General features: G+C 63.1%; 9 protein-coding genes and 1 pseudogene across 26 annotated transcripts in view; 7 read left to right on the plus strand and 3 right to left on the minus strand.

Moving 5' to 3' along the window:
* The first annotated feature begins 1,180 nt into the window (after positions 1–1,180).
* Positions 1,181–5,820, plus strand: CRACR2B (calcium release activated channel regulator 2B). Its single transcript, XM_044261218.1, has 10 exons — positions 1,181–1,198; positions 2,550–2,741; positions 2,821–2,932; positions 3,367–3,541; positions 3,952–4,098; positions 4,223–4,313; positions 4,472–4,564; positions 4,774–4,940; positions 5,144–5,215; positions 5,427–5,820. Exons 2-10 carry the CDS (start codon positions 2,556–2,558, stop codon positions 5,602–5,604), a joined length of 1,221 nt encoding a protein of 406 aa, XP_044117153.1. The 5' UTR covers positions 1,181–1,198; positions 2,550–2,555; the 3' UTR covers positions 5,605–5,820.
* Positions 5,821–7,074: 1,254 nt separating this feature from the next.
* Positions 7,075–11,904, plus strand: CD151 (CD151 molecule (Raph blood group)). Of its 4 annotated transcripts, none has more exons than XM_044259922.1 (9): positions 7,075–7,137; positions 7,933–8,167; positions 9,085–9,172; positions 9,318–9,509; positions 9,872–9,946; positions 10,398–10,502; positions 10,632–10,790; positions 10,905–10,991; positions 11,085–11,904. In XM_044259922.1, the coding sequence occupies exons 3-9, from the start codon at positions 9,092–9,094 to the stop codon at positions 11,142–11,144; spliced, it is 759 nt and encodes a 252-aa protein (XP_044115857.1). In that variant the 5' UTR covers positions 7,075–7,137; positions 7,933–8,167; positions 9,085–9,091; the 3' UTR covers positions 11,145–11,904. The 4 variants fall into 4 exon arrangements, with proteins under 4 accessions (XP_044115857.1, XP_044115856.1, XP_044115858.1 ...); XM_044259921.1 differs by having other exon boundaries at positions 7,084–7,137; positions 7,928–8,167; XM_044259923.1 differs by having other exon boundaries at positions 7,084–7,137; positions 8,103–8,167.
* Positions 11,905–13,005: 1,101 nt separating this feature from the next.
* Positions 13,006–13,903, minus strand: POLR2L (RNA polymerase II, I and III subunit L). The gene is made up of 2 exons (XM_044259937.1): positions 13,746–13,903; positions 13,006–13,239 (listed from the first exon to the last, which is right to left on the minus strand). Exons 1-2 carry the CDS (start codon positions 13,838–13,840, stop codon positions 13,131–13,133), a joined length of 204 nt encoding a protein of 67 aa, XP_044115872.1. The 5' UTR covers positions 13,841–13,903; the 3' UTR covers positions 13,006–13,130.
* Positions 13,904–14,050: 147 nt separating this feature from the next.
* TSPAN4 (tetraspanin 4) lies at positions 14,051–36,834 on the plus strand. 8 transcript variants are annotated; one of them, XM_044259935.1, is made up of 9 exons: positions 14,051–14,104; positions 19,139–19,209; positions 22,668–22,747; positions 32,421–32,612; positions 34,083–34,157; positions 35,105–35,206; positions 35,322–35,453; positions 35,553–35,636; positions 36,394–36,834. In XM_044259935.1, exons 3-9 carry the CDS (start codon positions 22,685–22,687, stop codon positions 36,460–36,462), a joined length of 717 nt encoding a protein of 238 aa, XP_044115870.1. In that variant the 5' UTR covers positions 14,051–14,104; positions 19,139–19,209; positions 22,668–22,684; the 3' UTR covers positions 36,463–36,834. The 8 variants fall into 8 exon arrangements, with proteins under 8 accessions (XP_044115870.1, XP_044115868.1, XP_044115869.1 ...); XM_044259933.1 differs by lacking the exon at positions 14,051–14,104 and adding an exon at positions 14,170–14,215; XM_044259934.1 differs by lacking the exon at positions 14,051–14,104 and adding an exon at positions 14,711–14,888.
* Positions 36,835–39,099: 2,265 nt separating this feature from the next.
* Positions 39,100–65,244, minus strand: CHID1 (chitinase domain containing 1). 3 transcript variants are annotated; one of them, XM_044259925.1, is made up of 13 exons: positions 65,226–65,244; positions 56,686–56,838; positions 56,012–56,161; positions 55,629–55,761; positions 54,894–54,938; positions 54,307–54,413; positions 53,928–53,989; positions 50,809–50,901; positions 47,510–47,611; positions 46,790–46,945; positions 39,675–39,755; positions 39,415–39,457; positions 39,100–39,279 (listed from the first exon to the last, which is right to left on the minus strand). In XM_044259925.1, the coding sequence occupies exons 2-13, from the start codon at positions 56,794–56,796 to the stop codon at positions 39,181–39,183; spliced, it is 1,182 nt and encodes a 393-aa protein (XP_044115860.1). In that variant the 5' UTR covers positions 56,797–56,838; positions 65,226–65,244; the 3' UTR covers positions 39,100–39,180. The 3 variants fall into 3 exon arrangements, with proteins under 3 accessions (XP_044115860.1, XP_044115862.1, XP_044115861.1); XM_044259927.1 differs by lacking the exon at positions 65,226–65,244 and adding an exon at positions 64,402–64,466; XM_044259926.1 differs by lacking the exon at positions 65,226–65,244 and adding an exon at positions 64,412–64,432.
* A 7,973-nt stretch (positions 65,245–73,217) lies between these two features.
* On the plus strand, positions 73,218–149,924 carry AP2A2 (adaptor related protein complex 2 subunit alpha 2). Of its 6 annotated transcripts, none has more exons than XM_044259938.1 (22): positions 73,218–73,424; positions 107,237–107,305; positions 116,754–116,896; positions 119,136–119,329; positions 122,120–122,249; positions 126,156–126,257; positions 129,614–129,722; positions 130,430–130,580; positions 131,894–132,062; positions 133,038–133,175; positions 135,494–135,676; positions 136,219–136,316; positions 137,144–137,375; positions 137,476–137,643; positions 142,698–142,858; positions 144,293–144,375; positions 146,121–146,210; positions 147,216–147,339; positions 148,661–148,777; positions 148,864–148,933; positions 149,062–149,196; positions 149,748–149,924. In XM_044259938.1, the coding sequence occupies exons 1-22, from the start codon at positions 73,358–73,360 to the stop codon at positions 149,823–149,825; spliced, it is 2,811 nt and encodes a 936-aa protein (XP_044115873.1). In that variant the 5' UTR covers positions 73,218–73,357; the 3' UTR covers positions 149,826–149,924. The 6 variants fall into 6 exon arrangements, with proteins under 6 accessions (XP_044115873.1, XP_044115874.1, XP_044115878.1 ...); XM_044259939.1 differs by having other exon boundaries at positions 130,433–130,580; XM_044259943.1 differs by lacking the exon at positions 73,218–73,424 and adding an exon at positions 75,177–75,208.
* Positions 113,487–113,583, plus strand: LOC122914909 (annotated as a pseudogene).
* A 2,023-nt stretch (positions 149,925–151,947) lies between the features above and the next one.
* On the minus strand, positions 151,948–171,702 carry MUC6 (mucin 6, oligomeric mucus/gel-forming). Its single transcript, XM_044260349.1, has 32 exons — positions 171,648–171,702; positions 170,703–170,765; positions 170,020–170,260; positions 169,824–169,950; positions 169,600–169,690; positions 169,418–169,527; positions 169,049–169,256; positions 168,786–168,908; positions 168,386–168,506; positions 168,140–168,278; positions 167,952–168,056; positions 167,761–167,833; positions 167,537–167,674; positions 167,163–167,324; positions 166,981–167,075; positions 166,758–166,887; positions 166,411–166,660; positions 166,273–166,325; positions 166,073–166,182; positions 165,422–165,573; positions 165,163–165,304; positions 164,973–165,083; positions 164,456–164,641; positions 164,140–164,379; positions 163,857–164,013; positions 163,605–163,745; positions 163,411–163,473; positions 162,936–162,968; positions 161,888–162,197; positions 154,078–161,057; positions 152,450–152,552; positions 151,948–152,125 (listed from the first exon to the last, which is right to left on the minus strand). The coding sequence occupies exons 1-32, from the start codon at positions 171,700–171,702 to the stop codon at positions 151,948–151,950; spliced, it is 11,190 nt and encodes a 3,729-aa protein (XP_044116284.1).
* Positions 171,703–201,937: 30,235 nt separating this feature from the next.
* MUC2 (mucin 2, oligomeric mucus/gel-forming) lies at positions 201,938–228,788 on the plus strand. Its single transcript, XM_044260350.1, is given in 50 exon segments — positions 201,938–202,013; positions 202,849–203,119; positions 203,628–203,742; positions 204,138–204,228; positions 204,320–204,429; positions 204,541–204,751; positions 204,907–205,032; positions 205,535–205,652; positions 205,758–205,896; positions 205,991–206,101; positions 206,188–206,257; positions 206,362–206,499; positions 206,598–206,762; positions 207,102–207,196; positions 207,442–207,568; positions 207,806–208,061; positions 208,181–208,233; positions 208,318–208,418; positions 208,745–208,896; positions 209,090–209,228; positions 209,536–209,646; positions 209,733–209,912; positions 210,047–210,286; positions 210,376–210,532; positions 210,721–210,852; positions 211,349–211,496; positions 211,741–211,781; positions 212,134–212,331; positions 213,343–215,164; positions 215,166–219,589; positions 219,668–219,815; positions 220,667–220,851; positions 221,123–221,352; positions 221,655–221,829; positions 222,234–222,481; positions 223,028–223,211; positions 223,452–223,674; positions 224,318–224,496; positions 224,876–224,960; positions 225,086–225,186; positions 225,275–225,306; positions 225,966–226,140; positions 226,302–226,406; positions 226,537–226,577; positions 226,809–226,931; positions 227,014–227,112; positions 227,761–227,889; positions 228,003–228,042; positions 228,316–228,442; positions 228,551–228,788. Coding segments are annotated over 50 exon segments (12,984 nt in total).
* A 5,862-nt stretch (positions 228,789–234,650) lies between these two features.
* Positions 234,651–270,665, plus strand: part of MUC5AC (mucin 5AC, oligomeric mucus/gel-forming) — a 49,712-nt gene continuing 13,697 nt past the window's right edge. Inside the window, exons 1-38 of the mRNA XM_044260351.1 lie at positions 234,651–234,942; positions 235,125–235,239; positions 237,193–237,486; positions 250,881–250,954; positions 252,201–252,272; positions 252,572–252,736; positions 252,826–252,915; positions 253,129–253,390; positions 253,679–253,793; positions 254,058–254,148; positions 254,795–254,904; positions 255,020–255,233; positions 255,312–255,437; positions 255,604–255,721; positions 255,979–256,117; positions 256,311–256,421; positions 256,899–256,968; positions 257,046–257,183; positions 257,269–257,433; positions 257,657–257,751; positions 258,176–258,302; positions 258,475–258,730; positions 258,810–258,862; positions 259,184–259,284; positions 259,431–259,582; positions 259,717–259,855; positions 259,956–260,066; positions 260,158–260,337; positions 261,037–261,276; positions 261,458–261,614; positions 262,133–262,261; positions 262,458–262,620; positions 263,014–263,057; positions 263,146–263,334; positions 263,867–264,445; positions 264,866–265,965; positions 266,010–266,445; positions 266,510–270,665. The exon at positions 266,510–270,665 is cut by the window's right edge and continues 355 nt beyond it. Coding sequence (XP_044116286.1) covers positions 234,651–234,942; positions 235,125–235,239; positions 237,193–237,486; positions 250,881–250,954; positions 252,201–252,272; positions 252,572–252,736; positions 252,826–252,915; positions 253,129–253,390; positions 253,679–253,793; positions 254,058–254,148; positions 254,795–254,904; positions 255,020–255,233; positions 255,312–255,437; positions 255,604–255,721; positions 255,979–256,117; positions 256,311–256,421; positions 256,899–256,968; positions 257,046–257,183; positions 257,269–257,433; positions 257,657–257,751; positions 258,176–258,302; positions 258,475–258,730; positions 258,810–258,862; positions 259,184–259,284; positions 259,431–259,582; positions 259,717–259,855; positions 259,956–260,066; positions 260,158–260,337; positions 261,037–261,276; positions 261,458–261,614; positions 262,133–262,261; positions 262,458–262,620; positions 263,014–263,057; positions 263,146–263,334; positions 263,867–264,445; positions 264,866–265,965; positions 266,010–266,445; positions 266,510–270,665 — 11,168 coding nt within the window. The remainder of the gene's footprint in view (positions 234,943–235,124; positions 235,240–237,192; positions 237,487–250,880; positions 250,955–252,200; positions 252,273–252,571; positions 252,737–252,825; positions 252,916–253,128; positions 253,391–253,678; positions 253,794–254,057; positions 254,149–254,794; positions 254,905–255,019; positions 255,234–255,311; positions 255,438–255,603; positions 255,722–255,978; positions 256,118–256,310; positions 256,422–256,898; positions 256,969–257,045; positions 257,184–257,268; positions 257,434–257,656; positions 257,752–258,175; positions 258,303–258,474; positions 258,731–258,809; positions 258,863–259,183; positions 259,285–259,430; positions 259,583–259,716; positions 259,856–259,955; positions 260,067–260,157; positions 260,338–261,036; positions 261,277–261,457; positions 261,615–262,132; positions 262,262–262,457; positions 262,621–263,013; positions 263,058–263,145; positions 263,335–263,866; positions 264,446–264,865; positions 265,966–266,009; positions 266,446–266,509) is intronic.

The raw sequence follows: 270,665 nt of genomic DNA on the forward strand, positions 1-270,665 counted from the left end.
GGAATGTCAGGCAAGGTGAGGTCTGACACCCCCCCACCCCCCACTGAGAAGGCTGGACCTGGTTCTGTGGGAGACACAGTTTCCTGAAAGCGTCCTCTGCTTTGGACAGTCTGAGAGGTTCCAGCTCTTTCTGGGGACCAAAAGGGCCCATGGCTGAGGGGCTCTGGAACAGAGCCCGGTGACTGACTAGCTGGCTGTCTGGAGCTGTTCGGCCAGACCAAGGTGTCTGGCGGCTGTGGCGGTGGCAGCAGCCCCTGGCCAACAATAACGGTGGGACTGCAGGACTGGGAGAGCCGGCTGGGCAGGTCCCCTCCCCGAGCGCCTGTGCCAGGAGCCGGCCCCCTCTGGCTCACAAGGTCCTGTCCTGTAGGCCTGACCTCTTCTAGTTCAGCAGGATCCCAGGCCCCTGGAGAAGCAGAGGCTTCCAGACCCCCCCAACCACCCTCCAGGTGGGTGCAGGGGCTGGGCTGGGGCTAGGGAGGGGGACCTTTGGCAAGAGAATGGGTTTTCTCCCCCAGCGGGAATGTCCCATGCCAGCCCCACCCAGCTCCTCCTCCCAGCGCTCCTACAAGGGGAACCCGAATCAGGGCTGTGTCCCAGAAGGAAACCTTGGGGGGGGGCAGGCTGTGGAGGGGGACCTCCTTCTGCCCCCACCCCAACATTATGCTGCTAATTTAGATACCATTTTGTAATATATTACATGCTAATTGTTTGACCACGGGAAAGACCAAAATTGGGAAAGCAGAGGCAAGAAAGTAAAGCCCCCCCACAACTCCGGAGAGCCAGTTGAAGATATTTTGGTGTGTCTCCGGCCTGGCTGGGTCTTGCACACACTTTCTGGCGCCTTAAATCCAGATCCTCAGGACAGTCTTACGCTCCTCGCCTTAGCCCTGCTCCGGAAGGGTCCCCAGGCCACCGGGGACATCTCCGCCCGGCCGTGAACTCCGTCCGGCGGGCACTGACGCCGCGGGCGCCGGAGTTCGGGGTCAGGGAGAGGTGTGGGGCGAGAGCCGGGCCGCCGGGGCAGCGCCGAGAGGCGGAGACACAGCGACGGTGTCGGCGGCGGCTCCGCCCGGGCCCGGCCCCCGCCGGGGTCTCAGTTCCTGCAGGGCAGCGGGAACGCTCCGGGCCCGCGCCCCCTGCGCGCCGCAGCCCTTCCAGCAACGGAGTGGCGGGCCGCGCGGCAGGTGGCTCGCAGGTAGGCGCCTCTGGGGGTCCCGCCGCCGCGCCTCCTCCCCGGTGGCTGCGGGGCGCGCCGACCCTCGCGTCTGGCGGGCGGGGACGCCGGGGTCCCCGGGAGCCGAGCGGCGGTGGGCGCCGCGGCTCACCCGCCCGGCCAGCCCTTCTTCCCAGCTCCCCTGGCCCCGCGCCGCACAGCTTCCGGCTGGGATGGATCTCCAGTCCCGGGAGCCCACGAACCGCGGGGGGTGGGGGCGCCCGCCGGGGCGAGGGGACGGCGCGATGGGGGAGACGGCTCTGGCCCCCCAGTCCCGTCCTCCCGCCTTTCCTCAGACCTCCCCCCTTTGGAGATTGCGCCCCGATACCCCGCCGCCCCGGGAGTGTATGGGCGGGAGAGAAAAATCAAGGTCCTGGACTGAGAGGAGAGGACCCCAGAATCCCCCAGGCTGGGGACGTGTCGACACACTGGGGGTTCTTTGGGAAATCCGGGACCGGGGGGGGGGGGCGTGTGGGAGCGACAGGTGGCTCAGATTAGGGGGCGGGGCGCCCCGCGGGGAGGGAGGGCCGGCGAAGTTTCCGCGAAATGGAGGGGGCGAGTCTGGCACACCGCAGGTGCCCAGTGCTCGGGGGAAGGACCATCAAGCCTAGAATCTGGCGTGTTCCTGACCAGGGCCGCAGAAGGTATCGGGGTCCCAGGCTGAGACCCTGCATCTGCACCCCTTGGGGCCCGGGGCCCCGGGGGAGGGCCTGCGGCAGAAGGGGAGGAGCTGACGTCGCCCGCCAGCCGGCTGGAGGCCAGGACCTCTGAGGCCCAGACTCAGGGGCTAGTGACTTAGCCGGGATTAGCTGAACGCTGGCTCCCGCTGGCCCAGCCCCCGCCAGCCAGGTCTCCAGGTGCCCAACTTAAGGACCCGTTCAGCTCTTCCCCCCTCGCTGGCCAGTCCCTCTCCCAAGCTCTCTGCTAGGAGCCCCAGCTCTTTATTTCCCATCACAAGGTCTTCTACAGCTGCTCCCCCCACCCGCCCCACACCGAGGTTGCCCTCCCCTCCCCTTCCTCTCCTCCTGCGCTGGCTCCGCCCCACCCCCCAGCTGCAGCCTCTAGGCCTGGAGCCTGCATCAGTCCCACCCATGACACCCTTTGCCTGCAGCACGACCCCAAAGTGATCATCCTGCCCCCAGCTCCATCCTCGCTGGACCTCTGCCATGCCTTCTCCCATCTTCCCAGCTGGTGCAAGGAGGCCCCTCTGCTGACTCGCGGGTCCCTGTCACCAGAGCTTGGTCCTCACCCGTGGCCACTCTGCCTTCCCTTCTCTTCCCCCCTCATCTCTCTTGAGCTTTGCTTGGGCCCTAACTCTTCCCTGACTTCGCAGCACGTGATGGCAGAGACCCCCAGCCCCATGGCCAGGCCTGGGGAGCCTGGTGCTGGGGAGGCCCAGGAGGAGGAGGAAGTGGAAGAGCCGGATGCTGTGAGGTCAAGGGCAGAGATGCTAGAGCAGGCCCGGGAGTTGTTTCTGCTTTGTGACAAGGACGCCAAGGGCTTCATCACTCGGCATGACCTGCAGGTGAATCCCCAGTCCCGAGAGGCTGCCCCAGCTAGGGGCTGACCTTGGCTGCTCAGCCCTGGCATCCTTGCCCGGCCAGGGTCTGCAGAGCGACCTGCCCCTCACGCCGGAACAGCTAGAGGCCGTTTTCGAAAGCCTGGATCAGGCCCGCACAGGCTTCCTCACCGCCCGGGAGTTCTGCCTCGGCCTGGGTGAGCTGAGCCCCTGAGGCCCCTCCCTCTCCCTCCCCACCCCCTTGCGCATTGAGAGCCCAAGGGCCCATGTGGGGCCCACACCAGACACAGATGGCAGATGTGCCTCTCCGTGGCCTCCCTGTGGAGCACAGACTGCTATCAATACACACATGCCCCAGAGGAACCCCCTCGTTAGTGCAGCTGACCCTCCTGCTCCTTGACCCCTCACTTCCGTGCCAAACCCAGGTGGGGCTGGGAGCCGGGCTTGCTCCATGCTGGCCCGGGTGTTACCTCCCATTCCTAAACTAAGCTTCAGGCCAGAATAAGGAAGAAAAACAGGAAACTGGGCTCAGAATAAGGACAGGATGTGTGTGTGTGTGTGGGGGGGGAGTGGTGGCCAAGCCGGGGTGCTAACACACAGCCTTGGTAATCTCACCTTCCCCTGTCCACAGGGAAGTTTGTGGGGGTGGAGTCAGCCCAGGGCTCACTGCCCTTCCAGGCTCTAGAGGAGACCTTTGAGTCGGGCTGGTCAGATGTGCAAGGCACTGAGGGCTCCCTGGAAGAAGAGGAGGAGGAGAGATTCTGCCAAGCGCTGGAGCAGCTGGGGGTGGCCCCAGTTCTGGGAGAGTGAGTTGGTGCTGACCCGGCTCCCAATTCCCTCCTCTACTGTCACACCCCCCCCACCTGCTACCTGTCCATGACCCCACGTGTCTGTTCCAGGTCAGTGGCTCTCTTAGCTGGGAGACACTTGGGAGGGGCTGAGCGTGATTTCAGCATAATTTGCATTTCAGGGGGCAGCCGACAAGGCTGCGGGAAGAAGGGCAGGCGCTGGGCCCAGCCCTGTGTATATACAAGACACTCCGCCGCCCCACAAGCCCTGTACACACGGACCCTAGGCAGGGACAAAAGCACCCCGGAGAGGGTCACCCTGCAAACGTGGCTGGTCTATCCAGGGCGCAAGTCTCCAGAGGGCTCAGCCTTCGGGATGGGGTCGGGGAGCCCCCGCTTCAGTTTTAGCCCCCGCCCTCTCCCTGCAGGCAGCGAGCGGTGCAGACGCTCTGGACCCGTTTGCAGCGCGAGCGACCCGAGCTGCTGGGCTTCTTCGAGGACGTTCTGATGCGCGCGTCCGCCTGCCTGGAGGAGGCGGCCCGAGAGCGGGACAGCCTGGAGCAGGCGCTGCGGCGGTGAGGGCTGGGGCCAGGGCGAGGCTTGGGGCCAGGTGGCTGGACTTCGGGATGCGGTGAAGGCGGGGCTGGGGTCTGCGTGCCGGCAGGCTCGGGCAGCTGTCTCACTCCCGGTCCCCCGAAGGCGGGAGAGCGAGCACGAGAGGGAGGTGCGGGGTCTGTACGACGAGATGGAGCAGCAGCTACGCGAGCAGCGCCGGCGCCTGCGGAATCAGGTGGGCGCGAAGCCCCCGCCCCCGCCCCGGCCCAGCCCAATCCCAGGCGCGCGTGTCCCCCTGACTCCGCCCTCCCTGAATTTGTTCCACCTGGCCACACCCCTGGCCCGGGCCCCTCCACCGCCCGCTGAGGCTCAGGGGCTCCCCGCGAATCCCAGGAGCTCCCCCGCGAGGAGCGCAGAGGCCTCCTGGAGCTGGAGCTGCAGAACCGCGAGCAGGAGCTGGAGCGTGCGGGCCTGCGACAGCGGGAGGTGAGTGGCCGCCCGCCTGCCCCTGCCGGGGAAGAGTGCGACCCACCCAGCCCAGGCCCCGCCGTCCCCCATGCACTCCCCGGTGTATTTGAGGTCCCCCGTGTCTCAGTGCCCCCGGCCCCGGAATTGCTGGGAGTCGGGGTAAACGCAGCACCCCGAAGAAGAGGTGGAGGGGTCCTCCCCGACTCGGATGCCCCCTTACTCGCCAGCTGGAGCAGCAGCTGCAGGCCCGGGCCCGCGAGCAGCTGGAGGCACAGGCGCAGAACGCCCAGCTGTGGCTGGCCAACGCGGCGCTGAGAAGTCAGCTGGACGGCGCGCAGGAGCAGCTCCGCAGACTGCAGGGCGAGGCGCAGGGCCGCCGGGAGCAAACCCTACGGTGCCTGGGGGTGGTGCTGGGGGGAGGCCCAGCCCCACAGCGGGCCCGGGGAGCGGGTGGGGCCGGACCGCCTTGGGGGCCCGGGCCTGGGGCACTTCCATCCCCCGCCATGTCCCATCCCTGCCCTCAGGGTCTGCATGGGCTAGTGCCATGGGACGCCCCAGGAGCCTCCCTGCACCCCGGTCACCACCTCCCTCCCGCAGAGAGGTGGTCGCAGTCTCGAGGAACATGCAAACAGAGAAGCTCAGTCTCCGGCGACAACTGGAGCTCCTCAGGTGCGGGAGGGAAAGCGGGTGGCACAGGGGCCTCTGTTCCTGACCACTGCCTCATCCCACTTGGGGAGGGGGTGCTCTCTGTCCTCCATCCCTCGCGCGGCAGCTCCGGCCGGACACCCCTCCTCTGGTCTGAGGGAGAGCAGCGCCCACATGCCCCGCCCCGGAATGCTGCCTCTTGAGAGCTTAGAGCCCGCGGACTCCCCTTCCCTAGGGAGCTGAACACCCGGCTGCGGGACCAGAGGGACGCCTGTGAGGCCAAGCGGCTGAGCAATGGTCGAAGGAAAGCTCTCGCCATGGCCCGCTTGCCAGGGTCCACCTGCTGCTGCTGCTGCTGCTGCTGGGCTCACCCTCCGACACGTGGCTCTGGGCCCCTTCCCAGTGCCCACTGACCATCCCCGAGAGACTTGGAGAAGCCGCCCCTTGAAGGTGGTGCGTTGTGGCTAGGTGCTGCCCATGCAGCAGACCGAAGGAACGGAACTCACGTAGGAGTGCTGAGTCTCAGGTGCCTTCCTGCTGGTCCTCATCCTGTCCCCATCCCATCAAACCCATCTATGACCAGCAGAAGAACTCCCTCCTCCTAATAAAGTCCATTGACTGCCCTGTGACTTCCTCCGCTGTGTGTGCGAGAGCCGCGGGACGCATGCAGCTCACACGGGGGGTGTCTGTCGACGCCGGAGGCAAGTGGGAGAATTGTGTGTGGTGCGGGTGCCCGGCCCCGTGGTGCTTGCTGCACGCGTCCCTGCATGTCTCTGGTCTTCACGACCTCCCTGTCCACTAGAGCTGAAGCCCCATGGAGACCTCTGTGGGAGCAAGGGGACTGAGACCCATTGTCTCACTAGGGAGCTGCTCCCAGCCTTAGTTGACCTCCCCTCCCCACACGAGTCCTCACACAGCCCTGGGTGGACCAGCTGGGCGCACTGGAGTTGAGCCGGTCTTGAGCGGGAACTCCAAAGCGGCCAGAAATTGTTCCTGCGGCCTGGGACACAGCTGCCCCACCCCGGCAGCCCTTCTCACGCCCCTCTCTCCACCCTCACTGGGAAGCTGGGAGCTGCTGGCCAGAACCGTAACTCTGGGCAAGGAGCTGGGACAAGTGCTGCCCACTGTCCACGGAGAGCCACTCGAAATGACTGCAGATTCTGACCGACCCCACCTGGATCTGGGAATGAGCCTGGTGGGTTGGGAGTCCCCTCCCCCTCCTTACTCCCACTGTCGGTTTCCCAGTCCCGCAGGTCAGCAGGCTCTCCCGTTTCCCTCACCCCTTTCCACGCCTGCCAGGACTGATGCCTTCCAGGCTGGACTGGCTCTGGCAGGGACTCCAGGCCTCCGCTCCAGGCCGTCCTCCATATGCACCCAGAGACACCCCACTCCTGCATCTGATCACGCCTCCAGACCCTCCCCCAAGGTCAGCATCTGTTCTGTCGACCCTCTGGCCTCCGGGTGGTTCCTGAGGTTCGAGGAGAGAACCGGAACCCGGGCTGGGCCTCGGGGAGAGCCGGGTCTTGGACACAGTCCAGAGCCTCTGCTGGGCTGACCGCCGCCGCCTCCATCGCCGCCTCCACCGCCCCCAGCCCAGCTCCTCTGTCCGCCCTGCTGCCTCCACAGTCCCGGTTGGCCCCCCAGCGCCCGCGCGGTCTGAAGTCGCCGCAACCGCGCCCGCGCGGCGCTCGGCTGGGACCTGCCCAGCGCCAGCCGCTGTGGGCGGGGCCCGCGGCTCGTGGGCGGGGCCCGCGGCTCGTGGGCGGGGCCCGCGGCTCGTGGGCGGGGCCCGCGGCTCGTGGGCGGGGCCCGCGGCTCGTGGGCGGGGCGCATCACACGCGCAGGCCCCCAGCCGGCAGTGCAGTCTCCGCGCACCCAGCCGCCGCCCGCCGGGTCCCCCCGTCCCCGCCGCGGCCGCCGCCCGGCCGGACTCGGACGCGCGGCCGGTGAGTCTGCCGCCTGGCCAGGCAGGGAAGGGCCGGATGTCCCGGGACCCTGTGTGGCCCGGACCGCGAGGCCCGGCTGCAGGCGCCTGGAGGGAGGGCCGGGAGCGCCGGGAGGCCCGGTCCGCCGACCCGGCAGGAGCTCCCCCTTGCCGGAGGGAGCCGGACGCGGGGGAGCCGGTGGGCGGAGGGGCACCCGGGGCGGGGCGAGGCGCCTCCTGGGTCTTCGCACAGGCCTGGAGGCCCCTTCGGCCCCAGCTGAGCGCCTTGGTCATTGTCTCTGGACGCCCGTGCCCGTCCCTCCGCCCGGATGCAGGTGGGCGCGCGGTCCGCTCGCCCGCAGGGGGCGGCGGCTTCACCGCGGTGACGCGCCGCCGCCTCCCCGGGCCTGGCTGGCGCGGAGTGCGGGGCTTCTGGCCTTGCGGCGCGGGTCTCCCATAGGCCGGGGGCCGGGGTGGGGCAGCCGTGTCCCAGGCCGCAGGAACTATTTCTGGCCGGCGCTTTCCCAGGAGGCTCACATCCGCCAGGCACTCCTGGGAAGAGGGGCCCCTCCTCCGCCGGTCGTCCGCGCGCGGGCCGCGGGGGCTGGGACCTCTCCACCGGCCCAGGGCCAGCCTGCGGGAGCCTGGGGCCTCCAGACCCCCAGCTCCGCGTACGGGTCTGCGAGGCTTGCGGCTACTGCTGCTTGGTGGGGTGAGGGGCAGTGGCGGGTCAGGCAGGAGGGCCCAGGGAGTGGTCCCTCCCCTCCCAGGAGCACACTCTCCAGAAATGTTTTCTGCCCTGCCCACCGAAGCACAGACCAAAATACCGGGCCTGGCCTCTCCCCTCCCTGCCGCTGGGAGTGGACGCTGCCTACTCTGGAAGCCCAGCTGGGCCGGATTCGAGGCCAGGGGCGCTGCAAGGAGGGGGTGACAGGATCTTGCCTATCCAACGTGGGCCAGACCTGGGACCTGTCCCTGCCCTTCTAGCAGAGCCTTCTAGGGAACTTCCGGTCACCTGTCTTACAGAGGAGCCTGTCCCCACCAGCAGCCAGGTGAGTGCTGGGTGGGGTGGGTGAAAGTCCTGCCCAGGAGGTGCTGTGCTTGTCTGGAAACGTGGCCTGGGGCGTCCCACTGCCATCTGTGCCCCAGGGCCCTCTCCACCCTCCACAGTGCAGACAGCCCACACCAGAGCAAGCAAGGTGTCCCTGGATGCCCACTGGGGAGGAGCACAGTCTGAATGGTCCTGTCTTGCTGGGGTTGGGGGGGGCTGCCCCCTTTCCAGTAACGAGGACCAGCAGAGGAAGTACCCCGAGGTCTGGGGAGTCTGTTTCTGCCGGATCTATTTCTCCCTCCCTGGTGAAGGGGAAGGCAGGCCTTCCCTTGAACAAACAGCTAAGGGGCTTCCCTGAGGCCATGTTGTTATGAAGGGGCAGATCCGTGTGTGTCCCAGCGGCCTCCCCCACAAGCCGCCAGTAGGCGCCTGCCCGCCTGTGACGTGGAGCCCCGGGAATGTTGTGGGGGGGGGCGGGTGGGGCCTGGGTGAGCTCACCCGAGGTGCCTGCTGGGGCTTCCTACCCGGGCTGCCAGCAGGGTGAGTCAGCCGGTAATAGTTGGGGTCTTCCTCGTCTCCCTCATGCCCTGGGGTCTGGTCTCGGAAGCCAGGCCCTTCAGCCTTCCAGGGCCCGGCCTTCAGCTTGGCTGTGGGCAGTAGGCATCCGCTCTGGCTGGGGGTGGGGGAGTGTTGGGGGGTACTGAGCGGGGGAGATAGGGCTCCTGAACTGCTCTCCCAGCAAGCATCTTGGTTCTTGAACACCTTCCCAGGACGTTCATGCAGCCGATGTTTGGCTGGGCTTCAGCGGGGGGCCAGCCTATGCATCTGTGTCCTCTCCTACTGCCCCCACTGGTGTCTGGCTGACGCTGCAGTCCCGTCTCGGTGTGGCGGGCTCACCGACATCCCCTTGTCTCTCAGCCCCAGGATGGGGGAGTTCAGTGAGAAGGCGACATGCGGAACTGTCTGCCTCAAGTACCTGCTCTTCACCTTCAACTGCTGCTTCTGGGTGAGGAGTGGGCGCCCCTCCCCCTGCCGCCAGCCGTCCTCCCCTCCTGCCCATCCCTGGTCCCTGAAGGAGCCTTGACCTGGGGGCTCAGCCCCATCTCTCAGACCTGGAGCCCGAGGTGGTGACTGGCGTGTGCTGCCCACAGCTGGCCGGCCTGGCCGTCATGGCGGTGGGTATCTGGACGCTGGCCCTTAAGAGTGACTACATCAGCTTGCTGGCCTCGGGCACCTATCTGGCCACAGCCTACATCCTGGTGGTGGCTGGCGTTGTCGTCATGGTGACCGGTGTTCTGGGCTGCTGTGCCACCTTCAAGGAACGGCGGAACCTGCTGCGCCTGGTCAGCAGGGTGGTGGGTGGGGGTACTTGAGTGGGGGCCCCCCACCAGGCTGCTGGGGGGGGGCCCTGGGGCCCTGATGAGAAAGAAGGGAATGATGGGGGTCAAGGGTGACACTACGGCCCCTGCTGTGGTCGCTGGTGGGGGTCGGGTGGGCACCCCACTTGTCCAGCCCCAAGTCCCCACATCCCAGTGGGCCCGCTGAGGGAAGACACCAGCACCACCTGCTGCCTGGAGCCCTCTGTGGCCACTTAGGTTCTGAGGTTGGGGGTCCTGCTCCGTTGTGCCTGGACACTAGGAATCCTCATGGGACGGGGATGTCTGTGCCCAGCCCCACCTGACTGGGCCCCTGTGCCACCCCCTAGTACTTCATCCTGCTCCTTATCATCTTTCTGCTGGAGATCATTGCTGGCGTCCTGGCCTACATCTATTACCAGCAGGTGAGGGGCCTGGAGGGACAGGAACCCGAGGGACACACGTACACACACACAGGGACACACGCACACAGATGTGCCATGTAAGACAAGGACACCGACACGCACAGACACAACCCCGCCATGCTCTGGAGCTGAGCACTGGGCCATTAGGCCCTGGGGATGGGGGCTGGATCACAGTGGGGAGGATGGGACAGCAGAGATGGACAACCTACCTGTTGCACCCAGACTGCCCGGCTGGGGGGCTCGCGTGGGGAAGAAAGTGTCCATGGGATCCAGAGCTCCCTCCCTGTCCCCAACTCTGTCCATGGCCACCTGGTGACTCTCCCAGTGCAGTTCCCCCTCCACCCCCGCAGCCAGCAGCTGGCCCTAACCCTGCTTGGAGGCTTTCCCAGACCTTTTCCCCATCTGCACCTGCCTCCACCTGTCCCAACTTGGGGGGTCTGGAACTGTGCAGCTGAACACCGAGCTCAAGGAGAACTTGAAGGACACCATGACCAAGCGGTACCGCCAGCCAGGCCATGAGGGTGTGACCAGTGCCGTGGACAGGCTGCAACAGGAGGTGAGTGGGGGCGTGGTGGGGAGTGTGCACAGTCCTGCTGGCCTCCCTGCACCTCCCGGTTGGCGGGGGTGGGGGGGTGGGGGGTCGTCCCTGCCTTGGGGGCTCAGCTGCACCGTGTTCCTGCTGTAGTTTCACTGCTGTGGCAGCAACAACTCCCAGGACTGGCGGGACAGCGAGTGGATCCGCTCGGGCCAGGCGGGTGGCCGCGTGGTTCCCGACAGCTGCTGCAAGACCGTGGTGCCTGGCTGTGGGCAGCGGGACCATGCGTCCAACATCTACAAGGTGGAGGTAGGCCGGCAGGTGCCTGGACTCCTTGGTGAGGGGCCGAGGAGCTAGGGCCCCAGGGCGTGGGGAAGGGACTGGAATCCCCCACCTTCAGTGCCCCTGCCCCTACCCCACCAGGGCGGCTGCATCACCAAGCTGGAGACCTTCATCCAGGAGCATCTGAGGGTCATCGGGGCAGTGGGCGTTGGCATCGCCTGTGTGCAGGTTCGGGAGTGGGGGGACAGGCCCCGGTGGGTGCGTGGCGGGGGCGTCCCGCGAGGCTGGCGCTGTGCTGCGCTCACGCGGGCTCCGTGGCAGGTCTTCGGCATGGCCTTCACGTGCTGCCTGTACAAGAGCCTGAAGCTGGAGCACTACTGAGCATGCGCGGTCCCGCCGGCCACAGCTCCGCCCAACTACTGAGCATGCGCGGTCCCGCCGGCTACAGCTCCGCCCAACTACTGAGCTGGCACTACTGAGGGCTGCGGAGCCGGACTCCCAGGGTGCTGGTCCTTCCCCACTCCGCCCAGAAGCGTTCTCCAGCCTGTGCACCCACCCCACACCAGTGACCTCTGGGGACCCCTACCCTCAGAGGGAGCCGCAAGTGCCTTTCTCCGCAGACCAAAGGCCTGAGACGCACCCCTGCCACAGCAGGGAAGGAGTACTTCTGCCTGCTTGGGAGGTCTCGGGGTGCTCCCTGCGCTCGGCCAGAGGGGCTGGCCCACTCTAGGGTGCTCTCAGACTCCCAGATACACCCTTGTGCGGTGGTGGGGGCAAATCCGAGGGGGGGCACTGCTGGGTGGGGGCGGCACCAGGGAACACAGGACAGCTCCCGGTAGGCAGTGTGCCCAGTGCCCACCACTGGACCACAGACCCCTGCCCACTCCAGGGAAAGCTCAGCCAGTCCGTCCTGTGGGTCCTGTGCCTCTGCCCTCCCCAGCCTGGCTTCTGCTGCCCCCAAGCCCCTGCTGGGACTTCCCCACCACTCTCCTCACTCAAAGGCCCACACCTGTTCACTGTGCACTGCCCTGCCCCCTTCCCAGAAGCAGGGGCTTTGTGGGTTTTATTCACTGCTGTATCACAAATGCCTAGAACCGCTCATGCCACGTGACAGGCGCTCAATAAACGTTTGTGGAATGGACACGTGAGCTTACTGTTGGTGACAGACTGGGTCCTGGTCCTCAAGGCCATCCCCCCTAGCAGGGTGGACAGAATCACCCACCCAGTGCCAGGACAAGGGGCTGGGAGGGCATATCCCAGGGATCCGGGGCAGCCATGTGTGAGCCAAGGACCGAGGGGACTCCAGAGAGAGGAGGGCTAGTAGCAGGGACGGCTGGCCACAGGCTGAGAAGCAGGAAAACCTTGTCCATTCTGGGACAGGAAAGGGGCAGGGCTGGAGCCTCCCAGAGGCAATGGAGGCCTTAGATGCCCTGGGCCTGCTTGTCTCTGGCCTGTGTAGCCGTCAGGGGCTGGGGGAGGCCTCTGGAGCCGACACGAGAGGCTGGAGTTCTGCAGGACCCAGACCCTGGGCAGACCCTGCCTGCCCCTACCCCTACAGCAGGTTTGTCTGTGGGCCGTCAGAGGACACTGTGTCCCATGTCCAGGCAGCAGTGTTTGCTCCGAAGAAGGTGCCCAAGAAACTCGCCTCCCTCTCACCCAACCACACACTCCCACCTACTGCCCGCTGGAGGACACCAGGGCCTGCCGATCAGGGTGGACAGCTGCTGGCCTGAGCCTGAGCTAGAACAGGACAGAAGCCCCCAGCAGAGAGCTCTTCGGTCAAGTCCAGTCCAAGGGAGTCCATGCTAATGGCCAAGGCACTGGGAGCTTAGCGAACCCTGTCACCCCAGAGCCTACCCAGGGCTGGCTGTGGAGGCTGGGCACCGCGCCTTCCCCTCCACAGGGACTAGGCCAAGGGAAGGAGCCTGCTGAGCTTGGCTGGAGCCAAGAAGCTTCCAGCAGCAAGACCCTCAGGACGGGCCGCCAAGGCCACGGCAGGCGTTCTAGCCAGGCCCCAGAAAAGCACGTGAGGATCTCTGTGCTCGGCCTACAGGGCACCCAGGACCTGGGGGTGGGCACACCCGTGCCCCTTGGGTCCCCATCCCCAGCGCTCTTGGTTGGCTCCCCCTCCCCCGGGCAGTGGCAGCCGAGGCCACCCCAAGCAGCTTCAGGCACAAGGCAGGACGCAGAAACGCCCGCGGCGCGGAGCCACACAGAGCCACACCGACGTCAGGACCTCGTCTCGGTTCTGCGAAGACCTTTACTGGACAGCTGCCCGGGGAGCAGAGACACAGGCCCGAGGGTCGAGGGCAGGGCCGGCAGGCGGTGTAAGCCTCCCGCGGGGAGCAGGGCGCGGGCGCCAGACCCTCACTTCTCCAGGGGCGCGTAGTTGAGCAGCTTCTCGATCAGGTCCACGTGCGCCAGCAGCATGCGGCGGCAGCAGTAACGCTTCAGGCCAAGCGCGTCCAGGGCATCCCTGCGGCGAGAGGAGCAGACTGCTCGTCCAGGCCGACCCGGGGGCACGGAGCGCCCTGCCCGCGGCGTCCGCGCCACGCGTCAGGGACGGACGCGTCTCTCCAAGCAGTCCCCTTCCTCCCGTCTCTCAAGCCAGCTAGAGTGGTCAGCGCCCCTGCGACCCGGCCGCGGACGCCCTAAAGGCCTCCGGGCAACGCCCGCGGCACCGCTCCGCTGCGCAGCGACGGCAAGGCGGGCAGGGGACGCCGGCTCGGGCAGCTCCCACCCGGGGCATCCAGGGGGAGCGGGTCCCACCGTCCCCTCGCCCCCGCGCCCCGCCGCAGCCTACCTGCGCCCCGCGGCCCCGACCTCGTCCTACGCCCCTGCGCCCACGCCCCACAGACCCCGGACCCCGCCGCCGCCCTGGAGTCCCGCAATCCCGCACCCGCGCACGAGCCGTCGCCCCGCGCCCCGGCAGGCGAGGACCCGGGGCCCCGGCTCCCCACCCCGCGCGGCCCGGCGCCTCACCCCTCGGTGTACTCGGCCTGCAGCAGCCCCAGGTAGGCCTCCCACTTGTTGCCGACGATCTTCCCGCAGGTGAAGCAGCGCACCGGGATGATCATGGCGGCGGCGGCAGCGCGGCGCCCGCACGGCCGGATCTGGCGGCGCTTCCGCCGCGGAGCCGGCCCCGCCTCGGGCGCGTTCATGGCGCGGGGGGAGAGGGCGTCCCGTTCCCCCGCCCCCGGCCGCCCCCAGCCCGCCCCGCCGGCCCCGGGGCCGCCGCCGTTGGCTGCCCGCCGGGCAGAGTTCCTCCGCGCGGACCGGGGGCTCCGGGGCCCGCGCGGCCGCGGCCGGAGCAGGCGGCGCTCCCCCCGTCCGCAGCTTTGGTACGTCCCGGACTACGGCGGCCTAGCGGGGCCTGAAGGGCCCGACGGCGGCGGTTCGCCTTCCTCGTGTCCGCATGACGGACAGCGGCGCGGCGGGCGGACCGCGCGCAGGTACCGCGCCGGTCGGGGGGACGCGGCCAGGGTGCCGTCCGCCGCAGCCCCCGAGCCGGGACCCGGAGCCGGGCCGGGGCCGAGCCGAGGCGAGCCGGCGCAGAGCTGGAGCCCCGAGCCGAGCCGCGGCAACAAGTGGCGTGGCCGAGACCCGGGCCGGGGCGGGGGCCGGGGCGGGGGGCGCGGCGACCCGCGGCGGGGGTTACCAGGGGCTGGCCGGCGGCCGGCGGGGGCCGGCGGGGGCGGGCGGCCACGGACGGGCCTTCCCGCCGTCCCTGCTGGCGCGTCCCTGCAGCCCCGCCTGGAGCCCCTGCCGCGCGCGCCCGGGGGCCCGGGGGTGTCTCTGGGGCCGAGTTCGACGGTCCGGTTCTCAGCCGTGGCCCGGCCCGCTCGCCCGCACGGTGTCCGTCCCGGCCGGGCAGTCACCTGCAGCTCCGCCGCCGTCCTCCCCGCGCCCCAGCGATCCGCTTCGGCTCGCGTCCCTCCTCCCTTCCTCCCGAGGAAGGGGTCTGGGAGGGGGTGCGGGCCGGGCTGTGCCGGGTAGTCCGTGATCTGGGGGCCTCGGGCCTCTGAGGACTCAGAAAGCAGCGGAGGCTGGAGAGGGTGATCAGGGAGGGCGTCATGGAAGTGGTGCCTTTTGAGTTGAACCCTCAAGAGCAGGATTTCATCAGGGGTGAGCCCGAGTGTGTGTAAGGGAGGGGACTGATCCTGGCAAAGGGAACCCTTGGATATAGGCCCGGAGGCCAAACCTACGGGCTGCTCTAGGCCACACGTTTGTGCCAGGGCGGGAGGAGGTGGTGGAGTTAGAGGTGATGGGTCAGGAGCCACAGAGGATTTAAAGGAAGGTCTGGCTGTGTCTCTGGAAATGGGGCAAGGTGAGCTCCTTGGCCCCCCGGGGCTGGAGGCTGGGGGGAGATCAGTGTGCAGCCAGAGGCAAGAAAGACTCCCTGGAGGAGGTGAATTTCTGGGCCGTGGGGGATGGCTGTGCTGCGGAGTGGCACCCGCGACTCCGTGACTCCGGTTGGTGTTGGTGGGAGGGGCTTGGCCAGGTTCCCAGGCCTGAGGCATCTGGACCTCTGCTGGTGGTGAGTGGGTCTGTGCAGAGTCCCAGGCCTCAGCTCGTAGCCCTCTCAGGGTATATGATGCATTTTGGCCTTAGCTGAGGGGGAGGGAGCCAGAGGGTCCCCTGGGGCCTGGGTGGGGCTGGCCATAGCTGCGGCTGGCCTGGAGTTTGTGCCCCCACCTTTGCCTGGGTCCTGGACAGCCTGCCCAGTGGATTTGTCATCCCCCCGCTGCCACGTGCAGAGCCACGAGTGAGGCTACTTCCCTTCCCAGCTGACCCCCCACCCCACCCACTGGACGCACATCCTGTCCCTGGACAGAGGGACAGGACAGGGGGCCTTGAGTCCCAGTGGCCTGGGGTCAGACCCACACTCAGCTGCAGAGGCTGCTGGCAACTGTGGAGGTGAGGGACAGGGTGGAGGGGATCCAGGCTGTCTGCGGGTGGGCCTTGGGGAGCTGGTGGGGGTGGAAGGCTTCCTGGAGGAGGGGCCCAGGGCCTGCCCCACCCATGCTCCTGCCCCAAGCGGTTGTTTACTCCGAGAGAGTGAGAGGAATGAGCCTCCCTCCCTGATTCTGGCCGAGCCGAGTTGACATTCCTGGAATTCTGTGTGTGGATTTGGGGGTGGTGGCTGCCTCCTCTTCCTCGGCTCCTCCCTCCAGCTCCCAGATTTCCAAGGAGACCCCATGGGGAGCCTCCGGGCTGCCCCACCTCAGCCTGTGTGCCTGCCCCCAGCACAGGTGTGCCGGAAGGCGCCTTAGGGGGGGCTTGGTCCTCTTCCCTGTCTCTGCTTTCTTTGCTCTGCCCCGACTGGGGGACACTCAGGAGCCTCAGCGGTCAGCCCTGCCCCCTGCCTCTGCCCTGGGTGGCTGGATCCCTCCGTGTGTGTGTGTGTGTGTGTGTGTGTGTGTGTGTTGTGGGGGTGTAGCTGGGCCCTGGGCCAGGCTGTCCTCAGGGTGGGCAGGAAGGAGACATGGAGACCCAGGGCACCAGTGGGGAATAGGGGCGGGTGCCTTGCCCGCCTGCAGGAGAAGGGGGGCCCTTGCTTCTCCTCTCTGTGTGCAGTGTTAGCACAGATGTGGCCCAGGGCTCGGAGGCGAGGGAGAGTGCCAGTTTTTCAAGAATGGGCTATCCTGCCCCCAGTGGTGGGAGGCACAGAGAGGAAGGGAGGGCTGTGCTCCCATGTGGTTGGGAACCCGTGAGCCATGTTTCCTGCCAGAAGAGGGTCACTGAAGGGCAGGCTGGGCACGAGGTGAGATCAGCGGGTGATTTTGCAGCCGAGACGCCCGGGCCCAGAGCTCTGCCCTGTACGTACACAGGGAGTCAGCTGCCCTGCCCGCCGGTCCTGGTACCAGTTTGAACAACCTGTGGGTCGAACCAGAGGCCGCCCAGCTGGAGGGTCCTGACCCTGGTGTGCTGGCTTGGCCCCTCTTGCTTTGGGCAGATGTGCAGGGTGCGGTGGGCTCCCTGAGCGTGCGTGTCGGATGGGCTCCCCTGCCCACGGTGCCCATGCTAGCCCTGGGCCCTGGTGGTGTTTGCAGGCGTGCCTGAGGCCACTGCCCTTATCTGACCGCCCTCTAGACAAGCCTGGGCCAAGGGCATTGGGACAGCGTGCCCTGTAGGGCTTCCATAGAGGTCTTGGTGGCCTGGAGGTGGGCGGGCACACGCCGTGGGTGCCTGAGGCAGGGTGGTCCCAGGGCCTGCGGTGGGTGGAAATGTGGCCCCCTCTGGGGTCCTGGTGGTGTTCTCTCCACTGCCACCTCCAGCAGAGAAGTCCCTGGCGGAGGAGGAGCAGGGATGTGCGGGAGACCCTGAGGTGGGGGGGGTTGGCCTTGCTGGGCCCAGGAAAGGCCGGGGGCCCCTTGGTGGCTCTTCAGAGGGACCGTCCCCCTGGACTGGGTGTCTCCCAGCCCCGGAGTCTTGCCTCAGCTCTGTGTGGCACTGGGGGGCGGGGGGACACCCCTCCCCCACGCCGGGGGCCCGGGTGGGCCTTGGGCCTGCTGGGCTGGATCAGCAGCAGGAAGGCCCACCCCACAGACTGTTGGCAGGGCCTCCCCCTCCTCAGAGCCGCCTCCGAGCCCTGCAGGCGCCCAGGGCAGGCGGCCGTGCTCTGCAACACCCGCGGTCCGCCGTCCCCCCGGATCTCTCCCTCTGGGGCTCGGGGTATGCTGCGCCCTTGGCAACCTCTCGTCACTGTTTCGGCTTTTGGGGTGGTTCCTCTTGGAGTGGGACCTGGGTCTGGCCAGGTGGGTGCCCCCAGCCTTCTCACGGCTTATGCCCCCCCGGGCCCCCCCAGCTGTTTGCCCCCCCAGAGCCCTGGCGAGTCAGGAAGACCCAGCCCAGGACTGTGTGTTTCCTCGGGGCCTCCCTCAGTCCGTCCCTGATGCCGCTGCAGCTCCCCTTCTGGGGGTACAGGCGCGTCACACCCTGCAATCAAAGGAAGCCCAGAGCAGACGATGGGAGGGAGGCTTCCTGGAGGAGGAGGCAGGCCTGGAGAGATGGAGCCCACCCTGGTCCTGTCTGGTTCCCGCACTCTGCCCAGCAGCAGGCTTGTGTCCGGGCGACCCTAGATGGGAGCGAGAGGCTCCAGACTCGTAGAGGGGCACTGTGCGAGCCAGAAGGGCTGGAGGTCATCCACGGAGGGGCCGGGGCTGCCGAGTGGGTGAGGGCTGTCAGTGTGGCTGGGCAGTGGTCTCCTCCTGCTTCGGCTTGGTGTTGGCCATGGGACTTCCTCATTTGGGGGACCCAGGAGGGTTGGGAGGCTGCTGCTGGATCTGCCCTTTAGGCCCTGCCTGGCAGGCCCATCCCCACCGATGCCCCGGTCTCGGGGTGTGGGAGCATGGTGAGGTACTCCTGGGGCGGGGGTTATCAAGGGAAGTGGATGAGGTGTGTTCCCTCCCCTGCCACCCCCCACCCCCACGCCCTGTCCTTGCTACTTTCTGGGCCTGGAAGCCCTCCCTGGCCGCTCCGTCCCTGGGCACGGAGACAGCCAAGGGGTCGCGGGTGCATCTTCTCCTCACCAGGGTTCTGGGGAGGACAGGTGGGAGGTCACCGCAGACCTGCATCTGCTCAGTGGCCTGCTGTCAGCCCTAGACACGGTCTGTGGACTGGCGGGCGTGGGCTGCCCCTGAGAGCATGGGCGTGGGGGCGGACACGTGCCACAGTGACGTTTTGAACCCTGCGGTCCCCTCTGCCCTTGGGCTGTGCGGAAGACTGCCGCCCCTGCTCCCAGGCTGGAAGGAGCACCTCCTGTGAGGAGGGAGAGGCGGGGGGCCTGAGTGGGACGCCTTCAGACACCTGTCCCGTGAGCTTGGGGTCCCCTCCTTGAAGCCCCTGGCTGGTGGAGAGGACAGAATCCTCCCACAAATGCCGGTGGCAGGGGAACGGGCCTGGTGAGTCATCACCAGCCATCTGGGTGCGGGGAGAGTGGGGTTGGCGGCTCAGGGCGCACATGTGCTTGGAGCCCAGGAATGGGTGCACTTTAGGGCATCTGGGGGGGAAGTGGACACCGAAGGCTGGACGTCTGGGGTTCAGGCTGTGACCCCCACATGGCCCAAACACGTATGTTCTCTGTATGCAGACCCCACTTGCGCTGCCTCTGTGTCTGCGTGCAAGCCTGCCTCCCTCCCTGGGCACCTTGGGTCAGGAGCAAGGACCGCTTTGAACACCTCTCCCCGCCCCTGTTCTGGTCCCCTGCGTCGGACAGTGCACCCCATCTGGCCCCCAGCTGCCCTCCCTGGCCCTTGTAGGGACACGGTCCTGCGTGGAGGGCTGTTCCTCCTTCCCGAGGTACCCGGCCAGCCTCTGGGAGCCCCACAGTCGGTACCACGTGGTCTCCAGTGTGCCCATCTTTCCTTGCATAGGGCTCCAGCCTGCCTTGGCTGACCGCTGGGGAACCGAGCACCGCCTGGCCTCTTTCCCGCGGCAAGCGCAGGTACGTCACGGTCTGGCGGGGCAGTAGTGGAGCTGACTTGCACGGCTTGTCGGCTCTTTCACTCCCGGCCCAGGGCCCTGCCAGCTGGATGTTCGCCTGGTCCCCGCGCAGACGGTCTCCTGAACATGTCTCCCTGGGCCCCACCTGCTGGAGGAAGGGGACTCCTGTGTGGGAGAGGCTGGACAGGGTCCCTGATGCTGGGCCGGTGCATTGAGGGAAGCCCCCCTTCTGGCCTCAGCTCTGATGGACCTGTGTCCTCATTCCAACTGGCCCCAGGACCCTTGGATGAATTTTCCAATTTTATTTCAGTTCAGACTGGCTTACTCACCTGCAGGGGGCTGCAGGGTTTTGCAGATGGGATGTTTGGGGGTTGTTGGGACGGCGACAGCTGGGTGACACAGAGGTGAGAGCACTCTGGGCGCCGTAGCCCGCTCCAGTGTGATGCGGGGGTTCCGAGGGGGCTCAACGGGGAGTCCTTCCCATCTCTGCTCTCCTCGCAGCCTTGGCCAAGCCCACTTCCTCACCCTCAGAGGCCCTGCCATGGGAGCCAGGCCAAGGGAGACAGCCTCCTGCTCCTCAGGCTTCCAGCCCCCCCTCCCCCCACAAGCTGGCAGTAGGTTTCCTTCTGCCCTGGAGGCCCGTGTGCCTCCCTGAGTGTGTCTGACCCCCGCCCCACTTGTGGGGGTGCTGCATGGGGGGCGAGATGGGGTGAGGCTCAACCTGGATCGTCCCTTGGCCCGTGTGCACCACAAGTGCACTCACACATGCTCCCACACGACCTCCGAGTGTCCACCCTCTGACAGGGCTGTGGAGCTGGCCGACTCGGGCCCGGGGGGGCGCCAGGGTCTCGAGGGTGCCGCTTGTTCCCTGAGCAGAGCTGTGGGCAGAGGTTTTTGCAGGGCGCGGGTGGGGCCACCGTGGCGACCCTTTCCTGGGGCCCAGACACACCAAAGCACACTTGGGGTTGGGAAGGGTAGAGGGGCTGTGGGAAACCTCAGGCTAGCCAGCTGGGTGACACAGGCAAGGAGTCTGGGACTCTCCTGTCCCCACTGCTGCCAGGGCCAGCTCTGCTCTGGGGGAACCGCCTTCAGGCGCGGCCCTGAGGCCTGGAGCTGCAGTTCTACGAAGGACCTTCCGGGGGCGGCAGAGGGCTGAAGCTAGTGGTCCTCAGGGCCCAGGACGGCTGCCAGACCTCGCTGGGTCCTCAGCCCTCCGTGCAGTCCTGCTCTGCTTGCTGCACAACCCTCCAGACCTGCTGCCTCCCTCACTGCTCAGTCTGTCAATATGTCACCTTGTCAGTGTCCCCCCCCCGTTCCCCCCTATCTTCCTCTCCGTCCCATCTCTCTCCCCTCTGAGCTCTGTTACCCAACGCTCGGGTATCCTGCCAGCCCTTCCCTCTTTGGACTTCAGTGTCTGGAACTGTCTGCTGGGTGGACACTGCCAGGAGACTCCCGTGGTGACCTGGTAGAGGCCTTGGCTACAGCCCAAGCCCAGGGTGCAGGGCACAGACCCCAGGCCCAGAGCGCCGAGGGGAGGGGGCTCAGCTCTTTCTTAGACAGGAAGGGGGCATCTGGCTTACATGCTGCTGTCTGCCCCCAACACCAGGGGGCCCAGAGACCCTGCTGCCCCTACCAGTGGGCGCAGCTGAGGACGTTTTTTTCCCATCTGTGATTGTGTATGTCCCTGGAGACTGTTCCTGACGCACGTGTGTCTGTACCCCAGCATACGTGCACACCCCGAGTGACAGTCTAAGGGTGTGTGTCCCAGGGTGTGTACGAGTCACCTGGGAGTCTGGGAGCTGGGCGGGGGTCTGCGTCTGCACTTGAGTGTGGGAGGCGCAGGGTCTGACTTGTAGCCCAGGCTGGTGCGAAATAAGACGGGAGGCCCCCTCAGAACTTATCAGTAATTCCAAGAGAGTGGCGGCAGTCTTCTGTGACTGCACGGTCACAGGCTGCGGAAACCGGCCCTACTCCCGGCCCTGGAGAAGCAGGAGCAGGGGAGGGTCAGCCCGCCCTGGCCCCCTGAACAAGGCAGATGCCGTGGGAGTTGAGGTCCGGGCCCGTTTTCAGGTGCCTAGTGATACCCTTGCCCTGTTGTGTGCTCGGGCCCCTCCCTGTGGGTCTGGAAGCCTCCCCGTTTCTTGCAGAGTGACCTGCGGTCCTACCCCCTGGGCACCCTCTCCACTTGGCCTTCCCTGCCCCAGCGCCTCTCAGGAGGCTGTCCCTGCTCCCACCTCCTCCCCCAGCAAGGTAACCCCCCTCTCCCCAGGGTGGGTAACCCAGTCTGATTCCTGTCCCGACAGAGGCCTCTCCCCATCTAAGGTGTGACTGCGGGGCTCGAGCCCCTGGCGCGGGTGTCGCCAGCCCAGGCTGGGAGTGTGGGAAGCTCCTCGAGAGTGCGCACCTCAGGCGCTCTTTCGGACTTTGTAGTCTCGCTCCGGGCGGGGAACCCAAGTCGAAGCTGCCCCAGGTCATCACCAGAAAGCAGCTGGGTCACCCCTTCATTTGCATAGCGCCCTGCATCTCGAGTGCGGTCGCCGGTCTCCAGGCCCGGCGGGGGGCAGTGCGGCCGCGGCGGTAGATTGGGGGGGGTCCCCTCGTTCCCGGGGCTGGGAGCTGCCTGGGCCTCCGCCCTCGGCCCCCTCCGACGCTGTCCCTGCAGTTCGAGAGCATCTTCCTCCCGGGCCCGGGGGAGGCGAGAGCTAGGGGCGCCAGGGCGGGCGGGCGGGGTCGGGCCGTCGCCCCGGGGCCGCGATTGGCCGGCGCCGGCGCCCGCGGAGCGGTGGGATTTGCGGGGCGGAGCGGCGGGCAGGGGAGGGCAGGGGAGGGGTCCGCAGGGCGGTGCGGCGAGGTGGGAAGGGGTGCGCGGGAGAGGCGGGCGCGGATTGGCGGGCTGAGGGGGACGGGGCGGGGGGCCGGGGGCGCGGGGCGGGGCGGCGGGTTGCGGGGGGGGGGGGGTCCTCGGGGGGCGGGGCCGGCGCGGATTGGCGGACGGGCGCGGGGCGGGGGCCGGGGCTGCGGCGCAGGGGACCCGGGCAGGTGTGCGGGGCCGCCGCCGGGGCGGAGCGGAGCGGAGCGGCGCGCCCGGCTGCCACCGCGGGGCCGGGGCCGGGGCCGGGGCCGGGGCCCGGGCGGGATGCGGCGTTCCGGGGCGGTGGGCGCGGGGCGCTGAGCCCGGCGGCGGCCCCGGCGCGATGCGCCGCTCGAGCACGGACGAGTCCACGTACAGGCGCAGCCCGTCGCCGGAGGGCAAGGAGCCGGGCTTCGCGCGCGGCGGCCCCTTCCGGCGCTACAGCAGCCTGTACGGGCGCGCGGGCGCCGGGGACGGCGGGGACGGCGGCCCCTTCTTCGGCCTGCACGCCAGCCCCGGCCCCAAGGCGGCCCAGGCGAGCTACACGTCGCCCAAGGGCAACAAGTACGTGGTCTTCTACCTGGACCTCTCCTTCATCTTCCTCCTAGAGCTGAAGCGCTGCGGCATGGCGCGCGGCTGCCTCCAGGGCGTCAAGTTCCTCATGTTCGCCTTCAACCTGCTCTTCTGGGTGAGTGGCGGGGCCCGGGGGCGAGCCGGAGTCGCTGCTGCAGCGGGGATGGGGGGCGAGGCGCCGGGACGCAGACGGGCCGGGCTGTGCGCGCAGGGTCGCGGCTCCGGCCGGGGGCCAGGGCTGGAGCGGCCGCGGGGGGCGCGGGGGCGGGTTTCCGGTCCCGCGAGGCTCTGGCCGAGGCTCTGCGGTCGGGGCCGCTGCCCGCGTCCTGTCCCCTCTCCTCCTGAGACCGGACGTGTCCCCCACCTGCGCGCGGGACAGGACGGCAGGGCGCCCGCATTCCAACGCTGGTCGTGGCCGGCCGGGCGCTGGAGCTGATGCCTCCCCTCCCCTCCCACCGCCCAGCGGGCGTCCTTTCTTCGACCCGCACACCCCCCTCCTCGTCCTCAGTGGACTGACCAAGTAGGCCCAAGGACCAGGGTTCTCCAGGGGCTGTTGGGGGTCAGGTGGACCCGTCCATCGTCTGGAGGCCGTGGGAAGGGAGGGAGTGGGCAGCGTGAGTTCTCTGGCTGGGCCTCTCACCGGGCAGGATGGTGGGCCACCAAGTGTGCTAGGGATGTGTCTGGCATCCCTGCTGGCTCTTCGTCCTGCATGGGGTGTGTGTGTGTGTGTGTGTGTTGGGGTGGGGGGGGCTCCCATAACTGCAGAGGCGCAGCAGGCCCTCCTGTGGCCTTGTCTCACCTGAGCAGGTTGGAACAGGCCTGGCTGGGCTGGGGGAGGCTGGGGGGAGAGAGGATGCCAAGGTCACTCCCTCCTCCTTCCAGAGCAGAGAGTCAGGGGGTGTGGCCCGGGCTCTGGACCCCCAGGAGGAGGTTGAGCTTTGCACACTCATCTTCAGGCCAGATGCCCAGAAACCGGGGCCCCCCCCGCCCCTTCCTCCTTCCTCAGGCTGTGCTCTTCTCTTCCCAGCTTGTGGTGGTTGGAGTCGGAGGTCCCCGGGAGGGGCGGCCAGCCTGGCTGCCCTGCGGTGTGACCCAAGGGGGCTCCTGGCCCAGGTGCCTGCTTCCAGAGGCGGTCACCCCAAGAGTTTGTTCTCCACAAGAGACTCCTGGCAGGGGTGAGGCCCCGGCCCGGAGCGAAGCACCGTGAGGCCAGGAGCCAGCAGTAGGGGTGGGTGGCAGCTGGGCCCTCGGCCGGGACTGGGGTGAGCATCTTCTGTTGGTGGGGGATGTTGACGAGATGCAGTGGGTGCCAGTGTGGTGGGTACTGAGCAGCTGGCAGAGTTGGCATGTCCCCGTGGGTGACCGCATCTGACAGTGGTGGTTATCACAGATCTTGGGGTGGAGGGGGGTGGTGGGCGTGCAGGAGAGTCAGGTCCCAGGAGGTGGGCAAGACTTGCCTCTTCCCTCGCCTTCCTCAGTGATCTGGGGAGCTGCCTGCAGGCAGAGGGAGAGGGGGCCCCTCCAGGGCCCAGCCCCCCCCCCCCCGCCACGGGCCCCCAGGCTGAGCTGTCTTTGCCCTGTGAAGCCTGAGGAGCAGCCGACCAGCGGCAGGACAGACACGCTCTGCCAGTGTCTGCGGTGGGTCAGAAACCCCTTTGTGATCCCCTCCTGGGCAGGACAGTCCGTTTCCTTTTATTTCACAATTCTGCCTCCCTGCAAAGCCAGCTGGCCCCCTGCTGCTGACCTGGGCCTGTCCTTGCCCCAGCGTGGTGCCCAGGCGGGATCTGAGACCCGGAGGTCAGAGAGGGCATGGGGCCTGCCCACAGCCCGTGGGAAGCCCTCGCGAGGCGTGGTGCAAATGGTCAGGAGGTTGAGTCCCTGTGCCGGTGAGCCTGCGGTGGCAGGGTCAGAGGCTACAGCACCCTTCCCTGGGCCTCAGCTTCTTTGCTACCTGGGGGTGCTGGCCCCCCACCCCATTTCCCACTGTCACTGGGAGACCTCTGAGTGTCCTGCCTTAGCCTCCCCCGGAGCTAACTGTGGGGTCGGGGCCGCGGTCGTGGGTGGAGAGTCCCCGAGGGCTGGACCTCCAGACACTCACCTGTGTCAGTCCCTCTGACCCGCGCCTTGCAGGGCCAGGCCAGGGGGGAGGCCATCCTCTGCGGCTGGGGTGGGGGGAATTGTGTCTGAGTGGGCAGCCATGCCTGTCCTGGGTGTGGCTCCAGAGGGAGTGGGTGCCCAGGGCCCTGGGGCGGGGGGGGGTCAGGATTCCAGGCCGCAGGTGCAGATGGGGCGAGGGGAACAGGAAGGTGAGGGGCCCCTAGGGTACCGGCCCTCATACCTGTTTAGAGGTCAAGGTGCAATGAGATCTCAAAGTTTGTCTCATCCTCACTGCGGCTCTCCTGTCCAAGCCCCGCCCGGCACCCCTTCCCCTCAGGGCCTCGATCCTGCTGGAGGTAGAATCCCGCAAGGCCGTCACATTGACCCCTTGAGGCATCTGCCTGCCTGTTTCCTCCGGCTTTGCAGTCCGCATACCACCTGCCCCCCAGGCTGTCGGGTGGCCCTGGCCGAGATCACAGCTCCTGACTCGGCCTGGAGGGGCAGGAAAGAGGGAGGGCTCAGCCCATAATTGACTTTGACTCAGGTGCCCATTTGATGGGTTTTCCTGGGGCTCCTGCTGGGTTGGGCAGGACTGAGGGTTCCAGCCGTGGGTCCTTGTCGGGCAGGCAAGAGTCATCACCTCGCTGTCCTGGGCCTCAGCCGCCTGGTCCCGTGTGGACAGGCTAGATCACAGGCTCCCCTCAGCGAAGGAAACAGGCCTGCCTCGTGTCCCCAGTGCTGCCGCCGTGGTGACCTGAGCCGGGGGAGCTGGAAGAAGCCGGCACCCCCCGGAGGAGGAGAGGGGCCGAGGCGCTGGTGACGGGGGCCCCTCAGAGTTCAGAGCCAACGGACCCCCAGACGCTCTCCGGCCTTCCCGTAGCAGGTGGCGCCCTTGCTGGCAGCAGACGGCTCCAGCAGGGACATACTGGCCCTCCTTGGAGGCCTGCATGTGTATCGGGCACCTTCGGGCCAGGGTCCCCATGATGGGGGCAGGGGTGTCTCCCGGGAGCTCCATCCTGGCAAAGAGGGCCATGTTCAGTACGCGGGAACATGGGGTGCTGGGCGCGGGGTGAGGGTTTGGGGCGTTCGGGCCTCCACGGTGACAGAGGGGGAGGGGGAGGCCCAGAGTGGGGAGGAGGTGCCCTTCCGGCCTTGCCTGCTCTGGGGCAGACTGCTCAGGGCTTCCCCAGGGGCAGTCTCTGTGCCCCGAGGGGTCCAGGTGTGGGGGGCGCCTGGGAGAGGAGGGTCTGAGCCCAGCAGAGCCAGGGTGCTTGTGTGCGTCCTCTGAGCAGGTGCTCCTCCCAGATTCAGATCAGCCAAGCTGAGGGCCCGCCTTCCTGCTGCTTCCCCGGCGGGTGTCCCTCTCGGCCCCCTTCCCACCTCTGGGCTGCTCCCCACTCTGCCTCTCTCTGCGCGTGTGGGCAGGGTCCCCTCTGCATGGCTGGGGTGGGGGTTGGAGCTGTGCTTGCCTTTTCCTGCTGCCCAGACCACCGTAGGACTCCTCGGGGTCTCCCTTGCCCCAGCTGCGCCCCAGGTGATGGGCTGCAGATCATGTCCAAGTGGGCAGCCTGGCCTGCTGTCCCTGGCCCTTGGGCAAGACCCCGAGACTGGCGGGGGAGGGGACACCTGGTGGCAGAGGGCCCGTCGGGCTGGGATCCGTGACCTCCCCCAAGTCCTCCCTGCAGCTGGGAGGTCCCAGGGCAGGGGCCTGCGAGCGTCTCAGACCTTGTGGCTCCTCTTGGCCGTGGCCTCCTGATGGTGCTGGGCAGGTCCCCATGTCCGGGCTGTTGCTGCCACGGGGTGAGGCAGGGTGTTTCTGCTGCCCACAAGGAGGGGTGGGGGGAAGGGTGGCGGATTCTGTGATGGGATCGGGTCTGCAGGGCCCTGGGGAGCAGGTCCTGAGGTTGGGGTCCTTGCCTGGCCCAGTCAAGGCTCAGAACACTCTCCTCCTTGGGGCCGGCCGCTGGCCGACGGGGTGGAGGGGGCTTCTGGGGCCTGGGGATGTCAGTCTGCTCTGCGGTGGCAGTCTGGGTCTCTGGGTCCAGCTCAGTCTGGGTCTCTGGGCCCAGCTCTGCGACAGGGCCCTCCTGCCCGCGGCGTGGGCGGCAGGCGGCAGACACAGCCCGCTTCTGACTTTCGGAGCAGCAGCGTGGATGCTGGGACCCCGTGTGCCTGTCTGCGGCCGGGTTGGGAGCTCCCTGGTAGGCTGGGCGCGGCAGCGGTCTGTCGGGGGCCCCAGTGGCTCTGGCTCGACCCCGGGTGGTTGTCGGGCCTCTCTCCCCTCCCCCCATGACCCCAGTGGGTTTTGTGGAGTCTGGCCTGTTGGAAGGGAGGGCGAGGGGACCTGTCTGGAGAGATCCTTTTGGATCTCAAGCAGGCATGGGTGGGACTCTGTCTGGGCCAGAGGGATGTGGCCGCAGCCCTGAAGGGCCGGAGGGGCCTTGGAAGCCAGGCGGACCGCATCCCAGCTGCGGCCCCAGACCCGGCCTTCTGCCTGTGGCAGGGGGCTCCGTCTCCCTTCTGGCTGCCCGGAGGACCCGGCCATGGCCTCTCCCTCTCCTCCGCAGCAATGCTGGCCAGGGTTTTGCGTGGAGCCTGACCGGGGTGGGGTGGGGGGGCTGGAGCTCACGACCCTGAGATCCAGACATGAGCTGAGAGCATGAGCTGGGCTCAACCCACTGAGCCACCCTGGCACCCCCCCCTTTATTGTTATTATTTTTTTAAGAAAGATTTTATTTATTTATTTGAAAGAGGGAGAGGGAGAGACAGCCTGAGACGGAGGGGGGGGGCGGGGGAGTCCGAAGGCGAAGCAGGGCCCCCACCGAGCAGGGAGCCCGATGCGGGACTCGATCCTGGGACTCCAGGATCATGACCTGAGCGAAGGCAGTTGCTCAACCCACTGAGCCACCTGGGCGCCCCTCCCCCACCTTTTAAAAAGGTCTTCTCTTAAGTCGTGTCTCTACTCCCAGCGTGGGGCTCCACCGGCTGAGCCGGCTGGGCGGCCGTTTGGGGTTCTTACCTGTCCCCTGGATGCCCCTTTGTGGTCCGGTGAGCTCCTCCTTGCCCTGGAGGGTGGACTTGACCTTCCTGAAGCTGCTGGCCAGGGCTCTTCTGTTCCCCTGCCCAACCCCCCTCAGGGGACGCTGGCTTCAGGGCCGCAGTCACTGGGGCTGCTCTTCTCGTGCCTGGGCCTCGGGGCTGAGGACCGCGCGGGGTGGACGCACAGGAACGGCGGCCTGTCGTTTCCCAGTGAAGGGCAGACGAGTGACCACCAGTGACAATATCCACTGTCAGCCCGGGGGTACCTACCTGGAGCCCCTTGGCTCAGTCTCCCTGACTCCCGCCTTGGGGCAGCTGCACACCTGGGTTCTGGCTCGGTGACGCGTCCCGCAGTCCTAACGTGTACGGACGGGGCCCCCTCGTGGTTCTTCTTGGCTGGGAGGGGCCGACCACCTTGCCGTGCCCAGGGCTGTGCCGGCTGCCAGGAGAGGGGCTTCTGGACACAGGCTGGGCCCCTGCGGGCACCTGGCCCTCCACCGTGTTCCAAGAACATGGCCAGCTGTCCTGCCGTCTGCTGTCCTGCCGTCTGCGGGCCGGAGGGGCCGTGGCACAGGGCCACCTGACACCTGCCCCTGCCCCGGGCCTGGGTGCGGGGCCGGCGTCTCAGACTTGTGGCCCTTGCACCCTGCCAGACTGAAAAATGCAAGGAGGGGGGACAGCAGGAAGGAGGGGGGAGCCCAAGCCGGGTGCGGGCCTGGAGCTGGTGACGGGGGAGGGCAGGAGATGAGGCTCCAGGTGCATGGGAGGGAGTCAGGGAGGCCTCAGCGACGGGAGGGCGTGGGTGGGGGACCCACCAGGAGGCCTGGGCCCCCCTCTCAAGCTGTCGTGGGCTTTTGCGTGGCTGGGGAGGGGAGCCCCGCCCGTGCCCCAAGCCATGGCAGAGCCGGGCTGGGGACGTCCGTGGGGTTCGGGTGGGGTCCCAGCCTCCCAGGGACCTCAGCCCCACTTACCCTGTGTTTGATGTTCTCTGTCTGAGTCTAACGGGCTTTGTTTTTTTTCCTGCACTTGGAGGCTGTAATTTTCCTGCCAAAATGTTTTAAAAGCTTCATACACAGAAACATTTTCAAAATTATAGGTAGTTTTATTAACTGCGTGTGCGTTTTGTCAGTGTCTGTGTCTGACCGTTTAGCAACTGTTTTCTGCAAACGTGCTTGAACACAGAGGGCCTTGGGGCTTGTGGCCGCGGCAGGTCACAGGGCAGCGCATCTGTGACACAAGCCTGCGTCTGCCACCGACGGTGAGGGGTGCCCGCGGCGGCATGGCGTGTGACGTGGGGGCAGTGGGGGGGGGGGTGTCCCAGTGTGGGTCTCTGCTGCCATCGCAGGGTGGAGGTGGGACGTGTGCACACTTAGTGACGGAAACCCATTTCTCCCGTTGCTGGGGGTGAGGAGCTCCCTCCTGGGTTCCACAGGGACCTGGGCCAGTCCCCACCCCCACAGCTGCTCTGCTCCCCGTGTCCTCCCCTTGTCCTTCTGTGTGTCCCCATGGGGCGAGGGAGCTCAGACGGGCTCATTTTCCTGCTGACAGGAGCCGTCTGCCGACTCCTTGAAGGCGGGCACTTGGGGCTGTAAAGAAGGAGTAATTCCTCTGCTCAGGAACCTGCTGCAGGAAGCCGTCCCCCTGCCTCCCACTGAGGCCCCACTCCTGGGGGCTCAGCCCAGAGACATGACGTGCTCCGTGGGGGCTTGTGGTTCAGTGGGGGACAAGCTGGTGTGAGGCCTGGGCATGGTGGCCGGTTACTGTGTCCTGCTTCATGGCGGGGTGGCCCACGTTCACACCCGCCCTGACCCAGCTCCCTCCCTGCTCCCCAGCCACAGTGTCCCTTCTGTGCACAGTACCCGACTGGGCAACCCCAGCTTCAACCTCGCCTTGGGGCTTTGGAGATCCTGGAGGCAGTAGGTACGCTGTAGGGACATGGTGCTGGGTGTCCCTGCAGGCATGGGGGAGGGGCATAGCTCCAGAAAACCCCTCGGCTCCATTTCTCATCTGTAGGTTGGGTGGGAGGACCGAATGGGCCGGAGCCTGTCCCAGCCTCCTGTGCCCCACGGTGCTGAGCGGTGCCTCGCACAGGCAGGTGTGGGGTGCCCAGAAGCGGTGGGTGTCCCCTGGACGGCCTCGCCCGGGTCGGCACCTTGGACAGTGCCAGCGCCCCTCCACCCCTGCAGGCGCACCCACACCTCCAGGACTGCCCTGGGGCGGTGCCCACGCCCAGACCTGCCGTGAAGACCTCTCCTGTCTCTGTCCCCCCCAACACGGGGCAGCTGGCTCCTTGCGCTGGGTGCCCACCGAGGGCACCAAGGCAGTCTGAACCCCTCCTCTGGGTGGGTCTCCCCACTGTGCTCCCACCTCATCTGGGCAGTCCCCCCACCCCGGGCTCCTGCCCCTGGTCACGGCCCTGAGTTTGATCACTGCACCACTGACCACCTCTCAGGGGGCCGGCCACTGGCAGAGGCTCTGTCACCGTCCATCGTGGGCCCTCTGGGGACCTCCAGGGCCATGTGGTCAGTGCCAGGGGCAGGCCAGGGTCCTCTGACCCACGAGGGTCCCCCAAAACTGCTACCCTGCCCCCTCCCTGCGCCTTGCCTGAGCTGCGGACCCCCACCCTCCTCTGGGGAGGGGCCTCAAATAGGCAGAACAACCCCGGCTTCCAGGACCCTGCCCTGAGCCAGCAGCATTCAGCAGAGGGATTGTTTAGAACTTGTAGACCGAAGTTCTTGCTTTTGTGGAAGGTGCAAAGCGGGGTGGGACACCAGAGAGGACCCGCATGTTCACCCTGGGCTGCTGGACCCCCATACTGGCTGGTGGTGGGCATTTCAGCCGGGGGCTCTCCTGCCTCAATCAGCCCTTGGCAAGGCCCAGAGGGATCCCAGATACCCACACCCAGGGAGCCGTGGCCCCTGCTCTTGGTCTGAGAGCCGCATGCCCCCTACCCCCACAAGTGCAGTCTCCTGCTCGCCTGGCTGAGAGCAGGGCGTGCATACTCCCCAGAGACTCCGGGACAAGCGAGCGGTGCCCCGCCGCCACCCCAGGGCCAGCCTGACCTGGTGATGGGGGAAGGGGCGAGGATGTGCCCAGGGGAAGGTGAGGCCTCCTTGGGCAGGGGCCTCAGAGCCGGTGGAGCCTGCAGAGTCATGGGGTCCCTGCTGGGCTTGGGGAGCCCATCCGGTTGCTGGGGAGGCGTTGTGTGTGGACGGCCCCGGCTCCCCTTGGCTCTGCCTCTGACTCACTGGGCGCGAGGCTCACTGCCCAGCCTCAGTTCCCTGGTCTGGGAAATCGGGTGGAAGTCTGGCCTTCTAGGCTCAGGAAGCTTTTGTGGGGTGAGGTAGGGCTTGTGGTCCTGGGCGGCTGCGGTATACCCTGGAGTCTGTGAGCTAGCCTGTCCTGGGCATGCGGGGGGATCGCGCCAAGGACTGGGGGTCGTGCCCAGGGGGCCCTGGGGGCTGAGGCCATGGGGGCCCCGCCAGATGTTGAGGAGTGGGGAGGGGTCCCCAGGCAGGGCCGCTGGCTTTCCCCAGAGCCCAGCAGGCATTAGTCACCAAGTGGTCTCACTGAAGCCCAGGTTTTGGGGGACCAGGAGCCGGTCAGTGTTCATGGGGCTTACCTGGAATACAGTCTCCTCTTTGTTTCTGAGACCACCCAGAGCCCTGGTGCACCCCTGCTCCCCCAAGGCTGGGTGTCTCCGTCACCAGGAGAGGCCGAGGGCCCGCTCTGGGTTCTTTACCACTTTGCCTTCTCCCCCTTCTTCCTCTCATTTCAATGGTTTTTAAAATTTTTTTAAAGGTTTTATTTATTTAATCTGACAGAGAGGCAGCGAGAGAGGGAACACAAGCAGGGGGAGTGGGAGAGGGCGCAGCAGGCTTCCCACAGAGCAGGGAGCCCCATGCAGGGCTGGATCTCAGGAGCCTGTGATCATGACCTGAGCCTAAGGCAGATGCTTAACCCACTGAGCCCCCCAGGTGTCCCTTCAATTGTGTTTGTAATAAGGAGCGACTATGAAATTCAGTAACAGTCCCAGTGGTTGAAAGGGAGGAGCAGTGAGGGCCAGGGACGGGGTTCTCTGCTCCATCCTGTGCTGGCGTCCATGCCGGGGCCTGGCGCGTGTTCTGGGCCTTGCACTTAGAAGAGGACAGCTGGGGATGCCAGGGGGGCCCACTGGGATTATGGCCACCCACTGGGAGGTGGTTTTAGGAAAGAGGGGGGTGTGTGGTCCAGCACGGTCTCCAGGCGTCATGTCCCTGACTGCTCAGGTCCAGAGAGGCTGTGGGGTAGGTGCAGGCCGGGACCTGGGCCAGAGGGGTATGCTTCCTAGAGGGGTGGTGTTTGGGGGGCCCTAGAGCCCCTTGCCCAGGCTGCTTCACTGTGTCCCTGGGAAAGGGACAGGCACCCCATTTGTGGCCTGAATGGAGAGTTTCCTCAGACCATCTGCTTCCCACTGCCAGGGGTGGCGGACCTTGGAGTCCCCATTACTGTGACTGGGGGGGGACTGGCTGGGAGGGCTGGCTGGCCCTGGAAGGTCAGCAGGGTGGACCTGTGGGATGCCACTCTGGGTGACCACTGGGGTCTGGTGCAGCCTGCCCTGGGCTGTGTGGATGGTGGTTTCACAGCCCTCTCTTCCCCCCTGGCGGTCCCAGCTGGGAGGCTGTGGCATCCTTGGTGTCGGCATCTGGCTGGCGGCCACGCAGGGGAACTTCGCCACCCTGTCTTCCTCCTTCCCGTCCCTGTCGGCCGCCAACCTGCTTATCGTTACCGGCACCTTCATCATGGCCATCGGCTTCGTGGGCTGCATCGGGGCCATCAAGGAGAACAAGTGCCTCTTGCTCACCGTGAGTGCCCCCCGCACCCAGGCTCCGTCTCTGGGCCCTGCTCCCTACCTGTGCTGACCCCGCAGGACCGGTCCCTGGGGACCTTGCTGGGGCTGGGGCGGGGGGCTTGGTCGCTAGGGGTGCTGCTCGGTCGGGGTTTAGTGGAAGCCCCCCACCCCCGACGGGACAGAGGCCCCCGCCATGTGCCCACGAGTGCCAGGTGGGGCCCCCTCCAGCCTATATCGGGCCTGTTTGCTCTGAGACCACCCTTCCTGGGAGCCTCTGCCCAGCTCCTGTCCCAGGACCCCGCTGAGAGGCTCGAGTCCGCTCCTGTGCGGTGGAGACAGATTCCCAGGCAGGCTGCGGTTCCCCGTCTTCAGGAGCATTAAACCGGGGCGGAGAGGGGCCAGGCTCCTCACCGATTAGCGTGTCTGGCAAAGGCCTCCTGCAGCTTGATCTCGCCGGCCGAGCCCTTGCCCAGGGTGGGGCCTCGGAGGGCCTGTCCCCCAATCTGTGCAGCTGTCCCGGGTGTTCAGCTGGTTCCACAGACTCCCATCAGCACCTGGGGCTCCGATCCCTTGGAGCAGAGGGTGGGGCTGTGGCTGGGTCCCCAGCTGCCCCGGGGCAGGAAGCTGCGGTGTGCGTGGGGGGCCCAACCCCAGCCTTCCCTGCAGGGCCTGCTGGGGGCACTGTGGGCCCTCGCTGAGGGAAGGCCAGATCGGGGATCCCGGGGGAGGGCGGCTTGCTCCCCGCAGCCCGTCCCCTTCCTGTCTGCAGGAAAGGCAGGGTGGACGCGGGCTGTCTCTGCTGCCCCGCTGGCCTGAGGCTCTGGGGTGCTCACGGGGCGGTGCGGGGGGATGACTGCTACCCAGCAGGCGAGGTTTGTGCGGCCAGGTGGGGCTTTGCTCCTGGTGGCTGTCCCCTGACCTTGGTCTTTCCTGAGGGGCTGCTGACCACCCCTGGCTGCTCTGACAGCTGAAACCGGCATGGTTCGGGGTCTTGTTTTTTTTTTTTTTTTTAAAGATTTTATTTATTTATTTGACAGACAGAGATCACAAGTAGGCAGAGAGCCCGATGCGGGGCTCGATCCCAGGACTCTGGGATCATGACCCGAGCCGAAGGCAGAGGCTTAACCCACTGAGCCACCAGGCTCCCCTGTTCAGGGTCTTTGTGGTCCGACCTTCTCCCTGCCCACCACAGGGACACAGGCACAAAGCACACGTGTGTGCTGGCAGGGGCGAGACTTGTGCTTCTGAGGTTGGTTGAGCAAGAGAAGAGCCCTCGCTCCAGAGCGGGCAGGAGCCCAAGGGAGGTGGGGCAGCAGGAGGGGGCGCTCTGCTGGTCTCTGGGGAATGGACACCTGTGGGGGAGGTTCCTGTAGCACGGGGGTGTCTCTCTGCATTTGCGGCCCCACCCTTGGGAGGCTGCACGGGCCAGGGGGGCAGCTAGGGGCCAGGCGGCCACGTCACCAAGGCCGGGTCCCCTGTGCAGTTCTTCGTGATGCTGCTGCTGGTGTTCCTGCTGGAGGCCACCATCACCATCTTGTTCTTCGCCTACACTGACAAGGTTCGCTCACCCCTGCCCTCCCCAGCTTCGGGGGTGGGGGCTCTGATCTCACCAGCCAGCTAGGGCCACAGCACTGTGGGTGACAAGGGTGCGGGTAGGGCTGGGAATGGCAGTCACAAGCTCCACACTTGGTGCGAGTGGACAAAAGCCCTCCACGCACTGGGGGGAGTGGCTTTAACCGCAGCCACCAGAGGCCGGGCCTGGAGGGGGACGCCAGTGGCCTGGAGGCTTGGGGAGGTTTCTGGCCCTCCAGGAAGTGGGGGACAGGGGAGCAGTGCTGTGGTCTGGCTGTGCTGAGCTCCTGCTGTCCGGGGCTGCACGTCTGCCGGGCAGGGAGAATCCCCCATCCCCAGGTCCTGAACCACCTATTTACTTACTGATTCCTGCCGGCTGTGCCCTGCTCCTCTCCTTCCTCTGCCCGCTGGGCGCTCTCGCTTGGCTCCTGGGTCCCTCTGGCGTCCTCCCATGGGTGCACTTTCTGGCGCTGGACGACCCCCCCAGGCCTAGGTTGGCCTCCCCTTCCCCAGGCCTGGAACCAGCCTCTCCTCCGGGAGCCCTGGTTCCCTCGCTGGAGGACGGTCTGGGGAACCGAGTTGCGGGGGCCGGTGTGCTCGTCGCCACTGGGGCGTCGTAGCTTCTGGGCCCCTTGGCGGACGGACGGAGCCGCGCGTGCTCACAACCCGCGTGTACAGACCGGTCGGTGTTTCTGTCCGTGTCCGTCTGTCTCTGTACCTGCAGCTGAGGCGGCAGACTCTGGTGCCAGCTGAACACCAGCTGGGGACCCACCACAGAGGACCCAGGGGAGGGGAAGGGCACAGGGATGGGGGCTTCTGGGAGGTGGGGACTCCAAGGAGGGAGACAGTGGGCACAGGTGCCTGTGGGGTCTGGATGAGGGAGGTGGAGCTGGCTGTGGGGGGGGTGTCCTGCTGACCCCACTGCGCCTGCAGATCGACAGGTACGCCCAGCAGGACCTAAAGAAGGGTCTGCACCTGTACGGGACCCCAGGCAACGTGGGCCTCACCAACGCCTGGAGCATCATCCAGACCGACGTGAGTCTGTGTGCGTGCGTGCGTGTCTAGGGGGAGGGGATGGGGGTGTGTCCGGTAGGGGACACGGCCCAGCCACCCACCCCCCAACCATCCCAGCCCCTGCACCTGTCCACAGTTTCGCTGCTGTGGGGTCTCCAACTACACTGACTGGTTCGAGGTCTACAACGCCACCCGCGTGCCCGACTCCTGCTGCCTGGAGTTCAGCGAGAGCTGCGGCCTTCACGCACCCGGCACCTGGTGGAAGGCGGTGAGCCCCTCCCCTCCCCAGGCATCCTGGCCCCAGGGGAACCGGGGGTGGGGAGGAGGGCCAGCCTCGAGGCCCCTGTGACACACACCCTTCCTCCAGCCCTGTTACGAGACCGTGAAGATGTGGCTCCAGGAGAACCTTCTGGCTGTGGGTATCTTTGGGCTGTGCACGGCACTGGTACAGGTACGCTGGCCGGGTCCTGCCTCAGGAGCCACCTGGACTTACCCCGGTCTCTGACCTCACAGCTTAGCTCACCAGCACCCGGGTGGAGGGGCCTTGAGCCCCCATGGCTGAGCAGAGGTGGGGTTTGAGGTATGGTCAGAGGCCACTCCACAGGGAGGTGACCTTTGATGGATCAGGGACTGTAGGCCAGCCTGCTCCTGTCTAAGCCTGGCAGCTGTGGTGGGTGAGTCACGGGACGGCCCTGCCAGTGCCAAGCAAGGGTGGGCAGTCCAGGGCCTGGTGCCCGAGCCGGGCTTCCTGGCCCCCGTGGAAGCCTGGAGTGTCAGACCCTGCAGAGGCTGGAGGCCAGTGGTGAGCAAACCCGGACCTCGGGCAGCCCTGTTCCTGGGGGGCAGTGATAGGCGGGTCCCAGCCAGATCACACACGGTCAGAGGTGATCCCAGGTGGAGGATGTGCAGGGGAGGGAGGGAGGGGGCACGGAGCCAACGGGCCCTGCAGCCACCAGCAGAACCACAGCAGCCACACTGAAAGGCAGGTCTGGGGGCTGAGCCCTAGGAGTCCCCAGCATGACCCCTAGGCTAAGGCTTGGGGATGTGGCTGGGGGGACCCGAACTGCCAGGGTTGGGGGAGGCATCCCTGGGGAAGTGGGGTACGGGCCACCCAGGGAGGAAGCTGTGGGGTGGGGTCTGTGGCAGGACCCTCCTGTGCCTGCGGTCTCCGGGAGCAGTCCTGCCAGGCCCCCCTTGTGTCTCCGCAGATCCTGGGTCTGACCTTCGCTATGACCATGTACTGTCAGGTGGTGAAGGCGGACACCTACTGTGCGTAGGGTGCCCGCTGCCTGCCTCCCCTGCCTCGCTGCCAAAGGACACGGCCCACTGGGAGATGCCCGTGTCCCCACCTTCCTCTCCTGCTGCGGGACTCAGCACCAACCCTGCCCCCCGCAACCGCGCCCCCAGACCCTCAGCCAGCTGGGTGAGCAGCGTGCTGGAGGGAGGAGGGGCTCCTGGCACACTTCACGTCCGTGTACTCTCCCGAGCAGTGTCTGCCCCCCTGGCCGGGGTCATTCACGAGTGGGGGTGGGGGTGAAGGGCTGACGGCTGGTCCTGGTGCTCCAGGTGGGGCGGCCGCCCCACCACCCACATTCCACAGCGGAGCCTGGGCAGGCTCTGGTGCATCTTAATAAAGTGTGTGGACAGCTCCCCCCGCACCCGTTGCTGCCTGACCCCCAGGGACGTGCCCAGCGCCTGGGGTGGGATTCCTGCACATGCGTGGGGGCAGCCCCCACCCCGCCGGGGAAATCTGTTGGTGGTGCAGAGGGGTCTCAGGACGGCCCTGGGCCTCCCTCCCCATCTAGCCCCAGGGCCCCGCCTGCCCCAGGGCCCGTTTCTGTACACTTGGCCCCGGAACTGCTCATCTGCACGGGCTGTCGGGAGGGGAGCGGATGCCGCAGGCGCATCAACGCAGGGGGCTCCGGAGACAGGAGTGATGGGCGTGGGGAAGGCCGTGGGTCTGGAGCTTGGGGGAAGATGGGACCCTCCCAGGAGCCTCCCTAGCTGCGCGGCCCACGACCCCCCAAATCTCCATTTCCTGCCCTCCTTCCTGCCGGCTCCAAGGTGCTGCCCTCCCCCTGCCCCTCCAGGAACACCCCGTATCGCTGTCCTTGTGTGGCAGGCCCACCTGGGGAGGCCCGACCAAGCACTGACCACAGCCACAGCCATGACAGACAGCCACTGTGCTCACAAGCCCACCGACCCCACCTGTCCTCACTCCACGGAAACTACCAGAACCAAAGTGTAGTGATGTCGGGGCATGTGGTTAACGCCCCCAAACTAAACCATTTCTCACCTACCAGCCGCAAATGACTGGAAAACCAGCAGGAGCGTCGCATATCCAGCAAAGCAGTCTCCACGTGACCCCCTCCCCCGTGTCCAAAGAGCCCTCCTGCTGGGAACCAGGTCCCCCCCACTCGTACGTGTGACCACAGACAGACCTGCCCCACATCCGGCTGCTCTGGAGTACGCCGCGGGCCAGCTCGCTGGACCCACGGGAACGGCTTGCAGACCTGGACCCTTTCCGCTCACAGCCTCCCATGTGGCCCTCAGACTCCAGCCCTGACTCAGCTTCCCCCATGACCCTCCTTGGAGCCCAGACTCCCCCCCCCCCGCTGGCTCTCTGCTTCCGAGGCTCACTGCCCTGCGTGGGTTGCCCCGGGGGGCTCACCCCCTTTATGGTCCCACCTTCCCCCCCACACCCAGTGTCTGTCACCTACCCGGCTCCGCGTCTAACCCCCAGCTCCAGAACAGACTTGAGACCTACTAGAGCCCGGCACCCCAGCCCTGGCGCCACGGCCTCCTGGCTCCCCTCCTGCCCGGGCCTCTGAAGCCGGGACAAGGGGATGCCGGCCTGTGCCTACAGCTCCCTCCTCTGCTCCTGCCCATTGCCAGGGGCGCTGGTGTGGGGACTCGGGGAACCTCTTGCTGTGGCCCCACATGCCAACCCTCAAGCAGACGGGTGTACATGCGAACACACGTGCTTGAGCACGCACACACACGCACCCACAGCAGGTGTGCACGCGGGCCTCCCACGACAGCTTCGCGCCCCCGGCCACGCTCTCTCCGTCCCTCTCTGCAGGCCCAGACTCCTCATCTGCCCCAGCAGGCTGCCCTGCCCCCGCCCCCCAGCAAGTCTGCTGGGTTGGGAATCCGGGCACTTGGCAGGGCCCGTCCCCCTCAGAACTGCGGGGTTCCTCTGTGGGGCCACTCCAACAGGGCACTGGCTGCCCCTCAGAGCCCTTCCTGCTTCATGTCCCACAGCAGGAGAGCAGGGAGCACGGCCTCTGCTCCCACACTTGCAGCATGGAAGCCCCAAGTTCCCATACAGCGCCTGCCCGGTCAGTCGGGTCTGGCCCGGCAGGACTCTGGCCCCGTGGACAGCACCGGGCCCTGGCCGGGCCTGCTTACCGAGGGGGCTGTGCTGCTTGGAGCCCATGGGCCGCGGAGCCCAGCGGCTGGGGAGCAGGGGCCAGCGGCCCTTCTAGCTGAGGGGCTGGGGGGGCAGGGGCCAGCTGTCTTTGGCTACAGGCAGTCCTGGAGTCTCTCCCGCTGTTTCATTCCGGGAGCTACACCAGCGGGCAGAACCCGACAACCACCCGGCCCACTGGCACCCAGGGGCACAGAGGGGTCCTTCTGTGGGACAGGAACAGCTGCTCTGCGCTGGGCTTTGTCCAGCGGCCCCACATCCTTGCCGAGCTCACCGGGCCGTGGGGGCAGTGAGAGGCCGAGTCCCCTCAGCACAGCCCGGGGGTCCACGGCGGAGAGAGCCGGCCCGGCCGCGGTGAGGGCTGCGCGGGAGGGGCCCGCGTCCTCGGGGCAACACTGCCAGGACGGCCCCTGCCCACATCGCCGGTGAAGAGGCTCCCAGGACCCCTCGGCCACCGCTCGAGGACTGCAGCAGACACGGAACGGAAAACCGAGAAGAGTCTGTATTTCGCGTGTGAACCTGTCACTGTGTCGCTGGGCAAGCCTACGTCCGCTCACGGCCAGGCCTAGAGCAGGTCGTAGAAGTAGTCCAGGCCCTGGCCCAGCTCCCACATGGACACGCCGACGCCCAGCTCCCGGGCCAGCTCCAGCCGCGCCTGCACAGACTGCCACCACAGGGAGCGTCAGCCAGGCCTTCCCTCGACCCGGGCCCCCCACCCCGCCCCGCTGAGGGCAAGGGTCATTGTGGGAGGGGCTACCCCTGCTGCCCACCCCCAGCATCAAGGCCGGCCCATGCATACCTTCAGAGTTGGGTAGAAGACCACGTGCCTCCCACCGCGGCTTCTGCAAAAGAAGATGGGCCTTGGGCCTCCTGCGCCTCTGCTCCTCCCACCCCCCCATCCCCAGCGGAAGGGGGCTCTGCATCCCGCAGGGAAGGGCCCTCCACGGGTCCCACTGCTCGGGCCACGCAGCCCTCGGGAGGCGGTGCTGCTGGCCCCGGAGCCCTTGGCCAGCCTGGGCAGGCGCACCCCCCACCTAGGGCCTCCTGCCGGACACTCACTTCTTGTACTCGAAGAAATGCTCTGCTGCCTGGCTGTCCCATGCGATCCGGGGCCTGTGGTCCTTCAGCATCTGGATGTACCTGGGGGGGGCCACGGCATGGGTGTGGGCGTCCTGGAGACCGCCCGGACACCCGAAGGGGCCATGCCAGCTGGGGCTGTCAGGCAGGCAGCAGGACGCGGCGGCTACGACCCGTCGGTGTAGGCAGCGCCCGCAGCACACCCACTGTGGGAGGGTCACGGGGGCACCCCCGACACGGGAGCACAGGGCAGCGCCTGGGACCCTCAGCCCTGGGCCCGCGTGGGCTGGGGGCCGAGTCCTCCGTCGGGGGCAGGGAAGGACAGAGATGCCGACAGACGGCCGCGGAGATGGAAGCAGCGGGCCCGGCGGCACCTGCGGCTGCGCGGCTAAGTGTGCGGCGGCACCACGGCGCTGGGCGTCCCGACGGGGCCTCCGGCTGTCCTTGGTCTGCCCCACGAGCGTCCGTGTGGACAGAGTGACGGCGTGTGCGTTTGGGGGCAGAGCCAGCGCTCGTGGACTGCGGAGTGTCGCAGGAGAGGCGGATCCGCAGAACGCCCCGCGCTCACCCGTCATCCGGGGCACCGCTGCGCAGAGGGTTCAGGGCTTCTCTTCGGGTGAGGAAACTATGGAATCTGAGGTGCCAGCTGCACAAATGAAGGCACCGAACGGGCCTGCCTGGCGGGCTTGGCCACGCGGAGTCTGTGGGCGTGAAGGACGCCTCCCCCGACATGACCAGGCCTCAGATCGGAAAGTACCACGAGGCCAGACAGAATCAGGATGCGTGTGTGCAAGACCCGCCACAGCCAGGGAGGGAAGGCCCTGCGCAGGGTGGGAGGGGTGCAGGGGCCCCTCGGCTCCAAAGGAAACTAGCCTGTGGCTTCTCACCTGCTGTGGCAGGGCCTGAGGTCTCCCTGCATGCCACGCTGGGACCCCTGCCCCCACGAGACCGGAGGCACGCGACAGGCTGGGCCAAGTCTAAGCCGTCCATGCTGGACCGCGGCCGAGCTGGCCTGCGGACCTGCCTGCACCCCGACCTCAGGAACCCGCCAGCCCAGATTCCTGACCTCCCACTGGCCAGGGGTCCCAGGGCCTGACAAACACAGAGGTGGGACCCACGTGCCCAGTGGCCTCTCCTTGTCGCCAGTCCTGCCGCAGCCAGAGCCACCGCACCCCAGGCCCTGCCAACCCGGAGCCCCCTCGGAGCGGTCCCGACCCCGCCTCCCCAAAGGCCGTGCGACAGTCTTCTCAGGCCGGGGGGCAGGGAGAGAAGGGTCTCCCTGATGTAGGCCCACGCCAGAAGTTCAGTGGGTTCCGGGCCAGTCATGTCTTGGGTGACACGAGGACCCTGGCCTGCAGGGCCCCCTGACAGGCAGCGGGGCTCCCCCAGGGCTGCCCCTCATGGGCAGGGCACAGCAGAAGGCATCCAGGGAGCCAGGCCGTGAGGATGGGCACCCTCCAAGCAAGGTGCACGAGGAGGCCCAGGACCAAGACGAGAGCAGGCTGCTGGGCAGCAGGACCCAGCAAAGGAAAGGACGACAAAGACCAACGCAAGGCCCAGGGCCCCGGGAACTCAGACCCGAGAAGCAGCCCAGGGAGGTCGCCCAGGGGCTGCTGGAGTGAGATGGGGCACGGCGATGGGGCATGGCGACGGGGACCCAGCAGCCTGCCTGCGAGTTCCACCCTACAGCTCCCCGCCCATGGGTCCTTTGCACAGACCTGCTGTCCTTGACCGGGAGGAGTGGGATTCCCAGCAGTGCTGTCAGGCCACAGGGACTGGCCTTGCCGGGAAGTGTCCATCCCCAAGCCCCTGAGTGCCCGAGACGCTCTGGAGCCCTGGATCTCAAGGAGACTGCCAAGTACGACCTGCCTGTTACGGACCCATCTGGCTGTGGTCCAGCTGGGGCTGCCTTTCCCTGGGGTCCTGGGGGGATCCCTGGGCAGGGGCAGGAGAGGCCCCACCGGGTGGGGGCTGCAGGCCCCAGAGGTTCAGAACAGGTGTCCACCTGGACTGGTGCGGGGGATCTCGCGGGGCTGGCTAGGCCCTAGGGAACATCTCGGCCTGCCGGAGAAGCAGGACGGCCTCTTGGGCGGGACTTGGCAGGCACGGGGCTCTACAGATCAGTACCTAGACCCACACCACCTCCGGGGGCTTCACAGCTGCCCAAAATCCCCAAAGCTGGAGACTGACCAGGCCACACAGAGGAGCCTGGCCATGGTCATGACAGGCCTGTGTGCTGTCTGGGGGTGGCCAGCAGAGACGAGTAAGTTGGGAGGGTTGCTCAGGCACTGCAGACCACGGTCCCTGAGGCCCCCTTGGCAGTCACAGAACCCAGGCCCGGCTGGCAGAGGCCAGGAGGCCATAGGCCAGGCCTGAGGGAGCTGGCCTCCTGCCCCCACCACAGGCTCCTGGCTCTGTCTGGGGCCGAGCAGATGGTGAAGTGGCTGGTCCCACACTCCCTGGAAGGGACTGGGGACACTTGCCGCAATACGCCCAGGGCTCAGCGTCGGAGAGACCAAGATAGGGATGGCAGACGACCCTGAAGCAGGCTGCCCCGGCTGCTCCTGGTGCAGAGCTGGTGAGCCTGAGTGACTGTGGGGCCCCCCAGCACCCCACACCTGGCCCATCGTCAGCTGCGTGGGGAACAGGGTGCATCACTGCAGGTTCCTGCGGGGGCTGGCCAGGGTGTGTCTCCTGGTGAACTGCCTTCTAGGGTGCCCGACCAGAGCCTCCCCCGCCCCCCCAGCCTCAATCCAGAGCCTTGCTGAGCTGAGCTCTAACATCTGGCTCCCAGATCAAACAGGTGAGGTCCTGAGAGGGGTCTCCAGGTCAGGCCCCTTCGCAGGCCAGGAGGACTGCCCGGAAGAATCAGGCTGTGGGCAAAGGAGGTGGACACAGACCCACAGGGGCCCGAGGAGCAGCTCCCTGTTGCTGTTACCTCGGTGGGAGGCACTCGGGTGCAGGGGGGCTCATGCGGGTGTGGGGAGAGTGCTCAGCCCACACTGGGGGGGCCAGCCGCCATCACCCCACTCTGTGTCCTTTGTTCTCACCAGGAGCTGCGGTCCTTGTCTGGACTGTAGCTCTCACCCCAGACTGACCTGGGGTGGGGGACGTGAGGCCCTCCCTAGGCTCGACTCCCCTGTTGCGGAGGCAGGGGACGCCACTCCTGACCCCCGGCAGCCCCGTGTGCCTTCCACCGGGCCAGCTCACCGTGCCGCAAGGCCCAGAGAAGGTGCTGTGCCAGGAACATGCTCTGCTTGAGACCCCGCTTTGGCAAAGGCCCCCTAAACGTGAATCTGACCGCACTGAGGGCCACGTGTTTGCCCCTCCACACCTCATCTGGGGCTAGAGGCTCAAGGGTCCCTTGTTGGAACTGCAGCCCTTTTGCCACTGGACCAGCGAGAAGCCCTTCCTGGGACCCTGGGGGCTCCTCACAGGGCTCAGAAGCCAAGCCCCCAGGCACTCCCCCCACCATGGCCTCTCCTGCCCACCATGGAGGGTGCGGCCCCCAGTCTACCAGGATCCAGAGGGGGACTCCCAGGGGAGGGGGAAGTGAAGCAGGAGGTGGGCCCCCTGGGGGCACCTGCTCCTTCCCGCAAACATCCCTGGGGACGAAGGACGCTTTTATCCACCTGGATCCCACCACACAGGCAGATAAAAGACCAGGTAAAGCCTGCGGCGTCAGCCCTTCTGCCCTGCAGCCTGTGATCACCCGGGGGCTGTGAGGGGACAAGGGGAGAAACGGGGGAGGGGGGACAAGGAGGGGGACAAGGAGGACTCCGGGAGCCACCAGCAGGACCACAGTCTCTTGCCTGGTCTCAGGGCACCAGGCCTGGCCCATTCTCAAGTGAGGCAGGCAGAGGCCGGGGTGGAGGGGACTCTGGGGTAGCCTGCTGCCGCGGCCCTCCCGAGAAGCAGACGTGACCACTTGCCACCCCTTGCCTGCTTCAAAATCCTCAGGTCGGTCAGCACCCAATGCCCAGAGGCGACAGTATTGCTCCTGCCTGCCGGCCACAGGCCTGTCACCGCCACCCAAGGCCCCTCAGCCCCTCTCTATGGGACACACCGACCAGTCAGGGCTGAAGTGGGACAGGCGGCCTGACCTCGATGCGCCCTTGAGATGCATGGGCCGCTGCCCTGCCAACTCAGCACTGTGCCCACTCTGACACAAGGGAGGCCCTGCTGAGCTGCCATCTGCTCGCCAGGGGGACGCGGAGGCTGCGTGGTGGCCTCCTGCCTGACTGGTCAGGGTGGCCCGTGTTTATCCCGGACACACGGCCCAGCCCTATCCTCTGGGCCCGCAGACCAGCCTCCGACCAACCCGCTGCCCTCAGGCCGGAGCCATGCCGCCCCCTCCTCAGCCTCCTGCCCGCAGGGGAGGGGGCTGCAGCCCGAGTGGGGGACATCTCAGAAGGGGGTGAGGAGCAGGACGGGGGAGCAGCCAGAAGTCCCGCAAGTCTGAGGGCAGGTGGGGGGTGTGGGACTCACGGCTAGTCTGGGGGTTAACAAGCCTGAGGATCCACGCCATGTGCTACTGTGGGCCCACCCCAAGTGGATACGGTGACTCTCCCCCCAGAGGTGGTGGCAGGGATGAACTGCATCCCCCAGATTCCCATGCTGGAGCCCTGACCCCCAGCACCCCAGGATTGGGCCGCATCTGGAGCTGGGGCCTCCACAGAGGTGCTGGAGGGGACACAGGGTCCCCGGGGTGGCCCTGATCCCATGTGACCGGGGTCCTTACAGGAAGAGGGGATCAGGACACACACCTGCACGGAGGGACGACCCATGAGGACCCAGGGAGAGCGCGGCCATCCACACACGAGGAGAGAGGCCTTGGGGCGGGGGGCGGGGGGCCGTCCTGCCCTGCCCGCTCCTGCATCTGGGACTTCCAGTCTCCGGGACTGGGGACAGTGAGGGTCTGCAGTGTTGGTACGGGGGTGCAGGCGGCCTAAGCACCACAGGGCTTCCGCCTCCTGGCTGCACAGGCCTGGGCCAGCAGAACCGAGGCTGGAGCAGGGGTAGGCAGGGGCACTGGGGCCCTCTGGCCTCACATGCAGGATCCTACGCCCGGTCGCCCAGTCGGTACACAGTGTTGCGAGGCTCCCTGAAGGCCTGGGGGCTGGTGCTGGGAGCCCAAGCTCTGGACACGGCTCTGCCACTGCCTCCATGAGCCAGGCACTTGGGTCAGGGACACCAGGCAGAGCAGGGGCCCCAGCAGTACTTCTAGAACTTTCTCAGCAATCCCATCAGTGCGGGGCTGCAATGGGGGAGGGGCAGCGCAGGAGGAGCACAGAGCAGCCCTGGCCGGAAGGACAGATGGAGAGGAGCGGGGAGCTCTCGGGGACGGGGCGGCCTGGTGCCGAGAACCGCAGTCTGCCTCAGGGAGAGGGGGCGGCGTCCCTGCCAACTGGCCAGGCACCACCTCGGCCCCCAGCAGCTGAGGAGCCAGTCCCTGGCCTCCTGTCCCGGCTCCTGCTGTTTCCGCCACGCCACCTCCCCAGGCCCTTCCCAGCAGAGAGGGGCAGGTCCTCGTTCAGACGGAGTGCGCCCGGCGCCAGGGGCAGGCGAGGGGTGGGCACTACAGGCCTGCACTGGAGCCCAGCATCAGCTGTGCAGACGCAGGACGTGGTCCTGGTGGGGCCACCACCGGCCCGTCCCCGCCACAGAGCAGAGCAGATCCTGATGTCCCCCCAACGGAAGGGACAGCCGAAGAGAGAGGTGGCCTTGCCCCCCCCCGCCCCCAACGGGCATTCTTCCTTGTCCTGGAAGCCAAGCCCTCAGAGCAGGAGGGGCCTGGAGGAGACAGGGAAGCCCCCCCTGCCCCAACCAAGGTAGGTGGCTAGGAGCAGCCCCTCAGAACGTGAGTCTAGCCGAGGGCCAACAGAACAGCTTCCTCCCCCCGAAACTGCTAGAGGGTCTCCACGGACAACAGGTCCGGCCAGGCGTACACAGGCCTGGTGGGGCAGCACACTGAGCAGTCAGCCCCCGGCCCAGGATGACACGCCCGATCCCTGGCAGAGGCGGGCCTGCAGGTGACCCACAGAGAAAGCGCCGGCAAGGACAGCAGGTGTGACAGGCAGGCCCCCGGGGCGCAGCACGCGGACCCCGTCCGCGCCGACAGGACGGCGCTCCGGAAGAGCGGCCAGCTCGCACGGCGTCCGGACGCCTCACGTGAAGCAGTTCCCCACATCTGGAGTCTACCCCGGGGGCACAGGTCCGCGGGGCAACGGCCAGCCAGGAGCACGGGGAGAGGAGCGCCGGCAGACGGACCCGGGGCGGCCGGACTCTGAGCGCGGCTGCTGCGGCCAAGCCCACGCGAGCGGGAAAGGCAGGGAGGGGACAGCACGCGCGCCACGGGCACGCAACACCAGGGAACACCGAGCGAGAGAGGAAACGCCAGCGAGCGGGGGCGACTGACCTGACGCACGGATTTGAGAGCCCGAAGGAGAAAAGAGGAAAAAAGGGACAGAAAAAAGAATTTGAAGAAACTGGCCAAAATTTTTCCAAATTTCATTAAAAGTATAAACACACGGGTCCCAAAACTCAATGCAAACCAAGTGCAGAACACAGAAAAGCAGGCAGCTACGCTCAGCACTATACCAGCAACGCAGACAAAACACAGAAAGGAAAGCACGTGACAGGACGGCCACCGACGTGTGCCTGGCGCCGGGTCGCCGGACAGCTGTGGCAGGAAGCCAGGGACGAGACAGCCTGGGGCCACACGCCCAGGAGAAGCACCTTCCAAACAAGCAGCGCCGAATGAGGCTGACCGAATTGCCACCAGCAGAAGGGAGGGAAGAGCCATGAGGGGGCCCTGGGCAGGAGACGACCCCACACGGAGTGGGTGTGCGCCTGAACGGAGGGCCTCCTGGGCCAGGCCTGCCTGCCTCTCGCACTGGGCAGGCGGTCTGCCTGCGGACGGGGCGCAACCTCAAGGGGTCGAGGGGTGTCCCGGCGGCAGTGCTAGGACAGTGCCCCCCAACCCGACAGGCTCAGACCCTGCCCGGCCCCTCCCCAGCTCTAAGCCACCACCCCCGGGAGACTCGCAGACCCACAGGAATGAGGGTCGTGCCACATCGTGGGGACGCTGGGCTCACCTGGCCCCGATGACAGGCTCGCGTGTGTCCCTGGAGGCTGCATAGTCCATGCCATAGAGGTTGAGCCCCAGCAGGATCTTGCTGCGCCACTTGGACTTGGGGTCCAGGACCTGGACGCAGGCTCGAACCCAGGACAATGGTGCATTGGGGCCAGGCCTGTGGGGGCGAGGGAGGAGTGGGATTCAGCTGCAGGCAGAGGCCTCCCGCCACGTCCTGTGGGCACCCCAGGCTGGCGCAGCGGGCCGCACGGGGGCAAGGAGGGCAGCAGACAGCAGGCCTCCTGCAGCACCTTCCAGCTGGACCCAGGCCTCCGGGCAGACAGCACCGTGACACCGCCCACGCCCCGGGCTCCCTTGGAGGCAGGGATCCCACCCAGAGGAGCAGCTTCTCCTTAGCAACAAGGCAGGCCCAGTGCCAGCGGCCACTATGCTGGCACAGATGGACACCCCAGGATGGTGTTCCCATGAGAGCCGTCCTCTCCCCTCTCACGTGCCCCGAAAATGTGAAGGCTGCTCAGGGCATAGGCAACTGTGGGCTTCAGAGGAAAAGGGAGCAGGCGCCCTGTGTCCCTGGAGACGAGAGCTGACAGCAGCACGGCCCCACGCACGCTGCTGGCCAACCAGGCCTTGCCCCCTCTGCCTGTCCAGTGTCCGGGCCCCAGGGGTGAGCATCTCTGTCCCAAGGCACAGAACCCACGGGGCCCTTGGCACACACACTCACTGCTGTGCTGTGGGGTAGTCGTAGGTCATGAGGCTGAAGCCGTCCAGCACCGGGGCCAGCTGCTCAAACTCCTTGTGTGTGAACGTGCCCCGCTGCTCCGTCCTGCGACAAGAACCGTGCGTCCTCCACTGCCCATCGCTCACAGCGCAGCCAGCCCCACCTCCGGCGGGCACCCGAGCCCACCCAAGGCCCGAGCAAGCCGGCTGCGGGGGCTCCCGGATCACGCCCCTTCCTTCCTCCACGGGCAGAGGGCTGCAGGTCACGTTCCCCGGAAAGTGACTGGTCACTCAGTTCAAGGGTACAGCCCGCAGCCAAGTCAGGGCCACACTCCCAAGAGCAGGGACGGGCCGAGAAGGCCACCGGATCGAGCCCAATGCTGGCGTTCACGCAAAGGCTCCTTTCTCTCCGTCGCGGCCCTCCCTGCCTCCCGTCTAGACGGTTCCTCCTGCACACCGAGCTGGCTGGCCCGGGCAGGGTGGGGCCCTGCAGCCACTGCCACCCCCTTGGGGTCTGTCTTCCCCTTAACTTCCTCCCGCAGCTCCCAGCCCGTACGCCTCCACAGCTGCTGCCCTGCCCAGGACTCCCAAACCCTCTGCCATCAGCCCCTCCTGCTTCACCCCACACGGGGACCACCCTCCTCCGTCACCCTGACCGGCCATGTCTGCCCTTGGCCCCACTGCTGCAGTCGCCCCAACCTGCCGGGGACCCCATTTCTTTTTTTGAAGAGTTTATTTATTTGACAGACAGAGATCACAAGTAGGCAGAGAGACAGGAGGAAACAGGCTCCTTGCTGAGCAGAGAGCCCAATGTGGGGCTTGTGGGATCATGACCTGAGCTGAAGGCAGAGGCTTAACACACTGAGCCGAAGGCAGAGGCTTAACACACTGAGCCACTCAGGCACCCCAGGGGACCCCACTTCTCATGATGCCAACTGATCTCTTCCCCAGCGAGGACCCTGTCCCATCTTGCTGCTCCTCTGGCCGCTTGTAGCTCGACGCTGTACCCCTTCTCCTCTATCTGCCCCCAGACACCAGACAGGGGTCACCTATTGGTGGTAAACCCCAAGTCCTACCCCCGACCAGCTCTCTGGCGCCCAGTCCTCCTTGGGGTCAGTGTAGGTTCTGTGTGTGGCCACGGGGCTCTGCCACTAGCCACAGGGCGGCCCCCACAACAGCCCTGCTGGGCACCTGACGGATGGTGTGTAGAAGGCAGGGGTCACCGTCCGCCCTCTCCCTCTCTGCTCCCCACAGGCCTGGGGGCCACCCAAGCCTTCGGCTCCTCCTCCACTGGGAGCTCACAGATGAGTGACGGCTCTAGGGTAGCAGCTCCACGGGGCGTGGCTGCGACCCCACAGGCAGGGCTCAAAGTCAGCACGGCTGCCCGAACTAGCAGGCCTTCGGGAGGTGGACGACAGGCACAATGGCATCCCACTACACGATGACATCCTGCCACAGAAAATGCCAGGACGCGGGATTTGTTGGGCCTGCTGGGGAGCTGTCAGCAAGTGTGTATGGGGTCCCTGACGTCCATGGGATGAGCTCCTGTGGGCCACCACCAGCCAGAGCCTCGGGGAAACACTGGGCTGGCTTACAGCTGGGACAGTGCACACCCAGGTGGCCAGGAGGGGCGCCCATCACACCTGAAAGCCCACCCTCAGCCCTGACCACACTGGCCACGGTCCCCCCAAGATCCCCCCTCAGCTGCCTTAGCACGGTGCATGTGCCCTTGGTGGCTGAAGAGTGAGGGGCGGGCTACTTCCTGCTTCAGTGCCAGGCGCTCAGAGTAAGAACCCCCGGGCATGGATGCACCCCACCGCAGTCCTCCTGCCCTTCCAGGCCAGGCCCAGGGGGGTGGCCCCGAGGGGCGGCTAACCCGTCACCACCCCGACTCTCCAGTGCATCCTCCGCACCCCTGCCCTATGCCCGTGCCAGAAGCCGCTAGGCTCTGTGGAGAGCGCTGCAGGTGGGCACTCCGGCCCTGCCTCTGAGGACGGAGCCTCCTGCACCCATCCCACGGGTGGCTCCTGGCTGTAAACAATGACAAGGCCAAGCCGGCCCCACTCCCCGAGCCACCCACAGAATCTGAGAGACCCGGGAAATGGGCACCAGGTGCTGCAGCCACGCCCACAGGCTCTAGAGGGCCTGTCCCTCGGCCTTCGCAGAGGAAAGCTCCTCTTCCAGGCCCAGCCTGAACTCCAACCTCAGGCAGCCACAAGAGCCCCTGCCCCGGGAGCAGCAGGCCCCACCAGAGCCTCAGGACACGCGCACCCCACACACATTCACCAACGTGCACACCGACGTCTGTACGTGCAGCATGAAGGACAGACAGATGGGGCCCCGGCTGCGCTCCCTCCTGGGCTGAGCGGTGCCCGCCCCGCTCTAGGAGGGAGGTGCCGGCCTGGGGACACAGGTGTGGACTGAGGACCTTGAAAGCGCGGGGAGAAAACTCCGCCGGCAGAGCGATGCCCTAGTAATGCAGAGGGCACAGGGGAGCAGAGTCCACAGCCTCTGGCGGCACGTAGGCCAGGCCGGCGCTGTCCCAGGGAGCAGCTATTGTAGCCGCTGGAGTGCCCTGCAGGCTCCGTGCGGCAATTGGCGCTTCCCCGAGCCCGCTGGGCTCTGAACCGCGGCTGGACATCCCAGGCCCCGGAGGCACCCCCGTGCGGCTCCCGCCCCTCAGCACACCACCCTGGGGCCACTCGATGGGGGGCCAGCTGCTTCCTCCCGGGCCAGCGGTGGGACAACAGCAGGTACCTGTGAGCCACGGCGCCAGGCTAGCAAAGGCCAAACAGAGCCCCCAGCTGGTCCCACCCAGACCTCTGTGGCCCGCTCCCCAACAACGCCCCTGGACCCCGGGTCTGCCCCGGTCCTCATGACAGAGCTGGCGCATCCGTGGTGCCGGGCACCAGGTGACGTCCTGGGGAGAGGAGACATGGCTCCAACAACTAGGGCCTGGCCTGCTCAGCCTCCCTGTCCCCTGGGGTCCAGAAGGGTGAACAGCTGGGCTGGGGAAGGAGGCCAGGTGACCACATGGCCCTGACCGCCCAAGGACCTATGTCGTGGGGAAGGTCCAGGGCTGCACCTGACAGTGAGTGGAAGTGTCTAAAAGACGTGGCCCTTCAAATTTAAGAACCTCTAACGTCCCCCAATGCTTGGGGGGACAGGTGCAGCCTTCCGCTGCGGATGTGCAAGGACATGCCACCGTGGCTGACGTGGGTCCCCAGCGCCACGGCATCTACCCACCCTGCTCTGCCACCGACCAGGAAGGAGCGGCCTGCCCCGAGCAAGCTTGGTACTCACCCGGGCGCGACCGCTGGTGGGATGACCAGGACGGCCAGCAGCCGAGCCTGGTGCAGGGCCTCGGCCAGGTGGGTGAGCATGTGGATGAGACCCCTGCGAAGAACCCGGAGATCAGGGACAGGAAGCCAAGGGGCCTGAGCCTGACCTGCTACGGGGCTGGCGCCCCTGTATGGGCACTTAGCATCCTGGAGGGCTCCAGTGTGGCCCTGCACCATGCAGACGCTCAAGGCGGCCCGGCAGGTCCCGCAGGGGCCACCCTCCCCCCAAACTGGGCCTGCTCAGAATGTGGCTGGTTCCTGTCCTTCCTTGCTCAGGGTCACCCTCAGAATAGCATGGGGAAAAAAGGGGTGTCCGGGCAGCATCTCACCACCTTTGGACTCTCCCAGACACACAGCCTGGCCCAGGGGTGAGGAAGGACCTACAGGTGTCCTGGGTGTTGACTTGCTGGTGACTGGGTCAGTCCAGGCCACGAAACACCACTTGACCTACTGGGGGTCACACAGCACCTGCGAGGTGCCTCGGGACCAGAAAAGCAAGGGCAGCTGCACCAACCAGGCCTTGTGCTGAGGTGGAGTCCTAGCCCAGCGCCCCAGAGCACTGGCCGCAACTCCCCAGTCCCTTCTTGTGGCCACCCCCGAGCCTGGAAGACCCAGACACAGCCGCCCGTCTCCGTCCTAGGGTGGGGGTGTCCTCGGCCCCGCGACACACAGAAGGAACACTCGTGCGTGGGCGGCAGGTGCGACTCTCCACATGGGCCTGGACAGGTCTCAACAGGAAGTGGGCCACCAGGTGGGGGACAGAGGGAGCTGCAGTCATGGGCTCCTCTGGCCCCTACAGGCACACCAGGTATGGCCAGTGGAATGGAAACTAACCCGGCTCCACCCCACCCCCTCAGGTCATGCAGCAAGGACCATCAAGGGACAGGCACCCAGGAGCCCTACGGGCAGGCAGCCAAGCTGCTCCTGGGCTGTCCGGCCTGGGCCCAGTCTGCAGAGCACAGTGAGTCTAGTGCCCACACATGGGGCCAATCAGAGGGGCTGGGGCAGCGGGATGCTCACCGGCAGGGATGGGGGGGTGTTGTCCTGGCTACCCTTGCACAGCCAGGGCACAGGGCCCAGTGCCCACCTCAAGGCCCCACAAACATGCGCAGGGCACAGGTACGGCCCCGGCTGTCTGGACAAGAACGGGCTGGGTACCGACCGTGGGAGCATGGCTCAGCAGGAGTGGGGCCTGGCGCGGGGGAGTCTCTCCAGCAACGAGGCGGCCTGGGCTCCGGTCAAGACCTTGCAGGGCACGTGCCCATCCATGCTGCCAACAGCTGTCACGGTGTCCACAGCACCGTCAGCACCGTCACCAGCTTTGCTAGCTTTCTGGACGGCCCTGGGACTGCCTCTCTGTGAGAAGGGAAGGCTGGTATTGTGCACCGGGGGCGGCACTCACCAGCTGGGAACCCAGGGTCACCGTGTGCCCTGGGTGCGCATGGAGGGGACCAGGCCACTCGCTGGGGCCCGCCCTGCCTGCTCCAGCTGCTCAGACCACCTGCTCCTCCGCAGAGGACTTGCGTGGGAGGGAGGCCGGAGGACGCCGGACCCTGGAGTCCAGGCCGTCCGGGCAGCACTGTCCCCACCACACCGCACAGGCTATGTGCCCCACAGCATTTGCCCACAACGGCCTTTCCAGGCTGACCTCTCCAGAAGGAAACGGTGCCCTCGGACACCTCGTCAGACGTCCCAAAGAGGGTGACAGGTGGGGACGGCCTCGTGAAATATTCCCATCATGCTTCACTGCAGCCTGGCCCATCCCGTCCTGGGAGATGGCTCCCAGGCAGCAATGTGGCCCGAGCCATCTGCTCTGCCGGCTGCTCTCCACCCCACTCCACCTGGCCTGCCCACCCTGCTGGCCGGCCCGTCACACGTGCCTGCTACATCCTAGCTGCGGCTCAGGTGTCCACCCCTGCAGTGAGCGGGCAGGATCAAGCTGCCTGGTGAGAAGCAGCAGGGAAAGGGCTCTAGCTCCACCTCCAGAAGGTTCTGCAAGGTCACCCTGTCAGGGCTGTTGCCTGGGAGGAGAGGTGAGGAGGGTCTCTCGGCTGAGCCAGGACCCCGTGCACACTGGCCCTATGCCGGCTGCCGACAAACACGGGAAGCACCTCAACTAGGCTCACGTGATCTCTACCCACCCTCCCCCACAAACTGGGCCTCAGGGCCTTTCCGGGGCTACGGACTCGGGCCCAAGTGTGGTGGGAGCCACAGCTGCCCAGCCAGGCCTGCCCCTCCAACCCTGGGCAGGGAGCCCCCAGGCCTACCGGGCCCTAGGCAGAGACGAGAGCCAACGGCACGCCTTCCACCTGCACTCCGACACCGCCCCTGAGTGGGCCGAGAATGGCCGGCAGCTGCGTAGAAAGGGGGGGCCGCCCGAGCCCAGGGCCCCCTGCTCGGGCAGCCGGGCATGGAGAAGCAAGGTGGGGGAGCAGCTCAGGCTTCGAGCTGAGACTTCAACAGGCAGAAGAGGGAGGGGATGGCTGTTCCAGAGCCAGGGGTAGCTGGCCGCCAGCCTCTGCTGCCCCCAGCCCCGTGCAGGTCACAGCACTGCTCTGCTGTGCAAACATCCAAAGCGGCCCGCACAGGCGAGCTCGACAAGCCCCGTCCTTTGTGGGGCTGACCCCATGACCCCGACGGAAATGGGTGGTGGCCACTGCAGGCCACACCGGACCACTCCCACTCTGCCTGGTCACTCTGGTCACAGGCGGGTGGGTGCCACTGCGAGGGGAGCACGTAGAGCCTGCGGGCCTGGGCGGCTGCTCTCGTCCTAGAGGACTCCGTGGCCGCACTCCGCGGACCTCTTCTCGGCAGAGGAGCTCCCGCTCACGGCCCCGTCTACCCTTGCTGGTACCACCTGGGCCGGTCTCCCCTGCCAGGCATCCCTGGGGGACGCTCATCACACCCCCTTCCCCATCCATGCAGCGTGGTGAGGGCCAGACGCTGGCCCTTGAGTGCTTCTGCGGTGCCGTCCCTCCCGGGGTGGAGGACGCGGGCCCTCCCCACGACGGAGCTCCCTCGGTCCTTCCTCGCGCCTCCTCCAGGACGCCGGGGGCCAGGAAGAGCCCGCAGCCCACTCACACGTGCTTCTGGCTCAGCAGCCGGCCCCAGACCTCCAGCACGAAGCCGTCAAAGTGCTGCCTCTGAAAGGCACAGGGCAGGTGAAGAGGGTCCAGCAGCTCGGAGGGGTGGGTGGGAAGGTCACGGAGCCGCCAGCACACATCGGGGAGGTCATGGCAGGCCCCGAAGCCCCTCTTGGAAGGGGGCAGTGTGGGGGTCCCCACGGGAGCCGGGAGCAGAAGGGCTCAGCCTCGCGTGTCCTGTTCACTCATGTGTCTCTCCAACCCCAACCCCTGGGGGCCTGGAGGGCAGCGGGCAGCCAGGTATCTCCCAAGGGAGGCCTCCCTAGCCCAGAGGACCTCTGTGGCCAAGAGGAAGCCCATGCAGTGCCAGGCCTCACCTTGGCCACCTGGACCATGGTCTTGCCAAGCTCTTCTATCTCATCCTCGCTGTCCAAGACATGCCGGAAGTCCTCATGAGTCCAGTCCTCAAACAGGAGTCGGGGCACTGGGGAACAGACCCACACAGGGAAAGTGACCCCTCTGTACCTGGCCCTGCCCTCAGGGTAGCCCCTGGCCACCACAGCAGAATGACCACACAGCTGAGCACCCATGTGACCTGGCAAGGGTGGGGCATCGGGTAATGCCGACCTCCTCTCCCGGCACACGCCAAGTTTCTGAATGCCCAGACCCCAGCTTCCCAGCTCCTCACTGCCTGGCTCCTTCCGGACTGTCCTTCACCCGGATCAGTCCCCAGCCGGCCCCACCCCGCATGGCTCCTCCTGTGCAGCTGCCGCCTGTTCCCCTGCTCCAATCCCCAGACCCCGCTAATCCCACTGTGCTCTGGGAACAGCCTTGCCAGCTGTGAGCCCCGGGACTGGGCAGGTAGGGCTGGCATCACTCGCAGCCTGGTCCTGCCAGGGCCGCTACCTCACAGCGTGTGGCTTAAGGGCTGGGTGCCCTGACAGCCCAGGCCCACCGGACTTACCTATCCGTAAGCCCTTGGCCTGCTTCCTGACCGCTCGCATCCATCCTGTGGGACGAGGAGAGGAGAGTCAAAGCAGGAAGGCGCAGCCCCTCCCGAGGGAGAAAATGCTGGGGCACCTGCAATGGACGTGAAGAGGGGAGGCGGCAGGAGAGACTCCGTGGGTCTAGCCCCCTCCTCCTCTTCCCCTCCTTTCTTCTCCCTTCCCCTCTCCTCCCCCTGCAGACCAGCCAGGGCAGGTCAGACCTCTGGGCCACCAGAGACAAAGTGGTGGCACTGGCCACATCTAGACAAAGGTGGCCTCCAAGGAGGCTGGGGCTGTTTCTTGGAGCTAAAGGGTGCCTGAGGGCCAGGTCCCAGTGCTGCCCAGCCTGTGTCCTCCGACACGGCTCTCCCAGCATCAAGGGATGGCTTCAGGTCTCGGAACACTACAACTAGCTAACACATCCCCTCTTCAAACTGCAGAGGGCAACAGCTATGTGAACTTGGGTGCGTGCTCACAGAGGGGGCCGCCAAGACAGCTGGGCCCTCCCAGACACCTCCTCCCTGGACCCTGCGTACAAACCGCCAGAGGGGACAGAGTTTGGGCCAAGGGCCGACAGTCTCACGCTCCTGCACACACACTCAGCTATGCACACAGTCCCACACAGAGTCACACCCTCACACTCACACAGGCGGACATGCACTCACACCCTCTGAGCCCTCAGGACCAGCACAGATGAGCAGCAACGCGAGAACCTTGGTCCACGTCATGAAGGCCCGTGACCTCGAACATCTCCCGACCCCGCCGCTTCAGCTGCAGCCACACGGGCGAGATCTGTGTGAACTTGCCCCCGAAGACCTTTGCAACATCATAGCCATGGCTGTTCCACTGGCAGGAAATGGAGAACAGGTGAGTGCGCTTGCAGCTGTGGACAGAGGGCCCTAGACACACCTCCGAACCGGGACCCCACAGGCCCACCTGTGCCATGCAAGACGAGTCCCCAGAAAACCCATGGGATGGCTGTCACTTGTTCGATCGTTCTTTCCCCATGCCCCTGCATGGCAGCAGCCCTGGAAGGTGGACTCCAGTGGCCACCATGCCCTCGGGACCTCCCTATCCGCCCCAGGGCCCGGCTTACTGGAGTGACGTAGCCCAGGACATCCCCGGCAAAGTGCCTCTCCCGGGCCTTGGCTGAGCAGTAGCTACGATGCTCCAGAACGACATCCTCAGCCCTAAGGTCTGTCACCACCAGACCCCGGTCTTGGACAGGCTTCTCTGAAAACTGAGTCTGAGATAAAAGCAAAAGGACTAAGCGGTCAGGGCCTGCCGTCCACAGGCAGGCCACAGGACCTTGAGCAACGGTCCTCGGATCAGGCAGGCACTGTGTCCTGGGACCAACACGGTGCCGCTGACCGGAGCCCACAGGGAAAGGCCCGCCCTTGAGGAAGCTGACAGTCCCTAAGGACTCACTCTCCTATGCCAGCAAAACGGCACAAAGGCGTGGCGAGTCTCTCGACGGATCCCCCGACGGCCGCGCATATGACAGAACTCCACAGCGCAGGATGAGTGCGGCCGCGGGAAGCAGCAGAGGCAGGTTGAAGGCTGAACTCTGGGCTAGCGAGGGCCAGCACACCCTCAGCCCCATCGCCAGAAACTGCTCCCCCTCAGGCCATCAGCCAGAGCCTGGGCAGTACTGGCCAGCGGCCCAAGGAGGCCAAGGCCCTAGGCTCTGGGCCCACAGAGTCTAGCATCACAGGCCTTGACACACGACTCCAGGCGGCAGGAAGAAGCCAGCCTCCGGAACACGCCTACCTTCTCCAGCAGCGTCTTCGAGGCGGCCTTTCCGGCATCTGACTTTGACAGAGTAGTGTGGACGGGGCTGCAGGCCAGAGCGAGCCACAGTGCGCTGAGCAGTGTCCTCATGGCGGGAGCGCCACAGTGCGCTCCAACCGCAGGGGCCGGGGGCTGCGGGGACAGCAGAGCACACATGACCACCAGCAGTGTGCAGTGTCCCCTCTGCCAAATGAGCCCCTCATAGGGCCTGGGTCCTTGTGGCACTGGCCTGGGCACTGGTCCCGGGACAGAGCCCTACCCAGGGCTAGCCCCAGCAGCCTGCCCAGCCCTCGGCACTGCTCGGCCCCTTGTTCTTCAGATGCCCAGAAAGGGGTCTCCCTGCTGCTAGTCAGAAAACCTTCTCCACTACCTCCGGGCTGCCCTGACCACGGGTGCCATCTGGGAAAACGGCGGCTGCCTCCCACCAACCCAAAGAAATCCAGGCTACTGGAGGGCTTAAGTGTAAAACAGCAGAGCCATAGAAAGGACTTGAAGAAAATATGGGTGTCTGCTTCTGTAAACTCAGGCAGAGAAGGCCCTTCCGAGTACGCCAGCACTGTGGAGGTTAGGGAAGAACACGCCAACGGAATTCCTTACACAGAAATGCAACACTTTAGGGGCACCTGGGCGGCTTAGTCACTAAAGCGTCTGCCTTCAGTTCAGGCCCTAGGATGGAGCCTTGCGTTGGGCTCCCTACTCAGTGGGGAGTCTGCTTATCCCTTTCCCTCTGCCCCTCACCCCCGCTTGCGCTCTCTTCTCAAATAAATAAATAAAATCCTATAAAAGCAAGAAAAAAAGAGAAAAAGAAAGAAACGTGACACTTTAAGGGCGCCTGGGTGGCTCAGTTGGTAAGCAGCTACCTTTGGCTCAGGTCATGATCCTGGGATAGAGCCCCGCATCGGGCTCCCTGCTGGTGGCGGGGGGGGGGGGGCGGGGGCGGGGGGGAGCCTGATTCTACCTCTCTCTCTGCCTGCCACTCCCCTTGCTTGTGTGCTCTCTGTCAAATAAATAAATAAAATCTTTAAAAAAGAAAAAAGTGACACTTTCATTTAGGAAACAAAAAAGCAAATTTAAAGAATAAGCCAGAAAAAAAAAAATTAGAACGTACTTCACAAAGCATTCCTACCCATTATCTATCCATAATGAGCAAAGAACTCTTACAAATCAAGAAAAAGAGGGACGCCTGGGTGGCGCAGTTGGTTGGACGACTGCCTTCGGCTCAGGGCGTGATCCTGGAGTCCCAGGATCGAGTCCCACATCAGGCTCCCAGCTCCATGTGGAGTCTGCTTCGCTCTCTGACCTTCTCCTCGCTCGTGCTCTCTCTCACTGTCTCTCTCTCTCAAATAAATAAATAAAATCTTAAAAAAAAAAAAAAAAAAAAAAAAAGAGTCGGATTGCCTGGGGGGGCTCAGTCGCTGGGTGTCTGCCTTCAGCTCAGGTCATGATCCCGGCGTCCTGGGATTGAGCCCTACATCAGGCTCTCTGCTTGGCGGGAAGTCTGTGTTTCCCTCTCCCACTCCCCCTGCTTGTGTTCTCTCTCTCACTGTCTCTGTCAAATAAATAAAATATTTATTGAAAAAAAAAAAAGAATAAGGGGGACCTGGGTGGCCCTCAGTGGGTTAAAGCCTCTGCCTTCAGCTCGGGTCATGATCTCAGGGTCCTGGGATCGAGCCCCACATCAGGCTCAGCTCAGCAGGGAGCCTGCTTCCCCCCCCCTCTCTGCCTGCCTCTCTGCCTACTTTGGATCTGTCTCTCTCTCTCTGTCAAATAAATAAATAAAATGTTAAAAAAAAAAAAAAAAAGAAAGAGAACAAGAGGCTCCAATAAGGGGCGCCTGGGTGGCTCAGTCAGTTAAGCAGCTGCCTTTGGCACGGACCACAATCCAGGGTCGTGGGATCGAGCCCCATATTGGGCTCCCTCCTTGATGGAAAGCCTGCTTCTCCCTTTCCCTCTGCCTGCCGCTCTGCCTACTATCTCGCTGCCAAATAAATAAATAAATAAATAAAATCTTATACAAAAAAGAAAAAAGACACTCAAATAAAAAAATGCCCCACTGCAAAAATATAGGAAACAAAGAGGAGCAGTCATACCTCTTAGTACACAGAACCTCAAACTCCCTAACACACAGGAACCCTATATAGACATGCAATCACAGATACCCTGTAAAGCCAGGCAAACCCCACAATACAGATACCCCATAATAGAGATACTGTGTAATACAGACACATTGTAACATAGAGATGACCCATAATGCATTAGTACCCCACGTTATACATGCCCCAGACACAGAGATGCCAGTAACACAGCGACACCCTGGAATAGGTAGAGATGCCCCAGAACACACAGAGATCCCCTGGAATACATAGAGATGCCCTGGAATATGCAGAGATCCCCTGGAATAGACAGAGACGCCCTGGAATATACGGAAATCCCCTGGACTATGCGGAGATCCCCTGGAACACTCAGAGATCCCCCAGAATACACAGAGACATACTGGAACACACAGAAATCCCCTGGATTAGGCAGAGACGCTCTGGAATACGTGGAGATCCCCTGGACCACAGAGAGGCGCCCTGGAATACACAGAGATCCTCTGGAATAGGCAGAGATCTCCTGGATTACACAGAGATCCCCTGGATTAGGCAGAGACGCTCTGCAATAGGCAGAGATCCCCTGGTACACACAGAGATCCCCTGGAATATGCAGAGATCCTCTGGAATAGGCAGAGATCCCCTGGAACACGCGGAGATCCCCTGGATTAGGCAGAGACGCCCTGGAATACGGGGAGATCCCCTGGACTATGCGGAGATCCCCTGGAACACACAGAGATCTCCCAGAATACGCAGAGACATCCTGGAACACACAGAAATCCCCTGGATTAGGCAGAGACGCTCTGGAACACGCGGAGATCCCCTGGACTACAGAGAGGTGGCCCGGCATATGCAGAGATCCTCTGGAATAGGCAGAGATCCCCTGGAACACACAGAGATCCTCTGGAATAGGCAGAGACGCTCTGGAATAGGCAGAGATCCCCCGGAACATGCGGAGATCCCCTGGATTAGGCAGAGACGCCCTGAAATAAGCGGAGATCCCCTGGAACATGCAGAGATCCCCTGGAACACACAGAGATCCCCCAGAATACACAGAGATATCCTGGAACACACAGAGATCCCCTGGAATAGGCAGAGACGCCCTGGAATAGGCAGAGATCCCCTGGAGTACACAGAGATCCCCGGGAATATGCAGAGATCCTCTGGAATAGGCAGAGATCCCCTGGATTACACAGAGATCCTCTGGAACAGGCAGAGACGCCCTGGAATATACAGAGATCTCCTGGACTACACAGAGAGGCATTAAGCCCCAGAAACAGCACCTCGGCTTCACCAGCAACTGAAGGAAGGAGCTGACACCCAGTGCTGGTGAGCACCAGAGATGTGGACCTGGGGCAGTAACAACTCACGCCAAATTTGCACACACCTTTTGGATGACAGTCTAGTCATAAATATACTTTCCAATATGTTTCCTTTCACAAATTAGAGTCTGGGGGACTCCTGCGCTTCTGTGGGGAACGGAGGTGGTTCATCACGGCACTGCCTAAACAGGGTAACCCACGCTTCCGTACGCTGAGTACGGACAGGCACTGGGGTGCTCGGTGCACAGTGCACTGGGGGGTGCAAATGTTATGAAACGCACATATGCAAAAGGATCCCAGTCTTATTTAAGAATTCCTGTGTGTATACACACCTACAGAGAAAAGTACAGAAAGGGCGATACTACAAAGTAAAGGAGGAGGCTATCAGCGGAGAACCCTGCATCTTTTGGCTCAGCTTGTATTTTCTGGCTCTCCTGCTCTGGCCTTTGAAGAGCCTGTGGCTCCTTCAGGTTCTGTAGCCCCCCCACCCCCACCCCCCAGCCATTCTGCCTCCTCGTTGTTCACACCCAGGGCAGTCGAGTAACAGGCAGGCCCAGGCTGGTTGTAGTCTTAATGAGGCTCTGAGGTGTGCAAGTGTGTGGGTCCAGAGACTCACAGCTGGACTTCCCCCTCCAGACCAGCTAAGGAGCCACTTGGTGGCAGAGCCAGAGGAGACGCCACAGGCCCCACGGAGCCAGCAGAGCCTCCTGATGAGCAGGGGCTCTGGGGTCACCAGAGCCCCAGGCAGGGTATGCCCTGTCATGAGCTGAGAGTCAGGCCTTCTGCAGCACTCACCCCTCCATCCCCTCCCCCCTGTTAACCTCCTGGCCAGGAGCCTGTGTTTACCTCCTCCCAAACCCTCCTCTCAGCAACTTTCCTTGGCAGAGCAGCACAGGCCGCATGGCTTCGGGCCATCACCCCTGGGCAGCTGCAAGGCACACTTGCCCTGGGAGGGCAGAGGTCAGGGTGAGAGCCCTGGAGGTCCCTCCCCAAGAGGCAGGGAGGCACAAAAGGCTGGCCCAAGGGCTTCACAGGAGGACAGAAGGGACACAGCTGCAAGGGCAATTCTGAAGGGGCTGTGGGAGGGAAGCAAAGACCCAGGCCCAGACTGCCATCCGCTGCCCCCTAGACCCAGGCCCAGACTGCCATCCGCTGCCCCCGCCCCTCCCCAGCAGCTCCTCTCCCGACACTTCCTGGCATCAGAATCATCAAGGACAACAGTCCCTGCCCCCCTCCCATCTTGTGACCACAGCTCTGACGTGGGCTTCCTCAGCCACAGCAGAGGGCAGGTGGCCCAAAACTCATTGGGTTAGGCCGACATCGAGGCAGCCAAGCTGGGAGGGGCTAACTCTCGGAAGCCTGGCCACCAGGAGGCCAGAAAGACACCTGAGCACACATGCTTGCACGAGGGGCTGCGGAGCTGAGAGGACAGCTGTGCATCCGCGGACAAGAGCACCTGCCGGCAGGAGCCACATGGAGTGGGGCGGTGTGTGTGAGGAGTAGTGCCTACTCTGCCGGGCACCCCCACCTTTGACCCCAGCCCCCCTGGGTCCACTCCATGACCTGAGTCTCTGGCTCGGCTCCAGGGTGGAGGTCTGGGTCACTGAGTATGAAAGTAGGAGAAACCAAGCGGTAGGGTGGTCCTCAAGCAATCCATAGTAGCCTGGGGTGTGCCCCAGTAGCCTCCACGTCCTCTGTCCACGGACTGCTGCCCCACTCACCACCCGCCCACCTAGAGACCCCTCTGCCTATGGCTCACCTGCCCCTTGACCTATTTCACACCGTGGGGAAGGAAGAAAGAGGAAAGGATAGAAATGGAGCTGGTCTGGGGGAGGGAGATGGACCCTGCCAGGCTCTGTATACAGTGGAGGCAGCCATGGAAAGAGCCAGACTGAGCTCAAGGCCTGGACTGGCAGTGCCACCGACTGCGCCCAGCGGCCAGCCCCGGCGTGAGGCGCGATGGTATCATGAGTGCTGGGCCTCTCCCTGACCGGCCACGCACCTTCCAGACCGAATGCCTGACATGTGGTAGGGAGGACACACTGTGTGAGCTGCTGGGACGTGCGGGGCGGCGGGGGGGCGGCTAAGCAGCAGCGAGGCCTTGTCTGGCACCTCCCACGGCCCCTGCTAGCACCGTGGGCAGCGGCCATCCCTCCTGAGGCCCGAGGGCAAATTCTCCCATGGTGCTCTGCAGAGCCCCAGCACTCACGCCGGCTCTCCCCACGCACACAGTGACCTCCCTCAGGCAGCACGGCCCGCAGAGTGTGGTGTCAGTGACCAGCTCAGGTCTGTGGCCCCCGAGAGGGGCCCTGGAAGGCAGGGGTCTCCGATCTGCTCCAACAACGGAGAGCCCGTGTTCCGCGGACCCCGAGCTCCTGGGAGGACTGTCGGCGAGTGCGGACCGAGGACTGCGCGTCACCGCAGTAACCTTCAAGCGCTCTGGGACCCACAGTAGCGGTGTGCCACGGGCCGCCACAGGTGTGCGTGTGTGCACAGGCGTGTGTCGCGTGAAAGCCGCTCACCAGAGCTGCCGTGCTCGGGAAACGCTGCGAATCTTCCTCGCCTCGTTTTAAAGAAACTGATTTTTAGGGGCGCCTGGGTGGCCCCGCGGGCTGAGCGTCCAGCGCTCGCTCTCGGCTCTGGCCGCGGAGCCCGGAAGGGCCTGCGCTTCTCTCCCGGTCCCGCCCCGCCACCGGCTCACTCCCGAACCCGTACATCTTTAAAAAAAGAAAAAGGAGGGGCGCCTGGGCGGCTCAGTGGGTGAAGCCTCTGCCTTCGGCTCAGGTCATGATCTCAGGGTCCTGGGATCGAGCCCCGCATCGGGCTCTCTGCTCAGCGGGGAGCCTGCTCCCCCCACCCCCGCCTGCTTGTGATCTCTGTCAAGTAAATACATAAAATCTTAAAAAAAAAAAAAAAAAAGGAAACGGACTTTTACTCGTCAGACCGGTCTGGCTCTTCAGTCCGACGCAGCGTGAGAAACGCTAGCCGCCGTGCCCTGAGCTGTCACCAACGCGCGGCGCACCCGAGCCACTGTCCGGCCCACAGAGTCCGGCCGCTCGCCGCAAGCCCACGGTCCATCCCACGCAGTCTCGGCAGCACACGTCCCGGAGCCCACCGTGCTCCCGCGTGAGGGGCCAGCGGCTCTGGCCAGGCAGGGCAGTGTGGGGGGCGGGACGAGCCCGGCCCTGGGACCCTCACTGCCCCCGTGCGCCCTGCCAGGCCCGGGCTCAGGGAGCCCAGTGCGCCCAGCTGGGAGGTGAAGCTGCGGCGCGGCCCCGGGCTACACGCACCCGACGCAGCCACGGACGCCACAGGGGGCTCGGGGTCCACTGTGCCACCAACCCGCTGTCCCCTGGCTCTGCGCAAACGAGGGGCCAGGTCACCTTCCAGAGCGCAGCGTCTACGGCTTTCAAGGCGTGTGGCCGAACGCAGAGGGACCCAGCCCCGGGTGCCCCAACCGGCACGGGCCACCTGCCCCGCACCCCGGCGTGGCCCCTGGGACAGGGTGGCCACCACGCCCTGGCTCAGCAGCCCAGGCACACTAAGGGTGCTGCTCACCCTCCCGTCGCACGCTCACCCCCACACCGTTTGGCACAATCGGCTCTCACACCCGTTCTCTCCCAGGCCCCCCGCACTCTCACCCGCTCACACGCACCAGCCCCGCACGCTCACACGCACCCACTCACTCACACCGGCCCCGCACGCTCACACCCGCTCACACGCACCGGCCCCACATGCTCACACGCACCCGCTCACACGCACCGGCCCCGCACGCTCACACGCACCGGCCCCGCACGCTCACACCCGCTCACACGCACCGGCCCCTACGCTCACACCCACTCACACGCACCGGCCCCACACACTCACACGCACCGGCCCCGCACGCTCACACGCACCCGCTCACACGCACCGGCCCCGCACGCTCACACGCACCGGCCCCGCACACTCACACGCACCGGCCCCGCACGCTCACACCCGCTCACACGCACCTCACTCACGCCAAGCGTGCCGGTCACACTCGTCTCCTCCTCAGGTCCTCCCTCCCCCACCTTCACTCTCACACCGGTTCGCTCGCAGGCCCGCACGGCCTCACCCGCACTCGCGGCCCCGCACGCTCACCGCTCCATCTCACACCCGCGCTCCCTCGCGCCGCGCCTCCTCTCACACGCGTCCCCCGCGAGCCCACTTCGCGGCGCGGAACTGAGGCCGCGCGAGGAGGAGGAGCAGCAGGCGCCGAGACGCGGGGCGCGGACACCACCCCGGCCGACCGCCGCGGGGCTCACCTTCACGTACCGGAGGCCGGCCGGACGACCCTCTCGCGCCGCCGGAAGACGCTCGCGGACGCTGCCGGAAGTCCCGCCCCAGAACGCTGGAGCGCAGCCGCCGCGCACGGCACGCCGGGGTTGGGGCGGGGCCGAAGCCCGGGGGCGGGGGCCCCGGTGTAAGGCGGTGCCGGGGGCGGTGCCGGGGGCGGTGCCGGGGCGGGGTCTGATGCAGGACCCGGTCCCGGGCAGAGGGCAGGGGGCCCGGGACAGGGCCCGGGCAGGGGACCGCGAGGGTAGGGGTGGGGGCTGGCGCCCCAGCCTTGCCGCGAGGCGGCCACGCGGTGAGCATCGGGAGTCGCGTCTCCCGGCGCCCCTCCTTCCCCTCTGGCGGCCACCCTCCCTCCTGGCCCTCCCCGACGTCCCCCACATGCCCCCGAGTAAGCGCGGTCCAGTCCTCCGCCGCAGAGCGTCCGTGTGGCCCCGGGACATCGAGCGGCCCCGCCAGCCGAGCCCCGGGGCTCCGTCCTGCCTGCGGGGTCTGCGGCGGCCGGCGGCAGCTCCCACAGGCCGGAGCCCTCCCAGAGGCAGGCAGAAGCCCCTCCAGCCCAGCGCGGTCAGGAGGAATGGGCACCGCGGGGACTGGGCACGACGTGGCCAGCGATTCTCATCCCCAGGCCTTTTACTCTGGGTGCAGCCCCCGCCCGCATCCCTAGCTGTTCCGGGCAGTCTCCCGCAGAAAACCGCTCGGCCGTCCAGCCCGGCTCTGCGCCTCCAGCCCCAGGGCGCGCCGCCTGGCTCGCTTCCCCATTTCCGCCGCTGAGACGCTTCTTTCTGAACCGAACCTCGTTCTCTCTCTTCCTAGTCCTGTTTCCTTCTTTCTCTTCCCCATATTTCCTGCCAGCTGACCCTCTGCAGCCCTCCCAGAGAGGCCTGGAGCGCTGACCCATGTGATGTGCCCGTGGCCACAGGCAGCTCGTTGTTCCTGGCACCCGGCTCAGCCCTGAGGCCTGACCTTTGGGTAGTGACCCCAGGTCAGGCAGAGCTCTGGAGAGGACCCCAGTCAGCTCTGCTAGGTGACCGGGTATCTACTCAGTCCTGGGAATGCTAAGGAGACCCAGTAGTATCAAAGGTCTAGTGAGAAAGGCATTCAGGCATGATTCAGTGTCGAAATGAGCTCCCGTTCAGGTCAGAGGTCTTCACAGCAGAAGAACAGCAAAGTCCACTTGGGGTTCACTCTGAGCCAGCATTGCCTGAAACTCAAGAGCAGGCAGGAAGGAGGGACAGTGCAAAACCGCCCCCTGGGCAGGGTTCTGGGGTGTCAGGCTCCCTGCTGGTGGATGCCAAGGGGCCCTAGAACCTGGATAGAAAACTGACTTTGAATGGGTACACAACTTTCAGCCACAGTAAGGTTTATTTTGTTTTATTTTATTTTAAGATTTTTATTATTTATTTGACAGAGAGAGAGAGATCACAAGTAGACAGAGAGGCAGGCAGGGTGGGGGGCGGAGCAGGCTCCCTGCTGAGTAGAGAGTCCGATTTGGGGCTCAATCCCAGGACCCTGATATCATGACCTGAACCAAAGGCAAAGGCTTTAACCCACTGAGCCCCCCCAGGCGCTCCCACAGGAAGGTTTAAAGTGAAGCAGAACCAGAGTGTTAGTGCCCACATAGTAAATGAAACCTGGACATGTTTGGTATTTCATGTTTTAGGAACATTTGAGAGAACTTGGGGTTCAACGCATTCAAAATTTTCATGTATCGAATATATGAATTCTTTTTTAAAAGATTTTATTTATTTATTTGACACAGAAAGAGAGAGAGCACAAGTAGGCAGAGCAGCAGGCAGAGGGAGAGAGAGAAGCAGGCTCCCTGCCGAGCAGGGAGTCCAGTGTGGGGCTGGATATCTGGACCTTGAGATCATGAGTTGAACCAATGGCAGAAGCCCAAGGACTGAGCCACCCAGACGCTCCAAAAGCTAAGTTTTGAATTTGTAACTTCAATAAATTAAATCCTGTTTATTTATTTTTTTTAAAGATTTTATTTATTTATTTGACAGAGAGAAATCACAAGTAGACAGAGAGGCAGGCAGAGAGAGAGAGAGAGGGAAGCAGGCTCCCTGCTGAGCAGAGAGCCCGACGCGGGACTCGATCCCAGGACCCCGAGATCATGACCTGAGCCGAAGGCAGCGGCTTAACCCACTGAGCCACCCAGGCGCCCTTAAATCCTGTTTAAATTGAATGTTAATTCAATTTAACCCCCTTGCCCGGTCCCTAAACCCAGGGTCCAAGCCCCATTCCTGGCCCTCTTGCCTTTGAGGCAATCCACCCTGCCTGGGCTGGGTGTGGGGTACCCAGACAGAGGTTCAGGCTCTGAATTTCAAGCCCAGGTCTGGCCTGTCCTCACACTGTTCTCCTCCTTGTCCTTGTCTGCAATGGGCACGGGCACGGCAAGGGCGCGGGGGAGACAGAAGAGGGCAGGTATACGTCTACATGGAGCAAGGGACGGTGCAAAGACAAGCTTTCCTTCTGCCGACTGAGTGACCCCTCCATGCTCTGGGGACACCCTCAGAGCCAAAGCACCCCACCTCAGAGCACTTGGCCAGCTGTGCAACCCTAACCTGGGGCTGCCCCTCTGGGAGAGCTACAGAAGTGTCCCTAAGTAAGGCACTTGGCTGGCTCAGTTGGCGGAGCATGTGACTCTTGTTCTCAGGGTCACGAGTTCAAGCTCCACGTCGGGCATAGAGATTACTAAAAAAAAAAAAAAAAGAAAGAAAGAAAAAAAGAAAGTGTCCCTAAGTAACTATGGGGAGTTCATTACACCCCAAGAGCACATGGACCTGGTTGTCAGAGGTGCCTGGTGGCTGCTGGAATTCTGGGTGCTAGGCTTGTACCTTCCCGGGTGTGGTGAGAGTGGGGTGTCCTCATCTCGCAAGTGGCCCTGGGCCTCTCCTCGTTTGCCAAGTCAGCATAAGACAAGGCCCTTCCCAGCAGGGGCAACCCGTGACTTGTCCTATTTGAACTGGGGGAGGCCTCAGCCAGTGGTTGCCTCAAGGGCGGGGCCCAGCCCACTGTCACTGACTGTGGACTATCACTCCTGAACCTCAGAACTTTCCAGTTATGAGGCCGGAAGCCCAGGAAGAGGGACCCACATCAGCATTTCCTGCTGCTGAGCCCTGTCCTGCTCATGGACGGAGACATCCTCCCTGGGTCTGGGATAAGCAGAGTCCACAGCCAGAAGGAAGAAGGGGGGCACGCTCTCGTGCAGTGGAGGCCTTCCGATTTAGCTTGGAGCCAGCACAGCATGCTTTCTGTCTGTGTCTCCCGTGGGAGCCCCTGCCAGCCCACCTGGCCTTGGCCACGGTGAGGGCTGTGACCCGGGTATCATGTGCCGTCAGGTGTGAAGGTGTCCAGGCAGAAGCAAGGCTGGGGATGGGCCCCAGCCAGGTGTCCCCGGTGTCCGCGAGGCCCTGCGGGGGGCTGTGCGCTTTGTGACGCCAGTGCTGCGTTTTCTGCTTCCCATCATCCCACGACCAACCTTAAAATACCCCGTACCAATAGCAGGGGTAGGATGTGTGTGATGAGACCAAGTGGGCCAGATTCCCTGCTGGGGGAGTGGGGCACACGGAGGACCCCAGAAGCCTGTCTGTGTCCCAAAGCCCAGCCCCTGTGAAGGTGACCTTGTTTGCAAATAGGGTCTCTGCTGATGTGACTAAGGATCTTAGAAAGAGATCATTTTGGATTTAAGGTGAGCCCCAAATCCAATGTCAGGAATACTTGTAAGAGAGAGGAGGGAGATGTGAGACGCGCAGACCCAAGCGAGGCCACCTGGAGATGACAGAGGCACAGACCAGGTCACACAGCTCTGGGCCAAGCCGGCAGTCGCCAACAGCTGGAAGAGGCAGGGACAGGTATCTCCCAGAGCTGACCGCTTTGTCTTCGACTTCGGGTTTCTACAACCGGGAGAGAATTGATTTGTCTCTCTTTGTTCTTTTTTTTTTTTTTTAAGATTTTAATTTATTTATTTGCTAGAGAGGGAGAGAGAGAGAAGGGCAGTGAGAGAGGGAGGGCAGAGGGAGAGGGAGAAGCAGGCTCTCCGCCAAGCACAGAGCCCAGACGGGCTTAATCCCAGGACCCCAGGATCATGACCCGAGCTGAAGGTAGACACAGAACTAAGACCCCAAGGCAGCCGGATTTCTCTTGTTTTTAAGCCTCGGGTTTGTGTCATTTGTGATGGCTGCCCCAGGCCCCTGGTGCAGTAGAGCAGGGAGGCCTGAGCTGAGGCGGGAGGCCGCGTTTGCTTTCCTGACACTGGGCTTCGTAGGCCGATCTTAAAGTGGACATAAACTGCATCAGGTCTCACTTGCTGGATGGATAAGGGCCCAGAAGGATGCCCTTTTGCCACAAAACACCCAAAGCCGTGAGGTGGTGGACAGCTGGCTGGCTGCCAGCACGGTTGGTCTGGCCTTTAAATTCACAGAGTGGGGCCGCCTGGGTGGCTCTGTTGGTTGGGCACCCAGCTCTTGGTGTCAGCTCAGGTCGTGATCTCAGGGTCTTGAGATCAAGCCTCGTGTCAGGCTCTGAGCTCCATCGGGCTGTGGGGCGCCCGCTTGAGATTCCGTCTCCCTCTCCCTGCTCGCGCTCTCTCTAAAATAAATAAATAAATCTTCAAAAAAAAGTCAAAGAGTGTGTTTTTCAACAGGTAACTTGGGGAAACTGAAGGTCACGGATGCTTCCTTTGGGGGAGGGGACAGGAAGTCTGATCTAGCAGCACCCTGTGGGGACAGCTGGATTTTCATGGATGGCTCCTTTACCCCTCCCCCGGCTGGTGTCACCAGCTGCGTGGCTCCTAAAGCTGTTTGCTGATGACCAACGGCGCTCCGCAAGCCCCTTGGAGCTCCGTGGGGGTGAGTGTGAGGGGTCTGGAACACAAGCCACGGGGGGCGGCGTCTCGATAGGCCTTGGCTCCTACGGTCCCAGAAGCCTCAACGACACCCGGGCCGTCAGGCATGGGAATAGGTGTTAAGCAGGCCCTTGGCCGGGTGGGAGGCAGCAGGGCCCCCAGTCACGGTGGCAGCAGTGTGAACACGGGACGTTCGTGGCTGGCGTAGTGACGAGCGGAGGGACCATCGTCGTCATCTGAGATGGAGCTCCAGCTGTCAAAGCAGCCAGGTTGGAAGGGGGGCACAGACACAAAATCCTGTCCTGCATGTGCTCACGGTACCGTCTGCTAAGAGGTGAACCATGTCTCCTAGAAGTTCCCATGTTGGAGTCGCTCAGAATGTGACCTTACTTGGGTCACTTCAGGTGGAATTAATTGAGTTCATACTGGTGTAGGGCAGACCCCATATCCAGTGTGACTGGTGTCCTTGCGGAAAGGGGAAATTTGGACAGAGAAGGAGAGAGAGAGGGGGGCACAGAGGGAGGGCCTCGTGAGGAGACATAGGGAGGAGCCAGCCGTCTCCAAGCCAAGCGGGGTCTGGGCCTGGTCTTCACCCACAGCCTCAGGACGAACTGGCCCGGCCCACACCTTGACATCCAGCTTCCAGAGCTGGGAGAGAAGAAATCTCTGAATTCCTTTCTCTGCATCAGACCCCGGAATTTCTGGCATCTCAAGCCTGTTTTAACACTGGCCCCAGAGTCCAGCTGAAAGCTGAAAGGCAGTCGCTGTTCACGCTCACCGGCTGACCCAGATCGCCGGGTGCCCTGTGGGGCAGGTCCAGTCTCCCCGAATTCGTCCCACGCATGTTCTGCAGAGTTCTGCCGGCACAAGCCTACTTCCTGTGGCTCCCTGTTCTCCGGGTGGCTAAGCCTTCCCCGTTGGAGCGTGGCTTTATGTTGGCAACCTGACTCTCCCAGGTCTGGGGTGGGGGGCAGGGGACTTTGCGGGAAACAGACTTTTCTCCTACAAAGTAACTCCTTCGAGGGACGTCATTACAGTATCTTCAAGGGCAGGGACAACTTCATCCAATGGGGGAAGAGGGGCTGTGGAGGCTGGCCGGGGGCCTTCTGCCAACGATGGGCAGAGGCCCCTAGCTTATGCCATTTACTGTGGTCCGGTCCCTGAACTCTACAGGTGCCACAGCAGTCCTCCTGCTCTCCCACAGATTTGGAAAGGTTGGAGATTCAGCTTCTGTGGTTACTTTGCAACAAGCCAATCCAGCGGGCTGGCTTTGAGTTCAGCCTGACAGCTGTCAGAAGTAGGCTCCCCAGAGTGGGCATCTTCCTGCCTCCCCAAGAAGAGTGGTCAGGAGTTTGAGCCCATTACTTTCCTTCTCTAGTCGGTCTGTTTCATTCAAAACAGCTGCCCTGGAACGCCTGGGTGGCTCTGTCGGTTAAGCCACCCACGGCCTTCGGCTCAGGTCACGATTCCAGGGTCCTGGGATCCAGTCCCGCATCAGGCTCCTTGCTTGGCAGGGAGCCTGCTTCCCTCTGCTCTGCCTGCCTGTGCTCACGTTCTCTTTCTCTCTCTCTCTGACAAATAAATAAATAAAAATCTTAAAAAACAACAATAACAACAAAAAAAAACCCCAGCCCTCCACAGAGTTCTTGAATTCCTCATGCTCAGCTGTTGTCCATGGCCGGGGACATGTTTGGTTCCCAGAGCCTGGCCTTCCCCAAGCAGGTCATTCCTGGCGACCAGGTGCCCAGGACTGCCTCATCCCCGTCCCTGCACGCTGCTCAGGTCCTCTAGTCACGTCCGGGCCAGCCCACCAGCCCCAGTTTTCTGGAAAGGTCGTTGTCTGCAACCCTCTCCAGAGATTACAGGAAGCATCACTTACACAAGTGACCAGAGGGCTGGGCAGGCTCGGGTCTGGGGCAGAGGAAGGACAGCCAGCTGGAGACAGAGAGTGTCCCCAGACACGGTGGCTGTGCTGCGGGCTCTGGGCTCCCAGCTCTTGTTTTCTGCCTCACCATGCCTGCAGTGGGCTTGTGTCCTTACTTGGCAGAGGCCAGGGACGCTGGAAAGAGACTCTGAGGTCTGCCCTTGCCCCTGGAAACACAGTTGTGACACAGATGTCCAATTCACCCGCCTTAAGAAATGAGACTGTTAACGAGCACTTCATATTCTTGAAGGTGGCCTGTCCCCTGCTGATGGGGGAACCGGAGGCTGGCTGAGGACAGAGCAAACGCTGGCGCCTTGCACCCCCTCTCCACCTGCCCCCCTCCATATGTGTGGCATTCCTCAGGCACCCCTGACTGCCATAAAACGATAAATAGTTAACTTGCAGGGATCACAATCCTGCAGAACAGGAATCTCCCTTGCTCTACAGATGTCCTAGAGACCTAAACAGGGAGGTTGCCTTATCAATACCACAGTTTCCAGAGGCAAATAACTCTCAGTTCCTGAAGCCCTAATGTCTCCCTTCCCCAACCGCAAGGTATATAACATGCCTGCCCTCACAACTTGGGGTAGCAGCCCTTCCTGCCCACGGGTCCTGTCCCCGTGCTTTAATAAACCACCATTTTGCACCAAAGATGTCTCAAGAATTCTTTCTTGGTCATTCGCTCCGGACCTCAGCCCACCGAAGCTCACCTAGGTTCTAGAACTTCATCACTGCCGAGGAGTCAGGGTGGTTAGGCAGGGCTGAGTGGACTCAGGGCTGAGGTCTGGTGGTAGTCACGCCCTGAGGGCTTGTGTGTCTGGCAAGGTGTGGGAGTTTGGAGGAAGTGTGGGGTCTTTCTTATGGCTGCCTGTGTGTCTCATCAGGCTCTGGGACCCCCTCCCCGAACACACACATGCTTTAGGGAATGCCAGGAGGCTTGGGAGGCCCACAATCAGCACTGAAAGGGGATGGGATGTCTGCCCTTCCTCAGAAAAGCCCTCTGCATCGGGGAGGTGGGCCCCCGCAACCTTTGGGCATTGCCCTGTCCTTGGAGTGGCTGCTTGGGGTGGGTCAGGGTCTGCTCATCTGAGTCCCCTGGCTTGGCCACGGAGGGTTATCTGCAGGCCTGTGGCCTGTGCTCCCTGGGGATCTCCCCTCCTCCAGGAAGCTGTCTGCTGGCCCAGCTCTTTGGAAGGCGGTGAAATTGCTGCCTTATAAGGATTCTAGTCTCCACAGTTCCGGTCTCCCCCAGGGGGTCTTGGAGGCCCAGAGCCTGGGTGGGGTGCCCGGTCTGCGCAAGGGGCCCCACCCCTTCCTCCTCCTGACCAGGGTCCAGACCGGCCTGACCTCTCACTGGGAACTGAGGAAGTGAGCCAGGGTGGGACAGAGGTCTCCTCTGTGGGTCTGGGCCAGTACCAGGTGGGGGTGGGGGCAGATAACCCCATCCCCCATAGGGAGGAAGCTTCCCGCTCAAAGCCACCTGGCTGCACAGAGGCGAGGCTCAGCAGGGACACCTGCCCTGGGAACAGACTCCCTGGGGGGTCCACGCCCTGTCCAGGCCTCTGTGCCGAGTTGGGGGTGGCAGAATGGCAAAGGACCCTGGCTGGGCACTGAGGGACGGAAGGGAAGACTGGGCCCTGCGGTCATCTGGTGCAGTCATGGGGTGGGGGTGGCAGTCCTTACTCTTCAGGCCTCAGTGCCCCCGTCTGTAAAGGAAGGGGCTGGTGGCCCTGGACAGCGGGTGATGTGCCGCAGACCCTCAGGGCCCCCCACGGTGGACACGGTCGTGGAGGGGGTCTTGGGGAGCCCGGGACACGAACCCCCGGCTCCCAGAGCCTCCCGGCGCGCGCGTCTGCCGGCAGGGGGCGCCCTCGCGCCTGACTTTATGCGCCCGCGCTCGACGTGCTCGTTCCCGCGCCGCCCGCCGCCGCCTGAGCGAACGTGCGCGTGCACGTCACCGCGAGCGTGTGTGCGTGCGCGCGCGCGCGCGGCGGCGGCGGCGGCGGCGGGCCCTGAAAGCGGCGCTCTGAGCCTGAGGCGGCTCCGGCTGAGGCGGTCCAGAGGCGGCGGCGACCCGCTCCCCGCTCCCCGCTGCCCGCTGCCCGCTCCTCCTCCGGGCCCGCCAGCCCAGGCCGTTCCGCGGGGCCCGAAGATGCCGGCCGTGTCGAAGGGGGACGGGATGCGGGGTCTGGCGGTCTTCATCTCCGACATCCGCAACTGTGAGTGGCCGCGGCGCGAGACCCGGCCTGCGAGCCGCGGGGGTCCCGGGGCGGACCCGGAGGGCGGGGGCCCGGGGGCTCAGGCCCGGCGTGCGGGGGTGCGGGGCGCGGTCCCGGGGGCGGGCCCGGCGGGCGGGGGTCATGGGGCGCGGGGCGGGGCGGGATCCTGGGTGCGGACCCGGAGGGCGGGGGTCCGGGCGCGCAGGCCCAGGGGTGCGGGGGTGCGGGGCGGGGTCCGGGGCGCGGGGCTAGAGGGCGGGGGTGCGGGGGCGCTGGCCGGAGTGCGTGGTGGGGGGTCTCGGGGGCGTAGGCTCGGGGAGTGGGGGTGCGGGGCGGGGTCCCCGGTGCGGACCCGGGGAGCAGGGGTCATGGGGCGCGGGGCGGGGCGGGATCCTGGGTGCGGACCCGGAGGGCGGGGGTCCCGGGGCGCAGGCCGGAGTGCGGGGTGGGGATCTCGGGGGTGGGGATCTCGAGGGGGGGTGGGGCCTAGGGTCGGGGTGTGGGGGTGCGGGGCGGGGTCCAGGATGCGGACCCAGAGGGCAGGGGTTCAGGCGCTCAGGCAGGGAGCGCGAGGGTCCCGCTTGGGAACCTAGAGGGTGGGAGTCCAGGGGCGTGGCTTGGCGTGTGGGGGTGCGGAGGTGTCTGGGTGCGGACCCAGAGGGCAGGGGTCGGGGGCGCAGGCCGGAGGTGCGAGGGACCTGCAGGGCTCTGGGAGGCAGGGTCGGGGATGGGACTGGGGTCTGCGGGTAAGGCAGCAGTGCGGCAGGGGTTGCGGGGTGCAGGGGGGGCTGTGGCATCGTTGACCGGGTTCCGACGAGGACCCCCCCCCCCCCGCATGATGTCATCTTGACAGTCTGCTGTCTTCTAGTAATGGAGCATTTAACCCAGCGTTTCCAGAGCAGCAGGGATTTGCACTCGGGGAGTGGGGACAGCCATGCCTTGCCGGGCTCTGGTGGCTCCCCTGATTAAAATGACTCATTCCCTGGGGGATCCAGACGCAGGGCAGTAGAGGGTGGGATGGCTTTGGAGTGGCCTGGCTGCTGTGTGCGTACTCGGGGACATGCGTGTCCCCTCACGGTGGGACAGATCCCAGCAGAAGGCAGGTAGGCCAGGAGGCTGGTGGGGGCACCGCGGGTCACCCAGAAACCTGGCTTTGGTCTGCAGAGGAGCTACGGTGCTCAGAGAACACGGTCCTTTTCGTTTTAAATTAGACACAGAAGCAGTTTCCTGCTTGGTGCTTTTCTGCTTTCCACGGAGAGTGGACTGACGTCCTTACCTTCGGGTCGGCGTCGGTTTCGAGGAACGTCCCGGCACCGGCTGGTAGATGCTGTCGTGTGGAGCCTGCCCTTGACCCCTCCCCTGCTTAGACCGGAGGACCCAAATGCCTGGCTGGTTCTCCCCAAGACTGGGGACGCTCAGCTCTTCTGTCCCTCTCCGTCCCGTGTGAGAAACCGAGAGGTCCGCGTGGGAACCGCTCAGAGCGGAGCTTTCACACGTAGCTTTTCCTTCCTTTGCTGCTCCGCACGGTCTCCGGGCAGCGGCACTCACGATCTGAGCGTCCGGTAAAGCTACCGCAGGGGAGCCCTTGGCCGGAGGGCTCGCAGCCCTGCATTAGCAGGGATGTCCCTTCTTCCACTTTGGAAGGAAAATGCGGTGGGCAAGAGAGACACGGAGATCGAAACCCGTCCCGGACAGCCAGTCACTTGCGTATGAGACGTGTGTCTTGTGCTAGGTGGGCATTTGAGTGGCCGGTGGGTGCCTGCCCCGCACCGAGGACTCTGCAGGTACTTGCCCACGGACTGTAGGGCAGACTTTCCCCAGCCCCACACTGTGCAGCTTGGGGCCCGTCCCTTGTTGAGCTGAGCTGCCCAGTGGTGGTGGAGAGCAGCCTCCCGGGCCTCTGTACAAGTCGCTGCCTCCGTGTGACAGCCCCCCAAGTTGTGCAGACACTGCCGAGCGGGGCACGGTCTGCTCTGGCGCAGGGCCAGGGGGACAGACCAGCGCTCTCCCGCAGGAGCGTCAGGAGGGAGGCGCGCCTCGCCCTCCTGGGGGGCAGGTCTCTGTTTATTATGGCCCCTTCCTCAGAAACACCTTTGCGACCATGCTGTGCCCTGACCTGTGTCCCGTCCGTCGTAGTGCTGCGCTCCTCCTTCCGGGCAGTGTCGTGGGCTTGGGGTGCTGTGCCCGCGCTGCCCCGGAAGCCCCGTGAGGCGGGCTCCGCGCCCGTCTTGTTCGTCATGTCTGTCCTCCACTGCTTGCACAGCGTCCGGCATGAGACGTGTGCCCAGGAGGAGCGTACGCGAGCGAGCCAGAGGGGACGTCGCTGGAAGACGGTTTGTCTAACGGCACTGCAGGTGGAGGGCCGAGACGTGCACGCGGCCGCAGGGGTTAACGTTCTAAGCACGTGTGGGCCGGTGGCTGCGGGTGGGCTCGGAGAGTCTACATAACCCCGCTGGGGCAGGGAGAGCAGTCCCTGTGTCCCCCTTTCCTTGCCCACCTCTGATTTTGTGTGTGTAGTGGGTTCTTGTTAGGATGTAGGCAGGCTCCATGCAGAGAGGTCACTGAGTTTGTGGCAAGGGTCTGGACCCTGACTGCTTTCTCACCTGCTTCACGATCCAAAGCCGGGGGCCGCTGACCTCCAGGTTTCTCAGCTGTTGGAGAGGGCGCGTTCTGAGCTAGAGTGTCACTGAAGCCTGGTTCAGCTCTAAAACTGCAGCTCTCCTTAAATTTCTCCCTTGAAGGTCTTCAGGAGTGGCCGTGTGCCTCTGCACCTCATGTGAGTCGTTCACTTCGGGGACTGGCTGGGAGCCTTCCTCCTCTTCTATTTATTTATTTATTTATTTATTAGACAGAGAGATCACAAGCAGGCAGAGAGTCAGGCAGAGAGAGAGGGGAAGCAGGCTCCCTGCTCAGCAGGGATGCTGAGGCAGATGCAGGCTCGATCCCAGGACCCTGAGATCATGACCTGAGCCGAAGGCAGAGGCTTTAACTAAACCAGTGAGCCCTCCCCGCATCCCAGCCCTCCTCCTCTTAGCAGAGGCAGCAGCAGATGTGCTCCAGGATTTGGAAAGGTGCTTCTGACATGCGTTCTTCCTCAAGCCTGTAGCTTTTGTGGCTTATGTAGCAAAGTAATTCTGTGCCTCATAAAATTAACTTGATTTTTTTTTTTTTGAAGATTTTATTTATTTATTTGACAGACAGCGATCACAAGTAGGCAGAGAGGCAGGCAGAAAGAGAGGAGGAAGCAGGCTTCCCTCTGAGCAGAGAGCCCGATGTGGGGCTCGATCCCAGGACCCTGAGATCACGACCTGAGCCGAAGGAGAGGCTTCACCCACTGAGCCGCCCAGGCGCCCCTCACTTGATCCTTTTTGATTAACTTCAGCCGAGAGCCACTGAATTTGGCTAATGTGAGTTTGGTGTATGGGAGTTAATGAACTCTTTCTTTCTGTCTGTTTTTAAATTGATATTTAAAATCCCAACCCTTTTATTTAGTCCCAATTTTTAAATAATTTTTTGTTTTGAAATAAATACAGATTCACAAGAAGTTGCAGAGAAACGGAGGGACAGGGAGGTCCCAGCACCCTTCACCCCACCTCTTCAGAGGGGGTCTCTTGCGTAACAGTACAGTTTCGACACCAGGAAACTGGCATTGCTACACTCCACAGGGCGTAGGCACATCTTATCAGTTTTACCTAACGGGGGTGTGTGTGGGTGTGTGTGGGTGTGTGTGGGTGGGTGGGTCTTTGTCCTTTTATCACATTTAGATTCATGTAAGCCGCACATTAATCGGACAGAGAGCTGTCCGGTCATCCCAGAGCCCCGTGTTGCTCCGTAGAGCCCGCCGACCCCTTCCCAGCTACTAGTCTGTTCTCCGTCTCTACGGAACATCGCAAGGAGGTTGTGTGACTGGTGTTGTGCGGTATGTGACCGGTCCAGGTGGGCGTTTCTCACTCGGCACAGTCCCCTGAAGCCCATCCAGGCGGCTGCATTGATGTTTATCATAGCCAAGTGGTGGATTTAAAAAAATTTTTTAAAAAATTTTTAAAATTTATTTTATTTTATTTTTTTAAAGATTTTATTTATTTGTCAGAGAGGGAGAGAGAGAGCACAGGCAGGGAGAGCAGCAGGCAGAGGCGGAAGCAGACTCCCCATCAGCAGAGAGCCGGATGCGGGGCTCGAGCGCAGGACTCTGGGACCTGAGCCGAAGGCACATGTTTAACTGATGAGCCAATCCAGGCATCCCCGATTTTGTTCCTAAAGATTTATTTATTCGCGGGAGCGAGCGAGCGAGAGCACGCGCGCGGGTGTGCAGGCGTGTGCGTGCACACGAGCAGGAGGCGCAGAGCGGGGTCAGGCCGGCTCCACACCCGGCCGGCCGCCTGGTGCGGGCGCGGTGCCTTCTCGGTACCCTGAGATCATGACCTGAGCTGAAACCTAGGGTCCGACCCTCAGCCGGCTGAGGCACCCAGCGCGCCTCAAGGGATGAATTTAAAGAAAATGAAAGAGCTGCTGACATTGGGGAAAGAATAGCTCTTTGCTCTTCAGTTACTTTGGCACTTTTTTTTTTTTTAAGAATTTATTTATTTGTTTGACAGACAGAGATCACAAGTAGACAGAAAGGCAGGCAGAGAGTAAGAGAGAGGGGAGCAGTCTCCCTGCTGAGCAGAGAGCCCGACGCGGGGCTCGATCCCAGGACCCCGAGATCATGACCTGAGCCGAAGGCAGCGGCTTAACCCACTGAGCCACCCAGGCGCCCCACTTTGGCACTTTTGTTTACTTTCACACGTGTGCTTTGTTGGCAGACGGTCGTACAGAACTTAACGCGTGTCTTTGTGCGCCGCCGTGCACGGGTCAGTGCTGCGACCGCGCCGAGAACGTAAAACGCTGCTGAAAAACCCGACTGGGAGCTGATGGCAGAATAATCAAGCCTGCGGTGAGCGAGAAGTGAGAGGTCTTCATTCCCGTGAGACGGGTGGCGTAGCCAGTGGGCAGGAAATCGCCGCTTACTCCTCTGCGCCGTGGCGGTGGGGCTGTGCGGTGCAGATGAGTTAAGACCCGGCCTCGGGCTTGGAGGCATTTGCATTCACCCCTCCGGGCACTCGCTCGAATGAAGGGAAACGAGCGGAGAGATGTAATTAGCTATTTGGCAAAAAACAAATTTCCCGTGTTCTTGGAGAAAGCGTGCGGCTCTGCTGCAGGTGCGGCGACAGACCCGGGGGTGTCCGTGCTCTGCTCGTTGCGTTGGGCACAAAACGGCGTCCTTTCTGTCTCTGGTAACCTTGTTGACATTGGGCATCCCTTTGAATTGGTTTTCAGCATGACTAACGTTTAAAACACTTATCTGTTTATAAAATTCCATTTGTTCCGAGTCACAAGTTGAACGTGGAGAAACTGAACATACAAAATTGAAGTTCCCGGACGCCTGGGTGGCTCAGTGGGTTGGGCGACTGCCTTCGGCCCAGGTCACGGTCCCGGAGTCCCGGGATCGAGTCCCGCATCGGGCTCCCAGCTCCATGGGGCGTCTGCTTCTCCCTCTGACCTTCTCCTCGCTCGTGCTCTCTCTCACTGTCTCTCTCTCAGATAAATAAATAAATAAAATCTTTAAAAAGAAAAAATCTGAAGTTCCGCTTAAGCATCCGTGTAGGAAGTTAAACGCGACGCTGGTACCTGATTTTCCTTAGTAATGATAGAGATGAGAATCAGAGTTTGCCAGTCTGCTTTTTAACTTCTACAGTTCTTAAAAAAAAGATCGATGTTCATTTTAGTCTTGACAGGACATTTAAAAATGCTGACTTTTTGAAAAAGAATGCTCTTCTTGCTATTTTCTTGTGCACTGTCCTGCGTGATTTATATTCCTTAGAAACGGATTTAGGAAGTGTGTGGCGGCGAGTGAAGGGAGGGAAGAAGCCGCATGCCTGGAGGAGGAAGGAAGTCTTTGATCCAGGCTGAATTTTCTGCCGAGGTTGGTGGCTACTGCTGCTCGGAAATACCTGTGTGTTCTTCCCTGTTCCCCTCCTGGCTCCTCTGGAGCGGGGACCCCCGTTTCTTCTCTGACAAGCTGCAGTGTCATGTGCATGAGCTCTCATGCCGGGTACTTCACATCACTTCTCTTTTCTCTCTCTCTTTTTTAGAGACTTTATTTATTTATTTATTTGACAGAGATCACAAGCAGGCAGAGAGGCAGGCAGAGAGAGGGGGAAGCAGGCTCCCCGCTGAGCAGAGAGCCCGATGCGGGGCTCGATCCCAGGACCCCGAGAACATGACCTGAGCCGAAGGCAGAGGCTTAAACCACTGAGCCCCCCAGGGTGCCCCGACATCTCTTTCCTCTTAAAGAGATTTTTGCTCTGTTGTTTTGGCAACAGCATGTGTCAGGATTTTGTAGTTGCAGAATTATTGGGAAGACTCTCTTTGGGAGATTAAGTAGCATCTCCTTGGCTTTTAAAAAATCGCAGAGCCAGAGCCGGGGGGGGGGGTGGATTCAGGTGTGATGTCCCCCCAGACAAGGGGCTCCCCGGTGGGAGCTCCTGAGTGGGCGGGCTCGGAGCACCTTGGAATTCCTCAGGCCGGGGGCTGTCTTCTTCCCATAGGGCAAATTTCAAAGCTTATAAGACTCCCAGAACAAAAGTGTTTTTGTGAGTCTTTGGTGAACTCATTTGGCGAAAGTACAGCCACGAAGCTCTCTGTGGCCTCCCTCCTGTGCAAATGTTCACAAGTGCATCATGCTTCTAGGCCACAGTGACTGGGTCCTGTGCTTCCTCCTAGAGTCTGAGCCGTTCTGGATTCTGGGACGCATCGGGCCTTGGGTTTTGGGTAAGGGATGGCATCTGGACCTGTTATGTGAAATTTGTGGAGTTCAGAGAAATAGAATGTGTGGTCCCTGTTCCCCCGAGGAGCTTGCAGACAAGCGGGGAGATGAGTTCTGGCCAGTGGACTCATCCCTACTGAGCGCCGCCTGTATTCAGGACTCGGGATCGCAGAATTAGGGGAGTAAGCAGTTGTCAGGTAACAAGATGAATCCTTGCCCTGAAAGCAAGTGGGGAGGTCCTAGAGGGCAGACGGAACAGTAGAGGAACACCAGGAGCTCGGGCACCTACAAAAGGTAATTCTGAGTCAGACTTTGGAGTGTTTCGTATTTACCCTTGACCTTGTTGAATATTCTTTTTTTGTTAAAGCGTGTCTGGTCCATTCCCTCCCTGGATCCAGTAGGATGAGATGAACATGGGATCGCTAGATAGGAACGATACCCTCCTGTCCTCCTTCACTGTGGTGGGCACAGGGGTCTGATACTGAAACCACAGGTTTGATGGGGCGCCTGGGGGCTCAGTGGGTTGAGCCTCTGCCTTTGGCTCAGGTCATGATCTCAGGGTCCTGGGATCAAGACCCATATTGGGCTCCTGGCTCAGGGGGCGCCTGGCTCAGGGGGGCCTCTCTCCGCCTGCGGCTCCTGTTTGTGCGCTTTCTCTCTCTGACAAATAAATAAATAAAATCCTTAAAAACAAAACAAAACACACGTTTGGGAGCTAGAGTGTTGGTGGTTTCTGTCGTCTTCCGTGCGGTGTGAAGTAGAGTAGATAATTTTGCCCTCACCTTAACACCACGAATGGTGCTCTTAATTCACTAGAAGGAACAGTTTTCCCTGGGTCGCGTGATGTCTGAGGTTTAGATGATCATACTGCGTTTATTGATTCTGGCGTTGACCTTTTTAAACATAACTGAGTTCGTGATGCAAGTTTACATGGTTGAAATGTCATGAGAAGTTGTATGTGCCTCTTGCTTAGGCCACGTTCAGGGCGGCCGGGTTCCCGGGGGCGGTTCCGCAGGGAGGTGGGAGCTGAGGCTGAGCGATAAGATTAGCTTTCGCCCTCGCGCTCGGATGGAGAGGGCCGAGAGGGTTCTTGGCGGTGCTTGGGGGAAATAGCAGGCAGGGAGGAAGTGGCCTTGTTTGCGAATAGTCCTGGTCAGGAAGAAGGGCAAGGAGGGCGTGGGGGTGGTGGGGTGCGGGGTGCACAGGGCCAGAGAGGGAGAGGAGAGTCCTAGCTGTGCCGGACTGTTGTGGCTGCTTATAAGATGCGGCGTGACCTTGTGACACTCGGGGTCCTGCCCGCTTTCCCGCGCCACTTCCACCAGCTCTTGGTTCTTCTTCCCTCCCTGTTCTCGGCAAAGGGGACGAGGGCTGTGGCCCAGTCATCTAACCATGGGGGTGTGGGGGGTGGAGTCAGGAGAATTCAGCGGGAGTTGGGAGCTGCGGGGTGGGAAGGTGGGAGGCTCCGCGGCGAGGGAGTCGTCTGTGTTCGTGGGGCGCGACAGGTTGGAGGGCGTGATGTGCCCCACGAAGAGAGGACGGTCTTTGCAACAAGGCTGAGACCCACTCCCTTGCTAGGCCCTGGCCTGGGGTGGCTCCCTCAGCTTCCTGCTGCCTCAGGAATCGGACTTGACGGGGAAACCAAAGTTTCTGGGGTGCTTCGGGCCAGATGCTGGTACTGCTTCCTTTCGTCTTTCACTTTTGCAAACTGTGGCTCTCTGGAGTCTGGAGTCTTCAGTTTTGCTCCAGATTTGAACCCAGGGACAGCCGTGGCGGTTTTGTGTGTTCCTTGTGTTCTGGGTGTTTCCCGTTTCCCTCGTCACATGCCCAGGATTTGTCATCTGTTCACGAGTAAAAGTGTGGGGTCAGCATCCAAACTGGGCTGCCTTGTTTCTGTTTGGCACCGTAAGGTGTTTCCTTCCCTTTAAACTCCCTCCTGGTGCCAGGTCAGGAGCGTCGTGAGGACGGGTACGTCGTGTACGTGAGGCACTCGCAGCTCCTTAGGCAGGCAGGGCCGTATTGGGATTTGCGTTTTGGCTTTTCTGTGGCCAGCCTGCCTTCATGTAATGTGGTTGAGAGCAATTTCATGTTTCTGATACGGTTTAAAAAGCACAGAGAAGGGACGTTGGGTGGCTCCGTGGGTTAAGCCTCTGCCTTCGGCTCAGGTCATGATCCCAGGGTCCTGGGATCGAGCCCCGCGTCGGGCTCTCTGCCCTGTCTGTCAAATAAATAAATAAAATCTTAAAAATAAAAAGCATTGGGGCGCTTGGGTGGCTCAGTTGGTTGGACGACTGCCTTTGGCCCAGGTCATGATCCTGGAGTCCCAGGATCGAGTCCCGCATTGGGCTCCCAGCTCCACGGGGAGTCTGCTTCTCCCTCTGACCTTCTCCTCGCTCACGCTCTCTCTCACTCTCTCTCAAATAAATAAATAAAATCTTTAAAAAAAAAATAAAAAGCATTGAGAAAAGATACTCAGCTGATACTGTTTTACTTTTTATTTTTTAAAGATTTTATTTATTCATCTGACAGAGATCACAAGCAGGCAGAGAGGCAGAGGCGGGGGTGGGGTGGGGGGAAGCAGACCCTCCCCGCTGAGCAGAGAGCCCGATGCGGGGCTCGATCCCAGGACCCTGGGATCATGACCTGAGCTGAAGGCAGAGGCTTTAACCCACTGAGCCAGCCAGGCGCTCCACGACTGATGCTGTTTTAGATGACTACTGAACTGATAGAAAAAATAGAGCAGGAAATTGAGTATTTTGGAACACTTTTGGGTGGCATTTATTGCTACTGAAAAATACAGTTCTGTAGCTTTTTTTTTTTTAATTTTTTTTTAAGATATGGTTTATTTGTGTGTGGGGGGGTGCGGGGGTGCGTGCTCTCGTGAGCAGGGGGAGGAGCAGAAGAGGGGGAGGGTATTCCGGAATCATGACCTGAGCCAAACAGCAGACGCTTCACCAATTGAGCCACCCAGGTGCCCTCCCCCCTGCCTTTTTTTTAAATGTCAGGTACAGCACAATCCGATCAGAACCTGAGTTTGAACCTTGTTGTGCCCATGGGAATCGGAGTCTTTTGTGACAGTTCATGCTGGACTGTGCCAGGCAGGGGTGTGGAGGAAACATGCCTCCTTCCGCGAGTCTTCAACAGGCCTTTCTTTTTTTTTTTTTTTTAAAAGATTTATTTATTTATTTATTTGACAGAGAGAAATCACAAGTAGATGGAGAGGCAGGCAGAGAGAGAGAGAGGGAAGCAGGCTCCCTGCTGAGCAGAGAGCCCGATGCGGGACTCGATCCCAGGACCCTGAGATCATGACCTGAGCCGAAGGCAGCGGCTTAACCCACTGAGCCACCCAGGCGCCCCTACAGGCCTTTCTTCTCTAGGACACAGTCTTCACAGTATCGTTCTTTCTTTTCTTTTTTAAATTTAAATTTTTTATTTTTAAAAGAGTTTATTTGGGTGGCTCAGTGGGTTAAGCCTCTGCCTTCTGCTTGGGTCATGATCCCAGGGTCCTGGGAGTCGGGCTCCCTGCTCAGCGGGGAGCCTGCTTCCTCCCCCTCTCTCTCTGCCTGCCTCTCTGCCTACCTGTGATCTCTCTCTGTCAAATAAATAAATAAAATCTTAAAAAAAAAGGTTTTATTTATTTATTTGACAGAGAGAGAAAGAGAAAGCGCGCGCACAAGCAGGGGGAGCAGGCAGAGGGAGAAGCAGGCTCCCCACCAAGCAGGGATCCTGATGTGGGGCTCGACCCCAGGACCCTGGGATCATGACCTGACCCCAGTTATTTCTTTTAATTAGCTTGTAGCTTTTGTTCGAGTAAGCAGACCGGGTCAGGGGGAAGGTGATTGATTGTCTGAGGGGCCTTTTGTGCCAAGTTGTTCAGTTCCTGAGGTTTTCTCTCTCTTTTTTTTTTTTTTTTTGAGATTGTCACCCATGGGTTGGAGTGGTGGACCGCTTGCACAGATGCTGGTCGGGAGGAGGGACAAGAGATGCTTTTCTGTTGGGTGCTCACGTCCGGTGTGTGTTCTCTCATGCGGCACTTGCTGCAGATATAATTGAAATCTCTTTAATATTAAGTGGTCAAAAAACCAAAGTTCTTCCTACAGTGTTCTTATGGTTTTGCTATACGCTTGGTACAAGCCCAAGAGCGAAGTATATTTTGAAGGCATATGTTTCAAAATTCGCTTATTTTTCTGGATTCTGTTTTCTGATTTAATTGTACAATTCATTTGTTCGTTCATTTGCGAAATCTATTGAGCGCCTGGTATGTGCCAGGCACTATCTCTTCTAGGCCCCGGGATCCAGTGGTTAACCAAATGGACAAAAATTCCTCTGCTTTCAGAACCTCAGTGCTTACGAGAGTAGGCAGACAAAATAGATGAGAAAAATATGTATTTATTTATATCCATTCATCTTTTTGTTGATCAGCTGTGGAGGAAAATAAAGTAGGGAAGATGAACAGGGAGTGGGGGAGGTTCTCGATATCAAAGAATGTGGTCAGGTCAGGTAGCCTGAAAAAGGTTTATTTTTTTTTTTTTTAAGATTTATTTATTGGGACACCTCAGTGTTTGCTTTCAGCTCAGGTCATGATCCCAGAGTTCTGGGATCCGACCACTGTTAGGCTCCCTGCCCTGTCGGGAGCCTGCTTCTCCCTCAGCCTCTGCCCCTCCTCCTGCTTGTGTGCTCTCTCTCTCAAATAGATAAACAAAATCTTTTTTTAAAACTTTTTTATTTTATTTTTTTTTCATTTGCCTTCTTTTAATGCAAAATCTTTTTTCTTTTTTTTTTTAAAGATTGATTTATTTATTTGGCAGAGAGAGAGAGACAGCAAGAGAGGGAACACAAGCTGGGGAATGGGAGAGGGAGAAGCAGGCTTCCCACCGAGCAGGGAGCCCGATGCGGGGCTCGATCCCAGGACCCTGGGATCATGACCCGAGCTGAAGGCAGATGCTTAATGACTGAGCTACCCAGGCGCCCCTAAATAAGCAAAAATCTTTTTTTAAAAGATGTTATTTATTTATTTGGCAGACAGAGATCACAAGTAGGCAGAGAAGCAGGCAGAGAGAGAGGTAGAAGCAGGCTCCCCGCCGAGCAGAGAGCCCGATGTGGGGCTTCATCCCAGGACACTGGGATCATGACCTGAGCCAAAGACAGGCTTTAACCCACTGAGCCACCCAGGTGCCCCAAATAAACAAAATCTTAAAAGAAATATTTATTTATTTGATAAAGAGAGAGTGCGAGCAGGGGGAGGGGCCGAGTGAGAGGGAGAGAGAATCCTAAGCAGACTCCCTGCTGAGCCTGGTGTACCATGGGGTTCCGTCTCAAGGCCCTGAGATCACCTCCTGAGCTGATTCACTGACTGCGCCACCCAGGCACCTAGCATATCTAATTTTTTACTGAATGCCAGACGTCTGAATTTCACCTTGTCAGTCCTAAATATTGTTGTATTTCTTTAAATATCCTTGAGTTTTGTTCCAGGATGAAGCTCAACTACCTGAAAACCGTTTGATTCTTACAAGGAGGGACCAGAGCAGCCTTTAGTCTGGGACTGACTTGACCCCACTCTGGAGGGCTAGCGCTCCTGCTTCGAGCTCCGCTCCGTGCCCTGGTTTTATGAGCTCTCCCTCTGGCTTGCTGGCCCTATGCTGCCTTCCATGGTTTACCCTCTGGTTTCTTTCCAGTGGCTCTTTCAGCAGCCTCAGGAGCTTCCTGTCTTGCTTGAGCAGAGAAGTAATGCGACCCAGACGCCAGGACCCTTCTGCAGCCCCCGGCGCTCGGCTCTCCCAGCAGCAGGCTCTGCTCCAGCGTTCCTCCCTGCGCGCTCTAGCCTCCTCGGTCTGTCTCCTCACTTCGCAGACACCTCAGGGCTCTGTTTGGGGTCCCCCTCCCGAAGCAGTAAGCGGGAGCACTTGGAAGCCTCATCCTGGTTCTTCTCTGCCTCTCGGTGATCACTCGTGTCCGTGCTCTGCTGTCCAGTTCCTGAGAGCTGTTGTTTTGTCTAGGTGTTTAGTTGCCTGAGGTGGGAAGGTAAATCATTTCCTGTTTATCACCATTAGGTTTTGGGGAGAGGCGTTGAATCTGCAGTTGGATATGAATTCCAAGACTGGAATTCAGAGAAGAGGTCTGGGCTAGGGGTAAAAGTATGGGGGCATTCCTTGTAGGTGTTGTCTGAAGCCCTGAGCCTGGGAGCTCACCGAGGGAGTGAGTCCAGATCACCTGCAGAGAGAGCTTACTCTCACTCCGATAGCTTCACTGCTGCCCGGCATGCTTCCGAGTCCGCTGCCTTCCCTGCTGTCTCAGATCGTCACGGGAACCCTCACAGTAGGTCCTGCGGTCCTCCCGTTCCATAGATGGGCAGCCTGAGGCCCTGAGCCCACGGCCACGTGACTGCCTCGGAACTGGTAGAACCGGGACCACACTGGGGCGACCTGCTCCGAGCTTCTCCCGAGCTCCGTGCGGCCCGGCTCTCGGGCCGGTGGCTGGAGCTCCAGGCAGGCAGACCGGAAGCCGTCAGGAGCGCCGCGTCCAGGTGGGAGGCACGCAGGCCAGTGAGGAGGAGGCAGTCTGGTGCAGAGGTGAGCTTAATGGGGCCGTTTAAGGGAGAATAATTGGGAAACCCGAGAGTCCGCCCTCGAGGAGCGAGAGAAGATGGGGAGTGCAGGCCGCGGAGGGCGGGTGAGCGCGCTCGCGGCTGCGTCGAGGGCACGGAGTGAGCGGCCGCCCGGCCTCCTGCGCTCGCTCCTGTTTGTGGGTCAGGAGCCACGCGCGGCGGGCCCAGCAGCGTCCTCTGCCCAGAGCCTCACAAGGCCGAGATCAGGGGGCTCCTTCTGGAGACTCTGGTGGTGACGCTGCTTCCCGTCAGTCCTTGTCGCACAGGGCTGGGGTCCCCGTTCCCTGCTGGTCACCTCCTAGAGCCAGCCCCCCTGCTTCTCAGGGCTCGCACGGGGCCTCCCCAGTGAGTCCCTCTCGAAGTACGACCTCTCGACTTGGCTCACGTTCCGCCTCTAGGCAGAACGAGTTCTCCGCTTTGAAGGGCTCAGATTGGATTGGGCCGGTCAGCAGGACCAGGGTACCTCCCCTATCTTAATTACACGTGCGGAGTCCCTTTTGCCCTGGAAGATATCCCACGAGGCCCTCGTTTTAGGGTGTGGGTGTCGTTGCAGGAGGGGGCGGTGGGGTGGTACGCATTCTGCTTATCACGGTGGGGTCAGAAAAGTTTTTTATGAGTTTAATTCATTTGTTCATCAGTTCACTGAGTGCCAGTTCCGCACAGTGAGCAAAACAGACAAGAGCATCGCTGTGTGGCTTACATTCTGGCGAGGGGGACGTGACGTCAGCGCGGTGCTTCGCACACCGTGCGCCGCGTGTGAAGGGGGACCGAGGCCGCAGAAGGAACCGCGGCTGGGGGCCAGGCCCGCCCTGCAGTGCCGGGGGACAGTGCGGCTGGACTGAGGCTTCGGGAGAGAGCCTGGACGTTGGAGTTGGGTACAAGGGGCAAGGGAGATGATGGGGATCTCGCGGGCTGTTCGGAGAGCTCTGGGTTTCATCCTGAGTGACGGGGGGGGGGCAGTGGGGAGGAGGGGCGGGCGGTGAGCAGAGAAGGGACTTGCTTCGGGAAGAATTCTGATGGTGGTCTTGGGAAGAGAAGGGGCGGGGGAGCAGGCAGAGGGTTAGGAGGCTCTGAACCAGGGAAGGAAGGTGAGGGCCCCTGGGGAGTGGGGGAGGTAGAGCACGCGTGTGGGCTGCTGGGAGAGGGAAAGAAGGGCCAGGGAGAAGGTGCGGGAGGCGTGGGGAAAAGCTGAGGAGCAGGGGCGGTGGTGTGAGCGCCGAGTGCTGTGGGGGAGGGGGGCTCTCTGGTGGGGGCGGTGAGGGAGGGGCTCTTGGGGGTAGAGGGGAAGCCCTGGGGTGGCGGTTCAGGAGAGCCTAGGATAGGAGAGCCAGGCAGGGCCTCCCTGGGCTCCCCGCGCGTGCGAGGCCAGCCCAGCGACTGGGTGTGTGCTTTCCCCAGGCTCACTCAGCTGTCCGGGCCGTGTGTGCTGCCGGGTGGCCAAGAATTGGACTCAGCAGGGAGGGGTTTTTACCAGGCAGGTGCACAGACAGAGAAGCAGGGTCAGGACTTGGCATATGGGGTGGGATTGAAGCTGGCTAAGAGGGGGTGACCATGGGGAAGGGGCAGGGAAGAGAGAGGGAAGGAGAGAGGGAGGGAGGGAGAGGGAGAGAAAGAAATGGGGTCCTGGGGTCAGGGTGGCTCATGGCTGCCAGAAGACTTGGCTTACCTGACGGAGTGGGCTGAAAGGTTGGGGCTGGCAGGACACCTGCGGTGGACCATGGGTGGGAGGGTGACTTTGGCGGGGTGTCTCGGGCGGGGACCAGATCATGTGAGGAGCGGAGGTCAAGGCCATGTGCGTGGACATTCATCACCCACGGTGGTGAGCCTGGCGTGGCGTGGAGAGAGGTCGTGTCATGGTGGGTAATTGGTCTTCTCAGTTGTGTGCATTTTTGTTATTTTCTTGTCTCGTCTTGTCCTGAATGTTTTGAAAAGTTACAAGGAGGTTAAAATCAAGAATGCAGTTTAAGAAGTTAATTGTAAAACACTTGACCTCGGCCTCATCTCCCCATTCCTGAACCTCAGAGTCGTTTATTTTCGTTTCACGGCCATTTTTTGTCATATTTACTGTAAAAAAATGTAATTACTGAATCCCATGTTATACCACTTACGGGTGTTTCTTCCCACTTAGTTATTATTCATTGACTTCTTACTTTGGAAGGTAAGGATTTAATTTACCTGAGCTTTCCTTGTGTCATTCTCTAACATGCCGCAATATTTTATTTAATTAATGTATAGCATTTAATGTCTGAAAATACTCTCAGCTGAGAATGGTAGTTCAACGTTTTTTTTTTTTTAAAGATTTTATTTATTCATTTGACAGACAGAGGTCACAAGGAGGCAGAGAGGCAGGCAGAGAGAGAGGGAAGCAAGCTCTCTGCTGAGCAGAGAGCCTGATGCGGGACTCGATCCCAGGACCCCGAGATCTTGACCTGAGCTGAAGGCAGATGCCCAGCCCACCCCACCCCCAGGCACCCTCTTTTTTTTTTTTTTTTAAAGATTTTATTTATTTATTTGACAGAGAGAGATTACAAGTGGGCAGAGAGGCAGGCAGAGAGAGAGAGGAGGAAGCAGGCTCCCCGCTGAGCAGAGAGCCCGATGCGGGACTCGATCCCAGGACTCTGGGATCATGACCTGAGCCGAAGGCAGCGGCTTAACCCACTGAGCCACCCAGGCACCCTTTTTTTTTTTTTTTTAAGGTTTATTTGTTTATTTACTTTAGAGACTGAGAGAGACAGAATGTGATGGAGAGAGGCGGAGGGAGAGAGAGAGAATCTCAGGCAGACTCACTGCTGAGCTCAGAGCCTGATGCTGGGCTTGATTTCCCCACCCGGAGATCCTGATCTGAGCTGAAACCAAGAGCCAGACGCTTAGCCAGGTGTGCCGCCCAGGCAGCCCCAAGCTTAGTGGTTTGTTAGCTCAGTGTAAAAGCTCTGGGGACAGCTGAGCTGATGATGAGAACTCAGACGTACGCACGCCGTTGTTAACGCATTCCTTGTGCTGGGCCTGCTGTCCTCTCGGAGCATCGACTGAGGACCTGCTGAGTTCCAGGTCCTGTCCTGGCGCTCCGAGGCCACACCAGTGACTCGGACGCACAAGTCTGCCTACTCACAGGGAGCTCACGTACATTCTGGTAGAAATTACAGCTTGTGTTGGAAGACAGTAAGTGCGCGAGAGAGAAGTTAGGGAGAGAAGGTGGCGGGGAATATGAGGCTGTGTTTTTAACTCCAAATAGGCTGATCAGGATTGGTCTTGCTGCGAAGGTAACTTGAAGGCCCTGGGCCATACGGAAGTGAGCGGGGAGAACGCCTTGGACAGAGGGAACCACGCGCGCGAAAGCTTTCCCGGCGGGGGCGGGGGAGGTGAGCGGAGTGTGCAGGAGACAGGAGGCCGATGCGGCTGCAGGAGAGCCAGCCCGGAGGAAGGGAGCGGGAGGGTAGGTCAGAGTGGTACGGAGCCGGGGAGACAAGTGGTATGTGGGGCCTTCGTAGAGCATCCTAAAGACTGTGGCTTTTTTTTTTTTTTTTTGGTTTGTTGGTTTTTGCACATTAAACATTGGGAATAATGAGACATGGTCCCTGTCCTCAGCGTTGCTCAAGCCCGTGAATGCGTAATATTAAGTGGTGTGAGTTGAGTAGTGAAGGTGAGTGAGGATGAGCTTAGGAGAGAGCGGTCAGGTAATACGGAGAGAGTATTTGGGTCAGGTCTTACTAAGCTCACAGTGCACGGAGATGGTCCAGGGAAGTGGGGAACACCGTGCGTCCCGCCGAAGAGCGGCAGCAGGACGCATGCAGTTGCGGGTGGGTTTTAGCGTGAGGGGTGTCTCGCAGGTGGTGGGGTTCTGGCAGTAGGACAGGGCAGGAGAGACCGGCCGGAGCAGAGCATGGGGGACCTCCTGGAAGAGGCGGTCCACTGATGCATTTTAAGCAGGACAGTGACACTATGCAACTTATTTTTTCTTAGTAGAATAGTAATTTTGGACGCAGAGGATGGATTTTAGACTAGGCTTAGAGGCAGGAAATTGCTTTGGTCTAGGAGATGGTGAGCGTCTGAATCAAGGGAGTAGGAATGGAAAGGTGGGGTGGATATTGGAGATGCAGAGAGCAGAATTGACAGGGTGCGGGTGGTCAAGTACTCTTTATTAGTAGCGACTTTGAATCTGTAGCAGAATTGCCATTTACTCAGAGTGGTGGATTGAGACCCTCCATCAGTCCATCCTGCTAGAAAGACTTTGAAAACGGTGGTAAAAACGGCCTAAATCGGTTCTGCCAGAGCTCTGGACGTTAGCCAAAGGTTCAAACAGGGTGCGGATTTATTCAACAAAACTGTTGAACCTCTAACTTGACCTCCTCTGGTTCTCCTCTCGCGTGATTTGCAGCGGCATTGACAGTGAGAGCTTCACAACCACGTAGCTGTGAAGACAAGCAGCCTTGCAGCCACTGGAGCGACCGGACGGGTTCGGAGCCCCTCAGAAAGTCCTGTTCATAGAGCACGGTTACTGTCTGGCCAGGCTCGTAGCTTTCCGGAAAAGCCCCGTTTGCAGAGCCTACCATTGTTTGACTTTGTTCAGTGGGAAAAGCCCTGTCCTAGTGTGACGTGGGAAACAGTCAGTGACATTTGTTTAATATCACAGTTGGGGGCAAGCAGGCGTCTGGCCAAAATCTTCACAGGAAGATGCGAAGAGTGACATGCCATCGGGGTGCTCTGACAGGCTCTGACAGGTTTCGGTGGGTCTGGAAGGCCGCGTGAGCGCAGGATTGTACGTCTGCCTGGAAGACTGGAGAAGGCCGCAGGCTCTCACCTCCGGCCCGTCGTGAGCCCCGGGGCCAACAGGGCGTGGCGCAGAGGCAGAGTTACCTCGGCCGCACGCGGCCGGGCTTAACACCCAGACTTCCTTGCCAGTGTCTGGGACACTTGCTCAAGGCCCTGAAGGACATCCCCGGTCGGCCATGAACTGACCACTAAGTGAGCTAAGCCAAGACTGCGGTAGCTGTAAACTCCAGGGAATTACAGACTTGACAGAACTAGTTCAGGAAGTCACTAAAGAAACGGACGCAGCCACAAACAGAGTAACGGCAAATAACACCAATAATTCCTGGGGAGGGGGCGTTTGGGTTTCCAGAATTGCCACATTATATTACCTAAAATGTCCAGTTTTCAATAAAATTTGAGATGTACAAAGAAAAAGAAAAATATAATCTATACACAGGGAAAAAAGTAGCCAGTAGAAACTATCCTGAAAGGGTCCAGATGTTGAACTTATTAGACAAGGTCTTCAAATCTGCTGTTCTAAATCTGTGCCAGGAACGTAGACTGTGTCTGAAGAATTAAAACATGAAAATGATGTCTCACGAAATAGAGCATATCAAAGAAGAGGTAGAAATCATTAAAAAAAACCAAATTGAAGCTCTCGAGTTACTGGAGGGGCTTAGTGGCAGACCTGAGCCGGCAGAAGAAAGAAGCCGTGAATTTGAGAGTTGGTTCGTTAAGATGATTAAATTAAGACCAGTATCAAGGTAAGTATAAATCTAATCTGAGGAACAGAAAGGAAAAAAAAAAAAACACAAAGAAAAAATGAACAGGGGCACCTCAGTGACTCAGTCTGTTCAATGTCTGCCTTTGGCCCGGGTCGTGATGCTGGAGTTCTGGGACCGAGCCCTGCGTTGGGCTCAGCAGTGGAGTCCGCCGCTCCCTCAGTTCTCTCGCTCGCTCGCTCGCTCAGTCTCTCTCAAATGAATAAATAAAAACAATCTTCTTTTTTTAAAAAATATTTATTTATTGGACAGAGAGAGAGATCACAAGCAGGCAGAGAGGCAGGCAGAGAGAGAGGAGGAAGCAAGCTCTCTGCTGAGCAGAGAGCCCGATGCGGGGCTCGATCCCAGGACCCTGAGATCACGACCTGAGCTGAAGGCAGAGGCTTTAACCCACTGAGCCACCCAGGCGCCCCAAATAAATACAGTCTTAAAAGAAAAAAGAACAGAGCCTTGGAGATCTGTGGGATGTCACCTAGCATACTGATACACCCGTAATTACAGTCTCATAAAGAGAGGAATAGGAGAAAAGTGCACAAAGGTTATTTGAAGACATAAACTCCCTGAATTCGGTCTCAGACACTTACCTGCGCATCCAAGATGACCTCTCAGAAGGTTCGATCTAAGGAGATCAGTATCTAGACACATCACAGTCCATCTGTTGAAAGACAAAGACACGGGGACATTCTGGAAAGCAGTGAGGAAAGTGACTTCTCATTTTTTTTTTATAATTTTTTTTTTTTTTTTAAGATTTTACTTATTTATTTGACAGACAGAGATCACAAGTAGGCAGAGACGCATGCAGAGAGAGAGAGGAGGAAGCAGGCTCCCCGCTGAGCAGAGAGCTGATATGGGGCTCGATCCCAGGACCCTGAGATCGTGACCTGAGCCGAAGGCAGAGGCTTAACCCACTGAGCCACCCAGGCGCCCCGTGACTTCTCATTTTTGAGAGACCTTCAAGATTCACAGTGCACTTCTCATCAGAAGCCGTGGAGCTCAGAAGGCAGTGGCCGACAGCTACAGAATGCCGGACGAAAAATGCCTGTCAGCCAAGACTTGTGTCTACAGCAAAAGCATCCTTCAGACATGCAGAAATTAAGATATCATTACGTAAATAAGAGAGAGGGAATTTGTTGTTCGCAGACCTGCCCCACAATAAATACTAAAGGGAGTGCTTCAGGCCGAAACGAGGCATTAAGTCATAGAGGCCACGGAGAAAGGAAGAGCCGAGGCAAGACTGTGTGCCTACGTCTAAAAGTGTAGTTTTTTTTTTTAAGCAACCTTTTGTCTTTTACCTGGTTTAAAGGACAATTGCATAAGATAAGACAATCTTAATTAATTTAAATACAGTTTAAATAGAACTGTACTGATGGGCTTTTAATGTATAAAGAGGTAATTTGTATTACAGTAGTGCAGAGGAGGGGAAAGGGAGCAGACGGCGTATCCTGGAGTAAAATTTCTCTGTACTATTACAGTTAAGTTCATATTAACCCAGACTGGATTGCTTTAAGTTAAGGTGTTAATTATAATGTCTAGGCAACTACTAGGAAAGTCTCTAAAAAAGTACAGAAAAAGAAACAAGGGAATTAAAGTGGTGCACTAAAAAATATCTAACACAAAGGAAGACTGTAAGGGAAGAATATAGGAACAGCGGTACAAGATCTATCAAAAATAAGCAAAATGGCAAATAAGAATCCTGCCTTATCAGTAATTATTTTATGTAACCGGATTAAACACTTGAATTAAAAGGCAGAGATGGGGGCACCTGGGTGGCTCCGCAGGTTGAGTGACTCTTGCTCCAGTCTCAGGTTTTGGTCTCAGGGTTGTGAGTTCAACCTGTGTTGAGCCTTCTTAAAAAAATAAAAAAGGCAGAGGTAGTCTTTAGATTAAAAGACAACAAGTAAGAGGAAGAAGAACAATGTGCCTTGTAAGTAGTAAACAGACAAGAGCTCAAGGGCTGTGCTAGGGTCAGACAGAACAGACGTTAAGACAAAGATTCAGAGACCTAGAAGAACATTTTACAATGGTAAGGAGTGACTCGCAAGATGCATCAGCATAAGTGTAGTCACACTTAGTAACGGGTCCCGGATTACAGAGATGAAATTCGTGATGAGCTCAAAGGGAGAAGTGGATGGCTGTGATTTTGGAGACCTTGCGCCGCTTTCAGTGACCGACACAAGCAGACGTGATTAGCCGCGGATAGAGACCCCGCACCGCGGACCAGCCAGACCTGACATTTATGGACTGTTTCCCCCAAAGCGCGCGGAGTTCACACCCTCTCCTCCAGTGCACGGGGGGCATCCTTCAGCCCAGAGTGTCTGCTAGGCCATAAACAAAAGCCTCAGTGAATTTAAAAGGATTGAAATAATACAAAATATGTTCTCCAGCCACAATGGGATGAAATTAGAAAAATCAGTGATAGAAGGAAATTTGGAAAATTCACAAGTTTGTGAAGATCAAACACTGTCCTCAGGAGCCACCGCGTCACAGAAGAAGACACAGGGTGTTGGGTTGTAAGCTCCCTGGGAGCTTCCTGGGCATTGGTCGGACGCTAGGCTCTGTTTGGAGGGCAGGGAGAGACGGACTGAAGAGCGGGCTGCTGCAGAGTGGTAGGCGGCGGGTTTCATAAGCAAAACAACTTAACAAGTGAGGCCGGCTGGAGCCGCTGCAGGACTCACGGGTCTCAGTGTCCGCTCGCCACTCCTTACAAAGTTTCCGTAGAGGCCTTGACTGGCTTCAGTCACCTGTACTGCCCAGATGGTCTCAGGACCGCATCGATCTCTCGAGGCTGTCCCTACACTTGCTGCGGCTTTTGGGAGAGGAGAATCCAAGTGGAACCCACATTCCAAGGACAGGGCGGCGGTGAGGAGGTGCCGATTGCCTGCGTCCAGGTCTCCGGTTAACTGGGAATCTCATCTTCTTGATGATCTCCCTCAACAAAGGGAGAGTAGAAAAATAAGATAAATGAAAATAGCCCAATATGCCAAAACGTAAGGGATGCGGTAAGAGCTGGCCTGGGGGGGGACTTACAGCTGTGAATACCTGTTTAAGAAAGATCTCAAATCGTTAGCCTAATATTTCACTTTAAGAATTCAGGAACAAAAAATAAAGAGCAAACAAAACCCAAAGCAAGCAGAAAGAAGAAAATAACAAAGATTAGATCAAAGATTGGTTCTCTGAAAAGATCAGCAAAACTGACCAAACTTGAGCGAGACTGACCAAGAAAAAAAGGAAAGACTCAAAATTACTGAAATCAAGAATGAAAGAAGGGATGTTACTACTGACTTTGCAGAGATAAAAAGTATCGTAACGGAATGCTATGAATAATTGTATACCCAAAATTAGGTGATTTATTTTTTTTTTCAAGATTTTGTTTATTTGACAGAGAGAGACACAGCAAGAGAGGGAACACAAGCAGGGGAGTGGGAGAGGGAGAAGCAGGCTTCCTGCCAGGCAGGGAGCCTGATGTGGGGCTTGATCCCAAGACTCTGGGATCATGACCTGAGCCAAAGGCAGATGCTTAACGTCTGAGCCACCCAGGTGCCCCCCAAATTGGGTAATTTAAATAAGATGGAGAAATTTGTAGAAAGACACAAATAACTGAAATTGACTTAAGAAGAAACAAAAAATCTGCATAGGTTTACAATAAGTAAAGAAATTGTATTAGTAGTTTAAACATTTCCCACAAGAGTAAATCCTGGCCCAGATGGCTTCACTGGTGAATTCTATCAAGCACTCAAGGTTCTGATCCTTCCCACACCCTTTGAAAAGACATAGAAGGGCACCTGGGTGGCTCAGTTGGTTAAGGGTCTGCCTTTAGCTTGGGTCATGATCCCAGGGTCCTGGGATCGAGCCCCACGTTGGGCTCCCTGCTCAGCGGGGAGTCCGCTTCCTCCTGTCCCTCTGCTGCTCCCCCTGCTTGTGCACGCGCGTACTCTCTCTCTCTCAAATAAATAAATTTAGAGAAAAATCTTAAAAAAAAAAAAAAGAAATAGAAGAGGAAGGAATACTCTAACTTATTCTGAGATTATTATCATTATTTTTAAAGATTTTATTTATTTGACAAACAGAGACCACAAGTAGGCAGAGAGGCAGGCAGAGAGAGGAAGGGAAGCAGGCTCCCCGCAGAGCAGAGAGCCCGATGCGGGGTTCGATCCCAGGACCCTGGGACCATGACCCGAGCCAAAGGCAGAGGCTTAACCCACGGAGCCACCCAGGCGCCCCTCTGAGGTAATTATTATACTAATAACAGGATCAGACAAACACATTATAGGAAAGAAAACTACAGTATGAAATCTGTTGTGAATCTAGAAGCTAAAGTCTTTTTTTTTTTTTTTTAAAGTTTATTTATTTTTTAATCCTGTGATCATGATCTGGGCCGAAGGCAGATGCTTAACTGACTGAGCCACCCAGCTGTCCCGCAAATACACTCTTAGGATAGAAATACTCAACAAGGGGCGCCTGGGTGGCTCAGTGGGTTAAAGCCGCTGCCTTCGGCTCAGGTCATGATCTCAGGGTCCTGGGATCGAGCCCCACATCGGGCTCTCTGCTCAGCAGGGAGCCTGCTTCCTCCTCTCTCTCTCTGCCTGCCCTTCTGCCTACTTGTGATCTCTGTCTGTCAAATAAATAAATAAATCTTAAAAAAAAAAGAAATACTCAACAAACTAGAAATAGGAGGGAACGTCTTGATTTGATAAAGGATATGTATGAAACGCCTACAGCTAAGCTCTGCCTTAATGGTGAGAGACTGAATGTTTCCCGTTAAGATTGGGAGCATGACCAGGATGTTTCTGCTGTCACTGCTCCTGTTTACTCCTGGAGATTGTAGCCTGGGCAGTGAAAAGAGAAAGGGAAAAAGGTATCCAGGTTGGAAAGAAAGAGAACGGACCATGTAGAGCTGCCACCATTCTGTGCATAGAAAATCCTAAGGAATCCAGGAGAAAAGTGTTAGAATTACAAATGGGTTGAGCAAGGTTGTGGTATATAGAATTGATAGAGAAAAGTCAGTTGTATTTCTCTACACCAACCGTGAAGGAGACTGTCCTATTTGTAATCGCATCAAAAAACGAAATACGGGGGCGCCTGGGTGGCTCAGTGGGTTAAAGCCTCTGCCTTCAGCTCAGGTCATGATCCCAGGGTCCTGGGATTGAGCCCTGCATTGGGCTCTCTGCTCAGCGGGGAGCCTGCTTCCCTCTCTCTCTCTCTGCCTGCCTCTCCGTCTACTTGTGATTTCTCTCTGTCAAATAAATAAATAAAATCTTTAAAAAAAAAAAAAAAAAAACGAAATACGGCAGCACCTGCCTGGCTCAGGTGGCGGAGCATATAACTCTGACCCTTGGGGTTGCGAGTTGGAGCCCCAGGATAAACGGCGGAGGAATAAGTTGTAGCAGCCTGTGAGGCTCGTACAGTTAGCTGCAGACAGTTGTTGAAAGGGAGTAAAGGTGTCCTAAGGGCGCCCCATGTTTGTGGATTAGGAGACACCAATAATCCCCAATTAACCTAGGGATTTAGTGCACCCTTATTAAAACAAACCCTAGGTTCCCCCTCCCCCTTGCCTCGAGATAAGCTGATTCTAAAATTCACATAAAAATTCAAGGGACTCATAGGGGTCAAATTAGTCTTGGAAAGGATAAGCAGAGTTGGTGGATTCACTTCCCTTTTCCAAAACGTAATACAAAGTAATCAAGACAATGTCGTTATGGTATAACATAGGTATAGATTAATGGAATGATACTGAGCAGACAATACATTTTACATTTTTGGTCATTTGATTTTTGACAAGAGTGCCAAGTGCCGGTTCAGTGAGGGAAGAGAAGAGTCTCTCAGTTAACGGTGCTGGGAGAGCCGGGAGAGCCGGGAGAGCCGGACATCCACGCGTGAAAGCAGGAAATTAACCCCTGCCTCACACTCGCCGCAGAAGTTAACTGAAAATGGTCATAAGCCTGAATGCAAAAGCTAAAGCTATAGAACTCTTATAAGAAAATATAGACGTAAATTTTGGTGACCTTGGGAAACGGTTTCTCAGATACATTGACAGAAGTATAAGTGACAAGAAAATTAGACTTAATCAGAATTAAAACTTTGATGCTTCAGAGTGCCATCAGGAAAGTGAAGAGACGGGCATCTGGCCGGCTCGGTCAGTGGGCCGTGAGACTCTCAGTCTTGAGGTTGTAAGTTTGAGGCCCACGTTGGGCACAGAGATTCCTTAAATAAAACTTTAGGGGCGCCTGGATGGCTCACTCCATTGAGCCTCTGCCTTCAGCTCAGGTGGCCACCGCAGGGTCCTGGGATTGAGCTCTGCATTGGGCTCCCTGCTCGGCCAGGAGCCTGCTTCTCCTCTGCTTCTGCCTCTCCTCCCTGCTTGTTCTCGCTCTCAAAAAAAATAGAGTATTAAAACCCCAACAAAACGGGGGTGCCTGGGTGGCTTGTTTGGTTGAGCATCTGACCCCCCCCTTTTTTTTTAAGGCTATTTCTTTTTTTTTTTTTTTTAAGATTTTATTTATTTATTTGACAGAGATCACAAGTGGGCAGAGAGGCAGGCAGAGAGAGAGAGGGAAGCAGGCTCCCTGCTGAGCAGAGAGCCTGACATGGGGCTCGATCCCAGGACCCTGAGATCATGACCCGAGCCAAAGGCAGAGGCTTAAGTCCCTGAGCGCCCAACTCTTGATTTCAGCTCAGGTCATGGTCTTAGGGTCTGAGTCGAGCTTGGGTTGGGCTCTGCGCTCAGTGCAGAATATGCTTAGGGTTGTCTCTTTCTCTCCCTTTCCCTCTGCCCCTCCTCCCTGCTTGGAGGTACGCTTTCTCCCAAATAAATCTTGGAAAAAAAAATATCAGAACATACTGTTGATTGCCATGGAGGAGGTTTGGGGCTTGATCAAAAAAGGGGAAGGGGGTTAAAAGGAACAGACTAGCGGTTATAAAATAAATCAGACATGGGGATGTAATGTATAGCTCATAATACATAAGCGCTTAGTAGGAGGACAGACGGCAGCTGGATTTATAGTGGTGATCCCTTTCCTAAAAACATTACGGAGAGAAAGAGCCTGTGACTGCAGGAGCCGCGCACGGGAGGGTCTCAAGCAGACGCCCGCCTGGGCGTGCGGCCTGGGGCCCCATCTCACCACCTGGCAGATCCCACCCTGGTCTAAAGCTGGGAGTCAGACCGTACCTGACTGAGCCAGCCGGGTGCCCCAGGGGCGGTCACTTCTGAATGCATGTAAACGTTGAACCCCCGTGTTGTGTACCTGAAACTAACAGGATTGTGTGTCAGCCATATGCAGTGAAGAAAAGGCCGTCCGGCGGGCCATTGGTCAGAGGTCAGAGTGTCTTTATCTCCTGTGGCAGAACGACTGGGACCTTGGAAGTCTTTTCTTCTGATTTGTGGTCGCTGAGGGTTTCTGTGCTGAGACCGCCCCTTCCTGCACATGAGTAAGGAGAGAATGTGCAGCGTATCCCCGATGAGGATTCCTCAGCCCTTCTGCACTCCCGGCGCTGTGTGCACTTTTTGCTTGTTACGGCGCGTTGGTGGATGGTCGTCCCGTGTAAGGAAGGAGAAACTGAGGCATGGCAGGGCCACGCAGCTGCGGAGACATGGGGCAGCATTCCGGTCCCGGCTCGGTTGCCAACGTTGTGGACCCCCGTGCTTGCACCTTCCGTGGAACTTCAGCAACAGTATCTTCCTTCAGAAACAGGCTTTTGGGGATGCGCGCCTGGCTCGGACAGAGAGTGTAACTCGTGATCTCGGGGTCGAGTGCCAGCCCCACACGGGGCATAGATTGCTGAAAATAAGTTAACTTAAAAAAAATAGGCTTTTGTTTGGTAAATTTTGGGCTTTAGGTTTACTTAGTGAAAGCATTTATATACAGACCAAAGTTCTCTATTTAGACCAGATTTTATTGTGAATTTCATACTTACACCGTTCACGTTTTAGTGGTTTGGTATCTCGGGTGAGTTGTGATGGGCTCCTGTACTCTCTGTTTCCAAAGTTGGGGTCACAGAACACAGTACTGTGGGTTGATTAGTTCAGCCTGCAGACAAGAAGAAATCATTAACCAGCATGTTATTCCAGAAGAAGGACCAGGGGCCGTAATTCTGGAAATGCAGGAGCTTTTATCGAAGCCTCTCCACAGAGTGCGTTCTTTGTGACCTACTGGGCACAAATTGTAGCTCGTTTCTGGGCAGTGGTTTTGGGCTAGTCCAGGTTACTCATTAGTTCGCCGAGCTCTAAGTTCGTCGTGGGTCGGATCGCCCGCTAGGAGCTCAGTGCCCTCAGCGGCTGCCCGACCTGCTGGCTTAGATAGAGACACACGGGGTGGCAGAGACCAGAATGTCTTCACCGCGGAGCAGGTCAAGCCCAGTGAGGCTCATCGCTGTAGCCCAGTTACTCTTGTCGACAAATTTTCCCTTCGGAAACTGGTTTTTGAAGTCGGGGTGGGCAGTAAACCTCGCCCCATCCTGAAAGCTAATGCTTCATCTGAAAAGATGTTTTGCTAGATTTGCTCCCAGCAGTGTGGGGTGGCTTGGTTGCTCTTGGTGTCCTCTGCCTGGAGAGAGGTACAGAATGAGTGAGCAGGAACTAGCCTTTGCCAGGGAAGCACTTGCCCAACCCCGGTGGACAGGTTGCTCTGCGATGTCCTCACGTCACGGAGAATGGTGAATTGATGGTGCACCGTGGAAGGGGCCTCCTGCCTGGGCATTTGGTAAATTTAGGACATCTTTTTTTTTTTTTTTAAAGATTTTATTTATTTATTTGACAGACAGAGATCACAAGTAGACAGAGAGACAGGCAGAGAGAGAGGAGGAAGCAGGCTCCCCGCTGAGCAGAGAGCCCGATGCGGGGCTCGATCCCAGGACCCAGGGATCCTGACCCAAGCTGAAAGCAGAGGCTTTCCACTGAGCCACCCAGGCGGCCCCAATTTAGGACATCTTGTTGGTTTGAATGTGTTAACCCTTATATGGATTATTGGTCACTTGCAGTCATACTAGATTTCCTTATTTTTAATTTTTTTTTTTAAAAGATTTTCACAAGCAGGCAGAGAGGCAGGCAGAGAGAGAGAGAGGAGGAAGCAGGCTCCCTGCTGAGCAGAGAGCCCGATGTGGGGCTCCATCCCAGGACCCTGAGATCATGACCAGAGCTGAAGGCAGAGGCTTGACCCTCTGCGCCATCCAGGTGCCCCTGGATTTCCTTTAAAACTTACCTTAGACCGGCACGTTCGAGCCCAGTGCAGCAGGTGGAATTCCCCTTTGGCGTTTTCAGGGTTGATGCTTGGGGATCGCCTTGGTCAGCGGAGTCAGAGCCGCCATGTCAAGTTAAGGGCTCCATCTGTGGGCTGTGTTGTGAGGGCTGGTGCTCTTTGGCCTCCACGGTGGTGTCTCTGCGTGAGACGGTGGCCCTGGGCCATAGTCCGGGCCCAGCCCAGTGATTTGGGTGGTCTGGCCTAACCCTGAGCCCAGGGAGGCTCCCGCACTGGGCCCTCCACTGAGGTGTGTCTGTGCACCATCTTGTGAGTTCCCCTCTTGCTGGGAGTCCCTGCGTGTGCTGATGGGCTCCTCCCCTCGAGAGGGAACCCCACTCATCCTGCCCAGCCTCTTTGTCTCTGTTGGTCACCAGCCAGCCCTGGGGGGGGGGGCGGACTGTGCAAGGCTGTTGAGGTGGGGGAGGATCAGGTGGGGGCAGGGACAGGAAGTGCCTGGGAGACTGAGGTCACTGTGGCAGCAGGCGTGAGGGGCACTCCACCCTGTTGGGAGAGGTCGGGGGTGGCTTGAGGCTGCCATCCTCACTGCTTAGTTGGAAGGGGGAGGGGGAGGGGACGCGGCTGCGGAGGACTCAGGGTGGGGGGAGAAGGGCATGGCTAGGGGTTCCAGAGAATCTCTTTGGGTCCCCCTTACGGGAGGGTGGTGCACAGTGCGCGGGACCTCGTGCGCAGGCCGCGCTGGAGGCGTGGATGGCCCCCTCCGCCCGTGGAAGAGACTCGGGGTCGTGCAGGGGAAGCTGTGGTCAGATGCACCCGAGGACCCAGCCGGGCAGCGTCCAGCTTCGGCGTGAGCATCCCTGCCCTCGGGTCCGCTGCCTCACGAGGCGGTCTCCTCTTCCGTTCTCCTCTTCGTCGTGCAGTAAAACAGGAGGCGTCCCGGGAAACCTGGGCCTGGAGGTGCGCGAGTTACGCTAAGGGGAACACCCTCGCCACTTCACCGGGGTGATGGCCCCAGAGGCCCTTCCACGTGCCCTTTCCCGTTCACCTCCCCCAAACCTACTGCCATCGTTGGGTACCTCTGCACCCCTTACGGGTCTCTCACACGGGTGCCCCCTGAACGCTGTGCTTCGGTCTTGCGCGTTTCTAAACATTTCCTGTCCTTCAGTATTTCTGTCTGCCTTCCTTCCTTTTCCGCACAGCAGTCTGTTGAAGACCCAGGGCGTGTAAGGGGCCTTACGTTGGGAACCCCTAGTGGGGTCCCCCGTGCTCTTGGCCGTCTGGCAGCTGGGGACGGAGGCCAGATCACACGTAGCTGACACCTTGGCCAGACTCGAGGTGCTGCCCTGCCACTCCGGGGGCTCGTGCTGTGTCTGCCGACGCCCGTGACCTAGCTGTGCGCCTCCCTGCTCTGTCCCAGGCAGTCCTTTGGGAGGACGCCCGATGGCGGTCGGCCCGGCCCTTCCACGGACGTGTTGGCATGCTCGGACCGCGAGCCCCTTCCCTTCCTGAGCGGCGGCCTGGGGGCGCTTCATGTGGAAGAGGCGGGACAGCTGCCAGTTGCCAAGTTAATTTGTTCCTTAATGTCCTCAACTAATGAGGTGCTATGTTTTTAAATAAAATTTTGAACTCACGGATTTAAATGTTTTTGTGAATTTTGGCCACGGCACTTTTTATCCTTTTTGAAGCTCGGGCTGTTCCCCCTTTGGCTCATGGCGTCTCTCCGCTGGGTGCCGAGTGTTCCCGACGTGGCCCTGGTGGTCTGCGCGCTTCGAGAGTCAAGTCCAGGCTTGCCGTGGGCCTCGCCCAGTCGTGGGTTCGGCAGTTTTGCCGGGAAGCCGGGCGTCCTGTAGTGTGACATGGTGCTCCCGGAGCACAGCCTGGAGGTGCGGGTGCGCACGGCCAGCGACATCGTCTCGTTCTGAGCCTCCTCCGAGGACAGCTGGAGGGGACGCACGTGCGCATCTCGAGGGGAAAATGCCTCACGAGGCCCTTGTGGACTCTAGCTCAGGTCGGGACAGCCGGGCTTTTCTCCTGAAGCTCGTCCGCCCCAGGATCTCGAGGACGCTGGGGCTGCCTGGGTAGGCTACATCCTGATCACTTGTGACCTTCATCCTGTTGCACCAGGACAGGCTCTGAGCCCGCCACCGTCAGTGTGGTGACGGGGACACCTGGCCCAGCGCCGCTCCTGCCCCGCCGGCCGCGGCAGTGCTCCCCGTCTGTGCCACCGCCTGCGCCACCGCCTGCGCGCTTCCCCCTTTCCTCACCTCCGTGCGGCTCCTCGGCTGTCCCCGGAAGCCTCGGTGCCCGCTCGCTGCCGTGGACTGTCGCCGGGGGCCTGCGGCACGCCCATGGCGCTCTGGACCCTCGCCCTCGGTCAGGTTTGCGCCGGGCGCGCTGGGGGCTGACTGTGCTGGATGGAGAGTCCGGGTCGCACGTTTCTCGCGCAGGGCTCGGCTGTCACGTTTGCTTCTGTGGCGCGGCGAGGCCGACCCTGAGGGTCTTCGATTTTCCTTCTCGCGAGAGCTGCTCGCGCTTCTTCGGTGTTCAGAGGACTTTTCCCTTTGCAGTCGGGCACTGTCATTAAAGTAGGTGTCGGTTTGTGTTATTTGGGGTCAGGACTCCCAGGTACAGGTGTGGAGGTTTCGGGAAGGCCTCTGGGTGACCGCCGTGGTCTGTCCTGCTGCCGCGCTGGCCTTTCCCTTTGGGGCTCTGCTGGCCCCAGGGTGTGTCTCGCTCCACCTCGGCGTTCGCGACTTTTTTCTTGAGTCCTTCATCGCGTCCTTCGTTTCTGCGTGGTCAGTGACGTTCCTGGTGTCTTCTCCTGTCAAGACCTCTGTTCCTTTGTTCTCGTATTCCTGCTGGGTTAGTCTTCGTTTCTGGAATGTTTATTTCTGATCTACTTGACTTCTGTTACTGACAGCTGAATTTTTCTAGTGGACTGTGTTTTCTTCGTGTCTCTCCGCATACTTTGAAGGAGAGGGCTCTGCTTTTGCTTGCTGCTGGCGGGGGGTCTTCCCGGGGCACTTTCCTTGTTCGTGGGGCTGCTGTTCTGCTCCCGCGGCCTCCGTTCTGACGTCCGCTCCCGTGGGAGGTGAGCCCGGTACTCGCTGTGGCTGACGCGTATGTGAGGGCAGTTTTCTGAGCTGATGGTGGAGGCCAGGGTCCGTGGGGGGGCTTTCCCGCAGCGCTCCCCGGCTGCTGCCTCGGCGACCGCTTTCGCAGGTTCCCGGGCTTGCCCTGCTTCCCCGGGCCTTCCCCGACCCTCCGCTCGTCCGCTGCTCGGCGGGACTCGGAGCAGGCCCGGGGTGCGCGCGGCGGGCGGCGGCTGCAGCTCCCCCGGGCCCCACGCGCAGCCTTCTGAGCTCGCGCCCGTCCGCTTCGGGCCTCCCTCCCTCCGCTCCGGCGGGCCGACCGCTCTCCTCTCTCCGACTCGGCCGATGAGCCGCGCGGCGGCCCGTGGCCTTGGGGGTTTTCCCGGGTGACGGCAGCTGCCCCCGAGCGGAGAGTCGGGCCCCGCGCGCCTGGCTCTCCGCCCCCCCGCGTGTGTGCCCGTGCCCCTGTCCAGGGACGCCTCGCCGGCCGTGGCGGGACAGAAGCGCGTGGTCGTGTGTCTGCTGTGAAGCGGCGGCTGCGGGGAAGCTCTGGTGCGAGGCCGCCGCCCCCTCGGTCGTGTTGTGCAGCCGCCGCCCGGCTCGCCTGTGTTTTCCCGCCCGTCCTGGTGGTCACGCCTCTGGCTTCCCGCGCTTCTGGTTTGATTGGACGCGTTCCAGCCCCGGCTCATACCCGCGGCTCCTGCGACAGCTGGTCCCGCTCATTTAGCGTCGCTTCTAAGCCCGCCGCCGCCCAGGCTTCCCCTGAGCCCCGCTCCGGACCGACCCCTTCCGGCTGCGCCGCACGGGCTCCTGCCCCTCGGGCTGTCGGGCCCTGTAGGGCCGCGTAGGTGCGGCCGGGCGGAAGTGGATCCCTGTACGGTGAGAAGCGCGCGGGCACAAGGGGTCACGGGCACGCACTCGCGGGCGCACGCTCACCCAGACACACATCCGTGCTCGCACTCGGGCACGCTTGGCCGCACACGCCTGCGCAGCGGTTTGCCGTGGGTCAAGCTGCCTGTCGTCAGCAGGGGCCGCCGGGGCGCCGTGCTCATGGCCAGCCGCGCCAGGCCGGGAAAGCCGGGTTTGGCAGAGATAACCCTGTGTCGGAAACCGTCGGCCCTCGACCTGCCGCCCTGGGCCGTTAAAGCCCACTGCTCTCACCTGTTCCCCTGTCCCTTCCCCGACCTTCAGGGAGCCTTTGGCCGCTCCTTCTGTTACTCCCGCGACCAGCTCTGGCCTGCGTGACACCAGGGCCGGTGCCGGTGCCTGCCTGCGCCCCTCGCTCCCCAGAGCCGGCCGCCGTGCGTGTTCTGTTCAAGGTCTCCTGCCCTCCCCCCGCCTGGAACAGTGACTCCCCAAGCGCAGGAAGTGTCGTTTTAACCTACCTCTTGGCACTCAGATGGCGCCTGGTGAGTGAGCCGGCCGCATGGCCCTGTCCTGACCAGCTGCTCTGCCCGGGGCTTTCTAGGGCCCTGTGTTTTAGCGAGTTGGTAGTAAAAGAAGAGGGATGTTCTGGGCGTGTCCCGGACAGGAGGAGGTTGCTTTGCTGGAGGAGGGGACGTAAGTTCCACGAGGGGAGGCACAGGAGGGCTGAGCGTGTGGAGAGCATTTCTGGAGGACACGGACGCGCCCTGTGTCTGGACAGCTGTAGAGCGCGTGGGGCTGGCGGTGCTGGGGGGGCTGCTCTGGAGGCCTTTGCTCCCCCTGCGAATGTGGTGGCGGTGCCAGGACTAGCCAGGAGACGGTGCTCCATAGGGAACCTCGTTCCTGCTCCCATGCAGTGGGGGGTTTACGGAGATGTGCTCTCGTCTACAACTCACCGTGTCCCGTGGGAGGAGTCGTTCCTTCTATTTCTACAGTACTTGTCAACTGTGTAGCCCTAGAAGGTCTCCCACGCTCTCTAGGCTTCCCTTTCCACACTTGGCCACGGTGGAGTGAACCCGAGCGTGGCCTGATGGCCGTTCTTCCTCTGACACGCTCCACGCGCAGATGTCGTGGGGTTGGGTCCGGTGCAGCGTCTGGGGCTGTCAGGCGTGTGACGTGCGCTGCATCTCCTTTGCACGTGGTGCGGAAGGCTTCCCAGATCTCCTCCCAGATGGTAGAAGTGGATTTACCAGACTTCGTAGGTTGGTGCATTTCATAGAGAAAATTAGAAGCATATTATGGTTAAAACTTCATACTTTTAAAAATTGCCTGTGGCAGTAACAGTCCATTTTAGGAATAAACTTTTAGCTGATAATGACTCACTGTGGAAAGTGTTCAGCAGGTGTTTTGAGTGTTCTCGGTTCCAGAACTGTGGCAGAAGGTGGGATTGAAAATGGCTCTGTAGAGCCCTCCTGTCCTGCTGTGGCTGCGTTCCTGTGTGGTGCTTTTACGGACTTGCCCTGTTTTGACCCGGGGGCCCTGCGTGAGGCCCCAGCTTCTGTCCCAACCACTTCCCTGCGGGTTTCGGCTGCTGGGAGATTGCTTCTTTCCTTGCCTCCTAGAAGCAGTGGTTCTGCCTTTGATTCTGACGTGTTGGTCTTGTCAGGGGACAGATGTTTGCATAGAAACCAGTTAAAGTAAAAATGCATTTGTGTTCTCTTTTTTTAGGTAAAAGTAAAGAAGCAGAAATAAAGAGAATAAACAAGGAACTGGCAAACATTAGATCAAAATTTAAAGGTAAGTATGTTCAGTCTTTTTCATAAAAAGGGCTTTTTTTTTTTTTAAAGGTTTTATTTACTTATGTGACTGACGGAAATCACAAGTGGGCAGAGAGGCAGGCAGAGAGAGAGGAGGAAGCAGGCTCCGCGCTGAGCAGAGAGCCTGATGCGGGGCTCGATCCGAGGACCCTGAGACCATGACCTGAGCCGAAGGCAGAGGCATAACCCTCTGAGCCACCGAGGCGCCCCCAAAATGGGCTTTTATAAATTTAATATAGCAGGGAGTAGCCTTCTGATGCCATTTTAATTCTTATAAACCAAAGTTCTGAGCACAATTACTCTCTGTAATTACTTTCTGTAATGGCTGTGTTACAGTTAAAATGTATGTGGGGCGCCTGGGGGGCTCAGTCATTAAGCATCTGCCTTGGACTCAGGTCATGATCCCAGGCTCCTGGGATTGAGCCCTGCATCGGGCTCCCTGCTCTGTGGGAAGCTTGCTTCTCCCTCTCCCACTCCCCCTGCTTGTGTTCCGTCTCTCTCTGTGTCTTTCTCTGTCAAATAAATAAATAAAATCTTAAAAAAAAAAAGAAATCTGCTTAAAAGATTTTATTTATTTATTTATATTTATTTATTTATTTTTTTAAAAAGATTTTATTTATTTGACAGAGAGAGAGAAATCACAAGGAGGCAGAGAGGCAGGCAGAGAGAGCGAGGGGAGGAAGCAGGCTCCCTGCGGAGCAGAGAGCCCGACGTGGGGCTCGATCCCAGGATCCTGGGATCATGACCTGAGCCGAAAAGGCAGAGGCTTTAACCCACTGAGCCACCCAGGCGCCCCTAGTTTTTTATTTATGAGACAGACAGAGTGAGCGAGCGAGTGAGTGCGAGGGGCAGAGGGAGAGGGAGAGAATCTCACGCAGATTCCCTGCGGAGTGCGGAGCCCGATGCTGGGTGGTGCAACCCTGAGATCAGGACCTGGTGAAATCAGAGGGTCAGACGGTCAGCTGACTCGGCCACCCAGTGCCCCAGAAGTGAGATGTGTTTGAAGTCAAGCCATTGCTTGCTCTTGACGTTGACAGCTCATGTAGAATTAACCAGGTCAGGTGGCCCCTCGCGGGACACAGCCTTGTCCCTGACCCAGTGCAAGGTGGAGGTCTCAAAGAGAGGTGCTGCCGGAGGCTGCTCGTGGGTCTGGGGTGCGGGTAAGTAGCAGCTCCCATACGGAAGCCGTTTGGCTTTGTGGATGAGGCGTGGACGTGACCTAACCCTCTCCGTAGACCGCCACTTCCCCTGAGAAAAGACCCCCCTTTTGAAGAACTGTCAGGCGCAGGATTTTAGTCTTGACTGGAGAGCCTTAGTTGGAAGCCTTTGCTTTTTCTGCGTTTGAGATCCGGTTCAAGTGTCCGCGCAGCCCGGAATTAGCGAGTGGAGGAGAGGGCTAGGCCTGAGTCTAAGAGCTGGAGGGCTGGGTGGCAGGCAGAATTTCTAGGAATGGATGGCTTCTCAGGACTTGAGAATGGATATCCTGTGTTATTAAGTGATGCAAAAACTAGTGGAATTTGGGTATTTCCGCTGCTTTATTTCAGGGCTTGTGGCTGACAGCTCTCCCCGACCTAGCCCTCCTCTGCTACAAAAGTAACTGAACTTGCAAAGGGGTTGTTCTGGCTACAGGACATGGCTCGGAATCTCAGGCCACAGGCCTTGGAAGTCAGGGAAGAGGGGAGGGCAGTCCAGGTCCAATGGGCAAGTGCTGGTGAGGCAGGCAAGGAGGCTGGAGGCAGCCTCTGCTGGCCTTGCCCTTGCCCAGAGTGTTGGGACACTGGCTCTGAGGAGAAGCATGTTCGTGGCTTTCTTAGCCAATGAAGCTCTTCAGGGCCCTGGGGGACCCAGCAACGCATCCCTCCTCCAGTCCGTGCCCACAGGCACCCTGCCATGCTTGTGGCTGTACACACTCACACTCACATCCACTCCATACACGCGGAGGGCTCTGAAGGTCTGGATCCAGAGCCTGGACCCTGGAATGTCTCTGGACTGGCAGCCGGCAGGACAGGTCCACGGCAGATGGCGCTGCCAGGGTCGTGGGTCCTCTGCATTGCTGTCAGCTGGCTGCCTCGCAGGCATCTATCCAGTCACGGTACGTGCCCGCTGGTTGCGACAGATACGTGATAGGCATCTGGAATTCCTCTGGGCACACGGTGCGGGAGATGACTCCGGTGATGCAGGCGCGGTCCGTTTTTATGGCAGACTTACTGGGCTTGCAGAAGGGGCAGGTGGACTGGGTCTCTGGAGCGCGGGCCATCCTTCGGGGCTGGGTTCTGTTTGGAATTTCTGCACCCCACGTCTTTTCTCCTCATCGTGATGGCCTTGTTCCATGTTTTCGTATTTTTAACTGGGCCTGAAACTCCTGAAACTGTGTGTGGTTTGCTTTTGCACATGTGTACGCACACATTGGAATATGTGTGTGTGTGTGTGTGTGTGTGCGTGCGCATGTATTTTGGGGGGTCTGTAACTTTTATTGCTCAGATATTTTTAGAAAAAAAATTTTTTTAAAGATTTTATTTACTTATTTGACAGACGGAGATCACAAGTAGGCAGAGAGTCAGGCAGAGAGAGAGGGGGAAGCAGGCGCCCCACTGAGCAGAGAGCCCGATGTGGGGCTCGATTCCAGGACCCTGAGATCATGACCTGAGCTGAGGGCAGAGAATTAACCCACTGAGCCACCCAGGCGCCCCTAGAAATTTGTTTTTGTTAAGATTTTATTTCTTTAGATTCATAGTGAAATTGAGAAGAAGGTACAGAAATTTGCTGCATGCCCCTGCCGCCATCCATGGCTCCCCATTACCGACATCGCACCAGGCTCGTGCCTTTGTTGCAGCTGATGAACCTACGTGGACACATCGTCGTTGTCATCGTCTTCTTTTTGTTTTTTGATTTTTTTTTTTAGATTTTATTCATTTATTTGTCAGAGAGAACGGGAACACAAGCAGGGGGAGAGGGAGAAGCAGACTCCCCACTGAGCAGGCAGCCTGACACGGGGCTGGATCCCAGAACCCTGGGATCATGACCCGAGCCACCCATGCACCCCTAGACCCAGAGTCCACAGCCGACTCGCGCTGTGCGTTCTGTGGTTCTGCACGAAGGGCTGATGGTATGTAACCACCATCATGGCGGCAGGCAGGTACTTTTACTGCCCTGAAAATCCTTTGTGCTCTGCCTGTTCCTCCGTTCCTTCCCCTCAAACCCTGGCCGCCCCTTCTTTTACCGTCTCCGTGGTTTTGCCTTTCCCAGAAGCTCAGGACGTGGCCTTTCCGACCAGCCTCCTCCCCGCGGTCAGGTGCCCGCAAGCTCCTTCCCACGGCTTCACGGCTCCTCTCTTTGTCACGGATGCACAGGCCAGGGTCAGCCTGGGCCACCTGCCGAAGGACACCTCGGTGGCTTCCAAGCCGGGTCGGTTACGGGAGTCGCGGCACGAGCTGTAGACAAAGCTGCCGCGAGCACGCCCGGGCGGGTTTTGTGTGGACATCAGCTCCCGGCCCCTTCGGTGGAGACCGGGGGGCGTGACCGCCGGATCGCGCGGTGCCAGTGCGTGTCCTTGGGCGAGAAGCCGGCAGACGGTCTCCCAGAGTGGCCGCTCCACCGCGCGTCCCACCAGCTACGCAGATGAGCCGGCCTCTGCGGCCGCCCTGGGCTGGCTTTGGGCCGTCCCGGCAGGTGCGCGCAGGGAGCGCACGGCTGTTGTGAGGATTTATTTATTCATTTACTGGGAGGAGGGGGTCTCGCTTTCGTTTTAATCTGCGTTTCCCCGATGGCGTGTGTTGCGCGCTCGTTGGCCGTCTGTGGGTCGTCTCGGGTGAGGGCTTGTGGCTTTCATTGTCTCTCCAAAGCCAGCACGCGGGGGTCCAGAGTGAGGGCGCTCTGCCCGCCTGCAGATGTCCTCCGGCTCCGATGGGTCGTGTCACGCACCCTGTGTCTGCTCAGCTGCGGCGTGTGCTGGTGACGATCCTCTCGGGCCGGTTCTCGGTGAAGCAGGAGCTGAGGTGGGCTTGGAGGACACGGGGTTAGGAGAGAGGCGGGCCCGTGAGAACTGAAGGGAGGGAGAGGGCTGGAGGCGGGCAGAGGAGGGGCCCGTGGAGACGCCGGCCTGTTCGCGCGCGTTGGGGCGCGCGTTGGCCTGGGGGGCGTCCGCGCTGGGCGGGCACGGCTGCTTGTTGCGTCCCCTTCCTCAGCTGCGGCTTGAAGCCGAGGAGGGCAGCCCCGGACGGGACCGACCCTGCCGCTGACCCCACTCAGCAGCTCCGGTCCTTAACTGAAGGGACGGTCCGCGTCCGCTGCACGGGCTACATCTGCGTTCGGAGATCCGTAAGAATTGCTTCATAGAAAGTGAATGCCTAACGCGCTTAGTTAATCGTGTTGTCACTGAGGAAGAGTTCAGGCCCTTCGGGTGGTCAGGCTTCAGATTCTTCGTGTAAATGTGTTGGGGGCAAACAAGGCTTCTGTTGTTTCTCCTGGCTTGGTGCCTGCCTGAGCTAAGCTGTCCTAGGTGGGAAAGAGCTTCCTTCTTCTCCGTGGAGCAGTTGGCATTACTGCATGTGTGTGCCCTGACCAGGGCCCGGGACGAGAAGACCGGCCTTGGTCGTCAGGAGCGCGCACCCCGGGGCGTCTGCTGCCGTCAGGGCCGAGGAGCAAAGTCAGGTCTGCGCCATTCGGGAGAGACGCAGTGCACGCCACTAACGGACACATGCGCGTGGTCTCAGTTTTCTAGTAGCCACGTTTCAAAAAGAGAAGCAGATGGAACTAATTCTGGGGGCACCTCGCTGGTTCGGTCAGAAGAGCACGTGACTCTTGACGTGGGGCTGTGAGTTTGTGCCCCACGCTGGGTGCAGACGTTACTAAAACACAAAAAACCATAACTTAAAGAAACCTACTTTTAATTTACTCAGTCTAGTGTGCCTAAAATGTTGTCGCAGTGCGTGGTCAACAGAAAAAGGCCTCTCTTCCTATAAAGAGGTATCCTACGTGTTTTCCATGCGAGTCTTTGGACTCTGGTTGTACGCTCAGAGCACACTCGGTTCAGACCGGCCACGCTTCGGGGGCTCAGCAGCCGTGTGTGGCCGGAAGCCGCCTCGCTGGACGGTGCAGACGTCAGCCATGTCTTCTGCGGAAAACAGAAAGACACAATCCTACACAGAACTTTGAGAGTCTAACAGAGTGACAAGAAGAAAGGGGGCTTCCCGAGGCTGCTCTCGGAAGAGGTCGTGTCCACAGAAGCGAGGACAGCCCTGAGCTGTTTGTGCCTTGAGAGCGGCTGCTGACCCCGAAGAGCGAGCCACGAGACAGACATTTTGGTCTCCGTGAGGGTCGAGGCGCGCTACCTCTCAGCGTGCTGTTGCCTCCCCGGGGACACGGCCACACCTGGAGGCTGCGGTCACCACCGGGAGGGGGGCGCTGCTGCCGTCCACGGGCAGAGGTCAGGGAGGCTCCTAGCTGTCCTACCACGCACAGGGACAGATGCAGCGTGCGGCGGTGGGCAGTCCTGCTCCAGGAGAGGATCGAAGCCTGGAACCCCCCAGAAGGGGAGGGCCTGCCACGTTACACTGAGACTCTCAGAGGCAAGGCCCTCAGGGCAGGGGCGGACTGTCGTGGACGTGCAGCCGGGCTTCGGGCCCCCGAGTGCCCCACAGAACCTCAAACTTCACACCGGCTTCGGGCGAGGAGACGGCCGCTGCAGGAGGGCGCACGGGAATCCTAGACCCGACTTGTCACATGGCGTGTCCGGTGTGTGGTCGCAGTGACCGCACACGTCAGGTCAGCCCGGGCAAGAAGCAGAGGCCGAGTTACCGGGAGTCCGAGACCGGATTTCAGACACAGTACCGAAGTCAGTCTGCCATGTTTCAAGAAAAGGCGTGCTTGAACTTTTGAGCAGGACACTTCTGGTGGGAAAGGTGACGTGGCGAATCGTGCTAGGACCGGATGGACCTTCCAGAACCGAGGCCTGCAGTAGCCAGAAAGAAGTTCTCTGGGTTTCAGACAGCACCCGTGGTTGCGGAGAGATGAGTGCTCCCAGGTACGGGAGCCTGGATGCAGCACAGACGAGGGCAGACGGAGGCCGCAGAGACAGGTGTGCTGAGAGGGTCTGGGAGGTGTAACTGGTGTCCCAGGAGGACAGGAGGGAGGACATGACGGCTTGAAGATCGCGGGACGTGGTGTGTGCGGAAGGAGAGAAGGTCTGGGGTCCCCTTGACGGGGATGGGGGAAGCCCTCAGGCCAACACCGGTGAGGCATTGCCGCCGTCATTTTTTTTCTCCTAAATCCTTTGAAATCTAATTGCTAATTCTGCCTTTCTAGATTTTATGCATTGACAATTTATTTTTCTGACTTCAAAAGATTGTTAGGTATTTTCAACATTTTAATAAATTTGTGTATCTTTTAAAAAATGCATAAAACCGGGCACCTGGGTGGCTCAGTGGGTTAAGCCGCTGCCTCTGGCTCAGGTCATGATCTCAGGGTCCTGGGATCGAGTCCCGTATTGGGCTCTCTGCTCAGCGGGAGTCTGCTTACCCCCCTCTCTCTGTCTGCCTCTCTGCCTGCTTGTGATTTCTCTCTGTCAAATAAATACATAAAAAGTCTTTAAAAAATGCATAAAACTTACCGTACTGCAGTGAAACGTGTGCGTAGACACGTTACTGTGGGAATGCAGGCGTGCAGCGTCGGGTGGTCCTGGGAGTAGCCAGGCGGGGGTGCCCTGTGCTGCCAGGCGGTGGTCCGCACGGCGGACTGCCCGACTGCTGCGTGCTGACAACCAGCTGGAGGCTCTACCCTGCCAGCGTGTCTTCGAAGAATGAAGCTGAAACGGACCTTTTTCAGACAAAAATGGAGCCCACGAAATTCTGAAGGATGTGTTTCAGGTCGGAAACAAATAATCCCGGAGGAGAGGCCAGAGGTGCGGAAGCAGAGGAAAGGAGCGGCAGATACGTATGGAAATGTAGGTGACCTTTGTGCAGAAGACCTCCTTGGGAGTTACAAATACGTGTGGAATGAAGGACTTGACAGCAAACAAAAGGTGATGAAACGTGACTGTCCCAGGAACACTAGAAAGTTGCATCTCTCATCCCAAACCTTGCCTTCAAGAGAGCTGGAGGCCGATGGCTTCCCCGTGAGCTCTGGGGCCGGGGGAAAGGTGTGGGGCTTGGGCGTGTGACATGGCCCACGGGCTGTAGACAGTGTCTGTGCGCCACTTTCAAACTAAGCTCGTGGCCACTCGCCCCTTGGGGGTCTTCCTGTCGCCTCCATGAGAAGAACGTGCTTTGGGGGCTGCTGTGCGAAGAGAAGGGAGGCACCTGCACGGGCCTAGATCTGCGCTGACTGGAGGCCACCCCTGCCGATGCTCGTTAGCAAGAAGTTGGCGCTTGTCACCTAAGCCCCTGAGTTTTGGGGTGGAATGGGGTAGTTCTGTGCTGGGAGCCGGCGTGCTGTCTTGAGCCCACTGAAAACAGCTGCTGAGTTCGCGTTACAAGGCACGATGATGGCGCGTCTCTGCTCGGCTGCAGTCCACCAGACAGTAGATGCTACCGGAGTGGCCGCGGGGGGCCCCTAAGTTCTCGGGGTGCACGTGTGAATAAAGAAGTGCCCACGAAGACCTCAGGTTCCTGCGGGTGTGGCGGGACTGAACTCAACCGTGGCTTTCCGTGCGGAGCGGGACGCTCACGGGGAGGCTGCAGCGCGGGGGGCTCGTCTCCCCGGCGCGCTCGACCGTCGGCCTCACGAGACCTTCACGCACATACAGTGTACGCGATGTGCACTTCGGATTCTGGAAGCTACGCGTATTCCTGCCGCCGCCGGCACGAGCGGACAGATCGTTTCCAGCACGGCGAGTGTTTGCTTGCGCCCCGTGGCTCTCAGCCGCCTTCCTCAGCCCCCGGCAGCCACAGGCTGCCACAGGCCACGGGAGCGTCGCTGTTTCTGGAAAGGTCCTGCGAAAAGAGCCGCGAAGGGGGTCTCGGAGGGCCGCGGTGCCGCCAGGGGGCGCTCTCGCTGCATGTGTGCGTGCGGCCTGGCCGCCGCCCCTGGCCGCGCCTCCTGGCGCCCGGTTGCCGCCTGCTCCGCTGTCCTGCTTCAGCTCCGTGTTGGCCCCTGGGGAGGGGGCTGTAGAGAAGCTGGGGGGGCCCAGGGGCGCAGACTGGACCCCGAGCCTCAGTCAGGACGCGGTACGGGGCGTGGCCGGCTCTCCCGCCCTCTCTCCTCTCCCTTCCCGGCAGGCGAGGTGCGACTTCGCAGTGAGCAAGGACCGGATTAGAGACGACCCGAGCCCGCGCCAACACCAGCATTTTGAGGACCCTCTCAGTCCGGTCTGGTCAGGAGAGTGGAACCACAGTGGGTTAGAGGGACGGTCACTGTGGGGCAGTCCTGAGCCCTCAGGAGAGACTCCTCAGGGTGACTCGGGAGGTAGTGTGGCCCCTTGGGCTGGAGGAGAGTCCCCAGGAGGACAGAGTTGGAGGCCCCCTCCTTGGAGCAAGGGGGTCACTCCCTGGAGAGCAGAGAAGGTCGCTGGTTTGGCCTGGCCGGGGCCCAGGCTGTCAGGAGCGCAGAGGGGGACACTGTCCTCAGGCCCCCGAGTGTCCTGGGCCTGCACGGGGAATCCGGATGCCGGCGTGGGCACCGGGGTCGCACCGAGGGGCTGGGTGCGCATTACGGGCAGGGTGGGGCCTCGGGGGGGCCTCGGAGCTCCTCCTGTCCTCACTGCAAACTGTGGGAGGCCCGTCGGGCAGCCGTGACCCTCGGAGGCTTTCTGCCGAGACAGCTGTGACGGAGAGGTCTGCAGAGCTCTTTTTTTTTTTTTAAGATTTTATTTATTTTAGAGAGAAAGAACAAGCTTGGGCATTGGGGGGTGGAGCAGAGGGCAGACAGAAAGGGGCAGGCTGAGTGCAGAGCCTGGCACGGGGCTCGGTCCCCTGGCCCTGAGATCACGTCCCTTGAGATCACGATCTGAGCCGAAACCAATAGTCAGACGCTCAAGCGACCGAGCCATGCAGGCGCCCCTCCCCGCCCTGCTCTTCTTGTGTGACTTCCGTGGGTGGGTGATTTGTCCTAAAACTGACGTGAAAGGGGGGGTCACCTAGAGCACTGCTTACCTGCCTATGTTAATAAACTTATTTGAAAGACTGACTTTTATGTATAAGTTGGGGCTCTGTTAGGCCGGAGCGAGGCCCCCCGGGGCCTGGCTTGCCCCGGGCTGTCTTGGGAGGGAACGCTTGCTGCCAGAGATTCCGGCTTCTGTTTTTAAAGGGGAGCCAAACCTTTGGGTTCTGACGCGCACCGTCCGGTCTAGGAACATCACTGGCACTCCGCACTGTGCCGTGCGTGTGGCGGGCGCCTGCCTCTCTGGGGCAGCCCCCGCGCCCTCTGCTGTCTGGCTCTGGCTGATGACTTCCCCGCCCTCCCCGCCCTCCCCGCCCTCCCCACCTGTTCCGTAGGCGACAAGGCTCTCGATGGCTATAGTAAAAAAAAATACGTCTGCAAGTTGCTCTTCATCTTTCTGCTGGGCCATGACATTGACTTTGGGCACATGGAGGCCGTGAACCTGCTGAGCTCCAACAGATACACGGAGAAGCAGATCGTGAGTGTTGCTGAAGGGGCGCAGAGCTGGGGCGGGGCCGGCAGGGAAGCCTGGTGAGGTGGCTCCAGGGCCTCCCTGTCCAGGAAGCCGTCCTGCCGGAGGAAGGGGCTCTTCCCCAGTGACTCTCTTCTGATGAGGTGGCCATTTCTTCTTTCTTTGTTTTATTTGAAATATTTTATTTACTTACTTGCCAGAGAGAGGGAGAGCACGAGCTGGGGAGCGGCGGGCGGAGGGGGAAGCAGGCTCCCCGCGGAGCAGAGAGCGCGATGCGGGACTCGATCCCAGGACCCTGGGATCCTGACCTGAGCTGAAGGCAGAGGCTTAACCAGCTGAGCCACCCAGGCGCCCCAAGGTGGCCATTTGTTTTCTTGTTCTTTCCTTCCTTTTTTCTTTCCTTCCTTCCTTCTTTTCTTTCTTTCTTTTTAAAGATTTTACTTACTCATTTGACAGAGATCACAAGCAGGTGGAGAGGCAGGCTCCCCGCTGCTCCCCGCTGAGCAGAGAGCCCGATGCAGGGCTCAATTCTAAGACCCTGAGATCATGATCTGAGCCGGAGGCAGAGGCTCAACCCACGGAGCCCCCCAGGCGCCCCTCCTCCTCCTCCTCCTCTTCTTCTTTTTTTTTTTTTTTTTTTTGAGATTTTATTTGTTTCTTTGACACAGAGAGAGACAGAGACGGGACACAAGCAGGGCGAGTGGAAGAGGGAGAAGCAGGCTCCCCGCGGAGCAGGGAGCCCGACCGCAGGGCTCAGTCCCAGGACCCTGGGATCACGACCTGAGCCGATGGCAGATGCTTCACTGACTGAGCCCCCCAGGCGCCCCTTTTCTTGATCTTTCTTTACAACCTCCCTGCAGTCTGGGAGTTCGCTGCGGGTCCGCCGGTGCTGCACGAAGCCTGGGCTGGACGTGATGGGCATCGTGGGCGCCTGTGTCCTTCCCCGCAGTGCCGGGCTGACGCCCTGGCACAGACCCCTTCTCCTGGTGGCCGCTTGCACACCTTTCTGTTTCTGACAAGGACACCACAGCTACATGGGTTAAGAGCTGGAGCTGTAAATGGGTGCGCCTTTGCCTTGCTCCCGGCTTCTGGAGGCTTCCTAGATGGTGCCAGTACCTGGGCGCCTGAAGCGGTCTCAGACTTCGCAACTTAAGGTTCTATAGCTTCTTGGGATAATGATACTTTTATGTTTTCTGTCATGTTGCAAAATAACAGTTTTCTCGGTCTAAAATTTAACTTACAGCAAGTAAAAAAAAAAACCCAAAAGACAAACAAAAAGCTAGGTCTCCCAGGAATTTTGTAAAATATTGGTATTTACCCAGTAAGAATTTGGGTGTCTTCCATGGACCACGCAGTTCGCTGGGAGGCCCCTGGGGACATAGGGACCAGAAGCAGATGTGGGCCCTTCTCCGTCCTAGTGAGGAGATGGTGTCATCCAGCCCACAGATAGAGAATTAACAGCTGTGGCCGGTGCCCAGGGAAGGAGGCCCTCCGGGAGCCGGCAAAGGGGGTGGGCGCGTAGGGAAGGTCCCCTGGGGAGGGCATTGGGCATGGGCCCAGGAGGAGGAGGAATTAACTGGGGGACGGGGGCAGCCAGAGCAGGTAGCACCTGGCCAGGGGCACGGGCAGCGAATGTGGGGCAGCAGTGGCTGGAGTGGAAGAGAGGACGTGGGTGTGGGGGGGGGCCTTTCCCCCAAGACCAGCAGGAAGCTGCTCAGGAGTTCACCGGCGTGGTCAGGGATCAGATGAGTCTCAGGAAGGCCACTGTGTCCCCCTGCCTGGGAAGGGTGTAGGTGAGGGGTGACACGGGGCTGGAGTCTGGTCACTACTGAGTGGAAGCCGAGGGCAAGGGCCAAAGCTGCAACCAGCAGCGTTTCTGGAGCCCGTCACCCTTTCGTAGGCCTTCTGGTCAGGCGTCCCCCGTTCAGGGTGGCAGTGAGTCCAGTTTGCTCACACATGGCACCATGGCTAGGCGAGTGGGACGGGTGGCGGGGGTGGGGACCGGGGCTTATCTGGCTACGTGCCTCTTAGGTGTGTCCTGCAGGGTTGTCCTGACGGCAAAGCTGGAAGCAGACCCTGCTTCTTCACGGAACGGCTGTTTTCCTCAGAGCGGCCTGACTCCTTGTGCGGCACACGGGCAGACTGGAGGCTTCGGGAGGCTTCCCGAGGGCTGCACATGTGCGCGTTGCTGTCCCGTGCGGGCTCCAGTGGTCACGAGCGTCTGTCCTGTCTCTCTGGAACGCAGGGCTACCTCTTCATCTCTGTGCTGGTGAACTCCAACAGCGAGCTCATCCGGCTCATCAACAACGCCATCAAGAACGACCTGGCCAGTCGGAACCCCACCTTCATGGGTCTGGCCCTGCACTGCATTGCCAACGTGGGCAGCCGCGAGATGGCCGAGGCCTTTGCTGGGGAGATTCCGAAAATCCTCGTAGCTGGGTAGGTCTCTTGTGTGAAGTAAGTCGGATGTGTAATTACATCAAGAATGGATCAGAGGAGTTGACCTGCCTGTTTCAGGTGCGGGAGGCCTATGTATCGAGGTGCTTGGGGACGTCCACTCATACCCTTGCCCCCCCGTAGCATGGCGGTTGTAAAGTGCGTGGAATAAGAGCCTGCCGACCACAGCTGACCGGGAGGGGCCGCGGAAGGAGGGACGCAGTCGCCCCGTGGTGTGGCCCAGGGCCCCTTGCTCTCTCTCAGAAGCGTTACCAAGGAAGAGATCAGGCGCCCGAATCCTGACAGTCCTCCGCCCCCTCGAGTCTGGGGAGAGGCCGCGCGGGGCTGAGCAGGCAGGTCGGGAGGACTTTGACACCGGGCTGGGCTGTCGGGGGCCATGGGGTGCGGTGGAGGCGGGGCCCTGCTGGTGTCCCAGGACTCGGCTGAGTTGGGCCACACCCTGGTGACTCGTGTGGCTCCACAAGAGCCCCAGTCCCGGGCAGTTCATCAGGACTTGGGGGAACAGCTCCTCTGGGGCGACCGGCAGTGAGCAGACTACAGCCAGTGTGCAGTGGGTTCCGGGGGTGCTGGTGCGCATCCGGCGGTGCTGGGGATGCCCTGCCCCAAGGGTCCGCGGTGCCTCGGGAGTGAGCCCTGGCCTAGATGAGCAACAGAAGGGCTGTGGCCTTACAGGCCATGGAGGGGTGTGTAAGGCGTGTGCCAGGGGCAGACAGGCCAGGCTGGACGCGAGGCCCCAGAAGACCGGGAGTGGGGCCGGCTCACCGACGGCGCGCCAGTGTCAGGTCGTGCACTGGAAGGGGCTGCAGAGCTGAGGAACCCGCTGGGGGGCCGAGGTGATGCCATTCCACGTCTGCTGATGGGGGCTTCAGGGCACGGCGGGCACCCCGAGAGCAAAGTCACCGGGACAGAAGAGGCTTCGGGTCCGTCCGGACGATGGCTGGGGTCGGTGTGGGCTCAGGGCCTGATGGCTTCTCTTCCTCCTCCGTTAGGGCTGGTCCGGGTCTGGCAAGGCCTTCCCTCACCGTCTTTGCTCCCTCTGGCTGCTGCCTAGGCCCTTCCTTGTGCCTGGCGCACGCCAGCGAACACGTCTGTGTACTGTCTGCCTCCGCCCTCGGAGGGAAAGCTCGCTGGGGCCCAAGGGTTTTGTCCACTACGGCTGCTGATTCATTTCCAGCATTTTGAACCGTATCTGGTATATGGTACAGGCTTGATAAATACCTCTTGGATGAATGAGGTGTAGAACAGGTCATCTCTGGCAGGTATTCAGGTGGTAATTCAAGAACCTTCTCCTGAAGTAAAGGATGGACCACATTTGCAGATTGAAAGGATGCAGAGGGTGTGCAGCGCGGCCCGGCCTTGACGAGCAGAAGCGGATGGGCGGGAGGAGAGGCCGCTGCCAGGGGACCGCTGAGTTGTGTCTACAAGTTGTGAGGCCTGGGGGCCCAGGTGGGGCCTTGCCCCGCTGAAGTGTTTGTCAGAGTCCAGGTCACAGAGTCAAGTCACTGTGTCAGAGTTGGCATGTTGGGGATGGGGTGGTGTAGGGCTCAGCTGGCACTCGGCTCCTGGGCCCTGGGTCCGAGACCCGAAACACAGCAGGCAGCCCTCTGCCTGGGCTCCCCAGGGTCACTGGATGTTGGACTTCCCTCTCGTGAAGGTTCTTCCCGTGCTGGCCTGGGAGCGGTGCGGGAGCGGCGGGGTGGGGAGGCGATCCCGAGCGCAGAAGCACGCTGCCTAGAAGCCGGCACACTTGGGCCCCGAGGCCTGCGGGGCGTGCTGCTTACGAGGTCGGCGTGGGCCGGAGGGAGGGGCACGGACCTGTTGCTCCCGGGGCTTTTAGTATCCGACGGAGCATTTGACTGGGGTGATTTCTCTTTGGAGTAGAGTGGGGAGCCGCTTGGGGATTCTCACCTGGGCTTGGACTCCCTTAGGAACGAGAAAGCAGCCATGGAGGCGGATGGTAAGGTTGACCCCAGACCCTTCTCTTCCCTGTGCGTGGGAGCGCCTCCGCGGCTTCGCCCGGGACTCTGAGAACGCCGACTTGTTCTCTCTCCCGCCGCCTGCGTGGATTCTCCTAGGCGGGCCTGTGGCTTCCTGGCGGCTCGCAGACTTCGGCTGGGCGTGGTGGGCAGGGGGATAAACGGGCATCGGGAACATTGTGTGCCCTGAGCGAACATTGACACCTGAACAGGAAACCCTCCAAACGCCCCTTTTCTGGGGCGTGCGCCCTTCCGACCTGGCTTCTCGGTGTTAGCGGCGCGCCCGGGACGCTGGCCGCCGCGGCGCAGGAGCCGTCCTTCCGGTCAGCTGCGCTTAACCGCGGGGGCTCTGCGGTGGTCGCTGCTCCGACGCTGTCTGTTCCGACTGTGTGTTACTAAGTGAATTGTACGCAAAAGTTCTCTGGAACCCAGGCAGAGAGGAACAGTAGTTGAGTCTGCTCCGTCTCGCACAGCCAAGGTCCTGGGCGGCAGTTGGGAAAAATACCAGAACGGACATTTCCGGAGAAGAGAGCTTCCTGGCAGGGCTCTGCTGAGGGTCGTGGTGGGGTCCGAGGCAAGTCTTCGGAGCAGACAGCCGTCTCGCCCTCCGGGCCCGGTCCACACCAAGACCTCTCGCAGGAGAGGGTGCGGGCTTGAGCACACGGAGAGGGTGGAGCCTCCTGGTTCCCCGGTTCCTCTGGGCTCTTCTCGGTGAGGCTCGGGGCCGCGCTCGGCTAGCTGGGGCCGCGTGGGGAGCCGGCTGCCTTCTTGAGAGACGCTGGTGTCTGTCTTTCAGAGATACCATGGACAGTGTGAAGCAGAGCGCCGCGCTGTGCTTGCTGCGTTTGTACCGAACGTCTCCTGATCTCGTCCCCATGGGAGACTGGACGTCCCGAGTGGTGCACCTTCTCAACGACCAGCATTTGGTAAATGTCTTTGGACTCGTGTCCCCCCGCGCCCCACCAAGGAACCGTTTCTGGAATCATCATTGTGAAAGCAGCTCCGTGTGCCTTCTCATGATGCTGGGGGGGTACTTCACAGCTCAGCCCACTGAGTGTGTGAGCACTTGGGGGCCTCTGTGGCTGGGGGAGGAGCTCCCCACTCCCCGGGGACAGGCTAATGCAGATGCGGCCTCTGGCTCACTGCAGAACTCGTTACTGGAAGGGCCTCCTACGTGCTGCGGCTGGGCAGCTGAACAAGACAGAGACCAGTGTCTTCTGGAAATGCCCTGTCTGGCGAGGGCATTGCAAGCGTGTGCTTCTCTCCCTGGGGTTTTGAGGGGGTGTCCTGTGACCTGACCTATGCTTTGGCGTGGCCACTGCACAGGCCAGGCCTGTGTGTCCTCCCTGTGTCGTCGGGAACGACAGGGAGGTGCAGGGCGACTTGGTGATGGTGGTTAGACATGGGTCATGGGTGCTGTCCACACCCGAAGGGGCACACAGGGACGTGACATCAGCACACGGAGTCAAGTCGGAGCAGACATTGGGTGCGGCGGCTTTGCATTGCTTGAATTCTGTTGTATAAATGAGAATTGAAATTCAACACAGATTTTTCTTGAGTCGATCAGTGTGATTATTATTATTATTATTATTTTTTTAAATTTTATTTATTTATTTGTCAGAGACAGAGGGAGAGAGAGCGAGTGAGCACAGGCAGACAGAGAAGCAGGCAGAGGCAGAGGGAGAAGCAGGCTCCCTGCCGAGCAAGGAGCCCGATGTGGGACTCGATCCCAGAACCCTGGGATCATGACCTGAGCCGAAGGCAGCGGCTTAACCCACTGAGCCACTCAGGCGTCCCCGATCAGTGTGATTATTTCTGTATTATTTCTCAGGAGGAATCTACCTTAAAAATTAATTATTGATTAATAATTATTGATTGATTAATGATTATTTCTGTATTATTTCTCAGGAGGAAGCTACCTTAAAAATTAAATTAAAAATAGGGGGCTTTCAGCCAGTTGAGCATTGGCTCAGGTCGTGATCCCAGAGTTAGGGAGTCAGGCCTTGCGGCGGGCTCCGTGCTCAGTGGGGCCTGCTGGAGATTCTCTCTCTGCCTCTCTCCCCTCATTCCTTCTCCTCTCCAAAAAACGATTCACTAAAAGTAAGCAGTCATGGCATGCAGATTCAAAGGAGAGAGCGCGTGGCTGTGTCGGACACTTGCTGTGGGGTGGCAGCCCCGTGGGCTGTTCCCACGTTGTCATGGCCCACGCGTCCTGGGATGTGTGTCTCCCAGCGGGGCAGCCCTTCCTCAGCACGGAGGCCGGGCAGCGCAGCCATGTCGTAGGGCGAGGGGGACGCACCTGGGAGGCGGTGTTGGGAGTGCACGCCAGGTCGCGTGGGTCCCTCTCAGTCCATTCAGGTTCCGAGTCCACCAGTGGAATCTTGAAGCCGCGCAGGAGGCTGTGAGGCTTGGGGCCACACGTCGCCCAACGGCAGCCCTGGGAGGCGGGGGCGCTCTCCAGTTCCGTGCCTGTGGGAACGCGGGCTCAGAGGGCTGCAGTGGCTTCCTGCACATCTGGACTTGGGCCAGGAGGTGCTGAAGGCTCAGAGCTGGGGCAGCGGAGGGGGCCTGCGCCTCGTGGCCCCAGGTGTTGAGCGCTGCTCAGAGCAGTGGCCGAGAAGGGCCTCTCCTCTGACGCGCACGATTCGGTCGCCCCGGCTGTGGTTCGCTTGCACAGTTGCAGGTGCATGGCCGCGTCTCCCCGGCCGCGCTGCCTGGCACATGCTTGCTGCGGGCCGCCAGGGCCCAGCTCGGAGAGGAGAGGGAGGAGGCGCCGGCCCCCTGGCCCACAGGAAGGCCCAGCCCATCACCCTGTCCTTTTCTATCTCTCTCGTCCCATGTTCTCTGTTCTCTTGGTGGCTGTCCTTTCTGTGGTTGTGGCTTCTCTGTCTTGTACCTCTTGGCTTTGTCGCTAAGGTGACCCAAGATTTGGCTGGCTTTGTCTCCGGCTCAGGAGTGTCGGCTGGCCGTGCCGCCAGAGGCCAGCAGCCCCGTGTGCCCTTGTTCGGAGAGCAGAGCGGGAGCCCGGGGGTCTGCGTGGGGCAGGCGGGGAGCTGTGGCCAGAGAGACGGCACTGGGGGCCCATCTGGGCTCCCCCTGGTCTTCTCACACTGCCCTTCCCAGGAAGACTCCGGGGACAGCAGGGGATGGGAGAAGCCGAGCTCGAGCCAGCGAGTCCCAGCTGACTCTTGTCACAATACGGAGGCTCGTTCTGTCCTCCTGGGGGGCCAGGCGGAGCCGCAGACGCTCTGGAGCTCTGCAGCATGTCTCTGCCCGGGTGGGACTGGTGTTTGCAGATCCTGAGTGTATTCAAGCTCTCCTGCGAGGGAAACCCGTTCGCTGTCGCTTGCCGGACGTGGAGGCCCGTTCTATCTGTGTCTTGAATGCTGCTTTCACGTTGTCCTTAAAGCTGAAGGAGCACTCCGTTGTGGCTGGGGGCTCCCTCCATTGCGCCTTTGCAGCCGTGGAAGCTGCCGGCCTTCTCCCGCCCGCTCAGGAGCCTGGTGGAAGGGGCCAGGGGGACCAACAGTGGCCCAGTGCTTGCTTGAGATTTATTTCCATTTTCATTGCATTCCTTTTTTTTTTTTTTAAGAGACTATTTATTTGACAGATCACAAGCAGGCAGAGAGGCAGGCAGAGGGCGGGGGGAGGGAAGCAGGCTCCCTGCTGAGCAGAGAGCCCGATGCGGGGCTCCATCCCAGGACCCTGAGACCACGACCCGAGCCGAAGGCAGAGGCTTCACCCACTGAGCCCCCCAGGCGTCCCCCGCATTCCTTGTTTTATCTATTTCGTGTTTATGAGAGAACTTCTTGACTTAAGCAGTGTCTTCCTTCAAGACACAGGGATTGGTGGGAGTGACTTCCTGTCCTGGGACAAGAGCAGGTGTCCCCGTGCTGCCTGGGCTTCCCTGTGCACTGAGGCCAGGTGCCGCATGGGGGGACTCTACAGGGAAGGGGCCTCACCGGGTCTGGGCTGCCGCAGGGAGCCGCGGGGTGGATCTGGTCAAGAAGGGCAGGGCTAGGCGCTCCCAGCTGCCCTTCTCCATGGTCACACTTCTGGGTTGGAAAGATTCAAGCGAGTCCAAGGGTAATGTCTCCCTTCCTGGTCCATACAGAATTGATTTTTTTTTTCTTTTAAAGGTTTTATTTTTAAGTAGCATCTGTACCCAGCATGCAGCGCAAACTCGCACTCTGAGATCAAGAGTTGCGTGTCCTCCTGGCGGAGCCGGCCAGGTGCCCCTGTGAGGAGTTTTGTAAGCGAGGGCAGCAGTGAGTGCCGCCGAGCCCAGACCCGGAGGAGGGCGGCAGGGCAGGTAGAGACCCGGCCGGCTGCCGCGGCGCTCCGCAGGCCTCCACTGAGGCAGGGGCTGGGTCAGCCTTGCCGGACGCCCAGGTTCTCGGAGAGAAGCTCCAGAAGGAAAATGACAGACGTGTGCTGTCTCAGACACGATGGGCCAGTCAGAGCAGTTTTGAATCTGGCCCAGGGTCTCTGGGTCATTGCTCTCGGTTTAAAGTTTTGTTTTGTTTTTTTTTTTAAAATTTAATTTCTTTTAAAGATGTTATTTATTTATTGGACAGAGAGAGATCACAAGCAGGCAGAGACGCAGGCAGAGAGAGAGGAGGAAGCAGGCTCCCCGCGGAGCAGAGAGCCCGATGCGGGGCCCGATTCCAGGACCCTGGGATCGTGACCTGAGCTGAAGGCAGAGGCTTCACCCACTGAGCCGCCCAGGCGCCCCTCGGTTTAAAGTTTTACCTGGAAACGGAGTTTACTGTTGGAAGCCAGCGGCGGGCATGTCGCCGTGGTCACAGTGCGCACTTGTGTGTTTGCTGCAGGGTGTGGTGACCGCCGCCACCAGCCTCATCAGCACCCTGGCGCAGAAGAACCCCGAGGAGTTCAAGACGTCCGTGTCGCTGGCCGCGTCCCGCTTAAGCAGGGTAAGTCTGTGATGGGGAGCGGGTCTCAGGATACGTGTTCGTCTGAGTCTTTATTGGATTGTCAGCTTACTGCTTGGAACGCAAGATCCTGAACTCAGTTTGTAAATCCAGGGTGAGAACTTGTCTTCGTTCAGAATTTGTTGCGCTTTCTTCCCACCGTTTTGCCACTTGAGAAACGTTCTGGCCGGACCGGAAGGTGCCCGAGTGAAGCGGCAGGGCCCACGGTTGTGTTGTCCGAGCGCCGCTCGGCCCCTGTGCTGGTGGGGCTGGGGGTGCGGCGCCCCCGCCGCAGGGAGCCCGGTCCTCATCTGGGCGGTGTCCCTCCTCACTTTCCTTTGCTGCCTGAGCGCGTGTCCTGCACTCGGACATCTGGCTCGGACGGTGGCCTGAGTCCTGCACAGGGACTCTGCGGCAGCCCGTGTTCTCCGTGCGTGACGCGTAGAGCTCAGCGCCGCGGGGTCGGCGGGCCTGTGCCGCGTGCCGTCCCTTCGTGGCGAGGCGGTGGAGCGTTTCACGAGCACGGCGCAGCCGACTCACCCGTCCCCTCGTCTGACCCTGAGGCGATGGGGCGCGGCCTGCTGTGATCCGCTTGGCTGTGCCTTGGCTCTTGGATGCGGACGGCTGCGAGACGGGTCCCTGGAGGTGGCGTCGCTGGGTCATGGGGCGGCCGTGCTTCACCTCGAGGGGGCAGTGTGGAGCAGCTGTACCGACCGGCCTCCCCGCCCGCAGTGCGCCCTTCCTGCCGCTCTGTGTCTCGGCCTTGCCTCGCTCCGTGTCTCCTTGTCACGGGAGTCTGCGTTTCCGTCACCACCTTCCAGGTGGAGTGGCTTGGCTGCTCTTTTTTTTTTTTTTTTTTAATAGGATTTTATTTATTGACAGAGACACAGTGAGAGGCACAAGCAGTGGCAGAGGGAGAGGCAGAAGCAGGGCCCCCGCTGAGCAGGGAGCCCGATGCGGGGCTCGGTCCCAGGATCCCTGAGATCACGACCCAGGCGCCCCTATACAGTTTATTTTAAAAATGCTATTCCTAATGATATCTTTTTTTAATAAGATTTTATTTATTTGAGGCGCCTGGGTGGCTCAGTGGGTTAAGCCTCTGCCTTCGGCTCAGGTCGTGATCTCAGGGTCCTGGGATCGAGTCCCGCATCGGGCTCTCTGCTCAGCGGGGAGTCTGCTTACCCCCCCTCTCTCTGCCTGCCTCTCTGCCTACTTGTGATCTCTGTCAAATAAATACATAAAATCTTTAAAAAAAAAGATTTTATTTATTTGAGAGAGAGCAAGCAAGCATGAGTGGGGGGAGGGGTTAGGGAGAGATGGAGAAAGCAGGCTCCCCACTGAGCAGGGAGCCGGACATGGGGCTCGATCCCAGGACCCCAAGATCAGGACCTGAACTGGAGTCAGATACTTAACCTACTGAGCCGCCCAGCGCCTGGGTGATGTCTTAGTGTGCTCTATAACCACTGTGTGTTGGTTTGTGCAAGTGACTCTTGTACATGGATCTTGGAGTTGGCAATTCTGTCAGACTCACTGATCTAACTTATTTTTTTTTAAAGATTTTATTTATTTGTCAGAGAGAGCACACACAAGCAGGGGGAGTGGCAGGGAGAGGGAGAAGCAAGTTCCTGCTGAGCAAGGAGCCCCATGAGAGACTCGATCCCCGGACCCCGGGATCATGACCTGATCTGAAGGCAGGTGCTTCCCTAACGGAGCCCCCAGGGGCCCCTCACGTACTGATCTTAGTGATTTCTTTGTAGATCGCGTTAGGCCTTCGTACTCCCATTGGGTCTAGTGGACGAGGAGTTTCCTTTCCCAGCCTGTGTTCATCTGTGTTTCCTGCTTTCTGGCTGCCCCTGGGCCCTCCGTGCAGTGTGGACCATGAGAGAGGATTTTCTTCCTCATCTCAGAGGGGGTCTCCAGTGTCTCACCGTGACGAGTTGTGTTGGCTGATTTTGTTGCCGTTGGCTCGCTTTGTCACAGGAAGGAAATTTCTTTCTGTTTCTTGGCTAGCACTTTTATCTTGAATTAACTGGTGAAGCCATTTGAAGGTAGGGTTCTTTGTGGAACAGCTTCTTAGGTGATAAGGTGTGGGCGTTTATGTTTTCTGTCCTTTCATCGGTTTCGGCTGGGTTGGTTTTCGGACGTTTGCAGTTTGTCCCGATGGTCAGCGTGCGGTGATCAGTGTCTGTGCGTGCCGGCCGCGGCGGTGGCGGGCCGTGGAGCTGCCCGGCTCGGCCTCGCTCTGGGGCTTTTGCTTTTTCACTTCCCTGATGAGCCTGTCCAGGCGTGACGCCTTCTGACTTGGTGGCTCTCTCTGCTGTTTTTTCTCCCTGGCAGCTTTCTGTTCCTATCCTTGTTGTACTTCCTTTACTTTCTTAGGGTGATTTGCTAGTTTCTTTGTCCATTTTTGGGGTGAATTCTTCATTGCTTTTATTTTTGTATTTGGCTCACATGTGTGTGTTTCTAAGTCGGACGCTTCTGAGCGTGGCTTCAGCGGCGGCCTGCTCCGGCTCCTTCTGTCCTGTGGAGCTGCGTGTCCCCTGGCTTCCTGCTCTATGTGCCAGTAGGCTCTAAAACCCTAACCCTAACCCTAACCCTGTCCGTGCCTTCCCCAGCGCGGAGCTCACCTTCCTTCCCAGGCCACGTCCTGGGTCTGGGCTGCAGCCTTGCAGCTGAGGGCAGGGGTCATGGTGAGACCTTCCTGAACATGCTTATTACATATGACCTCAAGTGTCACAGCTGGGAGCTTGGCCAGGTGGTGCTCCTCTGACTTCCCTGACTCGGGGAGTGAGGAAGGTGTGTCCATGGAAGCGATCTGTCCTCGGGGCAGTCGGGTATGCAGGAGGAGGAGGGCGGGAGTGGCCAGGGAGATGGAACCAGGGGCGAGGGAAGCTTGCTCTCGGGCCTCGGTGAGCTCTCGGCAGGGCTGGCGCTGGAGGGCTGCGCGGGGGGTGGTGGGGATGGGCTGGGTTCAGAACACCAGCTGCGTCCTGGGAGGACCAGAGTCCTCCCTCCTGTGTCTAATCTGCCTCCTGGTCCACGAAGGAGACTTTGGGTTCCCAGTGCAGGTGCGGTTGGGTTCTGGAGCAGTTCCGGGTCAGTGGCGCAGGCCGGTTTGTGCGTGCGGGGTGGGGTGGCCATCGCAGAACAGGAGTGTGTGGGGCCGCCCCCGATGACGATGGTGGCCGGCTGCTTGCCCTTTGAGTGCAGTGTCGCCGCGCCCCGACCTCGGGGACAGAGCAGTGTGTTAAATACCCTCCACTTGTCGAGCAGAGCCATGTGTCAGGCAGCGTGTGATCCGAGGACCCCACGGAGGGCCTCTCTTGGTGACACCTGCCCGCCCCTGGCGTGTCTTACAGATCGTGACGTCTGCGTCCACAGACCTGCAGGATTACACCTACTACTTTGTCCCGGCCCCCTGGCTGTCTGTGAAGCTCCTGCGGCTGCTGCAGTGCTACCCGCCCCCAGGTAACCGGCGCGGCCGCGGCCGCTGCGAGCTGCTTCGGGGCTGGGCTCCGTGGCTGGGCTCCGTGGCTTCTGTCTGCCGCCTTTGTGAGTCCTGTCCTGGCGCTGGCCCTTCTTCTGTGGCCCCTTCGTGATGCTGCTACATGTCTTGGCCTTCCCAGAGCAGCTGGTACAGAACTCCCTGTATCTTTTGGGAATGAAGGTGGAGAAAAAGATCTTTTGCCCCGTCTTTCAAACTTTGATATTATGTGTTTTGTCTGGGTCTGAGATTTTATTTTCTCTCCATTTGTGTGCTCCGTAATGCCGCGAAAGTGTCGGACACCTTATTTGCTTTAAAACACATGGGGAGGGGCGCCTGGGCAGTTCAGTGGGTTGGGCCTCTACCTTCAGCTCGGGTCATGATCTCAGGGTCCTGGGATTGAGCCCCGCGTCTTGCTCCCTGCTCGGCGGGGAGCCTGCTTCCCTCTCTCTCTGCCTGCCTCTCTGCCTCCTTGTGATCTCTCTCTCTCTGTCAAATAAATAAATAAAGTATTTAAAAAACCCCACAAAAACACATGGGGAGTTGCCCTAGCTTCTAAACCCTCTCATTTTAAGTAGCTCCACGGTTGGACCAGGAGCTCCTCCCGGCCGTCTCCCCCTTGTTGTGAGGCACCATGGCTGGGAGGGAAGGTGGGTGGGGGCCCGGCCTGACGGTGCTCTGTCTCGCCCAGAAGACCCGGCAGTGCGAGGTCGCCTGACCGAGTGCCTAGAGACGGTTCTGAACAAAGCTCAGGAACCACCAAAGTCAAAAAAAGTGCAGCATTCCAATGCCAAGAACGCCGTGCTCTTCGAGGCGATCAGCCTGATCATTCACCACGACAGGTGCGTCAGGGTCACTGTGCTCTCCTTCGGCTGGCCGTGCCCCGTGGGAGGACGCGCCCCTCTTGAGCACGTGGAGGTGTTCTCTTCTCGTTGATGCCAGGCCCGCGGGGTGTCACTGAGGGCTCACCTCTTTCCCGATGTGGACACGTCGCCTCTGCCCTCCGCAGACGGGTGTGGGCTCCCTGTGTTGCCCTTTCTCTGCTGCCCTCCAGCACCTCGTGCTCTCTCTGGCCTCCGAGCTTGCGCCCTGTTCGCCGTGGCCCTGCCTGTCCCTGCGGGCCTCTCCTGTTCCTCCTGGTGCTCTGGTCCTGCCCGGCTTCTCCCATGCCCTCACAGGAAAGGCGAGGGTGGGTGGCTGGTAGCTTTCCTGTGACACAAAGCCACACTCAGTGTTGGTCTGAGGCCTTTCTGGGGGGTGGTGGGACAGCCGTGTGCGCCAGTGCGGCACAGGGAGATGGTGGCCGCACAGCGGTTTGCTTCCTTGCCTTGTCTCCTCAGCTCCCGGAGTCCCGTGGTCCGACTGCCTTGCGAATGGGGTCTTGTTTTAGAGTTTGCGTTAGCATGATGGGGTGGCTGCTGGGCGGGGGCTGTGCGAGATGCCACCTGGGTCCCCCCAACTACAGAGGGCTGCACCCCACCCCAGGTGGGGGCTCAGGCGGCGTGGCGGACCCTCTCCCAGCCATCTTCCGCCTCAGCATTTCTGGCCAGATGTGTTTCTAGGGACAGAAAGTCCTACTGAGAACCCTACATCAGCAGAGTTGGGAACTGTTGAAAACGGAGGCTTTGATTTTAGAGGAAGCCCTTTGGTCCGTTATTGAAGATACTTAGCGAGCAACAGTACCGTGAGGGCGAAGTCGAGGTTAAGTAGCCGCGCAGCTGGACTCCTGGGGAAGCGGCACTGGGGCCTTATCGACTGCACGCCTGTGTCCGTGTGCGTGCGCGGCCCTCAGGAGTCTGCTTGTCGCAAGGCCTCTGTTCAGCCATTGGCCAGGGCTTGCTGCCTCCGGCTGAGATGAGCTCTCTGGCCCCTTGGCGAGAGCCTGAGCATCCCCTCTGCGAGCTCGGCACAGAGGCTTGGGGACGCTCAGCTCGGGATTGTGCCACTTCTGTCAGCAGCTCTTAGGGGTGGTGGATCTGCGGACGAGGTGGCGGCGAACAGAGCAGATGCAAAACTGGCCTCAGCGTTGAGGTTCAAAGCTTCCGTTGTGGGGGGCCCTGAGGTTTCCCTTCAGCAGTGTGCTGACCGTGGGCGGCCCTGGCTGTGGGGCACGCGCTGAGGAGCCCCTACCCGCCCGCTTCTGCTGTCCGTGCAGTGAGCCGAACCTGCTCGTCCGCGCCTGTAACCAGCTGGGCCAGTTCCTGCAGCACCGGGAGACCAACCTGCGCTACCTGGCGCTGGAGAGCATGTGCACGCTGGCCAGCTCCGAGTTCTCCCACGAGGCGGTCAAGACGCACATCGAGACAGTCATCAACGCTCTGAAGGCAAGTGCCCTGTGCCCCGGGGCCGGCATCCCGGGCCTTGTTCTCTCCTTGCCGGTGGGGTCAGCTCGGAGCACGCGGCCCGGAGCATCCTGTTCCGCACAGAGCCGAGTCACGGGAGATGTTTGAGTCGATGCAGATTGTTCTTTTTGGTAGAAAGAGAAAATATTTTGTCCTTGTCTCTGAGAAGACTCACCCTTTGCAAAAGAAAATTCACCTTTCTTAAGGAATTTAAGTTCCAGAGTTGGAAGAGCCAAGTTGAGGCTGCCCGCTCCCGTTCCCTGCCGTGCCTCTGCGGGCCGGCTGCCCGGGGCGGGGACAGCACGGCGCCCCCAGCGTTACTGGTGCTAGCTGAGGTGCGCCAGAGAGTGGAAGGCGGGGGGGCTGCTGCCGAGCCCCTGGTTCTGCCCAGACTCACGGTTAAGAGTTGTCTGACTCTGTCCCTTTGTGGTTTCGCATGTTCGGGTTGTGTTTTGAGCAAGAGATCCACACAAGTGCTGGCAGCTCTTTGGTTCTGGGGGCTCCTGGCCCTGGCTTCACTGCCAGGAGTCCGAGAGACCTTCCCTCGCCCTTGCCTGTTGCTTGGTGGTTCAGCCGTGTTTCCCAGCCTGTCCTGTGCTGGGAGCAGCTGGGGTCTCCCTCCACTGGGGGGCTGGCGGAGCTGGTCTCGGGAGGGGCCCGCGAGCGGCACGGTGCTAAGCTCCCAGGTGGTGCCAGTGGGCGGCCGTGCAGTGCGGGGACCTCTCACCCACCCCAGGGATGCGCTTGATTCCGGCCCGTCCAGGGCTGCTGGGCCCACGTGGACGAGTGAGGGGCTCAGCGTGAGCACAGTGTGTCGGGGATCCCTGGGTCTGGATGCGCTGCAGGGAGAGCCGGCAGCGAGCGCTGGGACGGAGTAGGGGCCTGAGCCGCGGGGGCCTGGCCACCCCACCCACGGTCTGCTTGAGTGGTGTTTCACGCTGTGCCTCACTCCCCCAGACGGAGCGGGACGTGAGTGTGCGGCAGCGGGCCGTGGACCTCCTCTACGCCATGTGCGACCGCAGCAACGCCCAGCAGATCGTGGCCGAGATGCTGAGCTACCTGGAGACTGCCGACTACTCCATCCGAGAAGAGATTGTGAGTCCGACGGCCGCTGGGCCTCCAGCCCGGTCTGCCTCTCCCTAGCGTGCGTGGCTCTGTTCGACGCTGTCCTGAAATTTCCTTGGTTCTGGGGAGAGATGCCTTCACCGTAGCTTCCCGTCTGCGTCCTCAGCGGAGCCTTTCAGTGTTTCAGGAGGGACTTTAAACAACCTGTGCGGACAGGGACCCTCACAGTGAGACACTTGTGCAACTCAGGTGACCACGAGTTCAGATTCCTGTGGGCCAAGGTCTGCAGGTCTGAGCCATGGAGCTCCTGCTTACGCGTGGGGCACCTGCTCCCTGCTCCGTTGAGCACAGCCGCCGGTTCCCACCAGGTGGCCTGCGCTGCCGGCAGCGGTCGTTGGCGAAGTGGCCGCACGTGCCGAACACCTTGTCAGGGTCCTGCACATGCCGGCCTGGGGAGAGGCTGACGGTGATGCAGAATTGGGGTGCGCCGGGTTCCAGGTAGCCCGTGGCCAGCATACGGGGGGCCCGAGTGTGTGTTGTGATTCAGAGGGCTCAGCGGAGTATGTGTGGAGAGATCCGTGGCCACGCTTCTGGGTACGAGTGTCCCTGCGTGCGGTCGGACACTCAGGCTTCCAGCCCGTCACTTAGGGAACGGCTGTGGCCCCCGTGGCCAGGCTGGGGCAGGTGCTGGCTCTTCAGTGCCGAGTGGTATGCTTTGGTGAGGAGCAGGGCTGCCCTGGAGAGGAAGGTCAAGGAAGGCTCCTGGCGCTGAACGGATGCCCACCCAGGAAGGAGGGCTTGGGCACGGCAGGGGAGCCAGGAGGGACGGGGAGGAAGATCCAAGAACAGACATGCAGGGGAGCGTGGGGTGGGTGGGGTCAGGTCTGGAGGGCGGTCAGGCAGCAGGGCTGAGGCTGGACGCCTGTGCAGGTGGCGCTCGCTGGCTCTGGGGACCGTAGTCAAGGGGATGCGGCTCTCTTCGCTGCCGGGTGTGTTCTGAGCAGAGACAGAAGGGGCGTGTTCTTCCAGTTAAGGTCTTGAATGTTAGCCAGTGCCGTGTTGGCTCTTACTCCCTTTCAAATGACAAGTGACGTTCCTCAATCCGCTTTAGTCGAATGAGGAGTAAAACCGACCTTCTCAGTTTGCAGGTCAGTGCTCTGTCCGTGCGCCTGTGCAGCTTGGCGTGTCTGAGGATGTGCCCTGGGGTCGCGCTGGCTGCTGGGCTTCCACACCTGGGTGTGCCGGCTGCCATGCTCACAGGGGGCCTTTGTGTGCATAGGGATCCTATAGGCAGGACAGTGGGCCTGCTTGTGGTGTGGCTGCGGGCTGGTGGAGGCAGGGCTTGGACCTAGGCGGGGGGGTGGGGGTGGGGGGTGGGGGGCGGCTGGGGAGGAGCTGTCACGGAGTGTGCAGCATGGGGGGGGCGGCTGGGGAGGAGCTGTCACGGGGTGCGCAGCATGGGTGGCAGTGGCAGCGAAGATGCCGGCCTGTGTCAAGACGGCGGGGGAGGCCCTGAGTGCTCAGCCTCAGGGGTGAGCTCTGGGTTCGAAGGGTTTGAAGCCAAGGCAGTGACACAGGGAGTTTTGGAGCGAGGTGCTGGGATCACTGTGGAGAGCCGATGGGGGTGCCGGAGGGTGGGCAGAGCGCATGGCTGGTGGTCCGGGCTCTGGCAGGGTCTCTGGAACGCAGCCAGGAGGCTGACGGAGTGGGGGGGGGGCTCTGACGACAGGCAGCTGCTTGAAGAGCAGCTGGTGCTGCTCAGGGGAGCTCGGCGCCCCAAGAAGGTGACTGGGGGAGGGGGCGAGGTCTGCTTTTGGGCAGCTCAGTGCTGTTGCCCTGGGGCAGTGCGTGGGGTCCATAGAGCCCTCTGGAATGCATGGGGGTGAACGCGTGGGTGTGGCCTCCTACGAAGAATAGAGGGACAGTGTTGGGAAGGGCTGGCCAGAACAGGAGGAGACCCAGCGGGCCCTGGTGCTCCGAGGCTGGGGCTGCTGGGAGGAGGCCCCGCGCCAGGGTTGCCTGGACTGCAGCCGATGGCAGTGCAGGGCACGGCTTGCTGGGCCCTCCTGCAGCCGTAACCCGACCCTGTTGTGCTTTCCTAGATCCTTCCAGACTAGGAGACGAGGCATGAGCCTCCTAGACCTTCTGAGTCTAGTCCTGGAGGGTGGTCTGGCTTTCCCCAGTTAAGCCACAGTCTTAACCTTCTGGGCTACCCTGAGAACGTGGCGGAGGCTTCTTGCACACCCAAGCTTTGGCACGTGCGTAGGTCCTTCCGAAGCCCTGGAGTCGACGTGGGGCAGCACGCCGTGGGGCCCAGAGCACCTGCCCTGAGCAGCTGCCCCCTGCAGGTGCTGAAGGTGGCCATCCTGGCGGAGAAGTATGCCGTGGACTACACGTGGTACGTGGACACCATCCTGAACCTGATCCGGATTGCCGGTGACTACGTGAGCGAGGAGGTGTGGTACCGCGTCATCCAGATCGTCATCAACCGGGACGATGTGCAGGGCTACGCCGCCAAGACGGTGTTCGAGGTGTGGCCCGCGTGCCTTTCTCTGGGTAAAGCGTGGGGTTCCGGGGGGTGTCGTAGGGCACCATGTGTCTCCTGCCGGCTGTTCTGGGAGGTTCCAGCTCGTGCTGTGGACGCCTCCTTTGCTGGAGCTCGTCTCTGGTGTGCACAAGCCTCCGTGGTGTGGTTCTCAGGCTCCGTTGACGAGGGGCATGGGCCCCCAGGAGGATGGGGGTGCGCACCTGCTCCCCCTGCCCCCGGCCGGGGCCCAAGTGGAGCACAGGCCCCGTTCCAGGGCTGGACGGGCCACGTCTCTGCCTCGGGGACTCCCTTGCTGAGGACATAGCTGCAGAAACGGGAAGGGAAGGAAGCGTGGATCCGAAAGCCGGGAAGCTCTCCTGGAAGCTCTGCCGGGAGCTTGCACCTACGTAGGGAAAGTGACTTGCGTCTTGTTTCAGTGTGTCCCCGTCACTACCGCTGCCCTGCTGGCAGATGCGTCCCCACTTGTTGACCTGGGCGGGCGGGGGCCGCCTGTGCGTCAGGCTCATTGGGCTCCCTGTCTTACAGGCTCTTCAGGCCCCGGCGTGCCATGAGAACCTGGTCAAAGTCGGGGGCTACATCCTGGGGGAGTTCGGAAACTTGATAGCCGGCGACCCAAGATCCAGGTGAGAGACCCCCTGGGGGTCGGGCGGGTCTGTGTTGTGGCGCTGGCCCTGGGCCTCCGCCGGGTGAAGGCTGGTGAGGGTCCTCAGCTGCTTGTTGGCACAGCCAGAGCCAGAGCACTTCCGCTGCGGGCACTGTCCGTCGCCTCTCGGGCTCTACCAACGGCGTTTCTAGTTGACCGGAGGGGAGGTTTGCGCTTAGTTTGGAGCTGGAGGTGCCGGCCCCGCCGCGCACTCTTCCACGTTACCGGGGTGGTTCTGGCACGGTGTGGGTCCTTTTCGCAGTGCTGCTCCATGCCCACTGGGACGGTGAGAGGCATGGGTGCTGGGGTGCGTACGAAGTGTAGGAGACGAGGGGCGACGTGCCCCCACTCTGCCTGTGCCCCGTCTGCCCCCGCAGCCCCTGACCCAGTGCCCTGTGTGCCCCCTGTGTGCCCCCTAACCCAGTGCCCTGTGTGCTACCTGTGTGCCCCCTGACCCAGTGCCCTGTGTGTCCCTCGTCTGCCCCTGACCCAGTGCCCTGTGTGTCCTCCGCAGCCCCTTGACTCAGTGCCCTGTGTGTCCCCGCAGCCCCTGACCCAGTGCTCTGTGTGCCCCCTGTCTGCCCCTGACCCAGTGCCCTGTCTGCCCCCTGTCCCAGTGCCCTGTGTGTCCCCCGTCTGCCCCTGACCCAGTGCCCTGTGTGTCCCCTGCAGCCCCTTGACTCAGTGCCCTGTGTGTCTCCCGTCTGCTCCTGACCCAGTGCCCTGTGTGCCCCCCATCTGCCCCCTGGCCCAGTGCCCTGTCTGCCTCCTGCAGCCCCTGACCCAGTGCCCCGTGTGCCCCCACAGCCCCTTGATCCAGTTCAACCTGCTTCACTCCAAGTTCCACCTGTGCAGCGTCCCCACCAGGGCGCTGCTCTTGTCCACCTACATCAAGTTTGTGAACCTCTTCCCGGAGGTGAAGGCCACCATTCAGGACGTGCTGCGCAGCGATAGCCAGCTGAGGAACGCGGACGTGGAGCTGCAGCAGCGGGCGGTGGAGTACCTGAGGCTCAGCACGGTCGCCAGCACCGACATCCTGGTAGGCCCTGGCTGCCCTGTGCCCCTGCTGCGCTGTCCCGGGTCTCGGGCTTGGAAGCCACGGGGCTCGGAGCCGTGGCGACCGGGGCTTCTTTCTCCAGGCCACCGTGCTGGAGGAGATGCCGCCGTTTCCGGAGCGTGAGTCTTCCATCCTGGCCAAGCTCAAGAAGAAGAAGGGCCCGAACACAGTGACGGACCTGGAGGAGGCCAAGCGGGAGAGGAGCGCGGACGTCAACGGGGGCCCCGAGCCTGCCCCAGCCAGCGCCGTGGTGGGTGCCCTCCTGCTGGGTGGCCTGGTCCCTGAGAGTCAGGGCCAGCAGAGCACTGGCCAGTTTGAGAATTCCGTGTTCAGTGTTAGAACGTGTGCCCAGAATGAGGCAGTGCGTCCAAGCTTAGGTCTTCACCTCTCTTTCGCTCGTGACCTCCAAAAGCTCTTTTCACTCAGACACTGTGGCCCGTCTTCCAGAACATCTTTCAGGTTGCTCTCTTCGGTCCAGGGTCCACTCCCAGTTCCTCTCTGTCTTGTCTTTGGCTCAGATGACGCGGTCACTTACTTTTGCGGGACTGCCCTATGTAGGAGGCCTGTCCAGCTTTTTCTTGTTGGTTTAGAGCAGACCGAACCCAACTCATGCTGTTCTTAGAGGTTTTCAGCAGTGGCTTGGGTCGGTATCAATTTCTTTTTTCTGTGTGACATGGTGAGAATATTCACGTGTGAATGAAAACTCCTCTCTTGGTGTTTGTCAGGTGGGAGACGTAGGTCCAAGAGTTGTATCCGCGTCTTGTCTTTTCCTGACCGGAGTAGGAGTTTTCGTGAGAGCGTGCACACCAGCCCTGCCACGTAGCTGCCACCTGGGCGCTGGGACTGGCTCCCCAGGACTGGGGGCTCTCTGCTCGGCCATCACGGAGGGGATCTTGGAGAGCTTTGTTTCCCGTCTGGGGTCTTGATCCCGTGACGTGAGTGATGCTACTGGCGGTATCAGGTGGCTTCTGTGAAGAGGAGTGTCAGAGAGAATGTGTGCCCCGTGTAGACAGACCAGGGCCTTTGCTCGTCTGGAGCGTGCTGATGTCTGAGCCCTGGTTCTGCTCGGTCTGCTTGCGTGGCCCCATCGACCGTGTGTCCGGCCTCGAGCCGAGACTGCCCAGCCTGCCATGAGCTCTGTATTCAGTGCTTCTTCTCCCCTGACTTGAGGTCCCTGCTGCAGCAGGGGTCCCCTGAGCCCTGACGCTCTCTCTCGGGAGTCTGAGCTTGCTGGCGTGTTGGCTTGTGACGCCTGTGGTTTCCGGCAGCCGGATGTCGCCCGCTGGTTTCTCAGCGAACGTTAGATCCACGCTTTTTCTCCAGGTGGTCGTCATCGCTTTGTCCCTGAGGCAGTTAACAGGGTGGCTTTTCCAAGCTCTTTGCCTCTGCGCCTGTTCCCTGGGCACAGAGTGGACCTGAGTCTTGAAGGCCTTGACTGGCTTCCCCCACCCAAGTACGCAGACGCTTGTTTGTGAGGAGGTCCCGATGGTCACCGTATGCCAGGGTGCTGGCGGTGGCTGGCGTTGGGGAGTGGCCTGACTCTGGAGGCCGTGGCCCTGCGGCTCGTGCGTGGACTATGTTCATGCCCCACCAGGTGGAGTCTTCCCACGGTGCTGGGTGGGGGCTCCCCTGCCAGCGGTGGCATCTAGAGCCGGACACACATGATGCAGCATGGGGCCGTCTCCCAGGAGCAGCAGGGCTGGCCTCTCTGTGCCTCGGGGGGCAGCCCGCACCCTCCTCTCCAGCGGCCCCAGCGCCAGCCCGTCGCGCGGACGTGAGCGCCGGAGGTGGGCTTTCATGTCTGTTCTCACCGTTGTTAGTGGGGTCTCCTTACTTGGTTCTTGGCTTTTCTGGAGGGGCGTGTGTGTACCAGCTTGTGGGCCACACCTGGTTTGCCCCGCTGTGCCCAGGCTGTGGCACGTGGGAATCTGTTGGCTCCCTTTCTGACTCTGGATGTGAGCGGTGAGTCCCACTTCGAGCAGGCGGGGGGACAAGATTTAACAGGTTGTTGTTACGGTACGTTGTCCGGGATGGGGAGCGGTAGCCTCTCTTCCAGGTTCCCTTGGCAAGTGTTGGACGTTCCGGCTGGGAGCTTTCTGCTTGCCTGCGAGCGGTGCCCAGCTAGTGCTTGGTGAGTAGATGTTCGTGGTTGTGAGCTGAGAACTGGCAGTGTTGTGGACAGCGTCACGGTGACCGGAGCGGTGATCTGTTCTCAGTGCTCAGGTGGCTGGGGATCTGGTTAGAGACCCCTCCGAAGGGGACAGGAGAAGCAGGACAAAAAAGGGGGAAAGGTCCCTCTGGGCTGAAAGTCTCCGCTAGTCTCCTCCCACCTCGGAGGGGAGGCCCTGCCTCAGAATGGCCTTGAGGTCTCTGGATTTTACATGGAGAACGGCGTGTTGCTGTGGCGTGCTCCTGGTCACACTGACTAACTCGGGGCCACAGACAAGGCCGGAAGCATGTTGTGTTTGCCACAGGCAGCTCTCCGTGCGTCCACCTCCTGCGGGCCTGGGACCTCGGCCCCGGGGTCTCCCAGGTACTCGGCTGTGCATGGTGAGCACACGTGGCGAGTGTCTCTTGGTGGCACCAGGGCCATCGCTGGTGGATGTTTGGAGACTGCCTGGTGCCTCTGGGGCTTTCTGGCTCAGCGGAGCTTGGAGCCGACATGCAGTCTGTAGGCGTGCGGGGCTCTTGCTGCTCTTCTGATTCTTGCTCTTGCTGCCGTCAAGGTGAGGAGAGGCGGCTTGTGCCGATGGGCGCTGGGCAGGCTCCCCGGGGACCGTCTCCCTGAGTCCTGGAAGGAGGAGGTGGCCGCGGAGAGGCAGTGGGTCTCAGCACGCCGGCCTTTGAGCAGACCTGCCCCGGGGATCTGGGGCAGGAGTGGTCGTCCAGGGAGGTCCTCCCAACAGAACAGCCTTGCTTTAGTCTGTTGTAATTTTGGGGGGGCATATTTGACTTAATTGGACAAAATATTTTCTTTTTCCTTTAAAAATGTTCAAAAATATTTTTGAGAGACACTGTACCTTCGCATGCTCGGTGGGGGTTGGGGAGGGGCAGAGGGAGAGAGAGAGAGTCTCAGTCAGGCTTCTTGTGCAGCCCGGAGCCCGACGTGGGGCTTGGTCTCACGGCCCTGAGCCAAGACGAAGAGTCAGACACGTAACCGACTGAGCCACCCAGGCGCCCCGGACAAAAGATTTTCTTTAAGAAACATTTGGAGCTCCCGGGTGGCTCAGTCGGTTACGTGTCTGACTTGGGCTCAGGTCATGATATCGGGGTCCTCGGATCCGGCCCCGTGTCGGGCTCTCTGCTCAGCAGGGGGTCTGCGTCTCCCTCTCCCACCCACCCTGTGGTCCCACCCACCTTGCGCACATAAATAAATAAGATCTTAAAAATCTTAAAAATCAGACAGAAACATTTGAATCAGGGCATCTGGGTTGTTCAGTGGGTTAAGCGTCTGACTCTAGGTTTTGGCTTGGGTGACGATCTCAAGGTCCTGGGATTGCGCTCCACGTCGGGCGCCGTCCTTGGCGTGGGGTCGTCCTGGGACTCTCCCCCATTCTTCTCTCTTTCAAATAAATCAAGGAATCTTTTTTTTTTTTTTAAAGATTTTATTTATTTATTTGACAGAGATCACAAGTAGGCAGAGAGGCAGGCAGAGAGAGAGAGGAGGAAGCAGGCTCCCCGCTGAGCAGAGAGCCCGACGTGGGGCTCGATCCCAGGACCCCGAGATCATGACCTGAGCCGAAGGCAGAGGCTCAACCCACTGAGCCACCCAGGCGCCCCTAAATCAAGAAATCTTAAAACGAACATTGAAACCATTAATCAGGAACCAGTGGTAAAGATCTTGCAGTCGGTGGCGGGGGGAAATAATCCCCATTTAGGCTGTAGGTCTGTCGGCTGCGGTAGTCCCCTTCGGCGCTCCTCGGATGGTCAGACTCCCACGACGACGGTGTCAGTAGAGCAGTGCCGGGAGGAGCTGTGCTCCCAGGAGCACTGACACAGGTGCAGGGCGGGCCAGGAGCCACCCGGAGAGGTCACATCCACACCCTTTCTGATGGTGCAGAAGTTTCTGGCATTCCTTCTCGCGACAGCTCCTCTGTGGTCCCCATCCCTTCTCTGTGGGCCCATGTGACTGATGCCGCTCCTCTCCTGGGCCTACCCTTCCTGAGGAGCCCTGCCCGTCTGGTGCGCCAGGAACAGCCGCAGCCTCAAGGAAGGAGGGGCGTCCCCGGAGCAGGCTTCTCGGCCCTGTCAGAGCACACCCTGTGCGCAGAACACACGTTTTGGGATGCCTCCTTTAGCTTGGAATGGGATCGCTACGTGATACCACCTAGTGACACGAGATCCTTTAGAAGTTCAGTGTGACGTTGTCACTTAGCGTGGAAGGGCAGGGGCGGTTATCTGCAGAAACGGAAACGGACTTTCACGTCCCGGGGCCCGGGTGGCCGTGCCGGAAGCAGGTGGCGGTCAGAGGCCTTGGCTGCGGTGCGACCCGCCAGTGTCCGGGTGGGCGCTCACGTGCGGGGGCAGGCGCTCGGCCTCCCTCGGATCACGGGGTAGTCGTGTTCCTGGGGGGTGGGTGCGTGCTAAGGCCCAGCAAATGTGAGTGCGGCGGTGTATGGAGGCGTCAGGGCCTAGTCCGGACACCCCAGACCGACTTGTGCCTCCACGGACGTGGGCGCTTAAAAGTCCTTCCAGACGTGTTCTCAAGGCCGAGTGGCCCGCCCCGGGGCTGACGAGAGCCTGCTCGCCGCCTGGGGTGCGGGGCCAGATGTTCGCATCAGCTGGGTGAGTGCTTTGTGCGGCAGTGGTCCCCCGTGGGTTGGCTCTTTGTCTTCTGCTTAGGATCAAAAAGCAGCCGTTAAAAAAAAGTGTGTCCTGTAGGTTTTTTAATCTGCTTTTTCCTCTGTGACTCAGTAGGACTTACACACGGGTAGACAGAGCTTGTGCTGGCCGCTCATGGACCCGGCTCTCCGCTCACTCCCCCTTTGGAAGGGGGACTCTGGCCTGTGAGGCCGCAGTTCTTTCTGGCCTCCTTTGTGGCAAAAGTGTTTTCAGAAGTTTTTTTCCCGTTCAGGTATTCTTCATGATAAAAGGTTACTCCTTTTCTGGTTGTGTGAGATTATGACTGACCCTCCAGGCGGGGGCTGCGGGCTTGACCCTGGGGTGCAGTCCCCACGCCCCTGCTGTGTGCTGGCCCTGCGCAGCCTGGCGGGAGCCGTGGGCGGGGGGCGCAGGTGCTTGTGCCTGCTTGGCTCCGGCGTGCCTGCAGGTTTCCCGCTGACCCTCTCCTTCCCTGTTTTCCAGTCCACGCCTTCTCCATCGGCAGACCTCTTGGGTCTGGGGGCCGCACCCCCTGCCCCCGCAGGCCCCCCACCCTCCTCCGGCGGGCTGCTCGTGGACGTGTTCTCAGACTCACCCTCCGCAGTCGCGCCCCTGGCTCCCGGCTCCGAAGACAACTTCGCCAGGTAGTTGGTCTCTTGTGTCCTCGAGACTGGGACTCTCTCGGCCTCTGGCCTCTGCCCGGGGCCCACAGTCTGTACCAGCTGCTGGCAGCGGGCCTCGGTCCTCACTGCCCAGAGCGTGCTGGCGGGTTTGCTCTGGAACTGGCCCCATGCTCATGGAGCGCGGGTTCTCAATAGAGAAAGGTGGTGAAGTTTCTCCAGAAGAAGAGCAGGTAGAGCCGCACCCTGTCGCCGGCCGTGCCTCTCCTACCTAGCCTGACGTCCGCCTATCTGTGTGCGTGCCTGGCGGGTGCCCAGCCTGCCCTTTGTGTTAACGCACACTCCTTAGCACGCCCTCCTGCTTTCTCCCTGTCTGTCCGTGGTGCTGCCACCCTCCCCCGCCAGCCCCATCTTCCCTGCTCCCCGTGTCACCTCATCAGGACATCCCGCCCCCACTGTGCATGGAGCCCTGCTTGCTGTGAGCCCTCCGCGTGGTGCTTTGTCCCCATCTCCAGGACATGGACATCACAGTGCCCTTCCCAGCGTGTTTTCTTTCTTGCTTTCTTTGCTGTGTGGTTCCGAACCTTCGTTCTGTCTGCTCTCTGTCCCTTGTGTGTCTGCCTGTCTTCAGTTGGCCAGGAGGTGTGGGAGGGCCTGGCCCGGGGATGGGGTGGGCCGGCCAGATGGAGTGTCTTCACAGAGCGGCCCCTGTCCTTGGGTGTCCCGATGACAGCAGCAGGATTTGTATGGTTTTGTGGTTTTCCGGTCTCTCGCTGTTTGTGCTGCGTGTGAATTCTTGCTTCTTGCTGCTTGTTGGAGGTGGTAAGGAGACGTGGGTTTGGACGGGTGTGAATTCTAGTCTGTGGCTCCTGGAAGCGTGGAGTTGGGGATTGAAAAGCACCGCCTAGCGCAGGCTGCGAGGCCTGGGGACAGAGCCAGGCTCGACACTGGACGTCTGTTCTGGGCAGTGGTCTGGTGTAGGGGCGTCCCCCGACATTCTTGGCCCTTGCGTGTGCAGGTGCACATGGTGCCTGGGCCGCAGGCCTCCTCACAGGGGTCGGGGTGTGGGATGCGTGGTGCTGCCTCGCGGCATCTGAAGTGCGGGATCCTGGCCACTGGGGCCTTGTGGCCACGCCGGTGGTCAGCCCTAGAGCCGCGGCCAGCGCCCTGCACCAGCTCTGGCCCGAGAGCGCGTGCAGGCTGCACCGTGTGCGCGTTGGAACGTGGGTCGGCGTGTTTGTGGGGGACAGAGCCCCACCCTGTCCTGTCCTGTGTGGTCACATCCAGGTCTCCAGCGGGCACCCTTTTACTGGTGTTTCTGGAATACTTTCCTACCTTAACTTTACTCTGAGTCCCATAGAGGTTTTTCTGGCCTTTTTGTTAGACTCTTTTTCAAAGCAGATCTTTAGATTTCCATTGGGTGGCTCTGAGGGACTCACACTCTGTCCCTTCCCCTAGGTTTGTCTGTAAAAATAATGGTGTGCTGTTTGAAAACCAGCTGCTTCAGATTGGACTGAAGTCTGAGTTCCGGCAGAATTTGGGTATGTGCTTTAATTACTCAACGAAAACCTTCACTCAGGAGCTATGGGCAGAAAATACTCACAAGTCACGCATCCGATAAGGGCTTAGTTTCCAGAATATACAAAGAAGCCCTAAACTCAGCAACAGAAAAACAACCCGACTCAAAGATGAGCAGAGGACTAGAGCCGACCCCCTCCGAGAAGAGCCTGCCCACAAGCGGGGATGCGCACATCAGAGCTCGGCGATGACCCGGTTCCCGCCGTCAGGACAGCTGCCGTCCGCAGGGAGCGGGAGCCCCGCGGGCGGGAGGGCGTGCAGGCTGGACCCCGCACCCCGCACGGTCGGCGGGCATGGAAGCCGGGCAGCTGCTGTGGAAGACGTCGTGGCGGCTCCTCCGGAAATTGAGAATGGAATGACCGTGCGCTCGGGCAGTTCCTCTTCTAGTTGTGCGCCCAGAGAACCGAAAGCAGGGACGCGTGTGGACGCTTGCACGCCCGCGTTCACAGCTGCTGACCCACGGGAGCAAGCCCCGCACCCGTCGACGGACGCGCGGGTACACGTGGTCCATCCACACACCATACTGTCCCTCGGTCCCACGGAGGGACACGCTGACACCTGCCACAGCTGGATGGACCTGGGGGACGTGATGCGGAGTGAAATAGGCCAGACGCAGAGGGACAAAGACTGCAGGATCCCACCCAGATGGGGTCCCTGGAGTCTCCGGATTCACAGGGACAGAGAGTGGACGGTGGGCGCCGGGGAGGGATGGGGGTCAGAAACTCAGGGGGAGAGAGCGGATGGTGGGCACTGGTCCTGGGGGAGGGATGGGCTCAGTGTCTCGGGGGGACAGAGAGTGGACAGTGGGCACCAGGGCTGGGAAAATACGGAGGTCGGGGTCTCATGGGGACAGAGTCTCCATTTAGGTAGATGGAAAGTTCTGGAGAACCTTGGTAAGGACGGCTACACTACAGTACAAATGTGCTTAGTGCCCTGGGCTGTGAGCCTAGAGATGCTGAAGATGATACATTTTATGTGTGTATTAGCATGACTTTTAGAAAATGCTTTTGAGGCTCTCCCCAGAACGCACTGTTGGGGTGCTGCTGGGGGCACCGGTGGACAGACCACAGCCTGTCTCCCTCTTGGGTGCCACCTCTGAGCCGTTTGAGGGCTGTGTTTTCTGTGTAGGAACAAGTGTGCGTGGGGACAGAGGAGAGAAATAGCGCATCTGTCCTCCAGGGATGCATTAGGGACTCTTGGAGGGTCAGCAGAAGCCAGGGACTCTGTACTGACGTGCCCCCCTCAGGGCCGGGGCTGCCGCCTGCGTTCCGGGATGGGCGGGCTGTGCTGCCATCGTCCTCATGAAAGGTCTGAAATGCACTTTCCGGTCCGAGCAGAGGGAATAAAAATGTTCAGAAAGATAATGATTTCGTGATGACATCAGGGTGTCCTTTCCTCCAGCGTCCAGCTCCTGAGCCGCTGTGGTGCTGGCCGGGGCAACGCTGTGGAGGAGGCCGGTCTGGCCAGGCCTCCTGGGGGGTGGCCGCCAGGGCCCGGGTCCCACGTCCCCCGTCTCAGGCAGAACGGCCGCGCCTTGGATGGACAGCTGGAGCCCCCCAGCAGGGGGCGCTGTGACCCCATGTCGGCCCGCGCCCTGAGTCCCCGTCCCGCCCTCCCCTGGAGCTCCGCCCGAACAGTGCGGGGCCTCTTGGGTTTTCGCGGTTACCGTGCAGGGTGTGTATGAGACACACTGTGTTTTCTCTTCTAGGTCGCATGTTTATATTTTACGGAAATAAGACCTCCACGCAGTTCTTAAGTTTCACTCCAACGCTGATCTGTTCGGACGACCTTCAGCCGAATATCCTTGGTCTCGTGTCTTCTGTGCCCCCAGCAGACAGGCACCTGGGGCTTAGAGGAGGGTTTTGGGGAATCTGTTTTTTTAAAATGTATCTGACACAGAGAGAGAGACAGCGAGAGAGCGAATGGAAGCAGCGGGAGTGGGCGAGGGAGAAGCAGGCTTCCCGCGGAGCAGAGTCCGATGCGGGGCTCCGTCCCCCTGGGGTTGTGACTGAGTCACCCGGGCGCCCCCGGGGACTTTGTGTGTTTGTTTGTATCAGAAGAGCTGGATGCCCCAGCTGCCATGGTGGCCTTGAGCCGCTGCCTCGCCTCCAGAGGGAGCTCCTCGTGGGGGGTGGGGGGTGGGGGGGGGTCGGAGGAGTTTGTGGGGACCGGCACGCAGGCCTCCAGCGCCCAGCCCTCAGGTTCCTTGGAGTCACTTGTTTTTCCTTGTTCTGTCCTCTTGTCATGGGATGTTCAAGCCCCTCTGAGCTCTGGTCTCCCCTGGGCGTCCCCCTGAGCGAGCAGCTACTGAGAACACGCGCGCTCGGGCCGTGCCCTCGGGCCGGGCGCTCGTCTCCGGCTTGGCTCGTGCTGTGCCCACACTGGAGCCTTGTCCCCAGTAAGTGCCAGGAACGTAGTTGGAACATGCCAGCCGAAGCCGGCTCTGCTCTCCAGATCTCTTTGTCCCAGGGACCGGCTGAGCAAACCAAGTGAGGCTTGGGAGCGCCCCCCGCGCGCCTGACAAGGGCGGTGCCTCTCCTGAAGGAGGTGTGCGAAGCAGCAACCTGCTTGCCGCAGGCCAGGCCCACTTTTGTTGTAAGGTGACGGTTGAACACGGATTGTTAAAGCAAGTGTTTCTCATCGATCATTAGAAATAACGTGTACGTAGAATCAGCTGTAACACAGGTTTCCTCCAAGATCAGGAGCATGAGCTCTCTTACAGACCCTGTTCTAGAACGTTCTGGGGCTCACTCAGCTTGGGCACAGTTCCCCGGTGTTGACACGGCCTCCTTGACACATACACATCTGAGCTTGCAGACCAAGCCCGTGGACCCGACCGTGGACGGCGGCGCACAGGTGCAGCAGGTCGTGAACATAGAGTGTGTGTCTGACTTCACGGAGGCCCCGGTCCTCAACATTCAGTTCAGGTGAGCAGCTCATGGGGCTGTGGGCCGGGTGGCCAGCCTGCTCTGCTCTGGAGCTTGGGGCTCTGGGGTCGTGCCTGCACACGGCCATGTCCCTGGGGGTCCTCTGTCCTCACTGAGTCCTGACTACGTCCTTCCTTTGGAGGCTGTTGTGAGGGCTGAGGGGGTGACCTAAGTGAGTCGCGGCCCCCACCGTGCTCGTTAACAGTGTTAGGTAGGTGCGCAGTGTCTGGGAGATGAGGGCAAGGCGGTATGTGCAGGGTCCCGGGAGGCCACTGCGAGCCAGTGCTGTGTTGCTCAGGTCCCGTGCTCTCCAGCTGAGCGACAGGAATGGAGTGGGGGCTGCTGCACTGTGGGGCTGGGACCAGCTGGGTCCTGTGTGCCCCTGCGTGGCCACTGCTCTGTGGGTCTCTTGTGGGGATGGCACCCCAGGCCCTCCATCTGGGGGGTGCATTGTTGCCTGGTGTCCCCTCTGTGCCGTTTGGTTGTTATCTTTTTTAAGACTTAACTTACTTTAGAGAGTGAAGGAGAGCAGGGGAGGAGCAGAGAGAGAGACTCTCAGCAGACCCCACTGAGTGCAGACCCGCACAGGGGCTCCATCCCGGGACCATGATCATGAGATCACGACCTGAGCGACATCAAGAGTCAGACATGTAACCCACTGAGCCAAGCAGGTGCCCTGCATTTTATTATTTTTTTAGAATATGTTTTCCGTCGCTCCTTGGTTCCGGGCTGTCCTTTTCAGTGAGTAGGAGAGAGTGTGTGTGAACAGCCGAGTCCTATGGGCGTGTGTAAGGTTGACGTTTTGGAAGAGTGCATTTTCAAACATTAAAAACAGAATTGAAGATTGCGTACTTTATAGAATTTAGGGAAATTTCTGTTTTATTCTGTAGGCAAATCCTTTGCTTCGTCTCCTTTCATGGACAAAAGAAAAATCCCATACAATCTAAACCAACTTGGAGTTGTAGAAAATGGGCTGTGGGGAAAAGTGAGATGTAGAAGGCCCAGGTGGGGCCATCCCTGACCCGGTCTGACGGGCCCAGCGGTGCCGGTCGGAGGCGCACCCCTGGCCGCACACACAGGCGGGGGCGGTGCTCGGTTCGGCGGTGCTCGTCCGTCAGCGACGCCGCACCCGGAGATGGACTGGGCCTCTCTGTGGCTTCGTGCCACCCTTCCAGAACACTCCGTTCCCCACCTGCCGTCTCCCACAGCAGCGGGTGTCCCTGTGCCCGTGGATTGGCAAACTAGTTCGGGTGTGTAGCTGAGGTTCAGAATTTCCGGTTGCTCACGTGCTCTGCTCACTGTGTCTCTGTGTTGCTCGTAGGTATGGGGGAACCTTTCAGAATGTGTCTGTTAAGCTGCCTATCACACTCAACAAATTTTTCCAGCCCACAGAAATGGCTTCTCAGGATTTCTTCCAGCGCTGGAAGCAGCTGAGCAGGTGAGTGAGGGGGCACCAGGGAGGGGCAGGCCCGGTCCTCCCGAGCTGACCAGCTTGGCGTGGTGACCCTTGATTTTACCTCACAGTCCCCAACAGGAAGTGCAGAACATTTTCAAAGCAAAGCATCCGATGGACACAGAAATCACCAAAGCCAAGGTAGGGCCTGTTGATGGGTATTCCTGGGGCCGGGACGCCCGCCGGGCTCCGGAGGGCGGCCGGCTGTGTTGCTGTCCCTCTGTGGCCGCGGTCGCGCCGCCCTACGCACCTGTCTCTCTGTGGCACAGATCATCGGGTTTGGTTCTGCGCTCCTTGAAGACGTTGATCCTAATCCTGCGAATTTCGTGGGGGCCGGCATCATACACACCAGAACCACCCAGATCGGATGCTTACTGCGTTTGGAGCCGAACCTGCAAGCTCAGGTCCGACTTGTTGAGCAAATGGCTGTGCGCGGCCGAGCTGTGTTCTGGTTGTGCTGTGCTGTGGGGCCCGAGCGCAGTCCTCTGACGACTTCTGATCGATGTGTCCCCCTGGGTAGCCCCCTGCTGTCCTGCTGGTACAGAGAACATTTCCGTCACTCCAGAAAGTTCCCTGGGGTCCACTCTCCCTCCACCCGGAACCTCCTGCAGACCACTGCCATGACCCCGCGCTCCAGCCCTCACCCCGGTGGCCCTTCGTGTGCCCCGTTAGCTGACCGAGCCCCACGGAGCTGCCTGGGGCCGTGTGGAGCGGAGCCGTGGTGCGGCCGTCCATCTTCCCTTCACTTGGGAAGCGATTGGGCTGGGGGTGCGGACCCCGGGGCTCCCGGCGTCTCCGCACGCAGGCTGCGGTTGGTTGCTGTCAGACTGCCCGTGTCTTGGCTGTGTGAGAGTGTGTTTGCCACGTCCCCGCGAAGCGCTGGCTGCCCGCGGGGGCGCTGAGCTGCGGGCGCAGGAGCCTGCGAGCAGCCGCTGACCTGCGGGTCCCGTTGCAGATGTACCGGCTCACGCTGCGCACGAGCAAGGAGGCCGTCTCGCGGAGGCTGTGCGCGCTGCTGTCCGAGCAGTTTTGATCGACGAGGACGGAGGACCAGGCTCCTGCGTGTCGCGCTTTCCTTCATCTCCGCCCTTTGTCTTTGTTGCCCTGCCGCGAATAAACGGGCCTGTCCCCAGGCGGCTCCCAGCCTCATTTCTCCAAACCGGATCCCTTTCGGGTCAGGATGGCGGTACCTGCGTGTGTTTCAGAGCCAGAGGCTGAGCCTGCACTGCAGTCGGGTCAGAAGGGAGAGTGGGCCCCGCGCTCCGTGTCCACAGAGGTCAGGACACTTCTGAGCGGCCTTTCCCAAGTAAAGGGAAGTGACAATCTGAATGAAAATGCAGATTTTTTTGAAGTGGTGTCGAAACGCTTCTGCCCTGTTGGTCATAGTTCATCTCCGATTCTCGGAGAGATGCAGCAGCGCTTGTCCGTACTGGGGTGGGATCTTCTCTGGGCCATTTGGCTGCTGTGCTGGGTGGTGCCAGGGGCAGGAGGTATGTGACAAAGTCCACGGGCATGTGCGGCCCAGCTGCTGTCTTCAGGGACCTGGCTGTGGGAGAATGGTGCACGTGGGCTTGCTGCAGCAGCCTCAGGGGGTCCTTGTGGACAGGGTTTGAAACCCAGAAGCTGGAAACATTGGGTGTTTTTCAGGACGACCCACAAGACCGTGTGTGCTGACTGGGTGGAGGTCTGTATCTCTTTCCCCACACGCTGGTGTTCACGGGGTACCCACAGCGCGGGTGTCTGAGCGTTTTGAGAACCTGAGTTCATGGCCCAGCGGCGGGAGGGCTGCTGTTGCCTCGGGGGCTGCGTAGCTGGTCTTGCTCAGCTCTGGGCTTCGAGGAAGTGCGCCGTGACCATGGTCCTCTTGGACTAGTTCCTGGTTTTGATCAGAGGGTCAAGTGTGGGTGGCAAAGCAGGTTCTGGAGGGTGAGTTGGTCTCTTTCCTGGGGCGCACGGGCCCTTGTGTGGGTGGAGGAGGGGCTCGGTGTGTGGTCAGAGAGCGCAGAGCCGTGCCGAGGGGGAGCTGGAGCCCGGCCTTGGCTCCGCCGGCCGGCCTGGCTGTTCTCGGCCTCGGCTCTCACAGGCCGCTGGCACTGTGAGCCGCCTGCCCGGGCGCCCGCCTGCAGCCCGAAGGGCCAGGCCGGGGGCAAAGCTGAGTCAGGGCCTGTGTTCTGGGATGGCCGTGCCGCGTCGCTGGTGGGGGCGGCAGGCCCGTCGGTCCTGAGCAGGCATGTCTGTTCTCAGCACCCGTGGGCCCAGGGAGAGCCAGGCTCGGTTGCGGGCTCCTCTGGCCGAGCAGCAGGGATCAGGCTCCTGAGAGGCAGGCCCTGGGGGCCTTGCGGGGTGGTGGCAAGGGGCACAGGCAGCCCTTGGCGTGGGTCTCGGGGAGGCGGGCGGGGGGCATCCCAGTCTGGTGCTGGTGCCACTGCAGAGGCTCGCGCTCAGGGTCCTGGGCCTGTCATTCTGGGGGTGTGGATTTGTGGGCTCACAAATGCCGCACGTGTGTGGGAGACGACACAGACAGAGCATTCGGGCCGGCACCTGTGCGTTGAGCAATGCTGTTTATTCCTTGTCTGTACACGGTGGGGCTGGCGTGCGTGGCACACGTGATGCCCGTCCCCAGGCAGAGCTTGCTTGCGGCGCAGGTGCCGAGGCAGGATGGCCTGCGCCTCCCTCCCTTCCCTTCTCCGGCTGTGGGGTCCTCTTCTCGCTGCCGTCTTTGCTGCCGCCCTCTGCCTCTTTCCGCCCATCCCTGCTCAGGTGTCCTGCACTCGTGGGACCGGTAGCCCCTTTCTCAGGCCTACCTCTAGAGTGGCCTTTCTCGCTGCCCCTACCCAGGTACCTGCTGCTCTGGCTGTTTCTGGGGACCAGTTTTGGGAGGGAGGAGAGGCCTTCTTCGAAGTCCGGGAGGCTGTGGACAATCTGTGGGGATGGTCAGGAGGCCGCCAGTGTACTTCAGCTGGGCTTGGTCAGGGTCTGCGGCCCCTGCCTGGCAGCCCCCTTTCCCTCGGCTGCCCCGGCAGGTCACGTGCCAGGGCCCTGTGAGGTCTTGCCTTATGGAAGGAGAGGGGCTGCCAGGCACGGCCAGCCAGCGCCGGGAGGGGGTGTGGGTGGTGGGAGCGCTGCTTTGCCCTCACGCCGGGGGGCCGTGTCCCCTAGCCCCCACAGTGCTGTGGGCTGCATGCACAGCTGCTGAACATCTGTAGGGTGAGCACCAGCTGCCGGCCCTGCGCTGCAGGGTCCGGGCAGGGCAGCACAAACTGCTTCTGGTAGGAGTCGAGGGGTTCGCAGCAGCTGCACTGGGTCTCCGGCTGGCTCGTGGGGATGTCAAAGCTGCAAAGAAGCAGGAGCCAGGAGGCTGGGTCAGGGCCGCTGCCCCAGGAGTGGGTGCTCCTGGATGTCCCGGACCACTCCAGAGAGAAGGGTGGGTCCCAAGTTCCCAGGAGGGGCCTTCGGGCCTGCCCTACCCCCCTGGCCCTCGCTGCCCTCCCCGGCTCTGAGGCAGTCGGCGGGGGTCTGCCTTTGCCTTCCGCAGCTGTGATGGAGGTAGGCTGCTGGCCAGGGCGACCCGACTGCTTGGGAGCTTTCCCCTGGGTGGGGCAGGCTCTGCGTGTCCGGCCCAGCCCTGTGGGGAGGCTGCTTGGGACCGGCACTCACCTCGTCGAGGAGGCACAGAAGCCCTCACAGCGGGTCACGGTCACGTTGGCAGTGCACCCTCGGTAGGTGACCTCCTGCTGCAGCTGCTTCACGTCGCAGACGCCTGGGCGAGAGAGATGCGGTCGGACGCCAGGCCAGGGCGTGGCTGCGGCTGACAGACCTGCCGCCCGGCACAGGACCCGGCCAGGGGGATGAACGTGGCTCGGTTGGGTCAAGCCTTGTCCCGGCCGCGCTAACCTCGGACCTCAGAGCTCTGCATGGGAACAGACGCTGATGGGCTGTTCCTCCTGAGACCTGGGTACCCTGGGAGTCCCCCCAGGTCAAGAGTTTTCTGAGCTCTGGTGGGCAACCCTCAGGCCCCTCCTCTCGTGGTCCAGCAGCAGCCTGTGGGCCTCTCTGGCCTGTTGGAGCCAGAGCCTGCCGGAGGGATGGGGGCAGGGTCTGCACATGCGTGGGGGGGATGGATGGCGCCCCAGGAGCTCCCTGCAGGGGTCTGTGCTCTTGGAGGGGCGGGGTGTGCACCGGCTGGAGACCTTTGTCTGCTTGGCGAGCTGCCTCAGCCGGCCTGGCATGAGGAGCTGCCCGTGGAGAGATGGAGTGAAACAGTGAAGGCGTTCCTGAGCAGACGGCCCAGTTTGCCTGCGTGGCTGCTGGAGGAGGGGACAGGAGGGCCGTCTCCATGGGTCCCCGTGGCCCTCAGCTGTCCTCCTCTGACCCTGTCTCCTGCTTCTGCTCCCGCGCCCCTTGTCTGCTCACGGGCAGCCTGTGCCTGGCCCGTCTCCCAGGAGGACGTTCGTCACTATGGACAGGCCTGCCTGGGGGACGTGTGAGGGGTAACCCACAGTATAGTGCAGCGAGCACCTGGAGGGGAGGGGACGGGTGTCTCTCGAGCACGGTGCGGGGCAGGAAAATGCGGAGGCCTCGGCTGCTCATCCTGCCTGCCACCAGTGCCGTCCGGGGGGACACTTGTAGTTACGGCCCTTCCTTTTTCTCTCTCCGTTTCCTCAGGCAGGGCAATACCTGAGATGGGAACCCTGCCGTCCCCGAACTCCTGTGAGCTCCCGAAGGGACAGCTGTGGAGGGCTTCTGAGGGAGCTGGCTCGCCGGGAGGCCGGGACGATGGCAGGGCATGGGCGGGCCAGGCGCGGGGCTGGCGTGCAGGCCCAGGTGACGGAAAGGGTGCCCCAAGGGGAGGCCACGCACCCACTGTGGCCAGACGGCAGTGTCTGAAGAGAGGTGTGTAGAGAGGCGTGGGGAGAGGAGGAGGCAGCTAACGGGAGGCTGCGAGAACTGTCCTAAGGACTGGGGGACACACAGAAGAGGGAGGCGTGGCGCAGTCCCTGCCTGCTGGGGGATGTGGTCTTCACCGATGCCAGGAGGACGTGGGGATGCTCCGAGGGATGACTGTGGCCTCAGGTCTGAGCTTAGGGTGCTGTCTGCCTGCTGGCCTCAGGAGAATGAAGGCTTCAAGGGGAAGAAAGCAGGTCACACGCAGGATGACCAGGGAGCTCCTGTCTGGGGCACGCACGTCGGGCTGGGACTACGGCACAGTGAGGAACAGGCTAGGAGGCAGGAGCACAGCCCAGAAGGGGATCAGGCAGTGCGGGAGGACAGGGAAAGGCAGGGACTCTGGGGGAGGGCACGATCGTGCTCTCCAGACTGAGGATGCATAGCCGGAAGATGCGGGGCACCGAGGTCGTGAGGTGGGCGAGAGTCCGGCCCCTTACCTGGAGAGCCGGACGTGGCTGTCACCTGAGAGGAAATGGATGGTGCCCCAGGAGACAAGGACCCCGTGGAATGGAGGGATGAGCTTCCGTGGACAGAGGTCAGGCTGGCGAGGGTCACGGTGCTTGAAACTCCAGTGCTACTAGGTTGTCCAGTGGTGAGGTTAGTGACGGGAGAAGTCAGGATGGCTGTCACCCCCACGGTGGAAGAAAAGAGACTGGATGGAGGGATTCGGGTGGTGAGGGTCGTAGACTGGGAGGTGGTAGACAGGGAGGAGAGGGTGTGGGAGATGGGGGTGCTGGGTGTCGTCCTGGGCAAGGAAGGAACAATGTTGGTGCTGCCCAGGGGGCCAGGAGTCCGATCCAGGGGAGGCGTGGGGGATCGAGAGGAGGGGGAGAAGGCGGGGGTGGGCGGGGAAGACACAGAGGACAGCGTGGGAGTGGAGGCGTCTGGGGACGAAACAAAGGAAGAAAAGGAGACGACACTCGCTGTGCCTGGGGAGTGTCGGGAGCTGGAAGTGTGACCAGTGGAGCTGGAGCTTGTGGCCAGTGCGGATGGAGACGAGCCCGTGGGTCTGGCCGTGGAGGGAAAATTAGAGGTCACCTGGTGCGTTGGGGTGAGGGGTTGGTCGGTAGTGGGAGTCACGGAGGACGTGGTGGAGGGTGCCACGTGGGTGGAGAGGGTGGTCTCGGGGACCGATGGGGTGAGTATGGCTGTGGTCGTCCGGAAGGAAGTCCCCAAGGGGGGACCTGTCGTGTGGGCGGTGTTGGGGACAGGGGGAGTGGGTGTGGAATGAGACGTGTGTGGCGTGTGTCGCTGGATCGTGGACTCCGTGGCCGTGGCGGTGTGAGTCACGGAGGTCATAGTTCCCGTGGCTGGTGGTTGGTGGGAGACGGTGGGCTTGGGGGCAGATGAGGTTTCATGGTGGATGGGTGCGGAAGGGTAGGTTTCTCTGGACGTGGAGGTTTTGGCTGTGCTGACGGAGTTCGGGGTATGTGTGGTCCGAGTGAGTGGCGGGGTCGTGTGCGTGGGCTGTGTGCCCGTGATGGGGACGTGCGGGGACGGCGACGAGGAGCCCGTGGGTCTGGCCGTGGAGGGGGAAGTAGGGGTCTCCGGGTGCGTTGGTGTGAGGAGTCGGTGGGTTGTGGGAGTCACGGAGGACGTGGTGGAGGGTGCCACGTGGGTGGAGAGGGTGATTTCGGGGCCCGATGGGGTGGGTAAGTCTGTGGTCGTCCGGAAGGTTGTCCCCAAGGGGGGACCTGTCGTGTGGGCGGTGTTGGGGACAGGGGGAGTGGGTCTGGAATGAGACGTGTGTGGCGTGTGTCGCTGGATCGTGGACTCCGTGGCCGTGGCGGTGTGAGTCTCAGAGGTCAGGGTTCCCGTGGCCGGTGGATGGTGTGAGACGGTGGGCTTGGGGGCAGATGAGGTTTCATGGTGGATGGGTATGGAAGGGTAGGACTCCCAGGACGTGGAGGTTTTGGCTGTGCTGACAGAGTTCGGGGTGTGCGTGGTCCGAGTGAGTGGCGGGGTCGTGTGCGTGGGCTGTGTGCCCGTGATGGGGATGTGTGGGGACGGAGATGAGGAGCCCATGGGTCTGGCCGTTGAGGCGTACGTCGGAATCTCCGGGTGCATTGTGGTGATGAGTCGGTGGGTTGTGGGAGTCACGGAGGATGTGGTGGAGGGTGCCACGTGGGTGGAGAGGGTGCTTTCGGGGCGCGATGGCGTGGGTAAGGCTGTGGTCGTCCGGAAGGAAGTCCCCAAGGGGGGACCTGTCGTGTGGGCGCTGTTGGGGACAGGGGGAGTGGGTGTGGAATGAGACGTGTGTGGCGTGTGTCGCTTGCTGGTGGACTCCGTGGCCGTGGCGGTGTGAGTCACGGACGTCACAGTTCCCGTGGCTGGTGGTTGGTGGGAGACGGTGGGCTTGGGGGCAGATGAGGTTTCATGGTGGATGGGTGCGGAAGGGTAGGTCTCTCCGGACGTGGTGGTTTTGGCTGTGCTGACGGAGGTCAGGGTATGTGTGGTCCGAGTGAGTGGCGGGGTCGTGTGCGTGGGCTGTGTGCCTGTGATGGGGACGTGCGGGGACGGCGACGAGGAGCCTGTGGGTCTGGCCGTGGCGGGCGAAGTAGGGGTCCCCGGGTGCGTTGGTGTGAGGAGTCGGTGGGTAGTGGGAGTCACGGAGGACGTGGTGGAGGCTGCCACGTGGGTGGAGAGGGTGCTTTCGGGGCGCGATGGGGTGGGGAAGGCTGCGGTCGTCCGGAAGGAAGTCCCAGAGGGGGGACCTGTCGTGTGGGCGGTGTTGGGGACAGGGGTCGTTTGTGCGGAGTGAGATGTGTGTGGCGTGTGTCGCTTGCTGGTGGACTCCGTGGCCGTGGTGGTGTGAGTCACGGAGGTCACAGTTCCCGTGGCTGGTGGTTGGTGGGAGACGGTGGGCTTGGGGGCAGATGAGGTTTCATGGTGGATGGGTGCGGAAGGGTAGGTCTCTCCGGACGTGGTGGTTTTGCCTGTGCTGACAGAGTTCGGGGTGTGTGTGGTCCGAGTGAGTGGCGGAGTCGTGTGCGTGGCCTGTGTGCCCGTGATGGGGACGTGCGGGGACGGCGACGAGGAGCCTGTGGGTCTGGCCGTGGCGGGCGAAGTAGGGGTCCCCGGGTGCGTTGGTGTGAGGAGTCGGTGGGTAGTGGGCGTCACGGAGGACGTGGTGGAGGGTGCCACGTGGGTGGAGAGGGTGCTTTCGGGGCGCGATGGCGTGGGTAAGGCTGTGGTTGTCCGGAAGGAAGTCCCCGAGGGGGGACCTGTCGTGTGGGCGCTGTTGGGGACAGGGGTCGTTTGTGCGGAGTGAGATGTGTGCGGCGTGTGTCGCTTGCTGGTGGACTCCGTGGCCGTGGCGGTGTGAGTTATGGACGTCACGGTTCCTGTGCCCGGTGGTTGGTGGGAGACGGTGGGCTTGGTGGCAGATGAGGTTTCATGGTGGATGGGTGCGGAAGGGTAGGTTTCTCTGGACGTGGAGGTTTTGGCTGTGCTGACGGAGTTCGGGGTATGTGTGGTCCGAGTGAGTGGTGGGGTCATGTGCGTGGGCTGTGTGCCCGTGATGGGGACATGAGGTGACGGGGACAAGGAGCCCGTGGGTCTGGCCGTGGAGGGGGAAGTAGGGGTCTCCGGATGCGTTGGTGTGAGGAGTCGGTGGGTAGTGGGAGTCACGGAGGACGTGGTGGAGGCTGCCACGTGGGTGGAGAGGGTGCTTTCGGGGCGCGATGGGGTGGGGAAGGCTGCGGTCGTCCGGAAGGAAGTCCCCGAGGGGGGACCTGTCGTGTGGGCCGTGTTGGGGACAGGGGTCGTTTGTGCGGAGTGAGATGTGTGCGTTGTGTGTCGCTTGCTGGTGGACTCCGTGGCCGTGGTGGTGTGAGTCACGGAGGTCACAGTTCCCGTGGCTGGTGGTTGGTGGGAGACGGTGGGCTTGGGGGCAGATGAGGTTTCATGGTGGATGGGTGCGGAAGGGTAGGACTCCCAGGACGTGGAGGTTTTGCCTGTGCTGACGGAGTTCGGGGTGTGCGTGGTCCGAGTGAGTGGCGGAGTCGTGTACGTGGGCTGTGTCCCTGTGATGGGGACGTTTGGGGACGGCGACGAGGAGCCTGTGGGTATGGCCGTGGCGGGTGAAGTAGGGGTCCCTGGGTGCGTTGGTGTGAGGAGTCGGTGGGTAGTGGGAGTCACGGAGGACGTGGTGGAGGGTGCCACGTGGGTGGAGAGGGTGCTTTCGGGGCGCGATGGCGTGGGTAAGGCTGTGGTTGTCCGGAAGGAAGTCCCCGAGGGGGGACCTGTCGTGTGGGCGCTGTTGGGGACAGGGGTCGTTTGTGCGGAGTGAGATGTGTGCGGCGTGTGTCGCTTGCTGGTGGACTCCGTGGCCGTGGCGGTGTGAGTTATGGACGTCACGGTTCCTGTGCCCGGTGGTTGGTGGGAGACGGTGGGCTTGGTGGCAGATGAGGTTTCATGGTGGATGGGTGCGGAAGGGTAGGTTTCTCTGGACGTGGAGGTTTTGGCTGTGCTGACGGAGTTAGGTGTGTGCGTGGTCCGAGTGAGTGGTGGGGTCATGTGTGTGGGCTGTGTGCCCGTGATGGGGACATGAGGTGACGGGGACAAGGAGCCCGTGGGTCTGGCCGTGGAGGGGGAAGTAGGGGTCTCCGGATGCGTTGGTGTGAGGAGTCGGTGGGTAGTGGGAGTCACGGAGGACGTGGTGGAGGCTGCCACGTGGGTGGAGAGGGTGCTTTCGGGGCGCGATGGGGTGGGGAAGGCTGCGGTCGTCCGGAAGGAAGTCCCAGAGGGGGGACCTGTCGTGTGGGCGGTGTTGGGGACAGGGGTCGTTTGTGCGGAGTGAGATGTGTGCGGCGTGTGTCGCTTGCTTGTGGACTCCGTGGCTGTGGCGGTGTGAGTCACGGACGTCATGGTTCCTGTGCCCGGTGGTTGGTGGGAGACGGTGGGCTTGGTGGTAGATGAGGTTTCATGGTGGATGGGTGCGGAAGGGTAGGTCTCCCAGGACGTGGAGGTTTTGGCTGTGCTGACAGAGTTCGGGATGTGCGTGGTCCGAGTGAGTGGCGGGGTCGTGTGCGTGGGCTGTGTGCCCGTGATGGGGACGTGTGGGGACGGAGATGAGGAGCCCATGGGTCTGGCCGTGGAGGCGTACGTCGGAATCTCCGGGTGCATTGTGGTGATGAGTCGGTGGGTTGTGGGAGTCACGGAGGATGTGGTGGAGGGTGCCACGTGGGTGGAGAGGGTGCTTTCGGGGCGCGATGGCGTGGGTAAGGCTGTGGTCGTCCGGAAGGAAGTCCCCAAGGGGGGACCTGTCGTGTGGGCGGTGTTGGGGACAGGGGCAGTGGGTCTGGAATGAGACGTGTGTGGCGTGTGTCGCTGGATCGTGGACTCTGTGGCCGTGGCGGTGTGTGTCACGGACGTCACGGTTCCTGTGGCCGGTGGTTGGTGGGAGACGGTGGGCTTGGAGGTAGATGAGGTTTCATGGTGGATGGGTGCGGAAGGGTAGGTCTCCCAGGATGTGGAGGTTTTGGCTGTGCTGACGGAGTTCGGGGTATGTGTGGTTCGAGTGAGTGGCGGGGTCGTGTGCGTGGGCTGTGTTCCCGTGATGGGGACGTGCGGGGACGGCGACGAGGAGCCTGTGGGTCTGGCCGTGGCGGGCGAAGTAGGGGTCCCCGGGTGCGTTGGTGTGAGGAGTCGGTGGGTAGTGGGAGTCACGGAGGACGTGGTGGAGGGTGCCACGTGGGTGGAGAGGGTGATTTCGGGGCGCGATGGGGTGGGTAAGGCTGTGGTCGTCCGGAAGGAAGTCCCCGAGGGGGGACCTGTCGTGTGGGCCGTGTTGGGGACAGGGGTCGTTTGTGCGGAGTGAGATGTGTGCGTTGTGTGTCGCTTGCTGGTGGACTCCGTGGCCGTGGTGGTGTGAGTCACGGAGGTCAGGGTTCCTGTGGCCGGTGGTTGGTGGGAGACGGTGGGCTTGGGGGCAGATGAGGTTTCATGGTGGATGGGTGCGGAAGGGTAGGTTTCTCTGGACGTGGAGGTTTTGGCTGTGCTGACGGAGTTCGGGGTATGTGTGGTCCGAGTGAGTGGCGGGGTCGTGTGCGTGGGCTGTGTGCCCGTGATGGGGACGTGCGGGGACGGCGACGAGGAGCCCGTGGGTCTGGCCGTGGAGGGGGAAGTAGGGGTCTCCGGGTGCGTTGGTGTGAGGAGTCGGTGGGTTGTGGGAGTCACGGAGGACGTGGTGGAGGGTGCCACGTGGGTGGAGAGGGTGATTTCGGGGCCCGATGGGGTGGGTAAGTCTGTGGTCGTCCGGAAGGTTGTCCCCAAGGGGGGACCTGTCGTGTGGGCGGTGTTGGTGACAGGGGGAGTGGGTCTGGAATGAGACGTGTGTGGCGTGTGTCGCTGGATCGTGGACTCCGTGGCCGTGGCGGTGTGAGTCTCGGAGGTCAGGGTTCCCGTGGCCGGTGGTTGGTGGGAGACGGTGGGCTTGGGGGCAGATGAGGTTTCATGGTGGATGGGTGCGGAAGGGTAGGTCTCCCAGGACGTGGAGGTTTTGGCTGTGCTGACAGAGTTCGGGGTGTGCGTGGTCCGAGTGAGTGGCGGGGTCGTGTGCGTGGGCTGTGTGCCCGTGATGGGGATGTGTGGGGACGGAGATGAGGAGCCCATGGGTCTGGCCGTGGAGGCGTACGTCGGAATCTCCGGGTGCATTGTGGTGATGAGTCGGTGGGTTGTGGGAGTCACGGAGGATGTGGTGGAGGGTGCCACGTGGGTGGAGAGGGTGCTTTCGGGGACCGATGGGGTGGGTAAGGCTGTGGTCGTCCGGAAGGAAGTACCCAAGGGGGGACCTGTCGTGTGGGCGGTGTTGGGGACAGGGGCAGTGGGTCTGGAATGAGACGTGTGTGGCGTGTGTCGCTTGCTGGTGGACTCTGTGGCCGTGGCGGTGTGTGTCACGGACGTCACGGTTCCTGTGGCCGGTGGTTGGTGGGAGACGGTGGGCTTGGAGGTAGATGAGGTTTCATGGTGGATGGGTGCGGAAGGGTAGGTCTCCCAGGATGTGGAGGTTTTGGCTGTGCTGACGGAGTTCGGGGTGTGCGTGGTCCGAGTGAGTGGCGGGGTCGTGTACGTGGGCTGTGTTCCCGTGATGGGGACGTGCGGGGACGGCGACGAGGAGCCTGTGGGTCTGGCCGTGGCGGGCGAAGTAGGGGTCCCCGGGTGCGTTGGTGTGAGGAGTCGGTGGGTAGTGGGAGTCACGGAGGACGTGGTGGAGGGTGCCACGTGGGTGGAGAGGGTGCTTTCGGGGCGCGATGGCGTGGGTAAGGCTGTGGTCGTCCGGAAGGAAGTACCCAAGGGGGGACCTGTCGTGTGGGCGCTGTTGGGCACAGGGGGCATGGATGTGGACTGTGGAGTCAGGGCTTCGTGTGGCCTGCTTGGAGTGGCTTTTCCTTGTGTGGTCCTCAAGGGCGCGTGGGTCGAGTGCTGTGTGGGGGTCGTGTGGTCGCTATTGTCGCTGCTGGTGCTGTCCCGGGACGACATTCCTTGTGTGTGTTGTGTCCGTCCGGTCTCATGAGCGGTTGGGGTCCTCGTGTGAGTCGTGGCTGCTGTGGAAACATCGTTTGTCAGTTTGTCCTGTTGCTTCTGAACGCGCACTGGCGATCCACGCTTCCTGTCCCCTGTGCCTGCCTGTGACCCTACTCCCCCGGGCTTCTCACATCCCCGACGGTGATGTCCAGTTCTCGGAGTGTGTCTGTCATGCATTTCGTTGTGGGTGTTTTCGCTCCTCCTTTCGGCACAGTTGTCAGTGCTCACTGTCGTCCCTTCTCTATGGCCCTGGGTGGCACCTGTGCCTTTCCGTACTCTCAGGTTCTTTCTCTCTGTTTTTCTTTGTTTTTTTTTTTTTTTTTTTTTTCTCTGTTTTTCTCTGCTCTGTTCTCTGTTTTTCTCTCAATGCCCTGGGAAGCCTGGGGTTGTGTTGCCTTCTCTGAGGGTGTGGGGAGTGTGCGCTACGTGCATTGTGAGCTGTGGTATGGCTTTGGGTCTGTGGTCGCGTGCGATGGGGTGGTTGCGGTGGGTTGGGGCCCTGGGGCTGTGGTCGTGGGAAGTTGGGTGATGTGTCGCTGGTGCTGTGAGCTTGGGGTTGTGGCTTGGCGCACGGCACATTTTGGCCCATTGTGGTCCGTGCAGCGCCATGCCGGCCCCTACAGCTTTGGTGCGTTGCAGGCATATGTGCTCTGCCCCTTTTTGGGGACAGGCACGAGGGTGTGCTTACTTGGTGGGGGTCGTGTAGAGGTTTCTGAAGTTTCTGGGGTCCGTGGAAAAGCCGTGCTGTGCTCTGTGGACTGAGCTGTCGATCGCGTCACTGAGCTGAGTGTGGATGCCGTGGACTTCGTTGTGGCCCCTGTCACCGTGGGTCCTGTGGCCGTGGACTTGAGGGTGACCGTTGGGGCTGGTTCCGACGTGGGCCGTATGGTGATGGCAGGGATGGTTCGAGGTGACTCTGCAGGGAGCAGTGCTCAGAACATTCCTCTAGAGCCCGTGTACTTTCCCCCGGGCCCGGGCCCCCTGCCCCCCGACCGCCAACAGCCCCGGCCGCCCTGGCTCAAGTGGTGTCGCTGCTGTTCTCCAGGACCCTGTGCTCACGGGGCGCTGCCTCTCCGTCCACCCGGCCTTGGTAACAGAATAGACGGCTTGTTCCGCTGTGGTTTCTGGGCTGCTGGCAGGGGTTCTGCCGGGTGGGACGGGCTGGGCTCCCAGGGCTTCTCTAGGTGACCTGTGCTACGTGCTTTCTCTCACTCGTGTCATTAGCAAAGAACGGTCCCGTGCTGCGACCAGTTACCCTCAGAAAAAGGCTTTCCCGGAAACCAAGCCCTGGTCCGCAGCACGGGGCTCTGGGGTACGAGTGAGCTCCGTGGCGCGTTGTCTGGGGGGGGGGTGCCCGTCCCCTGCCCTCACCTAAGCCCCGGTCAAGCGTGTTGTTCTCCCTGGCTACCTGGGGCTGGGCGCTATTGCGGGCCCCTTCCCCTCTGCCGCGCCCTCCGTGCAGAGCGGCCCCAGGGGCGGGCCAGACTCCGTCCCTGCCCCGTCCCACACCCGGGGTCCGGCGCCGCAGGGACAGCAGTGTCGGCGGCCAGGACCCTGGGCACCGCAGTGCCCGAGAGGCGCAGCCTGGGCTGGCCGGGGGCTGTCCCGCCGAGCCAGGGCAGGGCTGGCGTAGGCCTGCTTCACCGTGGCACCTAGTGTGTGCAATCACCTGTGCTGGGCCTCGGCGTGCTGGGCGGCGGCCCTGCAAGGAGAGGAGCCGTCAGGAGCGCTGCCCCTCGCCCTGCTGAGGACCCCGGGGGGTGGAGCCTCCATGGGGGGGCCTGGGCCCCTGCTCCTGGTCTTCACCCCCATCTTTTCCCTGTCCCGACCCCCCATCAGGCAGCACCCGGGGGACCTGGTGCTGAGTCCCCAGCAGGTTGTGTGCCCACACGTCCCAGCTGGCTGGTGCGGGGCCGGGGCCGGGGGTCTGCCCTGTGGCTAGCGACTGGGGCGGAGAGTGGAGGCTGTTGCCTTTCCTGCTTCTGCTGCCCTGGCCCAGGTTGCCGGGGTTCCCAGGAGGCTCCGCACCCCGGGGCACAGCCCTGCGGAGGGGGCTGCCGGGAAGGAGGCTGGAAGTGTGTGTGGGCTGGCAGCTCCTGCTGGAGGCTGGTGGGAGTGGGTGCTGGGTGGCCCGCGGAGCTTACTGCAAGGGGTGCAGGTCCCCGTGCCGTGGTCGAAATACTCGTGCTGGGAACAGTTGTAGCAGCCTGGAGAGGAGGGGTCCAGAAGGTGATGGGGACGCCCCCGTTGCCCGGGTCTGGTCCCTCCGCTCTGTGTCCACCCCCAGCCCCCGTCTGTGCCCGAAGCCTGGGCGCAGGGCTCCCTGCTGGGCCCGTACCTTCGGTGTTGCTGTCTGGGACGCTCTGTGGGTACCCGGGGCAGAGGCATGGCTGGTAGTGCCACACGCAGTCGGCCTCCTGGTCGTACTGGTACCCGCCGTGTCCCGGAGCGTGCGTGTTGTAGAAGTCGCAGTACACAGCTGGGAGAAGGGCTCCTGTCAGGCCCTCGGTGCGCAGGTCGGGGGTTCCGAACCCGCACCTGTGCCTGCCCCAGCGTGTGTGGTCCTAGGGACAGGGGCGGGGCCACTCACGGCAGAAGTCGGGGGTCCTCCAGTCCACACACACGCCTTTGTCCAGGCAGGCCTTGGCGTAGGCGGCCACCGCGTCACACAGGCAGTCACAGTCGCCGCTGGTGTCACAGCCACACGCGTCTCGCACACAGGCTTCGTAGTAGGGCAGATGGTACACCTGCGAGAGCCGGCTGTCAGCGCCGCCGGTGCCTCGTGCCGGGCGCCGGGGAGCCGGGGAGCCGGGCGCCGGGACGTGGGGAGGCGGGGCAGCGGGGCGCCGGCCGCGGGGGCCGGGGCGGCACACCTGGCTGTGGCAGGCGGCGAAGGTGGGGCTGTTGATGATGGCGCACTTGCGCGTCGCCCAGCTGCGGCGGAAGGCGTTGAGGCTGCAGGGGTCCAGCGCCAGGCCGGCGTCCCCGCACAGTGGGCTGTCCTTCCACGAGTTCACAAATTCCAGTTCGCCGGACGCCACGTAGCTGCTGCGCGTCTCGAAGTCGTCCTTCATGTTCCCGTTGTCGTTGCCGCACAGGCCGCACAGGGCACCCTGTGGGGGAGCTGGCGTCAGGCCGGGCGCTGCCCCTGCCCGTGGGAGGGCCCGGGCCCCGGGGCGAGGCCGGTACCTGGCTGCCGCGCGTGACGCTGATGGAGACGGTCATGCGTCTGTTCCAGATGAGGGTCAGGTTGTAGCGGCTGCCGACGGCGACGTCCAGCACCAGGTGCAGGGGGCCGGTGGCCACCCGCAGCCCCACCTGCGGGTCTTCCCCGCGGACCGTGTAGTTTCTGTCCGCCAGCACGACGGACACACCCTGTGGGGCGGGGCGGTCACGCGGCTGCTGGCCCCAGGCTCTGCGGCCCCGGCCCACGTTCTCTGCGGCAGGCGGAGCGCGTGGGCCGGGCCTGCCCGGGCCGCCTCTCTGCTGGGGGCCTCTCCTCTAGACACTGGGGTTGGCAGAACATTCCAGAAAATGGTGGAAACTGCACCAAGGGCTGAGGGGGAGGCTTCTGGGAGAAGCCCTTCCCATCGCACAGCTGTCCAGCCCCAGGAGACACGGCTGCCTGCCCTGCGGACGGGTGATCTGGGGGCACCCAGAGGCCGGGACGTGGGGCTCTGGGGGCTGGGGTGCCCGGCCCACTCACCCCCAGGAAGATCTTGATGGCCCGGGAGCAGGTGACGCCTGACTTTCCACACACGACATTCTCCGTCAGGACCGTGAAGCTGGGCTGCGAGTGGTTGGTCCCACAGCCGTCCTGTGGGGACACAGGCGCTGAGGAGGGGCCCACCTGCTGGCCCCTGGGCCCCTGCCCCCATGGCCTGGGCAGGCCTTACCGTGGCCAGGATGTACCCACAGCTGCCATCGAACAGGAAGCGCTGGCCGTCGAAGGTGACCACGTGGCCCTCCCCGTAGAGTGTGCAGGTAGAGGGGCAGCGGGCACTCTGCCAGCACGTCCACTGGCCCCCGGAGCAGGTGCTGTGGACAGAGGGGGCTGTCGGTGGCTGCACATGCATTCCCATTGGACCGGGGTCTTGCTGGGGGGCCCAAGGGACAGGCCCAGGCCACCAGGGGCTCCAGGCAGGTGTGGCTTACCATGTCTTACAGTCGGTGTGGAGCTCTGCGCCCCGGGGGTAGGAGACCCCTGCAAACTCACACGGACATTCCTCGGGGGGTACGCAGTGCCCGGTGGCGTTCTCGTAGAGCCCCTTGGCACAGACGCAGCCAGGCTCACACTTGGTGGGTACCTGCAGGGAGGGGGTCAGTGGCCCTGGGAGGGTGGCTTTGCCGGCAGTCGCCCTCTCCCCGGGCCTCTCTGAGACCCTTAGGGCTCCCCCCGGTCTGTTCCCTGCGTGCCTCCTGCTCCAGGCCTCGCTCTTAGCGGGGCCACGAGGCACGTTCTGGTGCCTCTGGGTCACTCCTGAGCTGTTGTGTCCCCTCTCCAGGTGGTGGGGGCTTGGTCCACAGTCCTCAGGGCCTCCCTGGCTGCCAGCACACGCCCCCTCCAGCCCCTGGCTGCCAGGACCCTTCTGACCCTCCCAGCCTGGTTTGGGCACCAGCCACCCTCATCACAGGGCAATGGGGACAGTGGGACAGCGGGACAGCGGGCCCGGCCTCCCTGGGGAGTTTGTGAAAATCTCTCCATGGGGAGGTCCTGGGGGCGGCGTCCACGACCAACCGGCCACCCCACCCAGCGGGGAGCGCCCTCTGGGAAGCGCCGTGGGCCTCACTCAGCCCAGGCCTTACGCAGGGGGTGCCGGTGGCCAGCCTCTGACACGTGGGGGCACAGGCTGCCCCAAATGTTCTCTCTGACGACTCGTCACAGGACTGGAAGGTCTTGGGGGCTGAGCAGGTAGCTGCAGGGAGGGGGGCAGAGCTGGGGTGAGGGGCTCGGAGGGACCACTGCACCGGGCAGTCCAGGCCCCGGCCTCAGGGCAGCTACATACCCAGGAGCACTTGTGGGCGCCCGGGGCAGCTCAGCCTGCCGTTGACACAGTAGCTGCAAGAGGAGGCCTGTGAGCGTGCTGGCCACGGGCTGGGGGCTGCAGGCAGGGGGGCCGGCCCCCGGGGAGCCCCACGCTCACCAGATGGCGCCGTTGACCATGGTGGACTGGTCCGCCGGGATGAGCTTGCTGCCGTCCAGGAGGCAGGGGCACTGGGCCTTGCGCACGCACTGGGCCTTGTGGTTGAGGTAGGTGCCCTCGGGGCAGGCGCAGCCGTCCATGGGCACGGCGCTCGGGTGGCACTCGGCCGCGTGGTCCGACAGTGATAGGCATGTGCGGCCGCAGGCCCTGATGTCGTCGCCGAACGTCTGGTTGCCCGTGCAGGGGGTGGCTGTGGGGGGACTGGGGGTCAGGCCCTCGGGGTGCTGGTGGGACCGGGCGGGTGTCTGCTAGTGCCCCGCGCCCCCCCTGCCCCCTCCGGCACGCACTGCAGTTGACGCTGTCCCTCCAGCCCCGCAGGAGGCTGCCGTGGGTGGCACACGCGCGGGCGTAGTCACTCAGGGCGGCGCACACGTGGGGGAGGGTCTCCTCGTAGTTGCAGGCCTGGTACACGCACCTCTGCGGTGGACACGGCGTGGTAGCTGGGTATCCAGCCCCCAGCCCCCGGTGCCCGCCCCCCGGTGCCCCCCCCGGCCCGCGGGCCCTGCCCACCTTGTAGAAGGGCCTGGGGTTCACGGTGGCGTGGCAGCTCTGGAACACGGTGCCGTCCCTCACCAGCACCGAGCAGTGGGTCTCTGCACACACCTCTGCGGGGACGGGGGAGGCGTGGGTGTCTCGCGTGCCTGGCCTGGGCCTCACGCCCACCCGCAGGCCTCCCAGGGCCCCGCACTCACTGTTGAGCTGGCTCATGGAGCAGGGGTCTATCTCACGCTCCAGCGAGGCCGGGCAGTTCCCCGTCCGCCAGGAGTCCACGAAGAGCGGGGCGGTGCCCTCCACGACGCCCGCGCTGGTCATGAAGTCGTCCGTCGTGTCCCCGTTGAAGGTGCCACAGAGCCCTGCACCGGCCGGGCCGTGAGGGGGGCCAGCCTGAGCTCCTGCCCCACCCTGTACTCCGAAGCCCCTGTCTTCCTGTCACCATGCCCGGGACACAAGGCTGTCACTGGCCCCTCCGAGGGCCAGCCTGCGGTCACGAGTGCTGGATGGGAAGGACTCTGTTGGGCTCTTTCTGTGCTGTGGCCACGCTGGGCAGGGACGGGGAAGGGCTCACCTCTGGTCTGGCCTCTGAACCGGGGCCCGACGGTGACATACGCCTGGAACACGGGCTCCAGCTGCACCACGAGCTCCAGCCCGAAGGTGGTGGTCATCTGGAGGTGGGTGGACGTCTGCCTGAAGACCGTGATGTTGCCTGGGGGGAGACGGGCTTAGGAAGCAGGCTGCGTTGGGGCCCGGCCCGGTGAGGTCGTAGGTGCTGGGCAGGGGCTGAGGACGTACGAGTCTTGTATGGTAGCCACTTGGTGTTCCCGCTGTTGGTGAGGACCTCGTCCCGAGAAATCACGATTTTGTCCTAGAGAGAGGGTGGCTTGAGTCACGGGGGTGCCGAGAACAGGGGGAGGCCTCCCCTCCGCCGGCCCGGCGGGACACAGTGGGAAGGGGCCCAAGGCGGCGTGGTGGGGGGGCCTTACTTCTCCGGACACGTAGATGACGGCAGCTAGGGCAGTCTCCGAGTGAGAGTATCCAGACTTGTCGTACGAGGCCACGAGGGAGCCCCCACCAGGGAGCTGCGGGCTCTGGAGGGGGGTGGTGAGGCTTAGTCCAGGGGTCTGGGGGTGCTTCTCAGGCCCCACCCCACCCCGGGAGCCACGTGTCCCACCTGGAGGAGGATGTAGGTGCAGGCGCCGTGGAAGCGATACGGCCGGGCGTCGAATGTGGTGACGAAGGAGCTGCCTTCCAGGGAGCAGCGCCCGGGGCAGGGCTGCTCTGTGCACACCCAGTGGCCCAGGGAGCAGCGGCTGCAGGCGGGGACTGGCTTACCCAGACGGCACCCCCAGAGGCGGCTGGGCCGAGGCTGCCCCAGGACCCCCCGTGACCCCTCGCTCCCTCCTGCCTTTGCCCTTACCAAGTCCGGCAGGCGGCTGTCACCACTTCCCCGGGGGCGTGGGCCACACCGTGGAGCACGCAGGGACACTGGGCAACCGGCACGCAGGTATGGTTTTTGGAGACGTCATCCAGAACCGTACCTGTAGGACACAGGTTTCCTGGGCCCGTGGCTTGGTGCCCTCCCAGCAGCCCCTGCCCTTGCAGCTTCACGCCCCCGAGCCACTGTGCCCAGACCCACACGCTGCCCCTAGTTGGGTCAAGTCCCACGCCTTCCAGGGCCACCCATCTCTGCCCTGCTGCAGGGCCTTCCCTCCCCTGGGGTGAGTCGGGCCTGGCCGACTCGTGCTGGAGTTGGGTCGGGGCCTCCCCTCTGTCTCTAGGTGAGTTCCGAGGGGTCCCGGGGCTGCGGTTTCCCTGACCTTCAGGACAGAAGCAGCCGAAGGTGCAGAAGCTAGAGCAGGTGTGCTGTGGGTTGGAGCAGGTCCTGGCGCAGGCCGCGCCGCACTCCTGGTACACCTGGTTGGCCGGGCACGGGCCCACGGCTGTAGGCACACAGGGGCTCTGAGACAGGGCCCCGGGCGGGGGGGGGGGGCGCCGGCCCCCTGCCCCGCCCCCTCCCCAGTCTCCTTCCAGCTCCCAGGCAAGGTTCCCGGCCCTCCCCGCTGCCTGCCCCAGGACTCACAGCAGAGGCCGGGGCGCCGCCAGTGGCTGACGGGCTGGCCGGCCATGCTGCAGCGGCGGGAGTACTCGGACAGCGAGGCACAGGCGCAGTCCCGCCTGCCCTGCGGCGCGCACTCGGCCATGTCCGCCTGGCAGCTCAGCACGAAAGGCTCTTTGGGCACGCTGCACTCGGGGGCCACCTGGGTCAGCAGCTGGGCGCAAGTCTGGGCCTGGCCAGAGGACCACGCGGGGTCACGGGGGCCAGGGCCGCCTCCCATGCCGGCCGGAGACCCTGTCCCACCCCGGGGGCCAGCCACAAGCACCGACCTCCCCGCCCACCACCACCACCACCCCCGGCCCGTGGCTCAGGGGCCCCTGCGGCCTGACATACGTGCTCTGCCTGTGGGGCCCGGGGCCTGGGGACCGGCGTGGAGGTGCAGATCTCGTTGGGGTCGTCCAGCCTCTGGAGGGCGGCATACGTGTGGGGTTCCAGCGGTTTGCCTGGGGAGGGGGTTGGGTGCGGTCAGCACAGCGGCCGGGGCCGCGGGGGCTCTGGGCCCGGCCCCCACCTACCTTCCTCGCTCAGGAACTCGTCGGTCTGCTTGCCGTTGAAGTCCCCGCAGAGGCCACACAGCTTGCCCATGTGCCGCTTCTCGACCAGCACCTGCGGGCGGGCGGGCAGTGCTGTCAGAGCGCCCCGGGAACTTGCCCAGCAAGGTGCCCAGAGCCACCGTCGGAGCCCAGGCCCACGGCCGGACTCGGGACCCCCCCGCCTCCCCGACGGCCGGCGTCCTCACCAGCAGGTGACTGCCTGGGCCCCACGTGACCACCAGCTCCAGCTCGAGCTGCTTGGCCACCAGCTGCACGCTCCGGCCGAACGGTGTGATCTGGAGCCCGGTGCTGCTGTAGGGTAGGCTGACGACCCTGCGGGGGCACAGTGGTCAGGGGCCACCCCCTTGGCTCCCAGCCTCCCAGCCCAGCCACGTGGCCTACCCCACATCCTTCACGGAGATGACCGCCTTCTGCACGGTGACCGCGGAGGCTCCCAGCTCCACAATGATCCGGGAGATGTTCCCGCTGGGCCCACGCCGTAGCTGGACACTGAAGGTGGGTGATGTGTCCTCGCAGGTGGCCGCAAAGACGTAGTTGCAGGTCCCCAGGAAGTCATACGCGTGGCCGTCGAACGTGGAGAAGTGGCCGGCCCCCCAGGTGGAGCACCAGCCCTTGTCTGGGGCTGTGGAGATCGTGGGCAGCGTCTTGGAGCCCTGTGTCCCCCCCAACCCCCGCCGGCTGGTGGGGCAGGTGTGGGAGTCCTCACCCCACGAGCTGGGCCCTTGGGGAGTTCATGCTCGTTTCCCAAGTTCCAGGCACCCCGGGTTGGGCAGGAAAGAGCCTCTTCCCCTAGGGCGAGCCCCATTGCAGGCGGGGTCTGCTCCCCACCCCCAGGCCTTACAGGAGCTCAGCCCTGCCCTGCCTGGGGTCTGTGGGATGCCTGTGGCAGCTCGGCTCCTGCCCAGGGCCCCCCACCCTCCGGGAAGCCCGGCTAGTTTTCCTTCTGGGCGAGGGGCCGCTGGAGTTGCCTCATGGAAATCTCCAGCATGGCCACTCCGTGGTAGGGCCGCGACACAGGGGCTCTGCGTGACTCTGGAGGACGGGAGGCTGCCTGTGGCCCTCACCTGTGGGTGGGGAGTCCTGCAGCCTCCGGAGGTCTGGGCGTACAGAGGACATTTTGTTTAGACCTGTGTGGACAGGGGCTGTGGTCAGCGCTGGGACCGCCTGCTCCTGCCCTGCCCGCGGTGTGCAGCGTGTGGGCCCAGAGCAAAGGGGTGGGGAGGGCAGCATTGGCCGTGGGGCTGACCCGGCTCTGGCTGTGCGCTTCACCCTCTCACTGGCTGGGTTCAGCGCCTCCGCTGTCCAGAGCTGGGCCCGTCTGCGAGCCCAGAATGGCAGGGCGTGGCGCGTGGGGGGTGGAAGGGTCGGCAATTGCTGGTGTTGGAGGGGTGGAGAGGCCCCTGGGCGGCGGGGGAGAGGGTGAGCCTCTGTCTCCCCATCGGCCGGTCCTCTGAGTGGAGTTGGGAGAGGAGCCCCGGGCCCGCTGCGCGCCCTACTCCGCCGGCCCAAGCACAACTGGCCGACACAGAGCGGCCCCTTCTGCCCCCGCCCCCGCCCCCCGCCCGCTCCAGGGGTCTGTGGTTCTTGTGGACCACAGGCGGGAGGGGCCCTGCTCGGGGAGGGGCCTGGCGGGCTTTTGAGCAAGAGGCCACGGGAGACCTGGGGAAAGGTGTGCGGCCACCTGACAGCACAGGGCTGGGGTTGGCGTGCGGCTGTCCTAGCTGTCCTTCTGTCTGGCTGCATCCCACCCCCCGAGTTCCCAGGATGAGGTCTGAGCCTCCCCAGGGGATATCTCCCTCTATCGGGCTCTGAAAGTGGCTGTTTTCCTGCTTCCTCCTTCCTAGACAGCCCTGGGAGCGAGGTGACCGTTGCCAGAGAAATGGCCAGGCAACGTCAGTCCTGTGACTGCGGAGGCGGGAATCACGACTTCACTGGCGACTCGAGGGCGGCTGGAGAGGGGAGGACTTGCCCGTGGGTCACTGCCTCCCTACCCCTCCTCCCGGCCTCACTGTGGTCCCGGCACTCCCATCCTGCAGACCCGCGCGGGGCCCCCGGTTCGGCCATGACTCCCACCCGGCCCTCGGGGGTCCTGACCCTGCCCGCTCCCCCACTCTGCTCGGCGGTGTTTTTGGGTCTCCGGGTGATGTCAGGGAACAGGGAAAATAGCCGGCTGCCAAGGGGGGTCCTCGGGTGGGGCGGGAGGCGCACAGGCTTCCAGCGGGCCAGTGACCCTTGCCCTTGTGCCCCCTCCCCCTCCCACGTGTGCGCCACGTGGGTCCCTGTCTCTGCCGGTCCTCAGCTCACGACCCACCCCAGGACGCTTCCCGCGGCCTCCACCACCCGCCCCCAGTGGCTTCACGGCTCTACTTGCAGTGGCTCCTCTGCGGGCTTTCCGGGCGCCGGCCTCAGGCTCGCGTGTCTCCGGCTGTCAGAACGCTGCCGGCCCCTGCCCAGCCCCCTGCCGAGCCCCCTGCCGGCGGCGGCGCTCCAGGGACCAGCCAAGGGGCGCTGTGTACCTCCCGCTCGGAATGTCAGGACAAGTGCGGAGTCCCTGGCCCCACGGGGCCCGCAAGGTGGCCTGGTCCGCCTCCTCCAGCCCTTCCCAGCCCCGGGACAGGCCAGCGACTGCCGGAGCTTGCGCTGTTCCCCCTGCGCGCTTGGCTGCCCTGCATGCCCTGGCCGGCGGGCTCTGCCCTCCACCTGCCTCAAGCTCCAGGCCCCCGGGGCTCTTGCATCTGAACTCATGCTTTCGGAGCCTCTGGTTCAGGGGGCAGAGCCCGCCAGTCCTCAAAGGGCACTGGCAGATATGTGGCCGGACCCTGGCCGTCCCCCTCTGCTGCAGGACCCTGGGTGTCCCCCTCTGCTGCAGGACCCTGGCTGTCCCCCTCTGCTGCAGGACTCTGGGCCGTCCCCTTTCACCACAGGTACAGCTGGACCCCCACGGCCCAGCCATGCTGCAGCCCCTTGCCACACCAGTACCCCACCCCGGCAGGCTTCCAGGGGCCTCCCTTCTTATCCTGCTTCTGGGTCCAGGTCTCAGAGGGACAGGCCCAGGCCCGGCCCAAGTCCTGAGTGTTCAGAGCCACAGGCTTCGTGGGAGGGTAGGGGAGGGGCAGGCCCAGGGGAAACCTACTCAGCTCAGCCATTCATAGCCCAGCCCCAGTGGCTGGGTCCAGGCTGGGGAGCAGGCTTGGGGGCCAAGGCTCTGGGGCCACTGAGGAGGGGGCAGTAGGGAAGCATTGTGGAGACAGGAGAGACACGTCCTCCTGGGCTCTCGGGCAGAATAGAGAAGACGCAGAGGGCTTGGTGCCTGCCATCAGCGAGGAGGGGCTGTTCCAGGGCCCACCGTGGGACCCCTCGGGGCTGGCTGCCTCCCATGCTTGGGGGTGCTTGGGGCCTGGGGTGGTAGCAGAAGGGACCAGTGGGTTGGGGGACGGGCGGGGGGGAGAGCGGATGCTGCTCTGTGGGCAAGACCTGGTGGGCGCTGGGAGGGGCGGTCCCTTCTGAACCTCGTAAAACAGTGGGGGTCCTGGGCCCTCACATGTGTTCTCTTCGGTCCTTTTGTTTAATCCTGTGGTAGCCACGTGAGCTGTTACAGATGCGGAAGGTGCGGCCCAGAGCCCGTGCGGCCCCTGCCACGCCCCGTCCGTCCTACAGCCCTCCCAGGGCCCAGTGGGGAGAGGGACGCAGTGGGCTCTGGGTGCTGGGCCCCCAGCACGCCCCTGGCCCACACACTCACTGGCGCTGGGGAACTGTATGTCCCCGAGGAATGTCTGCCCGCCACAGCCCAGCATCGTGCCTCCCTGGCCGCTATGCCCAGGGCGGGGGTAAGCGGCAGCCTGGGCACAGGCTGGGCTGGGCTGGGCTGGAGACCCCCGCCTTGGCCATGTGGGACGGCTACAGGGCAGGGAGGGGCCTGTCGTCCATCAGCTGCCTGGAGGCCAGCACGACTCTGGCCCAGTCCATGAGGCAACAAGGGACCCTCTGAGGGCTTCTGTCCACCCCTAGAGTGTGGCCTGTGGGCCCCCACTCACCAGTGCCGAGCAGGGCCCCCCCATAGGACAGGAGCAGCAGCAGCCGAGGCCCGAGCATGACGGCGGAGAAGAGAGGTCACCACTGGCCCTGGCCCCTGCCGCAGCAGGACAACGGGCGGGCTTGTGTGAGCTCCACCGGCCGGAGAGGCCGGCCCTGGACGCCTTATGTAGGGGCTGCAGTCCCGGCCCTGGCCGCACCCACGGGGCGCACTGGTGCCAAGCAGGATCTTGGGCTCCGTGTTATCAGGACTTGGCCTTTGGAAAGGTCCTTGGGGGGCAGTTGCCGCATCATCACGGGCCTCCGGGCAGCAGTTGGCACAGGCCCTCCGGAGCCCTGCAGACATGTCCTGGGTTTGCTCCAGGCTGGCACGGCCGGGGCCATCCTGGGGGCGAGAAGATCTGTGTGGGCACGTCAGCCGTAGCTTGGGGCCGAGGGGCGTTTGTCCAGGGTATGTGATCGAGGCCCCTGGGCACCCCTCTGCCCCTGTGGGGGGAGCCCAGAGTGCCAGGACAGCTCCTGGGGTGAGCTCTACCCTCACTCAGACCCTAGGGCCCCCAGAGGTGCCCACATGCTGGGCCCTACCCCACCTGGAGGAGGGGCACCCCCGTGGGAGGACTCCCCTTGGGGGTGAGGTTCCAGGGTGAGGCTGACGGCACAGCCAAGGGCAGGGCTGGCCGGGAGCGTTGAGAGTCGCGCTGTACCCAGAAGCGCCCCCCAGTACGGTTTTCTGACCCTCAGGGCTGCTCGTGGGCACAGGAGAGGGATGCAGTGGCCCGGGGGGCTGGCGTCCTGTCTGGGAGGGCATCTCTGTGGAGACTGGGTGCCAGCCTCAGGGTGCCGACCTCCCGGGTGGGGGAGCAGGGGGTGGGCCGGCCACCCCTGGGAGGAGAACATGGTTCCTGGGGGACAGCATCTCGGGGAGCAAGGAGTGGGCAGGACACGTGCCAGCATCATGAGGGGTCAGGGTGAAACCCAGGATGAGAGACATGATCAGGGCAAAGGTCAAGATCACGGTCAAGGTGAGGTCAGGAAGAGGGTCAAGATCAGGGAGCCTTACGGTCAGAGTGAGCTGAGGTGAGCAGGTGTGTCTCAGATCTTGTGGGATCCTCTCGCAGGGGGGAGCAGGTGTGGGTCTGGTGACTCTGGGGCAGGCTGCTCCTAAGTGGGAGCCTCTTTGGGGCCCTGGTCCAGGGGTTCCCCCTTTCCTGAGGTTCTGGCCCCACGGAGACTTGGGGTGCAGGAACCCCGGGCTCCTGCCTCCAAGGACCCCCCGGGGCTGGGAAGGCTGCACCCTGCCTCACAGGCCCCCTCCCCACCAGAGCCCCAGCCACGAACAGTAGATGCCCTGTGTTTACCTTAAATAAACTTTACGGTTTTTTTTTTTTTTTAAACACTATTTGAGAGAGAGAGCATGAGCGAGCAGAAGTCAGAGGGAGAAGCAGGCTCCCCACTGAGCAGAGAGTCTGACGCGGGGCTCGATCCCATGACTCTGGGATCATGACCTGAGCCGAAGGCAGAGGCTTAACCCACTGAGCCACGCAGGCGCCCTGTAAACTTTAGTTTTGATAGAACATTGTTTGGACAAAGAACGGCGCGTAGCGGGTGGCCAGCCCTGGCCAGGCAGATGGGAGGTCCCCAGGCGCGCTCGGTGTTCCTGTCCCCTACTTCACTGGAAGCAGAGGTGGGTGGGGAGGGCACACTTCTGAGACGCTGTCTTGGATGCTCTGGCACCCCTGGTTGGGGTCACGGCAGCGAGGGCCAGGGGACACAGCCTGGGCTTTCGGTCCACAGGCCATAGGGCCGCTGCGTGCTCTCCCTGACCTTGGAGAGCTCACTCTCTCATCGGGGGGCTTCTGAAGCTCTGAACCATGGGTGGGAGCGGGGTGGGTCCTCCTTGAACCTCAGTCCTGGCCAGGGAGCTGGGTGGGTGGCACCCAGGTTGGGGGGCAGGGGGAGGAGACGTGTCAGGCCTTGGAGCGAGCAGGATAAGGAGAGAGGCCAGAACCCCACTGAGAAAATGTCCTTGGGCTGCCGGGGTCCTCTCCCGCCGATTAAAGCACCTCCTAAGGTGGGCGGCTGAGGCTGTGCTCCTCGTGTCCCCTGAGGCCAGGGCTGAGGGAGCCCCAGGCCTTGTTTTCTGCCCACACCCTTGCTGGTCCCCCAACTGCTTTACCTGCTACTGCTGTCCCCCCCCCCAGCACCCCCAACAGGCACCCGACCACAGGGCCGTGGCACGGGCTACTTGTTGCCTCCCTGCTGACTGCCCCTCTTTCCATCTCTCCCCTCAACACTCTGCGCAGAGTGTGCTGTCCTGTCTCCCAGCAGTGCCTCGACCCCTCCTGTCCACGTGTCCAGGTGTCCCATGGCCTGGAGGGTGCCCTTGCCTCGGGATGCACCAGGGGACAGGGACGGATGGAACCAGAGGCAGGGGAACTGTGGTCACGTGCACACTCTGGGGAAGGGGCCAGGGCTTGTGGCAGGCCGGGGGTCCCCGTGTTGGAGTCCCCAGTGTCAGCCCCCAGCAGCTCAAGGGGCTCAGGCTTGGCCTCAGCAGGGGTGGGGACTGGGACTGGGCTGCCCCCGCGGCCGGGAGTAGAGAAGCCTGGGCACGTGGGCACGTGTGAGACTCGGCGTTTCCTGGAAAATGTTACTATGCGTTCCAGCGCCCGTCACCGCGGGGCTGGTCACGCTGCGTGTGCACGGTTAGCGGACGGCCCTTGGCCTCCAGCGTTGCCCGTGCCCGGGTGCGGCTCCCTCCCGGTGGGGCGGGGGCTCCTTGGCGGTGGGCCCCCTGTCCCTTTATGTACGCCGGTGCCGCCCCGGGAGGCTCGGGTGTGCTGGGCAAACAGCGTGAGATAAGCGTGTGTGTGGCCATTGTTCCCTGGCCGTGGGGGTCACACAGGCCCCTCCTGCTGGCCGGCCTCGGGCAGCGGAACCGCGGGCCGCACAAGTGTGTGATTGTCCGGCCTCATAGCCCGGCACAAACCCCCTGCCCTCGTCCTCGGTCTGCATGGCCGGGCCCTGAGCCGCACCCTTGGACCCAGGCCCGGCTGACGTGGTACAGGGAGCTCGGGCGGGCCTAGCACCAGCCCCTAACCCAGTGTGCGGGCTCTGGGGCCCTGTGACCGTCTCCAGCTTCGGGGCTCAGTGGAGAGGGTGCGTGCTGGCCCCGAGGCAGTGGCTATCCCAGCAGCCTTGCCCTGACCTTGGCGTGGGATTGAGAGCCTACCTGAGGACACTGGCTTCCAGAAAGCTCCTGCCCAGCCTTGGGGCCTGGCTCTCGTCCCAGGCAGGAAGCCCCCAAGACCGTGGGTTTGCTGGACTCTGGTTTCCAGAGGATCCCGAGTGCACAGTGGTCGGCTAACCCCTCTGGGCCTCACCGGTCAGTGTGACGTTCTTTGGGGACGGGTGGGTACGGCTTCACCCCCTAAGGCTTGGCCCCCCGATCCCTGTCACATCAAAGGACTGAAAGCCATGGCTTTGGGGTGTGTTAGGGAAAGATTTCCATGTGGGAGCCAGGCGGTGGCTTTGTGGCAGCTGTGTCTGGCGAGCTGCCGCTACCTGCGGGAGTGGGGGGCCGGCGGCCGGAGGCGGGCTGGTGTGTGTGGCCCCAGATGTCTCGCTGCTGGGCGCAGAGCGGGGCAGTCTAGACCCCTGGCATCAGGCAAGGCCGAGGGGCTGGGGGCAGGGCGCCCCTCCTGTGGCTCCCCTGGGGGTCAGGCCCAGCCCCTAGGTGCCCGCTGCTTGGACAGATGGTGGAGGCCAGGAGACCCTGGGCCTAGAGGGGACCCACAGACCAGGACCTCAGGCCTGCAGTGAGAGTCACGTGTCTACCCCGGCTCCGCCTTCACCCCAAGATCCGGGGTTCCAGCAGGTCCCAGCAAGTGCCCCTCCTCCTTTCTCCCCCCAAGTGTCATTCTCGACACCCGGGTCACCCTGCTGCCCTCCCACGACTGAGCCTGCTTCGTCTGCACGCTCAGCCTCTTCCTGCCCTTGGACCTGGGTTTGGGGTGACTGTCGCCCAGCCCTGGCCTCTGGTGGGGCAGCCTGAACACCGATGCCTGCTGCCCCACTGTGTGGCCATCAGGTGGACAGAAGTCGTGTCTGGGTCTGCAGGACGTAGTCGTGGAGGCCCCTGGGCCTGGAGGGCAGGTCAGGGAGCCCCCGGCAGGGGAAACTGTCGCCCGAGCTTCTGGCTGGTGGCCGCAGGCCTGGTGGAAGCGTGTTCCGGAACAGGGTGGTGAGTGCCCTGTGTGGCCTTTCCCAGGCTCCTGACTTTCCATTCCTTTGCTGTGCCTGACCCTGGGCTGAGGCCCGGCTGGAGGAGCTCCAGGGCAGCTGGAGCCGGCGGTGCTGGGAGAGCAGGCTGGGGGCTGGACGACCCTCCTCTTCCACCAGGGCCGGGCTCGGGGGGGCGCGGGGGCAGCGGGCGGGGGCACCCACGCCGGACCCCTTGATGTCTCCCACCTGTGGTCAGGGCTCCTCCAGAGTACCCAGCCCTCTGTTGGGGGACCCTGTGCGGCTCTCCCCGTCGGTCACTGGCTCACTCCCCCGAGCGCCCGGAGTGTGAGCGCTCCCGGCAGCTGCGGCTTAACAGCCGTCCCTCAGCTGGGGGCCAGCCGGGAGCGGCCATGGTGGCGGGCCACCGGCCTCTGGTTGGCCCCCAGCGGCCTCTGGTTGGCCCCCAGCGGCCCCCCGGCCTTGGCTCAGTGCCACCTGCCTCTCCGTGCCAGCGGATGTTGAGCGGAAAGCAGACAGATAAGGTTGGTGAGGCAGGATTCAGGGTTGGGCCTGTGGCCGGCGGGGGGAGGAGCCACCCCAGCCGGGCCGGCGTGTGCTCTGCGCTGCCTCTGCCTCCCAGGTTGCGAGTGTGCGTTGCCCCCTTAGGCGGCCGGTGAGGGGATCTGCAGGGTGGGGAGACCCAGGCCGCCGTCCGTGTGACCCCGGGAGCAGGTGGCCAGGTGCTGGTGGCCGCCAGGGCAGGGCCGGGGTGCACGTGACCCTGTGGTGATGGGGCATAAGGGAGGGGAGCCCCCAGGGCATGGTTCCGAGGGGGGCTGGTTCTGGCTGCGTCCCGGCTGTGGCTGGGGCATCCTCGCTGCACACGGTGGGACAGGAAAGCGGTCTGCTGTCTCTCCTCACAGGGGCCTGAGTCCCACTATGGGGCTCCACCCCCACGACCCCTTCACCCCCCCCCCAATTCCATTCCCTCTGGGTAAGAGCTTTCACATATGAATCTGGGGGGTCGCAAGCAGGTGGTTCGTAACCGGCAGTATGGGGGGTGCTGGCAGGACGGACCCCCGGAAGCGTGAGTCAGTGGCAGATGCATCTCTGAGCTGGGAAGGCCCTGAGGAGCCTAGGAGGGCTTCTTGGAGGAGGTGGGCTAAAAGGGGGCAGCCAGACCCTCAAGGCCAGGGGCTGGGGCCAAGGTAGGGAGAGGCTCGCCAGACCTGGGAGTGTCTGTGCCGTGTGGGAACACTGGTGAGAGGGCGGGGGCCAGGCCAGAGACGATCCTGGCCAGAGTGAGCTGGGAGAAATGGGTAAACCTAGGGGCTCTGCACAAAGGGGTGACCCACCGATTCAGGCACGGTGGGCTGCACTGGCCCGCTGAGGCCTCCAGATGGCCGAGGAGTGGGCCGGCGCTCCCCTGGCCGCGGCCGTTCTACGTGGCTGCTTGAGGAGAGCATGGAACTCGCTGCGGGGCCAGGGGGGCCTCCGGGCCGGCCCGGGGGAGCCTCAGGGCCTGGACCTGCCGCCCGGGGGCCATGCTGTCCTGCTGACAGCAGGGGGGTGTCGAGCAAGTACCCGCGACCGCTGGCTGCCCGTAAGGGGCGGCTGCCGTGGGCCCCACCACACATGGGACTGGACGGCCAAGGCCCCGGAAATGCCCGGTCGGGGGGAGGCCCCCGGGGGTCAGAGGCCCCAGACCCGCCTGGCGTCAGGGGAGGTGCTGAGACGAGCAGCCACTCGTGCGGTCCCTCCTGCTACAGCGGACCCGTGGCTGGGGTGGAGGAGCAGGCTGCTCCCCTGCTCGGGGATCCTGACCGTCCCCCGGCCCCGAGCGCAGGTGGGGGTGACGAGGACGGTGCCCACTCACCCTCGGACCTGGTCTGGGGCATCGACACCTGCTGTGTGCGGGCGGGGGCCTCTGGGGCCTCGGACCCCAGGTGTAGGAGGGGCCGAGAGGGGCCCTGGGGGACAGTGGCTGGACGCAGGGCGGACGAGACACCGGTGTGGGCCCCTCCCGGCCGCGCAGCGAGGCAGGACGGCCCTCCCTCTCCTTGCTCTCTGCCTTCTCCAGGCTCAGAGCCAGGTCCCAGGGACCCCACAATCCTCAGTTTAAGAACGATCTCTGGAAGCTTCCACAGGCCTGGGAGGGAGCCTTCCCTGCCGGCGGGTGGGAGCACGTCCGGCAGCCTTAGCCGCTGTAACAGCTGCAGAAACCCGCGTGCGTGGAAGAGTCCCGGTGAGTGGGCTTCGGCCCGCACCCATCCCCTGCGACCATCCCCGCCATGGCGACAGCTGCCCCGGAGGGCTGCTCCCTGGGCCCGGGGCCTCGTGCGCACGGAGCACAGCCACCTGCCGCGGTCGCTGCACACGAGTCGCGCCAGGTTGGTCTGCGAACCCGGCTCTGTGTCTTGAGGGACGTCGCTGGGGTTCAGCTCGTCCCCTTGCGCTGCCGAGCCTCCGTGCTGGCTCCCCCGGCTCGGGGAACGTCCCCCGATGACTGGAGCAGGTGGCTGGTGTCCTGCTGGCTTTTTCAGGACCCAGCCAGCCCCCCCGCCCCCTGCCCAGCACCCCCCCACGCAGCCCTTTCTGCACCGCATGCCTTGCCCAGCGGCGGGACGGAGGGCCTCCTGCCTGGACCCCGCGTCTGTTGTCCCCTCCCTGCTGTCTCCCCTCTCCTGGGACTACGGCTCTTACTGCCAAGTCCCGGCCTCTGCATGACTGTTCCCCACACTCTGTTCCACCTTCCAGACTCAGGCTGGAGGAGAACCCAGGCTCTACTGCTCTCCTTACCGGAGACGGAAGTCCTTGATGAGACGGAATTTAAATTAAAAAAAAAAAAACCTGTACTGTGGAGAGTCATTTTTTTTTATTGAGAGTCACTCAGTAAAATGTGGAGAGACGCAGAAGGGCCACAAGAACATAGACACGCCCTTTGTCCAAATCCACGAACCTTGTCTGTGGGCCGTGCAACTGTCCTGGGGTTAGCCACGACACCAGCAGTGTCCACCTTCCGGGCCCTGGGAGCCCATCCCAGCGTGGGCAGGGCTCGCTCCTGCTGCGGTGTCCCTCCCCTGGCTGCTGGTGGTCCAGGCTTCCCGGGGCTCGCTGGTTTGTGGCCACACGCCACCGCTGCCTCCGTTCACTGGCTCCCCTTCCTCTCCTGCAAACTAGCCCAGTTCGTTTCCCTTTCTCGTAAGGATGCAGTCGTTCAGATGAGGGGCGTGCCCTAATACCTGCAAGGACCCTATTCCCAAGTCAGGTCCCGTCTGAGGTCCTGGGGTCAGGACTTCCCTGAGGAATGCAGGGGTATGACCAAGCACCAGACATAGGCTTTTGTGCTCAGTGACATGTCGCGGGGGTCACGCTGCAGGAGCTCTTCTGGCGGCTGTGTGGTGCGGCTTTTTCATCTTCCGGGGACCGGGCGGGTGGGCCAGTCCTCCCAAGGCCTCTGGGCTTGCCCTCTGTCACAGGCTGTTGTCACAGAAGGAGGAGCCCATTTCCAGAGGCCCTGTGGGCTGTTGCTGGGGGAAATGCAGGCCCCCGCCTTGCCCGAGAAGCGTCTGCGCTGTGGGTACCCCTGAGCTAGGCCTTTCTCCCCCAGGCCTCCTGAGCTGCTCACAGGCCGCCCTCCCCCGGGGCCACCCAGGGTATGAGTCCCTCTCCCCCACCTCGTCCTGGAGATCCCCGAGATAAATGTGGGACCCCGGGCCCGGGCCTGGACACCAGAGTCAGTCCCCAGCCCCCAGGGCCCCACAGCCTCCCTGGGGCCCTTGAAGTCTATAGGACAAGGGTGCCTGTGACCGCTAACCAGGGCAGCCTGCACTTCTCTCCGGGCTCTGCTGCCCGTGTGTCTGAGGCTGGTGTTCTCTGGGCTCCCCAGGATCTCCACCCCCAGCCCTGACCCCATGCCGGGTACATAGGCAGCCCCACGAGCCCCATCGCCGACGGCTGACCCCGTGCTGCATCGACAGGCCCCCATCAGGAACCTCACCTCTGGTGCAGACCCCGTGCTGCGTCCACAGGCAGGCAGGCCCCTACCAGCTGCCCCTTGAGAGCTTTCCGCTGACTTTCCCCCCCAACCCCCTCTGTAATCTGTAATCAAAGGCCACATCCCCTCTGGGAGACCTGTGCACGTGGCCACTGGCAGACCCCCCCACCCTTGCTGTAGCCGGGCCACCATGGACCCTGGCCCCTGGTCCAGCTGTGGGCCCTGCTTCGTGGGGCCCTGTCCCCTCCTGGGAGTGGCCGTCCCTGTCTGGCTGCGCTCCCTGGCCACGGCCTCTCCTTCTTCAGGGAGATGGGGCTGTCCGAAGCTCTCCCGGTGTGGCTCCCCAGCCTGTGGACGTGGCTGAGGCTGGCCGGGCCCCTCCTGGGAAGATAGCCTCCCTTTCCCTGGGGCGGGCCGTATGCGCTTGAGCGGCCCGGCTGATGGATGGGGAGCGGGGGGCTGTGTGGCAGGGGCAGACAGGTTCCATCTCCTCCCGCCCCCGGAGCCCAGAGGTCAATCTGGGCATGCCTCAGACTCACCAGCCTTCGGACTTATCATGCGTCCCCTGCCCCAGGGACCCACTGCCCGGACGGGCCCTTCGTCTTCAGCCCGGCCCCGGCTTTGCCAGGGTGGGCCCTGACGGTCCTCTGGGAGTTGTGCTGAGCCCTGGGGCCTCTGGGTGGGGCCTGGGAACCCCTCCGAGGACTGGTGTTGCGGCTCATCAGGCCGAGTCTCAGGAATTCCCTCGAGCCTCGGTCACTGTAGCCCAGTGGCCCACGGCTTGGAAGCGGGTGGCCCTCCGTGGGATAGGGACCAGGCAAGGAGGGACCAGGGCCGTGACAGAGCAGGGGATCTCTGGCCTCCTGGGGCAGAGTCCCCATCGAGTGTGACTCTCAGAGCAATGGGTCCCTGGGCTGCGAGTGACCATCATTGTTCATTCAGCAGAGGGAGAAGGAGCCACTGTCCCACGGACAGAGCAGGCACAGACAGGGGATACACCCACCCTGCGTGCAGGCTGCAGACCTGCGTGTCCCTGTGGCCGTGGGGCCTGCAGGGGGCCAGAGCTGTGGAAGACGCCCCCTGGAGCCACGCTGCACAAGGACAGAGGGCATCAGGTCACAGCGGGATTTCCTCCAACCCAGTTCCAGGGATGTGAGGCTGCTGGCCTGCCTGAGCCCCGAGGGCGGGGGTCCCGACGGCCACGCACCGTCACACTCACGCTCAGGCCTCGCCGTTCCCACGCCCCTGGGGCCCACACGCCTGCTTGCTCTCGCAATCTTGCGACCCCACGCCCCCCACCACCTGCAGGGCCGGAGCTGGCGCCACCTGCTGGTGGCCTCAGCACCCTCATGGGCCGCCCTCCTGCGGAAACTTCCAGCGGCCTGGCTCAGGGATCCGGCTGGACCCAGCTTGGTTCGAGGTGGGCGGAGGGGCTGCAAGGTGGCCCAGACACGCCTCGGGGGGCCTGGGGGCCAGGTCTCTGCGCATCAGGCTGTCGGAGCCCCTGGGCCCAGAGCACAGCCCAGGTGGGCACATGGTGCCTGGGACCTCAGGGCTGGCAGGGCCTGGGCGTGGCTCCGGGGGGCAGAGGCCAGTGTTTGCTCCTGAGGGACTCAGAGCCCTCTCCTGCTGCAAATATTCAAGGCCCCAGACACGCCCCAGACACTGGACAGCTGCTTCCCACCCCTGCTGCCCACAAGGACTGGGTGGCTTGATGACCCAGGAGGTAGGAGCAGTTTCCTGAAGATCAAAGGAAGGTCACCTAGCCTCCAGCCCCTGGGGGACCCGTCCCCAAGGACTCGGGTGGGGTCTTCCCCTGTATCTTTCTGCGACGTTGGGTGCTCTCCGGCCTCCTTGACCCCCCTCCATGCCCCATCACCACCCCAACCCAGTTGTGCTTTCCCTTCACCTCCCAGGGATGCCCCTCCCCTGCCCCTGGGGCTTTGTTCCCCGCACCCAGATCTGATCATGCCCCTTGGGAAATGTCCACAAGCTTTGGTGGCCCCCAGACCCACCGTCCTGTGCCTCCAGGAGAGAGAGCCTGGGGGGCTGCCTTGTGTGCTGTCTGGCCCCTTGGGGATCCGGGTTTCTGCAGAGTGCGGTGTGGTCTGGGGCCTGGCCCGAGACTCTGCATTGTTCACTGACTACCTGGCAAGTCTGGGGACATGGGGGTGGACTTGGAGGGGTGGAGCTGGTCTCTGCCTCCCCCCGGCCGGTCTTCCTGGCTTCGTCGGGGCTCCAGGTCATGATGCACAGGTTCCAAAATCTGAGGTACCCCCTTCTTCCCCTAAAGCACCCTGGTGGTCAGTCTCTGTGCTGTCAGAGCCGAGGCCGAGGTCAGTGGTCTTGGGGCGCGTCAGCCCAATGTGGTGGGCCCCAGACCCAGGCCCGGGCACCCCAGCCCCAGGGGGAGGGCTCTCTCCACAAGGCTTTTCAGGATGGGACCCCCTGGCGCCCCCACTCCTGGGAACACTGGCAGCAGACCCTGCCTGGTCCAGCTCTGCCCCTGGTGGGACCTTGGCCTGTTTCCTCACGCACCCCAGATGGGGACGAACCACGCCAGGGAAGCGGGTGACATTGGGTCATGCCCTTCAGGAGCCTGGTCCGGGCTGGTCCCCTTAGGCCCAGTCATCTTGGTGGTCACTGTGATTGGGGGTGCTGTTGGGGGCAGCGGCTGAGGGCCATGTCTGGCCCGAGGCCCCCAAACTCCCAGCCAGACACGTACCCATTTCCTAGGTGGCCCCTTTCGGGGGCCCCAAAGTCACTGCCTGTTTCCTCACGGGCAGACCCCTCCACGGAGGCCCCCATGGGATGATGAGACCCTCGCCCATGGCCTGGTCCTCAGCAGCCCAGCTGTGGGCGGCCTGTGCCTCCCAGGACCCTGCTGTCCCCTGGCAGCATGCACGCCTGCCCCCCAAGAGCCCTCGCTGACCTCAGGGTAGAGATGGAGATAGGAAGTGGCAACCCACACGGGCACAGGGACTGTCCTCTGCCATCAACAACCATGAGCTTTTATTGAGCACCAGCTGTATGCTGAGCCTGCAGCGGGGGAAGGCCCCAGAGCAAAGAGTGGCTCCAAAGAGGCCAGTGAGGGTCTGTGGCTCCAGACGCCCCAGAAACAGGCACCTCCAGCCCTGGGGGCTTGGGCCCAGCCCCTCGTCCTCCCCTCCCCCACTTCCTTCTTCCTCCCCAGCTTCTGGCTGTTTGGGGTCCCCCTAGGGCACCTGGCTGAGCTGCTGCAGGAGGTTGAGGGCCCAGTGAACGTGGCCACTGCCCCCCCCCCCGCCCATGCTGGACCTGGGAGAAGATGACTCTGAGGGACCTTACCTGGGTCTGGAGAGGTGGGTCCCGGCAGAGGGCGGCCTGGCCACTCTCCCCTGCCATGTGTCTCCGGGCCCCCATGGGCCCTCGCTGGAGGGAGTGGTGGGCTGGGTGCGGCCAGGGTCCCCCCGCCTGGGGACAGATGCAGGACCGGGGAAGGCTCTCCCAGGGCACCGCGTCCTGCCCTGTCTGGTGGCTGACATGGGGCTCCTGACGTGGTCCCCGCTCCCTGACCCCGCTCCCTCCCTCACACCTCACCCAGCCTAGCCCTGCCCTGATTGCTCCCAAGCCTCAGACCGAACCCCGTGCCCACAGACCCAGCCCTGGGCCAGCCTAACCTCTCTCCAGGAAGCTCCCAACCCCCTGGGCTGACCCCGCAGTTTTGCAGACTCTTGTCCATCTATGCCCCCAGCGACAGCTGGTTGGTTACACGGGGCTCAGGGGAGGCAGGTGGGTCCCCGCGGAGGCTGCGACCCCAGTGTGAGTGTCAGACACGCGGGCCGTGAGCCCCGGCCCCCTCTGGCCGTGTCTGGGATGCCCACGGCATGTCTGCCCTGGCCCAGAGGACAGCTCGGACTCCGGGGGAGGGGTGCGCAGAGCGGGGCTGGGGATGCCGCATCCTCATCCGCTCCCCGTGTCACTGCCCGGTTCTGGGGTCCAGACAAGGGGACGACTGCCCGTTTCCTCCGTGTCGGGGGAGTGAGAAGCCGACACCGCTGCCCTCGTTCCCGGAGCCGAGGCTGGTTCCGGCCGATGCCAGGAGGAGGAAGGGTGTTGGCGCTGGACCCGTGCCCGCAACAGGACCTGGCCATAAACTGGGACAGGGTGGGGCCGCGCTGTGGACAACAGACCCCGGCCAGCTCTCGCCCCAGCCTGGCCCCCAGCTGTCAGCGCTTCCCAGGAACTGGCACCTTGTTTATCCTTCGAAGGAGCGTGGAGCCTCCTCGCCGGGTCCCTGGGAGGTGGGCCGGTGGGAGGCCAGGCTCTCCCTGAGCCCTGGGCCTGGGGGCGGCAGACACAGAGCCCGCCCCTCCCACCAGCAGGGCCTAGTGACCAGGGAGGGAAACGGGGCCCAGAGAAGACGGCGTGTGTGTCCAGTCCCCCCAAGCGGCTACTGGCTTGCCCCGAGCAGGGAGCGGGAACCTGCGCTCACCCTTTGAGTGGCCTCGTCTCGGGTTGAGGAAGACGGCGGCCCATTTGGCGGAATTGACCATTGTGATTTATTTCAGGTTTTGGAGGGACCCCTGGAGGGGCTGGGCCACAGAGCTGTCCCCAGCCCACGACCCCGTCCGGGCGTCCACATTCACCAGGTGATTCTGATAATATCGCCCCATGTGGGCGGTCTTGGCCGCTCTCTAGCGAGGCCCGCGATTCCCTGAGACCCTCTGGGGGCCTGTGAGCTCCGGACGCTCTTCACGACAAGACGGAGAAGTAATTTGCCTTATTCACTGGCTCACGTTGGTGCTAAAGCTGCCCTGGGGAGGGGGTCTCTTGGCTCCTTTGCAAGGATCAGGCTTGGCGCACCCCTTCCCCCCACGCGCGCCCGGGTCGGTGCGAAGTCCCGGGAACCACCACCTCATCTCTCTCCACCCAGCCGTGGCCCCGAGCTGAGGCCCACGGCGAGGCCGCCCCAGGCCGCGCGCTCCTGCCGAGGCCGTCGCGGTGGCCGTCGCCGCGCCAGCCGCCCTGGCCCCTCGGGAGAACCCGGCCTCCGTGCCGTGGCTGCTGGGACCCGGGGTCTCCCCGAAATGAACGAGGGGCCCCGTCGCTTCAAGGAGAACCGGGGCCGGCGCCGAGGCCACGGTGAGTCGGAGCGTCCGCGTCAGGCGTGTGGAGCCCCACGCGAGACGCGTTCTCAGGCACGTCTCTCGTGGCCCAGCCCCAGGCTCCAGACAGGGGCCGGCCACACGTGGAGAGGCACCCACGGCTGCCAACACGGGCCCCCGCCGTGGCCACGCGGGCCGGTCAGCACGGGGTGACTCCCGCCCCTGTCAAGCGGGCCAGCGACGCGGCCTCAGGGCCCGAGCCCGGCCGCCCAGCGAGGCCGCTCCCGGAGTCTTCGTTTCCAGTCGCCGTAAAATACACAGGACATCAATCGTACCGTCTCCCCGTCTCTAAGCCCACGGCTCAGGGGCACGAAGCGCGTTCACACTGCTGTGCGGCCGTCCCCGCCATCCGTGTCCAGAACTTCCCATCTTCCCAAACGGAGACTGTCCCTGTGAGACACCGACCCCCGTCCCTCCCCTGGGCCCTGGCACCACCGTCCACTCTCTGTCCCTGCGAATCCGGAGACCCCAGGGACCCCATCTGGGTGGGATCCTGCAGTCTTTGTCCCTCTGCGTCTGGCCTATTTCACTCCGCATCACGTCCCCCAGGTCCATCCAGCTGTGGCAGGTGTCAGCGTGTCCCTCCGTGGGACCGAGGGACAGTATGGTGTGTGGATGGACCACGTGTACCCGCGCGTCCGTCGACGGACGCGGGGCTGCTCCCGTGGGTCAGCAGCTGTGAACGCGGGCGTGCACGCGTCCACACGCGTCCCTGCTTTCGGTTCTCTGGGGCAGCCCTCGGTGGCGGGACACACGGAAGCTCCGTTGTTTTACCCCGGGCCCCACCGTGTGTCTCGGAGCAGCTCTTCTTCGCAGCAGTGGATCATGAGGGCTCAGTCTGCCCCCACCCCCACCCCCAGCCCCTGCTAACGCTTGTCATTTGCTCTTCTGTGTTGTTTGGTCACACGCAGCGCAGTGGGTGTGAGGGGACAGTCTTCCGGCTTCAAGTCTAGTCTCAGGGGCTGAGGGGCTTGGCGAGGATGGCGCAGAGCCCGAGGTGGGTTTCAGGCTGCCCGGCTCCTGAGTCCTGGGCTTGCTGTCCTTCTCTTCCCTGGGGAGACCATCCCTGGCTCCTGTCTGGTCAGCGGGAAAGGGGCTGAGCCATACACCTGTCTCGGGGGCACTGACCCAAGGATCGGGGAGCCCCGAGGCCTTCTGCCCCTGGAATGCCCGGCAGGTCTGTGGGTCAGAGCCGAGGCCTGGACGTCTGGGTGAGACGTGGGCCCGGGCCTCCCTGTCCGGCCGGAACCCAGGGAGCTGGACACCGGACGTGGGTTCCGGGGCTGACATTTGTGACTTTATGGTCGTCCTTTATTGTGCTGTTTGATTGCGTTGGGCTGACGCCCGAAGTGCCGGAAGCAGGACTTTATGGCTGTGGGTTCGCCGGAGCCCGCCTGCTTCCGTCCGTGTTTGCTTTGTGAGGTGCGTCTGCATCAGCCCTGCCCTCGGCGGCCCCACGAGGCGCTGGAACGCCCCCGACGTGGCAGGAGGTTGGAGAGGCGCCCGGCACGGCCCTGGACGGCACTGGGGCAGCGGGGACACATGGGCGGAGCACCCAGGCAGTGCTGCCCAGCGTTTCCATTCTGGACCTTCTCAGGCAGGACGTGTACCTGAGTCTCTTCATTAGTAACAGTAACTTCTCCGAGCAGAAGCCCATGTTGTGCCCGAGGACGTGACCAGCTCAGACGCGTTAGGAATTCCTCCGTGGAGGTCCCATCCTGCTCCCCAGTGATAGGCCTTTGGGGACACAGGGCTCCCTGGCGCCTGCCCTCTGAGCCCCGAGTCCCAGGCCCCGCTAACAGTGCCCGCCTGCCGTCGCAGGCTTCCCTGAGCCGGGGAGAGACGTGAGGGGCAGGGCCAGAGGCTGGGAAGTGACCACAGGCCACCCACGAACACCCGACCCGCAGGGGGGTCCTGGCTGAAGGCCTGCGGGCCCCCAGAACCAGAGGGGCACACGGTCTGGGCCGCACCGAGTCGGGAAGGCAGGCAAGGTTTCCCTGCCCCGGAGGGTGGCGGGCACCTGTCCTCCTGGGGACACAGGGTCGCTCCCACAGTGGGCTGGCCATCATGCTGCCCTCACTGGGGTGTAATGGGGCTGGGACAGCCTTTGTGGGCCCCCTGCGCTGGCCCTGGGGCATGTAGGCGCTCCTAAATGAATTTCACGTGAAATATTTGCCGAGAACAGTAACGGTGGGGGGCTGGCAGCTCTGGTGTTTGGGAAACACGTGGGGGTCCTGCTGGAGAGCATAGAAGCCCGCTGGGCTACAGGGCCCGCGTGTGTCTGTGACCTGACTCGGTCACTGGCCAGAGCGTTTACGGCCCTTGCCAGAAGGCTGGACAGACCGAGCTGCGTGTCACTCCCTGTGTGTTTCCTGGGGGTGCGTCTTCTCGTGGGTTTGGTCACGGCACTCGAGGCTGGTGAGGCTCAGGGCAGCACAGGCTGGGGTCCCATTGTGCTCCTGGAGCTGGAGAGGCGGCCACGCAGTGGGGTCGGGACCCCCAGCCCCCTTGCAAGGTGGCCCTGGGCTAGAGCTGCGTGGACGGCCTGGCCTGCACCAGCCCTGCCCCGCCTGGTGGGGACAGGGACGTTCAGGGTCTCTGGAATCGGGGTCGGTTCAGAGCAGGGTCCCGCGGTCCCCGAGGGCTGCAAGCCACCCCCTCCCCCGGGGCACAGTCACCCTGGTCAACGCTGCAGGCCCTTTGGGGAAGGTGGGGAGACGGTGACCAGCAGGGCCCCGGGGTCCTCCCTCCAAGCGAGGGGTTGGGGTCCATGAACTGTCTGGAGCCTCGGAGCTGAGCGGGGTGGGGGGCCGTGTGTCTCTGTGCGCGGGGCTCGGGGGGAGGTTTGCTGGCTGCACCCTCGTAGAGGTGGGCTACGGATCCCGGGGCCCCGGTCGACTTCCCTGCTGGGAATGCCGAGACCCGCCAGCTGTCCGCGGGTCTCTGCAGCCGCACGGGGCCGCCAGCCGCCTGCTCTCGGCCGTCTGTCCCGCGGGCCACGTCCAGCCTGCGTGGGCGGCTGAGCGCCCTGCCGGGCCCCCGCCCCCGGGATCCAGCTGCTCTCACGGGGTCTACCTTCCAGGTCAGAGGCTGCCGTCCCCCGCAGAGAAGAGTGACCTCGGACGCCCGCAGGCCTGCATGAGGGGGTCCCCTCGGTCATGGTGTGACAGGCATGTCCGGGTCCCCTCTCCGATTTACTCCCCGTGGTTCTGAGGAAACTCATGTCTTCTGACCCTTGCAGCGTGGGGGTGAGCACATCTCAGAGAGCAGACCCGCTCAACCTCCCTAAGCCTTTGGCCAGGGGAAGTCACGCCCTCCAGCCCTGGGGTCCAGCTGCTCTCACGGGGTCTACGTTCCAAGTCAGAGGCTGCCGTCCCCCGCAGAGAAGAGTGACCTCGGGCCCCTGCAGGCCTGCATGGGGGGTCCCTATGGTCGCTGCGACAGGCATGTCTGGGCCCCCTCGGGGAGGGCGAGAGGCTCCCCCGATAGATGGCGTCAACCCCCTCACGCCTCTGGGCCTCCCTGGCCTGTAGTTCCACCAACTGGCCACAAGGCACGCGACGTGGACCGCGGGCTCCCTGCTCCGTGGGTGCGGATTCGCGCCCCTAAATTTGGCCTGCCCGCACCGTGGCCCCCTGCTTCCCCCCCGCTTCCCGCTCTGCCGTCCCAGCCCGGCGTCCGCTGCAGAGGGCAGCAGCGGGGAGCCCGGCCAGGTGCTGGTCTCTGTCAGGGCTTGGAGGGGACATTCTTCACGGCGTCCTTCCCTCTCCTGCTCAAGGAGGCGCTCGCCCCTAAAGATCATTTTATTTTTACCGCACGAGCCTTGCTCATGGTATCAGATTCTTACAAAATAAAATTTGAAAGTGTTGCCTTTGTGTTTTGAGAACTCAAACAGCAGCATGTGGAAGCCGCTTTCCCGGCCAGCTCAGGCCCCCAGGCCCACGGACCCCAGAGCTGAGAACAACAGAAAGTGCGTCTCACGGTTCTGGGGCTCAGGGGGTCTGTCCTGCTGCGCCGGCTTCTGGTGGTCCCGGGGCTTGTGGCCACGTTGCTGCAGCCTCTGCCACCGTGGTCACGTGGCCGTCATCCTTGTGTCTCTGTATCTCTTCCGGGCTCTGGTGGGGAGGCCTTTGTTTGATTTAGGCCATAAATCTGGGTGGTCACGTCTCACCGTCCTTCAGACCCTTGTTCCAAATAAGGTCACCCTCCAGATCCCCAGGTGGACGTGTCTTTGGGGCACCGTGAACCACTGCAGGTCACTGGGACAAGTGTAAGGATCCTGCGGCCCCCGCACTAAGCCGGGGCACCCTGACTCCGTCCGGCGCCGGGCCGGGCCGGCCGAGACGCTTCTGGCCCCGGGTTACTCTCAGCAAGATCCGCCGCAGTGAGCGCGCCGAAGGTCACAGTTTCTCCCTGGCCGAGAGCCAAGGTGGCAGGAAGGGGACGCCGCCTGTCCCCTGCCGGCCCGGCTGCGGCGGGCTGGCGGTAATGGGGGGTTGGAGCCGCCTGGGGGCCGCGGCGGACGGAGGACGGTCCTGCTCACGTCCCCGTCCCTCGGAGCGGAGGGCCTGTGGTGCGCAGCGACGCTCCAGGTCCCGGGGACTGGTGCCGCACAGACGGTGCTCTGGTCCGGGCTCTCCGGGCCTGCGGCCTCAGCGGGTACCGCTCGGCCGGAGCCGGGAGCCGCGTGCCCGGTGTGTGGCCGAAACTCTGGGATCAGGCTCTGTGCTGGGTGTCGTGTGGCTCAGCGGTGTCGGGCCTGGGGCGATGAGTCCCCCTTCCCCAAACAGACCCGCGTCTGGGCGACTGCCTTCTTCCTGCCTCTCAGCCCCCAGCCACCCCCTCTGCCCTCTCTCTTTGGGGCCCCTCCAAGACCCCCTTCCAGCTGCTTCCTGGGGGGGTCCTCGGCCAGGGGCTGAGGGGCTTGGGGGTTGGAGGATGTGGGGGGGTGCGTAAGGGTGGGGGTGGGGGCAGGGTAGGGGAGCGTCAGTGGGGGGAGGGCCAGTGTGGAGGGGAGGGTGTGGGAAGCGTGGGAGCATCGGCGGCGCCGGGGGCCGTGCGTCTCCTGCTCCTTCCGGCCCTGCACACACCAGCCTCAGTGTCCAGGAGCCCCGGGTGTCTGAGCGCCGTGTCCTGGTGACCCCCGCCTCCCCGTCTCGGCGCTCACAGCCTGCATTTATGAAACCCTGGAGTGACAGTCCCCTCTGTGAATCTGCCTCTGCTGGAGGCAGCTGTCACGGCTCGGGTCTCTCCGACGTGCTCCAAGTCTCTGTGGCCCACGTTCCGACGTTCCAGCCAGCCGCTCAGAGCTGGGGGCGTTGCAGCTCAGGGCCCTGGCTGTTTGCGGGAGCCCAGGCTGTGACCTCTGCTCTGCTTTGGAAGGACAGGTCCTGCCTCGCCCCCCAGGCCCCGTGGGGCGCCCTGGGACAGAGCCTTCCTGCCCCCGGAGTGGGGTCCGCGGCCCACCATGCTGTGGGCCGGCTGCAGGGCCCGGGGGAGCTCTGACGGGCGGAGGTGGAGAAGCGGGGCAGCAGCTCCCGGAGGTCCGGGAAGACCATGCGAGGGCAGTAGCCGCCGTGGCGCCCCTGCCTGCGTCCCCGGCCGTGGACTCCCCTGCAGTCTTCTGTGGTCCCTTGGCCGAGGCCCGGGGCCTGGTTCTCGGGGGTCATGCGGGTGTGACCCTAGGGGGCTCGCTGCCTGAGGGCAGAGTCTGAGGCACAGAATCGAGCCGCGCTGTCTTTCAGGGATCTGCAGGGGTGGGGGTGTGCGGTGCCGACGCGGCCCTGAGCAGGTTGGTGGGGGCGTGCGGGTCACTCACGCTGGGGCCGGCCCCTGCAGCTGCAAACACCATTTCTTCATGGTCCCTTGGTGGGGGGAGGGGAGGATTTGCCTCTGGTGACCCTCCCCCATGGGTCGGCACGTCCCCCAGGGTGTGCCCGCGCGGGCCCCGGCCGGGTATGCTGCTGACGCTGGCGGGATGGGCCCCGAGGGCAGCGCTCCGGCCTGGGCCTTGCTCGCTGCCCGCCTGGACCGCGGCGCGCCTGCCACGGGGGTCACGGTGGCTGGCAGCGGGATGACCGGGTCCGAGGGGCCCAGCGCCCGAGTCTCCCCGGGGCTCGCTCGGTGGCCCAGGACCAAAGTGGCAGGTTTTGGCTCCGCACAGTGGACGCACAGCCCCCTGCTGACCACAGGGCCACTCCCCGGTGGCCAGGTCCCTGTCTAGCAGCCGGTCCCTGCAGTTTTCCTGGGCGTGGATTTGCTTTTCCTGCCCACAGAGCTGCTGTTGGCCGTCGTCCGTAGACCCAGCAGTATCTCCTTCACGGCCGTGTGCCCCCCGGCTCCCCAGCTTCCCGCCCGCGCTTTCCTCCTGGAGCAGTGAGGGCAGCCGGACAGCGAGACACAGCGCCCGTAAGCGCCGGCCTGATACGGCGGGAGCCTGCGGAGCTCAGCTCCGGCATCCGCTGGGCCCTTTCGCGGTCGCGGCTCTTTGGCTGGGCAGCAGCTCCTTGTTCGTTCCTTGTCCCTCTGACCTTGACGCTTCGCAGCAGTGCTGCCGGGCGTCTCGTAAAACGTCCCTAAGCTGGAGTCTGGCCGATGATTTCTCAGGGCCCAGTGGAAGCTTTGCAGAAGCGAGGTGCCCTTCTCGTGGCTTCATACCCGTGGGGGACGGGGCATCTGCCGGGTCTCTCTGCCACTTCTGCTACTTCTGACCATTTTTCCTTTCAAAAGGTTTTATGTATTTATTTGAGAGAGAGCATGAGCGGGGGGAGAGGCAGAGGGAGAGGGAGAAGCAGACTTGGACCCCGCCACGGCCTCCGAGATCAGGACCTGAGCCCAAGGCAGCTGCTTAACTGACTGAGCCACCCAAGCGCCCCTGCTTCTTACCATTTTTCTACTTCTTGACTAATTTACCTTTTTTCTACTTTTTAACAGATGGATATCTGTAGGAAGTTACTTTGAATCTGTAAGTTGTTTCTCTTTGGACATGGGCCCGCTGATGGCTGGACCGGTCCGGAGACGCGGCAGCGATCCGTCCCACGGGGTGTGGTGCTGACTTCTACTTCCCTCTCTCCTGTGCTGGCATTGGGATTCTTCCCTAAGAGTGAGCTGTTCCTTCTCACGTATTTCCTTGTCTAGTCATTTGTATCACAATGGGATCATTGATATTTGTTTTATTCTCCAGGCGATAATCTCCTTTACAGCTACTAATTTTTTTGCTTAAATTGCTCCAGCTCCGGCCTTTGGGTGCGGCCCCAGGTGGCTTCTGGGCCCTTCTGACGCTCCTCCATCATTTTTTGAACACTTCCTTATTTTCTGCCGCCACAGAACACTCCAGGTTATTCTCATAATTTCCTTGTCTAGAAGCTCAGCACCTCCTCCAAGGAGCCCTGGTTCCTTCTACTGGAGAATCGTATTTAAAAACCAAGAGCCAGGGGCGCCTGGCTGGCGCAGTTAGAGGGGCGGGTGACTCTTGATCTCAGGGTCATGAGTTGAAGACCCACGTTGGGTGTGGCGGCTACTTAAAATAAAAAATAAAAATAATAAAGACCAAGACCTGGGTCCTGGGTGTGCTCAGCTGCTCAGGGCGTGTAGGTCCTCTCAGTGGGCCGCTCTGGAACAATACATGTATGTATATTAACTACATACACATGGTCATCCACTTACCTATTTCTGTTACCTATGAATCTCCATCCGTCTGTCCATCTCTCCATCCATCCATCCGTCTGTCCATCCATCCATCCGTCCATCCATCCATCCATCCATCGTCCGTTCGTCCATCCATCCATCCTCCATACGTCCGTCTGTCCATTCGTCCGTCCGTCCATCCATCCATCCGTCATCTGTCCATCCATCCATCCGCCATCCATCCCTCTGTTTATCTGTCTGTCTGTCTGTCCGTCTGTCCGTCCACCCGTCCATCTGTCCATCTGTCTATACGTCTGTCTGTCCGCCCGTCCGTCCACCTATCCATCCATGCATCATCCATCAGCTATTTACCCAGTGTGTATTGTTTGAAGCCACCGGGGTTGGGTGTTTTGTTATGCAGCAATAGTTGACAGATACCTATAGCTGGGACTTTGCAAACCATATTTCCAGATGGCTTCTGGAAGTCCCCATTGAAAGGCGGGGAGCAGGAATGCATTTCCTTCCTGTTTCCAGCTTCACCAGAGCCCCTGCAGCCACAGCTCTCTTGGGCACCCCCACCACCAGCCATGTCAAACCCCTCAGGGCCCCTTTCTGTGGCCCACCCCCAGCCATGGGGGTGGAAGCTGTTCTCTGCTGCTGCTAATGTCAGTGCCTCAGGACCCCTTTTTCCTTGCTCTTCTAGCCTCCAGCACTGGAGTAACCAATTCTCTCTGTTTGAAACACCCAGTATGGTTTCCTTTTTCTGTTTGGGCAGTAATTGATACAGGGTGGATTTTTGGCTCAGCCTAGGGTGCAATGACTGGAGAGAGACTACAGAGAAGATGAGGGGTCAAGCGGGTCCCCAGACGCTGAGCGTCCGGGAGAAGGGGCTTCACAGTTGTGACGTGACAGTCACAACTTGTGGGTGCCACAAAAGCAGGATTTCGGGGATGCATAGGACTAAACAGAACAGAGAGGAAGAGAGAAGGGTCTTGCATCAATGACATCATGACTTCCACCTTGAGAAATTAGAAAAGAAAAAGAGAGCTAATTAAACCCAGAGTAAGAAAAGCATATCACAGATAAGATGAAGCAGAAAACAAAATGAAGCACCAGAGGAAAATCAATGAATTGGAACGCTGGTTCTTTGAGAAGATCAATGAGATTGATAAACTGATAGGAAACAGAGAAGACACGAAATTTGAACACTATGAACAAGAGGTGACATCACTACAGAGCCCACAGATGTTGGGATGATGATAAAGGGAACATTATGAACAACTTCCTGCCAGTAAATGTAGCAACTGAAACAAAATGGAGAGATTTCTTTTTTTTTTTAAAGATTTTATTTATTTGATAGAGAGAGATCACAAGTAGGCAGAGAGGCAGGCAGAGAGAGAGGGGGGAAGCAGGCTCCCCGCTGCGCAGAGTCTGATGTGGGGCTTGATCCCAGGACCCTGAGACCATGACCTGAGCCGAAAGCAGAGGCTTAACCCACTGAGTCCCCCAGATGCCCCTGGAGAGATTTCTTGAAAGACATAATTTATCAAAGCTCACTCAAGCTGAAGTAATTTGAAAAGCTCTTTATATTAAAGAGAAAACAAACCTAAAAACTCCCACAAATAAAGCTTTAGGCCCAGACTTGTCTTTACTAGTGAAATCCATCGAACATTTAGGGAAGGAACAGCACCAGTGCTGCCCAGGCTCTTCCAGACAAATCAAAAAGGAAGGAACACTTCCCGCCCTTTTCTGAGGCTGTATTAATTATCCTGATGCCAAAACCCACACAAAGACGTGGAGTAGAACAAAACCATAGACCAACGTCCCTCACGAACATAGTTGCAAAAATTCCGAACTAAAATTCGGCAAATCAAACCTAACCACGTGACAGTCATGCCTAACTGGGTGTTGTTCCAGCAGGGCAAGGCTGCTCTCGAGAATTCAAAGTCCGCGCAGGTCACCGTATTACCAGACTAAATAGCAAAAACCATATAACCCTCTCATTAGATGCTGGAGAAACCCAAAATTCAACACCCATTCCTATACAAACTCTCAGCAAACTCAAAGTAGAGAAGACTTCCCTGTGAAAGGGCATTTATGAAACGCCACAGCTGACATCGTACTTAATGGTCGAGTGCTTTTCCCTGAAAGTGGAAACGTGACCGGGACCCAGGCTCACACCTCGTCTGGGCGACGCGAGCCGGAAACCACGGCGGGCACATTAAGGAATGAGAAGCGTCTGGCAAAGGAAGAAGTAAGACTTATTCACAGGTGACATGACCTTCTACGTAGGAAGCCTAGAATCTACAAAAAAGCTGCTATAATTAGTGGGTGAGTTTATCAAGCTTGTAGGTAGCATAAGAGAAATGTACAAACATCAATTATATTTTTATAATCTGGCAACAATCAAACACTGAAATAAAAACCCCATTTTCAAAAGCGTGAAAAACATAAAATACTGAAAAAAAAGTGGACGCGAAAGGCCCCTGCAACTGAGCGCCACACGCTGCTTGGAAAAAACGAAAGGCATGAACCGGGGAGAGCCAGACCACGTCTGCGGGCGGGAAGACACGGGGTCCGTAAGACGGATTCTGCCCAAACTCGGTTGTGGATGCGATGCGGTCTCAGCCCAAGTCCGAGCAGGCTCTTTGGTCTTCCTGAAATGTGTGCTGGATTTCCTCTCCCAGGAGAGGCAAACTAACCTGTAGGGTCGGAAAAGAGGTCGGAGGTACCTCTTGAGCCGGGAAGGGCCACGCGGAGTCTTTCATGGGCGACGGCCGTACGCAGGGTCGCCTGACTGCGGCAGCCGCCTCAGGTGCGTGTTTATGTCCAACCCGCGGCCTGGACCCTAGGCAGGCTCGGTGTGTGCCTATGAGCTACACCTCAGTAAAGCCGTTTTAAAATATTTTAAGTTGCAGCTATTAGATGAAATTTTGTTCTGAAAATTTCAGAGCAGGCATCGGGGGTGTCTCACCAAACCATAGCCGTAAGTTTTAAGAGGAACACGACATGCTAAAATTGTTTAGGCAATGAGAGATTTGAAAGTAATCGTAAAAATATATTCAAGGCAAATCCGTAATGACGGTAGAAGAACGCCCGTGATTGCGGCGGCCTTGAGGGAGGGCTGAGGGGGCCGAGGCAGTGGGAGTCGGGCGCGGTGCGGTCGCTCCGACTCACACAACTTCACACGCTCGAGGAAAACCGAGTGAGGACGTCGGGGATCCCAGGGTGCGTGCGGGGGCGTGACAGACCCTCCAACTGTATTGCACATACGTGAAGTGACTTCCCTAGGGGCTGGGGGGCGCAGGGCGCTGTCCTTGGGGGCTCCGCAAGGGACCCGATACCACCCGGAGCATCTGATTTCCCGTCACTCACACCGGCTTTCTCCAAAGAGCCGCCGCCAGCCCTCTGCGAAACGTGGCCGCGGCTCGGTCGCTCCGTGGACCCCGTGGCCTCAGGGCAGAGGCGGTCCCGGGAGCCACCGTGTGGCTCTGCCGCTCTCTGGCTCACGGTGATGGTTCACCCTCGCCGACCCTCGGTTTCCTCACCTCTAGGATGGAGTGATGAGCGCCCGAGCCTCCCAGAACCGCGGGACCACGGCCCGTGGGTGGCCGGCATCGCGGCGCGTGAGCTCTGGGGGCTGCTGTGGAGGGCGTGCCCCACCAGCCCCGAGATGTCATTTCTGTACCACGCATTTAGCCCACCTCCCAGCCACCCATCCCCACGTCCGTCTCGTCACCTGCCCGCATCCTTCCGTCCGTGCGTCCATCCATCCATCCACCATTCGTCATCCATCCGTCCACCGGTCCGTCCGTCCAGCCGTCCGCTCTTCATCCACCACCCCCTTCCTACCTACTCCCTCTTCCCCCCCTTCCTCCCTTTGCCACCGCTCAGCCCCCCAGAAGCAAAGTCACTGAGCACATCCAGATGGCCCATCGAGGAGGCCACAGAGGCAGCTGCCCTCAAGGCCCTCACAGCAGAAAGGCCAGCGGCGGGACACATTCTGGCTGGTGTGGTGAGGACAAGAGTCAGGGCAAGGGCATGACGCTTGGACCAGATCTCGAGGTGGGGTGATTGCCCAAAGGCGGCTGTGGGGCCTGGGCCTGCGCACCCCAGATCTTTCAGAATCTTTGAAGGTGCGTGTAGTGGGCACGTGGTGGGGTCTGAGTTCCCCCTTCTGATGTCTTGGGGAGGACACGGGCAGACATGGGCGCGGCCGGCGCGCTGTTTCCTGCTCTTGGGTCCTCAGACGCTCACATGCCAGGGGCTCTGTCCCCGTGGCTGGCTGCGGCTGGGGTCTCCCTGGGTGTCCATGAGATGAGAACCCATGAGGTCTCTGGGCGCACTCTCCATCTGCCTGACCAGGCTCGGCCAGAGCCGTGGAGCTGGGCTTGGGCGTAGGGTCTGAGAAGGGCACGTGTACGTATATATGAGAGAGAGAGGGAGAGACAGAGATTTGAAGGAATTGTGGGGGGCTGCAGGCTGGACATCGGGGAAGAGCTGATGTTGCTGCTCCAGACCAAAGGCCACCTGGAAGCAGAACTATTTCCTCCTGTGGGACCCTCGGGCTTTTCCCTCTGGCAGCCTTCAACTGCTTGGGTGCGGCCCACCCACACCAGGAAGGGTGATGCGTTCGCATATAAATCCTGCCTTCACGGCAGCATCTAGACTGGCGTTTCGACGCCACCACGGCCTAGCCCTGTTGACACATGAAATTAACTTTCACACCAGGTGACTCAAAACGGGGTGTTGGTGGGCTGGGGACACACCTGCTGTCTTCGGGTCTCTCCGACAGCTGTGAGGCTCCCTCTTCTCTCCACAGCCTTCCTTCCTTCTTCCGCCCCTCCCCCAGAGCCCCCCTTCCTGATGAGTCAGGTTTGTGGACAGAAAGCGGTGGGACAGTCACTTCAGGCTGTTTCCTGACGTCTTTGTGGTCTCCCTGTGCTGAGGTCATGCAAGCCTCAGGGACGGTGTCTTGTCAGGGTAAACATTGCCGGGCGTGGGGCCTGGCGGGAAGGCTCCGGGTGTCCCGGCCCCGTGCTGGGGGTCCACCTGTTGGGGACGGGCAGTCAGTGTCTCCTCAACGACCTCCCACTGCCACTGGGCCGGGCTGTGTCCCCCCCGGGGCCCTGGGGAGAGCACGCTCCAGCTGCAGACGGGACACTTCCAGGGGCACGTCTGTCCCCGCGGTAGAGGTGGCGGGGGTTTGTGCTGCAGCGTACCAGGCACCCGCGGCCCGGTATGGGCATCTCCGTCCCGTACGCAGCACAGCCTGCGTCCCACCGACTCCCCTGTGAGCCGCCCCACGGCCACAGTGAGGAAGCCCAGCAGGCTGCAGAGCAGGGCTCTGAGGCTCGCGCTGAGCGTGGGAAGCTGACCCAGATTCTGCTAGGGGCAGTGGGGTGACGCTGGTCACCCCAGGCTGATGCACTCACCACCCGCTTCTGCAGGCTCCTTCCCCCGACCTGCTCTGAGCCTCTGTCCCGGCGCTGGCGGCCTGATGTCGCTGCTGCTCAGGGTGCCACCCGAGACCCCGCAGCTGGGCCAGGAGGGTTTGGCTCAGACCTCAGGCCTCAGGTCAGCACAGCTGCCCCACACACAGGACACGAAGGGCTGCCTTTTCAGACCCCAGTAGTGGACTCTCACCTTCTCAATCCTAGGGGAGGACCCCACCTTCTCAGTCCCTGTAGAGGACTCCACATCCCCATCTCAGTAGAGAACCCCAACTTCTCAGTCTCAGGGAAGGACCCCACGTTCTCAATCCCAGGGGAGGACTCCTGCCTCTAATGCTCAGGGCAGGAGGGGCTGGGCCGGTGACCATTGCAGGGCCAGGATTTTCTCTGAATCCCACCAGGGCCGAGGAAGCCTGTCATGGAAAATCGCTGCCTCTGGGGGCTGCGAGGGGGCCCCTGTCCTTGGGTTTCCCCAGGGCTCGGTGCCAGCCTGTTTGGCCCCACAGGGAAGTGGATAATGGGCCGGCGGGCCCTTCTGGCTCTGGTTTCCTAATCCCTGTTGCTCCTGGCTCAGACCACATGCTCGTGCCTGGGTCCCTGGGTTCCTGAATGAGGACAGTTTCCAGGCCTGCAGCTGGCGTCAGACTGAGACGGGAGAAGGGGCTTCATCGCAGGTCCCCTGGGAGGGGCAGGCTCCCTGCCCTTGGCTCCCGGTTACCCTGTCCGACCCTGGCCCCTCGATGGGACCCACCCGGAGTCGTCAGGTGGTGTGAGAAGCGTCTCGTCCTTAGATGCTCTCACTGTGGCGTGGAGGTCCTGTCTGCAGGGGAAGGGCCACCGGGAGGTGAGATGGTAGGCCATGGTGCTGACTGGGTTCGGGTGCCCCTCAGAGGGGAGCCTGGGTCAGGGAGACAGGGTGTCCCACGCCCCCACCTGCGGCATCCGCCGTCCCCAGAGTCTTGCTGATTGTTGACGCGAGTCCCTCCCCACTTGCCCCGAAGCCTGGGGACCACTAGGTTATAATTTGTGGCGTCTGAGCCCTCCGTTCTCCCCTACTTCCCACAAGACGACCTTCTGGTCCTGCAGGGGCGGCCCCAGCCTGGCGCTGCGTCTGGGCCTCATTCCCCTCGAGGACGTCCGCTCCCAGCCTCCCACCGGGCCTCCCGGGCCCCAGAGGATGTGTTTCAGTTAAGCGGCCCCTGGCTGGGCTTCCCAAGTTCCAGTTACAGGTAATTCCAGAGACTGGCCTAGCCTGGGAACACGAGGGGATTAGAGGGTGTACTGGGCGGGGGCGGGGCGGGGGGGCCGGGGGGCCGGACGTGGAGCCACCCGCTGACCCGAGCCAGGGAGCGAGTCCACACCAAGGCGGGGCGGCCCCGGGACCGCCCAGGTGCCCACACGTTCCCTGGCTTGGGGGCCTGGCGCCCCTCGTGGGACCAGAGTGGGACAGAGGAGCTCACGTGGGGCAGGGGTCCTGTCCGGAGCCACCATCGGGATGGGCTCCGTTCGAGCCTGGCCCTGTGGGGACGCCGGGGAGCGGGGGCCGGGGCTGGGAGGGGCCGTGCCTGCCGGGCGCTGAGGCATCCTGAGGAGTGTGGCTTTACCGAGGGCTCAATAAAAAGATAACCCGCAGATAGCCTGAGTCAATATTCCCAGTGGCCCCTCCGGAGCCCCCACACCTGTTTTCTTGATAAACTGACCAACGCCCCACCCTCCCCTCGCCCCTCCCCTGCTCTCCCCGCCTCTGCCACTCCTGCTGGGCCATATAAGGCCTGGACCCCTGCTCCAGTTGGCTCTCCCTCCCGCCCTTCGGAGCCACCATGGGGCTGCCGCTCGCCCTCCTGGTGGCCGTCGGCCTGGCCCTGAGCTCCCCCGGGGCCGCAGAGCTCCAGAGAGGTGAGAGGCGACGGGAAAGCCAGGGCGGCCCCGAGGAGAGGCTCTTCCTGGGAGTAGTGACCCTCCCTGCCCAGACTTTGGGGTGTACCACTGGGGTCAGGGGTCGTGCCCACCAAGCCCTGCAGACTTCGAGTGCAAGGAAGGAAGGAGGGAGGGTGGTCTTGGGTCCGCGCCGTCCTTTTGACGGCGAGCTCCTGGCCAGAGCGTGTGTCCCGGGGCTATAGCTCAGTGGCAGAGCATTTGACTGCAGAGCGTGTGTCCCGAATGTGGTGCCTTCTGGAAACACCTGCGTGGGGCAGGCAGGGGCAGCCAAGAGGGGCCGGCTGTCAGGGACCCTTGGAGGGCCGAGGCCAAGACGGCCCTTCTGCAGAGTGGGGTGTTGGACACATGATGAAGGGGTCGTTCCAGGAAAAACTGGTGACGTCAGTGGGGGATGCCTCCATCTGACGCGGGTTGGGGGAAAACACCCCCGGAGGGGAGCTGGTCTCGAATATGCGGATGTGATGTGGCACCGCCTGAGCGTGCACGGACTCGGGCCACGACCGGGCAGGGGACCCCGGGCTGGGCGGACGGGGTACATAGGCTTCCAGAAAGCCCTTCTGTCCCCACTGCCTGCCTGGCAGATCCCATGCCAGGCTGGGGCGTGAGGGTGTGGCAGCTGGAGATGTCCTTTTGGGAGGCTGAGACCCCCCGGGCGGGGTGACCAGGGTCCAGCAGGGGCCACTCCAGCAGGACAGCCTCACGGAGGGCGCTCGGAGGGCGGCTGCTGGGCAGGTCTCGGGACAGGCCTCCTGGGGGTGCGGGCTGCTCACCCCGCACACCCCTGCTCCCCCAGAGGGCAGGACCCGGAACCACGGCCACAGCGTCTGCAGCACTTGGGGCGACTTCCACTACAAGACCTTCGACGGCGATGTCTTCCGCTTCCCTGGCCTGTGCGACTACAACTTCGCGTCCGACTGCAGGGGCTCCTACAAGGAGTTCGCGGTGCACCTGAAGCGGGTCTCCAGCCGCGACGGGGGGCGCCCCGGGCTCGAGTACATCCTGCTGACCATCAGGGATGACACCATCTACCTCACCCGCCAGCTGGTTGTAGTGAACGGGGCCATGTGAGTGCGGCAGGGCCGCGGCCCCCCAGTGGGGGCGAGGAGCTCCCTGCCCCTCCCTTGGGGGCCCCAGGCAGCACCCAGGCTCCAGTTACAGAAGGGGGAGCCAGTGGGGGCCCCTCCCACTCCCAGGCCATTGTCCCCCATTGTCTCTGGAACAATGAGGCTGTAAGCTGCATTCCTGCCCTTTGTCTCCCCCAGTCCCCGTGGGCTGGGCACAGCCCTGGTCGGGGGTGGGCAGAGCCCAGCTCTGAGGACAGGTCCCTGCAGAGGGGGTGCGGACAGGGAGACAGGCAGCCAGGGGGTGGACGGGGGCTGTGCCGCCGGGGTCCCAGCGGGCCCAGAGGGCGGCCACGCTGTTTGTGCTCCCCCCACACCAGCTGGGAGCTGAGGACTCCCACGCGCGCCTCAGGCCCTCCTGTCCTCCGGGGCTGAGGGATGGCGGAGGGCCTGCCGTGGTGGGCGGCTCGGTGGGCTGGCCAGTGAGTCCCGCCCCGCCCCCCTGCCCCAGGGTCAGCATGCCACACTACAGCTCTGGGCTGCTCATCGAGAAGAACGACGCCTACACCAAGGTCTACTCCCGGGCGGGACTCACCCTCATGTGGAACCGGGAGGACTCACTCATGGTGGGTGTGGCCCCTCCTGGGGCCCGGGGCCAGGTGCCTCCTGCAGGCCTCTGGGGTCCAAGGGGAGCGCAGGTGCCTGGGGCCTGACGCTGGTCAGGGGGTTTCTGTGGGGGCCGGCAGCGCTGTGGGGGAGCCCGGGTGCGGCCGGGCAGCCCTCCCGGGTGGGGAACCTCAGGGAGAGGGGAGCTGGGCTCGCCCTCCCCCCGCCCAAGCCCCTCCTGGTCCCCGGTAACCCCTGCCGCCTGCACCGCCCGGCTGCCTCCAGCCCTCCCACCGCACCCAGTGCCACTTGGAGGCGAGGCTGAGGCCGGCCCGGCAGTGGGACGCTCACCCCGGCCGCCGTGGCTGTGGTCCTGCCGGGCCCGGCCCCTCACCCGCCCCTCCTCCCCCAACAGCTGGAGCTGGACAGCAAGTTCCGGAACCACACGTGCGGCCTCTGCGGGGACTACAATGGTCTGCAGACCTACTCCGAGTTCCTGTCTGACGGTGCGGGCCTCCTCGGGGCTGGCGGGGGCGGCGGGGGCGGCGGGCGTGCAGGCTCTGGGCGCCCCCGGCTGACGGCCCCCCGTGCCCCCAGGCGTGCTCTTCAGCGCCGTGGAGTTCGGGAACCTGCAGAAGGTCCACAAGCCCGAGGCGGTGTGTGAGGACCCCGAGGAGGGGCCGGTCCCAGAGTCCTGCTCCCAGCACGTGAGTCGGGGCCGGGGCGGGGGTCGGTTTGCCCGGGGGTGGGGGGTGCCGCGGCATCGCGGGAAGGGGCGGGCACGGGCCGTCACCGAACCCCGCTCTGCGTGTCTGCAGCGCGCCGAGTGCGAGAAGCTGCTGGAGGCCGCGGCCTTCGAGGCCTGCGAGGGGCTGGTACCGCGGGCGCCGTTCGTGCGGGCCTGCATGCAGGACCGCTGCCGCTGCCCCGACGGCCCCTCCTGCGCCTGCAGCACCCTGGCCGAGTTCTCCCGCCAGTGCTCCCACGCCGGCGGCCAGCCCGGCAACTGGAGGACCGCCGAGTTCTGCCGTAAGCGCCACGGGGCGGCCGGCACGGCCGGGGAGGCGGGCGCCCCTGGGGCCCCAAGGGGGCAGCCGTCGGGGGAACGTCCTGCTCCGCTGCCCGCCGCGCTCCCCTCCCCGGGGCGTGTGTGCCTGCTCAGGGGCCTGCCTTTGCCCTTCTAGCCAAGAGCTGCCCCGGGAACATGGTGTACCTGGAGAGCGGCTCACCCTGCATGGACACCTGCTCCCACCTGGAGAGCAGCCGCCTCTGTGAGGAGCACCGCATGGACGGCTGTTTCTGCCCGGAAGGTGTGCGCCCCGGAGGCCACGGGACGGGCATGCGGGGGGGGCGTGGCCCCGATGCGGTCCCCTGAGGCCGGTGCACCCTGGAACCGGGCTGGGGGGGCCACGGTGCCAGATGTGAGGTGCAGTGCTCCCTTCCCTGGCAAGTGTGGAGGACCCCCTCCCCCTAAACGCATGCCGTGGTGGTTTTGGGGAGTCTGGGCGGGGCTCCTTCCTGGTCATCGCTCTGTGGGCTCACGCCCTCCAGCCCCACTCACAGAGCCTGGAGGTCCCCAGGAAGGCGGTCGGAGGCCAGGCTCCCGCAGCGTGGGGAGGGGGCACAGGTGCTGCCAAAGGAGCAGAGGCACCTGCAGGAGGAGGGGGAGGCGTGGCTGGGGCCCCACCTTGGGGGTCGCCCCACCTCTCCCACACCAGCCTGGGGCTCTGGCCCCACCGGGGGAGCCCCGGTGTGGGGATTCTGGGCTTCCTGAGGCCGGCCAAGGGTAACGTCGCATCCCGCACCGTCCAGGCACCGTGTACGACGACATCGCAGGCAGCGGCTGCGTCCCCGTGAGCCGCTGCCACTGCAGACTCCACGGGCGCCTGTACTCGCCCGGCCAGCAGCTCCGCAGTGACTGCGAGGACTGGTGGGTCTGGGGCCCGGGGGGCTGGGGGGCAGGGCTGCCGGTCCGGGGGGCTGGGGGGCACGCCGGCGGCACCGCTGAGCCTGCTGTGTGTCCCACTGCCCACAGTGTCTGCACCGCCGGCCGCTGGGTGTGCAGAGACTTGCCGTGCCCGGGCACCTGTGCCCTGGAGGGCGGCTCCCACATCACCACCTTTGACGGGAAGAGGTACACCTTCCACGGGGACTGCTACTACGTGCTGATCAAGGTAGCTGGCCGGGTGGCGGGTGGGCGGGCTGAGGTGGGGCTCGGCCCCGCACCGGGCTTCCTACCAGTCACTGCCACCGACCCGTACCCGGCAGGGCGACCACAACGACTCCTACGCCCTCCTGGGTGAGCTGGCCCCCTGCGGCTCCACCGACAAGCAGACCTGCCTGAAGACGGTGGTTTTGTTGGCGGACGACAGGAAGAACGTGGGTGCCCCCGCCCCCGCCCCCGCCCGGCCCCCCGGGGCCCCCCAGCCCCTCTCAGCGTGGCCGTCCCCCCCGCCTTCCTGCAGGTCGTGGCCTTCCAGTCGGACGGCGGCGTGCTGCTGAACGAGCGGCCGGTGAACCTGCCCCACGCGACCGGTGAGTCCCTCCCCGGGGGCGCCTGGCGGCTCGGGGGCTGCGGGCGGGGGGCGACCCCGCCGCTGCAGAGCCCCGCTGACCGGCCGCGACGCCCCGTCCCGCAGCCAGCCTGTCTGTCTTCCGGCCGTCTTCACGGCACCTCGCGGTGAGCACCGCCGTGGGGCTCAGCCTCCAGGTGCAGCTCGAGCCTGTCATGCAGCTCTTCGTGACGCTGGACCGGGCCGCGCAGGGGCGCGTGCAGGGTGAGTGCCGCGCTCGGCGGGCGGGCCCCCCTTCCGAGGCCCCGCGCGGGCCCGCCTCCCCGCCCCCTGCCCCTTCCCAACCCTGTGCTGCCCCTCAGGCCTCTGCGGGAACTTCAACGGCCTGGAAGGGGACGACTTCAGGACGGCCGGCGGGCTGGTGGAGGCCACGGGGGCCGGCTTCGCCAACACCTGGAAGGCCCAGGCAAGCTGTCAGGACAAGCTGGACTGGCTGGACGACCCCTGCTCCCTCAACATCGAGAGCGGTGAGGCTCGGCCTCGCGGGGCGTGTGGCGGGGGCGGGGCGGGTGCAGGCCGGCGGCCCGCGCACCTGCTGCTTCTGCCACGTGGCTGCTGGACGGTGGCCCACGGCGGCTGCCCGCCAGGAGACCCAGCAAAGGGGCTGGGCCTGCTCCTCCGTCGCTGGTGGCGGCCCTCGTCACCCACCAGGCCAGGGGAGGTCGCGGGAGGGGAGGCGGTGGGGGCCCCGCCTTCCGAGGGGCGTGGTCTTGCCCTGGAGGGAGGGAAACGGACGACCAGGCAGCGGGGCTCAGGGGATGAGTCGGAGGGGCCGCCCCTGCTGAGGTCCTGACCCCCCCCTCCAGCCAACTACGCCGAGCACTGGTGCTCCCTGCTGAAGAAGACGGAGACCCCCTTTGGGAGATGCCACTCGGCCGTGGACCCCTCAGACTATTACAAGGTGCGTGGGCCCCCCACGCGCACCACTCGCCACCTGACCGGGCCCGCACCGTGTGCTGTGTGCCCCGGGCTGGGCCTGACCCCGGCCTGCAAGGCGTGTCCGTGTGTGTGTGCGTGCGTGTGTCTGCCCGTCGCACGGGAAGGTCCGTCCGTGTGCGAATGTGCACGTCTGTGTGCGGCTGTGTGTGCCCGCGGGGGTGTGCCCGCCTGCTTCCCCCCGTCACGGCCGGCCTCCTCCGCCCCCAGAGGTGCAAGTATGACGCGTGTAACTGCCAGAACAGCGAGGGCTGCCTGTGTGCCGCTCTGTCCTCCTACGCCCGCGCCTGCGCCGCCAAGGGCGTTCTGCTGTGGGGCTGGCGGGAGCAAGTCTGCAGTGAGTGCCGTCCCTGGGAGGCACCCGGGCGCCTCGGGCGGGAGGGGTCGGCCCGCTGCTCTCTTCGCGAGGGGCTGCCTGGGGGTGGGGTGGGGACTTCCGGGGACCCTCGCGGGCCCCTTGGCTGGACAGGCCTCTGCCTCTCCCTGACGGAAGTGGGGTGCTCGGGAGTGGCCGGCGGGGAAGGGAGCTGCGGTCGCCCCTCCGCGCCTCACGCCGCCCCTCCCGTCTCCGCAGACGAGGACGTGGGCTCTTGCCCCAGCTCCCAGGTGTTCCTGTACAACCTGACCACCTGCCAGCCCACCTGCCGCTCGCTCTCCGAGGCCGACGCGCACTGCCCGCAGGGCTTCGCGCCTGTGGACGGCTGCGGCTGCCCCGACGACACCTTCCTGGACGAGAAGGGCCGCTGTGTGCCCCTGGCCAAGTGCTCCTGCTACCACCATGGCCTCTACCTGGAGGCCGGGGAGGTGGTGCTGAGGCAGGAGGAGCGCTGGTAGGTGGCCGGGGCTGGGAGGCGGACGGCCCACGTCCCCGCGCCGCTGGCGTGTCCCCCCCGCCCCGTCCCCTGCCCGCCAGGAGCCGGCCCGCTCACCTCCGCCCTCCTCCCCTCAGCGTCTGCCAGAACGGGAGGCTGCACTGCAGGCCGGTCAGGCTGCTCGGCCAGAGTAAGTCGGCGCCGCACCCCGTCCTCGCCGGTCCCGCCCCCACCCCAGCTTCCGTTGAGCTGAGGTGGCCCCTCTGTCCCCCAGGCTGCTCGGCCCCAAAGATCTACGTGGACTGCAGCAACCTGACGGCCCTGACCGTCCAGAGCTCGCGGCCCACCAGCTGTCAGACGCGGGCCGCCGGCCACGTGCGTGCGGGGGCCCGCCATGGGGGAGGGTGGACGCGGGCTTCCTCACTGGCCCTGGGGTCCGGCTGCCAGGTCCCGCACACGCACGGGCCTCCTCGGCCCTCCCCGTCCCAGGGGTCCCCGCCCAGCCCATGGAGGGCTCGGGGCCGTGTGGGGACCCCCGGCCGGCAGCCTGCGCCTGTCTCCCGGGCCCGTGGTGAGGCCGAGCGGGCAGAGGTCGGGTGGGCAAGGGACAAAGGGGTTTCTGCAGTGCAGGAAGAGGGGGCGGCTCCAGGAGAGGCCAGCTTGGCCCTCGGGGCCTGAAGCCTGCTGTGCCGCCCCTGCAGTACCAGACAGAGTGCGTCAGCGGCTGCGTCTGCCCGGACGGGCTGATGGACGACGGCCGTGGCGGCTGCGTCAAGGAGGCGGAATGCCCGTGTGTGCACAACAAGGACCTGTACTCCCCCGGGGACAAGATCAAGGTGGACTGCAACACCTGGTACGTGGTCTGGCCTGGCGGGAGTGTGTGGCGGGGCGGGGGGGCGCATGGTGCCCACGGACGAGGGTGTGGAGGCCGGGCTCGTGCGCTGCTGATGGGGTTGCCCTGTGGTGCCCGGCGGCCAGGCTGCCCTCTGAGCAGCAGGGAGGACCTGGGCCCTCGCGGCCCCTCCAGCCCCTCTCGCTCCCCTCAGCACCTGCCGGCGAGGGCGCTGGGCGTGCACCGAGTCCCTGTGCCACGGCTCCTGCTCCATCTACGGGAGTGGCCACTACGTCACCTTCGACGGGAAGTACTACGACTTTGACGGGCACTGCTCCTACGTGGTGGTGCAGGTGAGGCCTGGTCCACCCCGGCCCTCGTCCCGCGGCCCCGCATCGGACTCTGAGCCGCCGTCAGCCTGGCGAGGGGGCCCCGTCGAAGGGGGCGCGGTTGGGGCCCAGCCCTGCCTCTGACCGCCTATTCTGTGACCCTCCCACGCCGCACAGGGAGCGAGAGGCTTGTGCGTGGGGTCAAGGGCCCCTGCCTCGTGGTTACCCCTCTTGCCGAGGAGGGCTGCGTCTGTGCGGAGCCCAGCTGGGGCGGGGCCAGGGGGCACCGGTGGCCTGGCCAGTCTGGCTCATGTCCTCGGTGGGCCCCCAGGACTACTGCGGCCAGAACTCCTCCTCAGGCTCCTTCAGCATCATGACCGAGAACGTCCCCTGTGGCACCACGGGTGTCACCTGCTCCAAGGCCATCAAAATCTTCTTGGGGGTGAGTGCTGCCGGACCCCGGGGAACACGTGAGCCCTCGCGGCTGCTTGGACGCGGCCAGTGACAGGGCCTCTCCCCTGGGCACAGAGGACGGAGCTGAAGCTGGAGGACAAGCACCGCCTGGTGATTCAGCGGGACACGGGCCACCACGTGGCCTACACCACGCGGGAGGTGGGCCAGTACCTGGTGGTGGAGGCCAGCATCGGCGTCATCGTCATCTGGGACAAGAAGACCACTGTCTTCATCAAGCTGGCCCCGTCCTACAAGGTGCGCGGCAGCCCTCACCTGCCCGCCCCCCAGGTCCCTCCAGTCCCCCACCCTCTCCCACTCCGTCCCCCGTGCCCCCAGCCCGCTCCCGGAGCACCCTGAGCCCCCCCGGTCCCACTGCTCTGTCTCTGCAGGGCCGGGTCTGCGGGCTGTGCGGGAACTTTGACCAGCGCTCCAGCAACGACTTCACCACGAGGGACCACATGGTGGTGGACAGCGAGCTGGACTTCGGGAACAGCTGGAAGGAGGCCCCCACCTGTCCGGACGTGAGCGTCACCCCGGATCCCTGCGCCCGGAACCCGCACCGCCTCTCCTGGGCCCAGAAGCAATGCAGCATCATCAAGAGCTCGGTCTTCAGTGTCTGTCACAGCAAGGTAGGGGGCGGGGCCTGGGGGCGGGGCGGGGCCTGGGGGCGGGGCGGGGCCTGGGGGCGGGGCCGGGCACACAGAGCCTTCTCCCGCAGGTGGACCCCAAGCCCTTCTACGAGGCCTGCGTCCACGACTCCTGCTCCTGCGACACGGGCGGGGACTGTGAGTGCTTCTGCTCAGCCGTGGCCTCCTACGCTCAGGAGTGTACTAAGGAGGGAGCCTGCGTGTTCTGGAGGACGCCGGACCTGTGCCGTGAGTGTCCGCCCGTCCTGGAGCGGGGGGGCTGCGCTGTGTGGGGACAGCAGTCCTCACCATGAAGTGACGGGTCATCGGGGTCTCCTGCCGCCTCCCTGACCCCAGGGGCTGAGTGTCGCTCCCCAGGGGCCGCGCTGGCCTGGCCTCGGCCCTCCCTGAGTCTGACCCCACCCCTGCCCCTGCAGCCGTATTCTGTGACTACTACAACCCCCCAGACGAGTGTGAGTGGCACTACGAGCCCTGTGGGAACCGCAGCTTCGAGACCTGCAGGACCGTCAACGGCATCCACTCCAACATCTCCGTGTCCTACCTGGAGGGTAAGCGGGCCTCGGCGCGGAGGGACGCTGTCCCCATGCGGCTGGGGACCCAAGGTGCTGGTGGACTGAGCCCACCGCGCTGCAGAGTGTGTTCCACGAGCTTAGAGAGGCAGAAAGAATCCGGGAGAGGTCGGGGCCCCCAGGAAGCTGCAGATCAGCCCAAGACAGGGTGTCTCGGCCTCCAGACTCGGCCTCGGAGCTGAGAACTTGGGGTGTGAGGGAGTGAGCCTGCTCTGGGGAGGGAGCGTCCTAGCCTATGGGAGGAATGTGGGGTCAGGAGGCTGGGAGGGGATGCTGGCTGTCCCCTTGGCCATCTGGCAGTGTGTGGGGCCCAATGTGGGGGGGTCCGGTCCGCTGTCCTTTTGTTCCCTGGCCTTCCCGGAGGGGCATCCTGGAGAGAAGGACCTGCCGTGGTGGGGACAATGGGTGGGGTCTGGTGGCCGTGGGACCCTCTGCCGTGGTCCAAGCCCCATGCCCCGTGTCCTGTGCCCGCCAGGCTGCTACCCCCGGTGCCCGGAGGACAGGCCCGTCTACGACGAGGACCTGAAGCGGTGCGTCACGGCGGACCAATGTGGCTGCTATGTCGGGGACACCCGCTACCCACCCGGAGCACCTGTTCCCAGCGAGGAGGACTGCCAGTCTTGGTACCCGAGCTCAGCCCGCTGGGGTCTGGGGGTGTGCCGGACGCGTGTGCACACATACCTGCACGCACAGCCACACGCACGGGCCGACACAGAGCCCCACGGGCACGCTGTGGGAGCCGGGCGAGTTCCTGTCCGCGGGCAGAGGACCTGGGGCTGGGCCCGGGGCGCTGAGGGCGGGGGGTGGAGGCCGGGAGGCCGGGAAGGGCCCGTCCCCGTGCTCTGCAGCTCAACGCTTGCTTTCCAGCGTGTGTGCCAACACCTCGAAAGTCTGCCAGCCAGAAGAAGGTGAGCTGTCCCCCGCCTCTACCCCAGTGCAGTGGCCCCAGGAGAGCCCCCAGGCTGCCTGCTCTGGACTCCGGGGCAGGGCTCTGTCTCGCCCTCCTTGGGCCCGGAGCCCCCAGGGGCCTTTCCCGGCTCAGAGCTGGCTCTGACTCGCAGCAGCCTCCCCACGCTTGTGATGGGAGCTGAGGCCACCTCTGTGCCGTCCGGCTTCTGTGCCCTGATGGGGGGCCCTGTCGGTGGAGTCCCGAGGGGACACGGGTCTGGCATTTGTGGGGGCTAAGGGATGCCGGGGACTTCTTGACAGTCCCTGTCCTTTTCCTGCCATGTTGACCTTGGTCTCTGTCCTGCTCTCCAGGGAAGATTCTCAACTACACCCAGGACGGCTTCTTCTGTTACTGGGAGGTCTGTGGCCCCAACGGGACGGTGGAGAGACACTTCAACATCTGTGTGTCCACCACCTCCCGGCCGCCTTCCACCAGGATCCCAGTCACCTCCAGCACCCCCCTCACCACCACCACGACCACCCCGACTCCCACCCCCTCCCCGACCCCCAGCACAGGTAGGACCCCAGGGCCATGCATCCCTCACCCCTAGAGCACCTGCCTTGCCCTGAGCCCAGTGGAAGCGGCCCTACTAGGGGCCAAGAGGGGGGCGGGGGGACGGGTCGCAGTGAGCTCTCCCCTCTGCTTATGGGCCAGAGGTGACAATGATGGGCGTCTCAGCTCAGGGGGTGTTCCTGGGCCCCGGCCTTTCACCTTAAGATGCCAGCCGGCATTACAGCTACACCCCCGAGCCCAGACTGCAGTGAAGGACCTGGGGACCCTTCCTGGGGACACTTCCTGGACCGGCAGGAGAATACCCCCGAGGCTGTCTCTGCGAAAGCAGACCAATGTCCCAGACTCCCCTGCGCTCAGCCTTGCTGAGGCAGCAGCCACCGCTGGACAAGCCACTGGGGAGTGGAAAGAGAAAAAAGGAGGAAAGAGGAAGTTGTAAAAACGAAAAAGATTTTGAGACATGGCCAACTAGCTGCTGACAGGCTTCTTTCCCTCCCCGTTCTTCTGTAGGTCCGACCTCCACCCCAGGAACTCCAGGTAGGTCCTAGGCAGCCTCCGTGCCGGGTGAGCCGGGAGGAAAAGGGAACCTTCCGGGAGACCCAGCTGTGGGGCTGGGTGGCCAGTGCCACTCCCTGGTGCAGAGACGGTGCCCTCAGCGGTCCCCGGGCCTAGCGCCCGGAGCAGACCGGCCCTGGGTGAGAGCACTGTGGGGCAGGAGTGCAGACCAGGCCCCTGCCCATGGGCCTCCTCCCTGCAATGGGTGACTCTTCCTGGATTTCCTGTTTTGGGCACTGAGGCCGGGGTCTGTCACCCAGGTGTGGATCCAGGGGCTCTTCTGTCTCGGGCTCAGCGTTCAGCTGCAGGACCGTGTCCGGCTCTAGACTCTCGGAGCTGGCTCTTTGGCCATGATAGGAAGGGCGGTCACGGGGACTCTGACTTCTCTGAGTCCCAGGGAGCTCCCCGGAAGCGGCGTCCAGGGTGGGGACCAATCTTGGGTCTTCCTTCCTTAGGGACGTGCTGTTTCTGGTCCGACTGGATCAACGAGAACCGCCCCAGCACGCACGGCAGCGGCGGCGACCGGGAGACCTTCGCGGGCGTCTGCGAGGCCCCTGAGGACATCGAGTGCAGGCTGGCTGTGGAACCCCACGTCAGCTGGGAGCAGGCGGGCCAGAAGGCACAGTGCAATGTCACCTTCGGGTTCGTTTGCTACAATGAAGACCAGTTTGGAAACGGGCCATTTGAGGTCTGTTACGACTACGAGATTCGCGTCAATTGCTGTGTGCCGATGGATCAGTGTCCCCCGTCCACGACCACGGCCACCACCACCACCACTACATCCACACCTACGCCAGAACCCCCGACGACCACCACGACTACCACCACAGCCACGCCGACCCCCACGACCACCACCACGCCGACCCCGACCTCGACCCCCACCATCAGCACCACCACGGGCACCAGGACCACAACGCCAGCCACGACCACCACCACGGTGACCCCAACCTCGACCCCCACCATCAGCACCACCACGGGCACCGAGACCACAACGCCCACCACGACCACCACGACCACGACCACGCCGACCACCACCACCACAGGCACAGAGTCCCCGACCACCAGCACCACCACGCCTACCCAAGGGTTAAACACCACAGAGCCAACAATCGCTCCGTGTGTGCCTCAGTGCAACTGGACAGGCTGGCTGGATTCTGGGAAACCGAACCCTTCTAGACCAGGTGGGGATATTGAATCGATTCAGGGCCTCTGTAAAGAAGGCTGGGCAGCCAACATCTCCTGCAGAGCTGTGATGTTTCCCCACATTCCCATCGAAGAACTTGGGCAAAAGTTGGTGTGCGACCTCTCTGTTGGGCTGGTGTGCAAAAATGAAGACCAGAAGCCGGGGGGCATCACACCACCCGTCTGCCTCAACTACGAGATCAATGTCGAATGCTGTGTATTGCCGGACTACTGTATCTCCACACCGCCTCCTGCCAGCACCTCGACCCCGACCCCCACCACGACCACCACCACGGGCACCCCGACCACCACCCCCACTACCACAACCACCACAGGCACCCCGACGCCGACCGCTACCACGCCCACAGGCACCGCAACCACCACTCCCGTTATCACGACCACCACGGGCATTCCGACTTCGACCCCCACCATGAGCACCACCACAGGCACCGAGACCACAACACCAACCACGACCACCACGACGGTGACCCCGACGTCGACCCCCACCATCAGCACCACCACGGGCACCGTGACCACAACGCCCACCCCGACCACCACCACGGTGACCCCGACCTCGACCCCCACCATCAGCACCACCACGGGCACCGAGACCACAACGCCAGCAACGACGACCACCACTGTGACCCCGACCTCGACCCCCACCATCAGCACCACCACGGGCACCGAGACCACAACGCCAACCACGACCACCACCACGGTGACCCCGACCTCGACCCCCACCATCAGCACCACCACGGGCACCGAGACCACAACGCCAGCCACGACCACCACCACGGTGACCCCGACCTCGACCCCCACCATCAGCACCACCACGGGCACCGAGACCACAACGCCAACCACGACCACCACCACGGTGACCCCGACCTCGACCCCCACCATCAGCACCACCACGGGCACCGAGACCACAACGCCAGCCACGACCACCACCACGGTGACCCCGACCTCGACCCCCACCATCAGCACCACCACGGGCACCGAGACCACAACACCAACCACGACCACCACGACGGTGACCCCGACGTCGACCCCCACCATCAGCACCACCACGGGCACCGTGACCACAACGCCCCCCCCCGACCACCACCACGGTGACCCCGACCTCGACCCCCACCATCAGCACCACCACGGGCACCGAGACCACAACGCCAGCCACGACCACCACCACGGTGACCCCGACCTCGACCCCCTACATCAGCACCACCACGGGCACCGAGACCACAACGCCAGCCACGACCACCACCACGGTGACCCCGACCTCGACCACCACCATCAGCACCACCACGGGCACCGAGACCACAACGCCAGCAACGACCACCACCACTGTGACCCCGACCTCGACCCCCACCATCAGCACCACCACGGGCACCGAGACCACAACGCCAGCCACGACCACCACCACGGTGACCCCGACCTCGACCCCCACCATGAGCACCACCTCGGGCACCGAGACCACAACGCCAGCCACGACCACCACCACGGTGACCCCGACATCGACCCCCACCATCAGCACCACCACGGGCACCGAGACCACAACGCCAGCCACGACCACCACTGTGACCCCGACCTCGACCCCCACCATCAGCACCACCACGGGCACCGAGACCACAACGCCAACCACGACCACCACCACGGTGACCCCGACCTCGACCCCCACCATCAGCACCACCACGGGCACCGAGACCACAACGCCAGCCACGACCACCACCACGGTGACCCCGACCTCGACCCCCACCATCAGCACCACCACGGGCACCGAGACCACAACGCCAGCCACGACGACCACCACGGTGACCCCGACCTCGACCCCCACCATCAGCACCACCACGGGCACCGAGACCACAACGCCAGCAACGACGACCACCACTGTGACCCCGACCTCGACCCCCACCATCAGCACCACCACGGGCACCGAGACCACAACGCCAACCACGACCACCACCACGGTGACCCCGACCTCGACCCCCACCATCAGCACCACCACGGGCACCGAGACCACAACGCCAGCCACGACCACCACCACGGTGACCCCGACCTCGACCCCCACCATCAGCACCACCACGGGCACCGAGACCACAACGCCAGCCACGACCACCACCACGGTGACCCCGACCTCGACCCCCACCATCAGCACCACCACGGGCACCGAGACCACAACGCCAGCCACGACCACCACCACGGTGACCCCGACCTCGACCCCCACCATCAGCACCACCACGGGCACCGTGACCACAACGCCCACCCCGACCACCACCACGGTGACCCCGACCTCGACCCCCACCATCAGCACCACCACGGGCACCGAGACCACAACGCCAACCACGACCACCACCACGGTGACCCCGACCTCGACCCCCTACATCAGCACCACCACGGGCACCGAGACCACAACGCCAGCCACGACCACCACCACGGTGACCCCGACCTCGACCCCCACCATCAGCACCACCACGGGCACCGAGACCACAACGCCAGCAACGACCACCACCACTGTGACCCCGACCTCGACCCCCACCATCAGCACCACCACGGGCACCGAGACCACAACGCCAGCCACGACCACCACCACGGTGACCCCGACCTCGACCCCCACCATCAGCACCACCACGGGCACCGAGACCACAACGCCAGCCACGACCACCACGACCACGACCACGCCGACCACCACCACCACAGGCACAGAGTCCCCGACCACCAGCACCACCACGCCTACCCAAGGGTTAAACACCACAGAGCCAACAATCGCTCCGTGTGTGCCTCAGTGCAACTGGACAGGCTGGCTGGATTCTGGGAAACCGAACCCTTCTAGACCAGGTGGGGATATTGAATCGATTCAGGGCCTCTGTAAAGAAGGCTGGGCAGCCAACATCTCCTGCAGAGCTGTGATGTTTCCCCACATTCCCATCGAAGAACTTGGGCAAAAGTTGGTGTGCGACCTCTCTGTTGGGCTGGTGTGCAAAAATGAAGACCAGAAGCCGGGGGGCATCACACCACCCGTCTGCCTCAACTACGAGATCAATGTCGAATGCTGTGTATTGCCGGACTACTGTATCTCCACACCGCCTCCTGCCAGCACCTCGACCCCGACCCCCACCACGACCACCACCACGGGCACCCCGACCACCACCCCCACTACCACAACCACCACAGGCACCCCGACGCCGACCGCTACCACGCCCACAGGCACCGCAACCACCACTCCCGTTATCACGACCACCACGGGCATTCCGACTTCGACCCCCACCATGAGCACCACCACAGGCACCGAGACCACAACACCAACCACGACCACCACGACGGTGACCCCGACGTCGACCCCCACCATCAGCACCACCACGGGCACCGAGACCACAACGCCAGCCACGACCACCACCACGGTGACCCCGACCTCGACCCCCACCATCAGCACCACCACGGGCACCGAGACCACAACGCCAGCAACGACGACCACCACTGTGACCCCGACCTCGACCCCCACCATCAGCACCACCACGGGCACCGAGACCACAACGCCAGCCACGACCACCACCACGGTGACCCCGACCTCGACCCCCACCATCAGCACCACCACGGGCACCGTGACCACAACGCCCACCCCGACCACCACCACGGTGACCCCGACCTCGACCCCCACCATCAGCACCACCTCGGGCACCGAGACCACAACGCCAGCCACGACCACCACCACGGTGACCCCGACCTCGACCCCCACCATCAGCACCAGCACGGGCACCGAGACCACAACGCCAGCCACGACCACCACGACGGTGACCCCGACTTCGACCCCCACCATCAGCACCACCACGGGCACCGAGACCACAACGCCAGCCACGACCACCACTACGGTGACCCCGACCTCCACCCCCACCATCAGCACCACCACGGGCACCGAGACCACAACGCCAGCCACGACAACTACCACCGCCACAGTGACCCCGACGGCGACCCCCACCATCAGCACCACCACGGGCACCGAGACCACAACGCCAGCCACGACCACCACCACGGTGACCCCGACCTCGACCCCGACCCCCACCATCAGCACCACCACGGGCACCGAGACCACAACGCCAGCCACGACAACTACCACCGCCACAGTGACCCCGACGGCGACCCCCACCATCAGCACCACCACGGGCACCAGGACCACAACGCCAGCCACGACAACTACCACCGCCACAGTGACCCCGACGGCGACCCCCACCATCAGCACCACCACGGGCACCGAGACCACAACGCCCACTCCGACCACCACCACGGTGACCCCGACTTCGACCCCCACCATCAGCACCACCACGGGCACCGAGACCACAACGCCAGCCACGACCACCACCACGGTGACCCCGACCTCGACCCCCACCATCAGCACCACCACGGGCACCGAGACCACAACGCCAGCCACGACCACCACCACGGTGACCCCGACCTCGACCCCCACCATCAGCACCACCACGGGCACCGAGACCACAACGCCAGCCACGACAACTACCACCGCCACAGTGACCCCGACGGCGACCCCCACCATCAGCACCACCACGGGCACCGAGACCACAACGCCCACCCCGACCACCACCACGGTGACCCCGACTTCGACCCCCACCATCAGCACCACCACGGGCACCGAGACCACAACGCCAGCCACGACCACCACGACGGTGACCCCGACGGCGACCCCCACCATCAGCACCACCACGGGCACCGAGACCACAACGCCAGCCACGACCACCACCACGGTGACCCCGACCTCGACCCCGACCCCCACCATCAGCACCACCACGGGCACCGAGACCACAACGCCAGCCACGACCACCACCACGGTGACCCCGACGTCAACCCCCACCATCAGCACCACCACGGGCACCAGGACCACAACGCCAGCCACGACAACTACCACCGCCACAGTGACCCCGACGGCGACCCCCACCATCAGCACCACCACGGGCACCGAGACCACAACGCCCGCCCCGACCACCACCACGGTGACCCCGACGTCGACCCCCACCATCAGCACCACCACGGGCACCGAGACCACAACGCCAGCCACGACCACCACCACGGTGACCCCGACCTCGACCCCCACCATCAGCACCACCACGGGCACCGAGACCACAACGCCAGCCACGACCACCACCACGGTGACCCCGACCTCGACCCCCACCATCAGCACCACCACGGGCACCGAGACCACAACGCCAGCAACGACCACCACTACTGTGACCCCGACCTCGACCCCCACCATCAGCACCACCACGGGCACCGAGACCACAACGCCAGCCACGACCACCACCACGGTGACCCCGACCTCGACCCCCACCATCAGCACCACCACGGGCACCGAGACCACAACGCCAGCCACGACCACCACCACGGTGACCCCGACCTCCACCCCCACCATCAGCACCACCACGGGCACCGAGACCACAACGCCAGCCACGACCACCACCACGGTGACCCCGACCTCCACCCCCACCATCAGCACCAGCATGGGCTCTACACCTACAGGTAAGACCACCATCCCCAAACCCCGACCTGAGCCCTCCTTTCCTTCAAACTCTCAGTTCACCTTTCCTGCTTCCACAGAATCAACTACGCTTCTGACCAGCACGACAGCCATCGTGGAGATTTCCAGCACACTGTCTCCCTCTCCGCCAACTGAACCGAAGGGCTCTACCACTGGGGGCACCTCGGCCTCCCCTCCGCCCTCGCCTGGGAGCAGCACTCCAGGCACGTAATCGGCACGGAGACTGTGTGCTTGTGGTGTGCTCAGGCCCCTTGGTCTAGGCGAGCGAGCTTTCCTGCCAGGGAGCTGTACGGCTTCTCACATGTGAGGTGCTGCCCCCGCGCTGCCCGGGGAGAGGGTCCCCCAGCAAGGGTTGGCCTGCCTCGCTTGCATGGCAGGGTGGCTACTGAGCATTGAGGGAGCTGCTGACCGTCAGGCTGTGTGTGAGCGGCAGAGCTGAGGGCTCCCCACTGCTCGCCTAAGGTGTCTTTCCATAGGCACAGCTGCCCGAGGTCCTTGTTCCTCGGTCCTTGGCAGAGTGATGGGCACCAGGGCAAAGCAGCCTAGGGAGGGAGCCCCACTGTGGCATGTGGGGCCAGTGGGGAAAGGACGCTGCTGGCCAGGTGCCCTAGGGAAGCCCCTTCTGTCCGCCACTTGTGTCTGCACCTCCCAGTAGAGCTTTAGAGGGCAGTTGGTCAGCACGATCTCAGCGGGACCGATGTTGTGACCACGGCTTCCGCCTCCCCGCCGGGGACCTAACATTGTGGAACGGTGGGCCCTGCTCTCCTTGCCCTCCCTTGAGGCCAAGAGCCAGGAAAGTGGACGACGGCCTTTCTGTGCCACGTGCCATGCCTCGAGTGGGTTTTTTTTTGCGAGGAGGCGGCATCTGCCATCAGACTCCCGCGGCCTCTCAGAGAGCGGTGCCGTCAGCTCCGCCCTGAAATCTCCATTCCTACAGGCCCGCAGACCTCTGGTCCCACCTCCTCGAAGACCACGCCTACCAGCGAGACCACCGCCAGGCCCCCCTCGCCCACCCCGGGAACCCCCTCCACACCCGCTCCTACGACCGCGTCCACGAGCACCACAGGAACCCCCAGGCCGCCCACGCCTTCCAGGCCCCCAACCGCCAGCACCACGACCTCCTATGTGCCCACCCCCACCCTGACCCCGATCTCCACCCCCAACGTCGGTGTGAGCACGGGCCCGGTCAGGTCCTCCACTCAGGTCCGCTGCTGCGTTTTGAACGAAACATACTTCGCACCAGGTACCCCAGCTTCTCACTCGGGCTCTCTGGTGACCGGCTGGTGGGGCTTCGGCCTCTGCTTTACCAGGGGTGAGGGGTCAGGCATGAGTCGAAACCGGGAGCTCGTGGGGGAAGCTGGATGCTGGGTGTGGGCGTCCGTCCCTGCAGTCAGCCCCCTTTGCTGCAGCCGTGTGTCAGGGGCATGGGGGTGGGTGGCCTCGTGGGGACGCGCCTGCACACCCCGGTGGCCAGCCCTGTCTGGACAGTGGGGGACCGGCCTCTTCCCCCGCAGGCGAGATGGTGTACAACGGCACGCACGGAGACACCTGCTACTATGCGAACTGCTCGGTGTCCTGCACCATTGAGATCTTCAACTGGTCATGCCCGTCCACGCCCTCCCCGGCACCCACCCCTGCCAAGCCGACACCCACCTCAACACCCAAACCACCCACGCCCACCGCATCGAGCACAGTGGCCACCACCAAGCCCCCTGGGTGCCCGGACTTTGACCCTCCCAGACAGGTCAGTGTGCCGTGGGCCAGTTTTTGTCCCCTTGGCACTAAGCACACGCACCGGGCCACCAGGTGTCAGGAGCCCAGGCGCTGCCCTTCCGCGGGTCACCCCAAGTCGTCCCCGGCTCTGCGGCTGCCCCACTGGCCTTCAGGGCGCAGGATCCGCTGGGGCCCCCGCATTTCCCGCTTCCCCTGCTGCAGGGAGCCGGCTGGCAGTGAGCCGCGTCCTGCACGGGGTGCCTGGTGGCTCGGCCTGCGGCGGGCGTGGGAGGGGTCCGGCTGGAGCCCCTGAACCGCGCCCTCCCGCCGCAGGAGAATGAGAAGTGGTGGTTGTGTAACTGCACCATGGCGATCTGCAAGTACAACAACACCGTGGAGCTCGTGGAGGTGGAGTGCGAGATCCCGCCTGAGCCCACCTGCGCCAACGGGCTCCGGCCCACGCTCGTCTACAGCCCCGAGGAGTGCTGCCCGCACTGGGAGTGTGACTGTAGGTCCCCCCGAGGCGCGGGACCCTCGGTGGTGGGGCGACGGCAGGGTCTGGGGCCCTCGGGTGCGGGGCCCGGGCTGGACGCCGTGGCTGCCTGCGGTGGGCTTCCTGCTCACTGCCCCTCCTCGGCAGAGGGTCTGGGAGAGGGAGGGGCTTGCCTGGGGGAGCAGGGCCACCCCTGCAGAACGGCGCTGCTCCCGGGGCTGGGGGAGCAGAGCTGGGCTCAGAGCCCAGGTCTTCTGCCTCCAACGCGAGGCTCCGTCCCACAGAATGGGCTTGGAAGCCCCGCGCACCCTGGGGGTTCCTGCTCGCGGTGCCCGTCCGGCCGGGGCTTCCGCTGGCTCCTGCCCCCAGCGCCGCCCAGGCCCGGGGCTCGGCGTGGCTCAGTGGCGCACCCTCCACAGGCTACTGCGCGGGCTGGGGCGACCCCCACTATGTCACGTTCGACGGGCTGTACTACAGCTATCAAGGGAACTGCACGTACGTGCTCGTGGAGGAGATCACCCCCACGCTCGGCAACTTCGGCGTCTACATCGACAACTACCACTGTGACGCCAACGACCGGGTGTCCTGCCCCCGCACGCTCGTGGTGCGCTACCAGTCCCAGGAGGTTCTCATCAAGACCCTGCGGATGATGCCCATCAAGGTCCAGGTGCGGGGCCAGGTCGGGGACGCCCACGCAGGCTGCGCCGTGCGCCCGCGCCCTCGCTCCGTGGTGGACCGCGCTATCTCCTGACCTCCGCGCTCACGTTCCACCGCCAGCCTGAGCCCTAGGTCTCTGGGCAGAGTCCCCTTCCCGAGCACGCTGCTGGCCACACACTTGCGTGGGGCTGCTTGTGTCCTGGAGCCAGAGCCGCACCCTCAGCCCTGGCGTCTCCCGGGCCTCTGAGTGCAGTGTCCTTGTGACCTCCCCCCGGGGACTGGCCAGGACAAGTCTGGCGAGAGCGATGGAAACGAAGTGGGAAAGGGACCAGGCAGTCGCCAGGGAGCCGGGGGACAGGCTGAGGTCCACCCACTGGACACACCGGCCTGAAAACAGGCAGGGGTGGGGTGATCCCAGGTGCTCTGGGAGGTCTCGGCTTGCCCCGACTCACCCCTGTCAGACCCACGAGGCTCTGTTTCCCGAGTGGCCAGGTTGAGGTCAGCTGAGGGGCCCCCGCCTGCCCCCTGGCTGTCCTGACCCCGTGTCCGGTCACAGGTGCAGGTCAACAGGCAGGTCGTGGCCCTGCCCTACATGAAGAACGAGCTGCACGTGTACCAGTCGGGCATCAACTACGTGGTGGAGATCTCCAAGCTGGGCGCCCTCATCACCTACAACGGACTTTCCTTCTCCATCACGCTGCCCCACCGCCTGTTTGGCAACAACACCAAGGGCCAGTGCGGTGAGCCCCTCGGCCCCTGCGGGCTCCTCCCCCCCGAGGAGGGCAGCTCGGAGGTGGGGGGCTGGGCGAGGGCTCCTGCCAGCCCTGCCGTGGTTCTCCCGCTCCCGGCTCCGGGCCCCGATGGGAGTCTTGTCCCGTCTGTGCCCTTGGCCCCGGCCTGACGGTCTCCGGGGGCCCCAGGCTGGAGAAGGGCAGGGTCCGGGGGTTGGTGTGTACGACGTGGGCTCCCTCCCCACACAGGCACGTGCACCAATGACACGGCGGACGACTGCATGCTGCCCAGCGGGGAGGTCGTGTCCGACTGCGAGCTGGCCGCTGACCAGTGGGTGGTGAACGATCCCTCCAAGCCACACTGTCCCCACACCCGCGTCACCACCCAGAGTCCGGCTGTCACGCCGCCCGGGGCCAGCACCACCTCCCGCAAGGACTGCGCGTCTCCTCTCTGCGAGCTCATCAGAGACAGGTGCCCCTGCCGGCCCCTTGCAAGCGGCGGGGTCAGGGTCTCAGGGAGCGGTGGCCTCTCGTGCGGCACCCCCGTCTGCAAAGAGGAGCTGAGGCCCTGGGCTGAGCACGGGGCCGGGACGTCCAGGGCGGTCAGGGTGCCGTGGGCAGGTACTGGGCGGAGGGCCCAGGACTGGGGCGTCTCACGTCTACGGGGCTGAGCTGTCTTGTCACATAGCCCCGTGCCTTTCCTGACCTCCCGATCTCTCCTGCCTGGGGGGACTGGCTGAGCTGCAGGCCCCAGGGAGAGCGGCTGCGGGGGGCCAGGCCGAGCGCTCAGGGCTGGGATCCCGGAGAAAGGCCAGGCCAAGCGGCCATGCGTGCGAGGGCCTTGTCCCCAGAGCTGTGCAAGTTGAGTCTGGGGGACTCCCTGGGGTTGCAGGCGGGGGTCCCGGCCCCTGGCAGCCACTTAGCTTGGAGCCCCCCTCCACCCCCCAGGCCACCCCCCCCCCCCCGAGGTCGCGCAGTCACTCCCCAGACACTGTCCTCCCACGGGTGCTTGTTTTGGGGGGATACAGGCTGAGCCAGGCTCCAGGAGGGCCTGTGGGTGGGGGTGCTGGGTGGCTGGGTGGCCGACCTGAGTATGACCCGCCCCTCCCCCACAGCTTGTTCGCGCCGTGCCACGCCGTGGTGCCCCCCAAGCACTACTACGAGGCCTGCATGTTCGACAGCTGCTTCGTGCCCGGTTCGGGCCTGGAGTGTGCCAGCTTGCAGGCCTACGCCGCCCTCTGCACCCAGGCCAACATCTGTGTCGACTGGAGGAATCGCACCCACGGGGTCTGCTGTGCGTGTCTCCCCGCCCCAGACCTGCCGCCCCGCGGGCCCGACGGGTCTCTGGGCTTCCCTGGGTGCCCTGTCTGGCCTGAAGCCACGTCGGGGTTGGGAGGGCCGCGTGGGCAGGGAGCGCACGCAGGCCTGGGCCTTGGGGCGGGAAGAAAGGCGGGCTGGGGGTGCCGGGGGGCCTGGGGCTTCCGCCAACCTGGCTAGGCACCTGGGCACCTGCGCCCCAGCTCGGGGATGGCGTGGGGGGCTGAGGTGGGCGGGCTGAGGTAGGCTCGCTCTCGGCGGGTGCAGGAGAGGCTGGGCAGGCCTGTCCCTCGCCAGGGGGCCCGCGGGCACCCCCTCCGGACTCCGGCTCCTCTGATCCCCTCTCCCTCCCGCAGCAATGACGTGCCCGCCGCACAGGGAGTACCGGGCCTGCGGCCCCGCGGATGAACCCTCCTGCGAGTCTAGCGCAGCTGCTCTAAGGTGCGCAGGGACAGCCAGCTCGCCCCACGGGCGTGCGCCAGGGTGGCAGACACTGTCGGTGTGTCGTGGTCCCGCGGGCCTGGCCCCGCCTGCGACACACCCGTCTCGTGATGTCCTCCCCCCAGGCCCATAGCTCAGAAGAACGCCCGCCTGGTGGAAGGCTGCTTCTGTCCCGAGGGCACCATGAACTACGCCCCCGGGTTCGACGTCTGCGTGGAGATGTGTGGTATGACGCCCGCCACCTGGCTCGGCGGAGCCCCTGGGGCCCGCGGCGCTGGGCTCCGCTCACGGACTTGTGTTCTCTCCCTCCCCAGGCTGCGTGGGACCTGATGACGTGCCCAGAAAGGTCGGCCCTTCCTCCCGGTGCTGGGATGGGACTCACCCACACACCCGGAGCCTGGGGGGCTAGGGCGGGTCGCACACGGGAACCTGGGAGTCTCAAACCCTGCGTCCTGTCGTTCAAGTCCTGGAAGGCTGAGCCAGCAGGCGTGTCCCCTGGCTGCCCCCTGGGTGCCCCCCCGCATCTCCCACCCTGCCTCTCCGTCCCCCCGCCTCCTTCCCTCTCTTTCTTTCCCTCCTTCCACCCATCCACACCGTCACGCGGCCACCCTCTCTCCCTTTGTCTGTCCAACTGTCCACCCACCCTCGGGCGTCAGACACTCGGTCCAAATCCAACATGACATCTTGGCCGTGTTGTCCGTGTCTTCCACGTGCGGTGGACTCCTTGGTTCTAGCCCATGAACCCCACACACACGTGTGGCGATTTGCCGCGTGCCAGGCCCGTGGGGGTAAATGCTAGGATTGGGTCACGGTTGTGGTGTCAGTGATGTGGCCCGTGTGCGGGGACACGGGGAGGACACCGGGGCCCCTCGGGACCCTCGGCACCACACCCGCCACGGTGCCCCTCCCGGCTGAGTGCTGGCGCCTGGCGGGCGGCCCCGGCGCGCGCGGAAGGGGGCGAGGGGGCAGGCGCTGTACCCCAGCCCGCCTACTTTCTGCCCCCAGTTCGGGGAGCACTTTGAGTTCGACTGCAAGGACTGCGTGTGCCTGGAGGGCGGCCGCGGCATCATCTGCGAGCCCAGGGAGTGCCGCCAGGAGCCGGTCACGTGCACGGAGGACGGCACCTACCCGCTCACCGAGGTCAACCCCGCCGACACCTGCTGCAACATCACGTCCTGCAGTAAGGGCCCCGGAGCCATCCTCACCTCCCCACCGAGCGCGCCTCCGACCTGGGGGCCCGCAGGGGCTGGGCCAGCAGGGCGCGTCCCCCTGAGCTGCGTGTGGAAGGGGGCCGCGGCCTGCAGGCCCTGCCCTTCCGACCACGTCCTCTGTCCCCCGCAGAGTGCAACACTAGCTTGTGCCAGGGGAAGCCGCCCAAGTGCCCGCTGGGCTTCGACGTGAGCAGCGAGACCAAACCCGGGAAGTGCTGCCCGTCCTACTCTTGTGGTCAGTGGGGCCAGGTGTCAGGGAGCCGCGGGGGGTTGCCCCACACGGTACACACGCCCGGCCCAGGCCTGAGGGCCCGTGGGTCGCCTGCGGGGCCTGCCTGACCCCCGTCCCCGTTCTCTTCCTCCAGTGCCCAAGGGGGTGTGTGTTCACGGGAATGCTGAGTACCAGGTGAGCCCCGGCCGAGGGGCGGTCCCGGGTGGAGGGGAGGTCCCGGGCCAAGGGGGGGTCCTAGGCTGAGTACCAGCTGAGCCCCGGGGGGAAGGGGTAGGCAGAGTGCAGGGGGAGGGGCGGGTGTGCCGGCCCTGGGCCTTCCTCGCTGTGCTCCGGCCTGCGGACGACGCCCTGCGGCCGGCGGGGGGCGTGGGCGGGCCCGGCCTCACCGGCCTCCCCGCGCCGCAGCCCGGGTCGCCAGTGTACTCCTCCAAGTGCGAGGACTGTGTCTGCACCAACCGCACGGACGGCGGCTCGCGGCTCAACGTCATCTCCTGCACCCACGTGCACTGTGAGGACAGCTGCAGCCCCGTAAGCCGCCCCCCCCGCCCCGCCCCCGCCCGGCTCCTGGCGCCTCTCCCGCCCGTGCCGACCGAGCGTGCATGTCCCGCAGGGCTTTGAGCTGGTGGACGTGCCCGGGCAGTGCTGCGGCAAGTGTCAGCAGACCCACTGCATCATCAAGAGACCCGGCACCGAGACCATCGTCCTGAAGGTGCGCGGGGAGCCCCGCCGGCTCGCAGGGCTCGTCCTGCCTCTCCACGCGGGCGGGGCGCGGGCCGACCCGGAGCCAGCGGCGGGGCCTGGGACCACTCCTGTGTCCCCAGCTGGGTCTCTGCTGGGTTGGGTGCGGCTTTGCAAGGGTCCTGGGGTGGCCATGACCATGACCGGGGACTACAGACGAGGGCTGGCAACACCGTGAGTGGCTGACTCTTGCCCCCCGGGGAGTCCGGCGCCAAGATCAAAGGGGGGCCCTACTCCCTGCAAAGGCTCTGGGGGCCCTTCCTGCCTCTGCAGCCTCTGGGGCTCCAGGCAGCCCTGGGTTCGTGCCCACATCTGTGCACTCTCTGCCCCCTGTCCCGTGGCCCCTGCTCTCTGCAAGGACACTGGTGGCTGGATGAAGGGCCACCTGTGTCATCCACCATGGTCTGCTCTCCTGACCTCTAACTTGGTCACATCTAGAAACACCTTTCTTTGCACGAGGGCCCATCGGCAGGTGCCGGCGGTCAGGGTGTGGATGTGTCTGTGGACTGCAGGCTGGCAGTTGTCCCGTGGCCCCTCCTGGGTGTCCCCTGCCTGGTGGCTTGGGGCCCGCCGGCCGGGTGTCCTGCTGTCCCTCACCACACCGCCCTCTGCCCTGCAGCCCGGGGACATACGTCACGACCCCACCAACAACTGCACCTTCTTCAGCTGCGTGAACGTCCACAATCAGCTCATCTCCTCCGTGTCCAACATCACCTGCCCTGACTTCGACCCCAGCATCTGCCTCCCAGTGAGTGGGGGGTCCCCGGGGGCAGTCCGGTCCTTGTCCCTCCCGTGGCAGGAGGGGGCTGCTCACTGTTGGGGGGCAGTCCTGGGTCCTGGGCTCACTCTCCTTCCCCCCAGGGCTCCGTCACGCTCATGCCCAACGGATGCTGCAGGAAATGTGAGTGTGGCGGCCGGGCAAGGGCGGTCCAGCCAAGGCCCTGGAGCGCGGGACCCTGGAGCGGGAGAGGCACAGGGGACGGCGTTTTGCCTCTGTCCACTGGACGCTGAATTTGACGGGGTGCCCTGCGGGCTTGGGGGCAGCCGAGGCCAGATGAGATTGGGGAGGGAGAAGCAGCCGTAGGGAGGAAGCCGTGGGCCCCTGAAGGTGTGGAGAACCCCTGCCCCGAGCTCCGCCAGACCCTCTCCCAGAGCTTCCGCCCCCTCCTGCCAGGCATCCCTCGGAACGAGACCAGGATCTTCTGTTCCACCATCCCCATGACCAAGGAAATTTCTCACTCCGGCTGCACCAAGAAAGTTGTGATGAACTCCTGCTCTGGGTCCTGCGGGACCTCCGTCAAGTGAGGCCCAGGCCCGGGGGTGGGGGTGGGGGGTGGGGCGGGGCGGGGCTCCCACGCCTGGGAGCGGCTCCTCACCCTGGCCCTCCTCCGCCCCCCACCCCGCCCCAGGTACTCGGCCGAGGCCCAGGCCCTGGACCACCAGTGCTCCTGCTGCAAGGAGGGGCGCACCAGCCAGCGGGAGGTAGAGCTGAGCTGCCCGGACGGCAGCTCCCGGAAGCACCGCTACACCCACATCGAGACCTGCTCCTGCCAGGACACCGTGTGCGGGCTCCCGCGGGCTCAGCGCAGGGCCCCCAGCCGCGAGCGGCGCGCCAGCCCCCGGGGCCTGCCCCTGGGGAGGGACTGAGGACGGTCCCGCCGCCGTCCAGGACCCCCCACCCCCCGCCCTCCACCCGCCGCCCTCCCGCTGGCCTCTGAGCTCCCTCACCAAGCGGCCTCGTCTCGGCCCATATTTATTTTCCGAGTCTTTGTTTGATTCTTCGCTTTCCCAAATAAACTCAGGCAGACGCTGTGCCGGTGTGTGTCAGTGGGGGCCGGGCTCTGGGTGGCTGCGGTGGGGTGAGCGAGTGAGAAGGTCCGGGGGGACAACCCCAGTCACCGCCTCCCCGAGGTCACCTGCGGAAGCCCTGTCCTGTCCTGCTCTTGGCACGTCGCAGAGCCGGGGCGGAGCAGGTGTCCCCTCCGGGACTTCCAGCTCGGACCGCAGAAAGGGGCTCTCCGGGGTCTTAGAGGCTCGGGGCGTGTGTGCATGTGTGACTCAAGTGGGAATGTGCACACGTTTGCGTCTGTGTGAGGGACCGTGCCTGGACCTGGGTCTCTCTGCCGTGAAGAGCTTTGTTCTTGGTCCGCGACCGGGGCAGCAAGTCGGCTCCGCGGCCGGGGCAGGCCTGGCCGGTCTCTCCTGCTGCTGGCCGTGCCCACAGGGCCGCCAGCCCCTAGACCCCACGTGCGGAAGTTCAGATTGGCTCGGCGGAGGCCAGCGGGAGGCTGGCCTTGTGTGTGTGCGCCACCGCCTGGCCACCGGCCCGTGGTATTTGGGAAGCGGTCGTGGGAGCGGAGCCACCAACATGGGAATTTTAAGGAAGGGGGTCCTCTGGTCCTTTTCCGACAGAGTGCCAGGCTGCTGGGCTGTCTGGGTGGCCGTGGAGAGAGCTGGACCTGAGCCAGAGCTCGCAAGGTCAGGCGGGGCCCACTGTGTTTTCCGAGGGGGCAGACCCTCAGCCTGACCGGCAGGCGAGGACATGGGGTGAAGTCACCTGCGAGTACCCTCAGAGCCCGAGGGGAGGCCCCCAGGGTGTCCCCCCATGAGTCCACTGCAGTTTACCTTGACCGAATGGAGGCTCTCCGGGAGGCTGGTGCCCACGGTGGGCTCCGCAATGCTGGGGGCCAGTGAGCGCTTGCACTGCGGAGACCAGAGCCCCCTCCTGTGCACTCACTGTGTCCCTAGGAGCCAGCTGAGCCCTCCCCGACCTGCCCCTGCCGGACCCAGGGAGGGCTGTGATGGGCCGTCAGGATTCGTCCGCACGACCCCGGGACCCACGACCCTGGGACCCGGAGGACAGTCCAAGGCCCTCCTGGCCTGAGGGTGGGGCCCAGAAGCCCCAGCATAGCTCCTTCTGGTGATGGCAGGAGCCTGCATCGTCCCTGGCCAAGACCTGTGGACTTTCCAGGGGGCAGGTGCCCTGGACTGGCCTTGCAGCCGCCAAGTGACCTCCTGGAGCAGGAGGTTTGCTGAGGGCGTGGGCTAGGGCTCCCAGGCTCTGCTGCGTGGCTGCGTGGGGGCTCTGGGGGCGTCAGAACCAGCCTTTCCGTAAAGTGGTCGTCCGTCATCGTGTCTCCCCCGCGGCTTGCACCTGTTTCGAGGTCCCCGCCCCCAGCCCTGGGGCCTCCAGGGCCTTGAGCTCTCGCAGCTCCTGGAGCGTGGTGTGTTCCGTGGGTGTGGAGCCCGGCTCCGGGCCTGTCCTAGCGGTGGGTCACTTCTGCCCTGCCTGGCTGAGCCCCTCCAGCCGGACCACCGGCAGGACAGGAACGGGGCGGGGGGGCTCATGGCCTGCATCCGGTTGGGAGGACGGTCAGCCTCGGGCCAGCGTCCTCATCCACCTCCTGGCTCTCCAGCTGCGAGGCGGGGGCTCTGGGCGACCAGCGGTCGTCCAGGGGCAGCCGGGCAGGCGCTCCCCGGAGGGACGCGTGGACGCTGTGTGCCCTGTGCGGCAGTCTGGCCCTGCCCGAGCCCGTGGGTTGGGGGAGCTCTTCGTGTCTTACAGGATGCCCCTTCTGCTCCCTCTGTGTCCGTGAGGGCCCTGCTGGGGATGCCCTCTGCCCAGGAGCAAGCGCCTTGGCCGTGCCTGCCCAGCCCTCTCTCTGCAGCTTCCTGGCCTCGGCTCTCCGGCAGAGAGTCCCCGAGCCTGCTCTGTGGGGGCCCCGCACTGCTCCAGGCCTGGTTTCCAGCCAGGGAGGGGTCCGTGTGGAGACCCCAGTGTGGAGGCCACCCTTGCCCCGCTGTGGGTCCTCCTCCTGTGCCCTGACAGCCTGGGTCCCACTGGAGATGCGGCTCTGTGCCCTGCCTCTCGCAGCCTTTGGGTGCAGCAGACCACAGGGGCCTGGCCTCAGATGTGCTCCATCTCGTGTGCGGGGAACCCAGCCTGGTGCCCTTCGGTCAAGCTGGGGTTTCTCAGTGAGGGCTCAGCAGAGCAGGGGCCCCACGGCCCCCAGACCCTTGCCCTGCTGGCCCAGCCAGGACACTCTTTTTGGGGTCCCTCTGCCCAGAACCAGACGGGCAGGTGCTGGAGCGTCCTCTTCAGAGGAGGAGGGTGGGTGCAGGGGAAGGGGGTGAGAGGCAGTGAGGGAGGGGCTCCGGTCCCGTCTGGCTCTTCCGTCTTCCTCATCCGGCCCACGTCCCTGAGCTGCGTTGTCCTGGGGCTCGGTGGGGATGCGGGACCTGGATCAAGGGCCAGGTGGCAGCTGCTCCTGCTGTAAGCTCGGACGCTGGGCCTCACGGTCCCTGCTGCGCCTGAGGGTGCTCTGGGGAGAGGGGCCAGGCCACCCAGGGCTTGACGTAGTGTCCAGAGGTTAGGGCCTGTCTTGGCCACACTGGCCTACACTGTCTGTCCACACGCGTCCCCTAGATTAGATGCGTGCCTCACAGTGCTGCTGCCCCTGGTTCCGGGGGGGGGGGGCACCGCGTCCCGTGGGGCAGGGGGCAGGGGGCATTCGCACTCTCAGCAGGCGGGCCTCACGGGCCTGGTGTGGCCTCCAGAGGTCTGTCCGGCTCAGACTCTGGCTACGCCCCAGCCTCGGTCTGCTGAGGCCCTGGGATGCCCTCCCAGCCCCTCCCCTCCCCGTGGGATCGTGACCATAACCACAAACGGACGGTGGCCAGCCTGCTGCCCACCAGGCCTCCCGGGGGCTCATTCTTCACCACGGGGGGAGGTGGCAGAGCCCGGGCCCCTGCCCGGCCCCAGAGAGCGAAGGGGCTCTGGGGTCACCCTGTCGGGACGCGATGTCCAGCCTGACGCTGGTGTTCCTCCTGGGCTCTGCCGGGCACCACGGGCGAGGGGACCCCCGGGTCCCACCGTCCCGCCCTCAGTCGTGGGGCCTCCGTGGAAAGAACCTACCCTGAGCAGCGTTTCCTTGAGCAGGAGGCAGGGCGGGGGGCGGAGGCGGCTGCCCCTCCTGGCTGCCGCCCACCTCCTTCTCCAGGGGGAGCGTCCGTCTGGAGTCAGAGCCGCGCCGGCTGTCCGAGTGGTGAACACGGGCTCCTGCCGGCGCGCACCACGGGTGCCTCTCGCAGGCGTGGCCACTCACGACCTGTGGGTCCTGCTGAGGGGTCCGGAGCGGACACGGCGCCGGGGCAGAGGGCGGAGCCATGGTTCCCTGGGACGGGGCCCTGGGGCAGGCACCGGCCGCGGGGTGGCGCGGACACACTCCCCGGCGGGCACGGGACGGCGCGGCTGACAGTTACCGGACAGCCGCCACCGAGGCGGCTTACGGCCGGTGAACCCGACTTCCAGACGAGAGGACTCTGACCGTTGCCCAAATCGGCCAAGGCTGTTCGCCACCTTCTGACGGGTCAGGCACTCAGGCTGGGGGGGTTCGCTGGGCACCAACCGCCCCCCCCCACCGCGTCCCAACGACCCCAAGCAAGTGGGGCTTTCCCAGGATCCAAGGACACTCCTGGCCGGTGGGCCGGCGGCAGGTGCAGCGCCGCGGGGCAGCAGCAGGGGGCTCGACGGGCAGCGCCGCACCCGCAGGCTCGGGAGGAAGCCGCCGGCCTCCGAGGGACGAAAGGAAGCGGCCGGTCTCCAGCGTGGGGCCGCGGAGCGCTTTCTCTCCCGACGGACACGTGGGCGGAGCGGGAACCCCCTCGTGGCCCGTGGATCTGTCGGTGCTGCTCGGGCCCCGCGCGGTCACGGCCGGTCCTCGCGGCGTGTTCCGGTCACTCCCGGGCGGAGCGCAGGAGGCGGCGGCGCTGCCGGACCCTCGCGGGCTGCCCCACGCCGCGGCGACGCGGGAGGGAGGCGCGGGTGCCGGCCGGGAACCCAGAGCCGGCCGCGCGGTTTCCACACAGCCCAGGCGCTTCGGGGGACGGGCGGGGACGGGGCAGGCGGAGCACGCGCCCGCTCACGCCTTGGGCCAGGGGCAGAGCCACTGGGTCTGCGCGGCGAGCTGGGGGTCGACCCTCACCTTCACTTCACAGAGCGCGAGCTGGAGAACACGGGAGTGCGGCCTCGGGTCTCACCCTGCGGCCAGCGTGGTCCCCCCCGTCCTGCTGCTCCTGGGCGCCCTCCCTGCGGGGTCGGCGGGAGCTTGGGCATGTCCACCTCTGATCTCACTTGTCAGCCGGCTTCTTTGCCGGGGTGGGGGCATCCAGAGAGGCGGCGGGCTCCTCCCAGCAGCTGGAGTCGGTCACTGGGCTTTCCCCCGGTCAGTGCGGCTTCACTGCACTTTGCCTGTCTGGGCTCAGCGAGCTCTCCAGCCACTGTCCACTATCCTGCACGGCTGCGAGGCACTCCTGGTCTGCCCACGACAGGGACGGGCTTTGCCACAGCTCTGCAAGGTGAGCAGTGGTGTATGGGGTCGCCACGCCCCCTCCCTGGCCCTTGTCCCTGAGTTCCGGCCAGGCCCCTCCCCAGGGAGCCTGGACACTGCCCCTTCTGCAGCCTGGACCCCAGCTGCCTGCCCCCCTCCACTGTCCGAGCTGCCCCCTACTGCCGGCAGAGTCGACTCCCACCATTGCTTGAGGATCCCAGAGGGAACTGGACCCATGCTGAGAACCTGGGGGGTGACCCCTGCCGTGAGTGTGGGCCCCTCTGTGACCCCACTTAGTGCTGCTGGCCAAGACCCTCCTGGGGAAGGGCGCCAGACAGGGCTTCCGGCACAGGCAGCCCAGACCAGTTCACTGGTGTTCACCGTGGCCTCCTGTGTGAAAGCAGCCCAAACGAGACCCCACCCCACAGAGCAGGTCCCTCCCTTCTGAGGCCTTTTGTCTTTTACTGCTGGGGTAGGACCCCCGTAACTGCCCCATTGTTGTTCCTCTTCATGAAATTAAAACATTCTGATTGTGGTAAAATATACAAAAAACGTACCGTCTCCCCGTCTCTAAGCCCACGGCTCAGGGGCACGAAGCGCGTTCACACTGTTGTGTGGCCGTCCCCGCCATCCGTGTCCGGAGTTTCTATCCTCCCAAATGGAGACTCTGTCCCCAGGAGATGCTGACACCCATCTGCCCCCCGGCGCCCACCGTCCACTCTCCGTCCCCTGAGACACCGACCCCCATCCCTCCCCCGGCCCCTGGCCACCGTCTACTCTCTGTCCCCGTGAATCCGGAGACTCCAGGGACTCCATCTGGGCGGGATCCTGCAGTATCTGTCCCTCTGAGTCATATTCACTCCGCATCCCGTCCCCCAGGTCCTTCCTGTGGCAGGCGTCAGCGTGTCTCTCCGTGTTCAGGCTGAGGGACAGTCCAGCACGTGGCTGGATGGTGTGGGCTTGTCAGAAGCCCCTTTTCAGTTGTTTGGGGGATCCCAGAGTCTGAGGGAGGAAGGAGTGACAAACCCAGGCTCTCAGGCCCACCTTGATGTGTCCCCTTGAGCAGACCCCCGGGCTGGGCCCTTGCTGGAGCTGGGCTGGGCAGCTGTGGGAGCCTCCGACCCAGCCGCCCGGGCGCGTGCAGGAGGTTGAGGGGAACAAATGCCGGGGGGTCTGGCCCATGGCCCTGGCTGGTTATCGCCATTATGGCCCCGATACACATCTTTCCCCTCGGCCCACGGGCACCGCGGCCGACTGCCGACCTCCATGGCCGGGAGCCGGGCTGGGACAAGGCTGGGAGAAGTGGCGGGTCCTCACTGGCCTGCGTCCCCGCGGCATCCTGCTGCCCCTTCCCGCTCAGCTGCCCCCCAGCAAAGCAGCCTCGGGCTCTGTCTCTGCGCCCTTCCGCATCTCTGTGTGTCTGTCTCCTAGACCAGCTCCCACGTTGGTGCTAGCCAGCGAGTGGGTCATCAGTGAGGTTTCATTAAAACCCCATCAATCTTGGAACCCAACGGGGCCGCCTGGCCAGGCCCCATGTGCAAACAGGAAGCACTGTGTGGACAGCCCCATGGTTCGGGGGTGGGGATGGACAGCCCCCTGCAAGCCCCAGCTCTGGGACCGTCCCTCCCAGTGGCGCCCACACGTCCTCACCCAGGTCCCTTCCGAGTGCAAGGGGACAGTGGCCCAGCCTGGCTGGGGTTGAGCTGTCCCGGAGACAGGGCAGGGGGCCTCGGGGACCACGGCAGCCTCATCCCTGCTGCCCGGCACAGGCCCGGCCCATGGGGTGACTCGCCAAGAGGGGGGCGAGCGGCCATGGGAGGGGACGGGCCCCAGGACCCGGAGGCAGCAGCTTGGGGCTGCTCAGTGTGACCTGCTGGGGCTGTGCTGGCTCCATCCTAGGTCTGGCTCCGTTGGGGCTGGGGGCCCTGCAGGTCCAGCTCCTGGGTCCGGCCTGTGTTGCTGGGGATGCCGGCGGCTCCTTCCGCCCATGGCAGCCCCGTGGGTCATATGACAGGGGCACGGTGAAGGTTGGACCCGTGGAAACCGCGTTCCCCAGCGTCTCCACTGGATCCTGGAGCGTGGCGGGGTGGCGGCCGGGGGCTCCGTAGGAAGGGCTGTGTGGCCCGTTCTCCACCATCCTGGGCCCGCACCGTGGGGTGTCTGTCCTCTGCCCTGGCACCGAGGGCAGCTAGAAACCTGTGTGCCATGGCCTGACCTTGGCCTGTCCCCACCAATGCCACCCCTCGCGGGTGGTGGGGACCGAGGCAGAGTGAACCCTGTGCATTCTGGGGGCGGTGGCCCTGCTGGGGAGGGACAGTGGCCGGCAGGCTCTACCCCTTCACGTTGCCCCAGATGACTGCAAGCTGGGCACAGGGCAAGCCAGGGGGCTGTCCCTCTGACGGACCTCCTGGCCTCAGCTGAGCAGGCAAGGTAGGGCTGCTCGGGCCCCAAACGCCGTGACCTGACATCTGGGGCCCTTGCCTCTGTTTGACCTGCCAGCACGCATGACCCCCCAATTCCTTCCAGGCCCCGGGCACAGCCACGGCTGGACGAAGGCCGGGCTGGGCAGACCACATGCTCCTCACTGCTCACGTAAACCCGAAGCCTTGCTCTGGTGACCCCAGGCTTCCCTGGCCTGCAGCACGACGGGAAGGGCCAGCGAGGTCCTGCTCTCCCCGGGCTGCTCCTGTGGCCCTGGTCATGGGGGCCCTGGAAAGGGTGGGTGTGAGTTCTACAGGTGGACCGATGGCCTCCCCGCTGCCCCACTGGTGCCCCGAAGGGAGTTCTGCTTTGAGCACCCCACATGCGGTCGTTAAACAGCAAGGGGATGGTCTCCAGCCCAGTGGGCTGGCGTGGGTGGCTGCTGGGAGCCCTTGGGGGGGTGGCAGGACAAGGTCCCCGAGTCCAGTATCCTGCGGTCCAGTGCCCTGCACGGGGGCTGCCTGGGGCGGCGGCGGTCCGAGACTCTGTGCTGAATGTTCTGGTCACCGCCCGTGTGACTACTATTTGCCATCCTGTCCCCTGAGCTGTGAGGTCCACGGGTGGGGCCACCTCCTGCCTGTCCCTTGTCCTCCTGGGCCTTGGCTAGGACGTGCTCTGCCGGGCAGCCCAGCCCCAGGGACGGTGCGTGGAGGCAGTCTGGCCGTTGGGGAAACCTGGCTCTGGGCCACGGGCTTCTGCCCACCGGGCCCGACCTGCCAGGAGGGGCGAGAGCCCAGGCCTTGAGATCGGCCCTGGGCATCGTGGGGGGGGTCGTTCAGAAGGGGCATCTGGAGACCCTCGGTCCAGCTGTCGGCCCCCAGCGCCCTAGCCCCTTCGTGACTGAGGCCTGAGCAGTGGCTCCTGGGACACTGGTCAGCCTCCGATGGCCCAGGGTTCGGTCGTGGCTGAGTCATGTTTCCCCTCCTTCCCGCAAGGACCTGGCCTCTCCAGCCCAGGGCATGTCCCCGAAGGCACAGATGAACAAGGCCTTTGTTTTCCCAGGGAGGAGGGAGCCAGAGACCGTATTTTCCGACGTGACTTTTGCTGTCCTGGTGCCAAGTACATGGCTAACAGGCCTGTGAACCCTGCGGGGCCGCAGCCTGTGACTCAGGCTTCCCCAGGGAACCCGGAACCGCTGTGCCCTGCGCTGTGGAGATCCTGGATTAGCCCCGGGGCTGGAGCCCTCGGCTTTGTCGTCCTGCGCTGTCATCAAACGCCCGCTAATCCACCACAACCCTCAGCCAAGGCCGCGGTTGGGGCCCGGCCTCCCGGAGGCAGGCCCCCTCTGCCAAGAACACCTGCTCAGACGGCTCCCCAGGAAGCCCCCCGTGGGTCAAGGGCTCCGGGCAGAACGAGCGCTCCCCTGGGCACAGCGGTGCCTGCTGCATGGTCGAGCTCAACCCGTTTGCTGAACGAGAGAAGGAGAGCGGTCCCACCCACGGCCGTCGGGACGCGTGTCCGCGGAGCCCCCAAGTCCCCAGGCCTCTCGATCTGCAGGCCCACGCGGTCCTGTCCTCTCGTGTGGACGGCGGCCGGTGTGTCACATGCCGAGCAGAGCGGGTGCCTTCCGTGCCTGCGCCCTCTGCCTCAGCCAGAGGGGTTGGGGCGGCCGGGCTTTCCCTTTCTCTCCCTCTCTCTCTTAATTGAGGCAAAAACCACTTAACTTAAAATTTACCAGCTTGGGGCGCCTGGGTAGCTCAGTGGGTTAAGCCACTGCCTTCGGCTCAGGTCATGATCTCAGGGTCCTGGGATCGAGTCCCGCATCGGGCTCTCTGCTCAGCAGGGAGCCTGCTTCCTCCTCTCTCTGCCTGCCTCTCCGTTTACTTGTGATCTCTGTCAAATAAATAAATAAAATCTTAAAAAAAAGAAATTTACCAGCTTGACGGTTTGTAAGTGCGGACTCAGCAGCACTAAGTCCCCACGGAGCGCCCAGGAAGGAGGAGGGAGGGGTGCAAAGGGCCGACTTTCTGGGCCGAGCAGGTGCGCGTGGTCCGTGAGGTGGCCCCAGGGACAGGGACGGGCCCATGCAGCAGGCCTGCGGCCTCACGGGGTGAGCCCTTCAGAACACACTGCGTCCACCCAGTTCGGGCCCAGTGATTGGGGTCTGGAATTTGGCCTCAAGCATCCCAAGGACTCTCTGGGGTCAGGGCCCCCCCTGCTCCCAGCGCTGACCCGAATCTGCCCCTTCACACTGCCAGTGCGTGTGAGTCGTCTGTCCCCCGAGCCCCAGCATGCTCCAGAGGGCGGAGACCCACCAACGCCGTGGGACAGATGCAGAGGAAGGAATGAAGGAGTCCAGGGGGGCCAGGAGAGCGGAACAGTCCAATGAGGGGTCGAGTTCCGCATTGGGCTCTCTCCTCAGTCCAATGAGGGGCCCGCGGCCTCCTCAGTCCACAGCCAGCCAGGGAACTTGGGGTCTGCTAGCCAGGGTGACACAGGCCCCTCCTGGCACTGCCCGCGGTGGACAGAGGCCGGCTGCGCTGGTGGGCGGTGGAGGCGGGTGGAGAGCAGGCGTGACCTTCCTGTACCTGTCCGCTTGGGGACGCCGTGCCCTGCCACACCCCCTCAAGTCAGCTTGGCCAGTGCTGTCCCCTGGGGCAGGATGGGAGGTGCCAGGCATCCGGCAACCCCAGGCCAGAAAGGCCAGCAGGCTTTGCCCCCAACTGTGCCCAGTACCAGCGGTGGCAGCCTCTGTGTGCGGGCACCGCTCCATGGGCGCACCGGCTCTTCCAGGTGGAGGGACGCTGGGGACACCCCGAGCTGGACCCTGCGCTAGGTCGACCTGCCAGAGGAGGCCCTCCCCTGGAAGGACCCAGCCGCACCTGAGGGTGACAACCAGCAGTGTGGCGTAGACAGTGTCCCACTGGGGGCCTGACCCTCCAGGTCCCCAGCACACTTCCTGCCAGCCCCACAGCATGTGGGGCAATGCCCAGGGGCGAAGTCGCTGGCCAGCGGGCCTCTGTGGAGCATTTGCTCTTTGACACGCTCTGGGTCGGCGACAGAATGTGCCTTGTTCAGCCCAATTACTTTTGCGTTCGTGTAGTAAATCCCTGAGGGGCAGTGGTCACCTGCTGCCGGGAGCCGGGCAGGCCTTTCTCTGGACACAGAGGGAGCCACAGACACCGGCCCATCCGAGGGGTCGAGCAGGGGTGGGCAGGGCTGTGGGGGGCACCACCTGTGGGGTGAGGGGCTTCTCTGTGGGTAGATGCACTGGCCTGGGAGTCCTGGTGCTTGGGGACATCGGGGCGGGGACGAGGGTCTGGGCCCATGTGCCCCTCAGGAAGCGGGCTGTGGGGGCGGCGGGCTGCTCCTGGGGAGGTTGGCCCAGTCTCATCGCCAGTGCTTCCAGGGCCCGAGGGAGGGGACAGGGCTGTGGTCCCAGAGCGGCCCAAATGTCACCCCACCATGCCGGTCACTTCTCGGTCCCCCTCGTCTGCTCCCAAGCAGCTTGCAGGGTGCGGGCACGCTGGCCACACTCCCAGGTGGTTTCCCCGGGGCCTACCCCCCTTCAGCTCCCACCTTGGAACCACTTCCTGCACCCACCAACCTGTTGCACCCCACAGGACAGGGAGAAGCTCGCACTCTCCCCATGCCCTTTACCCTGGCAGACAGCTTTGTGGGCAGGGATCTCATTTCCTCCTTCTGCGTGCCCAGTGCCCAGTCCCGGGGAGGAGCCTGGGGCCATGATACGCCTGCCCCAGTGCTCTCAGTGTCCAGCCAGAGAGTAGAGACCCAGAGTCACCCAGCAAATGCCCCCCTGCCCACAGCTGCGTGATGGAAAAGGGGTCCAAGGACTTGGTCCTGGTTGCAAGACTGGTCTGTGTCCAGCCATGCAGGAAGGGGGTTAGAGGTCCTGACATTTTCCTGCCACATATGGGCATCCCCGCCAGCCTAGGGCCTGGCCACTTCCATGGATGGAGGTCCCTCCTGGCCCAGCTGTCCTTTAGGTGGGCATGGCTCCAAGGTAACCCCCACTGGGAAGGGGGAGGGGACCCTGCTGGACAGCTGCGCTGGGGCAGTAGAGTGAGCCCCTCCCTGTTCACCTGTCATAGCCTGGTGTGGGCTTCTCTTGGGCCTGGCCTGGATGACCTGGCAGATTAAGGCTGTGTGCACCCCAGTGCATGAAATTGGCCTTATCGGGCCCAGGATGTTGTCTTAGGTGGAGCTGGCAGGCCCGGGTGGGGTGGGCGTGCCAGGCCACCAACGGGCAGCGCGGCTCACCCCCGCCCCATGGCCGTGGGAGGCTAACCCTCCGATGCTGGGCTTTAGGCTGAGACCTCCGCAGGGCACCCAGGAGCCCCTTCCTCCTCCCACTTCTTCACCGCCTGACCATGCCCATTCTGAATCTTGGCCCCCAGGATGCCTGCCCACTTCCAGCCCCATGTCTACCTGTAAGTCATACTCTGCATCCGAGCCTAGCTGGGACACCCCCATGAGACCCGCCTCACCCCCCTGCAGGCAGCGAAGTCTTGGAGTCTGTCCTTGACCTCCTGTTCCCCTTTCCTGTGTCTGCAGATAGGGGATGGGGTTCTGAGGTCAAGTTCCCAGATTGGGCCCTCAGGCTGAGCCCCGGGTTGCCCAGGCCTCCTGGGAACTTGCTCCAGCCTCTGTCACATTGGGAGACTGGGCCCGGGGCCCCAAGGCTGGCCCAGAGCCAGGGTGAAGTCACCAGCTGGGCAGAGGAAAGCAGACACCCCTTTGTCTGCAGCCTTGGCTTCTGCTTGAGGGTCTCAGGGGGTGAAAAGTCAGGTGAGCTGAGGAGCCTGTAGTCTAGACAGGTCCCAGCCCCAGGCAGTGGGGGAGGGGACCTGGACAAAGATGCAGAAGCTCTCAGAGCAAGCTCCCCGTGTCTCTGAGACCTCTGGGAGCCTCCTGAGGGGCCAAAGGAGGGATAGCCAGGGCCATGGTCCTGGGCTCAGGCTGGGGATCTACTCCACCATCCTCCTCCCACAGTGAGGCTCGGGAAGACCCACCTGGCGGGGGCCAATTCTCAGGGACTGCCCTGCGGCTTTCCTTCTAAGGGCCATGTTAGACCCACCCTTCCCTACCCTTATCACATGCACCTAGAGCCACAGCCCAGTGTCAGCCTGTTCCCCCTGCCCCTAACTAGCGTCAGACCTTCTCCAGGGTGGGTCTCACCTGCAGGGCTTGAGTGAAGAGGCTGGGCCTGTGGGGAAGATGTGGTCATGTCATATGTTGTCACTGACTGATAACCTACCTGACTCCTGAGTCTGGGAATGAGTTGAACCCATGGCCCTTATGAGTAGGGACATACCAGAGGTCAGGAGAAGCCATCTCAAAGCAAGCAAGCAACGAACAAGTCAAACCACCTAAAGTGGAAAGAGTCATTACTATTACAGCAAACATTTCCCTTGGGAAGTGGGGGGGCATAGTTTTGGAGGAAAAAAATAAAAAGGAAAATGAAGTGTATTTTAGATAATATTAATTCAAGAAACATTGACTCAGCGAAGCCAAAAGTGAAAGATGGATGAGAAAGGAAACAGACTGAGATGAGAGAGGGTGACCATCAGGCAAGTGTATGAAGGAAATAGAAAGGGAAGCGGGTATCTCTGGCAAAACCAGTATGGAGCAGGGTGACGGTGCACAGCATTGAACAAGTAGTGCGGACAATGTCAAAAGTCCTTTAGAATAAAGAAGAAAAGGATGACAGGATGAGTCATCCTGAGAAGAAAAGGATGACTGGTGTGAGTGGTCAGTGTTTCTGGAACAGGTCATATCAGACTAGCACGCCTGCCAGTAAGGATGATACACTTGGGTCAGAAGATAAAATATGACAGTTTTAAGTATGGGGAGCAACTAAGAGCAGAGGCAACCAGATGGCTACTGCACTTGAGAAAGAGAAGCCAAAGAGGAATGGTCCACATCTTGCTGGCTTCCCCAGGAAGAACAGCCCCGAGTCGCAAGCACTCTGGGCAGCGCTCAAGGAAAATGCGGCTTGCTCATGGGACTCAGGAGTCTCAGGTCCAAGCTCAAGGCTGCTGAGAGACTGAAAGTTAGGAAGGAAGGTATGGAAACAAGGCAGCCATAGGTTATTGGTTGAATTCTTAAACATGGCACATAGTCAGGAGCAACTCTGGCAGCGCGGTGGAAAAAAACAGTGGACGGCTGACAGAGGCACGAGTCTGGAGTTGAAGTCGGCCACCTTTGAGACACCTGATGAATGGCTTGCACTTCCCATTAAAACTCCATCAACACTGAGTCTGGGGTAAGGACAGGAGCTGTGGCTTGGAGTCACTGAAACCTGACACAAAACTGAACGATGTCCAGATAACAGAGCCTAAAGCGTCTTCCCCTAGATCACCAATCCACCAATAATTTGCCTCCTGCCAGCACCAAACAGAACACTCTTGCAATGAAGATGACAGAATCTAAGTCTCTGCCATGTGTCGCACACGAGGTGAGAAGCGCACGGAGTGAGAGTGTGACCCACAGCCGAGATGAAGAGAACCCCACAGAGATCATGCTTTGAAATTACAACACAATTTTTAAAAAAGCCATTATGAGGATGTGAAGTAACTTCCGAGGAACATGGATATAACGGAAGGAAAAGAGATGAGGAAGTTCAGGAGAGATGCAGAAACTCTGGAAAATGACCAAGTGGAAACCCTAAAACTGAAAAAAAAATCTGAAATAAAATAGTCATGTAATGGCTATGAATGAGTCATCATTAACAGAACATAGGGTAGTGCACAGGGAAGAATCAACAAGTTTGGAGGAGGTGAGTAGAAATGATCTATACTGAGGAATGAAGACGAAATGCTTGTTCTAAAAAGTCTCAGTGACCCGAGATAATGTCAGAAGTTAAGTTGATTGTAGAGAAGAGAGGAAAAAGGTGATAGAAAACATATTTGAAGGGAAAAAAATGACCAAATGTTTTCTAATTTGACTAAAAATTAAGGATCTTAGTTCCAAGGAGCAAACCCTAAGAATGAATAATAAAAAAATCACATCTATGCACATGATAGTAAACGTGCTAAAAAAAAAAAAAAAGTAAAAGAAAATCTTCAAAGTGGCCAGGAGAAAAGATACATATAGCATACAAAGGAAACAAATAATAAAGTGGTAGATATAAATCCAATAATATAAAAATTTACAATAAATGTAAGTGGATGAAACTCTCCCATTAAAAAGGCAATTATTTTCAGATTGGATACAAAAAAGCATGGGCCAACCATAATCTGCCTGCAAGAGACACATTATAAACATATGTATGCAGAGAGGTTAAAAGTGAAAAGATGGGAGCCTGTAAGCCCCGTGACTGAGAATCACAAGGAAGCCCAAGTGGCTACATTACTATCAGACACAGTAGACTTCGAGACAAGGACTATTACCAGAGATAAAAGGGGCCATTTTATAGTGATAAGTGCCAGTTCACAGGAAAGTGTGACAATGTTAACTATGTATATGCCTAATGACAAAGGTTCAAAACACACCAAGTAAAAATTGACAAAATTTAAGGGAAAAACAGATACATCCATCAGATTTGGAGAATTTAACTCCTTTCCCGCCTCAGTAATTAGTAAAGCAAATAAACAAAAATTCAGTGAGGCTGGCAAAGATTTGAAAGACACCACAGGTGGACTTGACCTATAGTGTTTTAAACCTACCCAGGAGTCCCCAATACATGTCTTTTACATGTCCATGTGGACCATTCATCAAGATCTCGAGAACACCACCAGGCTATAGTACAGCTCAATGAGTTTCCAAGGACTGAAATCATTACAGTACGCCTTCTCAACAAAGTAGAAATTAACTGAAAACCGGTAACACTAAGGCAGCGAGGAAGTATTTGAAAATCAAGTGACATAGTGAGTTCTAAATCACTTACAGATCAAAGATGTCATATAGAGGGGCGCCTGGGTGGCTCAGTGGGTTAAGCCGCTGCCTTCGGCTCAGGTCATGATCTCAGGGTCCTGGGATCAAGTCCCGCATCGGGCTATCTGCTGAGCAGAGAGCCTGCTTCCCTCTCTCTCTGCCTGCCTCTCCGACTACTTGTGATTTCTCTCTGTCAAATAAATAAATAAAATCTTTTTTAAAAAAAAAGATGTCATATAGACCTAACAGAAACTGTAATATGTGGGTAAATATAAATGAAAAAAATGTTTCTTACTTTCATTAAAGAATTAGTAGATCTTTTTTTTAATTTTTAATTTTTTAAAAAGATTTTTATTTATTTATTTGACAGACAGAGATCACAAGTAGGCAGACAGGCAGAGAGAGGAGAAAGCAACTCCCCACTGCGCAGAAAGCCCAATGTGGGACTCAATCCCAGGACCCTGAGACCATGACCTGAGCTGAAGGCACAGGCTTTAATGCACTGAGCCACCCAGGTGCCCAAAAGGACTAGTGGATCTTTAAATTAAACAATTAATTATAGGAGTTTATGACACATGTAGTAGTTAAATATATAACACTAATAACATTGAGGAGGGAGGGTAAATGAAATCAGACTGTTCTTTTTTTTTTTGGCAGAAAGAATGAGAGAGAGAGAGGGCACAAGTGGGGCAGAGGGGGAGGGAGAAGCAGGCTCCCCGCTGAGCAGGGAGCCTGACGTGGGGCTCCGGGCCAGGATCCTGGGATCATGACCTGAGCCAGAGGCTGATGTGTCACCGATTGAGCCCCTCAGGGGGCTCAGATGCCAGCCCAGCAGCTGCCCGAGTGCAGGAGCAAAATGTGAAGGCTGAGCGGGGCCAGGCTCCCACTCCCGCCAGGCGGCCGGGGGGCGTCCCACACTCTGGCTGGAGGTCCGGCAGAGTCAGGGCAGGAAGATGAGCCCGTCCCCCAGGGCGGGGGGAGCTGTGCCCGTGCAGCCCTGCCCCTCCCAGCCAGGGACGCATCAGTGGACAGAAGACAGGACATCGTCTGAGGAAGGAGCAGAGCGCCGCTCCCCAGAAGAGGTCCCCTAAAAGCTGTGAACTATGTGAACGGAGCACAGACGAAACCGAAGAGAGACTTACACAAATTGACAATTCCTTGAGGAGATGCCACACACCCCTTCCCACAGCGGACAGAAGAGCTGGTCAGGAAGTTAACAAGGATGTGGAGGAACTTAATCCCGTGGGCCAGCAGGAGCTGACCGGCGCTTAGCCAACAGCGGCAGAGCGCACACGCCCCCCGGGCGCCCACAGGGCGTGGACCGAGGTGGGCCACATCCTGGTCACGGAACAGAGCTCTGCACCTGGACAGGAGGGAAACCGAACCGGGCAGGCTTTGTCTCTGACGACAGAGTTTGGAGCCGGCAACGGAGAGTTAGCCAGGAACCCCCAAGCGCTCCGAAATGCAGTCTAAGTAATCCACGGGCTGGGAGGGGGAGTCGGGGGAGCCCAGTGACACACCGAGGCGCGTGAAAATGAAAACACCACGTGCCAGAAACTGACACAGGGGCGGGGGCGGGCAGAGCGGCCTGGACACAGCCGTGCAGGGCCACCTGTCTGTGCCTGACGTCCGGGCAGAGCCAGTGGCGCAGGCACACCCGCCATTGGGTTGGACGCATGGGAGCCTCCTGTGCCCTGACTGGGGCACTTGTGTCCCCCAGGAAAGCCAGGGCAGGGCCCCTCATGGGTAGAGCAGACGGTGGAGAGTGAGGTGCTCACGGAGTGGAACGGGGTGACACCTGTCCGCCTGGGGTCGCGGCTTGTGGGGACCGGGGTAGATGCTCTAAGCGGCCCATTGTCTCTGCCTGTCGAGCTGCCTCGGCTCCAGGGCCACAGGGACAGGGCGTCCCTGCCCAGCCTGAGCCTCTGAGCCGGGTGGGGTGGGGGGGTCTGCAGCCCATCAGGGCCCCCCGGTGCCTGTTCTCCCTGCCTCTGTGTGGCCTTGGCCTCGGGTCCAGGGTCAGAGGCCGTGTCTGGCCTCGGGAGTAGAGGCCAGACGGGCTGGTGCGGGGGGCCTCTGCTGCCCCCAGGGCTCCCGAAAGCTCCTGGGATCTGTCAGGGAGGGGGTCAGGGCCCCCCCCCCCAGCACTGCTCCCGGGATGCCTCCGCCGTGCTTTAGCTCTCTGGCTGGGGGATGTGTTTTGGGTGGAAGCCGCAGCCCCACTGTCCCCGTGGTGATTTCCTTCTGCAACTCACCACCGCCTCTTTACAAATCCTGGTCCCCCGGGCCGCGAGGGTCTCTCTCCCAGGGTCACTGCCTGGCTGCCTGGGCCCCTGGCTCCTGCGTCTCTGGTCCCGCCGGAGGAAGACAGTGTTGTCCCCGCCCCCCAGGAGCCAGGCAGAGGGGGGCGGCAGAGGGGGGCGGGGTGTCACCGTCCAGACGCGGTGCAGGGTGGGGGCCCGGGGGGCAGTGACCCCAAGCACGTGTGTGCAGAGCGCCCGCACTGTTGGCCCGCACGGAATTCCTCAGAGACTCCGGGTGTGCCTGAGTGTCCGCACGGCCCTGCTTTGGGCAGGGGCATGAGAGGTTGTGGTGCCGGAGCCCTCCGAGCCTCGGGGACGCCGGCCCAGCCCCTGCCTCAGCTCCCTCCACGCTGTGGCCTTTGCGGACTTACCTGGAGACCTGGCCGCTTTACTGGTGTTTAATGGGAACCTGGGAATTGGTAGGAGCAGAAGCCCCTCTGGCTGGGGGGCTGGACGGGGCTGAGGGCGGGAACCCCCGGGGGCCGCCAGTGGGCACCAGAGTTTGGGGCCTCCTTTTCGGTCTGCGGGGTCTGCTGAGCATTCACAGTCACGTCTCCAGGCAGGGTTTTGCTTAACATTTTTTCCAATTAAAAAAAATTGTGGTAAAATACATGTAACAAAATGCCATCTGTCTCCAGAAGCTTCTATCCTCCCGAGAATCCATTCCCTGAGACACCAACCCCCGTCCCTCCCTCGGCCCCGGCGCCCACCGTCCACTCTCTGTCCCTGTGAATCCGGAGACTCCAGGGACCCCATCTGGGTGGGATCCTGCAGTGTGTGTCCCTGTGTCTGGCCTGTTTCACTCCTCACCACGTCCCCCAGGTCCATCAGCTGTGGCAGGTGTCTGTGTGTCCCTCCGTGTTCAGGCTGAGGGACAGTCCAGTGTGTGGACGGACCATGTGTATCTGCGCGTCCGTGGATGGATGCGGGGGCTGCTTCTGCGTTTCTGCGGTTGTGAGTAACGCCGCTCCGAATGTGGGGGCGCACGTGTCCCCTGACCCTGCCTCCTGTTCTCTGAGGCTATACCCGGAGGTGACGTTGTAATTGTAGCAAATAGGACTTTATGCTGTGATAAAGACCTTTCAGGTTTGCTGGGAGTATTAGACGGACCCTGCGCCCCTGCCATGAAGCTGCTCCGTGGCCCACATGCCTTGGGAGCCGCAGGGAGGGGGGGGAGGAGGGCAGCACATTCTGCCCCCCTTAGGCAGGCCCCAGCGCCCGGGGACAGGGGACAGGGGAGGGGGACAGGGAAGGGCTAGTTTGTGAGCCTCTCCTGACCCCAGAACACAAATGTGCTCACCTTCGGGGAACCCCCTACCAGTGGATAGTGGCCTCCCCCATTGTCACAGACCCTTGGGGCTACGGGGGCCCTCTGTGGATGGGGTGGTGCTGGGGACATGGGGTGGGGGGTGGGGGGAGCCCGTCCTTCGGCCAGACCGTGGACCTTATTGGCCAAGGCCCAGCAGCCAGCCCAGCTCTTCAGAGGAATTCTATTTGTTCAGTGATTCAGATAAATAAACACACACACAAAGGTTTCAAATCAGGGCAGCCCCACCAGAAAACCAAATTTACTCTCCACTCCCCTTCTCTCTCACGGGAGAGCACACCCCTGACCCCTAGCCCATCGGGCAGCGAGGGTCTCAGCCCACCGGGGCCAGGAGGCTGAGCCCAGCTGTGGGCACCGAGGACGGCTCTCCCTGGGGCCCCAGGGCCAAGCAGGGAGAGATCAGTGGTCCTTGTCCCTATGAGGAAGCGCCTGGCCAGGAGACACCTGGGCCCACACCTGCCCTTTGCGTCAACAGTGCCCGCAGATAATCCGGTCGCTATCAGTGGCTCCCAGAGCCCCAACCCACTGCCCACTTCCTCCTCGGGGTTGCGAGGAACAAGGCCTGTCCCCGTTGAGAAATCACTCCCTGTCACCGGGACAAGCGGTAACCCTTCCGCAAATGCCCGTTTTGCCATCTGTGACGCCAGCGATCTCAGTGCCTGCGCGGGGGGTGGGGGCTGGCCAGGGCCACTCCCACAACCCTCGGGGGCGTCCTGGGCGGCAGGAATTTGGGCACTGCCAGGAGAGGAGGGCACCGCCCCATTAACTGCCGCGGTGCGAGACTCCACGTGCTTCGGGGGAGCCACGACCCCGCACTCATTACATATACAAGAAGTCCAAGAAATGACAGAGGGTCATTTCTTGGGTCTCATCTTCAACCTCACCCCCAGAGGGGAGATGGCCTCACGCCCCCCTGTGGGGCCCTGCTCAGGCCAGATCCTGCCGGGTGGGCTTCGTCCTCGCTGGGGTCAGCCTCGGTCCATCCACCGGTGACAAAGAGGGCCGTCTGATGGCCACTTCCTGTCCCAAATCTGAGCGGCCCAGTGATAGCAGTGGCAGCAAGAGCCCCACTCGGGGACACAGCCAAGGGCTGCACGCCACTCCTCTCGTCTGCAGGGCAAGGCTGGCTAGATCCTGGGAGGGCCAGACCCCATCTCCCCGGAGTCCAGCAAGCCCATCACTGTCAGACCTGGGCCTGGGGTCCTGGCAGTGGCCGTGTGGCCCTCAGGGACCCCAGGGGAACAAAGGCTTCTGGGGCCACTGCCCTGGGCCAGGCCTTTCCCTATGTGTGCCCCTGGGCATGGCCCCTGTGCCGCGGGGTTCCTCGGTGTGTGACCCACTTCCTGCCAATCTTCCCACGGACCCTGTCTGCAGATGAGGGGAGGGAGGCTGAAAGAGGCCACAGCCAGCCACAGCCTCGCCCTGTCCCCATACACCGCTCCTTGAGCAGGAAGCCCTCTGAGAAGGGGCAGGGGCCAGAGTCACTGCCACGCTGCTCCGGGGAACCCCAACCCCTCACCCTTCCATGGCCCCCTCCATAGACTTGGCCTTGGCTCTGTGCTTGGCCATTCAATGGGCGATGGTGGGGACAGGCTGGCCACGCACCAGGTGCTCAGAGGACAGATGCTTGCCCGCGAACCGCCCAGGGGCACAAGGTCACAGGGAAGAAGGGCCCCGATGTTTGAGGGTAGGTGGCCCGTCCCACACCTGCTCTGACTCCAGCAGCCTCCCCAGGGGTCCCTCAAGAACCCCAAAAGCTGAGATGTGAGCAGACGCCAGGCCTGGGGCTCCCTGGGTGTCCTGCTTGGACGAGAAAGTGCCCGGTAGCCCAGGTCCTGTGGTTCAGGTCGTGCCCCAGGAGGAAGCCTGGGTCAGCCAGGCTGTCTTGGACCCTGGCTGTGGTCACGGAGCAGCCCTGGGCAGTGCCTTTCGGGAAATGGTGGGGGGTGAGCCTGGGAAGGGAAGTTAAGCCAGGCAGGGACCTCCTGTGGCCTGGAGGCGCCTGGGCAGCCGCTCAGGGCAGAGCAGTGCCCGCAGCTTCCTGGGTGGCCCGGCCTTGTGCAGGCAGGACATATCCCCCAGCAGCCCGGCTGTGGCTTGGAGGAGCAAGGGGTCCCGTGTGAACTTCGGTTATGAGTCCAGTGCCAGTAGCATGGACCCTGCTGGACCTGTGCCTCCTGCCTTTGGTTAGGCGTCTGCCCCTCACACTCGCCTCAGCCAGGGTCCCGGCCCCGCCCACAGATCCTAGAGGCTCTGCCTCCCACCTGCCCTGTCCCTGTCCCGCTCACCAAACACTCGCAGCACTTTGGAGCCGGTCCCAAGCACCCTGCCTGTCCCCGGGGACCCCGCTGCCCTGCTCAGCTGCGGGTGACCCGGTGTCCGGCTCCAAGGCCCAGTAGGGGAGCCTGGGGAGGGTAGCAGCAGGCTCTGCTGGGGGCCGCACTCACTCACGCCCGTCAGGCTCCCGCTCCTGCTCCCACAGGCTCCCCCGCGATCCCGCGATCCCCCGATCCCGCGATCCCCCGATCCCGCGATCCCCCGACGCACGCAGTGCTCTCTCTCACAGGACCAGGGCCAAGTCAGGGCACAGGGAGGGGACGACTCAGAGACCGAAAACCAGGTTGGGACGGGCCCCTCCGTGCAGGAAAGATGCTCGGAACGGCCCAGCCCAGGCTTTGCGCCTCCGTCCCCAGTGGGGACCTCCGGGTCGGGCCACTTGCAGTCAGTGGAGCTGCTGGTCTGTGGGGCATGTGGCCGTCTCGTGCGGAGAGTTCAGCACCGTTTGCCCCGCCCCAAGGGACCTGACGCCCACACACCTGCGGTCTGGGGCCAGGTCTGTGCTGTGCTATGGGGCCATCTCAGCCCACCTGGTGGGGTGATTTTGGGGGCAAGTCCGTGGGCAGCTCCCCGGCCTGGCCCAGTGGGCACGGCCACTTTCACCCCTGGTGGCCACAAGACCACGTGTGACTCAAGTTGCCCCGGGGCCCACTGCCGCCTGGAGCCAGGAACCGGAACCAGAAGCTCAGTCAGGGTCTGAGGCGGTACCAGGCTGGGGGCTGTACTGTGGGGCTGGGTCCTGTCGCTGCGGATGCTGCCCCCAGGCCCCTCCCGAGAGAGCGAGGCGCCGGCAGCCCTGGGGAGTCCGTGGGGTCAGGGTCCACAGAAGCAGCGAAGCTGCAGGGGTGGGGGCCACGGCAGGAGGGTCCCCCAGGCCGGGACTGGGGGCCCGCGGGAAGCCAAGCCCCACCTGGCAGCTATGCCCATCTCTGCCTGTCCCCGGCGGCTGGCCAGCTCCAAGCCAGTGCCCACTGTTTACCCGGGTGAGGGGAAGAGCAGGCCCTGCCCCGCCCTCCCACGTGAAGCCACTGGGGCCGGAGCCAGCTCCTGGGGCTACAAAAGGACCCTGCCCACTCAGGTCCTTCCTTAGACGCTGCCCCCGGGGCCTTCTCCCCTCCCTCCGCAGGATGGGTGTCGCCAGCAGGATGCTGGCCCCGCTCTGGGCCCTGGCCCTCGCCCTGGCCTATGCCCAGCACATAGGTAAGGCTCCCACTGAGCGGCTTCCAGGGCCGGTCCTGACCTGGCAGCCCAGGGGCCCCCCACTTCCTGGGGCGGCTCTGGGGCTGGGAGGGCGGCAGACAGCTCCGCAGCCTGGCCCCAGCCCCGGGGAAGCTGGGCTTGTCTGTGAGCGGCTCCCAGGCTGGACCCCGGCCCTGGCCCTTGCTGTCTTGCGGGCGCCAGCTTGTGGGTTTGGGGGTCCCTCGGGGGCTGCGGGGGCCCACGTCGGGGAGGGGCCTCTGAGGCTGAGCCGCTCCCCTGAGATGGGGAAAAGGAACCCAGCATCTCTAAGACCCCCAACTGCCTCCCCGGCCGGCGGGCACGTCCATCTGTGCTACTTTCCTGCTGCCTCTGCCCCTGCCAGACCTCCTCTGAGCCGGTCCTCGGGGCCCTGGGACCCCTCACGGCACGCCCCAGGTCACCAGCTCATTTTCCCTGTCTGGGTCTCGAGGGGACCTCAGCCTTGGGGAGTGGGTGTGATGGAGAGGACGCTGGGGAGAGGCTCCTGGACCCCCCGAGGCCCCTCCCACCCAGGTTTGCACCCCCCGGCCTCTGCGTCCCAGGAGACAGCTGGGTCCTGCCCAGCCGTCAGGTGACAGCGTGCTCCCGGAGGAGCTGTCCTGGGCAAGGGGACAGCACTCCTGAGGCCCTCAGCACCATGGGGACCTCAACATGCGTGCCCGCACCCTACCGTCCCCGGCCTCCTGCCTCCGTGTGTGGGGCCAGTCTCTGCTGGCTGCTCCTGGGGCACCTGCATCATGGATGAGTGTGGACTGTCCCCTGCGAGGTCAGGGGCAGGGCCAGGCAGCCCCACCGCACTCGACTCCGCACCCTGACATCCTCGCCCGGGGCCCTGGTTGTCTCCTGATGTGCTCAGGTGACCCGCAGCTTCAACCGTCTGGTCCCTCCCCAGGCTGCCGTGCAGACAGTAGTCCCTGCCCCCTGCCCCACGCAGGGAGACACCCGTGTGAACAAAGGGATAGTGGAGGAATGCAGGGCTGTGGGTCATGCCATGTCAGGGCCTGGGGAGCCCCGAGTGCTCGTGGGGCAAGCGGGGAGAAGGCTTGTACAGCGCGTGAGCCTGGCGTGGGCGTCGTGGACAGAGACTCCCCCCACATCCCCAGCCCTGTGCAGAGAGAACCCCCACCAGTTCTGGCCCTTCCGCCGGCCCGTCCCTCTCTGTCCCCTGTCTCCTGGCTCAGGCCCGGCGCCCTCCTTCTTCTCATAGGCCAGGCTCAGGGCAGCTCTGTGGAACACAGCCACAAGTCCCCGGAACTTCATGTCCCCCAGGAGCTTGGTGGTGAGTTGACCCCCACCTGTTAGTGTGGTCCTGCCCCGGCCCCTCGGGGCCAGGACTTGGGGGCCCGGAGGACACCCCAACACACAGCCCTGGTTCGTTGCCTGCAGCCCCCGAAGTCCCCTTGTGTCCCTGCGGCGGCTTCAGGCAGGAGCATAGGTGAGGCCCGAGCTCACAGCTCCGTCCTCCTGTCTCCCCACAAGTCCCGGTCCCTTCACCACAGGTGTCCCCTTGGCCTGGGGAGTGGCTGGTGGGGGGCTCTCTGGTACACCTGTGCCGCCACGCTGGGCGTGTGGCCCTAGAAGAGGATCAGTCCCCCCGCTGGGCTCAGGGAGGCTCGTCTGTGCCTGGCCTCAGCATCCAGGGGTCGTCCTGGGCGCTGGGCACTGACTTGGCCCCGGGCAAGAGCTCCGGGCAGAGTTCCGGGCCGGAGCGCTTGCAGCCGCTCGGGACGGCCCGGAGGGAAGGTCGCCTGCCTGCGGGGCCTCAGCTCCAGCCCCAGCTGGGCATGGTGCCGGCAGGCTTGGCGGGGGCAGCAGAGACCCTGTGCGTGCAGGCGGCGTGACCCCACGCCCTGTCCCCACAGGCCACCCACTCCGCGGGATGAGCTTCCTGCCCCCTCTGAGGACGGCCCCGGTGGTGCGAGGTGAGAGAGGGGCTGTGAGGCTGGGGGGGGGGCGGCTGGACGGGGTCCCGCTCCCCACGTGGATGGGGGGTAAGTGCTGGAGAGAGGCTGTGTTCCCCGGAGTTGAGGGGTCCAAGCAGCTCCTCCCTGCCGTCCGCACCCCTCAACCCCGGGGCAGCTGCGTCCCCGGCCCGGGGCGTAGTCCGGCATCCTCTGGCCCTCCTTGGCCCGCAGCCCGGAACCCCGCGCACAACGGGCGCGTCTGCAGCACCTGGGGCGACTTCCACTACAAGACCTTCGACGGCGACATCTTCCGCTTCCCCGGCCGGTGCAACTACGTCCTGTCCGCGCACTGCGGCGCCGCGTACGAGGACTTCAACGTGCAGCTGCGCCGCGGCGGGGAGTCCAACGCCACCACGGTCACCGCAGTCACCATGAAGCTCGACGGCACGGTCATCCAGCTGACCAAGAGCGCCATCCTGGTTAACGGCCGCCCGTGAGTCCAGGTGGTTGTGGGGGGCACATGGGGTCATGCCCGGGCAGGTCCCTGAGCGCACCCCCAGAGGCCTGGGGCTCTTTCCCTGCCCGGGGAAGTGGCCCCCTTCCTTGTTCCTCTGTGACCACGGAGCTCTGGGGTCCCCTGTCCTCTTGCGCCCGTGGTGCTGTCTGTGGCCCAGCATTCTGGTCACATTCGTGCTGTTGGGGGCCCTCCCTGGCCGGGATCAGGCCTCCATAGCCCTGTCCCGCGTGGCCTCGGGGCCTCAGCCCGGCCCTCTCTCCACAGAACTCAGCCGCCCTTCAGCCAGTCGGGGGTCCTCATCGAGGTCAGCAACGGCTACCTGAAGGTGGACGCCAAGCTGGGCCTCGTCTTCACGTGGAGCCCAGACGACAGCCTCCTGGTGAGACCGGGGCTCAGGGCCGGGGTGGGGGGTGTCGCCAGCCCAACGGCCTCCCCAGAGAGGGAAGAAAGTGCTCTGGGCACGGGTGCTGGGGGACGGCCAGACCCCGCTGCGTGGGGCTGGTGAGGAGGGGGCCAGGGAGCCTATGTCCCCCGTCATGGAGACCGTGAAGCGTGGGAGGCAGGGGTCCACGGCCCGTGGCACCTCTGTGGGGTCTGACATGTCCCTGTGGGGCCAGGCATCTGATGTGCGCCCTCATTCCAGCTGGAGCTGGACCCCAAGTTCGCCAACCAGACCTGTGGGCTCTGCGGAGACTTCAATGGTCAGCCTGTGTTCAACGAGTTCCTCTCCCATGGTAAGCCCCTCCGCACAGCTGCCCATGGTAGCCGGACTCCTTTCCCAGTGCTCCCTGGAAGGCTGCACTTCCAGAACCTTGGGTCAGGTGTCCCCGGTTTGCACACGCACACGCACACGCGGAGCTGCGCGCACGCCCACGCGGGCACAGACATGTCCCCAGCACGCGTGCGCACGTGCCTCCCTGCACCCTAGGCACCGCCTCCAAGCAGACCTTCTCCCGGTTTCTTGGGCCTCCTGCTGCCAGGAAGGGAGGTTTCATGTGACCCAGCTGGAGTCCCCCACCCCCAGGACCCCCTCGCCAGGCTCATGAAGCCCAGAGGAAGCTCACCCGTATGGGGCTGGCAGCCCCGGGGGACACGCCTGCCCGGTCGTCGGGGGGTCCCTGTGCGGGCTTGGCTGGGCTCCAAGGGCTGGGTGAGGTCAGGGTCACTCTCAGGCCTTTGGGCAGCATGCCGCCCCGGGCTTGGAGAACCCTCAGGCCTCAGCCCTCTGCCCGTAGCCCTGAATGACTTGGGTGGTCCCCCACTTACTTTCAGACTCCCTGAGCCCCTCTTCACCCAGCAGGGTGGTTGGGGGACGAGAGGCAGTGGGGACCCCTCGGGGAGCCTCAGGAGCCTCAGGGGCCTGGGGTCGTGTTCCCGCAGGGGTCAAGCTGACAGCCCTCGAGTACGGGAATCTGCAGAAGATGGACGGCCCCACGGAGCAGTGTCAGGACCCTGTCCCCGTGCCCCCGTCGGACTGTGGGCGTGGCACCGTAAGCCCTGGCGTGGACGGGCCCTGCTCCTGTGGGGGCGAGGGGGGTTGGCGCCCGGAGCCCGGGGGAGGGTCCTGAGCCTGCACTCAGTGCGTGCTCCCGGCTCTGCCCCCAGGGCCCCTGTGAGGAGATCCTGACCGGCCCGCTGTTCTCGGGCTGCCGAGCTCTGCTGGACGCCGGCAGCTACGTGCAGGCCTGCCGGCAAGACCTCTGCCTCTGCGAGCACGCGGACCGCACTCGCTGCCTCTGCCCCACGCTCGCCGAGTACGCGCGCCAGTGTGCCCATGCCGGGGGGCTGCCCCCGGACTGGAGGAGCCCCCACCTCTGCCGTGAGTGCCCGTTGTGCTGTCCCTCCTGGGCCGGGAGCTGGGGGCCAGCGATGACGCGGCTCTGCCCTCCCTCCACAGCCCAGACCTGCCCCCCCAGCATGCAGCACCGGGAGTGCGGCTCGCCCTGCGCCGACACCTGCTCCAACCCGGAGCACTCCCAGCTCTGCGAGGACCACTGTGTGGACGGCTGCTTCTGCCCCGAGGGTGAGAGGGGCCTCCCCAGGCATCCCACAGAGGCAGGCTGCGCCCCTGGGTCCGAGGAGCCCCTGTAGGGCGGGGCGACCTGGGCCCAAGGTCGGGTCCCCTCCACTGGCTCAGGGGTGGCCCCTGCCCGGCACCAGCCCCGTCCATGGCCTGCCTGCTTCTGCAGGGACGGTGCTCGACGACATCGGCCAGACTGGCTGCACTCCAGCATCCCAGTGTCCTTGTGTGTACAATGGGGCCACCTATGCTCCGGGGACCAGCTACGCCACAGACTGTACAAACTGGTAGGACCCCAGACCCTCCCGCCTACAACCCCGGACATGGCCTGGGGCGACTCAGGGGGCCGAGGCCCAAGGGCCGGCTGTCCTCTCTTCCTGCGGACCCCAGGCGTGCCCAGGGCTCCCCACGCAGACACCGCCAGGCGCCGGTCTGGGCAGGGATGCAGGTGGGCCTGGGCCAGACCTGTGTCCTCCGGCCGGTGCACAGGCTGGGGGCTGGACGCCCCCAGGGGCGGCACACGCGTGGTCTCTACCGTCCACAGCACCTGCTCCAGAGGCCAGTGGAGCTGCCGGGAGCTGCCGTGCCCAGGCACCTGCACGGTGCTGGGGGGCGCCCACATCTCCACGTTCGACGAGAGGCAGTACACGGTGCACGGGGACTGCAGCTACGTGCTGGCCAAGGTGCGACCTGGGCCTCGCGCCTACCCGGCGGCTCTGGGCCACGGCCGCGCGGCTGGCCCACCCCTGCCCGGGCTGCTGGGTCTGCTGCATCTGCGCCCCAGCTCCCGGCGCCACCCCACAGGGTGTCCAGGGGTTGGAGGCGGCGGGGGGGGGTGGGCACCTTTGGGCAGAGTGTGAGGACCCGTGTCTGCAGCCCTGTGACAGCAGCGTCTTCACTGTGCTGGGGGAGCTGCGGCGGTGCGGCCTGACGGACACGGAGACGTGCCTCAGGAGCCTGACGCTGAGCCTGGACGGGGGGCACACGGTGAGAGCAGATGCCAGCTGAGGGGAGTCTATGTCCCTCATGGCAAGTGACCTCTGCCCAAGCCCTTGATCCTGGCATGGCGGTGGGTGAGCGGGATGCGGGCTGAGGACCTCCCGGCCCACAGGCCTCTGCATGAGAGTCCCCAGACAGAACCACTCCGGGAGGGGCACCGGGGCCTCCACACCCGCCCCACCAGCCCCGGAAGGAGGGACCAGGGCTTCACTGGAGCCAACTTCCCCTGTCCCGGTTTAGTTTTATTTTTATTGTTTTTCCAACTTCCCTATTTCATACAATCACTTGGGTTCTTACCGGAGAGAATGCTCGGCCCTCGAGGGAAATGTGGACAGACCAGCTGAGCCTGGGGCAGAACTTGGCTCCTCCGTCAGGCCCTCCTTGTGGGAGATCGTGGCCCTCCGGGGCAGGGGTCCCGCTGGCACGTGTTCCGGGGCCGCCCTGACCCGCTCCCTGTGCTCCCAGGTCGTCACGGTCAAGGCCAGCGGGGAGGTGTTCGTGAACCAGATCTACACACAGATGCCCGTCTCGGCAGGTGAGGACGTGGGGCCTGCCCCCTTGGAGGGTCCCGGCCCTCCCAGCCCACTGAGGCCTCGGCCCCCGTGTCCACAGCGAATGTCACGCTCTTCAGACCGTCCACCTTCTTCATCGTGGCCCAGACCAAGCTGGGCCTGCAGCTCGGGATCCAGCTGGTGCCCCTCATGCAGGTGTTCGTGAGGCTGGGGCCCGAGCTCCGCGGCCTCACCTGCGGTAAGAGGGGCCGCCCGTCCTGGGAGCCGGAGCCCACCCCCGGCGGCCGGGGCCCGCGGCGCCTCATGCCGGCCTCTCGCCGCAGGCCTGTGCGGGAACTTCAACCAGAACCAGGCCGACGACTTCCGGACCCTCAGCGGCGTGGTGGAGGGCACGGCCGCCGCCTTTGCCAACACCTGGAAGACCCAGGCCTCCTGCCCCAACGTCAAGAACAGCTTCGAGGACCCCTGCTCCCTCAGCGTGGAGAACGGTATGTGGGTCCCCGCGGCCACAGGCCCGCCCGGCTGCCGGTGACCCCAGGCCGCAGAATCCACTCTGGCCTGGAGGAGGCCTTCAGGGGCCAACTCACCAACGCGTTTCCCAGTGCGGCCATGGAAGCTCCTGCAAGAAGGAGCCGTGGGCTGTGGGGTGGTGAAGCCTGCACCGGAGTGCCTGTGTCCGCCGCGCCGACCGCCCCGTTGCTCTGTCCGCAGAGAAGTACGCTCAGCGCTGGTGCTCCCGGCTGACCGACCCCCGCGGCCCCTTCGCCCAGTGCCACGCGGCCGTGAGCCCGGGCGCCTTCTACTCGGTAACGCAAACCCACCAGCCTCTCCGCTCCGCACGCAGCTGTCCTCGGTGCCGGGGCAGGGGCTTCTCGAGGGTCCGGCCTGGTCCCGAGGTCCAGAGCTCATCTGTGCCTCCAGCCCTATAACCAGGCATAGGGTCTACGATCCCTGAGGGCTTGTGGCCCACCAGGCTCTGGAGTCCACATGGGAAGTCAGTGGTGGCCGAGACGCTCTGGGGTCTGAGGGCCAGAAGGGCTGGCCCCTGCCGGGTCCCCGAGAGGAGGGGCCGTTGTCCTTCAGCACCCGCCTGGAGGGGGCTTGGCGCCAAGACGGTCTGCGGAGGGCGTGGGGGCCCCAGGTGCGGGCTCTGGGGGGGGTCCTACAGGAGCCGGGGCGGCCGTGTGGGGGACGCTCACGGCGTGTGGGTGACGACGGCCCCGTCCCCAGAACTGCATGTTCGACACGTGTAACTGCGAGAACAGCGAAGACTGCCTGTGCGCCGCCCTGTCCTCCTACGTGCACGCCTGCGCGGCCAAGGGGGTGCTGCTCCGCGGCTGGAGGGACGGCGTGTGCAGTGAGTGTCCCCGGCCCCCAGCAGAACACGGCTCCTGGGCCCCTGTCCCTGGGCGGGGCTTGGAGGGCTGGAGTGCCCGGCCTGGGTCCCTGACGCAGGGGCAGGGGGAGGTGGGGGCGGGTGATGGCAGCCGCTCCGCCCTGACCGCCTCCCCCTGCCTGGCGTCCCGCAGCAAAGCCCATGGCCACCTGCCCAAAGTCGCTGACCTACCAATATAGCATCAGCACCTGCCAGCCCACCTGCCGGGCCCGGAGCCACGAGGACGTCACCTGTGGTATCAGCTTTGTCCCCGTGGATGGCTGCACCTGCCCCAACGGCACATTCCTGGACGATGCGGGCAAGTGCGTGCCGGCCACCAGCTGTCCCTGCTACCACGAGGGCTCTGTGGTCCCCAACGGGGAGTCGCTTCATGAGCGTGGAGTCATCTGGTAAGAACCCCCTCCTGGATGGGGCTGGTAGGCAGGGCGGCTGGGCCGGGGAGACCCTTTGACCACCCTCTTGTCCCAGCACCTGCACACAAGGCACGCTGACCTGCATCGGAGGCCAGGTTCCCTCCCCAGGTGAGTCTGCGGGGAGGGAGGAGCGCTCGTGATCTCCAAGTTTCTGGGTGGACGGCCAGACCCCCACGTCAGTGTGGCTGCTGGGTGTGGGGGGTTTCCCTCTTTGGCCTGATCCGCGCCCCCAGGCACGCCACGCACATGCACCGTGAACACATGTCCACACCGTGGACACACGCGCCCCGCACACACGCACTTGCATCCCGCCGGCCGAGCCCCAGGCTGGGCACAGACGCGGCTGCTGGGACACGCCGCGTGCGGCCGTGACGCTCAGAGCCAGCCTGGCAGTGGTGCTGGGACCCTGAGCGTCCTCTGACCCCCCAGTCTGCACCCCGCCCATGGTCTTCCTCGACTGCCGCAACGCCACGCCGGGGGCCTCCGGGGCCGGCTGTCAGAAGAGCTGCTTCACTCTGGACATGGACTGTGTGAGTGCCCCTCACGGCCCATGTGCCCTCGCGGGGTGGTCCCGGGAAGATCACTGCCCGAGGGCTCCCTGGGCTCAGTGCAGGCCGTGGTGGGGGTTCAGCGGTCGACCCCCAGCCCACTGAGCCGCGTCCCCCGCGCCCCACAGTATAGCCCCCAGTGTGAGCCTGGCTGCGTGTGTCCCGACGGGCTGGTGGCCGACGGCGGGGGCCGCTGCGTCGCTCCGACGGACTGCCCCTGCGTGCACAACGAGGCCAGCTACCTGCCCGGCCAGACCATCCGGGTGGGCTGCAACACCTGGTACGCGGTGGGGGGGCTCCCTGCAGTGGGTGGTGGGACCCCGGCCTCTAGGACCGACCACGGTCTCGCAGGGACCTGCCCCACCCCCATTGCCCACGCCCGGCTCGGGCCTGACTGTTGCCCCCGGCCCCCAGCACCTGCGAGAACAGGAAGTGGCAGTGCACAGAGGAGCCCTGCCTGGCCACCTGCGCCGTGTACGGGGATGGCCACTATGTCACCTTTGATGGGAGGCGCTACAGCTTTAGCGGGGACTGCGGGTACACGTTGCTGCAGGTACACGGTCCCGGGGGCTCCCCGGTCCTCCTGTGGCCCCGCGGTGCGGCTCGGGGCAACCCAGCCCCCAGCGGCAGGACAACCCCGCACCTCTCCCCAGGACCACTGCCGCGGCAATGACACCACTGGGACCTTTCGCGTCGTCTCTGAGAACGTCCCCTGCGGGACCACGGGCGTCACCTGCTCCAAGGCCATCAAGCTGTTCCTGGGGGTGAGCGGGCGGCCGGGTAGGGCTGGGGCCCCCCTGGAGGGACGCCTGGGAAGTCGAGCAGGCACAGGCCTGAGCGACCACTTCTGCACAGAGCTTCGAGCTGAGGCTGAGTGAAGGCCGCGTGGAGGTGCTCGAGAGGGGGGTGGGGCCGGAGCCCCCCTACTCCATCCGCCAGATGGGCATCTACCTGGTGGTGGACACCGAGGCCGGCCTGGTGCTGCTGTGGGACAGGAAGACCAGCATCTTCCTCAAACTCAGCCCTGAGTTCAAGGTGGGCCCCCGTCCCCCCCCGGGAGGGCCCGCTCTCGCCCCAGACCGTGCCAGGCGGCAGGACAGACGGGGAGAGGAGGGAGTCAGCCGGCAGGAGGCCCTCCGCTGCCTGAGCCGTGTCTTGTGGCTCCCGGGACACCCTCACAAACGCGTGGCCGCTTCTCGTGTTCTGGACCCTGGAAGTCCCATCCAACTGTTCCGGGGCCCGCTCCCTCCGGGGGTTTTGGGGAAGGACCCCACCTGCCTCCTCCAGCTCCTTGGGCCCCAGGCGACCGTCCAGCCTCGTGTAACTGTCCTCACTGCTGTGTGTGCCCACATGTCCTCAGGGTCACAGGCCCCGGGTCGTCAGGCCACCCCCACCCAAGACACCCTCATCTCTGCCGGACCCCATCAACAGGGGCCCTATTTCCACATGAGGCCACGCTCCTGGGTCCCGAGTCAGGGCCCGTGCTGGTCTTTGGGGAACACCACGCAGCCTACAGTGCTGCCTCTCCTGCTCCCCCTTTCCTCCGGGAGGGGCACCACCATGGCCCCGTGGGCTGAGTGGGGCCGTACACGCTGAAGGTGTACGTGGGGGCCCCTCCTCCTAGGGGTGGACGTGGGCCTCAGGGGAGCGAGTGGGGTCCCAGGAGGCAGGGTAGGAGGCTCGGGCCCCTCCGGCACATGCCTGAGCCCCCCGGGCCGCCGCCCCCGTCTGCAGGGCCGGGTCTGCGGGCTCTGCGGGAACTTCGACGACAAGGCCGTCAACGACTTCACCACGCGGAGCCAGTCCGTGGCGGGCAGCGCCCTGGAGTTCGGCAACAGCTGGAAGTTCTCCCCGTCCTGCCCCGACGCCCCGGCCCCCAGGGACCCCTGCACCGCCAACCCGTACCGCAAGTCCTGGGCCCAGAAGCAGTGCAGCATCATCAACAGCGCGACCTTCGCCGCCTGCCATGCCCACGTACGTGACCCTTCCCCGGGGACAGCAGTTGGGGGCCGGCACCACCTTCTGCCGTTTAGACCGGCCCGTGGTCAGCTGCTGTCCCTGAGCTCTCGGGGAAGCCACCCCAGGTTGGGACACACCACGGGCCTGACCCCCAGGAGCCCCAGCCCCCAGATCCAAAGCCTCTTCCCTCCCCCAGGTGGAGCCCACCAAGTACTATGAGGCCTGCGTGGGCGACGCGTGCGCCTGTGACTCGGGGGGCGACTGTGAGTGTTTCTGCACGGCCGTGGCCGCCTACGCGCAGGCCTGCCACGACGTGGGTGTGTGCGTGTCCTGGCGCACCCCGGACATCTGCCGTGAGTGTCCACGACACATGGTTGGGAGGAGGGGCCGTGGGGAGGGACAGAGGAGTGTGGGGTCAAGGCAGGTCCGCCACGGGCTGGGCGGGAGGCCGTGGAAAGCAAAGTGGAGTGGTGGCGGGTGTGGTCAGGGGAGACGTGGCAGAATGTTCTGGAACTGAGAGGGCTTAACAGAGCCCCCACCTCCTACGCTGTCAGAACCTGGCTGGACAGGGGTGTCGCTGGGGAGCTGCTCCGGCCAGAGCCCCCACCCCAACGGATGGCACCCCTGAGAAACCAGGGGACCTGCGGCGGCCTCTGACCATGGCATTCGAGGCCCCGTCTGGGAGGCACAGCAGAGGGAATGACTTGAGAACAGCTCATGAGACGTGGAGGAAGGTCAGGGTGCAGGGGCGCTTGCCTGGCCCGTGTGGGTCCCCGAGGCTGTCTTCCCGAGGGCAGCGCTCTGCGTGGGGCCCCCGGGTGGCTCGCTCCGGGTGGGAGCTGGCCCACTGAGCCTGCCTGCTGGCCCGCAGCCCTGTTCTGCGACTACTACAACCCTGAGGGCCAGTGTGAGTGGCACTACCAGCCGTGCGGGGCGCCCTGCATGAGGACGTGCCGGAACCCGGGCGGCCGCTGTCTGCACGACCTGCCGGGCCTGGAAGGTGAGGGCAGGGGCTGCTGTCCGGGGCTTCTGGCTGGGCTGGACGCGTCCCAGCCCCTTGGGGTGCCTTTGTGGGTACAGCTCCACGTGCCCACTGTGTCGTGCGCGAGGCCTGGGGCGGGGGGCTGAGCACAGGCCACGGTGGGGAGGTGGTCAGGCAGGCAGTGCGGCCGGCACTCAGCCTCTCTGGACCGCAGGCTGCTACCCCAAGTGCCCGCCTGCGGCCCCCATTTTCGACGAGGACCGGATGCAGTGTGTGGCCACGTGCCCGACCCCACCTCCGCCACTGCCCTGCCGCGTCCGGGGCAAGTCATACCGGCCTGGCACGGTGGTGCCCTCCGACCAGAAGTGCCACTCCTGGTGAGCCGCAGGCCCACGGGGCCTCCTCCTTCAGACCGGTGGGGGTGGTGTCGCAGCCTTGAGGTCCTGAGGTCTGGCTGGGAGCCCCCTGGGGCGGAGTGGGGGTGGGCGGCCCGCCGGGTGGCGGGGGGGGAATTGAAGCAGGAGCTGAGTCATGACGTCACCGTGAGGCCCCCTTGGAACAGAGGCCTCGGAGAGGAAACGGCCGTCAGAAAGTCAGCGGGGTGTGTGGGTGTCAGACGCCCGCCTGCGTCTCTCAGCGATCGGAAGGGGCTCCCGGAGTGGGTGTGACCTCGGGCTCCGTGTGCCCCGGCTGGGCTGCGGGATGGCCCCGGCACGTCAGGGGTGCCCTACATGCCCCCCCCCCGCTCACTTCCTCCCTCCCGCCACTAGCATTTGCACCGAGAACGGCGTGCAGTGTGCCTACGACGCTGAGGGTGAGCGGCGGGGGGCCTTCCTGGGGTCTGGGTTCTTGGGGTGCCCACCTCCCCCCAGCCCCTGACGTGCCTGGGCTTGTCCTCACAGCCTGTGTCTGCGTCTACGACGGACAGCACTTCCGACCGGGGGACGTCATCTACCACACGACGGACGGCACCGGGGGCTGCCTCTCTGCCCGCTGCTCCGCCGACGGCTCCATCGAGCGGGGCGTCTCCCCCTGCAGCACCACCAGCCCCGCCCCCGCAAGCACCTTCTCCTTCTCCACGTCCGCACCCGGTAAGGCAGACACACGGGGGCACCGTGCGGGGCTGTCTCTCTCCCCGAGAAGGCAGGAGCCTGCCGTCCCTGGGAAGGGCCAGCTCAGCCCTTCTCCCTGGCAGGACTGCTATCCTCGGGGCCACAGTCAGGTCTAGGGCCCCCGGCAGAGGGCGGAGGCCGGCCTCTGGGAGGAGGTGCGCGCAGTGTCAGGCACCCTGACTCCTCTCCCTCCCCTGGGGCATCCTAGAGCCTCATCGGACCTTCCCGCAGGAGGGCTGGTTCTGCTCAGGGCCTGCGGAGCGGGCTTTCCCTACCTGAGACCCGTTCACCGGCTCATTCAACTGCTGTGGGCTGCACGTGCGCCCTGTGCCACGCGTGTCCCAGGGACTTGGTGCTCCCACCCCGCCAAGCTCCGTCGCGAGTGGAGATAGCCGCACAGATCGACATGGCGAGGCCACAAGCTGCTGTGGGTGGGGGCAGGGACAGCGGATGAGGGGAGGTCCCGGGACCCCTCGAGACTCAGCCCTTCCGCCTTCTCTTCTGTCCTCAGTTGTGAGCTCAACACGTCCGCCCCCCACGTGCCGCGATTGTGGCAAGAGCCCAGCGCCCACGGGCACAACCCCCCGCACCACCGTCCAGCCCCACCAGGCGTGTGGGGAGGAGTGTCAGTGGTCGCCGTGGCTGGACATCAGCCGTCCGGGCCGGGGCATCGACAGCGGCGACTTCGACACCCTGGAGAGCCTCCGCGCCCACGGGTACCAGGTTTGCCCGGCGCCGAAGAAGGTGGAGTGCCAAGCGGAAGGGGCCCCCGGGGTGCCGCTCCCAGTCCTGGGCCAGCACGTGGAGTGCAGCCCGACGGTGGGCCTGACCTGCTACAACCACAAGCAGACGTCAGGGCTCTGCCACAACTACCAGATCAGGATCCTGTGCTGCTTCCCCCGGACCTGCTCCCCCTCCAGCAGTCCGGCCCAGACCACCCCTCCTGCAGCTTCAGGGAATACAGAAACGGGGCCCACACGAGAGGTTAGCGGGGTCTCATCTGTGCCGACAGAGCACAAAATATCCCCTGCCACGGTCGCTGCAACTGGCACAAGCATTCTCTCCACAACTAGTGAAACACCTGCTCCAGGTGCTACTGCACCAGTCCAAGCGACCGCTACAACCACCCCAGGTACCCCCACACCTGCCCCGGGGACCACCACGACCCCACCAGGTACCCCCACGCCTGCCCCGGGGACCACCACGACCCCACCAGGTACCCCCACGCCTGCCCCGGGGACCACCACGACCCCACCAGGTACCCCCACGCCTGCCCCGGGGACCACCACGACCCCACCAGGTACCCCCACGCCTGCCCCGGGGACCAGCACGACCCCACCAGGTACCCCCACGCCTGCCCCGGGGACCACCACGACCCCACCAGGTACCCCCACGCCTGCCCCGGGGACCACCACGACCCCACCAGGTACCACCACGCCTGCCCCGGGGACCACCACGACCCCACCAGGTACCCCCACGCCTGCCCCGGGGACCACCACGACCCCACCAGGTACCCCCACGCCTGCCCCGGGGACCAGCACGACCCCACCAGGTACCCCCACGCCTGCCCCGGGGACCACCACGACCCCACCAGGTACCCCCACGCCTGCCCTGGAGAAAACTACTCTCTTGACTCTGACTCCGATGCCAATTTCAACAACACACGAGCCTTGTTTAAAACAGTTGTGCACATGGACCCACTGGATTGACAGCAGCTACCCTGAGCCGGGTATAAACAGTGGAGATTTTGACACTTTTCCTAATTTGAGAGCCAAAGGCTATAAATTCTGTGCGAAGCCCAACAACGTGGAGTGCAGGGCAGAGTTCTTCCCGAACGTCCCACTCGAGGAGTTGGGGCAGAACCTGATCTGTGACAAGAATGTGGGGCTGCTTTGCCTGAACAAGAACCAGCTTCCCCCAATCTGCTACAACTACGCGATCCGCATCGAGTGCTGTGAGCAGGTGGATGTGTGTACAAGCGCCCCACACGCCGGCTCTTCGGAGGTCACACACCCAACCCCGAGGGACACGGAGACCCAAACACAGCTGACTCGAAACACTGGAATTCCCTCGTCACCGACACAACATGGCATTGCCAGCTCGGCGCCTGTGCACCCGGCAGCCAGCACCACGCCTAACACATACAGGGTATCCTCACCTGTGACGGTCACCTGCCAGCCACAGTGCGCGTGGACCAAGTGGTTTGACGTGGACTTCCCGTCTCCGGGACCCCACGGAGGAGACGTGGAAAGCTTCAGCAACATCATGAGAAGGGGAGAGAAAATCTGCCGCCGGCCCGAATACATCTCGCGGCTGGAGTGCCGGGCCGAGAGCCACCCCGAGGTCAGCATCGAGAAGCTGGGCCAGGTGGTGCAGTGTGACCTCAGCAAGGGCCTGGTATGCCGGAACCGGGACCAGGGAGGCAATGTCGGGATGTGCCTCAACTATGAGGTCCGGGTGTTGTGCTGTGAGCCCCCAGAGCACTGCACGACGCACAAAACTGTCACAGTCCCTCACACCCCAAGTATGAGCCCCACCAGCCCAACTGAGACGACCATCCACCTGGTGACTTCCCACTCAACCTCTGTGCCAACAAGCAGCCCCACCTCGGTGCCAGAGACCAGATCAACCTCTGTGCCAACAACCAGCCCAAGGTCAGTGCCACCTACCAGCTCAACCTCTGTGCCAACAACAAGTCCAACATCAGTGCCAGAGACCAGATCTACCTCTCTGCCAACAACCAGCCCAATCTCGGTGCCAGAGACCAGCTCAACCTCTGTGCCAACAACAAGCCCAACATCAGTGCCAGAGACCAGATCTACCTCTCTGCCAACAACCAGCCCAATCTCGGTGCCAGAGACCAGCTCAACCTCTGTGCCAACAACAAGCCCAACATCAGTGCCAGAGACCAGATCTACCTCTCTGCCAACAACCAGCCCAACCTCGGTGCCAGAGACCAGCTCAACCCCTGTGCCAACAACCAGCCCAACCTCGGTGCCAACAACCAGCTCAACCTCTGTGCCAACAACCAGCCCAACCTCGGTGCCAACAACCAGCTCAACCACGGTGTCATGGACCAGCACAACCTCCGTGCCACCTACCGGCACAACGTCTGCTCCTGCAACCAGCACCACCCCCATCCACACACCTGAAGCAACCCACTCCCCTCATGTGACGGTCACCTGCCAGCCACAGTGCGCGTGGACCAAGTGGTTTGACGTGGACTTCCCGTCTCCGGGACCCCACGGAGGAGACGTGGAAAGCTTCAGCAACATCATGAGAAGGGGAGAGAAAATCTGCCGCCGGCCCGAATACATCTCGCGGCTGGAGTGCCGGGCCGAGAGCCACCCCGAGGTCAGCATCGAGAAGCTGGGCCAGGTGGTGCAGTGTGACCTCAGCAAGGGCCTGGTGTGCCGGAACCGGGACCAGGGAGGCAATGTCGGGATGTGCCTCAACTATGAGGTCCGGGTGTTGTGCTGTGAGCCCCCAGAGCACTGCACGACGCACAAAACTGTCACAGTCCCTCACACCCCAAGTATGAGCCCCACCAGCCCAACTGAGACGACCATCCACCTGGTGACTTCCCACTCAACCTCTGTGCCAACAAGCAGCCCCACCTCGGTGCCAGAGACCAGATCAACCTCTGTGCCAACAACCAGCCCAAGGTCAGTGCCACCTACCAGCTCAACCTCTGTGCCAACAACAAGTCCAACATCAGTGCCAGAGACCAGATCTACCTCTCTGCCAACAACCAGCCCAATCTCGGTGCCAGAGACCAGCTCAACCTCTGTGCCAACAACAAGCCCAACATCAGTGCCAGAGACCAGATCTACCTCTCTGCCAACAACCAGCCCAATCTCGGTGCCAGAGACCAGCTCAACCTCTGTGCCAACAACAAGCCCAACATCAGTGCCAGAGACCAGATCTACCTCTCTGCCAACAACCAGCCCAACCTCGGTGCCAGAGACCAGCTCAACCCCTGTGCCAACAACCAGCCCAACCTCGGTGCCAACAACCAGCTCAACCTCTGTGCCAACAACCAGCCCAACCTCGGTGCCAACAACCAGCTCAACCACGGTGTCATGGACCAGCACAACCTCCGTGCCACCTACCGGCACAACGTCTGCTCCTGCAACCAGCACCACCCCCATCCACACACCTGAAGCAACCCACTCCCCTCATGTGACGGTCACCTGCCAGCCACAGTGCGCGTGGACCAAGTGGTTTGACGTGGACTTCCCGTCTCCGGGACCCCACGGAGGAGACGTGGAAAGCTTCAGCAACATCATGAGAAGGGGAGAGAAAATCTGCCGCCGGCCCGAATACATCTCGCGGCTGGAGTGCCGGGCCGAGAGCCACCCCGAGGTCAGCATCGAGAAGCTGGGCCAGGTGGTGCAGTGTGACCTCAGCAAGGGCCTGGTGTGCCGGAACCGGGACCAGGGAGGCAATGTCGGGATGTGCCTCAACTATGAGGTCCGGGTGTTGTGCTGTGAGCCCCCAGAGCACTGCACGACGCACAAAACTGTCACAGTCCCTCACACCCCAAGTATGAGCCCCACCAGCCCAACTGAGACGACCATCCACCTGGTGACTTCCCACTCAACCTCTGTGCCAACAACCAGCCCAAGGTCAGTGCCACCTACCAGCTCAACCTCTGTGCCAACAACAAGTCCAACATCAGTGCCAGAGACCAGATCTACCTCTCTGCCAACAACCAGCCCAATCTCGGTGCCAGAGACCAGCTCAACCTCTGTGCCAACAACAAGCCCAACATCAGTGCCAGAGACCAGATCTACCTCTCTGCCAACAACCAGCCCAATATCGGTGCCAGAGACCAGCTCAACCTCTGTGCCAACAACAAGCCCAACATCAGTGCCAGAGACCAGATCTACCTCTCTGCCAACAACCAGCCCAACCTCGGTGCCAACAACCAGATCAACCCCTGTGCCAACAACCAGCCCAACCTCGGTGCCAACAACCAGCTCAACCTCTGTGCCAACAACCAGCCCAACCTCGGTGCCAACAACCAGCTCAACCACGGTGTCATGGACCAGCACAACCTCCGTGCCACCTACCGGCACAACGTCTGCTCCTGCAACCAGCACCACCCCCGTCCACACACCTGAAGCAACCCACTCCCCTCATGTGACGGTCACCTGCCAGCCACAGTGCGCGTGGACCAAGTGGTTTGACGTGGACTTCCCGTCCCCGGGACCCCACGGAGGAGACGTGGAAAGCTTCAGCAACATCATGAGAAGGGGAGAGAAAATCTGCCGCCGGCCCGAATACATCTCGCGGCTGGAGTGCCGGGCCGAGAGCCACCCCGAGGTCAGCATCGAGAAGCTGGGCCAGGTGGTGCAGTGTGACCTCAGCAAGGGCCTGGTGTGCCGGAACCGGGACCAGGGAGGCAATGTCGGGATGTGCCTCAACTATGAGGTCCGGGTGTTGTGCTGTGAGCCCCCAGAGCACTGCACGACGCACAAAACTGTCACAGTTCCTCACACCCCAAGTATGAGCCCCACCAGCCCAACTGAGACGACCATCCACCTGGTGACTACCCACTCAACCTCTGTGCCAACAACCAGCCCAACCTCGGTGCCAGAGACCAGATCAACCTCTGTGCCAACAACCAGCCCAAGGTCAGTGCCACCTACCAGCTCAACCTCTGTGCCAACAACAAGTCCAACATCAGTGCCAGAGACCAGATCTACCTCTCTGCCAACAACCAGCCCAATCTCGGTGCCAGAGACCAGCTCAACCCCTGTGCCAACAACCAGCCCAACCTCGGTGCCAACAACCAGCTCAACCTCTGTGCCAACAACCAGCCCAACCTCGGTGCCAACAACCAGCTCAACCACGGTGTCATGGACCAGCACAACCTCCGTGCCACCTACTGGCACAACGTCTGCTCCTGCAACCAGCACAACCCCCGTCTACACACCTGAAGCAACCCACTCCCCTCATGTGACGGTCACCTGCCAGCCACAGTGCGCGTGGACCAAGTGGTTTGACGTGGACTTCCCGTCCCCGGGACCCCACGGAGGAGACGTGGAAAGCTTCAGCAACATCATGAGAAGGGGAGAGAAAATCTGCCGCCGGCCCGAATACATCTCGTGGCTGGAGTGCCGGGCCGAGAGCCACCCCGAGGTCAGCATCGAGAAGCTGGGCCAGGTGGTGCAGTGTGACCTCAGCAAGGGCCTGGTGTGCCGGAACCGGGACCAGGGAGGCAATGTCGGGATGTGCCTCAACTATGAGGTCCGGGTGTTGTGCTGTGAGCCCCCAGAGCACTGCACGACGCACAAAACTGTCACAGTCCCTCACACCCCAAGTATGAGCCCCACCAGCCCAACTGAGACGACCATCCACCTGGTGACTTCCCACTCAACCTCTGTGCCAACAACCAGCCCAACCTCGGTGCCAGAGACCAGCTCAACCCCTATGCCAACAACCAGCCCAACGTCAGTGCCAGAGACCAGATCTACCTCTCTGCCAACAACCAGCCCAATCTCGGTGCCAGAGACCAGCTCAACCTCTGTGCCAACAACCAGCCCAACCTCGGTGCCAGAGACCAGATCAACCTCTGTGCCAACAACCAGCCCAATCTCGGTGCCAGAGGCCAGCTCAACCTCTGTGCCAACAACAAGCCCAACATCAGTGCCAGAGACCAGATCTACCTCTCTGCCAACAACCAGCCCAATCTCGGTGCCAGAGACCAGCTCAACCTCTGTGCCAACAACAAGCCCAACATCAGTGCCAGAGACCAGATCTACCTCTCTGCCAACAACCAGCCCAATCTCGGTGCCAGAGACCAGCTCAACCTCTGTGCCAACAACAAGCCCAACATCAGTGCCAGAGACCAGATCTACCTCTCTGCCAACAACCAGCCCAATCTCGGTGCCAGAGACCAGCTCAACCCCTGTGCCAACAACCAGCCCAACCTCGGTGCCAACAACCAGCTCAACCTCTGTGCCAACAACCAGCCCAACCTCGGTGCCAACAACCAGCTCAACCACGGTGTCATGGACCAGCACAACCTCCGTGCCACCTACTGGCACAACGTCTGCTCCTGCAACCAGCACAACCCCCGTCTACACACCTGAAGCAACCCACTCCCCTCATGTGACGGTCACCTGCCAGCCACAGTGCGCGTGGACCAAGTGGTTTGACGTGGACTTCCCGTCCCCGGGACCCCACGGAGGAGACGTGGAAAGCTTCAGCAACATCATGAGAAGGGGAGAGAAAATCTGCCGCCGGCCCGAATACATCTCGCGGCTGGAGTGCCGGGCCGAGAGCCACCCCGAGGTCAGCAT

The sequence above is a fragment of the Neovison vison genome, chromosome 7 (assembly GCF_020171115.1).
Source record: "Neovison vison isolate M4711 chromosome 7, ASM_NN_V1, whole genome shotgun sequence".
Lineage (NCBI taxonomy): Eukaryota > Metazoa > Chordata > Mammalia > Carnivora > Mustelidae > Neogale > Neogale vison.

What these genes read in the sequence shown, in the direction of transcription:
- CD151 (XM_044259922.1), top strand. Translation starts at nt 9,092, where the DNA reads ATGGGGGAGTTCAGTGAGAAGGCGACATGCGGAACTGTCTGCCTCAAG. An exon ending in GGCGGAACCTGCTGCGCCTG is followed by an intron (nt 9,510 to 9,871) that starts GTCAGCAGGGTG and finishes GCCACCCCCTAG; the next exon opens with TACTTCATCCTGCTCCTTAT. An exon ending in CCAACATCTACAAGGTGGAG is followed by an intron (nt 10,791 to 10,904) that starts GTAGGCCGGCAG and finishes CTACCCCACCAG; the next exon opens with GGCGGCTGCATCACCAAGCT.
- POLR2L (XM_044259937.1), bottom strand. Translation starts at nt 13,840, where the DNA reads ATGATCATCCCGGTGCGCTGCTTCACCTGCGGGAAGATCGTCGGCAAC. An exon ending in CAGGCCGAGTACACCGAGGG is followed by an intron (nt 13,240 to 13,745) that starts GTGAGGCGCCGG and finishes CTCTCGCCGCAG; the next exon opens with GGATGCCCTGGACGCGCTTG.
- AP2A2 (XM_044259938.1), top strand. Translation starts at nt 73,358, where the DNA reads ATGCCGGCCGTGTCGAAGGGGGACGGGATGCGGGGTCTGGCGGTCTTC. An exon ending in CTGATCATTCACCACGACAG is followed by an intron (nt 130,581 to 131,893) that starts GTGCGTCAGGGT and finishes CTGTCCGTGCAG; the next exon opens with TGAGCCGAACCTGCTCGTCC. An exon ending in TTCGGACGACCTTCAGCCGA is followed by an intron (nt 146,211 to 147,215) that starts ATATCCTTGGTC and finishes TGACACATACAC; the next exon opens with ATCTGAGCTTGCAGACCAAG.
- TSPAN4 (XM_044259935.1), top strand. Translation starts at nt 22,685, where the DNA reads ATGGCGCGCGGCTGCCTCCAGGGCGTCAAGTTCCTCATGTTCGCCTTC. An exon ending in GGAGCATCATCCAGACCGAC is followed by an intron (nt 35,207 to 35,321) that starts GTGAGTCTGTGT and finishes ACCTGTCCACAG; the next exon opens with TTTCGCTGCTGTGGGGTCTC. An exon ending in CCGGCACCTGGTGGAAGGCG is followed by an intron (nt 35,454 to 35,552) that starts GTGAGCCCCTCC and finishes CCCTTCCTCCAG; the next exon opens with CCCTGTTACGAGACCGTGAA.
- CHID1 (XM_044259925.1), bottom strand. Translation starts at nt 56,796, where the DNA reads ATGAGGACACTGCTCAGCGCACTGTGGCTCGCTCTGGCCTGCAGCCCC. An exon ending in CGAAGACGCTGCTGGAGAAG is followed by an intron (nt 56,162 to 56,685) that starts GTAGGCGTGTTC and finishes CTTTTATCTCAG; the next exon opens with ACTCAGTTTTCAGAGAAGCC. An exon ending in GAGCCTGTCATCGGGGCCAG is followed by an intron (nt 39,756 to 46,789) that starts GTGAGCCCAGCG and finishes GGCCCCCCCCAG; the next exon opens with GTACATCCAGATGCTGAAGG.
- CRACR2B (XM_044261218.1), top strand. Translation starts at nt 2,556, where the DNA reads ATGGCAGAGACCCCCAGCCCCATGGCCAGGCCTGGGGAGCCTGGTGCT. An exon ending in GGAGTTCTGCCTCGGCCTGG is followed by an intron (nt 2,933 to 3,366) that starts GTGAGCTGAGCC and finishes CCCTGTCCACAG; the next exon opens with GGAAGTTTGTGGGGGTGGAG. An exon ending in CTGGAGCAGGCGCTGCGGCG is followed by an intron (nt 4,099 to 4,222) that starts GTGAGGGCTGGG and finishes GGTCCCCCGAAG; the next exon opens with GCGGGAGAGCGAGCACGAGA.
- MUC6 (XM_044260349.1), bottom strand. Translation starts at nt 171,702, where the DNA reads ATGGCCGAACCGGGGGCCCCGCGCGGGTCTGCAGGATGGGAGTGCCGG. An exon ending in CCCAGACAGCAACACCGAAG is followed by an intron (nt 163,474 to 163,604) that starts GTACGGGCCCAG and finishes CCTCCTCTCCAG; the next exon opens with GCTGCTACAACTGTTCCCAG. An exon ending in GCCTGCAACGCACCAAAGCT is followed by an intron (nt 161,058 to 161,887) that starts GTAGGGGCCGGC and finishes TGTGCCCAACAG; the next exon opens with CGCCCACACGACAGGTCCCC.